The sequence below is a fragment of the Ictalurus furcatus genome, chromosome 27, assembly GCF_023375685.1.
Source record: "Ictalurus furcatus strain D&B chromosome 27, Billie_1.0, whole genome shotgun sequence".
Classification (NCBI taxonomy): domain Eukaryota; kingdom Metazoa; phylum Chordata; class Actinopteri; order Siluriformes; family Ictaluridae; genus Ictalurus; species Ictalurus furcatus.
The window spans coordinates 5,490,704-5,779,061 of record NC_071281.1 but is presented as its reverse complement, the minus strand read 5'-3'; the positions used below and the strand labels follow the sequence as shown (position 1 = coordinate 5,779,061).

At 39.7% G+C, this 288,358-nt stretch overlaps 11 protein-coding genes, 1 long non-coding RNA gene and 1 pseudogene across 22 annotated transcripts; 6 read left to right on the top strand and 7 right to left on the bottom strand.

Annotated features, from left to right (window-relative positions):
* The first annotated feature begins 49,054 nt into the window (after positions 1 to 49,054).
* phf21aa (PHD finger protein 21Aa) lies at positions 49,055 to 99,152 on the top strand. The gene is made up of 15 exons (XM_053616501.1): positions 49,055 to 50,510; positions 56,576 to 56,668; positions 58,689 to 58,721; positions 58,855 to 58,920; positions 79,956 to 80,126; positions 80,368 to 80,826; positions 84,867 to 85,310; positions 86,015 to 86,194; positions 87,950 to 88,001; positions 88,159 to 88,238; positions 88,980 to 89,037; positions 90,659 to 90,825; positions 93,365 to 93,440; positions 94,249 to 94,352; positions 94,470 to 99,152. Exons 1-15 carry the CDS (start codon positions 50,481 to 50,483, stop codon positions 95,103 to 95,105), a joined length of 2,649 nt encoding a protein of 882 aa, XP_053472476.1. The 5' UTR covers positions 49,055 to 50,480; the 3' UTR covers positions 95,106 to 99,152.
* Positions 99,153 to 105,250: 6,098 nt separating this feature from the next.
* Positions 105,251 to 110,956, bottom strand: zgc:110699 (uncharacterized protein LOC325371 homolog). The gene is made up of 6 exons (XM_053616839.1): positions 110,184 to 110,956; positions 109,970 to 110,026; positions 109,789 to 109,862; positions 108,425 to 108,572; positions 107,969 to 108,062; positions 105,251 to 107,484 (listed from the first exon to the last, which is right to left on the bottom strand). Exons 1-6 carry the CDS (start codon positions 110,251 to 110,253, stop codon positions 107,295 to 107,297), a joined length of 633 nt encoding a protein of 210 aa, XP_053472814.1. The 5' UTR covers positions 110,254 to 110,956; the 3' UTR covers positions 105,251 to 107,294.
* Positions 110,957 to 112,037: 1,081 nt separating this feature from the next.
* On the bottom strand, positions 112,038 to 116,308 carry harbi1 (harbinger transposase derived 1). Its single transcript, XM_053616838.1, has 4 exons — positions 115,910 to 116,308; positions 114,380 to 114,512; positions 113,095 to 113,779; positions 112,038 to 112,752 (listed from the first exon to the last, which is right to left on the bottom strand). The coding sequence occupies exons 3-4, from the start codon at positions 113,762 to 113,764 to the stop codon at positions 112,376 to 112,378; spliced, it is 1,047 nt and encodes a 348-aa protein (XP_053472813.1). The 5' UTR covers positions 113,765 to 113,779; positions 114,380 to 114,512; positions 115,910 to 116,308; the 3' UTR covers positions 112,038 to 112,375.
* A 61-nt stretch (positions 116,309 to 116,369) lies between these two features.
* On the top strand, positions 116,370 to 141,948 carry atg13 (ATG13 autophagy related 13 homolog (S. cerevisiae)). 6 transcript variants are annotated; one of them, XM_053616832.1, is made up of 18 exons: positions 116,370 to 116,543; positions 118,581 to 118,661; positions 118,852 to 118,932; positions 119,018 to 119,137; positions 122,635 to 122,681; positions 122,805 to 122,945; positions 123,074 to 123,114; positions 123,240 to 123,336; positions 128,804 to 128,902; positions 129,165 to 129,258; positions 130,251 to 130,349; positions 135,402 to 135,497; positions 136,258 to 136,391; positions 136,606 to 136,720; positions 136,799 to 136,876; positions 139,012 to 139,125; positions 141,281 to 141,409; positions 141,605 to 141,948. In XM_053616832.1, the coding sequence occupies exons 2-18, from the start codon at positions 118,590 to 118,592 to the stop codon at positions 141,680 to 141,682; spliced, it is 1,635 nt and encodes a 544-aa protein (XP_053472807.1). In that variant the 5' UTR covers positions 116,370 to 116,543; positions 118,581 to 118,589; the 3' UTR covers positions 141,683 to 141,948. The 6 variants fall into 6 exon arrangements, with proteins under 6 accessions (XP_053472807.1, XP_053472806.1, XP_053472810.1 ...); XM_053616831.1 differs by having other exon boundaries at positions 123,074 to 123,138; XM_053616835.1 differs by lacking the exon at positions 130,251 to 130,349 and having other exon boundaries at positions 116,371 to 116,543.
* A 14,502-nt stretch (positions 141,949 to 156,450) lies between these two features.
* On the top strand, positions 156,451 to 163,378 carry si:dkey-23n7.10 (SPRY domain-containing SOCS box protein 3). Of its 5 annotated transcripts, XM_053616462.1 has the most exons (6): positions 156,453 to 156,590; positions 157,527 to 157,628; positions 158,320 to 158,489; positions 158,760 to 158,897; positions 159,020 to 159,210; positions 161,345 to 163,378. In XM_053616462.1, exons 3-6 carry the CDS (start codon positions 158,333 to 158,335, stop codon positions 161,573 to 161,575), a joined length of 717 nt encoding a protein of 238 aa, XP_053472437.1. In that variant the 5' UTR covers positions 156,453 to 156,590; positions 157,527 to 157,628; positions 158,320 to 158,332; the 3' UTR covers positions 161,576 to 163,378. The 5 variants fall into 5 exon arrangements, with proteins under 5 accessions (XP_053472436.1, XP_053472437.1, XP_053472434.1 ...); XM_053616461.1 differs by lacking the exon at positions 157,527 to 157,628 and having other exon boundaries at positions 156,451 to 156,590; XM_053616459.1 differs by lacking the exon at positions 156,453 to 156,590 and having other exon boundaries at positions 157,309 to 157,628; positions 158,347 to 158,489; positions 158,766 to 158,897.
* Positions 161,856 to 183,974, bottom strand: arhgap1 (Rho GTPase activating protein 1). The gene is made up of 13 exons (XM_053616457.1): positions 183,786 to 183,974; positions 174,211 to 174,377; positions 169,569 to 169,661; positions 169,369 to 169,456; positions 168,118 to 168,249; positions 167,819 to 167,905; positions 167,598 to 167,696; positions 167,383 to 167,493; positions 166,070 to 166,146; positions 165,641 to 165,718; positions 165,334 to 165,462; positions 165,073 to 165,176; positions 161,856 to 164,567 (listed from the first exon to the last, which is right to left on the bottom strand). The coding sequence occupies exons 2-13, from the start codon at positions 174,344 to 174,346 to the stop codon at positions 164,397 to 164,399; spliced, it is 1,305 nt and encodes a 434-aa protein (XP_053472432.1). The 5' UTR covers positions 174,347 to 174,377; positions 183,786 to 183,974; the 3' UTR covers positions 161,856 to 164,396.
* On the bottom strand, positions 177,923 to 181,836 carry LOC128602573 (semaphorin-4E-like; annotated as a pseudogene).
* An 803-nt stretch (positions 183,975 to 184,777) lies between the features above and the next one.
* On the bottom strand, positions 184,778 to 196,085 carry f2 (coagulation factor II (thrombin)). The gene is made up of 14 exons (XM_053616456.1): positions 195,829 to 196,085; positions 195,541 to 195,701; positions 195,300 to 195,324; positions 194,004 to 194,075; positions 193,640 to 193,745; positions 193,278 to 193,408; positions 188,259 to 188,570; positions 188,005 to 188,109; positions 186,358 to 186,481; positions 186,056 to 186,223; positions 185,654 to 185,827; positions 185,353 to 185,531; positions 185,152 to 185,222; positions 184,778 to 185,024 (listed from the first exon to the last, which is right to left on the bottom strand). Exons 1-14 carry the CDS (start codon positions 195,902 to 195,904, stop codon positions 184,869 to 184,871), a joined length of 1,860 nt encoding a protein of 619 aa, XP_053472431.1. The 5' UTR covers positions 195,905 to 196,085; the 3' UTR covers positions 184,778 to 184,868.
* A 608-nt stretch (positions 196,086 to 196,693) lies between these two features.
* znf408 (zinc finger protein 408) lies at positions 196,694 to 208,918 on the bottom strand. Its single transcript, XM_053616455.1, has 5 exons — positions 208,731 to 208,918; positions 206,638 to 206,843; positions 206,471 to 206,538; positions 202,184 to 202,395; positions 196,694 to 199,155 (listed from the first exon to the last, which is right to left on the bottom strand). Coding segments are annotated over exons 1-5 (2,250 nt in total). The 5' UTR covers positions 208,732 to 208,918; the 3' UTR covers positions 196,694 to 197,392.
* Positions 208,919 to 217,389: 8,471 nt separating this feature from the next.
* Positions 217,390 to 219,165, top strand: LOC128602952 (uncharacterized). Its single transcript, XR_008384918.1, has 3 exons — positions 217,390 to 218,583; positions 218,745 to 218,852; positions 218,994 to 219,165. It is a non-coding gene; the product is annotated as an uncharacterized LOC128602952 (long non-coding RNA).
* Positions 219,166 to 225,710: 6,545 nt separating this feature from the next.
* Positions 225,711 to 246,109, bottom strand: syt13 (synaptotagmin XIII). The gene is made up of 6 exons (XM_053617209.1): positions 245,685 to 246,109; positions 239,933 to 240,140; positions 237,743 to 237,880; positions 235,230 to 235,549; positions 229,379 to 229,502; positions 225,711 to 226,697 (listed from the first exon to the last, which is right to left on the bottom strand). Exons 1-6 carry the CDS (start codon positions 245,856 to 245,858, stop codon positions 226,393 to 226,395), a joined length of 1,269 nt encoding a protein of 422 aa, XP_053473184.1. The 5' UTR covers positions 245,859 to 246,109; the 3' UTR covers positions 225,711 to 226,392.
* A 7,610-nt stretch (positions 246,110 to 253,719) lies between these two features.
* Positions 253,720 to 276,402, top strand: fbxo3 (F-box protein 3). Its single transcript, XM_053616587.1, has 11 exons — positions 253,720 to 253,860; positions 257,838 to 257,927; positions 258,066 to 258,229; positions 258,471 to 258,585; positions 258,989 to 259,193; positions 260,265 to 260,310; positions 260,620 to 260,704; positions 267,267 to 267,389; positions 269,898 to 270,013; positions 274,155 to 274,345; positions 275,225 to 276,402. Exons 1-11 carry the CDS (start codon positions 253,769 to 253,771, stop codon positions 275,348 to 275,350), a joined length of 1,353 nt encoding a protein of 450 aa, XP_053472562.1. The 5' UTR covers positions 253,720 to 253,768; the 3' UTR covers positions 275,351 to 276,402.
* A 2,252-nt stretch (positions 276,403 to 278,654) lies between these two features.
* LOC128602663 (CD59 molecule (CD59 blood group)) lies at positions 278,655 to 287,557 on the top strand. Of its 2 annotated transcripts, none has more exons than XM_053616589.1 (4): positions 278,655 to 278,759; positions 285,090 to 285,162; positions 286,264 to 286,368; positions 286,759 to 287,557. In XM_053616589.1, exons 2-4 carry the CDS (start codon positions 285,108 to 285,110, stop codon positions 286,956 to 286,958), a joined length of 360 nt encoding a protein of 119 aa, XP_053472564.1. In that variant the 5' UTR covers positions 278,655 to 278,759; positions 285,090 to 285,107; the 3' UTR covers positions 286,959 to 287,557. The 2 variants fall into 2 exon arrangements, with proteins under 2 accessions (XP_053472564.1, XP_053472565.1); XM_053616590.1 differs by having other exon boundaries at positions 278,669 to 278,720.
* The last annotated feature ends 801 nt before the right edge of the window (positions 287,558 to 288,358 follow it).

The following is a 288,358-nucleotide window of genomic DNA, read 5'->3' as shown; positions in this document are numbered from 1 at the left end:
TCTTTGGCCTGAATGGCAAGCGTCATGTCTGGAGGAAACCAGGCACCACTCATCACCTGACCAATGCCATCCCTACAGTGAAGCATGGTGGTGGCAGCATCATGCTGTGGGGATGTTTTTCAGCAGCAGGAACTGGGAGACTAGTCAGGATCGAGGAAAAGATGAATGCAGCAATGTACAGAGACATCTTTGATGAAAACCTGCTCCAGAGTGCTCTGGACCTCAGACTGGGGCGAAGGTTCATCTTCCAACAGGACAACGACCCTAAGCACACAGCCAAGATAACAAAGGAGTGGCTACAGGACAACTCTGTGAATGTCCTTGAGTGTCCCAGCCAGAGCCCAGACTTGAACCCAATGGAACATCTCTGGAGAGATCTGAAAATGGCTGTGCACCGACGCTCCCCATCCAACCTGATGGAGCTTGAGAGGTCCTGCAAAGAAAAATGGGAGAAACTGCCCAAAAATAGGTGTGCCAAGCTTGTAGCATCATTCTCAAAAAGACCTGAGGCTGAAATTGGTGCCAAAGGTGCTTCAACAAAGTATTGAGCAAAGGCTGTGAATACTTATGTACATGTGCTTTTTTTTGTTTTTTATTTTTAATAAATTTGCAAAGATTTCAAACAAACTTCTTTCACGTTATCATTATGGGGTATTTTTTGTAGACTTTTGAGGAAAATAATGAATTTAATCCATTTTGGAATAAGGCTGTAACATAACAAAATGTGCAAAAAGTGAAGCGCTGTGAATACTTTCCAGATGCCCTGTATATAGAGTAGGGGAAATAAGTATTGAACATGTCAACATTTTATTTCAGTAAAGATATTTACAATGAGGTTATTCACATGATATTTTCACCAGACATCAGTATTAACTCAAGAAATCTGGAAATATAAAGAATTCACAACATTAAAGTCATATAAATGAAGTTATGTGTAATAAATTGGAATGACATGGGGAAAAAAGTATTGAACACACTAAGAAAAAGCAGTTCTCCAAGGCAAGGTAAAGCAAGGAACCAGCTGAAATCCGTAAGTAACTATACCTCCTATCTGTGCAAATTAATATCAGCTGGGTTAGCAAATTGATGGTCTATAAAAAGGCTCTTCATTGCCAAGGTGTCACAGAAGAAACATTTCATGATGGGTAAAAGCAAAGAGCTCTCCCAAGACTTTAACAACCTTATTGTTGCAAAACATATTGATGGAATCAGATACAGACACATTTCAAAACTTCTGAATCCTCCAGTAAGCACCACTGGGGCCATTAAGTGCAAATGGAAGCAACACCACTTTGTCATCAACCAGCCATGCACAGGATCTCCTCACAAGATTTCTGACCAGGGAGTCAGAAGAATAGTCAGAAGAGTAGCCCATGAGCCACTTGGAAAGACCACACGGAAAGAGCTCCAGAAACACTTGGAGGCAGCAGGTGCCATCGTCACAGAGAAAACTATAGGCAATGCACTCCACTGCTCACGCTCACCCCACAAGACTCTATTACTAAAGAAAAGGTATGTTGAAGCTTGTTTAAAGTTTCTACAACTCATTTGGACAAGCCTGTGAAATACTGGGAGAGTGTAGTCAGGTCAGACGAGAGCAAAATTAAACTTTTTGGTTGTCATACTACACACCATGTTTGGAGAAGAAATGGCACTGCACATCACCCTAAAAACACTATACCATCAGTGAACTTTGGAGGTGGAAGCATCGTAGTGTGGGGCTGTTTTTCATCACATGGTACTGGCAGACTTCATATAATTGAAGGAACGATGAATGGAGCCCTTTACCGGGAGATTCTTGAGAAGAATCTACTGCCATTCACCAGGATGATGAAGATGAGACGTGGGTGGACCTTCCAGCAGGACAACGAGCCAAATCATACAGCAAAGGAAACTCACAATTGGTTTCAGAGAAATTTAAGTTTAAAGAAGTTTAAAGACAATATGTTTAGAAGAATTGGCCAAAAATCACACCTGTATACTGCGGCCCATTAATTTCTTCATACAGGAAGAGTCTTGAAGCTGTCATTACAAACAAAGACTTCTCCACTAAGTATTAAATTAATTTCAGATAGCGTGTTCAATACTTTTTTCCTGTGTCATTCCACTTATTACACATAACTTCATTTATATGGACTTTAATGTTGTGAATTCTTTATATTTCCTGATTTCTTGAGTTAATACTGATGTCCGGTGAAAATTTCATGTGAATAACCTCATTGGAAATATATTTACTGATAAAAATGTTGACATGTTCAATCCTTATTTCCCCCACTGTATACACGTCGCACATTTAGGCACTGTAGGTATATTTTTAGCTTTTCTGTGTGATAAATTAATTTTTTATCAGCTAGCTTTCTTACATTCATAGCCATCTGGCTGACATGATTCATTCGAACAGATTCACTTAATAATATGACCATAAACATTGTTTAATAGTGTTTTTAAACCATGCAAAAAAAATAGTAAACAGGGAATTCTAAATGTCACTTGATTTACAGTATATTGTTTCCCACCTATTCCAATTTGTAGGTGCTGAACTGAAGCCAGTAGTGAAGTGGATCTTGTTTATTATTGCTGCTGGGATGGAGTCCCTGAACGTCCCTTTTACACATTCCATCTCAGATGGCACCTTTGGCTAATTGCCCTAAAACTGCATTTGAGTCAGTTTGTAATAACAGATTAGATTAGCGGGAGTACATTTATATATCCGTCCATCTATCCATCCATCCATCTTTGCATCTTCCATACAGCTTTTCCTAGACAGGGTCGTGAGGGAGCATGGAGCCTATCCCCGGGAACTTGGGGCATGAGGTGGTGGACCCCCTGGATGGGGTACCAACCCATGACAGGGCACAATCACACACACATGCACACATTACGGACAATTGAGAGATGTCAATCAACCTACAACGTCTGTGTTTGGACTGGGGGAGGAAACCGGAGTACCCGGAGAAAACCCGGGGAGAACATGCAGACCCGGCACACACAGGACAGAGGCGGGATGCCTCCCCCTACCAACACGCCGAGCTTTGACAGAGCATGCTAGCATATTTATGAGTTTATCATTTAGTATATCATTTAAAGTGGATTGTTTTTCCTCTGGTCTTCAGTAGGATGAAATTAATTAAATGACTGCACACACTGCTGGAGTACAAACAAGTAGTGTTCAGAAATAAGCAGAAAAGAAAGGAAGAAGGAGAGCACGGTGGAAAGAAATATAAGTTTAGCTCAATGGAAAGGTTGAGATGAACAGTGTTTCCATGATGTCATGTCACATCAGATGCCATACTGACCATACCTGATTCCTGCAGCAGTGGCCAATAACACACACACACACACACACACACACACACACACTCGAGACCCTGACGCACCAAGCCACCATGACAACCAATACAGAGGAGCGAATGCAGGAATAAGTGTGGGGGGGAAACAAGAGAGAGAGAGAGAGAGAGAGAGAGAGAGAGAGATCACAAGTCATGAAAAACATTGTTGCTGAAATCAAACCTTGATTTATAATAGAAATTTGTAAACGAACTGATACATGTAAGTTAATAATACAGTTTCCAAGAGTGTGTAACAGCTTTTTGTCCACTCAAACAGAGCTAACATTTCAGTGAATTTCTGAATCAATAACTAGTAATTAATGATTTGGAATTGATTGGAGTGGCAGTGTGCCTGTGTTCTGACCCTGAACATGAAGGCTAAGAACCAAACAGTGATTCACTCATTTATGAAGGACAGATTTCCATTACATTTGGGTGTGTGTGTGTGTGTGTATCGGTCCGTGTCTGTGTGTATTCAATCCAGTGCTGCGATGAGTCAGTGTGTTAGTCATCATGTCAAAGCAAAGGGAGAATGTGTGTCTGCACAAGCCCTCTTGTGATGCTGTAGCTCAAATCAACCATTACTCACAAACAACACAACTGACTTGATTTATTGTATTGTTTTGGAATGCGCACACACACACACACACACACACACACACACACACACACACACACGAGTCTGAGAGTGAGACAGAAAGAAAGAGAAAGAATAATAGATCACAATGCAAATAAATCTGTTGGCAAAATGTCCATTTTTGTCACACACTTGTGTGTGTAACTAATGTGACGGTGTGTGAAAAAATTGAACAATCAATACAAGATTGGACTCAAGATGGAATAAGATTGGACTCAAGATGGAATAAGATTGGACTCAAGATGGAATAAGATTGGACTCAAGATGTTGCTCTGTGTGGATGTGACCTTTTCTACATCTCTGTGTGTGTGTGTGTGTGTGCGTAATCCTGACCTTTTCTCGTGTGTGACATCTGTTTGAGATGAATATTCTGACGAAAATGTGAGGCATGAGAAAGGGTGTGTATAGTGTATAGTGTATCTATTGTGTATTGCACCCAAAGTATTGTTCCACTCCTGGACCTGGCTGTTCAGTGGTGTGTTACTCTCATGCACTCTAGGATCTTCTCCTTAATCTTCCAGTGATGAAAAATCCTAGGATGCATTCCTGATTGTCCTGGTCACATCCCTCACTGTTACTGTCTCATGGTTGCATCCTTAGTTGAGATCTGAGTTCACTGAGTTGATCCAGTGTGTGTGAAGGCCAGAGTGTGAGATATTGTATGGTACGTTAAGCTGCTGAGAAGTATATTATGGATAATGTGCAATAAGTGAGAAGGAGTGAGAGATTTTTTTCTAGGTTCTGGTGCTCAGGGAAAATGAAGAAGCCTGTGGTGACTGTGCAGAGTGTCAGTTTCTTACCACCAAGCTGGACGCCTGGTTTCCTCAGAGGAATCTGTTTTGGGGGAAAATAAGCGGATAGAGGGAATTATTTGGCAACACAAAATGACATCTGGCTTTGATGCATTCTCTAATGACTGGTCATGTTTTAGCCCTCTTTAAGTGTATACAGTATGCGTGTGTGTGTGTGTGTGTGTGTGTGTGTGTGTGTGTGTGTGTAAGGTTGAGGTCATAAATTTACATACTCCGTGCAGAATCTGCAAAATTGCAATATTATTTTGTCTTCTGGAAAACATGTAAATATCATATGTAGCTTCTGAGGGGCAGTACCAAATGAAAAAAAAAAGATTTTTAAAATAATAACAATTTACACCAAGCATCCTGTTCAAAAGTTTACACCCCCTGGCTCTTAATGTATCGCATCGTCTTCTTGAGCTTCAGTGAATGTTTGCACCTTTTGTAATAGTTGTGTACGAGTCCCTCAGTTGTCCTCAGTGTAAAGATGGAAAGGGGTCAAATATGCAGAAGATGCTGGAAAAGCAAAGAATATGCAGGACCTGGAGGATTTTTCTGAAGAACAGTGGACAGTTTAAATGTCGTTGATCATCCAGATTCAGATCCAGATTATCCAGGTCTGCACTTATATAGCACTTTTTTAACCTTAGCGGTTCTACACATTACAAATTACACTGGTATTTACATTCACCCATTCACAAACACACTCACACACCAATGGTAGCAGAGCTGCCATGCAAGGCGTTAGCTTGCTATCGGGAGCAACTTCGGGTTCAGCGTCTTGCCCAAGGACACTTCAGCATGGGCCAAGAATCGAACCGCCAACCCTACGATTAATGAACAACCCGCTCTACCACCTGAGCCCCAGCCGCCCACAGTAATGACACACAGTATTAAGAATCAAGCGTATGTAAACTTTTGAACTGGGTAATTTGTGTAAATTCAGTTATTATTGTGTCTTGTGGACTATCTGTAAACATCTCTTATGTGAAAAGCTTATTCAGGGCAGAACTAAATAAAAAACTAAACGCAATTTTAATGATCCCTCTTACTTTTAAAAATATATATATTTTTATTATAAACATTTTGCAGATTCTGCAAGGCAACCTCAACTGTATCATAATGCATGAAGTTTTTAGAAATAAAAACATAATATAATACTAAACTCAGTTAATCAATTAGCATAGTAGATTCCATATTGTTGATCGTTTATTTAGTATATGATGTAATGTAGGAATAGGACTGTGTGTATATGTTGGTGCTAAAAGCCCTGTTTTGCTGTTATACTGTATGCTTTCACAATTATATAGTTTGGTAAGACCTCATGCAGGACTTGATAATAAGTGAAGAAATGATTGTGTGGTGATGTGATAATGCCAAGCATCATGCTTCTGTGTTTGAATCTGTTGTTATTGTATTGGTGATAGTTCAGTTCATTGCGATCTCAAAGCTGTAACTAGCGAGACTTTAGATCCATGTGTTAAACTGTTATAGGAAAACAATCAAAAGAAATAAAAAGTATGACATGTTGTTCTTTAATAAATGGCACTGGCGAAATGTTATGGTATATGACAAAGAAAACACTCTGTGCCATGCCATTATAGGAAAATAATCACCTTCAGAGTGGTAACTGTAGCTTTGCTTTCCACATCACACCACGCCGTTGTTGATTATTTTTCCTTTAACAGCATACTCCATGAGTTTTATTCCTCTTACACTATAACAATTTGCCAGTGCTATTTTGTTATTTATTAAAAAACAATGCATCATGTTTTTAACCATTTATACTTACTTACTAAAAGTAATTTATATTTACTTTTAATGTTCTGGAACATCTGCAAGACAAGCTAGTTCCTGTTATCACTTGTTATAGCAGCTATAAACGTGTCCTCACCAAACTTTTCTCCCTCTTAAAGTTCAATTCATTCAGTTTCAGTCCACCACCATGCACACACATTCACACACTCATTCACACCTGTGGGCAATTTAGTATGGCCAAATCAAACCTTCCTGCATGTTTTTGGGAGGTGGAGGAATCCAGAGAAGCCGGAAGAAACCTACACGGACATGGAAAGAACATGTGAAACTCTGCACAGAGAGTAACCCAAGCTCAGGGTTGAACTGGGAACCCTGGAGCTGTTAATAAGCCAAAAAAACCCAACTAATTTGCCAATGTTACCAAGAAAACGCAACATCCTCAGTTCTGAAGACTTTACAGCTTTACCTCTGACTGTCTGATGTTCACAAATACAGCGACTCACAGCGACAAAGTGACCAGAGACCATTTATTTTCAATGAGAGCTGGTGACGGCAAGCGTTGGTGACTAGTTGTGGGAGTGACAAAGTTGAAAAAAGTGTAACTTTCTGCAAATTTGGAGCGACTTGGGGCAGCAACTACCAATGAGAGTGAAGATAGTAGATCACACGTGATCCATAGCCTCCTGTGCTCACTAACAGAAAGAGTGAGGATCTGAGGCCAACACATGCAGACAGATGGCCGCAATGGCAAAGAGCACACACTGGCTCTCCTGCATCTCGTAGGATTTATAATGCATATATACACTGGTGAAGTTTATATACAAACTCTCTCCCTCCAGAATGTTTGATTTGAGCGACAAGAAAACTGATTTGTTGTCAGAAGTGGAATGCTAGTTGCACCACCCACTGATAAATGTTACTAGGACAACCAGTAGTGGGAACGCAGACTGGCGACTTCATAGTACAGCGACTGGCGACTTGCAGCAACAAAGCGACCGGAGACCGTTCATTGTGAACGAGAGCTGGTGACGCGAGCCGCACATGAGTTTATGGAGATGTCAGATGGAGATCCTGACCCTTTCTGCTCTCCAGACCTGCCTGATCCATCCTGATGCCCTACCTCTGGATGGAGCTCTCATCAACTGGAGGCTACAGCCTGGAGATTGCTGAGGATGGTGCCACTTGAAGTACCATAGAATGGTTTTGGACCTCAATTCAACTCCGGTTGCTGCGATGGCCTTAGGACTGCAATTACCGCATGCAGTTCTGCACTCAGGTCTCCTTTAGTGAACAGTGGATTAGTTCAACAAACAGACTTCATATAAAAACCATAATGAACTTTCCTTTACTTTTACACTGTCTGTTGTTACCCAGATGAGGACGGGTTCCCTTCTGAATCTGGTTCCTCTCAAAGTTTCTTCCTCATATCATCTTTGGGAGTTTTTCCTTGACACCATCGCCACAGGCTTGCTCAATAGTGATAAATTCACACATTTAAACTTTGCATCCTGTGTTTATATGTTTCTGTAAAGCTGCATTGAGACAATGTCCACTGTTAAAAGCACTATACAAATAAAATTGAAATGAAATTGACTTGAATTAGCGGCAGCGAGGTGTACCTTGTGGTCGCACCTCGGGTGCACATTATTTTCTAATAATTCAACAGACCGGAGTCAATTATTCCGCTTATGCCACAGTTACCACACTTCACGACGTTGTTCAGATGTTTTATTTCAAGACATTTGGCAGGTTTTTGTCCTTGAAACACTGTTGCGTGTGGAAATAATTTATTACGCATCCCATCTCAAGCCTCCATTGCTAATTCCAGAACGTCATTTTAGAGCTAATAACGGAGGATGGAGCCACTGATGTGCAGTTATTGGAGAGAGAGAGAGAGATCCCAGGTTTTTTTCTGTTTCATGCTGATAATATAAAAATAGAACAAATAAATAAATAAATATCGATAGGCCTACTTGTTCACAGGGTTTTTCATTTTTTAGCCTATTACTTCAGAAACTGCAGCGAATAAATAAATAAATAAATATTGAGGCCAGATTTTTTGTCTCATTACTGCAATCACATGTGTTCTTTCTCTCTCTCTCTCTCTCTCTCTCTCTCTCTCTCTCTCCAGTAACTGCATATCAATGGCTCAAGCCTCTGCTTCTCCTTGTGGCCGCATTACCACCACGGGTTCGCATTATTTTCCTAATAATTCAACCGCCCGCCGTCGTAATTATTACTTACTTATTTCTGGAAAATTAAAATTTTCTGTCATTTCGTTTGTTGTTAAATATGTGTGCTGTGCTGGACAGTACGCTAACTTTTCCGTTATTTCAGTTCACTTGGCGAAGTGATAAGGAACTGTAATGCGGTCAATAATGTGGTCCTGACTGGAACTACATTCGCCATGTGTTTACTGAAAAATAACTGAACGCCTCAGAACGTCTGTCAGCCAATCAGAATCGAGAATTCAACAGCGCCGTGGTATGGAGGTTATTAATGTTTCAAATCATTTCACGGGTAGTGCATGAAGTTATAAAGGCAGACATAACGTAGTTAAAATGAAAAAGGTCACAAAGCGACAGTGACAGAATTCAGCATGACACTCACACACTGTACTATAATGTCTCGAGCGTGGACCGTTCTCTTTCTTTTCTCTGTCATGTCTCTCTTTCTCTCCTTCAGCTCCCCCGTGTCTGAGGTTTGCTGTGTTATTCCAGTCAGAGGAAAGCCAAAATGAAGCCCTTTAGGCTATAGCCTCAGAGGCAGCCGGCAATGAAAGAGCTATTTATATTTCTCCACAGGGTCAGAGTGTCTGCCTGTCTCGGCTTATTATGTAAAGTGTGCTTGAAACGATGAAGCTAAAATTCATTTGACCTGCCTTGACTTGACTTCAGTGGATAGTCTGAGGTTGCAGGGTTCTGACTATTTCTTGAGTAGCTTACTACTCAAAGATCTCAGTCTGGAAAGTACTCTTCGTCTCAGCTCCTAGAGATCATTAAGAACATTGTGTATTGTTGTGCTTTCTTCAGTGGTCAACACGGACAGATTTATTCCAAACAAGAACGTCACCGTTTCCATTGTCGCAGTAATGTAGCCATCACTGTGTCATGTACAATTAATTCTATCAATAAAACATGCAGTATACTGCACTTTATGTGAGTCTGAGACTTGAATCTAGTGTGCTGTTGTGTTCACACACTTCTAGCAAGTCTTGTAAATTAAATGTATTGTTTCATTTTTGTTTACATAGGCAGGAATCCAGGAAATGCTGATTAAATGTGTAATGTCTAATTCCCATTCAAAAGGATGACTAGTTTTTGGTTGTTGTTGTTGTTGTTGTTTTTTTTGCTCTCTATTTAGCAGCTAACCCTGAGAAAGCATGCAGAATGGACACGTTGGCTGTGTCCATGTTTTATGAAAGCGGATTTTACAAGGACGAAATGAATGTGCCAGACTCTAAGTGTAGCTGTCTTGCTTTTTACACTGAAATGAGTGTGAGGACGCACAGCGTGAAGCGATTCTTACCTGTATTCTTCTCGTTAGCTGCAATTATCCTTAACACCACTTTATTAATGCAACCTCATTCAGAGGTGGTTTTACTGGTGTAACACACTCATGACACTAATCATAAGTCCATGCTTAATGCCTCAGTGCAAGATCATCCGAGTGCTTCTTTTAACTGCTTCTTTGAGCCTTTTTCTAAACAGTAAGCAGCTGAAGCTTGCATCTTCGTGTCAGTACTAATCAAGATCATCCTTTGACTTCCTTTTAATATTGCCTGTGAGCTGGATTCATAGTCACGTTGCTGTGAAATGCTATACCACCTGGTCTGCATTTAAGAAGAAGAATCAGTGTCAAGACTCCTTTCTGTCAGTAACAGTGCTACAGAGGTTAGTCAGCTCAGTGTGGGGAAGCCTCACTGCACAGTCCCCTGAGGATTCCTGCAGTTCTGCTAAGATCATCAGTGTTGTTTTGATTACACCTCACTCGCTGACCTCTAAATACGCACAGAAACCACACTGAATAACAACGACTGCTGAATCTATCAACTATATTTCATTCATTCATGCCATAACTGTCATCATCTGGCTTTTGTCATAACATATCTATATCAAAGTCTGAAAAGCATAAATGTTTATAACAGTTCGAAATCTGTCTTTTTTTATTTATTTATTTATTTTAGCAGTTTATGTTCTGCCATAGTATTTAAAAGAAAGCTTTTAGCAGTAGAGATTGTCACGAAGCAGCTTTACAAAATTTGGACATAAATTTAGATCCCTAATGAGTAAGCCAGAGGTGACAGTGGCAAGGAAAAACTCCCTGAGAAGACATGAGGAAGAAACCTTGAGAAGAACCAGACTCAAAGGAGAACCCATCCTCTTCTGGGTGAAACCGGATAGTGCGGATATAAATCATTACAGTGTACAATAAACACAATAAACAGGGATACAAATTTGCAACACTGAGTGTGTTGAAAGGATCAGTATAAGCATTGTAGTCTTATGATTATAGCAGCAGTTCTAAGGTACAGATTTACAGTGTCCAGGTGAGATTATCAACTGATGCTTGTTTTGGGAAATGCAATCTATTATTCTGTACTAATCATATCATCATGGAGTTCTCTCAAGTGATCAACTTTAGCATGTTCACTCATATTAACTATTAACATATTAGCATAGCTAAAATAAAGGCATAAATACTAGCAGCGTGCAGACACTAAAACAGAAAGATTACGCTAGTCAAAAAGACCAGGCTCAAATACTGTACACAGTCTTAAGTTTTTTCCCATCCTCATAAGTAAGGGAATCAAAGGGTTTCTTTAAAACCAGGTTGGCATTTGCTATGCATATCTGGCCTATTTTGCTTAACCCTTTACTACATGGTGTTGCCAAATGGCAATAATTCATTTATTTGCAATTTTATTTTATTTACATTTATTTTATTTTTACATTTTTGGCAGACACCCTTATCCAGAGCAACTTACATTTATCTCATTTATACAACAGAGCAATTGAGGGTTAAGGGCCTTGCCCAAGGGCCCAACAGTGGCAGCTTGGCAGTGTTGGGGCTTGACCTCCTGACCTTCTGATCAGTAACCCAGCGCCTTTAACCACTGAGCCACCACTGCCCAATTTTTGATAGGCAATAATACAAAACTATTATTTTCCTATGTAACTGGAAAAGGGGGCTTTTACTTTGACATAACAAAAAAAAAATACCATGTCAGATGACCAGGAAGTGTCGTTTGCACTTCCTTTTCTGCAATCACATGTCATGATGAAGGTCATCATCTGAGGGCTCTCAAAATATGATTAATTTTTCAATATTTAGACAAACCTACTTAAAGGAAAAAATCGAAACACTATCAGAGATAAGTTAACATTTATTTGTTGTCATTTAAACAAGTTGATATATTTCGAGTTTTGTTAAGTGGTCAAATTGTTGCCATATGGCAACGACATGCGATAATGGAACTGTGGTATGTGCATTCATGAATTGAAACAGGCCTACATAGCAAAAAAAAAAAAAAAAAGACACCAGGCTTCTCTAATAATATACTAACATTTTTTCACATTAAAAGTAAAAGAGAAAAACTGTTGTCTTACAAAATGTAAGATATTTTGTAATTGCAACATTTAGTTCTAAATTTTACGTGTCGAGGGAAAAAATTCAAAGATACTTCACCCAAAACATGTTTGGATCTAAGTAAATCTGTGATTAAATCTGTCCACATACTTTTTACCACTGTAATTCCTTTAAAAGATATAACTTTTACATGCTTACTAGGTGGCAAAAAAAACCCATCTGCAACTTAGTCTGGAAAATGCAAATGAAGATTTGGAATCTTGTAACCTTATATATTTTGTGTAATCTCATATATTTTTTGACTATATAATACTTTCCACCATTGCACACTGTTGCCATATGGCAACAATTTACCAACTACCCCAAAGCTTGGTGTACGGCCTGACAATGCATCCACTAGATTGTGTTTTGTGTGTTTGTACAGCCTGTTGTGTCCTATAGAAGTAACAAGTTATAGCAATGAAGTAAAAAAAAAAATTGTAGCATACTATTTTTACATATGTGCTTTAGGTCAACACTCCAGAGTTAACCCTCTATCCTGACCCTAGTCCTTGGCCTAGCAAGAAGGGTAGCCAAATTTAGCATGGGTACTTAGCTCAAGTAGACCCACTTCACAAAAAAATGTGGAAAGATGCCGTATTACTTTATGCAGTACCACACTGTCTGGTGCAAAAATGTCCAGAAAAGAATGTACATTAGTGTCTCAGAATAGATCTTTACTCCAATTACATCAGTCTCAGTTAGGAGAATATAAATAAGATGATTTCATGCTAAACTGTGAGGGGGCATGTACATACTTGCCTATAAGCATGTGAGCATACAGTTTTAAGGGCTTCCCACAAAACCACCTCACAGCAGCCCTTCCCATCACCATTTCAAACGGCTGCCTCGTAAAAGCACATTTTTTATGGAAGCCTTTTTGCTTAATACGCCTGATTCTTTTGCACCCAGCATATGTGTGTTTGAAATGCATGCTGGGATTTGCATGGCATAAAATGACCAGCTGAATCGGAGTTTAAAATGGAAATGTTAAAAGAGGTTGACTGTTATTAGAATTAAATTTACATATACTAGTTTGCATGTACCAAATCTCATTTTAGAAAGTGCTTTCATATTTACAGTGGGGGAAATAAGTATTGAACACGTCAACATTTTTTTCAGTAAATATATTCCCAATGAGGTTATTCATATGAAATTTTCACCAGACATCAGTATTAACTCAAGAAATCCAGAAATATAAAGAATTCACAACATTAAAGTCCATAAATAAAGTTATGTGTAATAAGTGGAATGACACGGGAAAAAAGTATTGAACACACTAACTGAAATTTATTTAATACTAAGTGGAGAAGCCTTTGTTTGTAATGACAGCTTCAATATGCTTCCTGTATGAAGAAATTAATCAGCCGCTGTATTCAGGTGTGATTTTGGTCCATTCTTCTAAACATATTGTCTTTAAGTCTTGAAAAACAGCCCCACACTACGATGCTTCCACCTTCAAACTTCACTGTTGGAATAGTGTTTTTAGGGTGATGTGCAGTGCCATTTCTTCTCCAAACATGGTGTGTAGTATGACAGACAAAAAGTTAAATTTTGCTCTCGTCTGACCAGACTACACTCTCCCAGTATTTCATAAGCTTGTCCAAATGAGTTGTAGAAACTTTAAAAAAGCTTCAACATACCTTTTCTTTAGTAATGGAGTCTTGTGGGGTGAGCGTGAGCAGTGGAAAGCATTGCCTATTGTTTTCTGTGACGATGGCACCTGCTGCCTCCAAGTGTTTCTGGAGCTCTTTCCGTGTGGTCCTTGGCTCTTGGGCTACTCTTCTGACTATTCGTCTGACTCCCTGGTCAGAGATCTTGCGAGGAGATCCTGTGCGTGGCCGGTTGATGACAAAGTGATGTTGCTTCCCCTCGTGGATAATTGCCGCAGTGGTGCTTACTGGAGGATTCAGAAGTTTTGAAATACGTCTGTATCCGATTCCATCAATATGTTTTGGAACAATAAGGTTCCGAAGGTTTTGGGAGAGCTCTTTGCTTTTACCCATCATGAAATGTTTCTTGTGTGACACCTTGGTAACGAAAAGCCTTTTTATAGACCATCAATTTTCTAACCCAGCTGATACTAATTTGCACAGATAGGAGGTATAATAGAAAATTACGGATTTCAGCTGGTTCCTTGCTTTACCTTCTTTTTCTTAGTGTGTTCAATACTTTTTTCCTGTGTCATTCCAATTTATTACACATAACTATATTTATGGACTTTGTGAATTCTTTATATTTCCAGATTTCTTGAGTTAATTCTGATGTCTGGTGAAAAATTCATGTGAATAACCTCATTGGAAATATATTCATTGAAAAAAATGTTGACACGTCCAATACTTATTTCCCCCAGTGTATCATACAGATCCACACACACTTTATTTGTGCTTGTGAAAATGAGAAAATCAGTCAAGGCGAGGATATTTCTCTCCTCATCCTGCAGCATGTCAGGAGGCAATACATAACCTAACTGAGTGATGGACAGATGAGAAAAAGAATATGATGCTAGAGAAATGGTAGAAAACCCATTTGACTGGTGTACAGGTTGAAAAGAGCAGAGAAAATATTGATGAACATTAAAGTTAGGGAGACTGTGTGCTTTCAGTCTTTCTTTCTTTCTTTCTTCCTTTCTTTCTTGCTTGATTGCTAATTTTCATTCTTTCTGTCTATCTTTGTTTCCTTCTGCTTGCTTGCTTGCATCCTTTCTTTCTTTCTTTCTTTCTTTCTTTCTGATTTTCTTTCTTTCTGCTTGCTTGCGTCCTTTCTATCGTTCTTTCTGTTTTTCTTTCTTTTTTATTTTTTCTTTCTGTCTTTTTTCCAAGCATTCAGAGGTATTTTGAACAATTATATGCTTCTGGCTGAAAAAAAATTAATCTTGCTATTATTTTTATAAGCATTTTCCTGGATTAGGAGTTAAGCGATAAGTAATTTCAGGCAAATCAGGCACAAAAGAATAACCTTTTCTCCCATTTGTCTCCCCAATTCGGTTACCTGCCAATTCCAACCCACCAATCGGCTCTCACCTATCTTATAACAGCTACCATTCAGCGAGGGTGAAGGCTAACCCGTCCGTCCTCCAAGACGTATGAGGCCAGACGCATCTTTTCCAACTGCTGCTCATGTTGTATCAAAAGTTGTATCATGTTGTAACATTTCTACAGTAAAGCACTATCTACCCTGTTCCACTGTTTTTACATGAGCTCACAGACTGGCCAACGTCACTGTGATTGACAGGGGAGAAAGAGTGTATCATCCCGCCCTCCCTCCCTGAGAGCACAGCCAATTTTGCTCTCTTGGACTCCGGCAACGGATGACTGTCGCATCATCAGGATTCGAACTCTCTGGAAAACAAGGAGAACGCTTTTCTATTCCATCACTCAGGAGCCAATTTTAAAATGACAAATATTAACTAGATATGCAGCAATGAAAGTATTTTAAAGTGTATACCCCCCTCCTCTCTGACACACCCACACCTCACTCACTCATCACCCCGACTCCACCACCATCATCCCATCCCCCAAAACACACATCCACATACACACACACACACACACACACACACACACACACACACTCACACTTGTGGTTGTTCATGATTGTGTGTGTGTGTTGTGGGTAGGGTGGTAGTGTGTGTGTGTGCGTGTATGTGTGTGTACATGGTTTAGTGAGTGGTGTAAGATGGGCTGGTTAAGGCTGTGGTTGCTCTGATGAGAGGGTTTAGATCAAGGTCATGATGTAAAGAAGTTCACCACGCCCTGAGTTCACTTCTGCTTCTGGATAAAGATGTAAAGTAGTCATCACTCGGGTAAAACAGACATCACAGCATTATATTAGACTAAACTGAGCTGTGTACTTGCCACCCCGCCCCCACCCCCCACCCCCCCGCTTTTTATTATGGAATTATCCTCTCACCGAGACGCAGCCTGACCAATCACCGCTAGGCAGAAATGAAATGGCTCAGAATGATCCAATCACAGCACAGGACACAGGAGATGAGTCAGTGTGCCAGAGACTACAGTGTTTGACTGATGGTTCAGAATCTCAGACCATAATGAAAGACTTTCTTAGATGAAAGGATTTACGCAGTCTTCATTGTTTGCAACGGCTCGCTACAAACTCTCTTTTCAAATGAGCTAAAATGACCGAGCTATCGCTAATATGAGTCATTTTGCATTTCTGTTAATGGATTTAAATGTAATAGTAGCTTTAGAGAGATATAAATTTGCAGGATTTGCAGGAGATTTATACGATTTATGATGTAGAGCAAGTCTTTTAGGGGATTTTCTGCATGTATATCTTTGAATTTTCTGTGTTTTATTATTTCAAGCAATAAAATAAATAACATAATGAAATGAAATCTCTCACTGTGCACTGCCGTACCTAAAGATTGTCTGAACACACACACACACACACACACACACACACACACAAACACGAACACACACACACTTACTATCCTTGTGAAACATAATTTTAAAGCAGCTAATTAATCCTAAGTAGCCAAAAAGAGCTCAACCCCCCCCCCCCCACACACACACACTTCCTCATTTACACTACAATAAGCATTTGTGTGTGTGTGTGTGTGTGTGTGTGTGTGTGTGTGTTGTTGTTGTTGTTTGTCCAGTTTAATTAATTTTGGTTTGTTCCCAGGTACATTTTTCAGGCCAGATGGGACGTAACATCTGTATAACATCTGTTTGCATCCATCATATTCTTTTGATAATTTCACAGTCACATTTTACAGTTTTTTGGAAAATAGTTCTTTATCTTAGGGACATCTTACTCAGGTTTTGCTTCAATTATGTTCTAAAGATGCTGAAAAGGTAAGGGTGAGGTCTGGGGAATTTTTAGGGTTTGGGGAATAGAAATGTTGGTGAAACACCACTGGACTCTGTCTCCATCTACAGGTTACATATCATTTCTGAGTTATAAATACAGGTGCTCTTGAGCTTTACTCCCACATGTACAGTAAGCTAGTAGAGGATGCCTTCAAACTGTGTATACATATACATAGGGCAATGGCAATGACAAAGGAACTCAATATTTATATAAAACAGGCCAACAATAGGCAATGTCTATCACTGCATTTTCTCTTGTGGTGTTTCCCCTGCACACCCTTAAAAATAAAGGTTCCCATTAGAACCAAAAAGGGGATTTTTCTCCCTATGCGATAGGAGAATGCTTTTAAGCTGCACAAAGAACCCTCTACGCTCAAGTTCCTCAGAGAACCGTGTATTTATTGGTGCAGTGCCACAAGGAACCATGTCATCATAAGTTCTCTAAAAAAACATCCTTAGGTACAGTTAGGAACCAAAGTAAGGTTTTTAAGAGTGATGCCATGAGAACCTTTTCCAGTCCCACAAAGAATCTTACAGGGTTCGGCTTACAGCGTTCACTTTAACCTGTTAAAGGATGATACCTTGAAGAGCCAATACACTGTTCTGAAGAACCTATAATGAAACATAAAGAACTTCTTTACACCCAAAGAATCGTAAAACTCAACTCAAGAACCCTATACAATGAAAAATAGTTCTTTACAAGAAGAAGGTTCTTTGCAGAACCTATGGTGGTGCAAAGAACCATTGAAGAACTTTTATTTTTAAGGGTGCAGTGGCCCTCTATTCTTGATATCAATCTGGTGCATATGTTCTAACCAGAACAAGCATAAATACAAAAACTAAAATAGTAAAAAAAAAAAAAAAATTAATATAAATGATGTATATTGTAACTGTCAGATGCATACAGTTCTCTTCATTTTCAGAACACTTACCTGAAGGCAGATTTTCTATGATTATCTATTATTACTGACCTGTTTAGAATCTGTAGTAGTAAGTAAAGGGCATTGTTTGTACCTAAGATCATTGTTAAATGGCAGAGCGAGTATCACAGTAAACACTCTATCTACTACACAAGAAGAAAAAAGTAGTGAGTCTCCATCTAATCTGTGGAACATAAAGCTTAAAAATATTTCTCTACTCTTTTTTGTTCTATAATTTCACATTTTTATGAGCATTCATTTATTCATTATTTTAATATTTTATTCTGAGCTACCATTCCCTGCTTTAACCAATTAATTATTACTATTTTATCTTAATTTACTCTCTCTCTCTCTCTCTCTCTCTCTCTCTCTCTCTCTATATATATATATACATATATTAAAAATAAAATCTAAAATAATATATGTTAAGATATCAAGCACTTTAACCTGTGCACAGTAAAGTAAGAAAGGCGTTATATTAATAAAGCTGATTATTATTATTAGTAGTAGTAGTAATAGTAGTAGTTGTTGTTGTATTATTATTATTATTATTATTAATAATAATAATAATAATAATAATAATAATAATAGTTGTTGTGGTAGTAGTAGTAGTAGTTCAAGTTCAGCTTCAAGTGGCTTTATTGTCATTTCAACCATATACAGTTGGTACAGTACACAGTGAAATGAAACAATGTTCCTCCAGGACTATGGCGCTACATAAAACAACACAGAACTCAATAATATCTACACATTTTTACATAAAGTGCACATGCAAATGTGTGCTAACAACACAGGACAATAGAGTCCTACTCAAACAGAACAAATAGGCACAGTAAGTGACAGTGTAGCGCCGAACAGTACACAGTTCTAGTGTGGAAGTATTCGATATAACAGGTAGTGCAAAGACAGGTGCCAAAGAGTAACCATCTAATTTAAAAATGGTATAAATGTAAACATAACTTGCTATGACTTAGTATTCAGCAGATTAGCTTATAATAAATATGGACATAGCAGTTATTGCAGTAGCAGCCAGGGAAAGTGTAGAATAGCGACAAGAAATTAAATACAATATTTTTATAAGCACAGTAGCAACTTTGCAGAAAGTAGAGACCCTGCTGTGGTTTCTTGGCTATGGAGCTGGTGTTGAGGGACCAGGTGAGGTTCTCCGTCATGTGAACACCAAGGAATTTGGTGCTCTTGACAATCTCTTTCCAACCATCTCTTTCATTTTGTCCACATTCAGAGACAGGTTGTTGGCTCTGCACCAGTCCGTAAGCTCTGCACCAGTCCGCTGCACCTTCTCTCTGTATACTGACTCGTCGTTCTTGCTGATGAGACCCACCACGGTCGTGTCATCAGTGAACCTGATGAGGTGATTGGAGCTGTGCGTTACTGCACAGTCATGAGTCATGAGAGAGTAAACTGCAATGGACTGAGCATGCAGCCCTGAGGGTTCTCACAGTCAGGAAGTCCAGGATCCAGTTGCAGATGGAGATGTTAAGGCCCAGTAGGTTCAGCTTTCCAATCAGGTGCTGAGGAATGATTGTGTTGAATGCTGAACTGAACTCTATGAACAGCATTTGAACATAGGTGTACTTTTTGTCCAGGTGGGTGAGGGGCAGATGTAGGGTGGTGGCAATGGCATCATCCCTTGAGCGGTTGGGGTGATAGGCGAACTGCAGTGGGTCCAGTGAGGACTTGATGTGCCTCATGACGAGCCTCTCGAAGCACTTCCTTTGGTAGAATGGTAGCGGTAGTATTCCTGAGCTTTGCAGTATGAAAGCTACTGGTCACCAGTTAGAACACCTCAGCAGTATGATGGGCCTGAGATTGCACAAACTTGCCTACAAAGATCATGCTCTACAGTATAAGGAGAAACCCAAGACTGACTACTACACCATCGTCATTAGTCATTATTAGGGAAACACTAGATCTGTTTTTTTCTATTAATAAACTGTTGTGACCTGCGAATATTTTCTCTCTGACTCCTAACTCTTTTTTTAATGAGAAAATCTTCCATTTCTGTAAACAAATCTCTCCCTCTCCTGTAAATGGGCAATTCTCTACATCTATACCACTGGAAATAAAGTGCTGTTGCATCCAGAGCTAGCACTTCTGGATCATATGCTTACTCCTTTAATCAAAATGCGCCTTCCTTCACCACAGCCTCTAATAACTAAGAATATCAGTGCGTCTCTTAGTTCTGGCTTTCTTCCCCAACATGAAACTGGATGCAATCATTCTGGTTCATAAAAAGCCAGGGCTTGACCCTGAGGAACTCAGTAATTACAGACCCATTTCTAACCTGAGTTTTCTGGACAAGCTACTTGAGCATGCAGTAGCAGCTCAGCTCAAAGAACACTTAGCCTCCAACGACCTGTTTGTGGAATTTCATTCTAGGTTTTGGACAAACCATAGTAATGAATCCACAATTGTCAGAGTTACAAATGACTGTTGGTTGCAACTGATCATGGGTTGCTGAACATATTTGTTCTGCGTGACCTGACTTCTGCTCTTGACACAATATCCCATGACATAGTCTGGACTCAACAACAAAAACATTTGGCCTTTCTAGTACAGCCCTCTCCTAGCTCCAGTCTTATCTCTCTGACACACAGCAATTTATTTTAATTGATAGGTCTAGGTTATACTTGTCTCATGGTGTTCCCAAAGGCTCAGTTCTTGGCCTGCTGTTATTTATTATGTACGTGCTCCCACTAATATCATCAGGTGAAGTATCTGGAGCTCTATTGTTATGATACATGTCCACTTTTTGAGGCCTTATGCATGGCCTCACTTTATTCATTATCTGGACATTTCTACGATGTTGATGTAAATTTGGTTATGGCAAATCAAAAGCCTTACCTTTCCTGAAGCAGTTGCCAGAGTGATGGCTACACTCATTTGCATAAAGTTCTGCTTTATTGAATTTTTGTCACTGCACAGTGAGCCAGATTTCTCTGCTCTACAACCTGCATGAGTGAACCAGAGCTCTCCATTAAAATGAAACGAATAGCATGCGGTAGGGTGAAATTGCGACGAGCTCCTGCTGCATTGGTTGTCTGTCTGACTGATCTAAAGACCAAGATGGGTGCAAACCTTCTGAGGCCCAAACATATCTGAGGTCATACTGATTGCAGTCCAAGCCATTCTAAAGAAAATGAAGCACCACTCACTGACTACCCCCGACATCCACCTCAGCTCAGGTAGAAGACATAGTGTCACTTTATACTCTACTCTGTCATTTGAATTTCATATTAAAAGCACTATCAAGACAGCTTTCCTTCACCTCGAGAACACTGCAGACTTTTCCACTTCATTTCAGACACTTGTACATAAGTTTGTCACATCCAGATTTGATTATCGCAACACAGTAGTTTTTTATGATCTCTTGGTCCAGCATCTGAACCCACTGCAATATTTGATGTTCTTACCCACACCAGTCCATGGGAACACTCTTAGAAAGTTACAGTAACTAATAATCCAATGATAATAATCAAGTTACTACTGCTACTACTACTACTACTATTACTACTACTCGTACTACTACCACTACTACTACTACCACCACCACTACTACTACTACTACTACTAGTACTACTACTACCACTACTACTACTACTACTACTACTACTAATACTACTACTAGTACTACTATTACTACTACTCCTACTCCTACTACCACTACTACAACTACTACTAGTACTAGTACTACTACTACTAATACTACTACTCGTACTACTACTACTACTACTACTACTCCTACTACTCCTACTACTAGTAGTAGTAGTACTACTACCACTACTACTACTACTACTACTACTACTACTACCACTACTACTACTCCTACTACTACTTCTATTACTACAACTACTCCTACTACTACTACTACTACTACTGCTACTACTACTACTACTACTACTCCTACTACTACTACTATTACTACTCCTACTACTACTACTATTACTACTTCTACTAGTCCTACTACTACTACTACTAGTACTACTACTACTATTACTACTTCTACTACTCCTACTACTACTACTATTACTAATCCTCCTCCTCCTCCTACTATTACTACTTACTATTATTACTACTACTCCTACTACTACTACTACTATTACTACTTCTACTACTCCTACCACTACTACTACTACTACTACTTACTATTACTACTATTACTACAACTACTTATACTACTAGTTCTACTACTACTACTACTACTACTACTTCTACTACTCCTACTACTACTACTATTACTAATCCTCCTCCTACTACTTACTATTATTACTACTACTCCTACTACTACTACTAGTACTACTATTACTACTACTACTACTACTATTACTACTTATACTACTCCTCCTCCTCCTCCTACTACTACTTACTATTATTACTACTACTACTACTACTGCTGCTGCTATTACTACTACTACTATTACTACTACTACTCCTCCTCCTCCTCCTCCTCCTACTACTACTCCTACTACTACTATTACTAGTCCTACTACTACTCCTACTACTACTACTACTATTACTAATCCTCCTCCTCCTCCTACTACTACTACTACTTACCATTATTACTACTACTCCTACTACTAGTAGTACTACTACTACTACTACTATTACTACTTCTACTACTACTATTACTACTTATACTACTCCTCCTCCTACTACTATTACTACTACTACTATTACTACTTATACTACTCCTCCTACTACTACTATTACTACTACTACTCCTACTACTACTACTATTACTACTACTCCTACTACTACTACTACTGCTATTACTACTACTCCTACTACTACTACTATTACTACTACTACTATTACTACTTATACTACTCCTCCTACTACTACTATTACTACTACTACTCCTACTACTACTACTATTACTACTACTCCTACTACTACTACTACTGCTATTACTACTACTCCTTCTACTACTACTATTACTACTATTACTACTACTACTATTACTTCTAGTACTACTACTTCTACTACTTCTACTACTACTACTACTTCTACTACTACTATAACTACTCCTACTACTACTACTACTATTACTACTACTACTATTACTACTACTAGTACTATGACTACTAGTCCTACTACTAATACTACTACTATTACTACTATTACTCCTCCTCCTACTACTACTACTACTACTACTACTACTACTTCTACTACTACTACTACTTCTACTACTACTATTACTCCTACTACTAATAGTAGTAGGCACTTGTGAGCATTTTAAAATGACCTGAATGGTAAAATCATGTGTGTTTAAACGGTTTAGATAAGATGTGTGTATGTAAGTTTTAAATGGAGAAATCTGAACTGTGCATGCCAGTGTTAGAACACTGGTGCTAGTGCTAGTTTGTTAGATGTTCTTGTCATTTACCTTCATAACATGTTAAAAGTCTTTTTTCCTGTGTAGATGTAAAGGAGGATGCTTTCCTAGGCTTCAGACTTATTTGGAAGGATTCGACAGTATTCAAATATCTAATAGCAAGTGTGACACTGTGTGTGTGTAATAATTTGCCTCACATAATTTTATTATTCCACTGATGAGACCTAATGCACTAACAGTTTCATTGTCGAGCTATTGCGAGATGTTTAGCCTCCTGTCTAATATCACCACCATCCACCGCTGAGGACAACACACTGCAGACGAGCAACAATCCTCCAACAAACGTTAGAGACACTTCTTTCTGTCTGTTGGATATTCTGTTCTTTCTATAGAAAATTGGTTCAGTTTTACTAATGACTAATTTACAACTCAGACATAACAAACACAAATCCACTACGAACTCCAATCCTATTATTATAACACACCCTACTCCCAAAACCTTAAACCCACATGGGAAAACTATAAACACACGCCTCAATGCCAAATGAATGAGAATCCCAGATGAGCAGAGCGTATATGTCTTCACACAGGTCATTGTCACTAAAACACTGTCATAAAACGCAAAGCACTCCTGTTAAAAAACAAAGGCCACATAAAAGCCATGGAATTACCAGTTTATTTACTTTCTGAAATCACACTGTTTAATCACCCACAAAACAAAAACAGCTGTCCAAATTTTCTTAAATGTTCTTTACTACACACTATAGTGAAGAACTCTTAAAAATACATCTGGCCTACATTTTACTGTAGTGTTAAAGTATTAATAATAATAATAATAAAATCAATAAAGCCTAAGTCACAACATCTGACCTGCATCACAGCTAAAAGTGTTCCCTGGTGCAACACAGGGACCAAACACCTAAACTGACAAATCCATCGTTGATTGACTCTTGAGCTGGGGTTAAATTGGGGTGTTCAGTTTCTCCATCTTAGGTTCATGTTGACAGGAAGCAGAGCTGAGATGTAATTTGATATAAATATAAACTGTGAAATTGCATATTGCTGATAATGATGCTCATGTAATACACTTTCACACAGCTTTATAGAGAAATGCTTCATTTTCAAAATTGTACTGTATAATGAACAACATATTTCTTCTGTCAAGGACATTTTAATAACAGTGTACAGTATGGACTGGATTGTTTCCACAGATCACCTGACTGATCACCTTTATCCTGTGATGAAACATTTTGTGTCCTGATGGGAGTGGTCTCTGCCTGGATGACCCCCCAACCCACAGGGCTCAAAGGCTCACTGAACAGTTTGATGAAGATGAAAATGATGTATATCATATGCTATGGCTTTTATAGTCACCAGATCTCAACCTAAGTGACAGAATAGACGGCGTTCTCCATCATCAAAACACCAACTGAAGGAATATCATTTGGAAGAATGCGGTTCATTGCTCCAGTACAGTACAGTTCCAGAGCCTTGTAGAATCAACACAAGCATGCATATGCATTGAAACTGCCCTGGTGGCTCGTTGTGTAAAAAAAAATGCACCAAAGACTCTTTTACTAAAATAATTTATCTTGTTTTTTACCTTTACTTTGTCACTCTTCTGAATATTTAATCACTAAAGCAATTTAGTGATTAAATTGCTTTAGTCAATTTAGTGATTTAATTGCCACCACCACCACCACCACCATTTTCTCTCTAATTTGATCTTGGCCGATTCTCAATCAGCAGCCATCTCTGCCCTATCACATAACAGTTACAAACTATGAAGGATGAAGCCTAACACATGCTTCCTCTGAGATACATAAGGCTAGCCAAACACATATTTTCAAACTGCGGCATCACAGTGCAGTGTAACACACTTGGAGGAAAGTGCAGTCTACCCTCTTTCGCATGCATGAGCTCAGAGATGTCCCCAATTGGCTAGTGACTCTGTGATTGATGGGGGGGGAGAGTATCTGTTCATATAATAACATACAGTATATAATGAATGCTAAATATCCCATGTTGTAATAAAGTCTTAAAAAAGAGTCTCCCCCAACTACTAACTCCAAATTTTGTCAATTTTATCCATTCTCTTGAGGTGACTGCTCTGTGAATTGCCTCGAAAAGACTCACTTGGTCCTATGAGTTCTGATCATATACCTTTGACCGGCAGACTGACATCAGTTGTCTTGAGCTACATGGAAAATAGTGGTAGGAATATAATTTGGATGTGTGGATGGTTGGTGAACCATTACTGGATGTCACATCTGTCACATTCAACAATATAGTGCTGTCTGGGGCCCTATGCTGTCTCTCGGGGAATATGAAGAACATTCATTGAAATAAAACATTTTAGTGTGTTGTACAGGGCAATAGTGAATGTACAAGGTCTTGTAGATTGATAGCAGGACCATGTTCTTCACCTACAGTATGTTTATGTTTCATCTTTTGGTCAGGACCGCTGTTGCCCTGTGATATTCCAAGTCTGTTCCTCTGTAAATCCCAGTCCACCAGCATACAGATATCCTATTGGTTCAGGATTTGCATCAAGTTCCAGTATTCTCTGAATGAAAATTTAATGATGGAGAAACGGTAACAACAACACAGTGAACGCTGTATTCAGCGATTCCTATACAACATGTAGCACCTCTTTCACTTGTTCTTAGCTCCTATTACAGTTTTTTTAGTTGGTTTAATGCAATTTTCACAAGCAAGTGGTAAATTTTCAAATCTCTTAATACTCATCTCAGAACAGATCATTAAAAATGCACGTCTTTCAAACATTTCAGCATATTTTCAATTATGTTAGTACACAACACAAAATCACAAAGTATTGCTTTCATTACAAATAATGTGTTTCCTCTATATAAACGTTTCATTCACAGGAACTGTCTTTCATCTATTTATTTTATCTAGTTTGATTACTATCAAACTGTTCATTTCCATCTCTTCTTGTTCAGTTTAATACATTTGTCTATCAGTTAATCCAACTGAAGTTAATGGTTAATCAGTTAATCGTTTGGTATGTCTATAGATTTTCAACTAGTCTGATCATTGTGTGTTGGTGTGTTGGTAAGGTATAAACTACAGATTGCTTTAAGAGCTTTCAATCAGGATAGACCAATCATAATAAATCCCAATGATTACTCATTTCTTATACCTGGTGATCACAAATGAATACCATATAAGTAGAACTATGTGTGAGCACATGCTATGGGCAAACATGGATCAGGATCGAGTGGAAGAGAGAGGAAACCTGGGTGAAACATCTGCGTGCAGAATATGTTCAGGTACAGCGCTATGTGGTGTACTTTATGTTCAGTTTTTACATATGTGATACTCACAGTACTGTATTACAGACTAACAGTGTCAACTATTCTTTGTAAAAGAGCTAACCAACTTATCTTTTTGAAGAGGCTGATGGAGCTGGATGCTGCTGTGAATCATCACAAGTATATTTATGTTGACGAGGCGGGCTTTAATCTGGTAACATTATTGGCCAACAGGCAACCATCCAAGTGCCTGGACAACGTGGGGGAAACATCTCAATGTGTGCGGCTATATGTGAAGATGGTGTGGTAGGCCGTAGACCAGTTCTTGGATCATACAACACTGAACACCAGATAGCTTTTCTAAATGAACTTGAGCAGGCCTGTCAGTGTGAAGAAAGACATCAGGTATGTTGTTGTGTGGGACAATGTCAGCTTCCATCATGCAGAGCTGGTTCGGGAAGGGTTTCAGGCTAATCCTCGGTTCATGACCTTATATCTCCCACGACACTCCCCTTTCCTCAAGTCAACAGAGGAATTCTTCTCTACTTGGAGGTGGAAGGTGTATGATCGCCATCCCTATGAGCATGTCATCCTCCTTCAAGCCATGGATGAGGCTTGCAATGACATAACTGCAGAGAAATGTCAAGCGTGGACTCGTCATGCCAGAAGGTTTTTCCCATGGTACATGAACAACGAGGATATTCACTGTGTTGATGAAAATTTATGACCAAATGTTGAAGACAGGCTTGATGTTAATTAATCTGAGATTATCTCCATTTACAGTAAATTGTTTATGTTTATTTTGTTTCACAATGCAACCAGAGTATTGGTAAAAATAAAATATTTTTTAAAAATACTGTAAAATAAAATATTTTTCCTGCATAATTGACTTTTGATGTGTATTTTGATCATATTTTACTTGTATAAATAAAATATAAATTTTATTATGGCTTTTGTCAGTTTGCTTGGATGATGTAAGTGTAATATCTATTGTGATGACTGTGTACAGTAAAGTAACAGTCATTCAGAACCAAGGGTGATTTAAAATGTGTATCTTGCATTGCTTTCTGGTGAATTAACTGACTGTTAAAAGTGCTAAATCAAATTAAGATCATACGGTTGTGTTTTGCTGATTACAATAAATGTTCTCATTACATGTTACAATAATCTTGTGTTTTGAAACAATGATTTTGTGGAAAGAAAACATGTAACTGTAATGAAAGCACAAGATCAGGTTTTGATCAGTCATTTTGCATAAGAATGACTAGCTGTGTAACAAGTGTGATCAATTTGGAGTCTTGTACTAAGAGTTTTGAAAAATTACCACTTACTTGTGAAAATAATTCCAAAGCAAATAAAAAAAAAATGTAAAAGGGACTCCATGTATTTGTTCATTTTTACTGGGTTTCCTCTTATTATATAATCTTTTTTTCTTTTTTTCATTCATCTTTAGTAACCGCTTTAGGCTGTGTCAGGGTTGCAGTGAATCCGGAGCCTATTTATAACATAATCAGTTGTTATGTAAGAAATTAAACATTTGGGGGGTGCTGTTATAGGATAATAATCAATGATTGACAGAAGGATGTGACGCCACCCAACATGAATTATTTACATATAACAGCATGCCATGACCTCTTTATTCCTCTTATTTACATTTATACCACAGCAACTTGCCACTGCTAACAATTTGTATTTATTAAAGGGTGACAAGGTTCATTCAATCCATTTATAGTTACATTAAAGCAGCTATAAACAGTTGTTTCTGCACCAGCACCTTCTTTTTCTTTCTATTGAAGATAACAAGATAAAAATACACCTTGTCATATTACTGAGAAGCTGTAAAGTCCTCCATCCTGAATACCACAGAGGAAAACCTCCATAAATGTTACATAAATGTTTCATTACAGAAAGCTTCCCCATATCAATGCAGATCCATCTTTATTTGTTAAATAGCAACAATTTTTCCGTTTCATTTATTATTAGGCTTAGATTAGGTGAGTGTCGTCCAAATAAGTCCCTGTGTAAATTGTGTAAAAACGAACACGTTAATAAAGCATGTAATTGAATTACAGCTGGCACTACTCTTAATCTTCTGACCAATCCAAATCGAGACTTCAACAACATTGACCGCAGTGCTGTTGAAGTCTCGATTTGGATTGGTCAGAAGATTAAAAGTAGTGCCAACTGTAATTCAATTACATGCTTTATTAGAGTATTATATGAGCATTACAGTACTATATGAGCATATTTGATAATAGTGTCTATTTGTCTAATGTCCTGTGTCTAGTTGTCTAATGAGTACTCAGATGGATCAGACATGCATTTTCATAGTGTATAATAAGAAAAGTTCTAAGATTGTGATTGGAAAGATAAGGTTGATTAGAACATGTGGTCAAATAAAGTAGACCATGTTTCCTGCTCACATGTGGACTAAATGAGACTAATCATTGAACCTGTCAGCTGTCAACCTGTTATAAGATTTGACTACATACATAAATCAATTGCAGAATATTATTTTCTCTTGTGTATGCAGTGGCACATTCTGTACAGTAAAGATGTGCCACTCTGTTTGCAATGTTTACAGTTTTAAAATGCTTGTAAGCACTTTTTAGCAACAAAACAGTAAAAAAAAAAAAAAAAAAAAAAAAAAGTAATTTATTGATTTAAAAAAAAACATTTTTTTAATTCTGGCATTTATGTTTTACTAGAGCTTTACCACCAGCAAAATGATGTTATTCCGGTAGTAATTATGAATAAATAAGTAAGATATATATATATATTACTATAAACCTTTTATCATTATTTATATAAACAGATCATTATAATATAAATAGAATGAACATTTTTAGATCATTATGTATAGCTTCTGGAGACGCATATAATGAAGTTTGATGAACTGGGGGAAGCCAGTGTGTGTGAGAGAGAGAGAGAGAGCGAGAGAGAGCGAGAGAGAGAGAGAGAGAGAGATGAGAGTTGTGCAGGATGGTGATTGGTCAGTCCGCGCGTTCACGTGCACCGTCTAACTTCAGTTTCGCCGAGTTTACATCCGGGTTCTTTTCCCTAGGCAATGGAGGCGCACTACCCCCGTTCCTTAGGCAAAGTGAAATAAATTCGCCGCACCGTCACATAAAGTAGTCCTCTTTTTCAAACTAATCTTTCCGTTGCTATGCAGCCGTTTTCGTCGCAAACTATGACACCGTAAGACTGCTTTCCGTGCTAACGAACAAGTCAGAGGACGATTCGGGACAATTTGTCCTTTATACTGCATCCTTTCACTGTCCCATTCTCTAGCTGGCTTCCCGCGCGTAGTGATACGTGGTGTTCGCAGGCCCGGCTGAATGAGATTGAAGAAGAGTTCTTGTTTTGTATGGCAGTTTCTCTGCTTTTCATAGGTTTTTGTAAGGAAAGAAATTCAACTCGTCCGCTAAGGAATGCGTTATCCCACGCTATGAAGACAGTAGCGTATGAAAAGGAATAAAGTCACACACGGGACGGGATCCGGTGCTGAATATCGGGCTGAGAGTAAATATTTATTTAAATCATTAGCGTGTGTGAGGAGCAGCAGGGCTGACTGACTGACTGACTGACTGGTGGCGGAGTGAGTACGAGGGTGAGTGCAGCTCCACATTCTCACATTACAACCGCAACTTTTACTGTCGACGGATTTCAACACACCGCACTTTTTTTCTCAACAAAAAATGGACGTTTTTCCCTCCCTGAAACTGTAATTCGACGGAGAGCCTCGGGTTTTGTTCGTTTCTGCTTATTCTAGGAGTTGGCCGAGAGTGGAGAGCTATTGGACGGATACCCAGTGAGGGGGGGGGGGGTGGTGGAGAAGAGGAGGGGGAGGGGGGGGCACACCAACTTACAGCTCTTCTTACAAATTAAAATGAATTTTAGCACCAGAATAAACTGCTGTGAATATAACAACACTATAACCGTGTGGACTATACGTGCTGAGAGCCTGTGTGTCTCTCAGCATCTCGAGTCTACTTTGCGTTCTTTCATTAGCAACACAAAGCCGTTATAAACGCTTATAACACACTAGCATCCAGGTTCTCCATCCGAGCCTTTATACTGCATGGATTTAATGTCAGCGAGGCTAAACGGGCATCAAGTTTCTCCAGATGATTTCTAACAACTTAATAGCGTGTGAATGAGGCCTGGATGGGCTTTGGTGAGGTAGAAGAGGCTCTGGAGGAGGTTTCTGGCTGTATTTTGGAAGCCGGTAGTGCTGAAGGCCTGACCCACAGCAAGTGCGCCAAGCTCGGATTGCATCGTAGTGGAAAGTGGTCGGAGGTGCTGCGTGTTGCCAGATTGGACGCTTTTCCTCCCACATGCAGTTCCTGTAATCACCTTTGGCTGGGAATATATAGCTCTACAGTACTGTAGTCCGTTAGCTTGTAGTTTAGTTACAGTTGAGGGTGGTGCATGAGGAAGCTGGAGTGAATTGGCCTGGAAGTGACTTAAACCCAATCTGGCAACCTCGGCAGGTGAAACCTCTGCTCTCTGAATTTCTCTGCTTTGTATCACTTTCATTACTAACCTTCATCCTCCTTTCAGGTGCCTTTGTTTTATTCTGACCTCCTCCCTGTTCAGTCCTTATTTCTATTCACAACAACGGTGTTTTGTAAAGCAGGCCTGCTCATTCCCATGTAGCATGTTCCTGTAGAAGCTAAGGGTTTCATTCCAGCCTGTGTTAGATTAGAGAAGTGTGGGTATGACGTGTAGGTGACGCAGGAGAGAAGCTGACGTGATGACGTGGATTTCAGGTTTATTTATACACATTTACTCATCGCAGTAGTAATATTACTACCGATGTGTATTTACAGTGCGTGGCTGCTTTTGGACAACATGAAGAAGACAGAAAACTGTCATAGCGGTCAGTGGAAAGGAAAGGATTAGTCTAGGTTACGACGTTAAAGAGCACCTATTATGGTTTTTAAACGTGCCGAATTTTGTTTTAAAGGTCTCGTACAATAGATTTACATTCATCCAATGTAAAAAAAAAAAACACTTTAACGTCCTCATAATTTAAATTGCAGCAGTACCTTTTTCCCCAGCAGTGTCAAAAACGACTCATTAAATGATTCGTTCTAAAGAATTCATGCTAAACTCCTCCCTTCAGAGAGCATACTCTTCTCTGATTGGTCAGATGTCCCAGTCTGTTGTGATTGGTCGACCGCTGTCAGCGAGCAGCCAGTGAAGACCAGAGGCGGGGCTTTTTGTTACAAACCTAAGTAGGTTAATACAGGAAGTAAGTATGGAATCATTAACAACTCGATTCAGCTGTTCAGAATCGGTTCCTTCTTTTGGGAGTCAATAACTCTGTCATGCGCTTTGATTTTTTAAACTTTGCAGACTTTTTACATTCACAAACAGCTATATAACACACTACATGCAGGGCAATATCTGAAAACGCATAATAGGTGCACTTTAATAGTGAAAAACGATATAAGGTCAGTAGTTTGCATTTTAGAAACTGATTGAAATATTATCAAATATATCCACCTATTATAACTCGAAGCGTTTCTCCTTGGCATCTGTGTTATAGCTGCATGATCGCATGTTCAATCTTTGCCCATTCTTCTTGTAAAACCTGCTGTAACTCTACCAGATGGCCACCGCTGCCTTGTTAACCCCTTTTAATGTCCCAGCTTATTATTCTGTTATTATTCAGTTCAGATTCGGATACGAATCTTTCGGTTGAAACTAATAGGACAAATATGAGTCACGAGAGAGAGGATTGTAAATCTGGACCCACGGCTGGCTTCTCTTGTCTTTTATCTGTTGACTTTGCCTGATGTTTTGGACTGTTGTCATGTATACACTCACAGTTTAATAAAACAGAGGACTTTTGATGGAGATTTTAATAAGATCTGAATTATGACTGTGTGTGAAATGAAAGTGTTTAACAGTTTAGGAGTTAAATCAAGCTGTTCTATAAAAATACCTCCGTAATGTCTAGTTGTTACTGTGACTCTGCCAAGGCAGTTAGTCTGTGTTAAAGCTTCTGATGATGCTTGGGATGTTTACAGAAAAGCGTATTGATGTCTTTTATGATATTGATATCAGAGAGCCAGGTATTTGTCTAGTCTGAGGAAGGAAGTCGTTCTTGATCTTTTTGTTTTGATGATTTGTCATAACAGTGGACAGTGTTACTCTTATGGGCTCGGGATGGACAGATCCATGTAGTAGCTGGAGACCTAACTGACCAGGGTAAAAGTGTTAGCTAACAGAATGTAACAACATATGAACAGCAAGTTAGCTAGTTTAGTGCATTAATACAGACTAAGGGAATTGAACGTGTATATTTATTCCCAGGGAGAGATGGATGTGTAGCCTAATGCTGCAGTGGACTAAAGCTTGTAACTCTCTGAGTTTCCAACCTCTGACTAGGCAAAAAACCCCAAAATAACCCCTTCAACTCTACTCAGAATCCCAGAGATGTTATTACATATTCATGAATTCGACATCCAAATCTACCATTTTTGCCATCTGTATGTCCAATATCCTCAAGAACAAGTGATCGAATGTTTGTAGGATTTATACAGAATTATCATTATATATTATATTTTATATTATAATCAGCAGATGAACTGATTCGATTTTTATCCAAACAGGATCAAGGTCACAGCAAGGTCAAATGTCTGAAATAGTTCTTCTTCAACAGCTCTCACCCTGTTCGAAATATATTTTAAGGGTACATGAGGTATAAATTGCTATTAACCGGAAGGTCTAACCAGAACATCGGCAGCGTTTATATCTAGTTCCTCTTGCTAAATCTGTAACACTGACTACACAGTTTGAGGTAAATAAACATCACGCATATCATTAACATTAGCTGGCTATATTGTTGGTAATGAATGATGAACACGGAGGAGTTTATGTTTTGCCCAACCGTGTAACTCAAAGGCATGGAGGTGGGAAATGGTGTAATTCTCACCGAAGAGTTAAGTCGAACAGCGCAGTAGCCGTTATCATCCTCTCCTGAGAAGGTTGCTGAAAGTTTCATGAGCTGGGGTGTTCTCTAAGCTAGGGCTGTCACTATCAATTATTCTGATAATCGATTAGTTCACTGTTTATTTCAGTTAATAATCGAGTAGTCGATATCATATGGTGACCTAAAACTTACTCATATAATTATTAACATTTAATTTTTCCTTAATAAATGCAACATATAAGTGCTATAAAAATATACTTTGTTTTGTCTTTTTATTGAGATTTAAATGAGAAATAAATTACCTATAATGTTTGTGTGTATATACATATATGTGTGTGTGTGTGTGTGTGTGTGTTAACAAAATAAGAGGGATCATAAAAATCCCATGTTGTTGTTTAATTAGTTCTGTCCTGAATAAGCTATTTCACATAATAGATGTTTACATATAGTCCACAAGACAAGATTATAGCTGAATTTATAAACATTACCCCGTTCAAAAGTTTACACACCCTTGATTCTTAATCCTGTGTGTCGTTACCTGGATGATCAGCGACTGTTTTTATGTTTTGTGAGAGTTGTTCATGAGTCCCTTGTTTCTCCTGAGCAGTTAAACTGCCCACTGTTCTTCAGAAAAATCCCCCAGGTCCTGCACGTTCTTTACTTTTCCATCATATTCTGCATATTTGACAGACAAAATACTAACAATTTACAATTGTTGTAACGAGTACAAGTTTATGTTTGTACTCATTTGGATCTAACCTCTTGCACGTTGCTTTCTGGCACAAACCTGAATGGTCTTCGCTGCGGTTTTCGCCACCTTCTGGAGCTGAATATTCGATTACATGCAATTTTCAGTAAGGATTTTTCATAATCGAGTTGATTATAATTGAGTAATTGTGACAGCCGTACAGCCGTACTGCATTGCAAGTAAAACTATTTCTTTGAGTCTGGCTAGCTGTTCTATTGTGTGCATTGTGTTGTATTGTGTGTATTGTGTTGTATTGTGTTGTATTGTGTGTATTGTGCTAGCAGGAGAGTAATATGGCGGCTAGGGATGTCACGATACCAAAAATCTAGTAGTTGGTACCGATACCACCAAAAGTACACTATACTCGATACCACGGTGTGGTTTAAAAATTTTAAAAAATGTAAAAATAAAATTAAAAACTCCTGGAGGACATCCTCCTCTGACTAATACTGGCAAAAAAAGAGAGAGAGAGAGAGGGATATTTTAGTTATCAAACACTGTCTGACAATGACTAATAAAACAGTGCTAAGTGCTAATAACAAGTGCTAAGGTGCACTCCTAAATGTGCGCGCACACACACACCCCTTATACTCTGAATGCATGAACATGTGAATAATTATTAGTGACATTAGACTACGTTCAGCTGACAGGACACGGGCTGAATGGTGATGCATGGTGGCCCATTAGGAGATAGTTTATAACACTTCAATGCATTAGCATCGTTAACAAATAACAGGCTATCGCAAACATTACATGAAGCATAACGTTAGCTGGTTTCATGGCTACAATGCCAGCTACCTCTAACAAACATAATATAGGACCTGTGTTTCAGGTGCTTCGTCAAATTACACCGGCAACCGATGCTACCTTTCCTCTCAACGAGTTTTCCCCTCTCTGCAGTTTTTCCCGTGTGCTTGTAGGCATTCCTCTTCTTCACCACTTGTGGATCGACTAAAACACTTGCATGTATTTGCTGCCCCCTTCAGTTCAGGAAGAATTGCAACCTCTGTACCTTCATTACCACTGGTACCTATGCTACTGCAGAAAAACAAGTACCGTCACGTTTTAAGAATGTTGGTATCGACTTGTTACCGGAGTATCGGTTCTCGTGACATTCCTAATGGTGAATTTGTTCTGGACTTTTGGTCGGGTTTGTCCACATTTTCACGCCCATTTCCAAATCTTTTCCTCGGCTAATGTGTGTAGCGCAGCAGTATGTACGTAGCATAATATTAGCACACACACCAGATGAAAGCTTTTGTTTAGCTGAAGTCAATAGGAAGTAGGGTTTATTTACTTTTTCTGGTCGTTGAAGCTACTTGTCCACCAAATAACTATGAATAAACACTGTAAAAGTCCAGACATAAAATCTGCATGTCCTGGGATGGTGATTCATCATGGCATTTGTGCTTCTTGTTAATTAACATTACGTTAGATTATATAAGTGTCAGGACACTCTTTCTGAGCCAGACTGGTGTGTGTGTGTGATGCGCTCCCCTCAGTAAACATTTATAGCTCCATTCAGGAATAGCTGCATCTGTCTGGCCAGATTTTGGTACTGCAGGACATGAAGATTAAAGTTGCATTTCAGCACAAAACTGTTTGATATTGGTGATTAACCTGTAATAGCATAAACTATTCAATAAAATCATAACTAATAGCTGGTTTTAATATTTGACACTGAGCTGGTATTATGTGAGTTGTGTCCTGTTTAAGCTAGAGTTGGAACTGGATCGTTATAGGCTCAGGATTTGCCTTGTTAATGATTTACTACTGGGGCTTCTGTATGAGAGCGAGGAGGAGTGTGAGATGGGGTGGTTATACAGTGGCACGTGGTGGCGACTGAAAATGTTAAAATACTTTCCTTCCATATGTGCAGTCTGAAAAGCCAGAAATTTTAACCTATTATGATTATAGAGGCTGTAACAGGAAAAATCTGGCCTCGGCTTTTCAAACGCTGTAGGGATATCTTGGACTTTTAGCCGACATTAAGGAATTGTGATTATTTACACGCTATTGTCCCATATCTAGTAACATTTACTATGGGCAGGAATGCTGTACTGCAGTTCATAGGGGAGCTAAGCATGAGATTAATGTCATTTGGCATTAAAGATGGATAAAGGCTTTCTAAATATCATATAGGCATTATTTCACTCACACTTTGCTTTACCTGCTCCCAGTGGTGGTTCGTTCCATAGGGGCAGGTGTGACAAAGCCCCACTGTTTATATCGGCCATTCAGCAAATATCAATCTTCATAAAGTCCTCATTCACAACTCCATATGTTTTAAATTCCACAATAAGCATGTGCACAGCCTTACCTAGCTTGGGTTATTATTTCATCTAGAGGTCACAAATGGGAACTGCAGCCCTATAAAGCTTCACAGGGGCTGAATTCAGTGGAGGAGGAACAGACAGGACCGTTAATGACCGTTAATAACCGTCAAATAATCGATTAAATCTAATACATTTCCACGCTTTCTGTTTTAAGGCATATGGCAATGAAAGGGAAAGGGGGATTATGGAGTGGATAATACATAAGAAATATGTGTGGAATGCATGGGTTTTTCCATGCAAAGGCAGAGGAAAAGAAGAAGAAAAGGTTTTCCACTTTTTTATTGGCCAAATATTTGGGCTAGTTTCAGGTAATTTGTGGGGTTTTGGAGATTTTTGCTGAAACCTGTCAACCCTGGTTAATAGCCTTACCTCGAACACAGTACAAGGTACAGTCATGTGAAAAAATAAGAACACCCCATGGAAATTGTTTTTTTTTTTGTTTTGTTTTGTTTTTTTACATATTTGGACAAGCGAACATTTGATCCTTTTTGAAACAGTGCCTATTAATAAAGCTGATACACTCCAGGGCTTGAAATTTCTCTTGGTAGCACTCGTGCTCCCAACTTTAAAGAGCTAGGAGCACCGGCAAACATTAAGGAGCACCCACCAAGAATTAAGGAGCACCACAACTACAATTTTTATATATATATATATATATATATATATATATATATATATATATATGTATGTATGTGTGTGTGTGTGTGTGTGTGTGAGATACACTGATGATAATCGGTATCGGCAGATAAAGGCTATTTTCCACACCATCGGCCGATCGTTTAAAGACATCCGATGATCAGGATCAGATTATATCCTGTAAATCAAAAGAGGGCGGGAAAACACATCGATTTCATGCTGTGTGTAAAGATGTTTTTTGTGTAGAATGACGACAAAACTGCAGTTTGTAATCTCTGTAATCTCTGCACTGCAAAAATTTTACACCGGACGCTGCAGCAGTGAAGCGGGAGTTTCAGCGTCCAGTCAATCCTCCAACCCCCCCCCCCGCCCGACCCCCGACCCCTCCGTTGAAAGATTTAAATGAAGATGAGTTGACAAAAAGGTATATATTGCACAGAAAATATATTTGTAGAGTAGTAAATTTCATATTCAGTTAATGTTAATGTATAGAAAAAGTTTATATTATATATGACCAGTTTGATGTTCACTGTTGAAGTAGAAATGCTTTTGTTTGTGGTGAGTGAATGCGAGACTAACAGGAGGTTTTTTAGACTTCAGTCAATGTTAAAATGAACTAATAACATCCAATAAGTTAAGAAATCTTACTTTAATCTTCAGAATTTAGTTCATGTGTTCATATTAATTGGAGTAATGTGTTTTCTGTTTATGAGACCAGTTACTGTGAAACAACATCAGAATTGTGGAATTAATTATTATTCATTTAAAAGAAGGCATAAAAGGCAGAACTATCGGTATCATTTATTAATTAACAGCAGGAAGTTTATGTATGACCTGTGTATTTTCAGTTCTTTGCGTTGGTCAAATCTTTATACAGAATTTGGCATGCTCTCCTCCACACTGACATGAAGAACTCTTATATTACAATCCTAATACATGTTTAAACTATTTATTAATGTCTTTCATTTGTATCTTTCATGTGTTTCAGTTCAATTTCAGTCACATTTTTTTTCCATTTCTTGTGACTTTATTTTATCTTCCCGCGGTTAAAACATGGATTGGGTCGTTACATGAGAAATGATGACTTTCAGCAAGCAGTACTCTATTTTTTAACATACCGTCTGATTCATGCTTATTTTCCGATAAAACCTGTCTAAAACAAGGAGATGATCCATTTACTCGTGCTTCTTGCTGCTGTTTGGAGTCTGCACGCGCGCTACCACACTCACGCAGCATAAAGAGCATCAAAACAACATGTAATGTTTGGATTTCCTGATTTAAAAAATACATCATTTGGAAGCCGAGACTTTCTTCACAAACAGCTCGTTATGAATTCCGACTTTAAATGGTAGAGCGCATCACATATACACGATTGTGTGCATAAGGTCTGCTCGACGCAAACCACGGCATTGACGATATGAAGCAGGCCGACGCTGCACTCAGCAGGGCTCATAATACAGAGCGCAAGACAGGAGGGCGGGGCAGCACTGGTTGTGTAATTAAATTCTAATAATTTGATCCGAGCTGAAGCGAGTACATTTGTGCAGGAATTTCCCGCATTATAAAGGGAACGTTTCAGTTATGTGCAATTGGCGCAATCCAGCGCCAAAATTCAAGCCTTGGAAGTGATTGACGGCTAATATTAACCAATCTAAAATCTGCATTAAAGTTAAGAATGTGAAGATGAAGTTTAAATAATTATGTAACGTTGGATAGAACGGTGGACCAGTCACGGTATCAGCTCACAGCAGGCACATACTGTGCAGTAATTAGCGAACGTTTTGTAGAGAAATGAAAATGGGTCGCACCACAACCATTATTTTCACTCGCACAAATGCTCCCAAATATATTTTGAGATCACGCAGATAAAAATTTCATGAGTATACGTGACCAAAATGGTCACAGTTTCAAGCCTTGCGCTCTATCATATGACACATAAAACTGACATTTTGTAGTAATTCACAATTTCAATGAACAAAAACAGATCAGTTACATGGAAAAAGTAAGTACACCCCTACATTTAGCACACCTTCAACTCCATAAAATTAGAATCAGGTGTTGAAGATTGGGTGCCAGTGATTAGGACGTGCTTAGTGAGTGCAGGTGGAACCGGTCTTATTTATACCCCTCTTATATCTAGTGTCTGGTGTTCCCTTTGCTATTGAGGTGTGTGGTGTCATCATGCCAAGATCTAAAGAGTTCTGTAAGGCCTTAAGAAAAAAAGTTGGAGATGCCTATGAGTCTGGGAAGGGATTAAAAAAGATCTCCAAATTATTTGAAAAACATTATTATATTGTAAGGAAAATAATCTACAAATGGCACAGATTTAAAAAAAAGCTGCCAATTTGTCCAGGACTGGCCGTTCCAGAAATTCAGCCCAAGAGCTGACCGTCCGAATAATGTGCTCTGGACAGAATCAAAGATAGACTCGTTTGGCCACAGTAATAGCAGACATGTTTGGCGCTAACCAAAGACAGCTGTTTCAGGAGAAGCACCTCATACCAACTGTGAAGCACGGTGTGGAAATGTTATGGTTTGGGGTTGCTTCGCTGCCTCAGGGACTAGACAACTTGCATTCACTGATTCAACTATGAATTCTGCAAAGTGCTTGAAGATAATGTGAGGCCATCTGTCCAAAAGTTGAAATTGAACCGAAAGTGCACATTTCAACAGGATAATGACCCTAAGCACACTATCAAATCCACCAAGTAATGGCTCAAAAAGAAGAAATGGAGGGATATGGAATGGCGTAGTAAAAGCCCAGATTTGAATCCCATTGAAATGTTGTGGGGGATTTGAAACGGGCAGAACATGCAAGAAAACCCTCAAACATCTTGCAACTGAAAGAATATTGCGTGGAAGAGTGTTCAAAAATTCCAGCAAGCAGATGTCAGAGACTGGGGGACAATTATGCAAGATGCCTACAAGAAGTTATTTCTGCTAAAGGGGGTAATACTAGCTTCTTAGGCCAAGGGTGTACTTACTTTTTCCACAGAAGAATGTCACATTTATTGATATTTGTGTTAAATTAATTATTGAAAAGCAAATTTTCCTTGTGGTTTTGTTCAAATATATAAACTTTATTAATAGGCACTGTTTCAAAGATGATCAAATGTTTGCTTGTTCAAATATGTCAAAAAAAGCCAACAATTTCCATGGGGTGTACTTATTTTTTCACATGACTGTACATCTGAAACCTCTGAGCAAAATGAGCTGCTAGACTGTATGCCGAATGCTTTATGTTCTTAACTCCTAATTGCCTATTACAAGGTTGTGCTAAATTCACTGGATAGTAGTCTACAGAATAAGTCAAGTATGAGAGCCTCTCTAATTTTGTTTGAGGCTATCATTAATGTCGGCCTGCCTCACCAAAATTTATGGTCATGAGCTGCTGCTGCCCACTTTTACATATGATTCACTTGATAAAGCCATTATGACAGTCTACGACAAATTTGCCATTATGTCTAGAGACAAAATAAAGGCAAACACAACCTAATTATTGAACCTAGAAGAGCGTTCCCGCCACCAAATTGACAATGAATCAGAGACGAAGCAGAGCTCACTTTTTCACTCAAGTGCTATCGTTATTCCAGCATCAGAATTAGTAGTCTTGATTTGTTTAGTGCTGATGATACAAGTATTACATTTTGGCCTGTGATGCAGACTTCAGAAATTAGATTTCAGTACAACAAATAACATTGTGCTACTAGTAATAAAGCTTGAAAGTTAAAATAATTGGAACGGTAAGGCCAGTTCTTTAGTTTTTGCTGTACACTGAATACATTTGGATTTGAGATCAAAAGATGAATGAGACGATAGATCAGAATTTCATGTCCTGATATTTACATCTAAATTGTTAAACAATGTAGGACATGTATTGGCTTGATCAGTCTAAAACCTTCCACTTTTCCCCCACGATGAAGTTCTTTGTTGAGTTCTCAGTGTGTTTTCTATCGTTGTCTTGCTGAATGACGAAGTTCCTCCCAATAAGACTGGATGCATTTCTCTGTAAATTGGCAGACAGATTGTTTCTGGAGACTTCTGAATTCATTCTGCTGCTACAGTCATGAGTTACATCAAGAAAGATTAGTGAGAGTGTTCCAGGAGCAGCCGTGCAAGCCCAAGCCATGACACTACCTCCACCATGATTGACCAATGAACTTGTATTTTTTGGATCATGAGCAGATCTTTTCTTTCTTCATACTTTGACCTTTCCATCACTTTGGTAGAGCTGGTTCCAGAACTTTTGTATTGGCTACTAAAGTTTGTATAGGCTGTGCCCAATGCTTGTGCAATGGCTCTGATCGAGTTTCCCTCTTTTCTCAGCTTCAGAATGGCTTGCTTTTCATTTATAGACATTCCATTCATGGTTTTCATGAAGGTTTATCCTTTTTAACAGCAAATACACAGGTCTTCACAGGTAAGACCCAGGGCTCAAACCAACAGCAGACATTCAGTGCTATTGTTTAAACAATCAATCTAACTGGACATACCTGGGCAACAAGAGACACCTGTCAGTTACATGTTCCAGTGTTTTTGGAAAAAAGGGGTGGGTTAAATCAAAAGGTACCATGTTGTTTAACACATCTAGATGTACAACCCCAATTCCAAAAATATGGGACAGTATGGAAAATGCAAAAGAGTCATTTGAAAATTCAATTCACCCTGTACTATATTGAAAACACATTATTAACACATTATTTGATGTTTTACTTTGTGAATTTAAATTATTTTGAAAATATACACTCATTTCAAATCTGATGACAGCAACACACTCCAAAAAAGCTGGGACAGTTGACTGTTTACTACTGTGTAACGTCAGCTTTTCTTTTAATAACACTTATCAAGCGTTTGGGCGCCGAATGAAGACACCAGTTGGTTCAGTTTAGCAAGTGGAAATTTCCCCCATTCATCCATTATGAATTTCTTCAGCTGCGCAACTGTACGAGGCCTTCGTTTCCTTATTTTGTGCTTCATAATGCGCCACACATTCTCAATCTGAGACAGGTCAGGACTGTAGACAGGCCATGCTAGCACCCGCACTCTCTACTTACGCAACTGTGCACTTGTAATCAGGACAGAATGTGGTTTGGCGTTGTTCTGCTCTGGATGGAAGCATATGTTGCTCCAAAATGTGTACATATCTTTCTGCATTAATGGTGCCCTCACAAATGTGCAATTTACCCATGCCATGGGCACTGACACACCCCCATACCATGACAGATGCTGGCTTTTGGACCTGACGCTGATAACAGCTTGGATGGTCCTTTTCCTCTTTGACCCAGAGAACACTACACCTGTTTTGTCCAAAAACTATTCGAAATGTCGACTCATTGGACCACAAAACACGAATCCACTGTGCTACTGTCCATCTCAGATGAGACCGAGCCCAGAGAAGTCGGCGGTGCTTCTGGACAGTGTTGATGTATGACTTTTGCTTTGCATATTAAAGCCTTAACTAATCTGTGGATGCAGCGGCGAATGGTGTTGACTCACAAAGGTTTACCAAAGTATTCCAGTGCCCATGTCAGGATATCCATTACAGACTCATGACGGTTTTTAAGACAGTGACTACGTTTACATGGACAGCAGTAATCTAATTATTGACCTTACTCTGAGTAAGACAATATCGTGATTAAGGTGTTTACATGAGTTGCTTTTAGAATATTCCTTTCATGTACCCATTTTACATGTTATAGAGCATAATTAGATTAACGGCACACATCATTACGTCACCGCGCCACGCCGTCCGACGTCCCTCCAGAATTTCACGTATCAACATACAGTTGGTCTTCGTTATGGTACCGTATACAGTTTTGGGTGTTTTTATTTAAATTTTTTACGAACGCTTCAAGTGCGGTTAATTATTTGTCATGCTGTACGTGCTAATAGACAACTGCTTGAAGCCGTGGGCTGCGTCCCAAACCGCGTACTTACCGTCTGTATAGTAGCTGAGATACATGCATTTCTCCTACTACAGGCCTATAGTAGGCAAGTACACGGTTTGGGACGCAGCCGTACTCTCTTGTTTGCCATAAAACGGTTGAGCACTGCAGTGTGTGATCGTGTCTTGTCGCAAAATGCTCTCACACGACGTTAATAATGTGAATAAGGTGTGTACATGTCTGTAATACACGTCCATAATGCGACTACAACAGGAGTACTCCACATGTCTTGATTCGATCTGTGTTTACTTCGAGTGTGACCTTAATCGGATTAAGGTAATTAAAAATTGCTTTTTACATGGTAGTTTCTTAATCAGAGTATTGTCTTAATCGGGTTAATAGTGGATTATTGTTGTCCATGTAAACGCACTGAGTGACGTCTGAGGGATCGGAGATCACGTGCATCAGAAGTGGTTTTCGGCCTTGCCCTTTACGCACCGAGATTTGAGCGGATTCCTTCAATCTTTTAATTATATTGTGTGCTGTAGAAGGTGAAATGCCCAAAATCCTACGATTTGTCTTTGGGGATTGTTGTTCTCAAAGTGTTGGATTATTCACTGATGCATCTATTGGTAGATTGGCGAGCCTCGGCCCATCCTCGCTCTTGAAGGACTAGGCCTTTTATACTATGATTAGACGATTACCTCACCTGTTTCACATCACCTTCTTATTTCAACTTGTCACGCTGCTATTAGTCCTAAATTACACCTGTCCCAACATTATTGGAACGTGTTGCATGCATCAGTTTCAAAATAAGCATTTATCTTCAAAAAACTATGCAGTTGATTAGGTAAAACATCTTTATACTTTTTTTTTGTTTAAATACAAGTCAAAGTACATTTACAAATCCACTGTTTGTTTTTTATTAGCATTTTCCATACTGTCCCAACTTTTTCGGAACTGGGGTTGTTAATATCAGGAAACGAAAGCTGAAATTCAGATCCATCATCTCTTATTCGTCTTTTGATCTCAAACTCGAATGTCTTCAGTTTATAGCAAAAACAAAGGAATTGGCATTGCAGTTCCAATACTTTAAATGGGGACTGGCACTCGCTTGATGTTGCATCGTCCTTGAATGATATCTGATGCTTCATTTCAAAATGTTAATACACGCTTAAAGTTCAACAATGTTCTCACTCCTCATGTTCAGTGAATGTATGTAGGTCTGTCCAGCCCTGTTATAAATAGAGAGCTCATTAGCCATGTTAAATGAGCAGTGAACTTGGCAGAGACATCAGCAGGCATGGTCACAGGGTGTTGAGTCAGAACAGTTAACCAACAAGAACGGAAGTGACCAACGTGGAATGGCTCTGAGTTGGAGATTGCTTGCTTTTGTATCTCACTAACCTGCCTCCAAGTTAAATTAAACTTCAGAATAGAAAGATGATTCTGCTTATCTTCAAAAAAAACCATTAACATATGTTTATATTGAAATATTTGTGATCCACACTGTGATAGTGAATCCGGTGCTAATTTGTTGCTTGGTGCTGTGTTGTCATTATTCCCGTTAGAACTTACCAGTTGTTTGTCTTAAAAAATATGGGGTAACAGTGAGGTTTTGCTGTGAGCTCCTAAAAACAAGCTCAGGGGATTGTGCAGCTTCCTCGCACACCGTTTTCCAGCATCGCTGAATGTCATATTAATGAGAAATCCAAGTTATACTTTGGCGAGACGGCGAATATCAGATTCCAAGCTCCAGAAGGCAACGCAGCTACATGACGCAGTTGTGCTCAGTTACAGCTCAACTGCTTAGAGATCTACGAGGCAGTGTTAGCAGGAAGGATGATGCTTTGGCAGCTGATCTGTTTGAGCAGAGTGTACAGATGAGCAGGTGAGAGAGCTGGACAGACTAAAGCACTGATGCATCGCTCTCTTTAAGTAGAGATTGAGCTAAATCCCATTGGCAACGCTATCAGCAAGTAGTCGAACAGCATTGTGGGTAATGTAGAAAAGCAGTGTGAAAATACACCACCATGTTGGTGAAAGAAGTTTCCTGTAACACCAGCACATGGCTGAGTGATGAGACTCTTGATCAGCGATAGGGAATCTCTGTGTACTTGAGGATTCAGTAGGACGAGAGGCAGACACGTAGGCAGGCAGTGTGTGTGTGTGTGTGTGTGTGTGTGTGTGTGTTTGGTAGTCCTCCATATGCAGAGTGACTTACATTTATCTCGTTTCTACGACCGAGTAGTTGAGAGTTAAGCTACGTTCACATACAGCGATTTTATCGCTGCAAGACGCCAGTCGCTATACTATGAAGTCGCCAGTAGGTGTACCTACTACTGGTTGCCATAGTAACATGGGTGGCACAACTAACATTCCACTTTTGACAACAAACCAGTTTTGTTGCTGCTAAAATTAAAAATTCTGGAGGGAGAGGATCTTATATAAAACTCACCAGCGTATATATGCATCATATCCTACAAGATGGAGGAGAAGCAGTGTGTGCTCGGCTATTTACAAAAGCACAAGCGCCAATTAGCTTAGTTTAGCCTATAGCCTTAGCGCTTTTAAAGCGATATATTAATAATGAAACACACTCGCTGTTTGTTTGTTTGTTATTATTATGTTTCATTAATTAGTTTATTTTTTGCTTTAAACCTGCTAGGAAGCTAAGCTAAGCTAATTGGCTACTGCCACAATGGCGCTGCGCCTGCTAGTGAGCAGGGGGTGGCAAGGGATGACGTGTGCTCTACTGTCTTCACTCCCATTGGTAGTCGCTGCACCATGTCGGCTCCAGATTTGCATAAAGTTAAACTTTATTCAACTTTCTAAGTCGCAGGACACGCCCATATCCGGTCGCCATTAGTCGCTGTCGCTCATGTCGCCGGACATCGCCAGCTCTCATTGAAAATGCATAGTATACACAGATACTAGTCCAGGCTCTTGTTATCTCAAAACTGGACTACTGCAACTCACTACTTTCGGGCCTCCCAGCCGGCTCCATCAAACCCCTTCAGATGATTCAGAATGCAGCAGCGCGCCTCGTCTTCAACCAGCCCAAGAGAACCCATGTCACACCTCTCTTCATCTCCCTCCACTGGCTTCCTGTAGCTGCCCGCATCAAATTCAAGGCCTTGATGCTCACCTACAGGACCTTATCTGGAACAGCACCCTCCTACCTCAACTCTCTCCTTAAGGCTTACGTTCCGTCACGCAATCTGCGATCAATTAATGACCGACGCCTGGTAGTCCCTACACGAGGTCCCTTTCCAGAACCTTCACACTAACTGTTCCTCAGTGGTGGAATGAACTTCAACCTCAATCTTTCACCATCTTCAAAAAACAGTTAAAGACCCACCTCTTCCATGAACACCTAACCAACTCATTAAAATAAATAAATAAATAAATAATTTGCGCTTACACCTCTACTCTGTGCACTTTGCTTCTTCTGGAACTCAATTAATGGATCTTGTATTGTAGCACTACTTGTATTGTTCTCTGCTTGATATATCGCTTTGCTTGTATTTTCTCATTTGTAAGTCGCTTTGGATAAAAGCATCTGCTAAATGAATAAATGTAAATGTGAAATGAAGGGTCTCCGGTTGCATTGTTGCTGCGAGTCGCTCAAGGGCCCAGCTCAAGGGCCCAGCAAGGCTGGGATTTGAACTCACAACCTTCAGATCAGCAGCCCAACATCTTAGCCACTGAGTTTTAGCTTGATGCCTTTGTATGCTGTTCTCATCAGTGAACTAGCCAGCTATGTGATTCAGTTCACAACAGATATCCCTATTAACCCTTTCTCACAGTACACTGGAATTCTTTTCTATTATCTGACATTTTCAATCAGTAGAAACAAATGAATTATTTTATCGCCACAAGTCTGTTATAAGATTATTCAGGAGACTGTTGGGTTTCTGTGTGTAGAGTATCATGACAATGGCCCTGTTTACACTGCTGTGTTTTCGTTTTAAAATGCACAACTTTCGCTACGGGTACGCCTGTCCTCTACACTACTCTGGCGTTTTCCACCCTCGTAAACGGAGACTTTGGGAAACACAGAAGACCCCGTTTTAGTTTGAAAACGCTGGGCTCGCGTTTCAGTGTAAACAGAGCAAAACAAAGACTTTTGAAAATGAAGGCGTGGCTTTGCCCACGTTCATTCCCTGATTTGTCAAACCCTTACCGTACGACCATTACGCTACCTTGATCGTATACACAACAACGCGGAGACTGATCCGCAAGCTTTGCTGACTTTGTCGTCATTCTTAGCAGCCACTGTGCAGTTAAATTCTGTATTTTATAATTCTGCAGCTGCTACATACGCAAGAGGCGAGCTATGATTAGAGAAATTGGCAACAAATCGAATTTCAAGCGGCGTAAGCCTGACATGGAACTCTGATTTGGACTAGCAACCAACTTCCTGTTTACACTTGTATGCGCATGCCCAGTGTGCATGAATGGTCATGTGACATGCGTATTCAGTCGTGCAGTGTGGACTGTAATCGTTTCTGAAATACAGCAGAAACACCAGTGTGGACGCGGATCGTTTTCATTTTAAAACAAAAACGCACTAGTGTAAACAGGGCCTCTGTTTTTAGTTGCTGGTGAGCAGGGCGATGGGAAAAGGGCAGACAATTCACACCTCTCCACAATAACATTGGTACAGAGATAAAACAGACAGCACAACTAAAGCTTTTTTGATAGTAAAACACAGTATACAACTGCGACAATAAAGTTATAACACAGGGGTTTCCCTAGGTGTTCAAAGGGCTTAGGTGCAGTCTGGGTTCTCGGGGGGTGATGGTGGTGGTTGTTTTTTTTTTTTTTTTTAATTATTTGAAGGAAATTTTAAGTTGTTTAAAGTTTTTTTCATGTTTAAATAACGTTTCAACCTTTTTTGAAGCGTTCAGTGCCTGTTTTATCTTTAGTAGTATTTAAAGTGGTTTGGCAGCTTTGTTTAGCTACCGAGCCACGTTAGATACTAATGTTAGTTCAGTTGAAGTATATTTATCTAATGACAAATAACTAGTTTCTCTGGTTAACATAACCTATGCAAGTTAGCTAGGTTAGCTAGCTATTTCTTCAGTTATATCTTTTACAACTAAACCTTGTCCAATATTTATATTTCACTAGTGCGATATTGCTGAAGAATTATTCCCTAACAAACATAAAGTTTATACTTCATTTATGCTTTGTTCAGGTTTACCTCATCGATGGCTTGCAACTTGCTTATCGGTTGTAACTACAATCCCGAGGTGACGGTACAGAGTAATCTCCCAGCAGCTGTTTGATCAACACAAATACACGCACAGATACACGTCCAAACACTGATCACTCATTCCTGTTGCCAGTTTACCTTTCTGTTTGAGATCAAGCCACTTCTCTGGGTTTTTTTTTTTGTCAGCCATTAATCTCTCACTGTTGTTTTTACATTCACTCTGATAAGTTGCCTAAATGCCTTTTTACGTTCATTCGGCTTAAGGCGCTTCACAAAACACTTAGGCGCTGTGGCTAAACCTTTCTATGGTACGGAAAACCCTGTAACAATAACTAATCCTAGTAGGCTAGGTAAAAAAAAAAAAAAAGGAATACATATGGAAACTGGAGGAAAAAACCGCCCAGGGTGTTTACTTTCATATGGGCCATTAACCACTACTTTGGAGTGTGACCTCACGGGCATACACAAAACAGGTGGAAATTCCATTTTTTGGCCTCTGGTACAAAGAGAGAGAAAAAAACAAGATGTATTGAGTACAGTACCTTTATATATAATATGTACATGTGTGAAAAAATAAATAAATTGTGTGTGTGTGTGTGTGTGTGTGTATATATATATATATATATATATATATATATATATATATATATATATATATATATTAGAGGTGCACCGATGTAAAGGCTATTTTTCCCGTTATGGGCTATCGGGCGATAGTTTAAAAACATCCGATGATCAGAGACGATTATATCCTATCAATCAAAAGATTGCGGGAAAACACATGGATTTCGTGCTGTGTGTAAAGGTGATGTCTCTTGTGTGGAATGACGACAAAACTGCAGTTTGTAATCTCTGCACCGCAAAAATTTTACATAGGAAGTAAATTTTACAACGCAGAAGTTTCGGCGTCGAGTCAAACTGTTTACTTTTGGTCATAGTGTTTTAATTAGACATTACAGATCTTACTCGCGCTACCACTCTGTATCACCGCGCGTGAGGAGCGATGCGGCCTCGTTAATAACACATCACTTCCGTTATAATAAAGAACAGAAGTTACACTGATACAGCATATAATGACAATAAACTTAAATTAAACTAAACCTTTTAAGCAAGTTGTAACAGCATCACTGTCATGCTTCCGTGCTACACAAACTCCGCTTTATAAAGTTTGATCTTCTTCAGGGTGTTTAATATAAAATGCTCTCTGCCTTAGCGGACTTGGAGATTCTTCCTCAGTCACGTGACGATTTCGCCTCCATCTGATGGTGACCGAGGTCATGTTAGGAATAAAAGGTAACGCTGACATAAAGAGTAAACTGAAGAAAGCTGTTGTTGGTGACTCTGGGTATTCTGGCTAGCGGTGTCGCATTACGTGAGTTTGACGTCATGCGCCACTGACTAGGAAGCGGCTATACTTCCGGTTATTAAAAAAAACGCTAGTGTTCCTTTTGAGATAGTACTACCTTTCTAAACTTCATACACTAGACTGTAGTGCAGAGTGCATAGTGTAAGTGTATAGTACAGCATTTGGGACACAACTTTAGTATTTACTCTCCGAACTGTGTTTTCGGAACAGAAGTAACGTAGTGAGTAAACACACCCCGTGCTGTGCACAGACCGACCAATCGATAATGAGATTCGTAGAGCACAGAAATAATTAAATTATAATTCAAAAATAGTTTAATTAAATGTTTCTGGTATATAGTGTATTAATATGTAAGTGGTACTGGTATATAGTGTAAGTGGTACTAGTATATAGTGTAGTAATATGTAAGTGGTACTAGTATATAGTGTAGTAATATGTAAGTGGTACTGGTATATAGTGTAGTAATATGTAAGTGGTACTAGTATATAGTGTAGTAATATGTAAGTGGTACTGGTATATAGTGTAGTAATATGTAAGTGGTACTGGTATATAGTGTAGTAATATGTAAGTGGTACTAGTATATAGTGTAGTAATATGTAAGTGGTACTGGTATATAGTGTAGTAATATGTAAGTGGTACTGGTATATAGTGTAGTAATATGTAAGTGGTACTGGTATATAGTGTAGTAATATGTAAGTGGCACTAAATTAGGCTTTTGTTTGGTGTGTATATATATGTGGGTGTGTGTGTGTGTGTGTATGACTCATTTCTGCCCTTCATCTTTCCAGGCTCCCCCACACTGCCAGTTGGATGGTGTTCAAGACAGCAGTCGCTGTGAAGGTATACAACAGACTACACTGTGTTTTGGGGGAAACAGATCAGATAACAGATGTGATCCAGTGGTTCTGCTTTCGTTCTTTCATTCGTTTATTTTCTATTAAATGTGTGCAAGCCAAAGTGTAATGTTTAGGTGGATCACTGGTTCATGGACGGAGTTGATATTTAATATATCAGTACACAGTATCCTCCTCAAATAATAAATGCACTGGCACACACACACACACACACAGGTTTGCTTTTATGACATTTCAGGACATAGGATTATACATCTGTAAGGTAAATATAGTATGTAATTATGTATATGTAATAGAGGTGTAATGCAATGCTATTATCTGTATCCTTTTAGTGCTGAAAATGTGAATATCTGAATTTATGGCTTTAAACCAGACGTGGGTGTGGTTTATACTGGAAGGTTAATTATTTATTTTATTTATATTAGTCCTACAATTATGCCCTGGAAATGCTGGAAAACAAGTGAAAATGTACTTTTTCATTTACAAATTATAGCAAAAACCAATATGCAGAACAACTCTTGCTCCAGACACCTGGATTTGTTACATTCCAGAAAGATCAGAAAAGTTCACTGGACACGCTTTCAGAACTGCTCAAAAGCAGCGTCACACTTGCAGTGCTTCTGCGAGTCAAATGAGAGGTGTATTTCATTATAATCACCCTGTGATTTTCAGAGAAGCCACAGAAATAATAATTACAAGAGTTTTACAATATTTTTAAAATGAACTGAATGATTATTTTTGTGGAGCACCCCGCAGAGAGACGCTGCACAGCACATAGATATGGAGCAGAGGCTCAACGAATGAAAACATGTTTCTTTTGTTTGTGTAGAAATGTAGCACTGCACGATTTAGAGAAAAAAGTCTAATTGCGTTTTACTATTATTTAAAAAAAGAGCTACAGGTTTGTTGTGGTGGTTTGCACAGCATCAAAGTAAGATAAGATAATAAGATAAGATTCCGGAAAGACCAAGCATAATCACAATTTGATCTTCTAACACTACAATAAACAAACAAAACAATGCAATTTCTAGTGCTACTGTTTATTTAAAACCACTTCAACATTGTGGCATTTTTTATTTATTTATTTATTTTCAAATAAAGCTGTCATGATGCAAACATCTGTCATGACAAATCAAAAAAATAACTCCAGCATTTATTTAAGTTAATGTTTATTTATACACATACACCACTGTTCATTAATAATTCATATTTGTTCATATTGCATAGTTGTTGTTTTTTTTAAACAAACTGAATACTGAAATTTTATATATATATATATATATATATATATATATATATATATATATATATATATATATATATATATATAATACATATATATATGTATATGCAGTAAATTCTATTATTGACAAAGCTCAAGCAATTCTGTAGAATTATGTATCATTATTATATATAAATTAAATACTCAACATTAAGTAATATTAAGATTGAAACAGTTTGTTACTATAAAGTGAGTTTAACTATAAAGTGTTACTATAAGGTGTTACTATAAAATGAATTTTACTATAGATTGTTACTATAAAGTGAGTTTAACTATAGATTGTTACTATAAAGTGAATTTTACTATAAAATTTTACTATAAAAGTGTTACCAATATATTTTATTGTTGCAATTCAAATGTTTTTTCAAAATAAATGACACGTATTTGATTGCGTTCTATATGAATAATATCCGATGATAAAATTATAAAAATAAAAGGTTTTTCCTGGGTCAGAAATGGTCTTCGGTGGTGGTGGACAGACATGGTCATCCACACACACGTAAAAATCCCCTACCCACATGATGTGCGAGCCCAATACTGACAATAAACTTAACATAAATGCAGAGAAATAGTTTGTGATTTTTGCTTATCCTATTTATTCATGAAATAAAAAACAATCACCATCAGGACAGCTAATAAAACAAAGTGCTTACAACTATTTTGCATGTAAAAGTCACCAAGCCACTGGTATGATGTTTACTGTTTTTAAAAAAGAAGCTAATATTTTACTCATAGCAGAAACTAGAATCAAAGGCTTCCATGATATCTCTTATTATGTATGAGCTCTTACCCTGATGTTTGTTTCTTTTGTGCCTCATTGTTTACACTTTGTTGCTCATTCTTTTTTTCTTTTCTTTTTTTTTAGCCACTAATTTTCTTCTGGACTGTGGCTGAGAATTATTCAGTTTTACAACCTCTTCCATGTTATATATAGGTTATGTGATTATCAGACACAGATATTATGTCACTCTCACGGCATCCTTTCTTGCAAAAAAAGCTGTGATTTTTCCACAGGCTTTCATAGCTTTGTAAGATTCGTTGCTAGACCTTATTTTTGGTATATCATCATATCAATATTAAAAAGTAGCATTAAAAAGTTTGTTAACTTTTTTCCTACCATATGCAATTGAATAAAATTAGCAGCTAGCTAACAACAACTTGCTTTGTGCTTTGTTCTGGTTTCACCTCACTCCAGTCTAAACTCAGTGATTTTATAGGTAATTTACTACACATTCAGTACGTTTACATGGACAACAATAATCCGATATTAACCCGATTTAGACAATACTCTGATTAAGAATCTAGCATGTAAACAGCAATTATTGATGACCCTAATCCAAGTGAAGTCATACTCGAAGTAAAGACAAATCGAATTAAGCCATGTGGAGTATTCCTGTTTTAGTCGCATTATCGGCGTGTATTACAGACATGTACACACCTTAATCACACTATTAACATCGCGAGGGAGTTTTCACTGCATTTTGTGATAGGACACACACACACACGGCAGTGCTCAAGCGTTTTACAGCAAACAAGAGAGCACGGCTGCGTCCGAAACTGCGTATTTGCCCACTAAATGCATGTATTTCTATATACCATATAGTAGGTAAGTACACAGTTTGGGACGCAGCCCACGGCTTCATGCAGTCGTCTGTTTGCACGTATAGCATGACAAATAATTAACTGCACTTGAAGCTTTCGTAAAATTAAAAATGAAACACCCAAACTGTATACGGTACCATAACGAAGACAAACGGTATGTCGATATGTGAAATTCTGGAGGGAACATCGGACTGCGTGGCGCGGTGATGTAATGACGTGTGCCGTTAATCGCTCTGTGTTCTATAAGATGTAAAACAGGAACATGAAAGGAATATTCTAAACGCAACTCATGTAAACACCTTAATCACAATATTGTCTTATTTAGAATAAGGTCAGTAATTAGATTATTTCTGTCCATGTAAACGTAGTCAATGAAGTCTGGTCCATCCATTTATTTCCACTGCCCGTATTATGTTGGCTGCATTGTTTTTGGTGATGCACACCTGGCCTTCTTCGTTCAGACCCCAGTCAGCTAGCGCATCTTTCAATCCAGAAGCGACGGAAAGTATGAATCCTATTAGAGCCTTTCCCTCTTTCCCCCCTCACTTTTAAATCGCCTCACTTTTAAATCGCCTATGAATGCCCGTGTGCGCATTTCACTTGCGCTTTCAAATTAGCGGCAATTCGGGGCAGTAATTGCTTGAATGGTGGGTTCATTATTATTCTTAATAAAAAACATAACAACAACAAAACAGGACAGTGACAAACTCGCTTATATTGAACAGAACTTTTGAAACCAAATCTTCCACCATCATCTTGTCAGTCAGCTCGCCTCACTCTTCCCGCTATTCAGCTCGCCTCGCTCTTCCTGCCAGTCGGCTCGCCTCGCTCTTCCTGCCGGTCGGCTCGCCTCGCTCTTCCTGCCGGTCGGCTCGCCTCGCTCTTCCTGCCGGTCGGCTCGCCTCGCTCTTCCTACCAGTCGGCTTGCCTCTCTTCCTGCCAGTCGGCTCGCCTCTTCCTGCCGGTCGGCTCGCCTCGCTCTTCCTGCCAGTCAGCGCGCCTCGCTCTTCCTCTCAGTTGGCTCGCCTCTTCCTGCTGGTCGGCTCGCCTCGCTCTTCCTCTCAGTCAGCTCGCCTCTTCCTGCCGGTCAGCTCGCCTCGCTCTTCCTGCCAGTCGGCTCGCCTCGCTCTTCCTGCCAGTCGGCTCGCCTCGCTCTTCCTCTCAGTCAGCTCGCCTCTTCCTGCCGGTCGGCTCGCCTCGCTCTTCCTGCCAGTCGGCTCGCCTCGCTCTTCCTCTCAGTCGGCTCGCCTCTTCCTGCCGGTCGGCTCGCCTCGCTCTTCCTCTCAGCCGGCTCGCCTCATTCTTCCTGCCAGTCGGCTCGCCTCGCTCTTCCTCTCAGTCAGCTCGCCTCTTCCTGCCGGTCGGCTCGCCTCGCTCTTCCTGCCAGTCGGCTCGCCTCGCTCTTCCTCTCAGTCGGCTCGCCTCTTCCTGCCGGTCGGCTCGCCTCGCTCTTCCTCTCAGCCGGCTCGCCTCATTCTTCCTGCCAGTCGGCTCGCCTCGCTCTTCCTGCCAGTCGGCTCGCCTCACTCTTCCTGTCAGTCAGTTTCAGTCAGCTCCCCTCACTCTTCCTGTCAGTCAGCTCGCCTCACTCTCATCACGTGCTAAAATCTGAAATCTGATCTGTGCTGCGACTCTGACTCATGCTGAATTGAGCAGACGCGGTCAGTTTTTAATTGTAGCGTCCGTTCTCTAACTGAACTAAATGAGTTACTATACTATACTATTGCTATAAAAAGGCAAAACAACGGTGAGGGCGGTGCCATGGAGGCCACCGGGATGTAATCGGTGTGCGGTGGAACACCGGTAACTCCGTCTATCGCAGCAAGCCTAGCTCCCGCTCATCTTTTTCAAATGACCTTCTTGACGTTCTCAGCATGTGCAGTGTTAATGCCCCCTATTGGCTAAACTCTGCGTCAAAAATGCTCAGGAAGCAAACCGTCAACAATGCTTCTTACCATATTTGATGGTCCTGCGATCGAAATAATCGCAGCTCTTGCGATTTGAAAATCGCACCCTTTCAAATCGTGATTTCAGTTGAAAAACGATCAATCGTGCAGCCCTACAGAAATGTGCTAGAAATATTGTTTGATTTTGGAGCCCAGTAAGGCATTGTGTAGGTCTGGCTAAAACTGAACAGTGTATCTCCCTTTAGCATGTTAATGAAATTATTATTTATTTTTTCCACAATCAGGGTTGCCAGGTTCTATGTATAATATCCGCGTATTGCAAATATATACTGAAAGTCAGGAAGGTACACAATTGTTAACCTGTACACTCGAAATGACTGAGAAGAAGGAGAAAATGTCTCTACCTTTTCTATGCCCAGACATTTTTGGCTAGATTCGTGTCTTTCTGAGTTGTAGGATGGGAAGTTTGCTGAACCCTGGCAAACCTCCCCATGAGCTTGTGCTAGCTGTTCTTTAAAGCTCTATATTAAAGTAGAAACTGGCACAACTATTCTTGTTTTGTACTGTAAGATCCCAGTACACACACCTTTTCTGAAGCTTTCTACCAAGCTTTCTCTGAAAATAAACCCTGAATACTCCACATATTGTTCGTTTGTATTTGTTTAGGATGCACTGTCTGTTCAGTCTGAATAATGTATTTGTTTACATCCCTAATATGTAGTGAGATTTTTCAACACCAATCCTTACCTCAAAAAAAAAAGAAGCACATACTGTAGCTTTATGTGTGTATGTATATATATATATTTATATATATATATGTATATATATATAATATATAAATCTTGCTGGTCCTGACAAGCTAGAATAGCCCTGGTTTTCTTATATAGTCACATTATTTTTGTCCTGAAAATTCATAAAAACAAACACACGCAAACCCAAGCACTATGAAGTTAATAAGCTTTATTATCCATTATAAATCAGAAAGTGAATATAAGTATTTACATGTTCTCTAATCTCACTCTCACTCTCTTTCTCTCTCTTTCTATCTCACTCTTTCTTTCTCTCACTCTTTCTTTCTCCCTCTCTCTCTCTTTTCTCTCACTCTTTCTTTCTCTCTCTCTCACTCTTTCTTTCTCTCACTCTTTCTCTCTCTCTTTCTTTCTCTCTCTCACACTCCCTTTCTTTTTCTCTCTTTCTCCCACTCTCTCTCTCTTTCTCGCTGTCTTAATGATCTCTCACTTTCTGTCTCTCTACCCCTAGGCTGAGGGAGGTGTGGAATTTGGGCAGAAGGGCTTGATGATGGAGCTACAGAGTCTACAGGAGGCTCTCAAAGTGGAGATACAGATTCATCAGGTAATAAACACCAGAACTGAATCCTGGCACAGGAAATCCTGTGTAAATCATGTGTAAAACATTTACACGTTTATAATGTGTAAAACAAAAGAAGAACTAGTAAATAGTTTCTGAAGTGGGGAAAATAATAAATCAGTATCCATATTATACCACTCTCATTAATGTAGGGTCCCAGATATCTATCTATCTATCTATCTATATATATATATATATCTATTTGTGTGTGTGTGTGTGTGTGTGTGTATATATATATATATATATATATATATATATATATATATATATATATATATATATATATATATATATATATAAAATGTATTCCCCCCCAATTCTGTTTGAATCTCTTTAAACTTTTTTATTTTCCAGAAATAAATACGATTTTGATTTCTTTGGGCAGAGGGGCTTGATGATGGAGCTGTAGAATCTGATTGTGTCTCTCAAAATTAGAGTCTGAGCATTGTCATGCACATCGGTACCAGTATAGGTTGAACTTTCTTGAACTTTGAACTCTACATTATGAATAATGTTTGACCCACATGTACCATATGTATATAAATTTGGTGTGAGCAGTAATTCTTTACTACCGTACAATAATGTTGGCATTCACGATTCCATTATACAAAGCACATGACTGTTCATAGTGGAATTAAACATTAGTTTAATATCATTTGGCATTAAAGAAGACGTTTTTCACTTTGCCTTCTGCCTCAGAGTCAGCTCTCATCTGCAGCTAGCCTACAACACCCATAACCATAGTGACAGCATCATAGAAATGCTAAAGTGACTTATTTACCATCCATGATCTATTCAAAATAGAGTAAATCCTTCATAGCCAGTTAATGAAGTGAAACGTAACAGGGGGTTTACTAGGAGGAACGTTTTAAACAATCTCAGCTAACTGCCATGTTCTGCTCTTTGAAAACAAAAGAACAAGAGCTTATTTTCGCACTCATAATTTTCCAGCAATGTTGAATCATATGAATCGTACCATATTAATATTAATAATCATGACATATTCATAAGAAAACCAGTGTAGACGTAGCAGAGACAGGAAATGTTGGGCTCAACGTTGCGAAACGCAGTGCTGCTATATGACGCAGTTCTGCAGAGTCAGGGGTGTGGTCAGCAGACGACTCTGTTAGATGATCTACAAGATATAAACCGTCATGGCCTTGATGGAGGACAGACGAAGTGAGGACTCGGGCAGACCAACAGTTGTATTATGTGTCCTAAAAGTGAAATTACATGCAAGTAGTTAACACTATCGTATATATAATACCCTCATCTTTATTGACGTTATATTGGGCATGTAGTGCACTACATGGGTTCTGCACCAGTATTACCTTATTCACTATATAATGAACAGGAAGCCATGTGGGTTAAGACTTAATAATTATTTCTGTTTAAAGATGAGTTTAACCTTTTTTTTTTTTTAGACTTTTTATTTTAAATATTTAATTACTCATTGTTTTATGTGTTTACATTTGATTTAATACTTATTATTATTATTATTATTATTATTATTATTATTATTAGGATTTTTTTTTTCTTTTCTTTTTACTTTTTGCTTGAACATTGTTCACATTAATATGCACACTATATTGTAAATAAAGCATTCAGGGTATTGTATGTCTATTACTGTAGTACCTCAGGACTCAAACATAATTATTTTAGGATTTTTAAGTTTACCCGATCAGCCAAATGTCCCCACAAAGCCAAAGAAGGTCATGTATTCCTGTAACCCTGTGCGGAGTACAGCTGTAAGGAGGCTGGATTTGTGCTGTTACTTGCAGTTCCAGTGTCTGCCTCTAAGAGTCGCTGTGTGAACACCCTGAATTACACTCTGCTTGGCTAACCAAGTATATAAAGAGCACTGAATGATCTGTGTTCTGACTATTCTCTCTCTCTTTGCTTTTACTCTCTCTTTCTGTCCCTCTCTCTCTCAACACACACATACACACCCACAAACACACTTGCATACACACTTATTCTTGTCTCATTGTCATTCTTTCTGCAGAAGCTAGTTGCACAGATGAAGCAAGATCCACAGGTGAGAGCCGCCTCAGCACGAAGATGATGACTTCTCATTCAGCTATGTTAATATATACATACTGTAGAGAGACACAGATATGATTTCTCAAAGGGATTGTCAGTGATTATGTGTGTGTTTCTTTTGTGCGCAGAACGCTGAGCTGAAGCTACAGCTGCATGACCTTCAGGCCAAGATCACAGTGCTGAGCGAGCGACAGGTAAGAGACAAAAGACATCTGAATCTGTAAAAGAGAGAGACAGCTGGGTCTGTTAGAGGGGGGGCGCTTAAAGACAGATGAATCTTGAAGGGGAAAGAGGCACTGACTGAGGAGTTTCATTTAGATTCATGTTTTTTGTTTGTTTTGACAATTATTTTTCTCTGGTCTAATTCTAGTGAAGCAGAGAGAACTGTTTTAAAGCAGAACTGCCTCTCGTGCAGTAGTTACTAGAAGCTGCATAACTGCGTAATGCTTTTACTATTTACTAATTAACAAATAACCTATGTCTGTGATGGTTGTTTACAAACCGTTATTGCACTCTGGTACACGTTTCTCAATAACCAAATTGCATCTGTCTCTTGCCTAACAGATTGACACTATTCTCTAAAAAATTCTCTAAACCAGTGATCCTCAGCTGGCAGAGCAGGCACAGTAATGTCACTGAACCGCGGCGAGTTGTAGAAAACTTCCGTAGCAGAGCCGAAAAATGTGTTAAAAAACTGGCCACTCTACTTTAAAAAAGCCAAAATGAACCAGGGTGGCTTCTGTAGCTGTTCTTTTTCTTCTTCTTCTTCTTCTTCTACTTCATGCATTTATGTGAAGACGGCAGCTCATTGGACCTGAGACTAGGTGAAGAGCTAGTGATTAGAGGTCGAGCGATAGTTTTCAAAATTGATACTGAGTGAAAACACAACACTCAAAATAAAATATAGCTGAACTTTATTACAAAAATAAATAGTACTGACTGTACCATGAAAAGGTACGGTACTTTTTTACATGATATATATACACACAACCGCAATTCTGAAAAAGTTGGGACAGTATGGAAAATGCTAATAAAAACAAAGAGAGTGATTTGTAAATGTACTTTGACTTGTATTTTTTTTTAAACACATGAAGAGAAGGTGTTTTACCTAATCAGCTGCATATTTTTTTGAAGATAAATGTTTATTTTGAAATTGATGCATGTAACACGTTCCAAAAAAGTTGGGACAGGGATAATTTAGGACTAATAGCAATGTGACGAGTTTTTTGGAGCCTCCAAAAAAAGGCCTAGTCCTTAAGAGCATGGATGGGTCAAGGCTCACCAATCTGCCAACAGATGTGTCAGAGAATAATCCAACACTTTGAGAACAATTCAATTTCAATTCAATTATATTTTATTTGTATAGTGCTTTTAACAGTGGACATTGTCTCAAAGCAGCTTTACGGAAATATATAAACACGGGATACAGATTTTAAATGTGTCAATTTATCTCAACCGAGCGAGCCGGTGGTGACAGTGTCGAGGAAAAACTCCCTAAGATGATATGAGGAAGAAACCTTGGGAGGAACCAGACTCAGAAGGGAACCCGTCCTCATCTGGGTAACAACAGATAGTGTGAGAGTAAAAGAAAGTTCATTATGGTTTTTACATGAAGTCTGTTAGTTGAGTCCACTGTTCAAAGGAGACCCGAGTGCAAAACTGCATGTTGTAATTGCAGTCCCTGGGCCTTAGAAGCAAACGTAGTCCCAGCAACCACAGTGAGAATGTCCATGTGGAATTGGAGTAGATGAGAGCTCCATCCAGAGGTATGGCATCCGAACGGATGAGGCAGGTCCGGAGAGCAGGAAGGATCAGGATCTCTAGTATATCCATAAAATCGTGTGTGGCTCGACAGAAGGAGAACACCATTCCCCAAAGACAAATCAGTAGGATTTTGGGCATTTCACCTTCTACATGCACAATATAATTAAAAGATCCAAGGAATCCGCTCAAATCTCGGGGTGTAGAGGGCAAGGCCGAAAACCATTTCTGAATGCGCATGATCTCCGATCCCTCAGACGTCACTGTCTTAAAAACTGTCATGAGTTTGTAATGGAGATCCTGACATGGGCACTGGAAAACTTTGGTAAACCTTTGTCAGTCAACACCATTCGGCGCTGCATCCACAGATGCAAGTTAAGGCTTTACTATGCAAAGCAGAAGCCATACATCAACACTGTCCAGAAGTGCCGCCAACTTCTCTGGGCTCGGTCTCATCTGAGATGGACAGTAGCACAGTGGATTCGTGTTTTGTGGTCCGATGAGTCGACATTTCAATAGTTTTTGAACAAAACAGCTGTTGTATTCTCTGGGCCAAAGAGGAAAAGGACCATCCAAGCTGTTATCAGCATCAGGTCCAAAAGTCAGCGTCTGTCATGGTATGGGGGTGTGTCAGTGCCCATGGCATGGGTAACTTGCACATCTTTGAGGGCACCATTAATGCAGAAAGATATGTACACATTTTGGAGCAACATATGCTTCCATCCAGAGCAGAACAACGCCAAACCACATTCTGATTACAAGCGCATGGCTGTGTAAGCAGAGAGTGCGGGTGCTAGCATGGCCTGTCTACAGTCCTGACCTGTCTCAGATTGAGAATGTGTGGCACAATATGAAGAGCAAAATAGTGTAAAAGAAATGCATAACGGGGGGAAAATTCTGCTTGCTAAACCAGCTGGTGTCTTCAGCGCCTAAACGCTTAATAAATGTTATTAAAAGAAAAGGTGATGTTACACAGTGGTAAACAGTCGACTGTCCCAACTTTTTTGGAGTGTGTTGCAGTCATCAGATTTGAAATGAGATACTGGATTTTTGATTTCCGTGAGCTGTAAGCTGTAATCATCAAGATTAAAACAAAAAAAGGCTTGAAATATGTCACTTTATGTGTAATGAATCTAGAATATATGAAAGTTCCACATTTTGAATTAAATTACTGAAAAAAATAAACTTTTCCATGATTTTCTAATTTTTTTTTAGATCCACCTGTGTGTGTGTGTGTGTGTGTGTATATATATATATATATATATATACACACACACACACACACACACACACATATATATACACACACACACACACACACACACACACACATATATATATATATATATATATATATATATATATATATATATATATATATACACACACACACACACACACTATTATTAAATATTAAAGTAAATAAAAGATATACATCCAAATGGAACCAAAAAGTAACACTCCATATAACAAATAAAGATCTAAAAAACAAATAGACATCCAAAATGAATCGAAAAACACTTCAAATAACACAACAAAATCTGTCAGTGATAGTTTTTATTTCACCTCTAGAGGCCGCTCTCGTACTGTATAATGACAGCAGACCTTGAAATGGACGCAACCAGGAAAAACTATCGGTGTGGATGTGTGCAGATAACCCATAGTTCCAGCAATCAGTTATCAGTGCCAATTAATCAGCAAAACCACACCAAACCAAGTTTTCCCAGACTTTCATAAAAATCAACTGAAATATGAGTGCAGTGATGCTTAGGAACTGTAAGAGGCTTGAGCAGGTCAGTGGGAAAGTGCCTGGTGGTGCAAGAACATGCAGGTAGGCCTGGACAAACTGTGTTGAGTCTTTTTGTGGGAGGAACCTGTTACTGCCTAGGTTTATTGTGCATAACATGACGTGACTGACATGTGGACCCACTGGATCACTATCTCTCTCATGGTCTGTGGGATGAAAGTTTTCCCAGGTGGATATATGGATGAAGCTGGTTCTTTGCTCTGAGCCTGTGTAATGTCATCCATTATCTCCCACCTTACGGGAGTTATAGTGCAGGAAGATGGCAAGATGATTTGTTCACTGAGATAGCACATGGAGTCCTTGTGAAAAAGAGAGCCGATCTTGGCTTAACATGGATTTAGTCTCTTCACAGAGTCACGTACTCGAGCTTCTAATATATAAAGTAATGAAAGGCTGCTTTATGGTGGAGAAGTTTGGAGGAAACGGAAGGAAAGAGAGAATAGAGGTTGATTTAGATAGAGAGATAGAAGAGTAGAAGAAGGGACCTCTGTCAAGGTGACCAACAGCTCAACTGAACTCAGCTCAAATGAAATTCCGTTTACACTAGTTGATCATTGGTGACTCTAAACCACCCCTAGGTGTGAATGTGTGTGTGTGTGTGTGTGTGTGTGTGTGAGTACGCATGATGCTCTAAAGTATATCCACTGTGTTTTCCCACCTTGTGGCCAGTGTTGCAGGGATCGACTTCAGATCCTCAATCAGGGTTGAATGACTGTATACAGCAGTGATGGATATGTTCTCAAATAATCAGCGCAGCGTCAAAAACATCCATATTATTAGTATATATAGGGCGTCAATTTCACGTGATAAGTATCATGGTCGTAAAAATAAACCCCATACGAATCATAGAATTCAATACACAATTATAGATTCCCTGTGTCTATTATTATAGCCATTACCTGTGTCTATTGTTATATCCATTACCTGTGATTATCATGACAGCCATCATCTGTGCCTATTATATCCATCACCTGTGCCTATCATTATATATCCATCACCTGTGCCTATTATATCATCACCTGTGCCTATCATTATATCCATCATCTGTGCCTATCACCTGTGCCTATCATTATATATCCATCACCTGTCCCTATCATTATATCCATCACCTGTGCCTATCATTATATCTATCACCTGTGCCTATCATTATAGCCATATATAGTATATATCACCTGTGCCTATCATTATAGCCATCACCTGTGCCTATCATTATTATTATTATATTTATCCCCTGTGCCTATCATTATACCTATCACCTGTACCTATCATTATAGCCATATATAGTATATATCACCTGTGCCTATCATTATAGCCATCACCTGTGCCTATCATTATTATTAGTATATTTATCCCCTGTGTCTATCATTATAGCCATCACCTGTGCCTATCATTATTATTATTATATTTATCCCCTGTGCCTATCATTATAGCCATCACATGTGCCTATCATTATTAGTATATTTATCACCTGTGCCTGTAATTATAGCCATCACCTGTGCCTATCATTATTATTAGTATATCAATCACATGTGCCTATCATTATATCAATCACCTGTGCCTATCATTATAGCCATCACCTGTGCCTATCATTATTATTATTATATTTATCCCCTGTGCCTATCATTATAGCCATCACATGTGCCTATCATTATTAGTATATTTATCACCTGTGCCTGTAATTATAGCCATCACCTGTGCCTATCATTATTATTAGTATATCAATCACATGTGCCTATCATTATATCAATCACCTGTGCCTATCATTATAGCCATCACCTGTGCCTATCATTATTATTAGTATATCAATCACATGTGCCTATCATTATATCAATCACCTGTGCCTATCATTATATCAATCACCTGTGCCTATCATTATAGCCATCACCTGTGCCTATCATTATTATTAGTATATCCATCACCCGTGCCTATCATTATAGCTATCACCTGTGCCTATCATTATTATTAGTATATTTATCACCTGTGCCTATCATTATATCCATCACCTGTGCCTATGATTATTATTAGTATATCCATCTCCTGTGTCTATCATTATTATTAGTATATCCATCACCTGTGTCTATTAGTATATCCATTACATGGATACATTGGACATTGTCTCAAAGCAGCTTTACAGAAACATATAAAGACAGGATAGAGATTTTAAGTGTGTGAATTTATCCCTGTTGAGCAAGCCGAAAAACTCCCTAAGATGATATGAGGAAGAAACCTTGAAGGGAACCAGATTCAGAAGGGGACCTATCCTCATCTGGGTAACAACAGATAGTGTAAAAGAAAAGGGAAGTTCATTATAGTTTTTATATGAAGTCTGTTTTGTTGAACCGATCCACTGTTCACTAAAGGAGACTTGAGTGCAAAACTGTATGTGGTAATTGCAGTCCTAAGGCCATAGCAGCAACCATAGTCCCAGCAAGCACAGCGCAACTGTTCGTGTGAAATTGAGGTCCAAAACCATTCCCATGGTACTTCAAGCGGCACCATCCTCAGCGATCTCAGCAATCTCCAGCCTGCACCACTTGGGGCCATCCTCAGTTGATGAGAACTCCAACCAGAAGTAGTCAATCAAAGTCACGCGTCTGTGATGTCATCTACTCCCAGCTTACTGATTGGCTAGAGAAGGGCTGTCGGTTTAGAACCAGTAGACCAATGGAGACTTTAATCCCGCCCCCTGGTCTGCATGAAATGTAATTTTTGTAATCATAAGCAAGAACTTGGGAATGAGGGCAAAGAAAACTGAAGCGTGAATGAAAGACAATGAAATTGTGAGCAGAAAATGGGTGGTGATGGTAGCGTGGGTGTCTCAGGTGGTAGAGCGGGTTGTCCACTAATCATAGGGTTGGCAGTTCGATTCCCGACCCACATGACTCCACGTGCTGAAGTCTCCTTGGTCAAGACACTGAACCCCAAGTTGCTCCCGATGGCAAGCTAGCTCCTTGCAGGGCAGCTCTGCTACCATTGGTGTGTGTGTGTGAATGAGAACCAGTGTAAAGCACTTGTAGAACAGCTAAGGTTAAAAAAGTGCTATATAAGTGTAGCCCATTTACCAAAAAATAGAGAGAGCAAGCATCAGAGTAAGTTAACCAAGGAAAACAGTTTTTAATTCAGATTATTGTGTGTTCTTTTTGTTAATTTTTTTTTAGATATTTTTTCAATCGTGTATAAGAGTCTATGATTTGCGTGTACTGTATATGTGACCACAATGCTTGTGACGTGAAACCGACGCCATACAGACGTGGTTTTTTGATAGAAACATTTCATTTTGTTTTTATTTTCTTCGTGGTTTTGGAGCCAGTGTTTGTTTCATTTTGCTCCAGTATATTTGCAGAGTGTGTGTGTGTGTGTGTGTGTGTGTGTGTGTGTGTGTGAGTGGTGTCCTGAGAACTGAGCATTTTAGATAGTGAGATATTATTTACACTAATGTGTGTAAGCAATTGAGAGAAACTGTGAACACACACATTGGCGTCTGGCCTAGTCAGTTATTCCTGTCTAAATGTTCAGCAAGAGAATTTGTTTGGAAACTTTTGCTAAAAACTGATAGTAGACCAGTAAATACAAGAAGAAGCCACTGTAGTGGCCCAGTCAAACCTGGCACCGGTGCTGAATCTAGATTTTGTAGCAGTAAAGCCTTTTGAGTGGGAGAAGGTGAAAAGAAAGGTAGTCAAGCAACAGAGGAAAAGAAAGAGAGAGCGAGAGCAGTCTCTCTGCAGTATGTCTGACGAGCTGTATATTCACACAGTGTGAAATCTCCTCATGAAAACACTTTCCACCTGTCGCTTATTGATCTCCCTCCTTCTTCCTGCCTCTCTCGCTTTCCCTCTCAATCCCTCGCTCACTCTGTTCACTCATGCTGAGTACTCTTAAACACCACCAGTTATTGGTGCTTAGGACTGCTGCTAGATCCTCATTTAGAAAGACATAAATGAGGCTGTGACCCTGCCTGAGCTTTGTCCTTTTCTCTTCTTTATGCCTCCCTCGTTTTATTTGATCCAACATCCTCATGCTGGTCTTCCTGTGTCTCTTTGTTTTTGCTGATGATCCATATGTGAAGTATAGGGAATCAAATTAAGAACGTCTTGTTTTTATTTTCTTATTTCTTCATTTGATCACTTCAGAGGTACATATCAAATATAACAACGCAAAAATAGCTATTAGACGGGAGAGATGGAGTTAAAGACTTTGTTTCTTAGCAACAATAAATGAGTTTCTCACAACCAGTCAGAATGTGTGTGTGTGTGTGTGTGTGTGTGTGTGTGCGTGTGCGTGTGCGCACATAGCAGGTAATTTCTTTTCAGTCATAACAAAGTGTGTACTGTGTGTGTGTGTGTGTGTGTGTGTGTGTGTGTGTGTGTGTGTGTGCATTTCTTTGCTTGCACGCCAGCTTGTCTGCTAAAAAGCACTTTGTGTATCAGGGCCTCCAGCAGCTCTTAAAGCTAATAAAGCAATGGAATGGACATTAAAGAGAAAATCAACACTAGATGTGAATATATCATTTGAAAACATAATGGTATACATCTCCTCCAAAATTATTGGAACTCGTACGTTGAGGCTTTACGTTTGGGTTTGAGATCAAAAGATGGTTGAGACAAACATTTAGAATTTCAGCTTTCATTCCTGATGTGAACATTAGATGTGTTAAACAACTTAGAACATGGCACCGCTGGTGGCAGACCACCCAATTTTTAGTATTGGAACAGATAGTCATAAATTTCTGAAAGTAAATAACACTCAGTGTGTAATTGCATATTCCTTGCTTGCAAAAACTGCATCAAGCCTGTGACCCACTGACTACACCAAACTGTTGCATTCTTCCTTTGTGATGCTTTTCCAGGCATTTACTAAAGATTCTTCAGGAGGTGAAATGCTGATCAATTGGGTTAAGGTCTGGTAATTGATTCGGCCAGCCTCAAACCTTCCCCTTTTCCCCCTGATGAAGTTCTTTGTTGAGTTGGCAGTGTGTTTTGGATCATTGTCTTGCTGCATGATAAAGTTCCTCCAGATTAATTTGGATGCATTTCTCTGTAAATTGGCAGACAGATCATTCCTGTAATGTAGTTCCTTATGAATTCATTCTGCTGCTACAATCATGAGTTACATCATCGATAAAGATTAGTGAGACTGTTCCAGAAGCAGCCGTGCAAGCCCAAGCCATGATACTACCTCTATCATGCTTGACTGATAAGCTTCAATGATTTGGATCGTGAGCAGATCCTTTCTTCCTCCACACTTTGGCCTTTCCATCACTTTAGTGGAGGTTAATCTTGGTTCAAGAAATTTTGTGGCTCATCTCTGTATTTCTTTGCAAATTCCAATCTTACTGCTGATGAGTGATTTGCATCTTGTGGTATGGCCTATATATTTCTGCCCTTGATGTCTTCTTTGAATATTGGATTGTGATACCTTCACCCCTGCATTGTGGAGGTCGGTGATGTCACTGACTATCGTTTGTGGGTTTTTCTTTGCAGGTGATACAATGTTTGTCATCAGTTATTGTTGTTTTCCTTGGCTGACCTGTTTGGTTGTTAGTACAGCAGTGGTTTCTTTCTTTTTCAGGACATTCCAAATTGTTATACTGGCTGTGCCCAATGCTAGTGCTCTGATAGATTCTCCATCTTTTCTCAGTTTCAAAATGAAGTGCTTTTCTCAAAAATACAGCTCTCTGGTCTTCATGTTGGTTTATCCTTTTTAACAACAAATGCAGTCTTCACAGGTGAAACTCAGGGCTCAAACCAAGAGTAGACATTCAGAGCTATTAATTGCTTAAACAATCAATCTAACAGGACACACCTGTCGGTCACATGTTCCAATATTTTTGATCACTTGACAAATGGGTGGGTTAAAACAAAAGGTGCCATGTTCTAAGTTGTTTAACACATCTAAATATAAATATTAGGAAATGAAAGCTGAAATTCTGGTCTGTGTGGTCTGTTTCATATTCATCTTTTGACCTCAAACCAAAATGTCTTCAGTGTATAGCAAAAACAAAACAATTGGCCTTGCTGTTCCAATACTTTTGGATGGGACTGTGGTATACAATAAATGTTAGGATTAGCTGTATCTGATCCTGACCTGGAGAAAGCAGTTGCGCAAAATGAATGAAAGACGAATGAATGTAGTAGCCTCGTATCAGATCAGGATGAAGTACAGGGGATTTGGTCCTGTAGTACATAAAATGAACCATTCAAGTGCACAAATTTTTAGTTGTTGATGCCACAAGCTTCAGAAGTTTCAAGCATAAAACCAGATCCCTCTTATTTTGGCTACTTATTTAAACCCTATGTTCAATTCAATTCATCCATCCATCCATCCATCTTCTATACCGCTTATCCTTCTTCAGGGTCACGGGGAAACCTGGAGCCTATCCCAGGGAGCATCGGTCACAAGGCGGGGTACACCCTGGACAGGGTGCCAGTCCATCACAGGGCACAATCACATACACATTCACACACCCATTCATACACTACGGACACTTTGGATACGCCAATCAGCCTACCATGCATGTCTTTGGACTGGGGGAGGAAACTGGAGTACCCGGAGGAAACCCCCGCAGCACGGGGAGAACATGCAAACTCCGCACACACAGGGCCACGGTGGGAATCGAACCCCCGACCCTGGAGGTGTGAGGCGAACGTGCTAACCAATTCAATTCAATTTTATTTGTATAGCGCTTTTTACAGTGGACATTGTCTCAAAGCAGCTTTACAGAAAGGTTTTTTTTATCATTTTTTTTTATCAGGGTTTAATAACTGCTAATTTAATCCTCTTACCCCATATGGCCGAAAAACCGGCTTGCCCGTCTTTGATCTATTCCCGTAAGGACGAAATACCGGCTTGGTCGTCTATGCCAAATCCCCGTAAGGCCGATATAGAGGATTTACAGTGTAAACGTTATCCCCGTAAGGCCGGTGTACCGGCATTACTCTGCTATGATTCCTTACTTATTTAATTATTATTTTTTGACCCGGAAGGTTGATCACGTCATGACGTCACGACGTGATTACATTATTATGCCGGCATTACGATGAAGCTGATCCAAGCGTGAATATTGGTGTACTAGTAGAAGTGAACTAAAAATGCCAACGCGAAAAGCTAATCGTGTTCAAGCTAAAGTTACACCTACAGTGAACACAGGTACATCTAAAACAGTGGAAAAAAAGAGAAAACATACACAGTTACACAGGCGAGAGCGAGGATTCTAGATAGTGACAGCAGTGAAAGTTCAGGCGATGTTGAAACCGAAACTGATAGAGATGCAAACTCTCCTGATTCAGACCCTGATCCGTCTTCATCTTCAGCATCAACCAGTGCGACTGACACTGCAGGGGTCTGGAGTCATAACGGGACCATCTCTGTGCATTCGTGAAAACAGTACCCGCTGGTCTGATTATCACCAGAAACTTGACTTTTGCGCTAAAATGCATTTATTTATTTATTTATTTATTATTTACTTGAATGTATTCAAAGGCATTGACCACGCTGATGCTTGTATGGTACTTCTAAAGGAGTATAAGGATTTTAGCGAGCATTTTTCGTCATTTCTCTAGTTAAGAATTGTGCTCTAAGTGGAGTAAAAACACTGAACTGCTTCATTTTCAAAGTAATATTACACAAATACATTATTATAAGTTGTTTCAAGGCCAAAAATTTTAAAATTAAAATGTTGATTTTGGCCCAGGAACTCAGGGTTGGCGTGCTGTTTCTCTGGGGAATATAGGGTTATGGGACATAATACTGTGGGAACTTAGGGGTAAGAGGGTTAAGTGATTTAGGTACTTAGTCAGTGCTAAGGGAAGAATTGATTATATTTAAAAGTGGTTCAATTACTCCAGGACAAATCTGCTTAAAGAAACATGTAGGTACAGGATCTAGTATGCAAGTTGATGAATTTTCTGAAGAGATTAATGAAGCTAGTTCGGTCTCTCTAAGAAGAGTAAAACATTCTAAACATTGATCTGTTATTGCTATATTATCGTCTATAGGGTTAGTTTAATGGTTTTAATTTAATGGTTTTAATTTAATAGCCCGAATTTCACATCTAATATTTTCAATCTTAACAATGAAAAATTTCATGAAATCTTCACTGCTATGTAATGATTGAGTGCTTCTTTGTGTGGTGGTTTTACTCCTATTTAATTTTGCTACCATGTTGAATAGAAATCTAGCATTGTTTTTATCTCCTATTAAGGTGGAGAGATAGACTTTTCTAGCATCGCTAAGAGATTTTCTATAGTTCAGTAGACTCTCCTTCCATGCTGATTGAAATATTACCAATTTGGTTTCACGCCATTTACGTTCTAATTGTCGAGTGGTCTGTTTTAAGTTACGCGTTTGATCGTTATACCAGGGTGCTAGTTTTTTCTCTCTAATTAATTTTCTTTTGAGCGGAGTGTTGACTCTAAGCATTCAGTCGCCTGATCGAGTTCTATCGGATCAGACGGTGATCCAAATCTAATTGATGTCTCTGCAAGGTTATTTATGAAGCTCGGTGCAGTAGCTGATGTGAAAGTACGTTTTACGCAGTAGCGAGGCGAGGTGGAAATATTATGATCAATATGTGTTATGAACGAGATAAGATAATGGTCTGAGACAACTTCAGACTACTGAAAAATTACAATATTTCCTATATTTAATCCGTATGTTAGTATGAGGTCAAGAGTATGACCGCCATTCTGAGTAGGTCCGATTACGTTCTGATTGACCCCTACTGAATCTAAGATGGACACAACCGCTGTTCTCAGAGGGTCTTCGGGGTTATCAAAATGAATATTAAAATCACAGACGATTAATGCTTTATCTACAGAAATAACCAGGTTTGAGATTAAGTCTGCAAATTCACTAAGAAATTCAGTATTTTCAGTAAATTCAGGGGGTCTGTATATGGCCCTGGGGGTCTGTGTTACTTGTGTTTCATCCTATTAAATGTATGTACAGTATGTAGCCATTAATTGGACAGGAGTTTGTAATTTATATAAGTGGTTGTTAGTACACCAGTGGTTTCTTTCTTTTTCAGGACATTCTAAATTGTTGTATTGGCTGTGACTCTGACTGATTTTCCCTCTTTACTCTTTTCTTTTGCTTCAAAATGGCTTGCTTTTCTCCAATAGACAGGTCTCCTGTATTAAGGTTTTTCCTTTTTAACAACAAATGCAGTCTTCACAGGTTTAACCCAGGGCTCAAACCAAGAGTCGACATTCAGAGCTATCAATTGTTTAAATAATCAATCTAACAGCACACACCTGTTCACTCTACGTAATTCTCATGTAATTTACTTTTATTGCTAGTATAATGTCACCTAGATACTGGCATCTTTTGGTATATTATTTTTTCTAATTGTAGTTCAATAAAAATGCAGTCCCTCCAGGCTTTTGAATTGCGAGAGCAAAAATTAATGCAAAATTAAGAAAACATCACAATATTTGCAGGCGCTTGCAATGTTTCAAAATTACCACAGATTTTCCGCAAATTTGGGCGGAGACATCATCACACCGTGCATCAGCGAAAGCCCTCTTCGATTCATGTGCGTCGAACATGAGTACAGCTAAAAGTTCTCATTAACAACAAACAATTTCGTGCAATTGCAATTCCGCAAATTTTGAAAAAAGCCGCAGCAAAATCAAGCATTTTTGGCCGCAACGATCACAAAAAAAACTCCCACTGAAAACAGCATGGTTATATAATAACTACAAACCCATGGTTAGGACTTGTGATGTTTGGGGATGCAACAGCGCCACAAACCTACAAATCCTCACTGAACTTAAGTTATGATATTAGGAATATGGCAGAGACTTCATCATTCACTGAGGAATAACACTCGAAGTAATAATGACACAGTGCGCATTATTATAGGACTTTCACACCATGCCTGTTCCCCTGCTCTTAAACTCAAGATCCTCCCCTTCTGTTCTCCAAAAATGCAGAAACGCTGACTAATCCTGATGGAGCGATAATCACAATTCCTCAACGGAAAAAAAGTGTGATTACATCTACTGTACATGTTTAAGAGAAACACTTCACACTAAAGTATTCTACCTCTTTTCGTTTTTTTCGTCTACCCTCTTGTGTCATTCTCTGAATCCTGATTTCTGTGCAGGCCTGAGTGTTGTCTGGTTATTTGGAATGAAGCCCGATAAACCAGCAGCTGTTTCAGTGCTTCAGCTGCGTCTCAGGTATTGGACTGAGCAATGTGTGGCATCTGTTCCTTTTGTTAAGGCTTTGAAAGCCCAGCCACAGCCACACACGACTCTGCAGATAAGCTGTATGTGGGTTTGAAAAACCCACTGGTCTGGATATAGGAAAAAAAAAATAATGTGTGTGTGCATGTTTTAAAAAAAATCTTTATTTAAGAAAATGGATGAATCTCAAAAGAGAGCTATGTTCCCGGCTGTGCACCCACACTCCCCTCCTCTCTTATCGTGATTGTCTAAGTTTTGGGTTAATTGAAATGAAAGATAGAATGCTTTGTGAATCAGCCTGTGAGAGCCAGATCAGCACTTCCATGCTGTTCCTAATGACTAGATGTGCACTAGTGCTGAGAGAGAGAAATGTGGGGTGGATGTGTGTGTGAGGAAGCAGGCAATGTGAGTGGAATTTTAATCGGAAGCTCAGAGCTGGTTAAATACCAGCACAGAGAGTGACAGCAAGCAGAAAGATCCTCACAGCTAGTCTTTGGGTGTGTGTGTGTGCGTGCTCAGGTATTATCGCTATCAAATGAAAAATGAAGTGACATTAAGGACAAAGGAAAAAACATCCGAAAAAAAGGAGGCAGCATGTCTTCAGCAGAAAGAGAGAGAGAGAGAGCGAGAGAGAGAGAGAGACTGCATCATCTATTGCAATACTTATTCACCGTGTCACACTGTATATGCTTGAAGAAGTTCTAAACCTTTTACACATTCTGGCATACAAATTCATAGCTTGTTTTTACGCACATATAAGCACACCACCATGCACACATCATTACGTAGCTGCTCGCGGAACGGCACCACTGCTGTCATTTCTATGAATCCTAGTTTGTACTGAAATGTGTAAAGGTTGAACATGGCAGTTTCTGGTCTAGACAACTTTCCAGAGATAAAACGCCAACATGTTGTACACTATATGGCCAAAAGTTTGTGGACACTTGACCATCTCACACACGTGCTTTTTAAACATCCCATTGCAGATTATAATAACCTCCACTCTTCTGGGAAGGGTGTCCACTAGAGCGTGGCTGTGTGGATTTCAACATTAAGCCACAAACGCTTAATGCTTAGTGAGGTCAGGTGCTGATGTCAGGCGAGGAGGCCAGGGGTGCAGTCGGCATTCCAGTTCATCCCAAAGGTGTTCAGTGGGGTTGAGGTCAGGGCTCTGTGCATGCTTCTCGGATTTTTCCACTCCAGCCTTGGCAACCCATGTTTTCGTGGAGCTCACTTTGTGTACAGGGCATTGTAATGCTGTAATATGATTATGCCTCTCATTTCCATTGAAGGAAATTATAACTCCACAGCATACAAAGTGTCCACATACTTCTGGCCACATAGTGTATATGAATGCTTCTGAAACCACGTGGTAGTCTTGTGAGCCTGGTGTCTTGCCCCATTGCACAACTCTATTTGATTAGCATTTGCAGCTCTGGCCCACCCTGCCTACCCACCCATGCCCCTACTTCCCAACAGCACATATTATATATATAACCTTATACAGTGCATGTCATCCACAAATTTGTGAAAAACACAGCAACAGCTACAAGCAAAATGAAGTGCTTAGAAGTAATTAGGGCATGTGCGCTCTATTTGCATGATAAACCAACACCATTTAGTATTTGGGCAAGTAGGGCTTAAAATTTTACCTCAGGTTGAGCCTTACGGATTTTGAAAATCGGTCCACCATCACCAGAATGGTCGTGTTACCCTGGGATTCTGGAAGGTCTGTGACAAAGTCAATGGAGATGTGGGAGCAGGGGCGTTCCGGTACGGGTAGGGGTTTGAGCTTACCGGCCGGTAGTGTTCGTGGCACCTTACATTGAGCACACGATGAGCATGAAGCCACTACTCGGCGTACCTCCCTCTCCATGTTAGGCCACCAGTACTTGGCCCGCAACAGATGGTAGGTGTGCACCTGGGTGACCCGTGGCAGCAGACGTGTGGGCCCAGACAATGAGTTCCTGTCAGTGCCGCTCGGGCACAAATTGTCTTCCCGAGGGGCATGCTGCTGGAACCTGTGACTGGGGAATGCTCGCTAAGGTTTGATCCAACTCCCACTCCTGGGCACTGATAATGCAGGGTGGGGGAATAATGAACTCCTCGTGGTTCCTCCGAACCTCAGTGCCGTCCAGTCGAGAGAGGGCATCCGCCTTAGTGTTCTTGACCCGGGTCTGTACGACAGGGTGAATTGGAACCTAGCGAAGAATAGTGACCAGCGGGCTTGACGAGGTGATAAACGTTTGGTGGTACGTAGGTACTCTAGGTTCTTGTGATCTGTGAATATGGAGAAGGGGTGTGTTGCCCCCTCCAGCCAATGCCACCATTCCTCCAGGGCTAGCTTTACGGCCAAAAGTTCTCTATTGCCCACATCATAATTTCGCTCTGCTGGTGACAGTTTTCGGGAAAAGAAGGCCACAGGGTGGAGCATGGGCATCTCTCCGAACCGTGTGAGAGGACGGCTCCTACTCCAGTCTCGGACGCATCGACCTCCACCACGAACGGCTTGGACGGGTCGGGGTATTTGATGATGGGGGCGGTTGTGAATGCCTTCTTGAGTTGCTCTAGTACTGCTTGGGCAGCTGTATTCCAGGACAGGCATTTTGGCCTCCCTCTCAGCATGGACGTCAACGGGTGTGCTATGGAGCTGAAATCTCTAATGAACCACCTGTAAAAGTTTGCAAAACCCAGGAATTTCTGTAGCTCCTTCACAGTTACTGAAGTGGGCCATTCTACTTCTGCCTGTACTTTACCTTGGTCCATGGTGAGCCCTCATGGCTGATGATGTACACCAGAAACGAGATGGTGTCCTTGTGGAATTCACACTTTTCGGCTTTGCCGTAAAGCTGGTGCTTGAGGAGTCTTTGTAGTATTTTCTGGACATGGTGGACGTGCTCCTCCTGGGAACTGGAATAGATCAAGATGTCGTCAATGTACGTAATAATGGTACGTCCCAGCATGTCCCTTAGGACGTCATTTATTAGGCACTGAAAGACCGAGGGGCGCTAGAGAGCCCATACGGCATTACCAGATATTCATAGTGGCCTTCCACTCATCTCCTTCTCTGATCCGGACCAGGATGTATGCACTGCGGAGATCCAGTTTAGTGATGATGGTGGCAGCTCGGAGTTGTTCGAGGGCGACCGGAACTAACGGAAGAGTGTAGCGCTACTTGATACAGCATTGATTAAGACCCTTGTAATCGATGCATGGCCTGAGCCCTCCTCCCTCCTTGTCCACAAAGAAAAATCCTGCTGACGCAGGGGATGTGGATGGTCTTATGTAGCCCTGCTGCAATGCCTCCTGAATATACTCCTCCATAGTTCTCTGCTCAGTCTGTGACAATGGATACACCCTTCCTCGGGATGGCGTGGTTCCTGGAAGCAGATCTATGGCACAGTCGTAGGGTCAATGAGGTGGTAATCCGCTAGCTTTCTCCTTACTAAACGCTTTGCTGAGGTCATGATATTCGGGTAGAATGTGGACTGTAGCGGTTTTACTTGGGCTTTCGATTGAGGTGGCCGCTAGTAAGATCACAGGTGTCTGTAGGCAATGTGCTATGCAGTGGGTGGACCAGTGCGTGATCTCCATGTTAGTCCATGAAATACCTGGGTTGTGCTGTTCCAGCCAGGGGAGGCCGAGAATCACTGGATGTCTGGCGGACACCGTGACATAAAACACTATGCTCTCCCGATGAAGCGCGCTGGTTTGGAGGATGAGTGGTTCTGTACAAATGGAGACGAACCCCTTCCCAGTAGGGGCTCCATCGATGGCCTGGATCTCACGGGGTTGAATTAGTGGGCGAACGGGGATGTTGTACTGCTGTACAGTGTTCTGATCAATGAAATTCCCCACCGCTCCTGAGTCAATCAGCGCTTCTAAGGTACAAGACAACTCTGAGTATTCAACTATGACAGGTAACACAAATGCAGGTTGAGATGTGCTCTGGGTTGAAGGACCCGAACTCACCCCTGGCTGATGTGGTTTAGCCATCCCGCTATCTCCTAGGTCACACCACTGCTTGAGAGGGCATTGTCTGATGAGGTGCCTCTCTTCACCACAGTAGAAGCAACGAAACTCGCAACGTCGTCTCTCTCTCTCCTCTGCGTTGAGCCGCGCACGCCCCAGCTGCATGGGTTCAGCGGCAATGCCTTGCACCGCAACAGCAGCCTCGCTGCGTACTGTGCGGCAGCTCTGTAGCAGGCAATCTAGGCAGATAGCCAAGTTAATGAATGAGACAAGGGTGAATTGGTCGTCGCGACAGGCCAGCTCTGTCATTACATCTGGGTTCAATCCCTGGCGAAACATAGTCTTGAGAGCTGGCTCATTCCATCCACTCCTGGCAGCGATAGTGCGAAACTCTAGGGCATAATCCGCAACGCAGCGTGCACCCTGCTTTAGGGTTAGCATTTCCTCCCCTGTCTCCTCGTTATCCAGAGAGTGATCGAAGACCAGCCGAAATCGATCTGCAACTGTTCCAAGGACTTGATGGTGCTGCTTCTCTGCTCCCATTCAGCCGTGGCCCAGAGTACAGCTCTCCCGGTTAACAGCTCCATGAAGTGGGTGATTCTCCGGGTCTCCGGCATCCCTGGGTAGCTCGCAAAAAACGGAGCATTGGAGGAGAAAACCCCGACAGTGTGCCGGATCCGCGGCATATTTCTCAGGTGCCGGTATGGGCAGAAACTGCGCAGGCATCGGTGTAGCGACCGGCGCGGTTTGAACCAACCTATTCACCTGCGCAGTCAGGATGGCTAGCTGCTGGTTCTGGTCGCTAATCATTCTACCGTGGCCTTCAATGGCTTGACGCCACAGCGGGTCACCCGTCTCACTGTGGTGAGAGTGTGTGTGTGATTGGATGCAGGTGTGTGCGATTAGAACTCTGGGGAGAGCGAGCGCATGCGTCGTGTGTGGGAAGTGTAGTTCTCAGCGGCCATGTTTGTAGTCCGCGGTGCCTCCTGGGAAACTGAGTCGTGGCTTGGCTGTGTTATGACAAATTTGGCATATGTGTTACCTCATATTTATACCCCTGTGAAACAGGAAGTAATGATTGAATAATTTCATGTCACCCAGTTATACTAAAAATGTAAAATATCAATGGGAATATATTTCAAATATATTTTTCACATATTAATTCATCAGTGTTATCTGACTTTGACCTCATGACTGGAACAAAGACTGCAGGTTGTGTACCGTCTCTTATTTTGCATGCTTCTTTAAAACTAGAAAACTTCAGTTTCTTAAGAGCTTCTGGAACATGAAACATGTATATCTTTGCATTACATAATCTTGGCGCTCCTATTTCGGGATCCTCTTGCAACAACAGCCGAGGAAGGCTGCAAACAAATCACTCAGAAATCCAGCCGATCTGCTCATCTTAATGTTCTCCATTTTTGTCAGAGGTGTACATGTATTCCGTCACTGCAGAAGCTGTTCATCATGGGAGTGAGAGCTCCTCTTGTGATCTGCGAGGGGGTCAAATCTTTGAAGATCTGTTCTTTGACGTCATCTGATGTCAGCGTCAGCCATACGGAAACACGTTGTATGTACTGTAGAGGAGAGTTTTTAGGAGTTTTTTCTAAACCCCACATCAAATCTGAACTTACCAGAAAGCAAGTAAATACAGTTTTATTTTTATAAAAGACTCCTTTTATAGTTTAATGGTTCAGTTTGTTGTGACTTTTAATCAATCTACTTTGTTATAAACTGAAAAACAACGGAATAGAAAACAGAATTCTGGTATCAGCAAAATGTCACTTGGGTCCATTTTTTTTCTTCTAAAGTCACTGCTATGGAATGAGAGAGAAAGAGAGAGTCTCTTTAACTGTGTTCATGGTATATAAGACATGCTTATGTCTTATGATTAGAGTGTGTGCTTTTTAATGATGTCCCTGTAGTCAGTTTACCCAGCATCATGTGAAAGCTTTCATTGTTGCATTGTTCTGATTTCGCATGCTATTTTATATCTATAAGGAGCATTACACATGCGCGCGCACACACACACAGACTTTACTAGGGCTGGATATTGTGACCAATTTGGCGATTCAATTCTTATTTATATGGTTTTGATTCAAGATCAATTAGTTATCAATATTTCATTTCAAATCTGAGTTTTGCAGACATGGAACCCATGTTTTAATATAAATGCGGGTACCTGAAACCCTCCTACTCAGCTATATTACTGAAATACACATTTACATTAATAGGGCCTACACAGTTATATACTTTCTACTTTTACTTTGAGTAACAAACATTGTAACAAGAAATCATAAAAATGTGCATACAATGCACACAATGTAAGCACAAACTGCACATTACTGTAAAAAATAAATAAAAAACGTTGTAAAAGTCCAACAGTTCATTAAAAACTTAAAATATGTTTAAGAAATAAAACCGTTTTCAAAAATTCAAAACATGAAAGATGGTGACATCTTCAGGACGAGAGGCAAACTACAGATAATACTCACATCCTCTCAAGTAAAGCACGCACATTAAGTATATCATTTCGTTGAATTGAAGATCGATTATAGATCTGAGAATCTATTTTTTTTTACTGAGCCCTACACTTTACCCAATTTACCCAATCATATCACCTATTCTCTTTCATTCCTTTTCTGAGTTCTTGTCATTAGTTGAGTCAAAGAATGAGCAGTGAATCTGACTCCCACTCTGATTGACAGACAGAGTCGACTATATAAGAAGCATCCACCTAACGTATCACTGACCTTGTGGCAGTACAGAGAGGGTACTTCTGGAATGGAAATTGTTACAGCCCTGCAATAGAAGGACATTGAGAATGTGTGTTGAGAATGAAACATGTAGAGTGAGTCAAATTCATAACATACTGCACCAGGATCACATGTTGTGGCTTTTATATATTATTAGAGGTTTTACCACCAGGGTTGGGGGTTCGATTCCCGCCGCAGCCCTGTGTGTGCGGAGTTCGCATGTTCTCCCTGCCCTCTGGGGGCTTCCTCTGAGTACTCCGGTTTCCTCACCCAGTCCAAAGACATGCATGGTAGGCTGATTGGCATGTATTGGCCGTAGTGTCCGTAGTGTATGAATGTGTATGTGATTGTGCCCTGTGATGGATTGGTACCCTGTGCAGGGTGTACCCCACCTTGTGCGCCATGCACCCTGGGATAGGCTCCAGGTTCCCCGTGACCCTGAAGGATAAGCATTACAGAAAATGGATGGATGGATGGATTAGAGGCTTTACATTAGTCCTGTTTATATTGCAAGAGATTTTTCCTTTTTATAGGTTCATAAAATACAGTCACAGCAGGGACAGAAACACTTTGACCATCTGTTATAGACTGCTGCAATAAGAGAGTCGAAATCCACACAGCAGCGCAGGCTTGGCCGAGTGGGTGTATGCGTGGAGCCTCTTCAAGTCTGTGGGGCTGTCATTACACTTCTCACCTCTTTAGAACAGAGCTTGTGTATTCACAGCTTTGCTGTATTCTTTCCCCAGAAAAAGGTGGTGGAGCAGTTGAGGAGAGATTTGCTGGTGAAGCAGGAATCGGCGGAGATCAGGCTCCAGACACACACGCAGCTCCCTCTACAGGCCGATGGCAAAACTACTACACTGATCTCCAACCAGAACCAGAGCTCTCTTCCTCCAACTCACCTCAACACTCCACAAGTAGTTGTCCCCTTCGTCCTCCTTTAAAAATGCCAGACTTATGTATTATGTATTGCTGAAATGTAGAAGTAGTTACACTTTTCTAAGGTACAATATCACAACTTCCTGCCTAAACTAAACTTAAGAATTAAGTTTGGTAAATTGTAGTTAGATCATAGTCGTGATCTTGAGGTGTGTATACTGTGGTTCTATATTGTGTGCTTGTATGTGTGAATGATGTGAATGATTTTTTTCTCTCTAGAACTCCGTGAGTGTGACTCCAGTCATTGCCACTAAGACTCTACCTCTGATGCTGAGAGCTGCCACACCCACCACTCCCATTGCCATGATGCCTACGCCCACCATCGCCATGGTTACCACCCTCACCAATACGCCCCGCCCCAGCCTTCCAAACTCAGACCCCCAGAATTCATCGATAGGTCTCCAGACAGCCAGCAAGCCAGCCAGTCAGGGAACTGAGCCTGTGCGGATTGTTCCCAAAAACACCATTGTTGTAAGTGAACGTGTCAGTGTGTACATGTCAGCAGTGGCGTCCGGCAGTGGTGAGAGGTTTACTAATAAACATGAGAAAGCAGAGAAAACAGTATGGATTTTTTTTACTCTGGTTTCTACAGTCATAGTGAAAACTACGAAGAAAGACGGATTTCTTTTAATACGTTATTGTTACAAAACCTTGTTATTCCTGTTGATTTATTCTTTTTTTTTTGACTAATGACAAAAATGAATACTTCGAGGAATGGAGCCATATCTTTAGTTAGGGTACAGTCCCAGTTTTTAAATTCACATTGCGCGTGACTCATTGGCACTCTGCCAGTCAGAGTTCCTAAATTTGTCCTGTCCACCAGACAGACAACTGAGCTCCTCTACTGCAAGTTTGTTCCCATGGAAACCCCTCAGTCCCCATCCCAGCCAGCATGACTAGTGTGTAAAGCAGGGGTTCTCAGACTTTTAGCAAGCAGGGATCCCTTTAACCGTAAAATAAATTCTATGGACCCCCTCCAAACAAAATCCAATTATTCAAATATTCAGCTCATTGTTCCAATGTGTGCAATAATATTTTGGCTATTAAATATAACCATAGAGGTTTTGAATTCCTACAGATTCTGCCAGCAAAACAAGTTATGCCTAGACAAACAGGCTAATAACTACAGTGCCTTCCACTAATATTGGCACCCTTGATAAATATGAGCAAAGAAGGCTGTGAAAAATTGTCCTTATTGTTTAACCTGAGGATCTTTTGTTTAAAATATTCACTAAAATACTCTGCTGCCATGGATATCAAATAATTGCAAACACAACACAGGTTTATCAAAAAAATATATTTGTTATATATAGATTAACATCAATTTACACCCTTTTAGTCAATACTTTGTGCTACCTCCCTTTGTCAAGATAACAGCTCTGAGTCTTCTCCTATAATGCCTCATGAGGTTGGAGAATACATGGCAAGGGATCTGAGATCATTCCTCCATACAGAATCTCTCCAGATCCTTCACATTTCGAGGTCCACGCAAAATGTCCAGGTCCTCTGGCAGAAAAACAGTCCCAAAACATTAAAGATCCTCCACCATATTTAACCGTGGGCATGAGGTACTTTTCCATATGGCTACCTCTCTGTGTGTATCAAAACCACCTCTGGTGTTTATTGCCAAAAAGCTCTGTTTTGGTTTCATCCGACCATAGAACCCGATCCCATTTGAAGTTCCAGTAGTGTCTGGCAAACTGAAAACGCTCAAGTTTATTTTTGGTTGAGAGTAGATACTTTTTGCCACACATCACAGCTATATTCCTTGGTCTTACCCATTGTTATGAATGGCTAAGGGAATTTGGCCTTTGTATTTCCTCATATTTATCCCCGTGTGAAACAGGAAGTCATGGTTGAACAATTTCCTGTTCCTAATCACCCAGGTGTACTAAAAATGTAAAATATCAGTAGGAGTATACTTCAAATATATTTTTCTCATTTGAATTCTCATATGGGTGCCAATAATTGTGGCACACCTATATTTAACAAAGATATATATTTTTTGATAAACCTGTGTTGTGTTTGAAATTGTTTGATATCCATGAGAGCAGAGTATTTTTGTGAATTGTTTTGAACAAACGATCAAAAAGTGAAACAATAGACAATTTTTCTCAGCCTTCTTTGCTCATATTTTCCAAGGGTGCCAATATTAGTGGAGTTCACTGTACAAGAACTTGATATTTATTGATTAACGTTGATATTTGTGGGTTGTGATTTCCAGCACTGTAACAGTGTAAAAGTTAAAGCGCCCCTTTTAAGGTTTTTCAGATATTACCCTGCATGTAGTGTGTTATATCGCTGTTGTGATTGTAAAAAGTCTGCAAAGTTTCAAAAATCAAAGCGCATGACAGAGTTATTGACTCCCAAAAGAAGGAGGCGATTCTGAACAGCTGAAACAAGTCGTTTGTAATTAGACTTACTTTCTGTACTAACCTATGTAGGTTTGTAACAAAAAACCCCGCCTCTGGTCTTCATAGGCTGCTCGCGAACAACTACAGTTAAGGTTTCGTCCTGAAAGAGTTAGAGTTAGGTTCATGTCTCGAAGATGTTGTTTTTTGAGCTGCAACAGAAAAACCACTTTGCACGGACTCACAAAGGATGAGCATGTAAAGCGTCAGTGGTTAGAATTAATTTTAAAACGATACTACACCAGTTCAACTCCGACCTTCTTAAATCTAGCTGAAATCAATGCGGGATTTGCGAAACGATTATTCATTAAAGAGATGCGTAGTGTATAAGTGTGCAGCCAGTGCACAGCTGTAAGCCTCTGCTCACGTTATTGTCCAACTACATGCAAACTCACCACTGAGGAACGTCCTGTTCTCGTCGTGCTTGGGATGGTGGTCCGGGATTATCTTTACTCGGCCTCAAATTGGTAAAGTAAAACCGACATTATTACTAAGCTGGAATTCAGATTTGGTAGTGGGCGTTTCCTTTCTGACACGCACTGTAAGCGATAGACCAATCACAACAGACTCGGACATCTGACCAATCAGAGCAGCGTAGGCTCTCTGAAAGGAGGAGTTTAGAGTGAACAGATCCTTGAACGAGAAAAAGAGATGATGCTGCAAAATGTTTTTGACCTTGGATGCATGTAAACTTATTGTATGAGACCTCTCAAACAAAATTAGAACAAAATTAGGCACTTTAATATAGCATAATAGGGGTGCTTTAAAAAAAAAAACAAGAAAAAAAAACCTCACAGACCCCTGGCTATGCTTCATGGACACTCCTTCCACTCCTGGTAGTCAAGAACATTAATCTGAGGCTATCATGAGCACCAACTCACCCAGACTGGACAGTTGAAGACTGATTTATTTTTTTTCTTCCAATTTTCAGCTGTCCAGTTTGGGTGAGTCTGTGCTCATGATAGCCTCAGATTCCTGTTTTTGGCTGACAGGAACAGAACCTAATGTGTTCTTCTGCTGTTGTAGCTCATCCAATTCGAGCTTCGATGTTTTGTGCATGCTGAGATACTTTTCTGCTCACCTCAGTTGTAAACGTATTATATCCTTCCTGGCAGCTTGAAGCAGTTTGGCCATTTTCCTCTGACCTCTCTTATCGACACGGCGTTTCCACCCACAGAACTGTCCCTCGCTCACTGTTATTCTTTTTTTTTCCACGCAGCATTCTGTGTAAACTCTGTTGTGTGTGAAAATCCCAGAAGATCAGCCTTTCTGAAATAAACAAAGCCCTTCTGATACAAACATCCATGCCTCGATCAAAGTCACAGATATTTCCCACTTTTTCCCCATTCTGATGTTTGATGTGAACTGAGGTTAACTGAAACTCTTGACCTGATTGGCTGATTAGATAACTGCATGAATGCGCAGGTGTCCCTAATAAAGTGGATGGTGAGTGTAGCACGGAAAAGTTCAGGTAAACCAGCTTCGCTCGAGTCATCGACTGCGGCGCACAAAAACTTTTTGAATTCTTTTTAAAAATGTGTATTAATTATTTATTATTATCCTCCTGTTAGTTGTTTGAGATTGCTGAGTTGATGACTGTATTGTGTGTGTCTACTGTTCAAAACGAAAACCAGACATTTGTTATTTTTACTGGGCTTGCAGTGTTTACATCATTCTTATTTTTTTTGCATACTTGGCCATTTTATGTGGACCAGTGATATCTTAATTAGTTTGTCTGTGGCCTGCTGCTGATGCGTTCACAGTGACTTGCTTACTGTAAGTATTCACCCCCCTGAAACAACCTGCAAATGAAATGGACTTAACTGGCATTATACATCATGAATTGCTTCTCTGATGAATGCCATTCTTACCTGATCACTGTCATTTGATGGCTGGCCTCCTCTAGGCAGAGTCACAGTCTAATAATGAATCTAATGGTGCTTCATGGGTGTTCAAAACAGGATTCTGTTTAGAACCGAATCCTGACTCGTACTTGTCCAGAACTTTGTCCCAGATTTGCTTTGTTTATGTATGTTCTAGAACAATCTCTGCAGGCTTCCAATGCTAGATGCTACAGATGTGGGAAAGTTCAAGGGGGTGGAATCTTTACGCAAGCCAGCGTATACTGACATAGCCAGTGTAGATGAAGACGCTACATAATCGCTCTCTTGTTTTGTCTCTTTGAAAGCGTCAAAATGAAATGTCACGGATCGTGTTGTGCTGTTAACTGCAGCAGATGCTACTCCTTAACCTTGTGAATCTCTCTATCTTTCTCTTTCCTTTTTTTCCACTAAACATTTGGAACAGGTAATGCCCAAAACATCTGTGGCTCCAGCAGCACTGCAGCCAATCCTGGCCTCATCTCAGCAGCCTGTGCTCCTTACTGCCAAGCTCAGCTCAGCTCTGCTGCCCTCAACAGGCCCAGTGCACCAACTCCACATTTTTAATCCCCAACCTGGCACTGCCAATGCCCCGCCTGGAACCACTAACGCCACCCAGCCGTGCCCTGGCACTGCCCAGCCTGGCTTTAACATAATCCAGCCTTGCCCCAGCATCACCATGACACTCAGCACCAACATCAGTCAGTTCAGTACTAGCAGCACAAAGCACAACACACAGCTTCCCAGCATTCTCATCTCGCCCCAACCCAGCAAACCCCATGCTGTATGCTCTGTTCAAGCTAACGCCGACTCTGCAAACGCAGGCACACCTCACACAGCCCGGAGCAGCGAGCCCTGCCCTATTACCCCTGTGAGTACAACATCGCCCTCTCAACTAAGCATTACATGTAAGCACATAGAACTATAGCTAGATAGTAGGTTATGTGAATATTAGTGTGCATCAGGACTTGTTTTAACTTTTAACCAGGAGGAGAGAAGCTCACTCGATAACATTCAGCACAGCTTTATTCAGTCTTCATTAAAAGTCTTAAATGATAGTGGTCAGATACGAGGTACCTCAGGTCTGCATCTTAAAACCATTTTATACCAGAGGTCACGTTACAACTGGTCTGTGACACTTTTAATTTTACACGCTGGAGCATTCATTTCAGTTTTCAGTTCATTTCTGTTGACGTGGTGAATAAAATGTGCAAATATCTGCACTCTCAGATTATTATAGACATCCATGTGTTGCTTCAGTAGGTTTACGGGCTAAAATATTGACGATAGAAATGAAATACTTGGCAACAAACTTTGTCGAATTTGTTCGACTGTATACACGCCTTCATTTCCTTTTTCTTTTTTTTGAAATAAAAAAAAGGTGGGAAATAAAATAAAATGAATGTTTGGTTTTACTTCTCTTAGATTTAAAAAATCTTTTACTAACATATTTTTGCAAAGATGTTGTGTTAGTCTTTGACATCAAGATGTTCAGCAGCCATTGACACGAAAGATGTTTTGAGCAAGGGGGCATGAGATTAGAGCTGATATTCACGTCGTCTCTGTCTCATTCAGACACCTGACACAGTAGACAGAGTGGAGCCAAAGACATCAACCAGCAGCCCTGCACCTTGCCCAGTTCCAATGAAATCACCTGTCCCTTCTCCAACCTCCAGCACACACACCCAGTCACACACAAACACACCTGTAACTTCACACACCCCTACACCCAAGCCAAGTCAGGATAACCCGCTGGTAAGGCATGGCTTTTTCCTCCATTCACTACAGAATGAGATTTTTTGTTTGTTTGTTTCTTAATTTTTTAAATCAGATTTTAAGATAATATAAATAGTGAGTGTAAGTAAATCATCAAATGTTTTATTTTCCTCTTAAACATCACAGATGAAAATAACGCATATAGCATTTATTTTATATTATACATATGGCATAAGTTATGTCTGATGTATAGGTGTATAGTCCCCAGCATAATTTCTTTGATATTCAGTTGTTTAAACATATTTAGAATGAATCTCGTGCTTATGTATAGGACCAGAACTGAGCTGGAGCCATAAACCTTGTATCATGATTAACTGTAGTCTTCAGAACCTCCGTCATCGCACAATATAACGACAAATGAATGATAAATGTCTACAAGTGTAAAAGTATGAGGTAATCTGTCATTTAGTGTTCTTTTGTGGTGTTCAACAAAATGGTGTCCTAAATAAGGAAGTGATATTGTCTTGAAGTTCATTTTGCTCATGTTCAGACCTGATGAATTGTTCTGAAATATCACTAATGTTCTGATGCGGTCTGGATGTGCAGTGTGTCACCTGGTACAGAGTGTGCTTCTAGTGTAATAACAGATTAAGAATGATGAACAATGTCAGAATTGTAGGTCTAGATATCTCATAGAGTGAGTGTGTGTGTGTGCGCGTGTGGGTGAAAGAGTGTATTAAAACTTATTAAAAACACATCCTCAGCCAAAGAAGTCTACCCTTACAGTTTTTTCAGTTTGATTATGATGATTGTGTTCAGAGCTTTAATGCGCAGTAGTATGTGTGTAAAAAAATAAAAAGGTTCTCACAGTTTAGCCTGTAAGAGTCAGGATGTCCAGCACTGGCTGAGAATTTACAGCTACTCCAACACCCCAAACACACTTAGTTGGTTCCAACACGTAAACAAACAGAGACCCTGATCAGGATCTTGTCAGGTATTTCCTAGAGACGCACCGATGTATCGGCCGATAAAGGCAATTGTTCACGCTCGATAGAGTAAACGAAAGATGCGTTGACAAAAAGGTATATATTGCACAGAAAAACATACTTGTAGAGTAGTATATTTCATATCCAGTTAATGTTAATATATAAAAAAGTTGATATTATATATATTACCAGTTTGATGTTAATGATGAAGTAGAAATGCTTGTGTTAGTGGTGAATGAGTGCGAGACTAACAGGAGGTTTTTTAGACTTCAGTCAATGTTAATATGAATTAATAACATTCAATAAGTTAAGAAATCTTACTTTAATCTTCAGAATTTAGTTCATGTGTTCATGTTAATTGGAGTAATGTGTTTTCTGTTTATGAGACCAGTTACTGTGAAACAACATCAGAACTGTGGAATTAATTATTATTCATTTAAGAGAAGGCATAAAAGGCACAACTATCGGTATCGGCTGATATCACTCTGAATAATTGGTTATCGTATCGGCTGAGAAATTTAGTATCGGTACATCTCTAATTATTTACTAAAGATGACTGACTCTATTGACGACTACCTACTGACTCTATTGACTCTATCTACTGACTCTAAGACGACTGACTAAAGATGACTGACCACACAAGCATACGATACACTCACATATCAATGAGAATAGGTTTTGACTTTTTTCTGTTGTTGTTGTTGCGTCCCACCAGAATATTGCTATGTAAAAGATGAATCTCTTCCTCGTTTGCTAACGTGTCATTTATCATCAGTAACTGATGTTTTCTGCTGTGTTTTCCTTACAGAAACTGGCCTTCATGCTGTCTCTGGGGCTCGTAACACACGACTATCTGGAGGGTGAGTGTGTGTGTGGGTCTCCATTTTGGCGTGTCTGTAGTATGAAGACACATTCTACCCGTGCATTTGATACAGAATGATACTCGGTACAGTTCAAGCAATCAGCTGTCTCCGACTGTCTCACTGTGTTCACCTCAGCTCTGTTTCTCATGTGCAGAGATTCAGAGCAAACGTCAAGAGAGAAAGAGACGAACAACAGCAAATCCCGTGTATAGTGGAGCAGTGTTTGAGCCAGAGGTAACACACTCATACACACATACACTCACACTCACACATACACTCACACACATACACACACACTCACACATACACTCACTCACACTCACACACACACACGCTCACACTCACACTCACACACACACATTCACACATACACACACACACACACAGGAGTTCGTCCGTTGGTTTCGACGAAGACCGAAGTTTCCATTTCCGCCTCCGTTATGGAGAACACAAACTGGAACTCGACTTGCGCGTGAATTGGATTAAAGTGAGGAAGACTTGCGCAGCATCGGCCTCACTCTCACTTCCCGATGACCGCCATGATCCAGTAGCAAGACTGAGTCATGACAACTGAAGATGGCCCCCGGGCGCAGTGATTCATACACCCATTCATACACTCATTCATACACTACGGACACTTTGGAAACGCCAATCCGCCTACCATGCATGTCTTTGGACTCGGGGAGGAAACCGGAGTACCCGGAGGAAACCCTCAGCACAGGGAGAACAAGCAAACTCCACACACACATGGCCACGGTGGGAATCGAACCTCCAACCCTGGAGGTGTGACCGGAGGTGTGAACATGCTAACCACTAAGCCACCGTGCGCCCCACACACACACACACACACACATAGACACATACACACACACAGAGACACAGACATACACACACACATACACACACATACAGATACAAGTGTATGTATAATAAAAACATGTGGAGGATAATTCCTTAACTGTCTATGTGTTTCAGCGTAAGAAAAGCACAGTGTCTTACCTGAATTCTGCTAATCAAGAGTACAATAAGAGAGGTGAGTATATCAGTTTATAACTCGCTGTGTGCACACACTGCACTATATTTGACTTCTTTTATTATTTTTTTTTATATGCACAGCTTTTGCCATTTTGACATAATTATACTACCAGCAATGTGCAGTCACTGACACACACACACACACACACACACAGTCTGTAATTGATTTATGTAATAGGTTTGTTTACATGCACTGCTTAATGCCTCTGCACTTTGAGGGATACTGAGCAGAATGGCTGCAGAGTGTTACTGTCAAAACATGGAGGTATTTATTTATGCACAGCATCAGAAAGCTGGTTCTCTAGTTTTATGAGGGAGAAGTATCTTTATACTGTATCTAAACTGGTTGTACGTTCAAATTTACTAAAATGTGTTGCTGGCTTCTTAAAAGCAGTTGTTTGAGGGGCAATTTGTTGTCTTTAACTGTTTCTTACACGCTTACGAGCTGTATAGCTTGCCAGATGTTTCTACATGCCTTACAACCCAAAGCACTTTTGAAATTTTCTGCAAATCATTTTCATCCAAGTCAGGATCGCTGTATTTATCTTAACTGAGTTCTTTCTTTCTCTCTCTCTTGGCTTTAAAACCAATCGAACCTTTAGCTTTGCACAATAATTCCATTATCTTGTCCACCCTGCGTTCTAATTCAGTTTATTATTTGTACGTTTTCTCGTTCCATTACAAATGGTCACTTTCTAATGTATGTGCTTCAGTTTACATGTAGAAATCTCAGTTTCCTGTAACGTAATTTAAAAGGTTTGTCTTGATTATTACATTTCGTATTGCTAAAACTCAAGGGGATGACACAGACTTCAGTTTGTTTGAGTGTACTTATTATTAAGTGTTTACATTCAAGCGGTAATAACAATAATAATAACAGTGAGATAAATTGCCAAAAATGTTTTTTTTAATCATAATTGCTCTAATGCATGGGTTTCTCTGTACATAACACTTGTGAATATCTTTGGGTGCACACATGGCACCTCTGCTCTGAGGTCAGCTGCCCACACATTCTCTGTTAAAGATACTGTTTAAACATCAGAGCCTGAGCTTTGAGATCTGACAAAGATGTGCGCATTTTTTCTTTCTTTGTTTAAGGTTTTGTTTTTAATGTTCACATAGGATACTTTTTGAATAGGCTACGCATGATAACTGCCACTCGGTACACAACCATCCTCAACCATTTTTACATTGTACAAAGAGTCCCGTTTCCCTTTGTACGGCTTAACTCTATGACCTGCAGCAGGAGTGCTCTTAAAAATTTAGTCGGATGAGAAATGAATCGAGGCATTTACCTGTGAAAGGAAATCATGAACTGTAATTATTAATGATTATACGTACCTGTTAACCCATGTGAATAAACTAATGACACTGCATTAATGATATTGGCACTGTAATAAGTGGTACATAACAAATGATTGTTACGTACTGATTTGTTGAGGTTGAACCCCTGCTTTGCAGTTTTCTACTGTCTAACATTCTCTTCCCATTCCTACTCCTGTTTCTTTGCTAGCCAACGAGGACGGCTCATCAGAGGTATGACATACCAGTGTTTCTTCTTATTTGTCTTTCCATTTTATTTTTTTTTCCCCTTTCGTTGTCTATCTCATCTCACCCAGGTCGCCCACCCAAACCCAGCAGTGTGGTGGAGAGGGGCATCAGCCCTTTGACCCCCACCAGCCTACACCCAGCGTGTGTGGGTCCTCACTTCCCCATCTTTCCACAATCCCTCTCATCACATCCATCCCCATCCAGCCCTCGTCTCAGCCTGAGCTCAGTAGGGGATGTAAGTAGCTATGGGAGACTACTGCACCCACTGATACACTCCCCTGTTCTCTTCAGGATTACCCAGCACTCCCTATGTGACACATGAAGCTGTATAGATAAATGACGCTAGAATGACCACTGACAGTGGCTTTATAAGTCATTATAACTGTAGAAGAGTACAGTGCTGTGAAAAAAGTATTTGCCCCCATACTGATGTCTTCTTTTTTTGTGTATATCTCATACTAAATAGTTTTAGATCTTCAAACGAAATACAACATAAAACAAAGGCAACCTGAGTAAACACACAATACAGTTTTTATTCATTTATTTATTTTATTGAAGCAAAAAAGTTATCCAAAACCTAAAAACTAATTGCCCCCTTAAACTTAAAATCTGTTTATACCACCTTTAGCAGCAATAACTGCAACCAAACACTTCCGAACACTGGAGAGCAGTCTTTCACTTACTTCTAGGACTCAGACTTACTCCTGTGCTTTGGATCACTGTCTTGCTGCATAATCCAGTTGCGCTTGAGTTTAAACTAATGGACTGAAGACCAGACATTCTCCTTTAGGATTTTCTGGTAGAGAGCAGAATTCATGTTTCCCTCAATTATTGCAAGTTGCCCAAGTCCTGAAGCAGCAAAGCATCCCCACACCATCACACTTCCACCACCACGCTTGACTGTAGGTATGATGATCTTTTTGTAGAATTTGGTGTTTGGTTTACACCAGATGTAACAGGACCTCTGTCTTCGAAACAGTTCCACTTTCCACTCATCAGTCCACAGAACATTCTCCCAAAAGGTTTGAGGATCATCAAGATGTGTTTTGGCAAAATTCAGATGAGTCTTAATGTTCTTCTGGGTTAGCAGTGGTTTTCACCTCACCACTCTTCCATGGATGCCATTTTTCCCCAGTGTCTTTCTGATAGTGGAGTCATGAACAGTGACCTTTATTGATGAGAGGCCTGTAGGTACTTTGATGTTGTCCTTGGCTCTTTTGTGACTTCCTGGAGAAGTAGTTGTGCTCTTGGAGGAATTTTGGAAGGTCTCTAAAAGAGACCTCTAAAATAGCTTTGTAACCCTTCCCAGACTGATGTATTTTAATCACCTTCTTCCTCATCATTTCTGGAATTTCTTTCCATTTTGGCACAGTGTGTTACTGGGTAAGACCTTTTAACCAACTTCATGCTGTTGAAAAAGTTCTATTTAAGTGTTGATTTGATTAAACAGGGTTTGCAGTAATCAGGCCTGGTTGTGTCTAGTCCAGCTGAACCCCATTATGAATGCAGTTTCATAGATTTGGGGAATTAGTAACTATGGGGGCAAATACATTTTCACACAGGCCCAGTTGTTATTGGATAACTATGTTGCTTTAATAAATAACATTATAATTTAAAACTGTATTTTTTGTTTACTCAGGTTGCCTTTGTTTTTATGTTAGATTTTGTTTTCATTTCTGAAACAATTTAGTATGAAATATACACAAAAACAGAAGAAATCAGGATGGGGCCAAATACTTTTTCACATCACTGTAATGGTTTATAATCGCACTATCCGGTGTCATCCAGAGGAGGATGGTTTACTTTTGAGTCTGGTTCATATCAAGGTTGTCTCAGGAGGCTTTTCCTTGCCACTGTCGCATTCTGGCTTGCTCATTTGGGATCTAAAACTAGGTCTGCATCCGGATTCTGTAAAGCTGCTCTGTGATGATTTCCACTGTTAAAAACACTATGTAAATAGAATTGAATTGAACTGTATTTCACCACACATCAGTTAATCTTTTTGTATAGAAAGTATGTTCCCAAATAGTAATTTACAAGAGTTACACTGTAAATTGTAAAACATTATACATTACTTGCAGTATCAGGACTCCTGTTAAACCTTGCTGAAAACGGTTTCATAGATTAGTTGAATGAAAACATTTCAGATTGACTTTTGGTTAAAGAAGTCCCACCTCCACTTGTGTGATTGGCCCAACATGTGGCGGTCATTGTTGTGATTGGTGGATTCTGTGTGGCAGGGAGACATCCATGATGCTTTGTATGGTGTGTAGGCGCAGTGGGCAGTTACTCATGTGTGACGCCTGCTCATGCGTCTATCACCAGGACTGCCTGGCGCTGACCCTCCACATTGTGCCTCGGGGCATGTGGATTTGCCCCTCATGCAAAAAGCAGGTAAATCCCCCCCTCCCCAAGCCTGCAACCTTTGCCCACTGAACTTCTGCCCCATGCTCTCCCTTAAAAAATATAGATTATTGTCCAAGCCTTAGCAAACAGGGATTTGGCGCAGTCCTTGAAGATCTACACTTGCCAAAGGCTCAATGACAATGAGCAGTTCAGACCGCGTTAACTTGACTGTTCTGTGCTTTGGACATGTTTAACATGCTTCACTGTAATGTCCTCTGTTCTCTGGTATTTGCATTTTTCAATGTTGCATTTTCCTCATCCACTTCTTTGCATTCATGTCTTTTTTGTTTGTTTGTTTGTTTGTTTCTATACCAAGGCTATAGTGGTGTGTGCTTTGATTGCCAATAGTAGTTTTTAATCATTTCCAGATTCTGAAGAAGGATGAAGTGATAGAGTGGCCTGGAACTCTTGCCATAGTCCATTCCTACATTTCTTACAAAGCAGGTAACAGGTTTCCTGGAGTCCTCGTAGCAGACCTGCCAACATTTATGCATTTCACCCTCGGAGGTATTACTCAGAAATACACAGAAAGAGCAGTCATCTTTTTACCCCACCAAATAAAAACCGAGCCAGTCGACACATGAATCTGGAATGATTGACAGATGTGCAAGTAATTTGAAGTCTCCAATATTACCTGATACCCCTGCCCCTGGAATTCCCACTCCTTTCCTCCCATCATACATCAGTAATCTGTTTGCTTTCCTTCCTGGTCAGTGGCACATTCAAACAGCACAACACGGTAGAAACTGGAGCGTACCTAGGGGTTTAGTGTTAGTTAAGATGTAGACACTAGAAACGTTTAAATGCGCATTTTCTTATTAAATGGCGCACTTATATAGCGCTTTTATCCAAAGCGCTTTACACTGGTTCTCATTCACCCATTCACACACACACACACACACCAATGGTAGCAGAGCAGCCATGCAAGGTGCTAACTTGCCATCAGGAGCAACTTGAGATTCAGTGTCTTGCCCAAGGACACTTTGGCATGTGGAGTCATGTGGGCCGGGAATTGAACCTCCAATCCTACGATTAGTGGACAACCCGCTCTACCACCTGAACCACAGCCGTTATGTAATTATTGTACATGACATATTTGACTTCGACAAAGTCGACTTCGATTTATGAAAAAAGTACGGATGCATTATTTCTCTTCGGGGTTGGCAGGTCTTTGGTAATAATTGACACTATTTCATTTCCTAACTGTTAATGATTCGAATATGTGGCATGACTTCCCTCTTTTGTCTCGCAGAGAGAGAACAGGAGAAGCAAAGGCTGGAGAAGTGGAGCTCTGAACTGCAGCAGGAGAGAGAGGAGCTAGAGCTCAAAGCTAAACAGCTCAGTGACTCCATCACGGTGAGATCATGTCTCGTTTATTTCTCCAGCCCCAAGGTTTCCAACCGCAGTGACTAATTATGTCGTTCGATGACATTTGAAATTCGCAATATCTTTTCTCGATCTTGCCTCTTTCAGATATGTACAGAGAGCAGGAATGGTGTTCTGGCCCGACAGAGGGAAATGGAGGCCTCAATAGAGAAGGTGAAGGATCTAGTACGTCTCATTAGGGGCATCCAACTGCCCTCTCTGCCCCAGTTCTTGGCCCTGGGCATTAGCAGCAGAAATCCAGGCACTATTTTGACCCAACAACCCACCATCAGTCCCAGCTCGGAGGAAAACCAACATCCAAACAGAAAGAACAGCACAAGCTTGGGTAGTCTCTCTGATGTAGGCAACACCTTTACAGATCTCAGAGATGCCTCAAACCTACACAACAATCCCGCAAGCACCAACAGCAGCATCTCAAGCGCTGAGAAAACGACCGGGGACACCAGTGAAACGAAGATCACTTCCGTTAGCCGACACGGTTCTGTTACAAACACCTCTCCAACACTCAGCAATACACACAGCCAGAACACCATGTGTGCCAGCTCAAACGGGACTCTGGAGCCAGAGGATGGATATGACGAAAGCCAAAACCAAAATATCGCCAGTGAGAAAGGTTGCATGGGAGACCTAAATAAAAACAGCATCAGGGACCTTAGAGGAAGCGTGGAGCCTCCGTTGCCTACAGTAATGCCCTTGCCAGAGGTAGTACAAGGTATAGAATAGTATCGAAATTAAAGCGTGCACCCCGTTCTACCCCCTTACACCCCATAGACCTCCGATCTAAAAGTGTCCTAAGTTGCCATTTAATGTTTCTGTTCCTGTGTTGTCTTGTCTGTAAGAATCCACAGTGCCATTTTGGATGAAGCAGGATTAAAAGTTCTAAAGTACCAGCACCTGAAAAGAAAATTAACACAAATAATAATCAATAATAATATAAAGAAAGAAATAAATTAAAGAGTTATCAGAGTTTAAGATATCACACCAACGTGTGCCTGCTACAGATGCCATTGCACCTCTTGGTTGGGAAGCGTACAGAACAACTGAGCAACGGCTTTTTACAGCTATTAAAACATTAGAGTTAGGACATAAGTAGGCATGTGCCGATAATATACAATACTTATATACAATATATTATTGGGATATTAAACGTGCACGATCTTGTTGTTGTAGGCAATAATATTATTATGCCTGTTTTTTTGCTCTTGGGACGAGGTTAATATGAGGACAGCCAAGTGAAGGACCTTACTTTGGCCAGTTTTGAAGGCAGCATCACATTTAACCCTCGGTGTGAAAGCAGTCACATTATTCCGTTTATCATGAACGTTTCAAATGTGCTGACTGAAATCCTTCATTGTTCACTTTAGCTAGCTATCATAAAACAGTCTGGTAGGCAAACAGTTCGTTCTTTAGCTGTTGGTCAGCTAGTACAGTATGTCATCTCATTATTTTATAGAAAAACTAACCTTATGTGTAAAGCTAATGTTGTTATTAGCATTGTTCATTAGTTTATTCCTTCATCTCCAGTATCACTTTATCCAGGTCAGAGTCAGTGTATCTGGAGCACCCAGGAACCCCAGGCATGAGGGCAGGAAGACACCCTGGATGCGATGTCAGTCCATCACATCCAGGGATTTCTTATTTTACCAACTTGATTGTAAAATAAATGCACAAGAACTTCGACATTAGGAATATGAGGTTGCTAAAGCTTCTCCCTGCTATTTCCAGTTAAAATGGAGTGCGACAAGACAGATACAGGTAAGCATGTAGTAATTATTAAATGTGATATTGTGATTACATCATAAACAATGATAAAAAAAAATGATATCACAATATGAAAAATGTATATCGGTACATGTCTACTTCTGGTCCTACTGCTTTTTAAAAAAGAGTAATAAGGCTGATCGAGTGATAGAATCAGTCCAGTACAGGTGTAGGGCTTTTTTATGTTTTTTCCCCCTCTGGGCTCCAAAGCAGAACAGCTATGAGAAAGACATGAATCATGATTTATAAGCAGGTCTTCCAGGTGTTCAAAAAGCCACACACCTATTAGATGTATTTGTTCTATTTATAACGTCCATGTGCAGCGATCCTGTAAGTATATTTTTCAATCGTTGTCTTTTCAAATAAATTACTCAGCTCTGTTTTGCCAAATATTGTTTGCCACAGGGACATGTATTTTTTACTTTATGGCGATTAAATAGATGTATGAACAACAGCATTGTATTTGTGTAGCATCAGTATTGAGGACTCTTAATAAAGCGTCAGACACACACAGCCTTTACTAGTGATCGAAACGACATGTGTCTGAGTGTTGAGGCAGATCTCAAACACAAACTTTACAACACAGGATTTCACATGGAATGTTCCATCTCTTTCCCAAATCGGTTTTTCAAATCAGACTATAATAAATCGATCACTTCATTAACAGAAAGACTCTCTAATCAGACTATACGAGGACATGGTGGTTAGATTCTCTCTATCGTGTACCACAGGGCTGACGGCATCTGGACACTAAGTAAAAGTTAGTTAGTGTAGGTTTCTGCAGCGCACTGACGGTAGACATGGTGTTCTGTCGCTTGTCACCGGTGGGGTTATTTGGCCCTGTGGTACTTAACTGTTGGTTTATGCACATTTTATCAAATGTTTTCTTTGTGAAACGATGCTTATGTAGCATTATACAAGGGCTTTCTATTTTGTATTGTTTTATTAGCTGAAGTGTTCGCCTTCCACATGGCAGCACTGTTAAGACGACTCGGAGCAAAAGCACAGGAGGGCGAGGTTTAGCTAAGAACCCAACAGCACAGGAACATGAATGAACCCAACACCGCTCCACTCATCTGCCACCATATCATGTTATAGAGTGAGTGATCAAAGACATGCTGCATTTGTATCATATCTCTGAACGTCTACAGATGTGAGTGTCAGACCATTATAAATACAAGAGTGTGTGTTTTATACAAGGGTATGGCGGCTTTATGAAGCTTTATGTCCATAATGAAGCACAAAAGATCATGCAGAGATGCAAATTACAGATATAAATGTGATGCAGGACTGTGTAAATATAAATAGTACTGGTTGTGTCCTCGTATCAGCTTTGTGTGTGTGTGTGTGTGTTGGGGGGGTTTGTGTGTGTGCGTGTGCGCGTGTTTCACTACTCAGGCAGTCAACCCGTCTGGCCTGTAGTAGAGTTTTAAAGCGGTTGCCTTAACATGCTCTGGTTTCTTGGTTAATGTGACGTCCCAGTTGGAGGAACGTTTCCGTGTCCATGTGATTCGGCAGTGTGTTGTGTGTGTTTCCCTCCAGGAGTCCGTACTGCTTTCTGTTGCACTATCATCAGATTTGAGTTGTGTATCATATGCTTTTTTTTTTTGGCCAGTGCCTGATTTGAGGTTTTTTTTACAAGTACCTGTAATTTTATTCTGAAACTTTCAGTTAAAACAATGTAATTGTTTGTTTGTTGTTGTTATTGTTGTTGTTGTTTTTATTTCTGGAGTGCTTCTGCGTCCATTTCATGGTTTAGTTGGTTTGATTCAACGCAGCCGAGCTTCATTTCTGACCTGCTACACAATAGCGTTTAGCACCGAGCCAATTCATTTCAATTTTCTAAAGCCCTGCGGGAAACAGAACATTTTCCAGATGAATAAACGATTGTTTGCAGGTGACGTTTATACAGACGTGTGTGAATTTGCCAGAGTGGGACCTAATGGACAAAAACTTGTGGGCAGCTTTAAGCCCTGTATAATGAAGGGGAAGGGGGGAGGGGATTACAGAATACATACAAAACTGTTGTTGAGTCTCACTACAGCTGTGAGATCTCAGTTGTGAACATTGATGTGCATTTTTCTACAGAGAATTGTTCTTTTTTTTTCCTTTTTTTTTTTTTTTTAAATTTGCTACGATGATGAAATGTCTGATATAATAAAAGTGTGTTTTAGGGGTTGGTAAGGGATTGCCCATTAAATTGGATATTTGCAAATGACATCTTCAGCCCTTGTTGGCCAGCAAATGTCAGGTTTTGCTGAAAAGACTGATTATTTGTGTTTGGATGTTTTAAAGCTGTAGTGTCCGAAAGTGTGGAAAGTCTCTGCATATATGTTACATACACTAGAGAATAATAAGTGTTTGTGTCATTTTATTGGTCCCTAAAGTGTTTTTAAAAAATAAAATAAAGAAATACATTTTTAAAAATGTGAAACTACTGAAAAACCCAACACTGAGGCAGTGCATCACAGTCCAACTTTAGGCTGCGTGGGCTGAGTGTTGAGGTTCCCAGTCACGTTTTGACTCAACACAAACATGCACGCCTTCCTTTTATACCATTACCTCATTAAAGGGCCTCTCACCTGTACGAATTCAGGAAGGTAATCAACTAAGGAGCATTGCACAAACAAATACAACAAATTCACAGCGGTACACCCCTCGTGCCAAACAAATTATGAAGTGTTCAGTAAAGACGTGTTGAATATTTTTTCATAATGGTTTAAAGTATGATGTGATGAATTACTTTTTTACAGTTTATATGTTATCTGGTCTTTGTTGGTCTTTGTTGTCTGGTGCTGCCTGATGTTGGTTTGTTTGTTTCATTCATAGACTTCATCGTTTTCTTCGTGGAAGTTATTTAATGCACATTTACACATCTTTCTTCATGTTGAAGGGGATGGGCATTTTAGGAGCATTTGATCAATTTGTATTTATTAATTTTTACCATTTTTGCTAATTAAAACCATAAAGTCAATCACTGTTTCATTTGTCTGTTTCTGCATCAAGCTGTGCTCCAGGTTTTTAATGACATGGTTACAACCTCTCCTGTGACTCGTACTGGATAGATTCTTGGATTATATATATATATATATATATATATATATATATATATATATATATATATATATATATATATATATATATATACAGTATCTCACAAAAGTGAGTACACCCCTCACATTTTTGTAAATATTTGATTATATCTTTTCATGTGACAACACTGAAGAAATGACACTTTGCTACAATGTAAAGTAGTGAGTGTACAGCTTGTATAACTGTAAATTTGCTGTCCCCTCAACATAACTCAACACACAGCCATTAATGTCTAAACCGCTGGCAACAAAAGTGATTACACCCCTAAGTGGAAATGTCCAAATTGGGCCCAAAGTGTCAATATTTTGTGTGGCCACCATTATTTTCCAGCACTGCCTTAACCCTCTTGGGCATGGAGTTCACCAGAGCTTCACAGGTTGCCACTGGAGTCCTCTTCCACTCCCCCATGACGACATCACGGAGCTGGTGGATGTTAGAGACCTTGTGCTCCTCCACCTTCCGTTTGAGGATGCCCCACAGATGCTCAATAGGGTTTAGGTCTGGAGACATGCTTGGCCAGTCCATCACCTTCACCCTCAGGTTCTTTAGCAAGGCAGTGGTCGTCTTGGAGGTGTGTTTGGGGTCGTTATCATGCTGGAATAATGCATACTGATCATGCTCTGCTTCAGTATGTCACAGTACATGTTGGCATTCATGGTTCCCTCAATGAACTGTAGCTCCCCAGTGCCGGCAGCACTCATGCAGCCCCAGACCATGACACTCCCACCACCATGCTTGACTGTAGGCAAGACACACTTGTCTCTGTACTCCTCACCTGGTTGCCGCCACACACGCTTGACACCATCTGAACCAAATAAGTTTATCTTGGTCTCATCAGACCACAGGACATGGTTCCAGTAATGCATGTCCTTAGTCTGCGTGTCTTCAGCAAACTGTTTGCGGGCTTTCTTGTGCATCATCTTTAGAAGAGGCTTCCTTCTGGGACGACAGCCATGCAGACCAATTTGATGCAGTGTGCAGCATATGGTCTGAGCACTGACAGGCTGACCCCAACCCTTCAACCTCTGCAGCAATGCTGGCAGCACTCATACGTCTATTTCCCAAAGACAGCCTCTGGATATGACGCTGAGCACGTGCACTCAACTTCTTTGGTCGACCATGGCGAGGCCTGTTCTGAGTGGAACCTGTCCTGTTAAACCGCTGTATGGTCTTGGCCACCGTGCTGCAGCTCAGTGTCAGTGTCTTGGCAATCTTCTTATAGCCTAGGCCATCTTTATGTAGAGCAACAATTCTTTTTTTCAGATCCTCAGAGAGTTCTGTGCCATGAGGTGCCATGTTGAACTTCCAGTGACCAGTATGAGGGAGTGTGAGAGCGATGACACCAAATTTAACACACCTGCTCCCCATTCACACCTGAGACCTTGTAACACTAACAAGTCACATGATACAGGGGAGGGAAAATGTCTAATTGGGCCCAATTTGGACATTTTCACTTAGGGGTGTAATCACTTTTGTTGCCAGCGGTTTAGACATTAATGGCTGTGTGTTGAGTTATTTTGAGGGGACAGCAAATTTACACTGTTACACAAGCTGTACACTCACTACTTTACATTGTAGCAAAGTGTCATTTCTTCAGTGTTGTCACATGAAAAGATATAATCAAATATTTACAAAAATGTGAGGGGTGTACTCACTTTTGTGAGATACTGTATATAAAATATACTTACTACCCTTGATGGAAGCATCAAGCTAAAAACTTATATAAATCATACACTTACTCTCGGTCCATGTAATTAGAAACTAGAAGGCCCAATAGTCCGTTCAATTCTCTTTGTATAGAGCTTAGACATTATCACAAAGCTGCTTTACAGAAAAAAAGAAATAGGAATAAATTCCATGCTTTCATTCCTCACAGATTTGGTACTGTGTGTAGAGATGAGTAGCATGTACAGAATAAGCAGTTCTTGTGTCATTCATGTGGAAAATAATGAGTACTGTAAAGACCTTCACATTTCTCATGTATGTTTCTCCTTCTTCTGCAGTGTCTAATACAATTAAGAGCCACACTTGCTTTTTATAGAGAATGGTCCTGCCCAATTAGCTTCCCAAGGATGCCCGTGAGTATTGACATTAATCATTCAACGTCCCACTGAGTACTCTACAGACTTTACATGTTGGTCATAATACAGCGATACACATTCTGTAATGCTGTAATCTGTGTAAGGGCGGTTACAGTACAGTTTGGTAAAACGTCACACAGGGTCACCTGATAACATGTTATGTTCATTACATTCCCTGGGCGCTAATTCAGAAAAGAGGCTTAATGCATGTCTTTCTTGTGACGTGAAGGGTGGCCGGTCAGGCTGTTCCATACATGTGGCTCAAACGATGTGCCGGAGTTTAACATTTCCATTAGGGGTTGGGAAGCTTTGGTCCATTTTTGGCTTTGTAGGCAAGCACTAGAAATTTTAGGCCTAGGTCAGACAGACATACGAAGCCAGTGGATGGAATGCATTATTGACACGGGTGAATACGATTAGTGCTGCTGGAGCTACATGGAGAGAAAGGGTCAAATTCTCACGATGTGCTCAGAATGATATGACATTATTCTGAGGTTTCGTGTACAGTATTTTTGGGAGGAGTCATCAAGGACTTGGCAGAATCAAGGCATGGACATTGATTTACAGTTATATACAGTAGCTCAGTCTTGCTGGGATTTAGCTGTAGTTGATCAGATGAAATGTCTGTCAGAGACGCTGAGATACTGATAGTAACCTGGGAATATGATGGTGAGAAAGAAAAGGTACGTTGTGTGTCATCAGCATAACAATGTTAAGTCAGGTACAGATATTACCTCACTAAGAGAATGAATATAGAGGAAAAGAAAAGGGGATGTTTTTACCAAATATCTTAATGATCCACCATCTTGTGGCTGTATTCAGCTCTTTGCATTGTTAACTCAAAATAAGTACTATGTTTTTATGCTTGATTAACTAATAGAAAACTAATAAAATAGTCGTTTGGATTTGCTCCACAGTGCAGTGAATGCATCTTGTGTGCTCACCACCTGTAAGCTGGGTGAGGGGCAGATTCACTGACAGCCAGGTGAAAAGCACATGATGGACAGTTTTAAGGTACTGACTAGACATAATTGATCTTAATCCTGATTTATACTTCCATTTGAAAGGTTACTGACCTTTGTGGAGAGTTGGAAAGGCACTTGGGGCAGTTTAGAAAAGTCCCAAACTGCCTGGCCTCCACAGTAATTCAGCAGAAATGTGACTGAATAGGGGCAGAAGCCAGCTTGAGCCCTGACAGCATGTCTCAGACAAATCACAATGTTTTGTCACAGTGAACCAGGTTAACGGATACAAATGTAACTCTTCAATCAAAGCTTTAAGAAAAGCCTCTAATCATGCTTCAATAAATGTTTTAACAATACAATTGTGTATAAGCTTCCACAGATGCAGCAAATGGCAACATTCTAATCTTAGTTGAAACCAGACAACAATAAAATGTGTGCTTACCTACTGACATATCATTCTGCTTACTGTCCACGTCACAGCTAAGATCCTCCTAGTGACACTCACTTTGGATAAAGCACAAAACTGGTTTTTAAATCCACACAGTACAGGCTCTGTACAAAACCAGGTGTGGTCTCTCATCTATTCTGGAACTCCCCTAGGAGAATGGCCAAGGTGGGTGTGGGGAAAGTCACAAGTCTCAAAGTGAGGGTTACACATTTAAAATTTTTCCCAGTGGCCAAGAATTGTTTTTTATTATTATGATGAGGCTTCGAGTCTTCCCCCTAGTCCATAGTCCCACAGAATTTGAACCCGGGCAGTGAAATGTTATTAGATGTTTGTGCAAGTCACATAAGTCAATAATAAATAAGCACAAATAAGTTCTCTAGATTACTTGGTGTAACGGTCATTGATCAATTCTTCAATTATTTGATTTGAGGGTGTATATTTTGGACACTCAAGTAAAAGGAAGGGAAGAGCTCTCAACTGATCACCAGTCATGAACAAATGTACCTGGCAAACCCAGCAGTGTCTTTCAGTTGCTCATGGGAGTCTGACTGAACTAGACATTTTTAACTTCCATCTATCAAAGTACTGATTCCTGGTACTGAGTGATGGCAGGAATGGCAAATGGACCATGTTCCAGTCTTCAATTGCAAGATGTTTACCTGACTCAACTGATATGAAGGAAAGAAAAGCTGCAATGAAATCAGCTGCAGAAGCATTTGAGAGAAAGGACTTGAGGAAAAAATACACTTGGATGGTCACAAAGATTTTCTGGTAAACCAGCAGTGCTTCAGCAGGTGGAGATCCATCCATCCATCCATCCATTTTCTGTACCACTTATCCTTACTGGGTCGTGGAGCCTATCCCAGGGGGCATGGGGCACAAGGCGGGGTACACCCTGGACAGGGTGAGAATCCATCTCAGGGCGCAATCACATACACATTCATACACTACAGACACTACGGCCAATACATGCCAATCAGCCTATCATGCATGTTTTTGGACTGGGGAGGAAACCGGAGTACCCGGAGGAAACCCCCAAAGCATGGGGAGAACATGCAAACTCCGCGCACACAGAGCCGTGGCGGGAAGCGAACCCTCAACCCTAGAGGTGTGAAGCAAAAATGCTAACCACTAAGTAAGTTATGCTAAGCAAGTGTGGGGGAGGGTTGCTCTCTATTGGGTTAACGATGAGCACTGGAAGAAGTTCTTAGAGAAACCCTCGTTTCAAAAGACAGTGCCAGATTCCATCTGTGTCCATTTGTGGTAATGGTAGATAGAAACGTTTGTATTGGCAAAGCTTCAGGGATAAAGGATGTCAGATAGGTGTCTTCGTGTAGACTTGCATCATGTAGAAGGAGTATGATCATATGCCTTAACATTGTGAGGTACTTCAGGACTGTGTGATATCAGAGTAGGTACTTTATATATGGAATGTCCTCTAATGAACAACAAACTTGCACTTTGATTCCTGAAGGATATTTCCAGAAGACATTGCAGAAGATCCTTTGAAGATCACAGACACTGAAGTACATAGTCCAGGCACCAAGAAAGGTAAGGACATATGACATAAGTAGTATCTAAAGGAGACATTTCAGTTTTAACATTTAAAGCAGAAATATCTCGTTTCCAAACTGTATGCTGGGCAGGATAGGAATTTTTGGAAGCCTTGGATGGATGTCCTCTGACCTCACTCGCCAGATAGGGTGGACAGAGCTAAATATTTTAGTCACCTTCTATGTAAAAAAACAAAAAAATTAATAACTTTAATAACCTTATGTGTCAGTGGTATATTTGCATAGTAACTGAGGATGGGATTTTTCATGCAGAAATTTCACACTCTTTCATGCTTTTTAAGGTAGCTTTTTAAAACTTTTCAGACTTTCTATGTTCATTTATAAAGCTCATGCGCTTTTATCTTGGAAAGCGGATACATGGAATGTAATCACATTGATGCATTAGGGAGGCTGTGTTAATGCATAGAGCACATGTAAATATTTAAAAACCCGTTTAAACCCTTAGGGTCTTGGGTCTATATCACTTGCATATCTTTTTGAAAACATTTTCTACATTTCAATATTTTATCAGATGAGAAAACGAGTGTGTTTAAATTGTACGGATTTTCTAGACTTTGCATATCTGCACAACTTAACCAAATAACCTGCCTTAACCTGTAAGAGTAGATACGTGATCCAAAGGGAATCATGTGAATAATGCTGATCTTATTTAAATTATTCTGATGTAATTAATCAGATTAAAATGACATTTTAGTCTGTCACTTACTTCAATCTATGAGAGCCCTATGAATAAATACCGCTTTAAACCCAGCTGTCAGTCACACACCGCATGCTTACTTTGTCATAATGGCTGCAAATGTAGATGATGCTTTCCAGCCTGTCTTGCAATTTCTTTTTGGATTAGAGCTATAGTAATTAGTGTTCTGATGCAAGTCCACTAAACACAAGTGTTAGAATTATTGGACAATTCAAAACAAATCAGTTCAAAAAATATAAAAATTGCCTTGTAAGCTTTATTCAAAGACGTTTCCAGCAGAACAATCTGATGCAGCTAGAACACAAATAAACAGATATGGAATAATATAAAACATAAATCTCTCGAACATGTCTTAGACTAAATAAAGTACATATCTTGCAGAGGAGCAAATGACTTTCAGCTAGTAAAGAATAGTCTTCCCTACGTTTCTCTCTTTCTCTCAAAAGACATTTTTATCCCTCAGTGTCATTGATGAAATCATTGACCACACAATAAACAATTAAACTATGAGCTATGCTTTGGACCAAATTAATTAATTTTTTAAAAATCTGGTTCACAGTTTCCTTGCTGTATAGCAAACTGTACTAAGGTGTAAAGTAAAGCCTTAGCCATGTCATCTCTACAGTTTTAAAGAGCACCTATTATGGTTTTGAAACGTGCATAATTTTGTTTTAAAGCTTTCATACAATAGATTTACATGCATCTAAGGTCAAAAAACACTTTAATGTGCTCATAATTTAAACTGCAGCATACTCTGCTCTGACTGGTCAGATGTCCCAGTCTGTTGTGATTGGTCTACCGCTGTCAGCGAGCAGCCAATGAAGACCAGAGGCGGGATTTTTTGTTACAAACCTACATAGGTTAGTATAGGAAGTAAGTCTGGAATCACTAACGACTCGTTTCAGCTGTTCAGAATCGCTTCCTTCTTTTGGGAGTCAATAACTCAGTTTGTCGTGCGCTTTGATTTTTGAAACTTTGCAGACTTTTTACATTCACAACCAGCTATTATAACACACTACATGCAGGGTAATATCTGAAAACACATAATATGTGCGCTTTAAGGCATCTCTGGCTACTGATAAAACAGGCCTTGCAGATCTTTTCAGATCAAGAAGGTTTTTTTTCCCATCATGGACACTGATCACGCAACGTTAATAAAGTTTTAGCTATGGCATGTAGCTATGCAACAACTTGTGGAACAGACATCTTTACACAGGCAGTGTTGGTTAAACTGGCTCCGTACCAAACATGATCTTTTTGCAGGAAGGTAGCCTAGGCAAGACTGAAAAGTCAATAAAACATTTCCACCTCATTTTTTTGTGAAATATATATTTGTGGTTTCTTACATTGTAGGTGTCAAAGTCTGCTAAAGGCAGAAAAATCCAATTCCCCCCTCCCCCAGAAATCATTTTTTTTCTTTTCTTCCAACAGAATTCAATCACAATGGAATCCAAAGGGTTCTCCCAGACCGCCACACATATACACAGTATACGAGGCTTTCAAAGGATGTAATAAGAGTAGCCCTTTCCCCAGATTTATAGCAAATCAAGCAGCATAACTGCTACAAAATGTATTCCACCTGACATTTCTTCTCACCAACACACAAAAAGAGGACTCAAACAGTCAAATAGACCTGTAAAAGTTCTAACACAGTATTTCATTAGAACACTATTTCCCTTTCTGGTGCCTGAAATTTCCCTGGAGCGAGTATTTTCCTTCCAAAAGACTTCCACAACAGGATGGCAGGAATCATATTGATTGTGTCTTTTAACTGTGAGGTACAGAACCTCGTGATACAGCTGCAGGGGGTCTTTTAACTACCTCGCAGCTCATATTTGTATCTTGTCCTGTTGTTATCTTGACATACCGCCCCTCGTTCAGTCATTCGAGCTTGATCATTTTTACTGTATGGAGGACACATTGAGTGACTTAGCACTTTAATGACTATCATGTGGCCTTGAAATTCCCACAGAATCGGTCCACCACTCAAATAACGTCAGAGGTGGTCCCTTTCCACCGGTTGTGAAGGTAGAGAAGGGCTACAGATAGGCTACAGTCAGTAGTTGTATAACTAAAGTGCTTTATCTACTGAATATGGTGAAGGTATGTTAGGTACCTACTAAACTAGCGACTACATGTGTAAATTCATGGGAATTTCCCATCACTCAGTTAAGTGACTCGGTTAAGTATCATTTTCAAGACATTAAACAAGTCCAGTCGTTTTCCTTACTGATGGACTAGTAGTGATCTGGTATTTAGTAGACCTAGATAGCGGAACACCCTCATAGCTGTATCACCATTGCATGGTTTTGCTGCGTGTGAGTTTATTCTTGAGTGCATGGCGCATCTGGAGCACACGTGAACGCTTGTCCATGGCTAACAGGTGGCGATGGAACTCCACCCGCACCTCACGGATCAGCTGGCTGAATGCTGCCTCCACCGCTGACGAGCTCTCTGCTGCGGAGAGCTCAAAAAAACTACACCTGGTGTACCAAATCAGACAAAAATGCTATTGATAATAATAATAATGATAATAATAATAATAATAATGCATTAACATATACTGTATATTATAAACCATTCACACATAATCATAGGGAGAGACAGGGATAAAAGAAATACTTCAGCATTGTATGCGTGATTTCCACAGACAAATATTTTCCCTACTTTCTCCCCAATTTTCATCCCAATTTTCTCATATTTTCCCTATGCCAATTCCTACCCACCCGCCGGTTCTCCCTTATTACGTGAGGTCATGTTAAAACTGCTGAAGTATTCCTTTAAATGTTCTAAAGCAACATATTTAACTGTTCTCTCAGTTATTCTCTCTGTTTCTTATTCAATATGTCAACACATAACTTCCTCTCATTTCAACACGTTAAGTTCCCCTTCAAATTGTTTACTTGCAATTGTTTACATCCTAAAGTCATGCTTTTGTGTCGCAGTTTGTTAGTGGGATTCACGCACCTCAGGTCTCTGGCCAAAGCCTGTCCCTCTTCTGTCCTAACAGCACGTCCATTCTCCATGTCATTCTTATTTGCTACAATCACTGTGGGGATTCCTAAGCAATGGAAACACACACGCACACAAACAGCTGTTTACAGCACATTGTACTCCTAAAGCAGGAGACCATCAGAGCAGACCATCATAAAAAGTAATAGCAGGTAGAAGGGGTATTTATGGTATCATAAAAGATGGACAACACACACACACACACACACACACACACACACACACACATACACAAACACACACGGCCTTACAGTCGCCGACATTTGAATGTTTACACCACACAATTATGGGTTACACAGATATTTACTGCTGGTCAGAGCTCCAACTTAACTTGGAATTATTTACCTTTGGAAAAATACCTCACTTGACATGAATAAAGCCAGAGTGAATCTGGTCTGAGGTCATTCTTACCAAGGCTCTGTCGGGTGTGATCAATGAGCCTCTTGAGGCGTGCGACAGCCTCAAAGCTGCTGCGGTCCGTCACTGAGTACACGATCAGAAAGCCATCGCCCCATTTAATAGAACTCTCGAGAGGAGTGGCGCCAGATCCAACACAATCCTGAGCGCACACACACGCATACACATAAACACACACACAGAGCACAATGACAAGAGGGGTCTAATCTATGATGAAGTATGAGATTTGGGGCAGAGTAGGTGGCAGATGGAGCTGATCAAGCCCAGGACTTGTAGGAGTCATAACTCCACTCCAGCATCGTTCCAAACTTTGAAATGGTAACTTCTAATTGTGACTGTAATTCTAGTGTTTACTTAGAAAGATCTAAACACAATCCGCTCCAATTAAACACTGATGCTCAGTAAAGAATAAGAGCTGAGAAGACTGGAATGATAAAAACAGCTCTGCTTACTGTCTGTGTGACAGCGAGGAATGATCCCGGGCATATAGGTGATGGAGGAAGGTAAGCCCTCACACAGGAGAAGAAGTGTGGTGGGTAAAAAGTGAGAGAGTGCATGACCAACTCAAAAACATAAATAAATGAGCCAAAAAAACCAACAACAACCCTAAAACACCAAACCCCAAGCAGGAAATGCTTAGATACAGACTTTACTACCAGAAAGACTGTAGACTTTGGGCTTCATGACCTGAAACCATTATATATATATAATGGTATATATAATATACACATACATACATAGTGTTAAACCTCTACTACATAATTTCTATTGACACCCGAGTGTCAGTGTTATCCAGAATAATTTAAACTTGCATTTACCTAAAGCTTTAATCCTTGCTTTAGTTTATACGATGACTTAATATTGACCTGTTGACCTAGTCTATTATTAGCAATGCATAACAAAATACTTTTTACGATTGTTAACTGTGTTGCAGTGCTCGTATTAATCCCATGCTTAATATGCTTCATAGTTTTTGGAATCGTTTTGTTCAATGGTGTGAATGATTCATAATTCACCAAGCAGCACAGAAGTACTTATCAGCAAGGTATGAGGAGGTCAGGAGGCTCAAAGCGCACAATAAGAATGAAGTGAATGGTTAGTGAATGAGGCCTCATTTGTATATTATGACCCTCTGCAGCAGCAGCAATCAAAGGCCAAGATGATGTTAACAATGAACACATGATTGTGTTGTATTGTGCTGCCCTTTTGGTTTGGACTTTTATACTGCATTGCGTTCTGACTTATCTGTAATTATTGTAAATCACACTTAATGTGCTCATTTGTTCCTTACAGCCTGCGGTATAATTATAATACAATGTCAGAGGTCTGTGTGGTTCAGATTATAAAACAGTTTGCACCTTATTAACCGTGTCTAAAATCTCCAAGTCCGTCGCTTCCTTGTCCACTATTTTGCGGCACCTGTAGGTCACCTCTGAGAGAGAAAAGCAGAATATAAACCAAACAAGACGGTCAGAAGATCGAAAACACTGTCTAATGGGAATGTGAATCAGTATGTGTGTGTGTGTTTGTGTGTGTTACCCTTTTTATGGTCATACTCCCCAATGAAGCGCTTGGTGATGAATCTCACACACAGAGCTGGATTTTAAACAAAAGGAGTGTGAGCGAAACACAGCAACAGCGGGAGAAGTAGAGAGAAAGTGACAAAAAAAGGAAGAGGATGATATATTATTAATAGTAGAACAATTCATTATTAATAGGCCATAAGTTCCACCATGTAAGCTTTTGCTTTTACCCGTCTTTCCACAGTTCTCTCGTCCCAGCAGCACCAGTTTTGCTCTCGCCATTTTTCTTGCCTCTGTCATTGTCGCTCTGGCTGGGAACCATTAACATTAACATTAATATGAATGTATTAATATACACTCATATTAATCACCGTATTACATCCAGCTCACCCAACAGGATATTTAACAACATACTCAACATCAAACCACATCTCAACACCAATCGCTCACTAATCCATTCAAGAGTTGTACATTGTAAAAATAAAAAAAGAAGAATCATTTTACTTACATTTTATGTATGGGTCCTGAGTGATATACACTGTAGAGCCGTTCAGGTTCCTCGCTTGGTGCCCCGACAACCTCGAGGTCTCAACACATCCAGAGCTTATTGATAAATGACAGAAAACCGAAGTGCACTTGCCAAGACTTTAGAGCGTTCGTGTGGGGTTTGGGACAGGGCCACACACAACACCCATCCCTAATATTACTCTGCTACTATCTGCCTGCCTACTGCAAGCTTCACTAACAGGACAAAGTGTCCACTCTTTCTCCCTCCCACCTCCTTCTCTACATTCATCACTCCTTCCGAGACTGTGCTGGAGTCATTTGCTGTCTTTATCTGCAGGACTCTCTTTGGCGCTCTGATTAAAGATGTGGTTGATTTATGGCCTCACATGGCAGAAACGTTCCGCGTGGTCCGTAAAGTGCTCATTACCTGCAGCTAAAATTAGTACGTTCGATTCATCATTGGTTATGTATTCAACTTTTTTTTTCCTTTGGTATTGTGGCGCTTAGGCAATCAATAGGCTAGAAAGAAGTCCTAAATTTCATATTTGTAGCTCTTTCTGTATGAGGCAATGCTTATCAAGGCTTTCGTACAGTACAAGGCAGTGAGTACAAAGAGTACTGAAGAAATTTGAGCTTATGCATCTGATTCAAAAATACTTCAACAAGGAAACGTCTGGTGTTAACCTGCGAACTACAAACTAGTGCGTTAATGTAATGAAATTATTTATATGTCTGTATCTCTTCAGTTCTACAAATATTTATATATGTTAAATGTTGTATGATTCTGTGTACCTTATGGTATCCTTGTCTTGTCGTTTAGTCCTCATCGATATCTATGTCTACTACATGTTGCACAGCAGTCTCCTGAGGGAACGCTGTTTCGCTTTTATCCATCGCCATGCGCTGTGCAAAACAGTTACAATAACGTTGACTTTCGTTCAGGTTCAAATTTAAAACTGAAGTGGGCATGGTGCAGACAGGTTTCTTTTTTTTTTTTTTTATGTGGACCCTAGCACTGTTCCCTGGAAAGAGAAGTAAATTTTTTTTAATTCATATATTATAATAACAAATAGCAATTTGCAGAATACAGTCCCTTCTGAAAGTACCGGAACAGCAAGGACAATTCTGTTGTTCTGTTTGTCGCTATAAATTGAAGATGTTTGGGTTTGAGATCGAAAGATGAATATGAGACGACGGATCCAAATGTAACTGCATTCCAGAAACATCAGAAAAGTTCACTGGACACGTGAACTCATAATCTACTATAAATCTGGGGTCCTGTATGTGATATTTCATTATTATTACAGCAGGATTTTCCAGGAAGATTTCTTTTAATACCAATGATTATTTAATAACAATGAAAAACACACAAAAATGCAGTTAATATTTTTTTAAATAAGCAAATTACATTTTTGGAGATCAACAGCATGTGGTATGTGGTGTGTGTGTGTATGTGTGTGAGCTATATGGAGCGACGGCTGTATAAATAATTCAGAAATGTGTGCACACCACTGTTAACCTGTTTCCCATTAAAAACTGAGAAAAAGAACTGGTCTCCCGTGTCCAATGCATGAATGTTTTTGAGCTGATGTCACATCAATTTGTGCACTTTTTTTTTTAGGGATCCCAGTCCTGATGCGCACACACACACACCTAATCACAACACGTAGCTTTCTGGCAAACTTCCTATTAAAATTTTTTAAAAAACCAATACGAATACTGCACCTATTCGCATGTGTATTTGTATGTGTATCAGTACACATCATTTGTTCAATCCAAAGAATGTATTCACATTTGTTTACACCCCTTCAGCAAATACAAAGCACAAAATGGTTAGGTTCCTATGAGGTGCCTCGCTTCTAAATCATCAAGTCGTAAAAAAATACATAGCGCACTCTCCAGTCCAAGACATCCTCTAGCTAAAGTGATTCTGGATCAGTTCCTGTCGGACTCTCAGTGCCTCAAGGTCCACTTTTTCTGTGGGATCATTGCTCTCTTCTGATTGGTCAGTGGCCTCGGTCCTCTCAAAGGTCCAGGCGTCCAGTCCAGACTGCAGCGAGACATTATGCAGAACGCAGCACGCTTGGATGATGTGAGAACACTTCTCGGGCGAGTACTGCAGATAGCCTTTGGCTCCGTCCAGGCATCTGAAGCGTGTCTGGAGAGCGCGGAATGTGCGGTCTACGATCTCGTGCGTGGTCATGTGAGCCAGGTTGTAGCGGTAACCCGCCGGAGTTTCAGGATTCGGAACCGGAGTCATCAGCCACTTCCGCAGAGGATAGCGATTATCTCCTGCAAAAAGACAAAAAAACATGTTAAACGTGAAGAACAGCAGCGTCACCCAAGTGTGACTGATTAATGAGACAATTAGGGGGAAACAGCACAATCTTGTGGAATGCACAGACAATAAGAGAAGTTGGAAGTGGGATGTGTGAAGTAGACAAAGTGCTTTAGACGATGTGCTTTTATCGCGAACAACAGGGTAGGGACTTAAAAGGAGTGGGACACAACATTTCTATCCTGATGGCTGTGATCGCTCTTGCCTTTGAAAAGCAATTTTCCATGTCAGATCGATAAACACATACTTAGATACTTAATATAATCTACAAGGAGGCTCTTTTCTGTTCCTCTCACCTAAAAGCCAGCCCTCGTGGGTCACCTGCTCCTCAAACAGCTTGCACACGCTAGACTGGTTAAAAACAGCTCGGTCGGTCAGACTGCCAGGCCAGTGCGTCTCGGCGCTCAGCAGCAACCCTCGGGCGTCACAAACCAGCTGGCAGTTAATGGAGTGGAAGCCTTTCTTATTAACATACGATGAATCCTCTGCGTTAGGTGCTTTGATCGCTATGTGTGCGCAGTCTACGACTCCTATAACATTAGGAATCCCAGCCACCCTGTAGAACTCTTCTTTAGTCTGCTGCTTGGTGGCCTCGTCCCTGTTGAAGCCGATGAACTCCGGGGCTTTCTCAATCAGAGCTTTGGTGACGTTGGAGACGCAGCGACTCATGGAAGCCTGGCTGATGCCAATGGCGTCTCCCATCTTGCTCTGGAAGGAGCCTGATGTATAGAAACCCAAAGCTGCAAGAATCTGAACATCAGGGCTGATCGCTCGCGACCGCTGCGTGCGTCTTAACAAACCGTCCTTCAGCAGCTCCACCAAGTAATAGATGAACTCACGTGGGAAACCAAACGTCGTCAACAGAAACTCGTCCGGCACGGTTTCGATGTCAAATCGATCCAGCGTCTTGTGCCCGCGGCCATGGAGCAACAGGTCACAGTCCAGGATCGCAATAGGGATCGCCATTAGGAATGAAATGACCTGTAAGAAAACATACCCGAGTTGGAAACATGACAAGCGCAGTAACGTAATTCCTTGGATCATTTAGCGTTTACCGCAATAATTCCTACCAGTGTTACACTGCGTAGAGGATATGCTCGCCGATCTAGCGGCCGCAGAATTTCAATATTTATATGGATGAGTAAATGTTAAGAAAGAAATGAGAGAAAATTGTCTGCAATGTCCCTCAGACGTGTTAGTTAATCATTTTGAAAAACCACAAATTACATTAGCAGCAATAACCTTTAGATTGTTATTGGTCGATGTTTATGGGATTTCTTGCATGAACAGCCCTCAAACTGGTAAGGTCTGGACTCTCAACTGGGCATTGCAAAACACTAAATGTCTTCATTAAAACCATTCTGCAGTCGAGTTTCTTGTGTGCCTTGTGAGTTTCTTGTGTGCTTATATGAACGTTCAGGTGAAAAACTCGCTCGGATTTTGATGGAAGATTTCTTGCTACAAATTTGAAATCAACCGTCCTCTAAGGGTATTTCGACACCTAGTTCGTCTGAGCCCTCCAGACGCTCTCGGAGCGGTTCAGCATGTATATGTGAACAACCCAAGTGATCTCAGACCCACCTCCGGAGGTGCTCCGTGTACGGTTCGTTTGTGCTTCTATTTCTTCGTGATATGTGAAAGCAATGAGGTCCCAGTCCACTTTTCAGCATATCAGGTCGAGGGATTGTGTGGTCTCAGGAGAAGAGCTGTGCACCTGTTGAAATTTGGAAAGAGGTTTGCATTAAACGCCAACTATCCTCAACACATAGGAACATAAAAGTGTTTCTTTTGTTTTCTCAAAAAATGAAGGGAAGAGGCTATAACAGAACAGCGCTACAATGTCGGGTAAAAGTATATCTAAAAAAATAATAATACATTTTAAAAAACGACAACAGAAGTACATGAGCACCCGTGATTAAACATGCCTGTCCCTTCTATGATGACTTGGATAAAATTTTGGGTGCAAGCTGGGGTCTGAGTTCTTATGAAGTTGTGGTGTGAACAAGAAATGGTCTGAGGTCACTTCATCGCTGAAGAGGACCAAAAAAAGACCCGGGTTCTCATTTGAGTCCACTATATTGTGAACACCAAAATTACTGAGGTCACTTTTGGCTCCTTCCCTTTCTGGTTCAGTTTCAGTGAACTGGGTTCGGTTCTTTTAATACGAACTACATGTGAAAACACCCTAAATCGTCCCAGGCTGTCCAGACCCCATCGCAGCAAAACTGCACCAAACTACGACGTTCCTCAAGTAACCCATCACCACCAATGTGAGCTTCGTAAAGTCTTCAGACCCCGAGCTGTATGTGACGCACAGGTGGTCCATAAGGTTATGGTTTTCTTTCAGGCATCACAATGCTGGAGATAATGATCAACTATTATTAAAGAGGTTAGACTTACTGTTCAGGTATTACAGTTGTAAGACTAAATGACTCTTCACTTGAACTGAACCAAACTGTATTTAATGTGAAGGCATAAATATGCTAATCTAACATGGAAATTAAACACGTGAAAATAAAACTAGTAAAAGTGCTGCTAGTATGTTAAAACAGTTTCAGATGCACTCGGACACAGTGCAGCTGATTTGGGTTTTGTGGGTGGAAGGTTCCAGAGAAATAAATGCTCTAGTGGCTCCAATGAATAAATAAACATTTTAAATGCAGGAATGTGCTCATGAAGTAAATATGCAACCCTCAATTATAAGGGGATGTGTTGTGAATATTTAATAATAGAAGGGGTTCAAGCTGAAAAGTGTTAACCAGCATGTGTGTAACCTACTGTACCTATCCCTGCTCTCACTTGAACAGCTCTCTATTCAGCTAATAAACAACACGCTAACAGGAACATCACTGACTTACACGTTCAAACATTATATATTACATATTACGTTTGTTTATCTATCTATCTATCTATCTATCTATCTATATATATATATATATATATATATATATATATATATATATATATATATATATATATATATATACACTTATAATAAACGCTCAAATTAAAGAATGCGCATGTCTAAATGGGTGGGGGAAACCCCGCTAAACAAAGCGACACTATTCACAAACAATCTCGTGGATTTATAAGCTTTAACAGCTACATTACCGGAGTCGCTGCTAAGTTTGTTTACTCCGCCGCTCACTGAAATCTGCATCCACACTTTCCACACATTTCACACTTGTCCGGATCTGCAGCTAACTAACTACTACACGGATATTTCCAATCACCAACAATTTTCTTTCTATAAATCACTTCGGGTATAATTAACGTTTTATATCAAAGATTCTGCGCAAACTTCGCACAAACATTTCTGCTGTCATGTTCGCTATTCGATGAGCGCAGTTTAAACAGCCTGCTAAAACCGTGTATACATTTACAGAAATGAAAATAAAACGACACAAATTATTGTTTGTTACTTTTTGTCTTGATAAATAACCCCAATTCGTAATATAAAACGGCTTCCTGGTTTGAATGAGAACATTTGCATTAATTCAATATGACGAATCTGCTGATTTCAATCCCGTGCTTGTACACGTCATTTCTCTGACCTAGCTGCACAACAATATAAACAAAAATGGGAGCCTTAGCATGCTGTAGCGTTGTGATGACATGACTCGATCCTTTACAGTGACATTCCTTCAGATAGTATTTGAACATTTGATATATGTCCGCGGTTTTTGATGTGAGATTTGCAACAGATCTGAGGATTAAGCAGCGGATGTGAAATCTGTGATGAACAGTAAGTATGCGTGTGTGGTGTTTGTTAGCTAGCATTAGCAGGACAGCGTTAGCAGTGATGTTGAGTTTATTCGTTCAGATTGGTTGTGTTTGTGTGCACGGTTCCTGTTGGGATCAGAGAAGAAGACATTAGTTGATATGGAATGTAACTCAAATGTGTTTCTAGTGCCCTGACAGATCAGGAGCCCTGTAATGATGGATATCCCATTACTGACATGCTGTGTGTTATTGATGGCTGTTGTACAGTACACTGTGGGCAGTCTGGGGTGGAGCCAGGGAATGTTCTTTATGAGGACAAACGCCATCCAAAAAAGTCGTGATGAGCATCAATTATACTCTGTGGAATCAAAACTGCAGACCATTTGTTTACATAACAGCTGACTGGTCCTAGAGTAACCCCCTGTACGTACTCTCACTCTTTCACTCACTCACTCACTCACTCACTCTTTCACTCCCCCACTCACTCTCTGTCACTCTTTCACTCACTCACTCACTCACTTACTCTCTCACTCCCCCTCTCACTCTTTCACTCACTCTTTCACTCACTCTTTCTCTCACTCTTTCACTCACTCACTCTCTTTCTCTCTCTCACTCACTCACTCCCTCACTCCCCCACTCCCCCTCTCATTCACTCACTTTCTCACTCGCTTTCACTCACTCCCCCACTCCCCCTCTCATTCACTCTCTCTCTCTCTCTCATTCACTCCCCCACTCACGCTCACTCCCCCAATCCCTCTCACACTACCCCTCTCATTCACTCACTCTCTCATTCACTCACTCCCCCTCTTTCACTCTCTCTCTCTCATTCACTCCCCCAATCCCCCTCTCACTCCCCCACTCCCCCTCTCACTCCCCCACTCTCTCACTCCCCCACTCTCTCACTCCCCCTCTCATTCACTCACTCTCTCACTCTCTCTCTTTCACTCACTCCCCCTCTCACTCACTCTCACTCACTCCCCCACTCCCACTCTCTCTCTCTCTCTCTCATTCACTCACTCTCTCTCTCTCTCATTCACTCACTCTCTCTCTCTCTCATTCACTCACTCTCTCTCTCTCTCATTCACTCTCTCTCTCTCATTCACTCATTCACTCTCTCTCTCTCATTCACTCACTCTCTCTCTCTCTCATTCACTCACTCTCTCTCTCATTCACTCACTCACTCTCTCATTCACTCACTCACTCTCTCATTCACTCACTCACTCTCTCATTCACTCACTCACTCTCTCATTCACTCACTCACTCTCTTTCACTCACTCCCCCACTCACTCTCACTCCCCCAATCCCCCTCTCCCCCTCTCATTCTCTCACTCACTCTCTCACTCCCCCACTCCCCCTCTCAGTCACTCTCTCTCTCTCTCTCTCATTCACTCACTCACTCTCTCTCTCTCATTCACTCACTTTCTCACTCTTTCACTCACTCCCCCTCTCATTCACTCCCCCACTCACGCTCACTCCCCCTCTCATTCACACAGTCACTCTCTCTCTCATTCACTCACTCCCCCTCTCACTCACTCTCTCACTCACTCACTCCCCCTCTCATTCTCTCTCACTCCCCCTCTCATTCACTCTCTCTCTCTCATTCACTCACTCACTCTCTTTCTCATTCACTCCCCCACTCACTCTCACTCCCCCAATCCCCCTCTCACTCCTCCACTCTCTCACTCCCCCACTCTCATACTCCCTGTATTGCACGGACAATAACCCGAGCTCAGGATCAAACTGGGACTCTGGAGCTGCTGTAACGCACATCATCCAATTATTCAGCTAATTCACCGCTTTCTGAGTTGACCTGGGTGTGTTAGAGCAGGGAAAACACTAAAATGTGCAGGACAGGGGGTACTCAAGGACCAGGAACCTTTTCAGAACCTGTGGTCTAGACAGATCAGCCAAATCGTCTCTGTTCAAGTCAGTTCGTTTTATTATTGGCATGGTAGCTACAGCAGATCCAGCATTGCCTGAGCACTAAATAACAAAGCAATGTTCATACACATGGTAAAACAAACGACTACAGTCATTCTGTTACCCGTTTGTCTTTCAGGCTCGGGTCATGATGGACAGCGATCTGAGCCCACAGGACAGGAAAGACTTGGACAAATTCATCAAATTTTTCGTCTTGAAGGTCTTTATTACCATTGTTTACTTCCTAACCATGCTGTGCCTAATCTATACCATACCAAAAATTACATTACTGTCAAGAAAAGTTGTGATGAAGTGTGTGTGTGTGTTTGTGTGTGTGTGTGTTTGTGTGTGTTTGTGTGTGTTTGTGTGTGTTTGTGTGTGTGTGTGTGTGTGTGTGTGTGTGTAAATAGACAGTGCAGGTGATAGTGCAGGCTCGTCTGGGCGAGAAGATCTGCACTCGCTCCTCCTCTTCCCCCACAGGCTCAGACTGGGTAAACCCTGCACCCTTTCTGACATTGTTGTGGATAGAAACGTTTGCCCTGCATCTGATGTGTGTGTTTTCTTCACTCAATTTAGTTCACCCTGGCAATTAAAGACATTCCAGAGGTGACCCATGAAGCTAAGAAAGCTCTGGCTGGGCAGCTGCCCAGTGTCGGGCGCTCCATGTGTGTGGAAATTTCCCTGAAAACATCAGAGGTAAATGTGCCTGTAAAAGAACATGATGCTGTGTTCTCCAGCTATGAAGTCAGAGATGGTGATTCTTCCTGTCCTCTAAAGCATGCTGGAGAAGAAACAGATATGATGTGGGAATTCTGCTCTGACCTTTTTGATGGCGTGAATCTTAACACAGACAATAAGATATAATAAGGAGCCAGAGAGAGTTTGTCGTTCAGCTGTCCTCATGCTGTAACGTTCACTTTTGTGTTCATTTGCCAGCCACAGCATAATACACTGTTTTTCAGGATGTACCTCTTTATTAGGAATACCAGTACACCTACATATTCATGCCGATATCTAATCAGTCAATCATGTAGCAGCAGCACAATGCGTCAAATCCTGCAGATACAGGTCAAGAGCTTGAGGTAATGTTATGTTCAGGTTTAATGTGACTTGAAAGTCAAGTTTTTTTCTTTATTTTGCTTTTCAGCAAGCGTTCGTTTGATGTTTAAAGTGGAAAACTGAACTGATCGGTCCAGAATGTTCTACTTTTGCCTTTAGGTCATTGGTCCGTACCTTTTCTCGTCTCTCTGTTCAAAAGCGTGACTGATAATGTAATTTTAGTGCAGATAGTAGGGCTACAATTATTAACAATTATTTTAAAACAGATAATCATTATTAATTTTTTTATTATTATAATTTTTTTATTAACCGAGGAATTGAATTCTTTTTAAAATATCGTAAAAAACAGCAAAGGTTTTATTTAAGTCTTTTTTTTATAATTTTTTAAAAATTTTTTTATTTTGCAGCATTTTAGTCGACTAATACAGAACTCTGAACTTGACTTAATTAAATAATACGTCTCTAACTGCAATATATTACTGACATCTACCTGATAATATGTCACAGCATGCGAGTGTTATCTAGTGCTTGTGTCATCCAAATGAGACACCTGAACTCACACAAGGTGACAGAATTCCCTTACTTACTGGTTTTGCGCACTTACTTTGCATACAAGTCTTATTTGCATTTCAAGCCCTGATTTGTTTAAAAACCAGAAAAATTTGGGGGAAAAAATGGTAAATCGTGGTGAATCATTTTTGGTGTGGAATCGACTCCAAAGCTTTGGGTTTGACTCTGTCTTCAATGCCAGGAATCAGTGAATCGATCCTTCTTATGTGATCCGAAATCAGGATGAAGACTTGATGACTAATCCCAAGATAAATTAAAACTCGATTTTGTCTACAGTGCCCTCCACTAATATTGGCACCCTTGGTAAATATGAGCAAAGAAGGCTGTGAAAACATGTCTTTATTGTTTAACCTTTTGATATTTTGTTTAAAAGAAATTCACAAAAATACTCTGCAATTGTTTGATATCCATGAGAGCAAACAAAACACAGTTTTATCAAAAAAAAAAAAATTGTTAAATATTAAAGGGTCCGATAATTATTTGCACCTTTTTAGTCAATACTTTGTGCTACCTCCCTTTGTCAAGATAACAGCTCTGAGTCTTCTCCTATAATACCTGATGAGGTTGGAGAATACATGGCAAGGGATCTGAGACCGTTCCTCCATACAGAATCTCTCCAGATCCTTCATATTTCGAGGTCCACGCTGGTGGACTCTCCTCTTCAGTTCACTCCACAGGTTTTCTATGGGTTTCAGGTCAGGGGACTGGGATGGTCATGGCAGGACCTTGATTTTGTGGTCAGTAAACCATTTTTGTGTTGATTCTGCTGTATGTTTTGGATCATTGTCCTGCTGGAAGATCCAACCACGGCCCATTTGAAGCTTTCTGGCGGCGGCAGTCAGCTTTTTATGTAATATCTGTTGATATTTGATAGAGTCCATGATGCCACGTAGCTAACAAAATGTCCAGGTCCTCTGGCAGAAAAACAGCCCCATAACATTAAAGAGCCACCACCATATTTAACCGTGGCCATGAGGTACTTTTCCATATGGCTACCTCTCTGTGTGTACGCCAAAACCACCTCTGGTGTTTACTGCCAAAAATCTCCAGTAGTGTCTGGCAAACTGAAGATGCAGTTTGTTTTTGGATGAGAGTAGAGGCTTTTTTCTTGAAACCCTTCCAAACAACTTGTGGTGATGTAGGTGACTTCGGATTGTAGTTTTGGAGACTTTCTGACCCCAAGACACAACTAACTTCTGCAATTCTCCAGCTGTGATCCTTGGAGATTATTTGGCTACTCGAGCCATCCTCTTCACAGTGCGTTGAGACGATATAGACACGCGTCCAATTCCAGGTTGATTCATAACATTTCCAGTTGACTGGAACTTCTTAATTATTGCCCTGATGGTGGAAATGGGCATTTTCAATGCTTGTGCTATTTTCTTATAGCCACTTCCCATTTTGTGAATAATCTTTTGCCACACATCACAGCTATATTCCAATTACACATTGTTGTGAATGACTAAGGGAATTTGGCCTTTGTGTTGCCTCATATTTATTTCCTTGTGAAACAGGAAGTCATGGTTGAACAATTTCCTGTTCCTAGTCATGAAGGTGTACTAAAAAAAAAAAAGGAAAATATCAATGGTAATATACTTGGTAATGGTAAGTATATTTTTCTCATATGAATTCATACGGGTGTCAATAATAAAAAAATTTTTTTTTTGATAAACCTGTGTTTTGTTTGCAATTGTTTGATATCCATAAGAGCAGATTATTTTTGTGAATTTTTTTTAGCAAAAGATCAAAAGGTTCAACAATAGACAATGATTCACATTTGCTCATATTTACCAAGGGTGCCAATATTAGTGGAAGGCGCTGTAATATAATCCACAAATCTGTGAAAACGTATTCCATAAATGATAAAAGCATCAGTAAAAAAATTATAACTTTTTGATGAAAGTTAGGAAAGTAACAGCTCTTAAACATTTGAGTGGAGATTTGTTTGCCTTTGAATACATGCACCTGATAAAAGTTTGAACAGTATTCAGAATATAAAATTCTCACAGCCCCATTATATACACATTAGGCGTGTTATTTTTTTCCCGCGATGGAAGAAAAAGATAATCTGTTCTAAAAGCTGTTAAAAAAAAAAAAAGTAATGCATAATCAGTTTATAATCCTATCATAACACACTGAAGCTTTGCACTTCTACTGGAACTTGCGTTAGTTAAGTTAGCAGCTCCAGTGACGTGATATTTGTCCTTTTATTCCGGCACCTGACTTGGATCTTTCATATCAGTCACACAAATCATTTTTCTACAGCCAATTCCTATGCTGTAGTTCTGATTAAAATCACTTTAGGTGCTTTGTGATTAATGATTCCTCTCATTTTCTCCGGAAAGCCCTGTGCTGAGGTGTGAGTCAGAGGTTTAATATACAGGAGCTTTGTTTTATAACAACACAGAAACAAGGTTTCGGTGCGGCTGTTACTTTCCCTTTTCAGGACACTGACGTTTGAGCAGTCTGAAATAGAAAGAGTTTTCTTTCACGAGCAGGGTGGCATTCCTACAAAGGGAATGTGAGAACTGTTTCGCAGTATGACGTAATTGTCCTCTGTGCAGGGGGATTCAATGGAGCTGGAAACATGGTGCTTGGAGATGAACGAGAAGTGAGTCATTTTCCACTGATCACGTATACAGCTGTATACCACCTGACTTTATAGTTCACGTTATACTCTTCAGTAACTGTACTGAGTGCCGACTGTGAAAGAATTCACATTTGATTATTTCAGGTGTGAAAAGGACATTAAAGTCTCCTACACGGTTTATACGCGTCTGTCCCTGCTTCTCAAATCTCTCCTGGCCATCACGAGAGTTACTCCTGCCTACAAACTGTCACGCAAACAAGGCCACGATTATGTCATCCTGTATAGGTATAACACGTATACACGCATCCACCATCCACACGTGATTCCTTTTATACGCTTCTTTAAGCTTGATTTATTTACAGTTGATGACTCAGCATTGATCCGGTCCTTTAATTATTGCCTTTCATTGGCAGGATATATTTTGGTGATGTACAGTTAACAGGACTTGGTGAAGGTAAGACTTTCAGAGCGTTGCAAGGTATGTGATTACATTCTGGATTATTTGGAGTTCAGACTCTCACCTACTCTCACTCGCACTCTCACACTTACTCTTACTCTTCTTTACGCTTTTTTGTACAGGTTTCCAGACAGTACGTGTAGGAGTTGTAGGTACTCCCATAGGAACCCTCACACTCTCCTGTGCATACCGCACCAATCTGGCTCTCATGTCCTCCAGGTACACACCGCCTCTGTCTGAATCTACACAAATAATCCAAAAGACAGCTAGATTCACTTTCAAAATGTAAACAACATACAAAGAATTCAGATAAGGAAGGAATAAAACACACGTTATGGCATGTGCTATAAAATGAATATATGGTGTGATGCAATGTGATGCAGAGTTACTGATACCACCCCGAAGTTCATTACTTTTCTTATAACAGCAAGTGTTTCGTTCCTCTTGCACCGCAGCAGTTTGCCAACAGTTATCTTTTTATTTTTTAAATGAAAAACATGTCATACTTTTGACTCTTTTATAGTTGGACGATGTTGTGGAACATTCAGTACGTTAAAATCCGATATGAACCCGATCAAGATGATACTCTGATTAAGAATCTAGCTTGTAAACAGCGATTATTGATGACCTTAATCCAATTAAAGTCACACTCGAAGTAAACACAAATCGAATTAAGAATGTGGAGTATTCCTGTTTTAGTCACATTTTCGACGTGCATTACAGACATGTACACACCTTAATCACACTATTAACATCGTGTGAGAGTTTTCACCGCATTTTGCGACAGGACACGTACACACACGGCAGTGCTCAACCGTTTGATGGCAAACGAGAGCTGCATCCGAAACCGCGTACTTATCTGCTATATAGTAGGTGAAAGACATGTATTTCTATGTACTACAGTATGTCACAAAAGTGAGTGCACCCCTTACATTTTTGTAAATATTTGATTATATCTTTTCATGTGACAACACTGAAGAAATGACACTTTGCTACAATGTAAAGTAGTGAGTGTACAGCTTGTATAACTGTAAATTTGCTGTCCCCTCAAAATAACTCAACACACGGCCATTAATGTCTAAACTGCTGTCAACAAACGTGAGTACACCCCTAAGTGAAAATGTCCAAATTGGGCCCAAAGTGTCAATATTTTGCATGGCCACCATTATTTTCCAGCACTGCCTTAACCGTCTTGGGCATGGAGTTCACCAGAGCTTCACAGGTTGCCACTGGAGTCCTCTTCCACTCCCCCATGACGACATCACGGAGCTGGTGGATGTTAGAGACCTTGTGCTCCTCCACCTTCCGTTTGAGGATGCCCCACAGATGCTCAATAGGGTTTAGGTCTGGAGACATGCTTGGCCAGTCCATCACCTTCATCCTCAGCTTCTTTAGCAAGGCAGTGGTCGTCTTGGAGGTGTGTTTGGGGTCGTTATCATGCTGGAATAATGCATACTGATCATGCTCTGCTTCAGTATGTCACAGTACATGTTGACATTCATGGTTCCCTCAATGAACTGTAGCTCCCCAGTGCCGGCAGCACTCATGCAGCCCCAGACCATGACACTCCCACCACCATGCTTGACTGTAGGCAAGACACACTTGTCTTTGTACTCCTCACCTGGTTGCCATCACACATGCTTGACACCATCTGAACCAAATAAGTTTATTTTGGTCTCATCAGACCACAGGACATGGTTCCAGTAATGCATGTCCTTAGTCTGCTTGTCTTCAGCAAACTGCGGGCTTTCTTGTGCATCATCTTTAGAAGAGGCTTCCTTCTGGGACGACAGCCATGCAGACCAATTTGATGCAGTGTGCGGCGTATGGTCTGAGCACTGACAGGCTGACCCCCCACCCCTTCAACCTCTGCAGCAATGCTGGCAGCACTCATACGTCTATTTCCCCAAGACAACCTCTGGATATGACACTGAGCACGTGCACTCAACTTCTTTGGTCGACCATGGCGAGGCCTGTTCTGAGTGGAACCTGTCCTGTTAAACCGCTGTATGGTCTTGGCCACCGTGCTGCAGCTCAGTGTCAGGGTCTTGGCAATCTTCTTATAGCCTAGGCCATCTTTATGTAGAGCAACAATTCTTTTATTCAGATCCTCAGGGAGTTCTTTGCCATGAGGTGCCATGTTGAACTTCCAGTGACCACTATGAGGGAGTGTGAGAGCGATGAGACCAAATTTAACACACCTGCTCCCCATTCCCACCTGAGACCTTGTAACACTAACAAGTCACATGATACAGGGGAGGGAAAATGTCTAATTGGGCCCAATTTGGGCATTTTCACTTAGGGGTGTACTCACTTTTGTTGCCAGCGGTTTAGACATCAATGGCTGTGTGTTGAGTTATTTTGAGGGGACAGCAGATTTACACTGTTACACAAGCTGTACACTCACTACTTTACATTGTAGCAAAGTGTCATTTCTTCAGTGTTGTCACATGAAAAGATATAATCAAATATTTACAAAAATGTGAGGGGTGTACTCACTTTTGTGAGATACTGTATATAGTAGGTAAGTACGCGGTTTGGGACGCAGCCCACGGCTTCAAGCAGTCGTCTATTTGCACGTATAGCATGACAAATAATTAACCGCACTTGAAGCTTTCGTAAAATTAAAAATGAAACACTCAAAACTGTATACGGTGCCATAACGAAGACCAACTGTATGTTGATGCGTGAAATTCTGGAGGGACGCTGGATGGTGTGGCGTGGGGACGTAATGACGTGTGCTGTTAATCGATCTATGTTCTATAACATGTAAAACAGGAACATGAAAGGAGTATTCTAAACTCAACTCAACTCACAATATTGTCTTACTCAGAATAAGGTCAATAATTAGATTATTGCTGTCCATGTAAACGGAATCATTCACAATATGTTTCTCTCTTTTATAATTAAGACTTAATAAAAAAAAATACTCTGTCCTGTCTGGTGAAGCGTTTCCTATGGTCGAAAACTTAAATGTTACTTAAAACGACTGATACCCGAGACTCCTTCTGTGAATGTTAAATAAACCTCTCCTTACAGAAAGTGTCAAGGATTGTACATAGTTTTCTTCAATTCCAGTTTATTATTAGTCTTATTGTTGTTGTGTCCACCATGCAAGGTCTTGTGAACGAGGTGTTACTATAGAGAAGTGTTGGAATGAGCGCGTTAATGTAAAGCTTGCATTTATGTTATAGTCGTACATACTGTCAGAGCTGCTCTACCCCTTCTGGCCAATAAGATTCACGACTTCAACAGCGCCATGGTATACGTAATCATAAAATCGCAAAAATTAAAGGAAAACTCCTGCGTGTTTTTTTGTTTGTTTGTTTTTTAAAGTCTAATCTCTATCCAGGACATCTGTAGTGTATATGCAAAAGCTGAGAGTTTCAGTATGTTCCCCGGTACTGAAAATGGAATATAACGTAAGTCTTGTTGATTCGAAACACACGTAATGAAAATCTGTCTGTCTGTAAACATCTGAAACATTATAACGTGAATACAACCATTACATTTTAATAAGGTCAGGATGAAACAAAGGAAAAACTTCTTACCCTAGCTGTTCTCTTGTAGTCTTATCAAACTTTCATAAAACTCTTGAATACATTAGTTAATTTATTCTTTCATTCCTTTTTAGTAACCGCTTTATTCTGGTCGGGATTGCGGTGGGTTTGGGCATGAGACAGGAATACACACTGAATGTGACAACAGTCCATCACAGGCCACAACACGCACACACACGTTCACACACTCATTCACACCTTTGGCAGTTTATCTTAGCTAGTGCACCTACCAGCATGTTTTTGGGAGGTGGGAGGAAACCAGAGAACCCGGAGGAAACCAGAGAACCCAGAGGAAACCCACACACAACTCTGCACAGACACTAAACTCAGGGTTGAAGCAGGGACTCTGGAGCTGTGAAGCGACAACACTATCCCTGGGGAATACAATAAAAATATAATTCCAGGTACACTGCCAGTCAAAAGTTTGTGGACACGTGACTGAAATGTTTCTCATGATCTTAAAAAGCTTTTGATCTGAAGGTGTATGATTAAATGTTTGAAACCGGTGTTGTAGACAAAAATACAATCGTGCCAACATATACATTTCTTTCATTAGAAAATAACATTTCATTTACAACTAACATTTGTTTAAACGGACGACTCGGAGCGAAATATTCTGAAAAGCAGCCAGTAAGAGTCCAGTGTAGGTGGGAACTCCTTTAATACTGTTCAAAAATCATCTCAGGGAAATTCCTCAAGAAATCTGTCGAGAAAATGCCAAGAATACATTTCTGGAAATTCTAGGCAAAAAGAATGTTTACTTTGAAGATGATCCATCCATCCATCCATCTTCAACCGCTTACTTCTTTTCAGGGTCGCGGGGAACCTGGAGCCTATCCCAGGAAGCATCGTGCACAAGGCGGGGTACACCCTGGACAGGGTGCCAATCCATCGCAGGGCACAATCACATACACATTCACACACCCATTCATACACTACAGACACTTTAGACACGCCAATCAGCCTACCATGCATGTCTTTGGACTGGGGGAGGAAACATTGAAGATGATAAAATACTAAATTATTTAGATTTATTTATTCTTTTTTTTATCACAACATAATTCCCATAGTTCGAGTTGTGTTACTCCAGAGTTTTGATAACTATTATTATTCTAAAATGTGGAAAATAAAAATGAAGAATGAGTGTGTCTAAAGGTTTTTTGTGATATCCTCATGAAACCAAACCCACACATATAGTGATTATCAAAGCTGCCTCACAGCTTGTTGTTCCCCGGTTCAATCCTGAGCTTACTGACGGTTACTGTCTGTGTGGAGTTTTGTGGAGTCCATTTGGGTTTCCACTTAAAAAAAACATGCATGTAGGTGGATTGCTACTCTTAATTGCACGTAGGTGTGAATGTGTGTGTCCCTGCGATGGACTGCCGTCCCATCCAACGTGTAGTTCTGCCTTGTGCCCAGTGTTCCCAGGATAGACTCAAGATCCAGCTCCACTCTGACCAGAATAAAGCGGGTATTAAAAGATGAATGAGTTTTTCAGCTGAAAAACTTTTTCTGAAAAAAGCTGACAACCCCCCCCCCCCCCACACACACACACACACACTCCTGATACATGGTACTCCATGTATCAGGAGTGTGTGTACCATGTATCATGATACATGATACATGGTACTTGCTTGTATCTTTCTCATTTGTAAGTCGCTTTGGATAAAAGCGTCTGCTAAGTGAATAAATGTAAATGTAAATGTAATGTAATGTACTCCTGGTACATGGAGATTAGTATGAAAACTGCTACGGTATTACTTTAAGTTACTACTCGGATGTTACGAGTCTCAGCTTTTCACCGCAATAATGTCTGCTCGTGACTCTAATCCTGTTTGTGTATTTAGTGTACACTGTGTAGACGTCGTTACTGTCTCATATGCACTTCTACTTCAAAAAATACATTCTCCAAGGGTTCTCTGGATGGTTAATAGTTCTAGTTGTCTAAATGGTTTCTACTTGGAATCTTTTCATGAGTAGAAACTGAGTATTTATCCTTTTAGTGCTGTCTGTTTTGTCCTGTGTATGCAAACAGTGTTGTGATGTTCTTAGAGGCAAAGAATTTTTGCTTCATGGTAAACTGATCAAATGACGATCAATTGAATTGAGTTGTGTTGGGATCGCAGGCAGTTTGAGAGGACGGGCCCCATCATGGGGATCATCATAGACCACTTCGTGGAACGTCCACTTGGGAACACGGCCCTCATGCACCCCTGCAACTACAGGTGCTTGTCTGTTTACATTACAGTTCTGTAGGACTGGCTCGGATACGTGTTAGTTTGCACAGTGCAAAACTCTTTTTTTTTTGGTTACTGTGGTTACCTTAGTTTGACATGTAGCATATAGTTAAAGCAATAACCATGGAGAAACTTCATTTATTATCTTTTGTTTTTGTTTATCTAGACTTTCATTTCATGCTTTCTTTCACGATTTTCTTATGCACAAATTTGTGTAAATACAAACGAGTCAACTCTCTCACTCTCTCAGAGCTCCAGGTGAGGAAGAGGGAGGGGTTTACGCTGGAGTGGAGGATTCACAGGAAGTGTGCACCACCTCCTTTTCCACTTCTCCACCTTCTCAGGTAGTCAAACACATAAAACATTTCCTTGTAGTGTGTTCAGCTCCTCATTCAACACCGTCACAGATGAATATTCTCACATTCGCACAGGAATAAAACTGCACGTTTATGTAAGAATTTAACGGGTAATTCTGGGGAAATTATCAGGAGGCGAGTGTGTGAATTTAAGCGGATACTTTACTGGGTAAAAGGCACACTGTCACATTTTGAGACGACTTCGAGAAGGCAGCATTAGTGAAAAAGGAGACTCAGTTGTTAATCCGACTCGAAGTGTTTGAAACGTAACTTCCACCAAAGCTACACGAATTCTGAATATTAGTGTTTGTAAGGCTTCTGAGGGCAGTTTCACGTCACACTGTCCAATACTGAACATGTCTCTGTCCCTCATTCTCAGTGTGTCTCCGTGCATCTTGTACAACCCCAATTCCAAAAAAGTTGGGACACTGTGTAAAATGTAAATGCAATGATTTGCAAATCTCATAAACTCATATGACATTCACAATAGAACATAGAAAACATATCAAATGTTTAAACTGAGGAAATGTAACATTTTAAGGAAAAAAAAGTAATTTTGAATTTGATGGTCACAACACTTTATAAAAAAAAAAAAGAAAAGAAAAAAGTTTCAGTTTTTCCTTAAAATGGTCCATTTATTTGGTTTAAACATTTGATATGTTTGAGATTTACAAATCATTGCATCTGTTTGTATTTACATTTTACACAGCATCCCAACTTTTTTTGGAGTTGGGGCTGTAGATAAAAAAAATTAATTTCATATAATTTCACCAATTCACCTTTGAACAAATTCAATCTTCATCTCCTAATCTCTTCTTCAGTGGGTTTTTCTTTCTTCTCATCCTGTTAGTGTGGCGTGTTTTCATTTCTCTTGTTGCACCCTCTTTCTCCTCTTTTCCTTTGTGTGTGTGTGTGTGTGTGTGTGTGTGTGTGTGTGTGTGTGTGTGTGTGTGTGTGTGTGTGTGTGTGTATGCGCGTAGTGTCCGTGTACAGTAAGTCAGGCACATAGTAAAACTCCTAAACCTGCTCTGATGGCCACTCTGAAGTTCCCCGTGATGGGGCTGGGCTTCTCACAGCAAGTGAGTCCATGAGCGTGTGTGTGTGTGTGTGTGTGTGTGTGTGTGTGAGAATGTGTAGGGTTAACATAAACAAGAAATGTCGCCTCCAAAACTAACCGATTATTAAAAGCAGCTGTGAATTAATTTTCCAACACTTGTAACACTTTCCTCTAATTGAATCCCAGTTTAGTGTGAAAAATGGCAGCTGAAAGCTTAAATTCACGACTGACTATTGAGCTATAACAAACTGAAAATTACACACCCATAGAAACAGAAGCCTGCGCTAACATCCTCTGATCGTTACACAGATAAAGTAGACCTCAGTGGTCTGTTTTCTCTTTCCAGTCTATCACAGATTTGTTTCGAGCAGTGCTGCCATTAGCTTCAGCGTGTTCTATATTGCAGGCTAGTTTCTTGGGGGGTGGGGGGGGATGATAAACTGCAGGACAGATAAGCAGATGTTATTGCGTGCACTTCTTTTTTTTTACATGTGCTTTGATACATGTAGTAACCACTATGCCGTAATGGAGGAGACCCAGAACTCAAGGGAGACAAGCTTTTTAGAGTTTGATTTGGTTTTTATTTTTATGTCTCATATTCAATTACTTGCACACTTATAATTGTCTATAAGTATCCATTGAAGTAATATCTTAAAGAGCAACTCCAGCAGGGGGCATAGTCTGATATCAAACCCGCTGACTGCCCTGGTGTAGAGGGGGCTCACCTACAGACAGAAACCCCATTATATTTATTCACCAGTAGAAGCTACACCTATAGAGGTGCAACCGGCGCCATTTTTATTCAATTTTAACTTTAATAAGCTTCTTTTTGGCGCTCATTATGCTTATTTTTACAAGTTAAAAAACTTTTTATTTGATCGTTTGCAGTGCTGATGCATGTTTATAGTAATCTGATGCTCCAATACAGACAACTTGCATGATTGATTTACTTTTTGATGGTGTCCCAGTCAGTTTGAACTGAAAAGCTTTACCTGCAAAATAATTGAAGATTATGGCTCCATTTCTTAATCTGTGTTGGGATCAGACTTCAGCTGATGCAAGGAGTTTTAGTTGATACTCATTGCTGAAGAATAATACTGGGTTGGGCTTAGAGGTGATGACTCGTGTCAAAGCGCTGAATAAAATGCATGTAACGGAATATTACTGTTTTAAAGTCAGAAAATCTGAATTAAAGATGATTTAATGAGTTTTTATTTTTCACATATACGCACAGTGAAATTCTTTTCTTCGCATACCCCAGCATGTTAGGAAGTTGGGGTCAGAGCAAAGGGTCAGCCATGATACAGCACCCCTGGAGCAGAGAGGGTTAAGGGTCCAACAGTGGCAGCTTGGCAGTGCTGGGACTTGAACCCCCGACCTTCTGATCAGTAACCCAGAGCTTTAACCGCCAAGCTGCCACTGCCCCCTTTTTAAAATTTTTATTTATTTATTTTTTATTAAATGCAGTTTAAGATCTTATTTTTATCATATATTCCATGAAATTAGCTGGAGTTTCTCTTAATTTACGCACTACATTAGGTATCCAGGTACGGGCAGACATGTTAGACTGTTCACATCTTAATACAAGTGCAAGTCAAAAATACTCTCAAACCTCCTTGTGGTTAATTTCCCCCTCTCCTATTTGCCCTGATAACCTAACACTAATGTTTATCCTCTCGCACCTTCTCTCTACTCTTCACTCTGCATGTGTTTCAGATCTCTCACTTCCCGTGTGTGTGTGTGTGTGTGTGTGTGTGTATTCTGCTCATTCAGATATTTTGTTTCATAGTATGAAAATGGAAACTGAAAAATGACTGATTTCATTCTCTTTTTTTTTTTGTTTTAGAAAATTGGAAATCCTTTATTAATTTGTTATCCAGTTCCTGGTATGATGTATAACACTGGAGATTGTGAACTAGCGTAGTATTTTGCACCTCTTCTTAATAAGGATGTGACATGGAAATTGATTTAATTGCTTAAAAAGAGGATCCGTAAACATTGTGACTCATTTAGTCTAATACAGTTTGGTTTTCCTGAGGTCATATTTAACTAACAGTGCCTTTATTATGCCAAATCTCAAAATTCTGACCATCACAGTAGTGGGATACTCGGCTCTCTGGGGCATGAACTCCATTTGGAATAAGAAGCATGATGTTAATTTCTGTTGAACATGAATTACTGGATGCTCGAACTGATCTGGTGTTTCTCTGGATTCAGATTAATGTTAGTATTCATCAATCCCAAACTTGTTTGATCTTAATTATAAAGGGTTGCACGTTTTCATTCCAGCTCGACAAAAGCCACATGGCACACAACTCATGAGTCGTTTGGAGATAAATTGATTAAGCAGGTGGAATCAGTTGTGGCTCCTGATTGGATGGCGTGAAACCTGCAGTAATATAGTCACTTGTATATAGGCTTGGACTCACCTGATCACACCTCAGAGTAACACTGAGTGTGATGCAATTTTGGTCCTACTTATAGACACACGAGTAAAAGTGATGACACATGAGTAACTTGTATGGGCAAAGAGGTCGAGAGTCATCCTGATTTCTTCTGTTTTTGTGTATATTTCATACTAAATTGTTTCAGAAATGAAAACAAAATCTAACATAAAACAAAGGCAACCTGAGTAAACACACAATAGTTTTAAATTATGATGTTATTTATTGAAGCAACAAAGTTATCCAATAACAACTGGGCCTGTGTAAAAATGTATTTGCCCCCATAGTTACTAATTCCCCAAATCTATTAAACTGCATTTATAATGTTGTTCAGCTGGACTAGACGCAACCAGGCCTGATTACTGCAAACCCTGTTCAATCAAATCAACACTTAAATAGAACTTTTTCAACAGCATGAAGTTGGTTAAACGATCTTACCCAGTAACACACTGTGCCAAAATGGAAAGAAATTCCAGAAATGAGGAGGATGAAGGTGATTAAAATACATCAGTCTGGGAAGGGTTACAAAGCTATTTTAGAGGCTCTGGGACTCAAAGAACCACAGTGAGAGATGATGTATCCAAATGGAAAAAGTCCGCACAGTAGTGAACTTTCCCAGAAGTGGCTGACCTTCCAAAATTCCTCCAAGAGCACAGCAACGACTCATCCAGGAAGTCACAAAAGACCCAAGGACACCATCAAAGGACCTACAGGCCTCTCATCAATAAAGGTCACTGTTCATGACTCAGAAAGTCACTGGGTAAAATTGGCAACCATGGAAGAGTGGTGAGGTGAAAACCACTGCTAACCCAGAAGAACATTAAGACTCGTCTGAATTTTGCCAAAACATCTTGATGATCCTCAAACCTTTTGGGAGAATGTTGTGTGGACTGATGAGTGGAAAGTGGAACTGTTTGGAAGACAGAGGTCCCGTTACATCTGGTTTAAACCAAACACCAAATTCTACAAAAAGATCATCATACCTACAGTCAAGCGTGGTGGTGGAAGTGTGATGGTGTGGGGATGCTTTGCTGCTTCAGGGTCTGGGAAACTTGCAATAATTGAGGGAAACATGAATTCTGCTCTCTACCAGAAAATCCTAAAGGAGAATGTCCGGTCTTCAGTCCATTAGTTTAAACGCAAGCGCAACTGGATTATGCAGCAAGACAGTGATCCAAAGCACAGGAGTAAGTCTGAGTCCTAGAAGTAAGTGAAAGACTGACCTCCAGTTATCGAAGCGTTTGATTTGCAGTTATTGCTGCTAAAGGTGGCACAACCAGATTAAAATTTTAAGGGGGCAATTCGTTTTTCACAGTGGTGGTAGGTGTTGGACAACTTTTTTTGCTTCAATAAAAAAAAACTGTATTGTGTGTTTTACTCAGGTTGCATTTGTTAGGGCCAGAGCACCGATGGTGTGAGGACCCTATTGTATCTGCTTCGTTTATTATTTTTCTGCATTCTTTTCTGAAATGAATCACATTTTTGAGGTCCTAAACGTATTCGTAAACTCACAAAACTTTGCATGTGCGTCAGAAGTGGCAAAAATTGACATCTGATACAGTTTTTGGAATTAGTGTGACATAATGGCTTGATAGCGGCACCTACAAAATTTCAACGATGTGCAAGGCACTACGTTTCACCTACACATACGAAAATAGGTAGGCACGTGTAACATGCCAATACGTACAAAAATGTCTCTTAGAGCCATGTCCTAAACCCAACAGGAAGTCAGCCATTTAGATTTTTCTCTTAAATTTTTGCTCAGATTTTGCAATTTCCAGGCCTCTTACTCCTCCTGGAGATTTCATCCGATCATATTCGGTCAGTCTCCTCTAAAGGTCTTGGCGATGCTATATTGCTAAGCTTTTGAGTTTTCGCTGCATGGCGTGGCTGTGGCGGTCTCACAAAGTTCAATGTTTCACCATGAAACAGGAAGTTGTTATAACTCATACGTACAATGTCCAATCTGCTCCAAACTTCACGTTTGATAAAAGTCCCGGCCCGAGTGCATTTACATGTCAATATTCAGTTATAGTCGTAGCGCCACCTACTGGCAACAGGAAATTACGTTTTACATTGTGATAGACTCCTAACAACATATAAGTGCTTAAAAAAAAAAAAATGGAGTGGCGTTCCCCTGGCAGAGCAGCCCCAATGTGCACCAGGGTGAGTGGGCCCATCCATCTTTGCTTGCAGCTTTAATTTTATGTTTTATTTCGTTTGAATATCTAAAACTATTTAGTATTTCAATATATGATTTCCATTTCCTATTATGAAACAAAATCAAATGGCCAGAATAGATCAGTCTGTTACTATTCTGTTTGCACAGATTGGATTTTTGCCACTTTTATGGTCTTAATTATTTTTTTTTTGATAATGTTTTTAATATTTAGCTGTATTTTCAAATACTAAGTATATTAAAAGTGTAAATTAATTAATGAGCTTTCAGGTTTAACCGAGTAATAAACAAGTAGTGTCTCTCTCTCGCACGTGCTCTCTCGCTCTCTCTCTCTCTCTGTCTTTCTCTCTTTCTCTCTCTCTTTCTTTCTCTCTTTCTCTCTCTCCCTCTCTCTCTCATTTTCTCTCTTGCTCTCTCTCACTCTCTCTCCCTTGCTTTTGCTTTCATTCAGCTTTGCACTTCTCGTCTGTCATATCAGACTCCTCTCCTCGGGCCAGTAGATTTGTGCCATCCTACTAACTGCACTGCTGCTGCCCACCCACACCAGGTACCACAGTAGCACACACACACGCATACCCACCCCTACACACGTAAGCAGGTCACACAGTGTTTATTCACACAGTGTTCTAGTTTAGTCAACTAGAACAGTCACAGTAAAATTCTTGCATTAGTGTTTGTATGACTGGTTATTTGCTTAATAAACTTAAATCAGCTGAAGCAAAAATTGCTTTATAACTAGTTTTTAAATTTCATCATTTATAATGGCACAATGATAATTCACAGTGTGGGGAAAATGGGAGAATATTATCCACATGCTAAAACCTCTTATGAAGTTGAACCCTATCTGTTTGTTATGGATGGGAGATAAACATCCCACAACACATGATATTGTTGATGACAGAAACCTCAAGCCAGCCAGACTACTATTACTTGCTGGAGTGTCTGGTACTTTTTTCTCAACATATGTGGCGAATCATTTACTTTTATTTTGACTACAATTTTTACTCCTTATTAACTGATTCAAACAAAGCTCTATGCGTTGTAAAGACTGGATTCCGTGCCCCTGTATTAGTCCAATGACTAGATCGCACTCCAAAAATGTCATCGTGTTGCAGAGTTCAAAAGTTTGTTTTTTCCCTACTGGTATGATGCATGAAAGTTATAAGAATCGGTCTGATTGTGACCTTAAAGATTCTGAAGGTTGTAGCCAGAAAAGTGTACAAAAGATATCAGATGGCCTGTGAGTGGAACATCTGGTGTTCAGGTATAACCAAAGTGAGTATGACACTTGTAGATTATCTCTACAGATTGCTGTTCCGGGGAAAGAAGGTGGAGTCCCGCAGGTGCTGGTTCAGCCCAGTCATGGCACTCAGGCAGACCATGGGCGTGTCCCGTCCTGCCCCTCAGCAGACACGCCCCATCCTCCACCCTCCAGCAGCAGGTAAAGGCATTTTACTTGACTTTGTTTTGAGCTAGTCCTTTCTTTGAAATATTTTTTGTAATAGATATTTATTTGTATAAAGTAATATAGTAATTTACTGTGTTTATTTAATTTAATATGCAGCCAAATGTAATGGCTGTTGGAATAGGTATTTTCACAGTGTGTTTTGTGTGTGTGTGTGTGTGTGTGTGTGTGTGTGTGTGTGTGTGCGCAGCGGCGATACAGATGTGTTGTTGAGAAGTGAAGGGAAGAGTGTGTCCCCTTCAGATGCCCCCGAGACAACCTTCACCAGGAAAGTGGGAGCCTTCGTCAACAAACCCACCACACAGGTGAGAACACAGCTGCACAAATAATTCAGAAATCACGTAGGGAGATTGCGTAAACCGCCTACTTTGTGATTTGTGTAGGTGACCACTGCCAGTCTGGATCTGCCGTTTGCTGCATTTGCTCCCAGAGGTTATGACCTGGAGGAGAACGACCCGATGGTACAAACACGATGTGAACAAACGCACGAATGCCCACACAGACTTGGCCATGTGATCAGCAGTCGGTCATCACCTCTAACTGATTTAAAACTAAACATCAAAGCATTAGTTCTCCATCTGGAGCAGGAAAGATGGCATAATCCTGCCTCATCTCTTATTCTTGTTTATATTACTGTTATTTAAGACAAATCTAAGATGTTTTTGATGCTTTAAGATCAGTGTTTTCAACCAAATCAGAGTGTTTCTATAGTTGCAAAAAAAATTATTCAGCCCCCACTGCAAATCATGTTTATTGTAGAAATGTACAGACTTTCAGCTGTTTGAAATGAACAAATCAAACAAAAGCAACTGAAATAGTTCAACACAACAAATGCTTCAAGTGGTTTCCCCAAATTCAACTGAAAATGCAACTTATAATGACTTCTCCAGTTTCAAAATTATACAACCTCTTCACGGTAAGCATCTTTAGTACCCAGTAGAGCACCTTTTTGCTGTTATGACCTGTTGCAAATGACATGCAGAGCCAGACACCAGCTTCTAGCAGTGTTCCTGAGGAATCTTAACCCGTTCCTCATGAGCAATGGCCTCCAGTTCAGTAATGTTCTTGGGTTCGTGTGCTGCAACCGCCTTCTTCAAATCCCACCAGAGATTTTCTGAAGGGTTCAAGTCATGTGACTGTGATGGCCCTGTAGAATCTTCCAGGACGACTTCTGCAATCAAGCCTTGGTGGAATTTAAGGTATGCTTGGGATCATTGTCCTGTTGGAAGGTCCATGACGTTTTCTCCGATACAGCTTTTCACGACAGCTTCCCTTTTTTTTGCCCCGTCCAGGTATTTCATGTATTTTTGCCCTAGCCAGATCAGATATTTCACGTGTTCCAGCTCAGGCACACCTGGTGCAACTAATGAAGCCCTTGATTAGTTGTGCTGGAGACAACACCTGTTTTGCATATGTGTGCTGTTGTGAGGGATTTTGTTCAGGGGTTGTATAATTTTGAAACTGGAGAAGTCATTATAAGTTGCATTTTCAGTTGAATTTGGGGGAAACCACTTGAAGCATTTGCTGTGTTGAACTATTTCAGTTGCTTTTGTTTGATTTGTTCATTTCAAACAGCTGAAAGTCTGTAACTTTTGACAATAAACCTGATTTGCAACAGGGGTTGAATAATTTTGATTGCAACTATATATACATACACAGGTTGGCGGTACTTCCGGGTGGATAACTCGCATCAGCAGCGAGCGTAGCATAGTTTTAAAGTTTGAAGTAGTGATAAGAGACTGAATGAAAACATTGTTGATATAACAGTGAAATCATCCTGTCTTTGGGGCTGTGGTGTGCACTGTACTCCAGTACACAGCTGATTAGGTTTAAATTCATAGAGTTTTTGCCAGCTTTGTGTGATATCTTGTTGACTCTCCTCTATCAACCTGATCTTTCAGTTCCATTTTACAGAAAACCGATCTGTTAAATTTGAGTCTATCTCCATTAAACTAATAAGACATGTCCATATCTTGCTTTACTCACATTTGAGCTTCTTCTGCTGCCTGTTGCTTGCACACGCTTTGTTTAACAAGCTTAACCGTCCAAAATCGCTGCGTTCATCTACACAAGACGCTGAGTACTATTTAAATAACTTCAGCATTGATTTTTCATTACCTACTTTAACACCCACGGTCCTGTTAATTGATACAAGTGAATGTGATCGAGTATTCCCTTTGGGATCAATAAATTGTTATCTTTTCTTTAACATGGATTGGAATAGATTTGGTAGAATACCAGTTTGCTAATATCAATGATAACGACATTTTGGGCAAGTCAAACTGTGAATATTTAGAAGTATGTAATCGCTCAATATTTGGTACTTGGTATGTTGATATTTAATCACAAGATCACAGAAAGCATTCAGGTATTTTTTCCAGTATCTTGCTTATATCAATGCAGCGCTATCCGTGTTCTCCATCCAGAAGGAAGTTTGTTGCTGAGGCATAACAATGATTTGGCCTTTTGCTGTAACATTCATAGCTGGCATGGGTCAGTTGCTAAATACACAACATGAGAGTTAAAGGCATTTAGTGTGTGTGTGTGTGTGTGTGTGTGTGTGTGTGTGTGTGTGTGTGTGTGTGTGTGTGTTCAGGTACAGCCGCCATCATCACCCACCCCCTCCTCTCCATTACAAGACAGTCTTCACTCACAGAGCTCCAGCCAGAGTGGAGGCCAAGCACAAGACGATTTTGTCATGGTTGATTTTGTAAGTAACTCACTTTAGAAAAAACCCTCCACACATGAGATGTATTACTAACACTTAGGTATGTCTTGTAGAAATACATTTAGATTTAAAAAGACTTAAAGCCTGTACTGTATTCTAAACACAATCATGGTGTCTCTCCTCGAGGGTGATACTACTCCAGATGTAGTCTTTAAGTCCCCTTGTATTTTTAAATATACTTCAAAAAATATATAGACTTTGTGAACACCCTTCATGAGCTAATGCAAAGGTAAGTTGATGTTTGGTCCAGGAGGCATTGGTAAATGATTTATTGATTTGATTGATTTTATAAAAAAAAAAAAAAAAAAACCAATTGGAAGTACAAAGACACCGATCATCCTGCTCAAAAGTTCAAACCACCCCCCCCCAACCCCCGGGCTCTTAATGTATCTTGTTGCCTTCTTGAGCATCAGTGAATGTTTGCACCTTTTGTAATAGTCGTGTACGAGTCCCTCGGTTGTCCTCAGTGTGAAAAGATGGATCTCAACATCATATAGCCACTGTTGGAACGGTTGGCACTGTTGTGTCAAATATGCAGAATATGATGGAAAAGTAAAGAATGTGCAGGACCTGGGGGATTTTTCTGAAGAACAGTGGGCAGTTTAACTGCTCAGGACAAACAAGGGACTCATGAACAACTCTCACAAAACATAAAAACAGTCGCTGATCATCCAGGTAACGACACACGGGATTAAGAATCAAGGGTGTGTAAACTTTTGAACGGGGTAATGTTTATAAATTCAGCTATAATCTTGTCTTGTGGACTATATGTAAACATCTATTGTGTGAAATAGCTTATTCAGGACAGAACAACAACATTAAGAACAACAACAACAGTAATTAAACAACAACATGGGATTTTTATGATCCCTCTTATTTTGTTAACAGTATTAAGATTTAGCAGATTCTGCAAGGGGTATGCTTTTTGGGGCACAACTGTAGATAGTGTTGCATGTTGCCATGATAAAACACAGACTGACTGTGTGTAGTACGTGGAGTAACCATTTCAGTGTAATGAACTATTGCTAGAGGTGGAATTTTATGTAGTGAACACGGACAAGTGGAGTGATTCTTCAACAAGTGGAATGTACCAGTGCTGTAATAGTAAATACAGTCCGTACAGGATTTCAGAGAGTTTTCTTGTGATTGTTGCGGCCAAAAATGCTGGATTTTGCTGCGGTTATTTAAAAACAAAAAAAAAATTATTTTCTTTTTTTGCGGAAAAGTACTTGAATTGGTGAAACTGCACTTGCATGAAATTGTCCTTCACAGTGTTGTTTGTTGGTAAATGAGACCTTTTAGCTGTACTCGTGATCGACGCATGTGAATCGAAGAGGGCTTTGACCGAATGTGCATTGTGATGCATCACATGACCTGTCTTGGCCCAATTCTGCTCCTCCGAATATTGTGGCATTTCCTTGAATTGTATTTTTGTTGTTTTTTTTTGGCGCTAATTTCTGGCGAAATCCTGGTGGGATTTGTACATATCAGCACTCTTGGAACGCCACTTTTCCAGTCACATTACTGGACTGGAACTGTTGTATTATAATATTTTAGAGCCATGAGTTCAACAGTCCTGAACTGGTATTGTGTTGGACTCTCAGCAAATCAATCCACCCTAGAGAATCTGATGCAGTGAAATTAGAAATCAAATGTGAGATATGGACTTTATACAGTCCCTACAGGATTCCGTAACTTTGCGATCGCAGAAATGAAAATCAAAATCCAGCAAACGCTGCAGTATTTGGAGGAGCTTGCAATTTTTCAAAATTACCGCAGATTTTTTGAAGATTTGGGTCATGTGACGTCATCACAACGTGCATTCAGCCAATGCCCTCTTCAATTCATGTGCGTCGAACATGAGTACAATGAAAAGTTCTCATTTACCAACAAACATCACTGCGAAAGACCGCGCAAAACAATTCTGTGTGATTGCAGTTTCACTAATTCAAGTAGTCCTTTGCAAAAAAGCACAAAATTCTAAGTTGCATCACAAATTTTGAAAAAAGCCAAAGCAAAATCCAGCATTTTTTGGCCGCAACAATCACAAAAAACTCATCTCGTGAAATCCTGTACGGACTGATTATAGTTTTATCTTTGACTTTTATAAGTAAAAGTCGTTTTGTTTGCTTTGCAGAAACCAGCGTTCTCTAAGGACGACCTCCTCCCGATGGACCTGGGCACTTTTTACCGAGAGTTTCAGAATCCTCCCCAACTCACAAGCCTTTCCATCGATGTCAGTGCGCAGTCTATGGCTGAAGACTTGGTGAGGAAGACATTAGGACTGATTAAAGCTCATCTCAGCGTAATTGTGAACACAGAATACTTACCATAGTGTTGAATAGGAGTCCTTTATCAACTGTGCATTTCCTTGCATGGCTAATAAAGGACTTGTGTCCTAAATGTAATGTCCTAAATGTCCTACAGAGTTTATCCAATAATGGTATGTTTTATTCTGCAGGACTCTCTGCCAGAGAAGCTGGCCATCTACGAGAAGAACATTGATGAGTTCGATGCATTTGTGGACACACTACAGTAGATCGCAACTGAATCAGAATACTCTTAAGAAAGTCTTTCTTTTTTTCTTTTTCTTTTCTTTCCTTCAGCCAAAACATTATATGGCTGATTGCTTTGGGGTTTCCTGCTCATCTGATGTTTATTGCCTACGTTTAAGCCATCCGCTGTAATATTTAAAGCTCTTTTCTTTGCATCCACTTCCTGATATTCTTGAGCATGATTCATGATTCCAGCCTGGACTTTTGTGATGTTTTAGGTAAATAGTTAATAGTAAAAAAAAAAAACAAAGCCAGTAGTTTTTAAAACATGTTCATCTGGGTTGTCCACTATTGGGATTTAGTTTTTTCTTTCTTTCTTTCTTTGTCCATCAAAAACCCATTTAGCTTCTTGACAAACCCAAAATGTCTCAGTGGAGAACCCATGGAAGATCAGACCCTGAACATTGTAGATCCTTTTTCGTCGGATTACTTCAGAGTTGTGTTTGAAAGGTGGGGTTGGTGTGGAAGGACCTTGGCAGGCCCAAATGATTGTGATAAATGTATATAGTGCATACTTCTTATTTAATTCTATAGAGTACTGCCAAGAGCTAGAAGCCCACACCCATCTGATATGATCTGCATTAATCTCAGTGGTTGAATCACAACAATCCTTCCTTTACTAGCATTTACACCATGCTTAAGAAGAAGCCAAAAACAACAAAAAAAAATAGCTTAACTACATCCAGTTAGACTCATGAATAGCATCAGACCTGTGACCTGTCCAATGGAGAGGAAGCGTTTGCTGGAAGAGTAGCCTTGTATTTAATTCTGAGTAGTTATGCGAAGAGAACTACTAGGGATGCATCTATACCAATACTGGGAACAGCCCAATACCGTGCTCATTTACTCGTACTCATAAAAATAATCTGATAAAACACTCATTACCACATGATACACTAGACTTGCATCATATAGAATGTTGTGTTAATGAACTGATCATCCAAAATGACAGCGATCTTGGAGTATATCATGATTCGCAATCAAAATAAAGCGGGCTACAACCTGTGATCTGTGAAAATTTCAGGAGGAGGGTCTACAGCATCTTACAATACATGAAACTTGGTAAAGAAAACATCTTAAAAACAGAGCTAATAAAGTCCCATGATGTCCCTGATTGCTTATTAATAAGTAGTTGTTGTATTGAGTACTAAAAGAAACATGTACTCGTACTTAGTCTGGAAAAAGTAAAAGAAAAGTATTTATGCATCTCTACATTACAATGAGAAAAGATCTCAAGAGGAATGTTTTTCATTTACCTCCACTTCATCTACCAAACTTTAGTATGCTCAGAGCACAAAGGAATGCCATGCATTTATGCTCTCTGCTCCCGACACGTTATTGACCACATGGATGTTCTCCTGAATAATTCCTTGCTGATATTTTTAATATTTAAGAATTTGCTTGATGCATGTATAAATTTTATTCTTGATTCAAGAATCCTTATCCACTGTGATCATACTATTTCAAAACTTCTACTAAACCCGACAGCGTAGTCTAGTTCAGCACTGCTCACGTTACTCTTTGTATAGTGTTACCGTGTTACAGTTGGTGTTTTAAGAGCTTTTCTCTCTGTCCCCTGGAGCTCTGTTCCTTGGCATGTACATGTGTGCAATAAACTGGTTTATTTCAAAAGGTTCCCGAGCATTTCTCAGACATGCCGTTTTTGTAGTACATACAATTGAGTGCAAAAGTTCTCACCCCCCTGGTTTTTCAAAGGAAAATTTGAAAATGTAAAAAAAAAGCTAACTTCTAACATATCAAAGAATACAATTAAAAAAAAATTAAATGCGGGTTTATGAAACATGAGAAAAAATCAACAGAAAAATACAGGGTGTCCCAAAAGTCTCCATACACAGGGGACTAGGTTTGCCAGCACCACATCAGTTCCTTCATCAGTGGATGTTGGTGGACGTCCGCTTCTCGGTCGGTCTGCAACACTTCCAGTCTTTCAATTTGTTAATAAGTTTGGCAACAGTGTTGTGTGTGATGTGACTTACTGTGTTTCCTGGTAAAGTCCATCGCAACATTGCAACAGCTTCTCGATCCAGTGGTGAGACTGATTTCAATACTTTCTTATTAGCTTCTTTTGTCATTCAAGGCATTCTTAAAGGCAGTCTGAAAAAAAACGCTATACAGTGGGGAAAATAAGTATTGGATGCGTCAACATTTTCTTCAGTAAATTTATTTCCGATGAGGTTATTCACATGAAATTTTCACCAGACATCAGTATTAACTCAAGAAATCCAGAAATATAAAGAATTCACAACATTGACGTCCATAAATAAAGTTATGTGTAATAAAGTGGAATGACACACACAGAACTGCTTTTTCTTAGCGTGTTCAATACTTTTTTCCTGTGTGTGTGTATATACATACATACATATATATACACAAACATAATTTGGAGATCTTTTTAAATCCCTTGCCAGACTCATAATGACACCACACACCTCAATAACAAAGGGAACACCAGACACTAGATATGAGAGGGGTATAAAGAAGACCGGTTCCTCCTGCACTCCCTAAGCAGGTTCTAATCACTGGAACCCAATCATCAACACCTGATTCTAATTTTATGGATTTGAAAGTGTGATAAATATAGGGGTGTACTTACTTTTTCCATGTGACCGATCTGTTTTTTTGTTCATTTAAATTGTGATAATTACTACAAAATGTCAGTTTTATGCATCATTTGATGGATTTTTATGGATTTTTATCATTTTATTCATCTTTATTCATTTTATCATTTTATGGTCCCAATATGTAAAAAACAAAACAAAAAAAAAGCCCCAAAATTTCCATGGGGTGTGCTCATATTTTCACATGATACATAATTTTATATATATATATATAATATAATGTGTGTGTGTGTGTGTATATATATATATATATATATATATATATATATATATATATATATATATATATATATATATTATACACACACATATACACACACACAGTATGTCACAAAAGTGAGTACACCCCTCACATTTTTGTAAATATTTGATTATATCTTTTCATGTGGCAACACTGAAGAAATGACACTTTGCTACAATGTAAAGTAGTGAGTGTACAGCTTGTATAACAGTGTAAATTTGCTGTCCCCTCAAAATAACTCAACACACAGCCATTAATGTCTAAACTGCTGGCAACAAAAGTGAGTACACCCCTAAGTGAAAATGTCCAAATTGGGCCCAATTAGACATTTTCCCTCCCCGGTGTCATGTGACTTGTTAGTGTTACAAGGTCTCAGGTGGGAATGGGGAGCAGGTGTGTTAAATTTGGTGTCATCGCTCTCACACTCCCTCATAGTGGTCACTGGAAGTTCAACATGGCACCTCATGGCAAAGAACTCTGAGGATCTGAAAAAAAGAATTGTTGCTCTACATAAAGATGGCCTAGGCTATAAGAAGATTGCCAAGAGCCTGACACTGAGCTGCAGCACGGTGGCCAAGACCATACAGCGGTTTAACAGGACAGGTTCCACTCAGAACAGGCCTCGCCATGGTCGACCAAAGAAGTTGAGTGCACGTGCTCAGTGTCATATCCAGAGGCTGTCTTTGGGAAATAGACGTATGAGTGCTGCCAGCGGTTGCTGCCATTGCTGCAGAGGTTGAAGGGGTGGGGGGGTCAGCCTGTCAGTGCTCAGACCATACGCTGCACACTGCATCAAATTGGTCTGCATGGCTGTCGTCCCAGTAGGAAGCCTCTTCTAAAGATGATGCACAAGAAAGCCCGCAAACAGTTTGCTGAAGACAAGCAGACTAAGGACATGCATTACTGGAATCACGTCCTGTGGTTTGATGAGACCAAGATAAACTTATCTGGTTCAGATGGTGTCAAGAGTGTGTGGCGGCAACCAGGTGAGGAGTACAAAGACAAGTTGAACCAGATAAGTTTATCTTGGTCTCTGGCATTCTCCCAGAAACCTACGCAACTTGGACAACCCACGCTCTCTGAATGTGGCCTCTGCAGGTTCCCTCTCATTCTCAGTCGGACTTTGGAACTGCCAGTCTGCTGTCAACAAGACAGATTTCATTCCTGCATTTGCAACCCACTCCAACCTCAGTGTGCTGGCTCTGACTGAGACCTGGATCCATGCCGAGAACACTGCCACACCAGCTGCCCTGGCCTCCAACTTCAACTTCTCCCATACCTCACGCCCCAACAGACAAGGGGGTGGTACAGGTTTGCTTCTCTCCAAAACATGGAAATTTACCTGTCTTTCTCCCTCTTGCTCATACACTTCCTTTGAATTTCATGCTGTTTCAGTCACTGACCCTGCCAAAATGCACTTTCTTGTTGTTTACCGTCCTCCAGGTCAACTGGGGAAGTTCACTGATGAATTTGACACGCTACTGTCCACCATCCCAGATGATAGAACTCCTCTTCTGGTCCTTGGTGATTTCAACATTCATTTAGACAAGCCACATGCAGCTGACTTTCTTGCTCTCCTTCCCACATTTGACCTCAAGCAGCTCACCACACCAGCAACCCACAAAGCCGGCAAACAGCTTGACCTCATCCTCACACGTAATTGCACTACACAAAATCTTCTCATTACTCCTCTCCACACCTCTGACCATTTCTTTATCCAGTTCTCTATTTCTCTCCCCTCACCCCCTTCACTGTCTCCTCCCTCTATCTCTTTTCGTCGCAATCTTCGCTCCCTTTCCCCCTCACATTTCTCCTCCGTCGTCACAACCTCACTTCCCTCCAATAGCCACCTTTCCTCACTTGACTTAAACACCGCAACAGACATGCTATGTTCCACTCTGACATCTTCTCTTGACAGCATATGCCCCCTAACCTCCAGACCTGCTCGCACATCACCCTCTAGCCCTTGGCTCTCAGAAGCTCTGCGTAACAACCGAGCCAAACTAAGAGCATCTGAAAGGAAATGGCGCAAATCAAACAACCCAAATGACCTAACCAATTACCAGACACTACTCTCCTCTTTTTCCAATAGCATCTCCACTGCTAAAGCCACATACTACCAAGAGAAGATTTGTAATTCTCCCAACACCTGCATTCTCTTCAAAACCTTTTCCTCTCTTCTCTGTCCCCCTCCTCCCCCTTCCCCTACCTCTCTCACTGCAGATGACTTTGCCACTTTCTTTTCCAACAAGGTTACATCAATCAGGAACCAGTTCTCAACCCCAGACATGCATAGACCGGCTCCTCCTCCATGTAACTCCCAACTCACTTCCTTCTCTCCACTCTCAGAGACTGATGTCTCTAAACTCCTCCTCTCTAGCCGTCCCACAACCTGTCTGCTTGATCCTATCCCTTCTCACCTTCTTCAGTCCATCTCTCCCACACTATTACCTGCACTCACACACATCTTTAACACATCCCTCTCTACTGGCACATACCCTACCTCATTTAAGCAGGCCCGGGTTACCCCACTGCTTAAAAAACCATCATTTAACCCTGCTGTAGTTGACAACTACAGAACTGTTTCCCTCCTCCCTTTTCTTTCCAAAACTCTTGAAAGAGCCGTTTTTAATCAACTCTCCAATTTTCTCACACAGAACAACCTCCTGGACACCAAGCAGTCCGGCTTCAAGAGCAACCACTCCACGGAGACTGCAATGCTTTCCATCACTGAAGCCTTAAGACTAGCAAGAGCAACCTCTAGATCATCTGTCCTCATCCTACTTGACCTCTCTGCTGCTTTCAACACTGAACCATCAGATCCTCCTGTCAGCTCTCTCCAGCCTGGGCATCACTGGAACGGTTCTGAGCTGGGTGGAATCCTATCTCTCTGACAGATCCTTCAAGGTATCATGGAGAGGAGGTATTTCTGAAACTCAGCAACTCACAACTGGTGTTCCATGGGGGTCAGTTCTGGGTCCACTCCTCTTTTCTAACTACACTACATCTCTAGGGCAGGTGATTGAGTCTCATGGCTTCTCATATCATTGCTATGCTGATGACACCCAGCTCTATTTGTCCTTCCAGCCTGACGATCCATCCGTCTCTGCACGCATCTCTGCTTGCCTGTCGGACATCTCGGTCTGGATGAGGGAACACCATCTTAAGCTTAACCTGGCAAAATCTGAGCTTCTAGTCATCCCATTCTGTCCCTTGATCAACCACAACCTCAATGTACAGCTCAGCTCACTCACACTCATGCCAACCAGGATGGCCAGGAACCTTGGGGTGATTCTTGATGACAGCTTGACCTTTACAGACCACATCTCAACAACTGCAAGGTCCTGTAGGTTCATCCTGTACAACATCAAGAAAATCCGACCCTACCTCACCGAACAGGCTACACAGATACTAGATACTCTTATCTCTAAACTGGACTATTGCAACTCACTGCTTTCAGGCCTCGCAGCCAGCTCCATCAAACCCCTTCAGATGATTCAGAATGCTGCAGCGCGCCTCGTCTTCAACCAGCCCAAGAGAACCCATGTCACACCCCTCTTCATCTCCCTCCACTGGCTTCCTGTAGCTGCCCGCATCAAATTCAAGGCCTTGATGCTCACCTACAAGACCTTGTCAGGAACAGCACCCTCCTACCTCAACTCTCTCCTGAAGGCTTACTTTCCCTCACGGAATCTGCGATCGATTAGCGACCGACGTTTAGTAGTTCCCACTCAGCGTGGCGCAAGGTCCCTTTCCAGAACCTTCACACTAACTGTTCCTCAGTGATGGAATGAACTTCCAATCTCAATCCGGACCGCAGAATCTCTCACCATCTTCAAAAAACAGCTAAAGACCCACCTCTTCCGTGAACACCTAACTAACTCATTAAAAACATTATATATATTTGCACTTTCCACCTCTATTCTGCACTTTGCTTCTTCTGGAACTCAATTTATGGATCTTGTATAGTAGCACTACTTGTATTGTTCTCTGCTTGATATATCGCTTTGCTTGTATTTTTCTCATTTGTTAGTCGCTTTGGATAAAAGCGTCTGCTAAGTGAATAAATGTAAATGTAATATAATGTGTCTCTGTAAGCAGATAAACATTCTGTACTGATCTCAGTGACATGACATGGCCTTCTTAAGCATTATCCTCAGCTGAGCATGAACAGAAACAAAATTATTACAAAGTAGAAATGAGTAATTTCCCTCACATTTCCCCCATTTTATCATTACAAAATATCCATCCATCCATCCATCTTCTATACCGCTTATCCTTCTTCAGGGTCACGGGGAACCTGGAGCCTATCCCAGGGAGCATCGGGCACAAGGCGGGGTACACTCTGGACAGGGCGCCAACCCATTGCCGGGCACACTCACATACACATTCATACACCCATTCATACACTATGGACCATGTGCCCTCATTACAAAATATGATTGATATCTAAAATTAACAGAGAAATTACAATGCTATGAATACATCAGAACTTCAGAAACTTTTCACGGTTCAAATGAATTCATCATAATACAGACATAATGAAGGCGCTAAGGCTGTTTTTGCAGATATAAAGTATCCTGTCATCAAACAAGCTTATTTTAGAGTGAAATGAGAGGCGTCATGGTCAAATGCATATTTACAATAGACGTGAAATGGATGTCAATGGGTCGTCATCATCAGTGTCACTGGGAGAATCAAGTTCCCAGTCAGGTTTAAGATACAGCTTGGGTTGGTCTTCGTAAGGGTCATAGTCACTTTTTGTGGACGTTTTAATTAGCATCAGTGTTTGGTCAGCAGTCATTGCTCTTAATGAGTGGCGGAAACACCCCCGCACGCAGGAAATTACACATGGAGCCATGATTAAGACAAGTAGAATTATTGCACCTATTGGTAGACAGACGGTTAATATCCACGAGCCCCATCCCCCTAGTACTGAGTTCAGTCAATCAAACCCCGTCTCACTAGTCTGCCGGAGGGTTGCGTGTCGCAGACCGCCTGTGTTCAATGATAGAATAACCATTATGTGTCTGCGTGACAAGGGGACATATGACATTGTGTGGGTAGCACTGTTGGCAATGATTCTTATGACCAAAGGTGATACAGAAGGGTTTACAGAGGCGACCAATATCTTGGCATACAGGCTTTTAACTACTAATTGGGGTCCCATCTGCAGCAATAGTCTACTAAAGAACTTCGTGGGTTTATGTGGGACCTATAGAAATCACGTCATCTTAGGCATTTAGTATCGTCACCACGATCAGCTAAATACCAAATTTGGATAAAAGTGTGTGCGTCATGCACTCTTTCTGCCGCAACGTTGTGATTGGCGTGATTGATCAATAAGTCTTCCACCCAATAAACTCCAATATCACGCTTTGGTTTATCTTTCCAGCTTAAGGGTCTACCCCCGGACCCCTAGTGTTGTCAGGAACGGTCCCAGTGATTTGTGAGTTTATTTCTATGACAGGGCTTACTAACACATACCACCTATACCAGGAGAAGGGTGCGTATCCATGTAGGAGTGGATGTGCAGGTCAACATCTAATGATTTGTGTCTAGTCTGCAACAGTAGTCTGTGGTCAGGGAGCTTTGGGGCGTCAGAGGTGAGGTAGCAAAGTCACATTGTCTAACCTCTGTCCTGGTCACATGGCTATATAGTACACACTAATGAAGTTCAGTCCTCCTAAGAGTACAGTTTCCGTGTCGTCAACATTTTCTCCAAAAACTACATGTCCATGATTTCACAGGCTACTAGATACCACTTGGTGTCTTATGTTGTGTAACTACAAGGAACTGGTATGAGAATGTGTGTTTGAATGCAGTGTGTCATGTGTGTGGGTGTGTATATGCAGATGGTCGCTCGTGAGGCCTCTTGATAGAGAATCACTTTCTAGTCCTCCTGTTGCAGTCCCATCTTCTCCAGCTCATTTGCTCAGCTCTTGAACTCTCCTACAGTGGCTGGCGTGCATCCACATGACTATCTGGCTGACCTTTACCAGAGAGCGAGTGACAAAAAGGATCTAGAATGGCCCCAACCACTGTGGCTTGTTCCACCTGGTTCTGCGGAAGTCCTTGATCATGATCCACTCTCCGGGCTTCAGATCATGCAGCAGGCCCGTGGCTGGAGCTGGAAATGCTGCCTTTAACTGCTTGTGGATAGAGTGCAGAGCAGAGGACAGGGTTGCACAGTAATTTAACATTGCATCATCACATGCTGCAGTGTCAGGAAGAGGAGCTGTCACAGGTCCAATTCCTGTGTGTGGAGGTCTCCCAAACAGTATCCCAAAGGAGCTAAGCCCATCCTAAGCCTGCTTCAGAACAGCATTTGCTCAATCTGTTTTTTAGTGTCCCATTTTCTCTCTCTACTGCCTCACAACTAGCTGGATGATATGCACAGTGCTGCTTTAAGTCAATACTCAAATATTCACCCACCTACTTAAGGGCATGGCTCATAAACGGTGTGCCATTATCACTGGAGATTATTATTATCACTACCGCGTCTGAGTCCTGTTTGGACGTAGGGACATGGCCTTCTCTACCTTCAAAACTCACCCCACGTTATGAGTTGCGCAAACAGCATAAACAATTTTTTTTTGAGTAATTAGAGAAACCAATGCTTTACCACAACTATCATTCCCCCATTTGACGCATGGTCTCTGCCATGCGTCAACTTTGAAGACAAGGACAGCCCTGGCGGCACCGCTAAACTCCGTCAACAACCGTGCAGCCTGCTTTGTGCCACACAACCTTTTCCTCATCTGCGTAACTCATGCTTGGAGGTCTGAAAGCTGTAAAGAAGGAGTGATTATTTTCTTTTGAGTTTTGGAACCATATATGCAGCTACTTGCTTTGCTGCACTGTCCGCTCGAGCATTTCCTAGGAAAACAGGGTCTAATTTGTTAGTGTGTGCATCACATTTGAATACTGCAGTAGTTTTGGGAAGTAGGACTGCACTCAGCAGCTCAGAGACTAGTTTGTGGTGGGCTATGTGTGTTCCTGAACTTGTCAGGAAGTTCCTGTGTCTCCAAATTTTTCTAAAATCATGTACTACCCCAAGGCATATCTACTGTCTGTGTAGATATTTACTGACTGTCCCTCAGCATGTCTTCATGCCTCTATTAGGGCATACAGTTCAGCTGCTTGTGCTGAAAAGTTTGAGGGGAGACTTGACTTGACAGACTGTCTCGTTTGCGGTTACTACTGCATAGCCAACTCGATTTTTACCTATCTCTGGGTCACGTGACGCTGATCCATCCACAAAAAGGATCAGATCTGGGTTTTCCAGTGGAACATCCTTCAGGTCGACTCTAGGGGAGCAGAGGTCGTTAGTCAGTACAACAAAATCATGTAGTTCCCCATCTTCCTCTATTGGAAGGAGAGTAGCAGGGTTAAAGAGAGTACATTGTTTTATAGTGACATTTGGCATATCTAGAACTGTGTTATAGCGCAGCCACTGATTGGTGGACAGGTGTGAGGTTCAAGCATGACACTCATCAAGCATGACAAGCATCAACACCTCATGTGGAACCAAGAGGTTCAATTCTGGGTAACCTGCCAGGTTTCTGGATGCCACCACAGCTTTCTGTGCTGTTGCTATTGCATGTACACATGGGGGAAACTCTGCAGCGACTGGATCCAACTTACCTGAGAAGGAGCTGTCCAACCTGTCGCATATGCCAGCTCTCTGAGTGGTGCTTCTAGAATGGAATAGTTTAGAATGAAAGTTCTGCGATACAAACACATACCTAGGATAGACAGAACTTGTTTCTTTATCAGAGGCTTGGGAATCTTCTGGATTGCAGATACTCTTTCAGCGGAGAGTTTCTTTCCCTTTGCAGAAATGTCATGCCCTAGAAATCTCACTTCTTGTTGTATATGCTGTCATTTTGGCTTTTTGTCCCTCCTTAACGAGATGCTGCAACAATTTAATGGTGTCAGTTTCACACTGTGCCCTGGAGAAAGCGTTAAAGGTGCTAAGCTCCTTTAGCATTTGGTTGTATATCATTGATGACTCACAATACCCCTAACACAAGCGAGTGAAAGTGTAAGGACGTCCGTCAAATATGAATGCATACCGAAACTGTCTTTATCAAGAGATATACTGAAAAATGCATTAGCTAAATCTACGACTGAAAACCATTCGCTATTTGCTGGAACCTGGCTTAATGTAGTGTAAGAATTTGGCATGTCTGGAGCGCTCTGTTTTACTGCTGTATTAACCGCTTGCAAATCTTGTACAAATCTCCATTCATTAGGTTATAGGTTTTTTTTTTTTGCTTCACACACTGGAAATATTGGAGTGCACACTGACGAATCAGGACAGGGAACAATGACCCCCTGCTCTTAGTAGTGAATTAAATACTGGCCTAATTCCCTCAATAGCTTTTGGTTTAAGAGGGTATTGAGATTGTCTGGGCCTAAAGTCAGATTGTGCACTTCTAATCAGGCCTACGTCATGTTTCCCTTTGGCGCACAGCCTAAGAGGCACCTTCTTCAAATGTGGGTGTATCTCTAGGGTTCTGGGGCTTATCCCAAGGTTCAGAAACATTCCCTTGTCATGACATATTACATCCAGGTTAACCTTGCACATTTCCTGAAAGAATTTTTTATAGACTCCTAGCGTTGGGCTGTACCATGTTGGAGGTGGGTTTCTGTTCCCAATCTGTAATTTTCCCATTCTCACATAATCTAACCCACGGTCCTCACGTCTTTCCACTGTTTGTTCTTTATTTTAGCTAATGAGACATGGGGCGCTGATTCTGGGACAAAAAAATATATGCGACTGCGTGTCATTCAATTTGACTGAATATGCACAAAATTTGTCACACCAATATAGGTATAGCTCTTCACTTTCTGGGATATCCATAAACCATTCTTTCTCAAAATTAAAGTCTCTTCCTTCATGCACTTGCGCTGTGCAATGAAGGGCAGAGGGCAGCATAAAATCAACATAGTTGTCCTTCATCTTATCATGTGCCAACGTCAACAAACAAGCACAGGCTCTAGGCTTGTAATGCATGGACCATTGATAAACACATTGATAAACTCTGTTTCTCTAACAAATGGAGTTCCCAAAGATGAGTCATCATTGTTACTCCCTGAGGTGAGGACATAACATTTAACTGTAAAACACACATTAAGTCCCTGCCCAGCAGATTGACTGGACATGAAGACGAAATTAGGAATTGATGGGTTACTCTTTTCCCATTTTCACATTCACAAACTAGCGGTTCAGAGAAACGTTCTAATACTGAATGTCCTTTTACACCCATGGAGTGCAGTGACCATGAACTCATTTTCGGGGAGTCTTTTAATTCGCAGTGTTTTATTACTGAATATGTTGCTCCTGAATCTACCAAAAATGGGACACTTTGCCCATTAACTACAAGAGATATACATGGTAACTGTGTAAAAGGAGAGGCATTATACTTTAAAAGGTTAAGGGTTATGACTGGTCATGACAGACATTTGTGAATTGTCAGTTTGACTAATGTTGGATGTGGGTGTGTGCATATTTTCCTGTTCTTTGTGAACTAACTGATAGTTTGGATATCTGATATCACCTCTTCTGTTCCCAGGTGCCTCACCCTTCCCTTAGCTCTGCCCCTCATCTGGCCTCCTTTTGGTTCTGCTCTGGACAGTTTCTTGCAAAATGTCCAACTTTTCCGCAGATAAAACATGTGAAGTTGTATCTATGGGGGTTGCCACCTGGCCTTCCTCATCCGGTCCTTTTGGTTTTCCTCTCCTCTCCATTTTTCTTTCCTTTGCCTCTCGTAGGAGCTTCTCCGCGTGGATTGCATACCTTTCCACTTGTATGAGGTTTCCGGTGTCCCAGGCGATACATTGTTGTTTGATTATAGCGGCAATTTCTGGTTTCATGCCATTCATAAAGCTGTTTCTGAGATGTGCCTCCCATGCTGTGACGGCCGCCTGCCCATCTGCCAGAGCGTCGGGTTTCTCCAAGCTTGAGTTTGCATCATGGACCTCAGTGAGCCTGGACAGGTACTGTGATACAGTCTCTGAATCTTGCTGGTTGCACTTTGCTATTTTTGTCATGTCCAGTCACACAGGAAATGCTGAAGTGCCGTGATTTGCACTCTGTACCTTGCGTTGACTCCATCATCCCACTGTGGGTTGATCAGGCGGACATCGTTCTGTGGGAATTCATGTGAAACCTTGACCCAGTCCGTGCCAAGTTTCGCCATGAGCAGTCGTAGTTCATGAGTGGTGGGTCTGAATTCTCAGCAGAATATTTGAAGTTCATTCCCAAACTTTTGTCCTCCTACTTCACGGAGCGCCGGCAGATGCGTCATGCTGCTCCTGATGTCCTCCAATGTCCAGGGTCTGTGAACTAGCATAGGGCCTCCTTCTCTGGCCACTTCTAGCATTGTGGCATTTACCACGGCGTGCACTGTCCCTTCTCTGTCCGATTTTGTTGGTTGGAAACCCTCAGGCAGCAATGTTGTTGGTCCCTTCACTTATGTAACGCCACCAGTGAAGATAGGATGGCTGGCGCATAGTTCGGTAGGGGTTGGTGGCTCAGTTCTGACAGGTTCAGACAGAGTGGCGTAGGCTGGGCCGCTTCATCATGAGGAGGTGCCTCTGAAACTGCAGGTTCCTCCCTCCTTGCTGGCTGTGGGCGTCGCGGTGGGGCGGAGTCCAGGTCGGGATCGGCTTTCTGCAATTTAGCACACTGAGAAACAGATGAGGGCCCTGCCTGTCATTTTTTCTCTCTTTTTTGTGCCTCGCTCTGCCATTCAGCAAATGCCTTCCAGTCAGCCAAAAACTGTACTTCTTTTTTTTTTTTTTTTACTTTTGGGAATATCTCTCTTCTTTGCTTCCAAATTAAATTTCTGTTATTCTAACTGTCTGAGGCTAAAACTACCTTTTTCAGGAAAAGCACATTCTTTAACCCATACATCATATTGGTTCAAACATCCTTCCCCATAATTCACACGCATAAATGTGATATTAGGATCAACATACGAACACCCTGTACATACCATAGCATGTGTCACAGGATGTGCTTTGCTTCATGTTTTTCCCATATTTTTCTTCCTTTTTTTTTTTTACAGCTTCTATAACTTTCAAAGTTTTAATCAATTTAACATGCTATGAAAATCAAATGAATATGCATTCTCGTGCTTAGACAGAAAAGGTTCAAAATGTGTGCCAAATCTCTAGACATTCAATTAATCGTATAACCTATAGGTTCAATAGAGCAAACCTTAAGAATGTAAAAGAGTTTATCTGTGAGGGAGAGTCCACATACAGCAATTTGGTAGGGCTTACAGTTTTCTCTTCCCTTTTTTAAAAAAAAAAAAATTCTTTTTTTTATTATTATTATTATTATTTTTATCTCAGTAAAATTTACTTGTGCGTTAATTTGCCAAATATATCATGTACCGCTGATATGATGGAATGAGTCAATGCGGCATGCCACTTGATAATAACCCGCCGCAAAAATACTTCTTGCGCTTCTTAATAAGTTCTCTCTTTACTTATTTATTGCTCGAAACAGACTCTTTCCATTAACAAATATTTTTACCGTTATTATCTTTCTCTCTCTCTCTATATATACCCATCGGTATATATCTTAGTTTTGAAGCTGTGATCTAAGAAACACCAATATCTCTGCCGTCGCAGAGGTGAAGTTCCGGGAACTTCTTATAAGAAATCGCCTCCATGTAATACTTCTCTCAATGTAATACGCGCATTTCTTATATCATTGACTCCCTTCCACACAGACAGCAATACACAATGACTTCATAAAATTCTAATTCTAAATTCTTGATGATTCCTACCAGTAAGTGGTAAGGCTGCATCGGTCTTTCGCTCTGCATAATAAAGGGCAAACCGCCTGTATCAACACGGACTTGGGTGAAACTTTTCCACAAGCATCCTCCGGTTTGCTTGTTGTCCAGAAACGCTGAAAGACTCGCGCAGCCCACCCAGGGATGCCAAATTGTCATGGAAATTAGACAACACTCACAGACTCGTCCTCTGATGGTAAAAAGGTTTATTACAGAAAGATGGTTAATACAGGATAGAATAAAGCAGGATAGAATAATGAGAGCGCTCTAAAGCACTTGTGCTGAACCACTACACTATATATGAAACGAAGCGCATGAGATAAGTCTGTGTACCGATAAGAAGCGGTTTGAGGCAGTTCAAACAGGCTTTGTCTCAGGGTCTTAGAAGATGTGCAGACGAACCTTGAACAGAAGAACATGTTTGTGTCTCTGTAAGCAGATAAACATTCTGCACTGATCTCAGTGACATGACATGGCCTTCTTAGGTGTTATCCTCAGATGAACATGAACAGAAACAAAATTATTACAAAAATAATTAAAAAAGTAATTAGAAGTAAAAGTTAAAGTAAAAATTAATAATTTCCCTCACACATGACACTCCTAGTCTCCAGACCTTATTTGCAGAAGGCAGTGTACAGCATCTGGCAGAGGTACAATACTTAGGAAAACAGTCCAAAAATAGGCAAGCAATCTGGCAGAGTTAGAACAGATGTCAGGAAGAATGCGGAGAGGAATTTTTTACAATTGAGAATTCAAAAGCTGTTCAGAGGAAACAAAAGAGTCCAGTGGTAGCCAGAGGTTGGGCAAACAGAACAGTGTTCTACAGAATATTTCATACATCTAGAACTATCACTATCCACCTGCTTTTTATTTTTCATTAATGTGTTAATAGATATAGTAACAAATTTGTTACTTGTGATGATGAAACATGACACCTAAGGACTAAATGTCGTTTCGGTAAAGTAAATATTTTATCGTAAAGTTGTGCAAACCTTTGTAGCTGGCTGTGCAATTTTATGACATAAATGATGTCAACAACACACACAGATGATGTAAACAACACACACTACCATGAGTAGATAAATGAGAAATGCAAGCTCGGGGTTGTTTTTTTGACCTTTAATCATTCAAGGCCTGGAAACTCAGTTCAGACACACTGAATGTCTGTAACTCTCTTACTCCACAAAGAACTTGAAGCTTCATCTGTCCATACTGAACTGAGTACAGGACCAGCGTAAGTAGCAGGCACTGGACCTTTTTCACAACATTTAGACTGCGTTCAGGGTCTGTGATTTGTTTTTATTGTATTTTGTTGCAGTGGTGTAAATCACAACCCACTATTATCAAAGTTTATTACATTTAGTATTGGGTTCTTATAGTCATTAGGTGCTTTAACTGATCACTTAGATTGAATGGGTTTAATCCAAACCTCAATAACTCAAAAGCAAATTAGTATATAATTAATGTCAACTTGGATGTAATGTGTTTTGTGAGAGGAAAGTTCAAGAATAAAAAGCATAATGGTTCCATTAAACAGTCAAGGTATAATTGTACACATTTAAATATTGAGCCTACTATTTGAAAAGTTGGGGGCCCAAAAATACGTATAATTTACAGTCAAAGGTGTTTGCCTTAGGACAATATGTACAGTCCAAAAGAGGGTTTCCCTACCAGAATAAGTAGGAAGTTAGAGCTGTTAATCAGTCCAATGCCCCTCCCTAACCCCCTTTTTTATTTCTCTAAAAGCCACAAAATTCAGAGCAGAAGCAGAGAAAAACAAACTGAAAAGTATCCGGTATTAGTTACGCAGGGCCTTATGCGCTTGGTTAATATTTTTTATCAAGCTCTTACAGTACTATGTTGAATTTAAACCTGAGCTTCCAGTGCTCATATTTGTGTCATATACGGTGGACTTGCATAAACAGGTTTTAGTAAACGATGCCCATCCCCAGAGGTCACATATGTCAGAGTTGGAAATGGGACACAGTCTCGAAGTCTCCCGATGCATGTGTGTCTCAATGTGGCCAGGCTGTCTATTTCCACATCAGCCCACTGCTGGAGAGCGAAGGCACTGCAGCTGTTCGAGGAAATGAAGGTAATCTGCTCCATCACCACACCTGAGCAAGTTAGAATATTAAACAATAGTCATAACTTGCACCAGAGACAGTATGTCCTTAGTGTCCTAGTGAGGCAAGGGGGGGAAGTCACTGATCCCTCAAATCATTTAGCTTTTATTTAAATGACCATACGTCCTGTCTGTTGTAATCGAACTCATTGCCACATTGAGTTTGAATCGACATAGAATTATTTAATAAATTTGTTCCTCGCTTAGGAACCCTTTTATAAGCAAGTGTGTGTGTGTTAGTTACAGGTTTCACTCATGGTGAGCATTACTGGGAGATCGAGTTTCTGGAACCTCCATATGGCACCTCTGTGATGGTGGGAGTTGGTACCCAGAATGCACTTCTGCATGCAGCAGATCGGCAATTTATCAACCTTATAGGTGAGAACTCCAGTCAGGGGACATGCACTGTGTGTGTGTGTGTGTGTGTGTGTGTGCATGCACATTGCTGGGAACAGTGGGGAAGTTCATATTAAGACCGAATATGTGTTGTTTGTCATTAGGTATGGACGCTGAAGGTTGGGGTTTGTCATATAAAGGCATTCTCTGGCACAACGGGAAGAGTAAGAAATACACAGAACCATTCTACGAGATAAACACAGTCATCGGAGTTCTGCTGGACTGCAGCGCAGGAACATTAACATTCTACCGCAATGGAGAGAACCTCGGCCTGGCCTTCTCTGACCTGAACCATGTAAGGTCATATGTACAACCAAAAAATGATGGAATCACCACACTTAAGAGGATGCTCACCTAGCTTTTTTTTTTTACTTTGTAGCAAATAAACAAATTACAGATATGACACAAAACAATTTTTGTTTAATAGCTGAACATTCTGGCTTCGTAAAACTTACCTCAAACAAATTAAATGAATTATTTTAAATAATGGCAATTTTTTTTTACCAGATCAAGTAGAGGAAAAATTATGGAATCACTCAATGTTGGGGGAAAAAATTATGGAATCATCAATAAAAAAAAATCACAATCACTACTTTGTTGCTCCTCCTCAGGCTTATTTTTCTTTGAGGCGTGGACTTTACTAATGGAAAACAATATTCTCCATCAAGCTGGTTCAAACTTTCTTGAATAGCGGTTGACAGATCATCTCACTGAGTTGATCTGCCTTTCCTGAAGAAAAGCTTTAACACTCTTTGCTCTGTGGCGAGATGCATTATCATCCTGAAGAATGACTTCATCATCACCATTTTTCTATCGATGGAATAACAAAAGTGTCCAAAATTTCAATGTACACCTGTGCATTGACTGTTGAGGTCTCGCCTGTTCCTTTACCTGACATGAAACCCCATATCATAAATAAGTGGGGAAATTTGATTGTTTTCTTCAGCCAGTCATATTTATGTTTCATTAGAACGGCGCCAGACAAAAGTTCCAGCATTATCTCTCTGACCAGTGCAGATCGATGATTCATCACTGAATATCCCTTTCATCAAATCATCCACACTCCATGACTGCTTCTCTTTAGCCCACTGTAACCTTGATTTCCTCTGTTTAGGTGTTAGTGCTGGTTTTCATTTGGTTTTCTATATGTAAATCCCATTTCATTCAGCTGATTTCTTACAGTTCTGTGACAAACACTGACTCCTGTTTCCGTCCATTTGCTTTTCATTGTTTTGATGTGCTTTTTCTGTTTTCAAGGCATATTGCGTTTGTTTTCTATCCTGACGCTTTGCCGTCTTCCTTGGCCGACCCAGGTTTTCCTTTTATAACCTTCCCATTTTGTTTATACTTGCACTAGATTTTAGACACATCTGACAGGGAACAACCAATATCTCTTGCCACACTCCATGTCAGATTTCCTTCTTGAAGGAGTTTTATAATCATTTCCATTGCTTCAAACAACTCTCTTGTTGGGGCCATGTTTCCTTTCAAAAAGTCCAAGGTTAAGGTCTGTAAGCACTCTATTTTAACTGAAGACTAATTTGCATTTTTAGACTTGTGCTGGTATTTGTTTTAGAAATGCAATATTACAAGGTGATTCCATAATTTTTTTCTTCTACTTGATTTGGAAAAAAGATATTCTATCAATTAAAATTATTTCATGAAATTGGATTGAGGTGTTTTACAAAGCCAAAATGTTCAGCTATTAAGCAAAAATTGTTTTGTGATTTGTTTATTTATTAAGAAGTAAAAAAAAAAAAAAAAAAAAAATTCTCCAAGTGTGGTGATTCCATCATTTTTGCCAGGGGTAGCATATGTAATAGTCACGTCCATTATCACTAACTTCAGTGTTTTGATACTTCCAACCACCAACTGATTTTTTTTAATAATTAGAATTTGTATTTTTTTCTCCAATATCCTGATCCTTACAACTCACAATTGACCCTGCTGTTAATTATTTAAAAAGGTTCATTTGGAGCCTTATGTGTATGTATATAATGGCATCAGTTGTATCAAACAAACAGGAAAACACATGAAACCACATTGCTTTGCTAATCCAAATCAAAACCAAGTAAGCATGTTTGGTTTCCTTGAGCGCATGTAGTAAGCATTTCTAAAAGCTTTTTTTCTTGCACATGACAACCTCATGACAGACTGCTGAGACAGCAATTCAGGCATTTAGCACGTTTTAGCACTGTATTGATCAGTGAATCTTTGAACAAAACATCTCTAGAAGTTCTAAACATATTATTCCATATAGTGTAATCTCTCTTATTTAATAGTGTATTTATTACCTTATTTGATTCTTGAGAAACACTTGCTAGTTTTACCTCATTGTTTAACTTAGTTATATAACGTAGTTGTGTTTTTCTGCATTAGTAGTACTTCCTGTGTGTGTATTATTTAAAAAAGCACTGCTCTGTGTGCAGGTTAGTGGGGCTTTGTACCCGATGGTGAGCTCCACGACCCCAGAGACCGAGCTGCAGCTTGTCATTAGATCATCTCGCCTCGCGTCTCTACAGGAACTCTGCATACACACCATCACACACTGCCTCAGCCCTGGACACATACATGAACTACCTTTACCTACTGCATTATGTCGCCAAATATGCAACTATAACACAGACATATTACACACATGCTGTGATGCTCATACCTAATGCAGTATAACAGACACATGACCTGGGATTTGTTTTCATCTTCAAGAAGCTGAGTAAAGCTATTAAAGAAGTGTTTGTATGACTTCGAAAAAAAATTCTAAATACAGCTTACAATTATGCATTTAGGTACTGATGATAACAAGCCCAATATTAAAGCTACAAATACTGAACTGCATTTTATTTTAAGAGCTAAATTATCTGTATTTGTTCATGTACTACTGCAGGGCATACTATTACACCTACATGACCTACATTCACAAAAACCCTCTACAACACTAAATACCACTGTATACATTTTATTACTTATATACCATTTATTACCACATTTACAAAAGTACAGATCTAAAAAGAATGACACAGTGAAGATGGAAGCTAAAACCTTCAGCTTTCCACCTAGAAGGTAGAAATACAGATATCCACAGCACAGGTGATCTGGATGGCACTGGGATGAGATTTACAACAAAAAGGCACAAAGTTCACAGATCTGAGCAGAGGAAGGAGACTCAAATGGCTAAAATCTAGAACACCACAATCTAACGCCTAAAACTTCAATAAGGCACACGAACACTTGGGATTTGGGGGGGTTCACTAAACGTTTTTACCACTGTTATGCCAAAATGTACACAGGCACAAACTGGAGGTTGACCTACATACACAGTAAACAATTACGTTTCAACATGGAGGCATATGACACCGCACTGAGATCGAGTAAACCCTGTTCATCCTGTGCCGTTCCCTATAAATAGCAAAGTGCATTATGGTTATTTTGTGCGTACTGGACACCTGCCTATTGCAGTTCATTGTAGGGTGTCATGAATGCACAGGATATTTTCCACTAGGCTGCAAAACTCACAAAATGGTGCACTACACAGCGAATAGGGACTGGATTTTAAACTTGATGGGGAAAAGCAACCCACTGTGCAAATATTTAGCCACCTTTCGATCCTGTGATGGAAATGAAATACAGAATAATGGAAGCTCCTTTCAGCAGAAAGCACCCTGTACCCCACAGGCAGATAGTGCAGTAGTGCGATGTTCATGGAAACATGGGGGACAGTTTCATCTATCATTTTTTTTCCCCAGAGTGTGAATAAACAGGATAATATATGGATGATATGGAATATGGAAAAGGTTCTCGTTTAATATTGAGTCCGGGGTGTTCCAGCTCTGTTCTCTTTTATAGAACACTGAATAAACAGTTAATATAAGATTATTCAGGGCAAGCTTTCAAGTCCCAAAGTAAAAAAAAAAGCATTACATTTTTTGGGTAAAAGAAGACTTAAGGGTTAGAACCGAACAGCATCACTGAAGTAAACCCAATTGCTTTCTCGGCTGCTGTAGAGGCAGAAAATATCAAATGTTTTAATAGAAGATCAACACAGCTCAGACGTCTGGTCTTGAATCTTCGGTCCGTGCTACTTTCATTCATTTCAGTAACAAATCTCAGCATTAAGCCCCAATCTAAGTGCTCAGCGTTAATAACAATAAGCTGAGCCTCTGAGGAACATGACTGAATGCAGGACATTGATGCCTACGCTCTGGATGCAGAGGTATTGACCAATTCAGGATCAGCTCCCCCTGTCCTTATGATTGTTGTCGACTCAATACAAAACCCAAATTAGAACTGAATCTAAATTAGCACTCATGACTGAAATCTGTTTATCTCTACTATATATTATAAATGTATAGCGAATGTGTGTGAAATATAATATGCAGATGTGAAGTATAACTATTTTAAAAAACCTTAAGTCTCCTCTTCAGTCAGCATCAGACCACTATAGAAAAGAAAAAAAAAAAAAAGAATACAATGACACCAAGAGTAGAAAAGATTATACAAGTACGAAATGTTATAAAAAATAAAGAACAACTGAGAAACTCCTCTAAACGTAAAAAAAAAAAAAAAAAAAAAAAAAAAAAAAAGTGTTTCAAGTTTGAGTATTAGTGCTTTACACTGGTCCATAGCTGTGATCATGGCCGATACAGGAAAGGACGTCTCTCTTGCACAGAAAAGCTTATACTCTGAATGACCTTAAAGTAATATCTATACAGAAAGGTCAAATTTATTTAAATAATCCCCAAATGATTAAAAAAACCCTAAAAAGTAAGCTATGTGGATGCATATATTATATATCTAATAATAAGGAACTGTATAATTCTCCCCCCATAACAATAACCTGATCTTTACAAATCACATTAGGGTCCAAAAGTCCACAACCGATTCTGCTAATTGTTGCTGATTTAAAAACAAGTGCTTTGAATGAAACCAAAATATAGCTGAACATCCTGTTTGCGTTACTTATTTCCTTTCCAAATTATGACACCTTTTATATAGAAGGTAATGCATAGTGTCATCTCTTCATAAATAACACCTCTTATTGACTCACTACGGTTCCTCATTTTGACAAAGGAGATATTTCTTAGTGGTGGACTCAGACTTTTGGAGCCTTCTCTACATACATCAATGCATATGTGACCGATCTGATCTGAGAGCAGAGACTATGTAAAATTTCTCTTCTTGACTAGTACCATGATAATGATAACAACGTGATCTCAATAGGATAAGCCGAAAAATCAAATTGATACTGATTGTCTGAATTATTGTCATGCCCAAAAAGGAAAAAAAAACAAAACAACATAAGTATACTGGAAAACTCACCCTCAGCCTCTTCAAATCCTGTACCTGCAACTTTCCTTCCTGACAATCTCACTCATTTTCCTTCCTGACAATCTCACTCATTTATTCAACACTCATGAATTTGGCAACACAAAGAAGCAAAGCACAAATGGTGTGGATTATATACAGAGGCAGGGCCACTGTTTTTCACTGGCTGAAAACGTCCTCGTGCAGGTCGAGCAGGGCGCGGGTGAAGTTGTTGATTGGTCCGATGGAACTGAGTGTCATGGCGGCGTCCTGTCCCCACAGCAGATTGGGGCCAAACACCACAGCCAGGTTTGTGTTGGTCATCTTGTTCATCTCGCTCTCAGCCGACACCTACAACATAAACGTCACCACAAGTCCTAATGTAATCTTGAACGTGTAATTAGAAACTGTAAATAAAAACATTGAACAATAAGCTGCACAAATGTGCAAGGAACATCTCTATATAATATATGCAGCACACACACACACACACTTATGCTAAGCTGAGCTCAGCAGTGAGATCACCACAGAGTTCAACATGCATGAAACTGCACTGGAGCAATTAAACACTGCATCTTTTCATGGCTTTAAAAAAAACCCTCTTTGTACTACTTAACATCTTTGGAGTGGTGTTTTCATATTCGCTCGTGTTGAAAACAACGCTTTAGAAGTCACAGGGCAACATGGTCACATACATTTTTTCTAAATGTTTAGTGTAAAGTCATGAGAATTTGTTTTTTTTCACTGAAATCCGTGCAGGTTGGGATGATTATCCAGAAAAATATATTTGTGAGAATATGAGTGGGACTGAAATAAAAGAGAATGTATAAGGGAATGCTCTTGCTGTTTTACTGACCTGAGCGAGAAACTGGACGAGGAAGCGCAATGATGCATAGTTCTCCTCAGGAAGTGACATCAGCATGTTTTGGATTGTAACAGCTTGAGATGCACTGTCCACCCCTGCCAAAAAAAACCACCACACACAGACACACACACAAATCATGCTTTTGTTAAGAGATAGACAATGTGTATACATACAGAAAATATCCCATCATCCCAAGTGTTTGTCCTCAGTCTGGGAGTTCTCAGTGTTTTTGTAAATAGTGTGTACACTCACTGTGAAAGGTGACAACTTCATCATAGAGGTTGTATGTGAGCAGAGGTTCTGGAAGCTCTCTGAGGAACGTCTTCAAGATTACTGCGGCTAAGTGCACGTCGTCAATCTCAAAGAAATTCACCTGCTCACCTAAACCATGTAGCCACACACACACCCTAAAAATCTATATTTACATTATAGCACATCCCTTTAAAGCAAATACTAGAGATGAATAAAACGGTAAAAGAAACGCCTGTGCCCAGTTACTGCACTGTTTTCAAAAGAGGAAGGTTTAAAGAGCAGATGCTCAACAGTTTTATGACTGTACCTGAGTTGTATTTGAGTTGGATGCTCTTCACCAGATTCACATTAGCAGAGCGCCGGAATATTCCCTCTGTTTGCAGACCTGAGAGATGGCACAGAGAAACGCTGAATAAATACACAACTACCAAGCTTGATGACATTTGCAAACCTGTACCTAATTGTGACTGTAGTCTTACAGTATTACAAAACCATACACTTCTCTTTACAAATCATAGGGATGGGCTCCTAAGCATGGATTAAGCCTAGTCTTAGACTGTTTGTTGGGAAACACCAGTAGAATGATCTATTATCTCTATAAACTTAGTCTTATGTGTCTATATGTGGAAGAGCAGCCCATGATCACATTCACAGAAAAATATTTATTTCTAAATAACAGAATTTCTGCAAACTAATCTCAGAATGTAAACATATTATTGCAGAAGATTTTGCACACCCTTTTCCTGCAGGAAAGTGATGGTGTCTCGCATCACCAGTGGTATTCCGTCCGAGTCCGCACCCCTGTCTCTCAACCTAAACACAAACACAAATCACCCAACCTCGGTACATTTAGACCATAACCCATGAAGCTGCTTCTACACAACAATATACACTAGAAGATGAACTATTAGTGATCAATTAATGATCATTATAGTTCTTCTAGATTACATTGTTGCAGTCGAAGCATGAATGATCCTTCATTACACAAAATCTCTTGATCTCTTAAACACAGAAAATCTCATGATCTCAATTACACTGCCATGATAAGAGTCAACGATAGTAATATAACAGCCATAACATTAAAACCACTAACAGGTGAAGTCAACACCACTGATTATCTCGTTACAGTGGCATCTCGTCAAGGGCTGGGAGAAATTAGGCTGAAAGTGAACAGTCAGTTCTTGAAGTTGATGGGTTAGAAGCAGTAAAAATGGCCAAGAGTAAGGATATTTGACAAGGGCCAATTTGTGATGGCTGGACAACTGGGTCAGAGCATCTCCAAAACAGCAGGTCTTGTGGGGTGTTCCCGGTATGCAGCGGTTAGTACCTACCAAAAGTGGTCCAAGGAAGGACAACCGGCAAACTTGAATCAGGGTCATGGGCACTCACGGTTCACTGATGCATGTGAGGAGTGAAGGCTAGCCTGTCTGGTCTGATCCCACAGAAGAACTACTGTAGCCCAAATTGCTGAAAACTTTAACGCTGGCTCTGACAGAAAGGTGTCAGAACACACGGTGCATCACAGCTTCCGGCGTATGGGGCTGCGTAGCCACAGGTCAGAGAGTTCTGCTGGGAAAACTTGGGTCCTGGCATTCATGCGGCTGTTACTTTGACATGCAACACCTACCTAAACATTGTTGCAGACCAAGTACATCCCTTCATGGCAACAGTATGTACTAATGGCAGTGGCCTCTTTCAGCAGGATAATGCGCCCAGCCACACTGCAAAAATGGTTCAGGAATGGTTTGAGGAACATCACAAAGCGTTCAAGGTATTGACTTGGTCTCCAAATTCCCAAGATCTCAATCCAATCAAGCATCCATGTCATGTGGACAAACAAGTCCGATCCATGGAGGTCCCACCTCGCAACTTACAGGACTGCTAATGTCGTGGTGCCAGATACCACAGCACACCTTCAGAGGTCGTGTGGAGTCCACGCCTCGATGGGTCAGAGCTGTTTTGGTTTAATGTTATGGCTGATTGGTGTATGTTTTTACAGTACACAGGTATGTATTGAGTATATATAATCAAGTTCACAAAGTCACTCACGCTGAGAGTGAAACCCCAAACTGCTGGAACGGGAGAGGAGGGCTGTGAGCCGGTGAAATTGGGCCAGGTACCACAGATGGCTTCAGGTTCATACGGATTTTATCATCATACCTGTATCCAGACAAAGATAAGGTAACCGTCATGTACGATCCATTAAGCAGGGTGTGCATGTATGGTTATGCCACAGTGAATGTGTATGGTGTGTAGAGTCTTACGCTCTGACTCGACTGGGAATAACCAGCTGATCACACTTCACTATCTCCTCCAGTTCACTCAGGTAGTTCACATAGTGGACTTTACGGCCAAATTTGAAGCTGTGGACCACACACACAAACACACACATATACCTGTAAGACCGAGGGAATATGCATACAGCAAGCCTTTACATGTTACATTTGTGTATTTACAATGTATGTGGAGTGTATTTCGTCTTGACCTGATCAGTGGTTTGAAGAAGATGAGGACAGTTCTGATAAACAAGGTGGGATGGACAATGTAAAATGCCTTAATGTTCTTCTTATACCTGATAAAGACAAACAGAATTCACTGCACCAGATGTTCTGTATTATATCCATAATATGTATATATATCCAGAGTTCACACAATGCTGTAAATATGTATGCGCATATATATATATATAATGTGTACATCATCACTTGAGGTTCCTCTTTCCTATAGAACACATTAAAACTCACTACATAGAGGTTCAGTCAGTGCGATCTGATGGTGACCTACTTTCTTTCAAACTCGCGGTAGGCATCTCGTAGCCAGCTGAGGGACAACTTGTTCTCACTGGTCATGCCATGGTGGAAGTAGATCAGTGTGTAATCACTCTCCACATACTTATCCAGGGTCTGTTTTAGGTACCTGCAATACCAGAGGTCATATCAGGCAGTGATATCTCAGCAGTTAATGTTCTGTGTTAATGATCAGAAGATTGTGAGCTTGGTTCTCAGGAAGCCACTGTTGAGCTCATGACAGCTACATAGGGAGCAAAACACGATGGGGTGTGCTGTTATAGGAAAATAATCAATGACGGGTTGGGGTCATGCGGCGTGCTGTGAAGCATTATATTCCTGGAACAGCACATCCTGAAGTGTTTTATTCTCTTATACCACAGTACTTCGCAAACAATTAGATTTTATAATGAATTGAAAAACGGCACCATGCTTTTAATGGTTTAGAGCTACATTTTATGTTGTGGGATGTCAGCAAAACAAGTTAGTTTCTGTTATCACTTTGATTATAGCAGCTATAAACAGCTGCTTCCTCACCAGCCTCTCTTTTTTCCTCCCTCTCTCACTTCACACGCAAATACAGCTCGTCATGTTCCCGAGAACCCAGATAGCACAAAGTCCTCCATACTGAAGACTCTCACGTGGCATAAAACGTACTGTTACAAAGTGCTTACACCCGAGAATCCTTCCAAAAACATTTTTAAAAATGTCTCCTTATAGAACATGTCGACAAATCGATGCACTGATTCGCCTTGCAGTCGGCAGTACTGGCAGAGCCGTGCTGTTATAGGCAGTGAATCAACACCTGATGAGTTGACGATTTTACCAGTGTTGTAGTATAAATGACTGCATTCCACCTCACTCTTGTGTTACTTTCAGAAAAATAAATGTAGCATACATGTAACAGAAAACGTTATCAAATAATTAATACATCTCTCTACATTCTGTGTATAAACAGGGGTGGACAAATCATAAACTCATTAACCAGCCTACTGGGCAAAAAAACGCTTTAGTAAGCTTGTCCAGAGTGTGCTATATGTGTGTGTAAAACTATAAATAGTCTGGAGTTTGTTCCTCTTTAAAGGAAAGTGTTCTACAGTGCAAGTGCACTCCAGCAAGCACTTTAGAGGAAGAGAGGAAGTCCTATTTCCACACAGTTAAAAAATGTTCAGAACAAAACAGAACTAGAAATTTACCCACATTAGTCATTCACTTCAATAACACTGAACAGTGTAAATTAGACGCTTACATCAGTAACATGTGGTGGTTTAGCTGATGCTGTGGGGGCATGCGACATGCGCTGAACACGATCACTTTTCGGCCGAAGTTATCATCACCTGCACAGAATACGGTTGAGAGAGAGAGAGAGAGACGGGGAGGTGAGGAAAGTTCAGTTAATGATTCCTGTTTATTTAGCATACAGTAATACATATATAATTGATGGCTCACCTGCCACTTCCACTATTTGATGCCTTGCGATATCATAGAAGGGATCATCCCATGCCAGGTGAGAGCCTTCAGTGAGACTCTTAATAACTGTAGCTACCCAGCAGAAAGGGTTATAATATTAAAGTTAATTTGTGCAAAAATACAACCACATGAAAACACTCAACACAGAGACACATCCTGTGCAATGTACCATGAAGGCATTTTTTAACTGTTTAACTCAAAGCACACACATCTCTAAAGTATAAGGGTGGTTGAATTATATCAATTAATGGTTAAATTACACTGTTAATGATAAAGTTCTTAGACCTTATGCAGTTTTATTCCATGTTCAAATTATATAGTTGGGAACTAAAGAAATCATAAAACTGTTTATAAAACTCTTTATTGCCTGAAGTTGTTTTCAGTTAACATGTTTCCTGTTTTTTTTCTTCTAAGTACAGGAAATGCTGAAATTATTCTCTGTTGTAATTGCTGATACAGATGCTGATACAGACAGCAAAAAAAAAAAAAAAAAAAAAAAAAAAGAAACGTCCTCTCACAATGAACTGCTTTTATTTCCAGCAAATTTCTTAACATGTGTAAATATTTGTATTAACATAAAAAGATTCCACAACTGCATTCGACATAAACTGAACAAGGTTCACAGACATTTGATGAACAGAAATGGAATAATAAGTCCCTGAACAAAGGGGGGTCAATATTAAAAGTAACCGTCAGGATCCGCTTTAAGTACTACAGTGCATCTCATCCTCATGGACTGCACCAGATTGGTCAGTTCTTGCTGTGAGATGTTACTCCACTCTTCCACCAAGGCATTTACAAGAACTCGATCACGTCTTGGGGGACACATGTTTACACGCAATTTTCCATGGCGAGGACGATCAGCTGTCCTTCCTGCCTCCCTGCAGCACTGTCTTAGGCGTCTTACATTACAGACATTGCATTTTATTGCTCTGGCCACATCTGTAGTCCTCATGCCTCCCTGCAGCAGGCCTATGGCATGTTCACGCAGGTGAGCAGGAACCCTAGGCATTTTTCTTCTGGTGTTTTTCACAGTCAGTAGAAAGGTCTCTTTAGTTAAGTTATTGTAACTGTGACCTTAATTGCCTACCGCCTGTAAACTGTTCCACAGGTGCATGTGCAATAATTGTTAATGGTTCATTGAACAAGCATGAAAAACATTGTTTAAACCCTTTCCAATAAAGATCTGTAAACCTTATTTGGATTTTACAAAATTATCTTTAAAATAATGTTTCCTGAAAAAGGGATGTTTCATTTTTTGGTGTTTTTTTTTTAATACAGTAAAACAGTAAAAAAGTGCTTTTAAAGAAATCCACATGGAATTTTTGCAGGTTACCATATTGTCTTACCTTCCCACTGCCTCCAGTAGTTGATGAATAAAGGAATGTGTGAGAATGTTTAACTCATGCAAACAAATGTGCTGCCAGTAAACACATTCACGTGCATTTAGACACGACGCTTCTGAGGAAAAGTCTAAATGACATGAAAAGCAAATTCTGAGCAACCACAGATGATGGGGCTGCATGATAATAAAAAGCCCAAGGGTCATGGAGACAAATCTATTCTTTTCGTTTCTCCTACATGAGCTGATTCAGGAATACAGTGGATAAGTGCTTATTTCCCCCTGGCACTGCTGAAGCAAACCCTCAACCTGTGCCCACACTGGCAATGATGCAACCCAAAAGAAGGGGCCAGAGGTCATTTAAGTTCAATGCGAGTTTTCTTTTCTTATCGTCATTATTTGTCAAACTTCACCTTTTTTCCATTTGCTAGCTGTAATGGGACGCTAGCGACGCAAATTGAGAGTGATGCAAAATATTACACAGTACAGCTGGCCTGAACAAAGTTGTACATACTTCAAATATTTGTTGGTGTTTTCTAATGACATAATAATAAATATCACATTTATGCTTGATAATTAATCAGAATTTTAAGCATGTTCATTAAAAACACACCCAGTAGGTGGCAGAAATGCCTTAATTAACGTCTACCGGTGATAGCACAGATTACCTGAAATCAGCCTTGCACAGAGAAAGAGAAAGTAACACAAGCATATGAATCTAAACAAATAAGTCAATTGTGTGACGGTGCAATAAAAAAAAAAAAATGAACATCAACATTAGCCAGGTTTCTTTTAGGGAACTAATGGCTTATAGTGTGAGAATACCTGTTTCACTAAATGTGCAAAAGTAACAAGTAAAATAAGTAAGCTGAACAGGGGATTTGTAGGTGTTAACCTTGTGCTATGGATTCAGTCACCCAACTTTATACCAGTCTTCCATTCTGCTTTTAAACTTTTTAATCTGTGTTTTGGTGAATCCAAACGGCTCAAATCCAAACACAGAGTGCAACACATAAGATGGAGAAACCATGGTGCATTAATGGGATAGTAAGCACGAAACTTAACAGAGAAACAAATGCCAACATAACAAGTGAATACTCAAGTATTCAAATTATGTGAACCAACCGTAATTATTTGGGTTTTTTTTTTTTTTTTGTTTCCGCACGTTTGTTCATACTTGCAGCTAGTTCATGATACTTGCTAAGCTGTTTTCACAGTTATATTTGGAGACATCAAACAAGTCCGTCAAATACAACGAACATAAAAAGTCTACACACCCCAGTTAAAACGTTTTTGTGATTGAAAAGGGAAAAAAAAAAAGAAGAATCCAAGAGAAATCATGTCAGAAATATTTCCCAGCTTCATTGTGAAGTTACAATGTATAAAATTAATCGAAATACAAAATCAGAAACTTTTTTTTTAAAGTAGGAAAAATAAAAAAACTTCCAACAACCTGGTTGTGTAAATGTGCACACCCTTTTATAACTGGGGATGAGGCTGTGCTCAGAATGAACCAATGCCATTCAATCTCATGTTCACATGTAATTACCATACAGCTACAAGGGAATTATTCGGATTAAATGCAAATAAAGATCAGCAAACAGAGTGTAGGATTTTCTACACATCATCTCTGACTGCTGAAGCCATGGTCTGCAAAAAGCTGAAAAAGCATGTACAGGATCTCACTTGTTGAAAGATATCGATCAGGAGAAGGGTATGAAAGAGTTTCCAAAACATTAGATGTACCACGGAACACCGTGAAGGCCGTCGTCAACAAGTGTAGAAAATGGAGCACCATAGTGACATTACCAAGAACAGGACGTCCACAAGAGAAAAACTTACCAGAGAGGCTACCAAGAGACCTACAGCAACATTAATGGAGCTGCAGGAATATCAGACGAGTATTGATTACTCTCTGCATGTGACAACAATCTCTCATGTTCTTCACATGTCTGGGCTACGGGGGTAGGGTGGCTAGATGGAAGCCCTTTCTGGTCTGATGAGACCAATTCCAAAAGATATAACAACTCCATATTTCTAAAAGGTAGGTTTGGTGCAAAAAACCACATAATTGAGAGAACACTATACCGACGGTGACGCATGGTGGTGGCAGCATCGTGCTTTAGGGCTGCTTTTCTTCAGCCAGAACTGGGGCTTTTATCAAGGTGGAGGAAATCATGAATAGCTACAAATACCAGTTGATTTGAATGCAAAACCTTCAGGTGTCTGATAGTAAGCTGAAGAGGAAAAGGAATTTCACCTTTCAGCACGACAATGACCCAAAGCATACGTCCAAATCGACAAATGGCTTAACCAAAAGAAGGTCAATGTTTCTGAATGACCTAGCCAGAGTCTAGACCTGAATCCAACTAAAAATCTGTGAGGTGACCTGAAGCAGGCTGTGCACACCAGATGATCAGGACAATCTGATATTGTCCTGATGTAGAGTGTTTTTGCAATGTTTTAAATAAAAAATATTGCCAAACCTAGATGTGCCACGCTGACAGACCCTTACCCAAAAAGACTGAGTGGTCTAGTAAAATCAAAAGGTGCTTCAACAAAGTATTAGTTTAGGGGTGTGCACACTTATGCAACCAGGTTATTGTAAGTTTTATATTTTTCTTTTTCCCATAAAAAAAGTGTTTTTCAATTTATTTGTATACTTTGCAATTTCACCGTAAAGATGGGAAAAGATCCGACGTCATTTTATCTTATTATTATTATTTTAAATGTCATTCTTTTACTTCACAAAAACCTGCCAGTTTAACATGTGTGTAGACTTCTTTTATTTCCACTGTAGGTGGTAACCAATGCAAAATATTGTTTTCGAATAATCCGGTCATGAGTAGACTTAGCGCATAGATACATTTTATCCACAGACATTTCTATATCTGGGAGTCATCTGATCTGCTGTCGCATGGGTGGTGTTGCTTATGGTCTTGTACGGATATGGCACTATCCCGGCATTACTAACCGCCAGTAAACTAAAGATACGAACACCCACTAGGGAACAGAGTGATGTGAGGCAAAACATTTTCCTCTAGTTTAAATGACAAGAACACTGAACTTAGCTCTCAACTTCAGCACGTGCAGGCCTACAACTAAACATACAACACACAGCAAAACAGAATCTTCTGATTTAGGGTCGGAGTTGCACGTAATGCTAACCGTTACACTGCTGTGATCTGCTGCAGGTCCATAATGCATGAAAACATGACAGCCATAAAAAAAAAATTTTTAAAAACACGATCAATTGTTTAAAGCAGTGCGAACACTCACCAGACTTGCTGATGCTGACTGGGTCATCCTGTGGCCACTGCTTTTCTGGCACCAGTTTGAGCTGGTCGAGAGCCGCACTGGGAGAATCGTCCCCCCCCAGCTCATCGTGCAGATCCACCAGCAGGTCTGAGGACATGACTGTCCTCTATAATACCACACACAGAGACCTGCCAAAACACACAAAAATTGACTTTGACGATACTTTTCTTTAATGCCTAAAAAGACAAAAGATTAAGGTGCTTTTTTTATAATTATGTAAAAATCAACAGCATAAATTTGTAATTATTAAAACATTAAAAAAAATACATCACCATACCAACAATATCTCAGAAAATTGCACTGCATTTATCTACATTTATCATGATATATCTACATTTATCACGATATCGATATATATTATATCGATATATCGTCCAACCCTACTTATGATTGAATGATTTAAAGCTGCCGTATGGAACTTTTTTTTTGGTAAAAAATAAATAAATGAACAAAAATAAATTTTTGAGCAAGTATTAATAATAAAAAAAAATCAGTGTTCAAAACGGTCTCCTTACCCCGATTCGCAACGATAAGCTTATAATAATGATTCATAATTTGAGCTGTTGGGTCGGATTTCACATCAAATTTCAGTTTGACATCATCCGCCTTTGCGTGTGTAAACAGAAAGAAGAAGAGTGCACCCACTACTATATCACGTGTGTGGGTGCTGAGGATGGTGGAGTGTTTTTGCTCAGAATTGAAACTTGTCATCTAGACGGCTGCTTTAATCTGGATAGCTCTAAACGCAATCATCGTTGGCATCTGGGGAATCAGCTGTTGTCAAAACCAAGTCGCCTCTACTCTTAAAAAAATAAAAAAATAAAAAAATAAAAGAAAAAAACGTATCCACCACCACCTCCGCTGTCAAGTATTGGAGCTAAATTACAACCCAACCTCACAGCATCAGATTCATCCGCACAGAGGAGCAGCATGGAAGCACGACCACACAGAAAAAATATAACTCAGCAAGTAACTTGCAATGTTGCATTTCAAACAAAGATGGTGATAGAGATGCAAAAAGTTCTGAATTTTGGTTAACATCGACAAAAATTTGAATTTGATTAAATGCCAAAACTAATATGAAAAACTATCAGTTTGGATTTGACATTTTCTAATCCTATACACGAACATATTTTATCAGAAACGCGCACACAGGAACAGTAGTGCAGGTGGTGAGCAGCTGGCTCTTCACTCACCCACTGGTGAATGGAGCCTTTATTAAGCTTCTTCAAATCCACAAACTAATAATGTTGCTGTTCATAGCCCACTTCTTTCTCACATGTGCGTGCACACACACACATGTACACACGCACACAGGAAATCAAGCTGCTCTATACACGGGGTGACAAGTGGTAAAATTTTTGCTGAGTTTTTCGTCATTGGGTTAAAGGAGGGCTGCAGGGCAGAAACCACACGGATAACTGTGAGCTTTTTAAACATCACAGATTTGATGTGACGTCTGTGAATTCAGAATAAGATGATTATTTTAGAAAAACAACACATACTACAAAAGACAAAAGAGCATTAACCCATTCCAAAGCTGAAGAAAGTGTGTGCGTGTGTGTCTAGCTGCAAGCACTTGCTAGAATCAGATACTGATCGGCTGTGACATTTGGCTTCTTTTTATATATCGTGAGCAGGATGTGGGTGTTGTACGTGCGTGTGTGTGTGTGTGGGGGGGGGGGGGTTGGGGACAGCATGATGGTTGCTGAGGCATAAACAGCATCTTCACACATCAACACTTCATGTCTCGTCATTACTGAAGAACTGGAGCAGTGTGAACACGAGCACAGATCTATAATTGGTGCTTCACAGGACACAAACACTGCTAGAATGCGAAAGACCAAATAGCTTAGATCAAGCTTTGTGAACTTGTACACAAACCACTTCACACAACATTTCCAGGTCTTTGATGTTCACATACCAACTGCGTACTTGTTGGTATCTAATATGTAAAGAATACAGCACGAGGCATAAGGCATGCGTTTACAGGAAAATAATCAGAAGTGACCTGCTGCAACCCCTACATTGATTATTTACCTCCATCAGCACATCCTGAAATGCTTTATTCCACTTACACCACAGCAATTTACAATAATTACAGTTATACATTTATGAATAAGCAACATCATTCTTTTTAATCTTTATCAGTCCCTCCAGGAATTTGCGATTTTTCGAGCACAGGAATGAACACAAAACCAAGCAAACGCCGCAAAATTTTCTGCAGATTTGGGCCAAGACAGGTCACGTGACAGCATTACAACGTGAATTCAGCCAAAGCCCTCTTCGATTCACCTGGGTCGAACAGGAATACAGCTAAAAGGTCTCATTTACCACGAAACATCACTGCGAAATTTTGTGCAGTTGAAGTAATTTTCCATGCAAAAAACTAAAGCACAAAAAAACTCCACAAGTTGCATCGCAAATTTTGATAAAAAGTCGCAGCACACTCCAGCATTTATGGCCGCAACAGTCACGAAAAAACTCCTGTACAGACTGTTTATAGTTATATTTAACGTTGTGGAATGCCCATGAGACAACATTATGTTATAGCAGCTATAAACAGTCATGCCCTCACCGGTCTCGCTTTTTTTTCCTGGAGAAACTGGAAAGTACAAAGTCCAAGGCTGTTTTTATGGCAAATGTGGAGTTCACCCAAATTTTGTGATGATCCAAGAACGGCCCTGAAGCCCCGCGTATTTTCGAACGATAAAATGCTAAAAGTGCCACTGCTTGTGAAAGCATGACCTGGCCACAAGCCCTCTCGAACGTTTGGTTTCAGATCTTACAGAGAAGCGCATCCGCTTGAGATTTTAGACATGTCACTGGAGACTCGACAGACACGCTTTACAGTGAGGGAGATGGATAAAAATAGTAATACTTTCCAAAATTACAATATGGCAAACAATTCAAATCATAAACCTTTTACACTTACAAGTCTTTATTTAAATAAGATAACACTACAAGGTGTCCCAAAAGTCTCCACACATAGGGGAAATTAACACATTTTAAGTCTTCCAAAATTGTATATACTTAGATTACATTATATTTATTTTTTCTGATTTGTATTATAACAGCAATTTATTTATATAATATTCATAATATAATCTTTAAGAATGTCTTTGACAAAAGAAGACCGTATTGAAATCATTCTAATGGCTGGATCAGATAGCTGTTGCAAGGTTGCGATGGACATTAACAGGAAACACGGAGAACACATCACACATGACGCTGTTTCCAAATTTACTGACAAATTCAAACAGACTGGAAGTGTTGTGGACCGACCGAGATGCAGATGTCCATCCACTGATGAAGGCACAACTGACATGGTGCTGACAAACACAGTCCCACCAGAAATTCATATCTGCCTCTTGTAAAGTTTGAGCACCAACAGTTCCCTACAGCAGTGCGAGCGAACTTGACCTGGATAAAGTGGTTTAAGACAAATGAATGATGGATGGGATGCGTCTAATTTTTCACTAGTTTGTTTAAAAAAAAATCTGCACTGAGGGTGTGTGGGAATTGTTTTTACAGTTAGAAGTGCCCCTAACTGCACAAAGTTTGGTAACCACAGACTTAAAAAATAAATAACAATAGATTTAAATAAATAAATAAAATCCCAATAATTATTCCCCCCCCCCCCCCGATTTTTTTTATTTGTCACATACACTGAGAATCATGGTTCTGTACACAGAAGAAATGACAAATCATACATTCACAGCTTCATTTAATCAAAAAACAAATAAATTCATCACATAACGTTAGAAAGGGGGGGAGGCCGACATTGCACAAAATGAGTAATAAGGGAGGCGTAAATGTTCTCCAAGCTCCAATGTTCTCAAAGATGTGCACAGGGTCCTCATTAAACAATGTTGTCTCCATTATGCTGGCTTCCAGTACTGGGGAATTCAGTTGTTCTGTTATGATTATTATTACTGTTACTGCTGCATCCTACTGATGCTGCTTTATTTCCCTCTACTATTTGCAGTGGCTCCTGAAAGCCAGACATAGGCTGTGGTCTTTCCACAGCTTTATTGAAGCATCTCAGGACAGGACAATGCCCTTTGTAGAAGTTCCATATCAAAAGTGCCACTAATAACAGTGATAGGATGATGACCATAGCCCTGAGGATCAAGAGAGTGTTCAGCTGTTCCTGCAGCGGTGGCAGGACTGAAGGATGCCCCATGTAGTTCCCCAGTCTTAGCTCATACGTAACAGTTTGAATGACGTAGTCTTTGCCATTGGAGGACTCAACAGAGGTGCAGGTGTAGTGGCCGGCATCGCTGTCCGAGGCAGTGAGGATGAACAGGCTGTTGTGATGAATGTGGTACATGTTGGGAGTTTTCAACTGGGTGATCATTTACACGCCAGTGCACTTGGGCGAGGTTTGATCCCGGCTGGCACGGCAGCCTGACCACGTTACCCGGGTAGAAGGTTTTAATGGTCTTGGTGCTCTCGACTGCAGGACGATGTGTAGCATGTCCATCTCTCAGACTCTGAACCACTTTACTGTGTGTATCTGGGTCAATGCTGTTTACAGCAATGCAGCTGCTAGTGTTGAGGTTCCAGCCGCAGTAGGGGTCTCTGGCCAGCACACAGTCTATACAGGAAATGTAATGGCCGCATGCGCTAAGTGACATCTGCACCGCTGCCTCGTCTGAGCCTGCATATAGCTGACCCATGGTGTTGGAGAGGTGCAGTATCTTCACTGGCTCTGAATGCTTAAAGAGCTGCACCTCTTCTATTATCACCATCTCTCCGTCATAGTTGACTGCTTTCAGAACTGAACCGCTTGCTGTGCCTATAAACATAACCTGATGGCTGCTCCCATCCAGGGAGTAGTGCTGGCCACCACGATACGTGTAAACGCAGCTCCTTTCTTCACGAGTAGGGGTTGCTGAAAAGATGGTTTCACTGCTTCATCCATCAGTGGCTTTTCTCTCACAAACTGAAGGGTTTTATCAGGCAGGTCCAAGGACGTGGAAATCATTTTCTGCCTTGCATCATTGTTAATACAAGCTCCGGGACGAGGGTCAGGCACGTCTCTGTTGTACGTCACCCATTTTGAAACAGATTTGTCATTGTACAGCATTTTGAACTTGCCTTCAGAGAACACTTCCCTGATGATCTGTATACTGTAGGTGCACACTGCAGAGTACTGCGACATGTCCATCTGAGGAGTGAAGACTCCGTAGAACACACAGGCTGTCCAGCTGCCTGGGCAGAAGAGGAACACAACCTGTATGATGTAAGGAAGTCTGGTTTGAAGGACAGGACAGTCCAGATGAGCCTTTAGGAACGATGTCCATTTCTTTTGCAGTGTCCGCTGTCCTCCCATATCCCCCTTACAGACGCGGGCCACCCTTGACACGTCCAGCTTATTGTAGGAGTCGTACTCCATAGCTGTTTCACTAAAGAAGAGGTAAATCTTGTCATCATTCCCCTCTGGGTTTTCCTTTCCTTCAGCCACGTACTTCATGCCAATGAATTTGGGTTCACTGAGCCAGGAAGGGTTGAAATCAGTTCATATAGTGTCATTAGAGCTTTGCATCATAACTGGTTCAGAGACCAGGAAATTCATAGATGTAGCAGAGTACAGCTCTCAATCAACAAATTCAGAGGTGTATCTCTGGAAAGGATCAAATGGACACTTTCCCTTCCCTTCATGCTGTTTACTTTCCAGAGTCAGGTTACCCTCTGTATAAGACATATAATCACAAGTTGGACTGAAAGCATAGGTACCACACACATACATCCTGCCGTCTAGCATTTTATGAAGGATCCGGATATAGTTCTGACACTCAGTCTCCAAATTTTTCCCTTTGTGTGAACATATCTTCTGGTTGTCTGGAGTCACGTCCCACTTTACCATTGCCTTCTTGTGCGTGATGTTAGTGAGGTCCAAGGCAAAGATGGTCTCTCAAGCTCCCAGGATGAGCACACCAATGTCCTCCCTCAGGAGCATGGCGGAGTAGTTCCACACTCCCTCCTCTCACAAAACATGTCCTCTGTTACTGTTCAGAGTAACTGTTTTGCGTGGTGTGCTGTACAAAGGCAGAACCTGGCCAGAAGTCAATACGGCTGTCCCAAAAAAAAACAGGATGAGGAGGAACATGTCCATAGCTCTTCAAGTCTCTGTTACAGCACAAGGCCACTCTTAGTCTCTCAAATGGTCACGCTGTAAAACACTGGAATTGTCAGCACTTCACAACCTCAGCCTCACTATGTTACTTCTCTTTTACAGTCAACAACGAGATATATAGCTTGGTTTAATTCATGTAGGATGCCTCTTCAAAGAACCAGGAACCATGTGAAGCCATCTTCAGAGGACGAGTCTGCGAGGGTTGTTTAATTTCCAGAACAATTTGAAGCTTCTCCTGGCTGGGCTGCGCGAGTCTTTCAACTTTTCTGGACAACAAGCCACTATAAAATCCCAATAATTATTTTTCAAAAGTTTAATACTACTTAGTTTTGATATTGTGTCTGAATTATGAACCTTTAGGACAAGCCTGCTGTTTAGGGTAATATTGCTCGACTGGTCATTTATGTATGTATGTATGTATGTATGTACATATACACACACACACACACACACACACACACACACACACACACACACACACACTTCAAAAATGACCATTCAAGCAATATTACCCCAAAAAGCAGGTTATATACAGTGCTGTGAAAAAGTATTTGCCTTTTCTTGATTTCTTCTGTTTGTGTGTATATATCATACTAAACTGTTTCAGAAATGAAACGAAAAGGCGGCCTGAGTAAACACACAATACAGTTTTTGAATGATAATTTTATTTATTGAAGCAAAAAAATTATCCAATAACAACTGGGCCTGTGTGAAAATGTTTTGCCCTCATAGTTACTAATTCCCCAAATCTATTAAACTGCATTTATAATGTTGTTCAGCTGGACTAGACGCAATCAGGCCTGATTACTGCAAACCCTGTTCAATCAAATCAACACTTAAATAGAACTTTTTCAACAGCATGAATTTGGTTAAAAGGTCTTACCCAGTAACGCACTGTGGCAAAATCTAAAGAAATTCCAGAAATGAGGAGGATGAAGGTGATTAAAATACATCAGTCTGGGAAGGGTTACAAAGCTATTTTAGAGGCTCTGGGACTCCAAAGAACCACAGTGAGAGATGATGTCTCCAAATGGAAAAAGTCCGCACAGTAGTGAACCTTCTCAGAAGTGGCTGACTTACCAACATTCCTCCAAGAGCACAGCAACGACTCATCCACGAAGTCACAAAAGACCCAACGACACCATCAAAGGACCTACAGGCTACATTGCATCAATAAAGGTCACTGTTCATGACTCAGAAAGACACTGGGGAAAAATGCCATCCATGGAGGAGTGGCGAGGTGAAAACCACTGCTAACCCAGAAGAACATTAAAACTCGTCTGTATTTTGCCGAAACATCTCGATGATCCTCAAACCTTTTGGGAGAATGTTCTGTGGACTGATGAGTCGAAAGTGGAACTGTTTCGAAGACAGAGGTCCCGTTACATCTGGTGTAAACCAAACACCAAATTCTGCAAAAAGATCATCATACCTACAGTCAAGCGTGGTGGTGGAAGTGTGATGGTGTGGGGATGCTTTGCTGCTTCAGGACTTGGGCAACTTGCAATAATTGAGGGAAACATGAATTCTGCTCTCTACCAGAAAATCCTAAAGGAGAATGTCCGGTCTTCAGTCCATTAGTTGAAACTCAAGTGCAACTGGATTATGCAGTGAGACAATGACTACGTTTACACAGACAGCAATAATCTAATTATTGCCCTTATTCTGAGTAAGACAATATTGTGAGTTGAGCTGCTTTCATAATACTCCTTTCATGTTCCTGTTTTACATGTTATAGAACATAGCTTGATTAACTGCACACGTCATTACGTCCCCTCGCCACGCCGTCCGACGCTCCCCCCAGAATTTCACGCATCAACATACAGTTGGTCTTCGTTATGGCACCGTATACAGTTTTGGGTGTTTCATTTTTAATTTTACGAAAGCTTCAAGTGCAGTTAATTATTTGTCGTGCTATACGTGCAAACAGACGACTGCTTGAAGCCGTGGGCTGCGTCCTAAACCGCGTACTTACCTACTATATAGTACATAGAAATAAATGTATTTCACCTACTATATAGTAGGTGAGAACGCGGTTTGGGACACAGCCATGCTCTCTTGTTTGCCGTCAAACGCTTGAGCACTGCCGTGTGTGTACGTGTCCTGTTGCAAAATGCGGTGAAAACTCCCTCACGACGTTAATAGTGTGATTAAGGTGTGTACATGTCTGTAACACACGTCGATAATGCGACTAAAACAGGAATACTCCACATGTCTTAATTCGATTTGTGTTTACTTCGAGTGTGACTTTAATCGGATTAAGGTATTCAATAATCGCTGTTTACATGCTAGTTTCTTAACTGGAGTATCATCTTAATATCAGATTATTGTTGTCCATGTAAACGTGCAGAGTGATCCAAAGCACAGGAGTAAGTCCTAGTCCTAGAAGTAGGTGAAAGACTCCAGTTATCGGAAGCGTTTGGTTGCAGTCATTGCTCCTAAATTTGGTATAAACAGATTTTAAGTTTAAGTTGGGCAATTAGTTTTTCACATGGGTGAGAGGTGTTGGAGAACTTTTTTTTTTTTGCTTCAACAAACTAAATAAATAACTGTATTGTGTGATTACTCAGGTTGCCTTTGTTTTATGTTGTATTTCGTTGCAAGATTTAAAACTATTTAGTAGGAGATATACACAAAAAACAGAAGACATCAGGGTGGGGGAAATACTTTTTCACAGCACGGTATATATACACACACACACACACACACACACACACACACAGTATATATAAACATGTCGGATATTCATACACTTCATATTTTCTTCAACATTTCCACCTACCTGTAGTTATTGCAAAACTGAAGCGGTTATTGCAGCAAACAGAGGAATTAATGAAGAAACTGCACCACTGTACTCTGTGTGTGTGTTCGTTTGTGTGTGTTAAATTTACTCACTGAACACACAGTGCTCAGTCTTTAGCACACAAATAACATGTGTATTGTGTTATTAAAGGAATAACAGCCCGAACCCGAGACTTCTCGAGCTCCAGAAACAAAGCAGCAGAAGACTAGCAGTAACTGCTGCGTGTGTTTATTATGACTGAGTCACATTTTTCTGGCATCTGTCCCGCAAGGAAAACACCACACACTGTCCATATATTGTTTACAATTCTGTTACTCTTAACTCGACCCTACACTAAAACAAGACATTAAGTACACATACGACTTTAACCACTTGAACTGTTTGTCATCATTCGCAGTGACAGAGACAGTGAATCAGGCTAAACAGGTTTGCGTTAGCTAGCAACATGTTTCGGTTTAACTGGCTGGATACATGTTAAACTACCAGCAGCAGTTTTCCTCTAAATGCAAACAACAGTTTGAGGGCAGTGAATAAATACTGCACAGAAAGCCTAATAATAAATAATAATAAAACCTGGAATGAAAGCTTTACCTGATGGTCGGAGATTTCACAGCTGTGCCTATTCAGCTATTCATCCAGCACTTCCGGTTAGAGCCTGCCAACATGTACTCCACCATAAAAGCCCGAATTTCGACAGACGACTGTGTTGTTGTTTTGTTTTTATAAATAAATAACACCCACCAACGTATTATAGTTTGGATTGGAGTTAACAGATGATCTGCATTTAAGTAAAGCATGAATATCATTACTCTACTGTACACCTCAGTGACTCAGCTTGACTTCACAAATTGGTTGTGCAAACATTTATTTGCTTGTGTGTATTTTATTCTCTATAGAAAAACAAATAGAATGAATGGAGCAGAATGCTGCGTCATAATAATAATAATAGCTAGAGGTAATTTAGTCTAGACAGTCCACCTGTATTGTATTTTTGGGAGGTGGGAGGAAACCGGAGAACCCTTACCGAACAGGGAGAACACACACAGTAACAAGCTCAGAATAAAACCAGGGACCCCAGTGCTGGGAGGTGCACTGCACCACTGAGCCACTCTTTATTTGTTTATTTAAGTTAAGATCCATCCACCCATCCATTTTCCATACCACACAGTGCTGGAGCCTGGAGCCTATCCCAGGGAACTCAGGGCACAAGGTGGGGGACATGCTGGACACACGCTGGGGTGCCAATCCACCAGGGGCACAATCGCACTATAGACAATTTGGAAATGCCAATCAGATACAAAACATGTCTTGACTGGGGGAGGAAACCTGAGTAACAAGAGGAAATCCCTGAAGCACTGGGAGAACTCCACGCACACAGGATAGAGGCAGGATTCGAACCCCCTGCACTGGAGGTGTGAGGCAAACGTGCTAACCACTAAGTCACTGTGCCGCCTACGTTAAGATAATAAACATCATTTTGGCTGCAATATTTGATAGTCATTTCTTTTAGCCTGTATAATTTTCAGAATAAGCCATAATCACAAACGCATAATCATCACAAATACAGACACCACCATGATAAGCACGTTGAAAATAATTACATTTTATTTGCAGATGAATACAACTTTAGAAAGAGATCTGATTTTTGGAGCTCTCATTATTAGCATAAGGACATCAGTCATCATCAGCAGAATCTGATTTCTCGATGACCTTCCTCATCCAGCGGCGCATACGGAACAAATGAGTGTAGAATCCATATTTTCCATCCCGATCGCAGCCTTCACCCCATGAAACGATACCAATCTGGTACCAGCGCTTATCATCAGGATTCTGCAAGGGGTATGAGATTTCAGTTGGATTTACAAATCCAAATCCAGAAAGCACTCTGATATTATGGACTCTATGAATCCAATGTCTTTGAAGAAGAAAAAATAAAAGAGAATAATTCTTCTTTTACCTTCATCACAAAAGGGCCACCACTGTCTCCTTCACAGGAATCGCCTCGTTTATTCTCTTCAGGGCTATAACCTAGGAAAATCCCATCAAGGAAAGATTAAGCTTATTGCATTATCCATATTACAGAGCCATTAGTATAGTTTCTGAGGTTTTCTCCTGCAGATGTAGCAGGATAGGGTTTGAGCTCATGATCATCCCTCACCTGCACAGAACATGTTGTCCGTAATGCGGATGGAGGTGGATTTTCGGCAGATTTCTTGGTCCACAATGGGCAAATGGATCTGCTGCAGCTTTGCTGGAAGGTTCAGAGGGCTAGATGTCCACGCCTCTTTCAGGTTCCCCCAGCCGGTCACACGACCCTTGTGGCCAACTGACATCAAACTACATACACAGTTGAAGATGGAGGCTTACATTTTCTTCATATTTTGCACAAGTAATCTGTGAATTTTTGACTGTGGGAGTCATGCTTATGGTGGAATGATACAAGGTAAAAAGTATCTCACATGTTTACGATGTTCTTGGTGGGCAGGCAGATGGGGTGGATCTCATTGGTGAAGCTGACAGGTTTCTTCAAGTGCAGCAGAGCGATGTCTCTGTTCAGATTCTCTTTCCAGTTATACTTAGGATGGATGATGATTTCATCAATAGCCACAATCTTCTCTGTGCCTCTCTCATACCTAATATCACAGAGACAATACCAAGGGAACAATAAACAATGGCATAACAATAAACAAGGGAATTATTATAAAAAGACACATCAACTGTCATGGAGACAATCACAGGAAGTAAGTGCATTTGTAGTTTATGTAGATTATGTAGTACTCTGGTGTCTGGTGTTATGTCTACATCAATAAATCAATACATCATTAATACTATTTTAATTTTATAAATTGCAATGAGCTCACTTGGCCCGCTCATATTTTCCAAGTCGCACAAGAATGTCATCAATGGTGAAGTTCTTGCCCCATGGTGGGTAAAGGATGCAGTGGGCAGCAGTGAGGATCCACTGATCGCTAATCAAACTGGCTCCACACAGCAGCTCCTGAGGACTACGCTTATACAGCATCACTTGCCTGACAATCACAATACACACACACACACCAATAAGGCATCAAGTATCACAGGTCTCTGCAAACCAAATCAGCATCATCCTTGCAGGAATGTGCGCTTTATATTGATAAAACTATTAGCAAGATTTTTGAGTTACCATGGTGCACTTCCTACTTCAGCATTCTCCCCATGTACAATTCGTTTTTCATAGGATTTGATGAGCTCAACTTCTGTTGCATCTTCTTTGTTTACTTTCTCAAACAATGGTCGCTCGCCACATTCTGACAGCAGTGAGGATAAAAATAATCATTACAGCATTTATAAGATGAACTGATGAAATAAGCAAAGAAGATTAACAAAATACATTTACTGCCTATTAGACAGGACAGTTATATCCACAGGCATATCCACAAAGCTGAGAGTATATAACTGTGTAACTTTTCACATCGTACACGTCGGACCACATGCACACTACAGGTAAACTGTCCTCCAAAGCTGGTGATAGACAGCTCCTCATCTCATCTGCCTTGATGAGTGTATATTTGTATATATTGTGAGTGCCTTTTCTAGTGAAATGCTAGTGGAATTATGCAGCATCCATTCAGTTCCATTAGCAAATTGACTTTCCCTCATTAGCATAGTCAGCCTTATTAGATATAATTCACGATTTTTCACTTGTTATGTGGGGTACCGGCTCCTGTTGAGGATGTTATGGCTAGTAACAGCTTTTATAATTTTGCTTGACTTGCAGAAACTACTGGCCCCCAGAAGTGGACTATTAACCTATCGCTGGGCTACAAATGGCACAGAAGCATGTCCTTGTCTTGGTGAGAAAGACATAGGCTCTAGCGTGCTAGAAGTGGACCAAAGTGGTCCACTTGAGATCGGTCCCCATTGGAGATAGATAGCCACAGACACTTTCTCATTACCACACTTTCTCATTACCACAGACACTTCCTTTACTGGCAGGGAAGTAGTGTGGTGCCAGGGGTGTGTGCTTCACTAGAGGTTGGAACACGCTGGTGGCTTCCTCCCCAAGCAGTTCTTCTGCTCCATTGGGACGGAGAGATGTGGCACCCCAACCTGGGCCTGTGGTTTTAGCCCCTTAAAATGAATTGGCAATCAAGGACTGTGATCTAGCATGCCTTGCATGCATGTAGGTGGAAGCTTTTCTGACCTTCCTAACCTAAGAACAACTTTCTGTTAGCGGCAAGGTGCCTCTATCCTCCATGATTACCCAACAGCTTGGCATGGGATCTCCCCCTTGTGCAGGAGTCCCTTAAGGCCCCTCCAGAAGCCTATGCAAGATGCCAAACTGAAATGAATGTTTCTCAAAACTGTCTTTTGGAAAAAAAAAAAAAAGAATAAGAGATAAGCAATGTTGATATGCCACTCAAGGGGTGAGTCTTCTTCATGGGCATTATTGAAGGCATGCCACTCTAGGAAGTCTGCGTTGCTGCTACCTGGGTGTCACGGTGCACTTTCCCCGGGTTCTGCATTACACACATTATCCAGGTGATTCTCACTGCTCTTGCTAGTTAGGAGGGGTAGAATAGAGCACAAATTACATATGTAACTGTAACTTATAAGCCCCAAATAGCCTCCAGGGATCCTTCTCATTCAGAACCAGCAGCAATCCACCATAAAGTTCTAGGGAAAGATAGCTGTACTCAAGCAGTATTTATTGAAAATACTGCATCATACTTTGCCTAATGACTTTGTTGGAAAGTCTTGGTATGGTTAGTCTGTGGTTAAGAGTGAAAGTGAAGAACAAGTGCACTGGCTTTGCATCCGCTGATCTTACCTAATTCTCCCTGGCCAAAGCTGCGAGGGTTAAAAAAAGTGTCCTTTTTGGCTCCAACAGTTCTTTGTCGAACATCGTCCAGTACCTGCCCTTCCAGAGGAGCATCTGAAAGACAAAAAAAAACAACAAATGTTTCATTTGCATGCCTCTATAATGATACTGATTTGCATTATCAGTCGCCAGAATAATTGGTAAATGACCATAAATGACAATGAGTTTTTTTTTAATATATATTATTTTGGGGTTAAACTCACCACAGAGCTCCAAATCACAGTAGTCTATGGTGATGTTTCCTGCCTTCTTCACGTAGCACCATGGACCCTCCAAGTCTCCATCTGGGTTCCTGCAGTAATTTTTCGATAGTGTAACCTCTGGGTTGAAATCCTTACCCACAAACAAAGCTTTCACTATGGGAAGGTTCCAGTCCAGGCAGGTGTGACCATGCAGACTCACTGAGAGCGTTCCAGTGTAGCTCTCCGCATTGCCTGATAAACAGTTGGTTTGCTGGTAGCGCTTAGCCACGTCCTTTACTAGGAGAGGGATTACAGTGGGTGGTAACTTCTCACCTGTGTGAAGAGAAAACACAGAACAACTTCAGACATCTAATCCAGACATCTAAAAGGGTCTCTCTAGGTCCAGGACAGAATTAATTTAGTTTTTTTTTGTTGAAAAATTGCAACATCAACAGGGTCAAGTATATACACAGTATTACATAATTACTGTAATATGATCACTATAACTGTCACGTATCGGGAAACTCTGGACTCCACTTCCCATCAGCCACTGCACTGCTCTAGTTGTCACATGACCACCTGCACCTGATTCATGTTTTGGTTAATGAGCACTCGTGTATATATAGTCCTTGTCTGCACCATTAGCTTGTCCTTCGTTGTCTAAGACTCATGTTGTTTATGTCTCGGTGTTTGTTTCTTGCCACAGTGTGTTTCCAAGTTGTCATAGTGTATTCGTTTCTTAGTACGTTTCCTTCAATAAAAGTCATTATCTGCACCTACTTCTGGCTCAACCTCGAAGTGTGACAGAACGAAAGACCTATAATCAGAAGCAGCAGATCGCCAGGATGGATAACTGGGGCGTCAGGATGCCACCAATGTTAGTGGAGTACTTTGCCACGTTACGCCAACAGTCGGTAGATTACCAAGCTGCGCTACGAAAGCAGCAGGTCGCCAGGAATTACCTGGGCTTCAACTTACCGCCTATGTTCATGAAGGACTACGCCATGCCACGCCAACAGGAGGAGGAGTCCAGGTACAAGGGGGAGTTTGTGGTCGGGGCTAATACCATCTCCCACCCTCCCTCCCCTATCATGGCTCTCGTTCAGCCTGCCCACTCTGCTGAGTACGTCGCTCAGTCCGCCTGTTCGGCCGAGGACGTCGCTCTGCCTTCCTGCTCGGCCGAGGACGTCGCTCTGCCTTCCTGCTCGGCCGAGGACGTCGCTCTGCCTTCCTGCTCGGCCGAGGACGTCGCTCTGCCTTCCTGCTCGGCCGAGGACGTCGCTCTGCCTTCCTGCTCGGCCGAGGACGTCGCTCTGCCTTCCTGCTCGGCCGAGGACGTCGCTCTGCCTTCCTGCTCGGCCGAGGACGTCGCTCCTTTTCTTCGCTTCTCTCAGTGTGTCGCTCCCCCTTCCTGCTCCACGGAGGACATCGTTCCCCCTTCCTGCTCCACGGAGGACATCGCTCCTCTCCCGGGCCTCGCGGAGAACCTCGCTCCTCTCCCTGGCCTCGCGGAGAACCTCGCTCTCCTCTCCTGTCCCATGGAGGACGTCGCCCCGCTTTCATGCTCTGCCGAGGACATCGCCCCGCTTTCCTGTTCAGCCGAGGTCGTCGCTCAGACTCCCCGTTCAGCTGAGGTCGTCGCTCAGCCCGTCTGTTCAGCTGAGGTCGTCGCTCAGCCCGCCTGTTCAGCTGAGGACGTCGCTCAGCCTTCCAGTTCAGCTGGGGACGTCGCTCCGTTTTCATGCTCTGCCGAGGACGTCGCCCCGCTTTCATGCTCTGCCGAGGAAATATCTCAGCCTCCCTGTGCCATTGTAGAAGCCACCGGGCCTCCTGGTTTTGCAAGGGACATTTTCTCCAGGGGGCCAGGACCACCAGATGGAGGACGTATAATTTTGGGCGCTCCGGGAGTAGTGCCCTTGGGGGAGGGTTCTGTCACGTATCGGGAAACTCTGGACTCCACTTCCCATCAGCCACTGCACTGCTCTAGTTGTCACATGACCACCTGCACCTGATTCATGTTTTGGTTAATGAGCACTCATGTGTATATATAGTCCTTGTCTGCACCATTAGCTTGTCTTTCGTTGTCTAAGACTCACGTTTATGTCTCGGTGTTTGTTTCTTGCCACAGTGTGTTTCCAAGTTGTCATAGTGTATTCGTTTCTTAGTACGTTTCCTTCAATAAAAGTCATTATCTGCACCTGCTTCTGGCTCAACCTCGAAGTGTGACAATAACAAAAATGAACCTAAATATACTGTAGATTTAAAATTAAAAAACTACTGAAATAAAAAAAACACTTAGTTAATAGATGTTAGTTATTAGCCATGTTATCACACATCCCCATGACAAAATTCCTGTTTAAAAGTGCGCTATGCCCTCAGTGTTCTGGGGCCTCTGTTTTACACTTTATATGAAATTATGCCTCTCCATAATAACTGCATGTAGGCTACTTGGACATAAAAGCATAATATAATTTTCATGAGATTATTTATTTATTTGTGTAGACTGGTTTATTAGTCTGTTTATATATTTTGATATTTATTGCTCCAATTAACTACTTGTGGTCGACAGTTTACAGTTGTGCTCATAAATTTACATATCCCTTGCAGAAACTGCAAAATGTTCATGATAAAAAAAATAATATGGATCACAGAAATTGCATTTAGTTGTTTATTTAGTTCTGTCCTGAATAAGGTTTTTCACATAACAGATGTTTACATATACTCCACAAGACACAATAATAACTGAATTGACACAAATGAACCAGTTCAAAAGTTTACACACCCTTGATTCTTAATCCTGTATGTCGTTACCTGGATGATCAGCGACTGTGTTTATGTTTTATGATAGTTGATCATGAGTCCCTTGTTTGTCCTGAGCAGTTAAACTGCCCACTGTTCTTCAGAAAAATCCTCCAGGTCCTGCACATTCTTTGCTTTTCCAGCATCTTATGCATATTTGACCTCTTTCCAACAGTGGCTATATGATGTTGAGATCCACCTTTTCACACTATTGGGACTCACACAAAACTATTAAAAAAGGCATTTTTTTAACGAAAGGTAATTTCTCGATGCTCACGAAGGCAACACGATATAACATCTGTTATGTGAAAAAGCTTATTCAAAGCAAAACTAAATAAAAAACTAAATGCAATTTTAAAGATCCCTCTTTTTTAAATTATTAACATTTTGCAGATTCTGCAAGGGTATGTAAATTTATGAGCACAACTGTAATTCCCTATCCTGTTGAAAGATCCACTTTCGGTTCAATTTCAAGTTTTGGACAGATGGCCTCACATTATCTTCAAGCACTCTTTGATATGATGCAGAATTCATAGTTGAATCAATGAATGCCAGCTGTCCAGTACCTGAGGGAGCGAAGCAACCCCAAACCATAACATTTCCATCACTGTGCTTCACAGTTGGTATGAGGTGCTTCTCCTGAAAAGCTGTCTTTGGTTAGCGCCAAGCATGTCTGCTATTACTGTGGCCAAACAATTCTATCTTTGATTCTGTCCAGAGCACAATATTCCAAAAGGCCTGGTATTTGCCTGTATGCTCATTGGCATACTGTAGTCTTGCTGTAATGTTCTTTTAGACAGCAAATGTTGTTTCCTGGCACGCCTCCCACACAGGTCAAATTTGTGCAATCTCTTTCTGATTGTAGACGCATGCACTTTGACACCAACAGTTGCAAGACTTACTAGCTGTGATGAAATTTTGGGGTTCTGTTAGAATTTTTTTTCGCATCAGACGTTCTGCTCTTGGGCTGAATTTGCTGGAACGGCCAGTCCTGGACAAATTGGCAATCATTTGAAATCTGTGCCATTTGTAGATTATATTTCTTACAGTGGAATGATGTATTTCAAATTATTCGGAGATCTTTTTAAATCCCTTGGCAGACTCATAGGCATCCACAACCCTTTTTCTGAAGGCCTTACAGAACTCTTTAGATCTTGGCATGATGACACCACACACCTCAATAGCAAAGGGAACACCAAACACTAGATATGAGAGGGTTGTAAATAAGACCGGTTCCACCTGTGCTCACAAAGCAGGTCCTAATCCCTGGCACCCAATCTTCAACACCTGATTCTAATTTTATGGATTTGAAGGTGTGATAAATGTAGGGGTGTACTTACTTTTCCATGTAACTGATCTGTTTTTTTTGTTAATTTAAATTATGAAAATTAATACAAAATGTCAATTTTATATGTATCAACTCTATTAATAGGTGCTGTCTCAATCAAAAAGGATCAAATGTTTGCTTGTCCATATATGTAAATAAATAAATAAATAAATAAAATTCCATGGGGTGTACTTATTTTTTCACATGACTGTATGTTGGCATTGTCTGAATGTGGCAGGACTGAGAGAGCATGTGCTGTGCTCCACAATATGGCACAGATCAATAGGCTCCCCGCCCTCATCTCCTCTAGCTAATAACCGATTCACATCTCTATCCACCTGATGAGTGTACTGTTTGTTTAAATGGACATCATGAGTAAACTATGAATAGCTGAGACCATATATTGTAGGTGTAGCTATATTTTTAACCACCTCTTTTAATTTCATTGGTATTTCAAACATAACCCCTTTTATTCATTTAGTTCATTTATATAGAGATAACTTCTAGACACATCTTCCACTTCGCATTCCCCATCATTCCTCTTTGTTGTTTTTCTTTCCACCTTTATCAGCACTACCTCACTCAAAAATGAATGGCACACACCATATTTAAATATGTATGAGGCAATTTGAACTGACTATTTAAGGATATTTGTGGGTGGAAACTGGGCGGGAGAAGAGGCCTTTTCAGCTGTGCATGTTTTCAAGAAGACTGTGATTTATAAAGAAATGGTGCGCAGGTGTGTGTACGCAAGGTTTTATAAATCTTATAAGTGCGCATGCAATTTCCTGTTTTTGTTCGTATGCACACTTTTACTCTGGACTCCGCATAATGCTTTTTAAATGGCTCCTGGATCTTTGTTAAAGGCTTTTCCAGGTTTCAGTGTTTAGTGCAGCATGCTTTAAGGTCCATACCACATTTTGGTACTGCACATCTCTCCGTCCTGACAGTGGGGTCACTGGTGAAGCACCATGGCCCACCGGGTCTCTCATCTGGATTCCTGCATAAGTTCTCTGGCAGATTCAGCGTTGTTGTATTGAACTCACTGGAAAACAAATGCCATTGTGGAATAAATGACCAACAAACAGAGTTTGAAAAGCAATATGACAGAGAGTACTGTTTAAAACATGGATACAGTTTTGGAGTGCCACATCTCTCTGCTCTGATGTAACATGGCTAACTTAATTAAGAAAAAAAAGAAATCATATTACATAATATAACACTTTGTATACACAATAATACATTAGAACTAAAGCCCAAAGAAACGAATACATACGTGATTCTGTGAGGGAAGTTGCTTTTCCAGTACTGGCATGGTTTTCCTGAGATAGTGACATTGATATTACCTTTGTAGTGTTCACCGGTATTAACATAGCAGAGACCTGTCAAGCACATACAGGATTTAGATGAAAAGCACTGCTCTACTATCTGTAGTGTCTACACTGACCTAGTTATCACCGTTTCTCATGTTTTCAATACAGTGTGATGTATTTGGTTAGCCAAGGATAATATTAGATCTAAGTTTATCTTTAATATAAGAGGCCTATCTTATCTATCTATCTATCTATCTATCAGCAAATTTGTTTATTAATGTTAATTGTTTTATTTCATCCTCAATACATCAGGATGCTACCCTTTACCTTTCTGATCGATACAACTTCGAATTCCTCTGATGGTATCCACATTCCGCTTTACCGTGGTGCCAGAACAAGCTGTGGGACCACAGGAGCATACATCAGATCAGTGCACAAAAGGACAAATAAAGCATCATGCCAATTCATTCAAGTTTGCTGGACATATCAAGCATATGGAATTTTTAAAACAGTGATGTTTAGACTCAAATCATGTCATTTCTCTCTTATGTCTCTAACATATGATTCCATCTTAACCAACCAACTAAAACAACAACATTAAGCTGAAGATTTTTGGTTGAGTATCGTCTTAAATCATTTCCATATTCTGTACTTGCTAGAATTACTGGAAATATTTTCTATTGATTATAATTTGGAAAAGCTGTCAATCTTATTCTGATACCAGAATAAGATAAGAAAAAAACCTGACATAACTTTTCAAAATAACATTTTTATTACCTTAATACTATTTTTCTAAGTTAATAAATGTACTCACCTTAAGGAATTAGTTGGACAACACATAGCTAATTTTAGTTTTTAGTTATGTCATATTAACAGTTTTTAAAAGAAAATATGGGCAAATCAGCAGAAACAAAAATATATTTAAAGATCTTTAATGTTAAAAAAAAAAAAACTTGATTTCCCTAATATAAGAATTCAACATATTAAGTAAACTTAATCTATAGTTTTTTCAAAATCTAGCTAATCGGTTAGTCAGAATAGTTGTCATTTACACATATCAGTCTGAAAGGCTTAGTAAGAATAAAAAGCCTGTTTAAGAAATAAGTTTGAAGGACAATAACCAGTTAAATTACAACAGCTGAAGTATAACTGCTCTTGGTAACATACACCAATCTGATGGTACAAGTAGACAACAGGTTTAAAAAATAATAATAATAATAAAAAAAAACACTTGCCATGGATGTATTTTATGTGAAAATCATATTAAATATATTAAGTAATGATAGTTAAAAAAGTAGTGACTGAAAACTTCTAGGGATATTATTCGAATGAGATGCTGCCTAGCTCCCTCTGATTCCTTCCCCCATTTTCAGTCAGCTTAGCGGTTTTTTTTTTGGTTTTTTTTACAACAATACAATTTCTGTCTTTGAAAAACCAAATTAGTGTGTCTTCAGGGCTAATACCTTGGTATAGATGAGCCACAATCAAGCATATCGAAACAGGGACTGATTTGGTAATCACTCAGAAAAAAGGCTGGTGAAGGTTTGAACTTTGCTCCTCGTTCAATATCACATATTTACACAAAATGTGGTCTCTGCTGACTCCTGTTTTAGATAATCTTACCCAAGTATGTGTTCCAAAATGCAGTCTAAAGAACAGAGAAAAGAAATAATTAAACTTAGTATAACGTAAAATACTCCAATTGTATGACGCTATGATGATAACATACTCCACTACTATTTCTCCTGTATGATGAGTTCAGGAGGAATGTACATTTGTGAACCCCACTAAATTGGCAATGTGTTAAGTTTAGATTGAACAGAATAGTCTCAGGATAGTTGTCAGAGACTGCAGCTGTGCCTACCGTTTTATCATTGGCCTCAAACACCTCTCGAGCCTCCTCATGGTCACAGATCTCCTCCACACATTCCCTCTCCAGATTCCCTTTCTTCCAAAGCTCCTCAAAAGCTGTGTTTGCTCTCTTTACTCGGATAACCTGAGAAGCCCTCTTCCCTTCGATAAAAACTGCCAAAAAAAAAAAAAACCCACAAAGAAAAAGTATCTCGTAACACTACTCAATAGACACCAACACAATCAGTACATGTGACCATTTCATCTAAAAAAAAATAAAAAGACATCAAATTTGCCATACCATCGTAGCAGAGTGTAAGCTGAAACACTTGGCTGAGAAGAAGTATGACAAGAAGAGGCGCTGGTACTGCTCCCATTCTTTACAGTGATAAAGCTTGCGATCCCGAAAAGTCCTGGAACATCACACAGAGCTGGAAAACTGCTAACAAATGCCAGAAATCCTCTTCCTGCTGCTCGAGTTAATATTGAACTACTGGACTTCAAATAGAACAGAGATTATGTGTATGATGGACACAAGACTAGAACCATCCACACAAGTTGATATCACTCTAAACAGTGATTCAGCCGAGGTGTTCGAGTACAGTCTTGGTACACTAAGATATGAATAATATATTGAGTCAGTTATCATTTTTGACAGTCATATCATGTAAAAACAGTAGATATATTTTGAGTTCTAAAGCAACACACTGGTGCTATTTACATTTGAGGCTTTCTACTTGTCCATATTAGTTTCACAGTCATCATTAAACTGAGCTATTAGTTACTTGATGCTATTTCTGTAAGAAGTTCTCCTTCATTAAAGCTAATCTGGGTTTTAGGTGCTGGACTTTCATCAAATGGGTGTAGGATTATAGGGTCATGTGACTGAAATGATCCATTTGAATGCTAAAGTTTGCATCCTACATAGTTTCTGTATGGACAAAAGTAGGAAAACAACCTCTATTTTCAATTTATTCAATTGTATAATTTTCCAAAATAAATGGAAATCTAGCATGTTAGATAAGATGAAAGATAAGAGATTCGAAACTTAAGGCAAAATCAGTAGATATATTTAGAAACGATGTTCCATGATGCTTTCAGTTTCCAGACATGATTTGAAAATGACATCTGTCGATGTAGATATGTCAAAAAATAATGTGAGGAGTGAGGATGGCTAGGCTACAGTGAGGAGAATGTGAGGATTAACAAATTGTCCAGAAGATTATACAAATAGTTACACTTGAATGAAGTTTAAGTCGTTTTGCAAATAATCTAATAAAAAGCATCTTTCACTTTCTTCCATTCTTTAGCCTCAGTATGAAATTCCTCAACTGTTGTGCTGTTTGACAATCAAAAGAATTACACAGAAATAAAGTACCAGTGGATTTAGCTCATGATATTGCGACGAAATCGGCTGGGCATGCCACTTTTTTTATTTGAATGAAGAAGATTTTATAAAATGACAAACATTAGTAGGTAGAGATACAATTTGAAATTTTTATCCTCCTTGGGTTTGAGAATCTCTGAGATATATATATATAGATAGATAGATAGATAGATAGATAGATATGATGGGTGTTACTTTTAAATATACAATCTGTGATTAATTCTATTAAAAACCCCCACAAAATTAGTAATAGTTGGAACACTAATAATCCTACTTAGAAAGCCATATTTCAGCAGAGATTTGTTTTGTACACGGTGTTCAGATCTGGCACAAACAGTGATGACACAAGGTTCAGTGAACAGATGAGTCAATATTTACTAATGTCTTTAACTCAACTGCTGCCATTTCAGAATAACCTTCTAACGAAATGTAGTAGCAAGCCTTTGAGCAGTGAAAAAACTCAACATATTCAATATATTCAGTCCTCAATTCCCGTCTCTATTTCAATGGTCTCTGCCACTGAGTTTAGCTCGTCGTGACCTTGTATTATGACCATGTTACTGTTCTCGGCCTGCTCGTCCACAACAATGCATTTAGTATTCTCGTCCTGGTTCTCCACTGGTATACACTTAGCGTTAGCATCCTGCTGATGTAAAAGAATACACTCAGCATTAGTATCCTGTGCTTGAACCAGAATGCACTTAGTATTGTCAGTGGACACAACAATTTCTATAATGTCCTGACCAAGTTCCATCTGTTCCAAACCTTCTTCAACTTCTGCGACAACTTCTTCGGAGTGAGGTGTCATTCTAGGGTCCTGCAGGGTGTGGACAAAAAACAAAGTTTGCTCTTTTTCCTGATTCCCTCCATCACTCTCCCATTGCTCCCTCTCTTTATGGCTTGATTTTCTAGGTCGCCCCCTAGTTGGCACCGTGTGCCCAGCCTCCATTCGATCTGCGTGTACTCTGAGGTGGCGCTGTAGACTTTGCATCAAAGTGTATTTGCTTCCGCATATCTCGCACTTGTGTGGCTTTTCTTCCAGGTGTGACTTCATGTGTCTGCGGAGCTTGGTTGCCAGTGTATACCCTTTCCCACAATCCTGGCACTTATAGGGCCTGTCATCCGCATGCAGACGCTCATGGGCCCGCAGTGTTTGTGGGTCTCGCAGTGCTTTACCACACACAGGGCAGAGGTATGCTTCACCCGTGTGGCAAATCAGATGCCGCTTCAGCTCGGGTGCCTGTGAGAAACGAAGCTCACAGTGTGGGCACCCATAGGGCTTTTCGCCTGTGTGGCGGCGCAGGTGCCCCTGCAGGTTGAAACGCTGGCGAAAGCACTTGGCACAGTGCGGGCATGCATATGGCCGCTCACCTGTGTGTAAGCACATGTGGGCCCTAAGAGAGTTCTGGTTGGCGAGTTCTTTGGCGCACTCTGGGCATTTGATCCTGGGGACCCATTTGGCCTCATGGACCGCCCTGTGGGCACGCAGAGAAGGCCTCCGGGCAAAACCCTTGCCACATACATCACACACAAATGGTTTCTCACCTGTGTGTAGCACTTGGTGCTCCTTGAGGTCACGTTTCAGACCATAGCTCTTGTCACAATGCTGGCACTTGTAAGGTCGTTGTCCACTGTGCAAGAGTAAGTGGGCATGATAACTCTCCTTGGATCTGTAGCGCTTTTCACAGACTTTACAAGCATATGGCTTCAACTCAGAGTGTGTGAACTTGTGCTTCTTTAAGTGGCAAAGCTGGAAGAAAGTTTTTCCACACTCATCACACTTGTACTTGCGCTCTCGTAGATTCTCGATGTCTGGAGAACCCTCTTTTCCTCTTTGCACATTCACAGACCCTTCCTTGGGCTTATCATCTGCATTAACCTTCTCCTTGTGGACTGAGATCTCTTGGCTTTCTTGTCCATTTTCAGTGGTAATCTGTTTGCTCTGAGAGTTCTTGGTAACATGTGTAGCAATCCCACATCTTTGCCCTTGCGATTGCTTGATTAAATGGCTGCTTAGTGAGTGGACTATGCGAGGTTTCATTGCCAGGCGACAGCTGGCTCTCACAGCCACTCGAAGCTGCTCAGGTGGTTTTGCTAGCTCCAGTGCTGTGGCTCCAGCAATGCTCCCCAGCTTCTCAGCAGTACCACATGTATCCATCACTTCCTTTTCATGTCTATCTCTGCATTCTACTTGATTCCATTCTGCATTGCTGGCTGGATGTTCATCCTTCAGCTGTTTTGCTGTAAGACATACAAATGCCATATGTAAAAAGTAAACTTGTAAAATAAATGCACAAAAATATACATGTATAGAACAGGTGCCTCTCAGTTCCAGCCAGTTTCTGTGTTACTCAATAGCTTGATAATTAATTACCTGGTGAATTAAATCAGGAATAATGTAAAGGAGCTTGTGTGTATGTTGCAAGCAGACTATGCCATCACAGAAAAGGCCAGTCTTAATATCTGCTTTGTATACAAAACAACTGAGTGGGCATATCAAAAAAATGAAAGAAGGAAAAAGTACATATTGACAAACTGGAGCTTACTGGTTAGCCCAATGTCTCTAGTTTGGTGTAAAATGCAGAGAATCTGTTTGATTCAAAGAACATTGATTGGAACAGAAATGCTCTAAACAAAAGTGTCCATCTCATAGCATAGCATTACATGGATTACACCTTAAGCTCTCCATATGATTGAGTTATTCATCTTAAAGCATATTATATAATAACCACAATGGATTCTGTAACTATGGTAAAATATAGCAAATAGGTACGTAGCTACATGAGTGAGGAATGTACTGTAAGTACAAAATATATACAATATCTCATAAAAGTGAGTACACCCCTCACATTTTTGTAAATATTTGATTATATCTTTTCATGTGACAACACTGAAGAAATGACACTTTGCTACAATGTAAAGTAGTGAGTGTACAGCTTGTATAACAGTGTAAATTTGCTGCCCCCTCAAAATAACTCAACACACAGCCATTAATGTCTAAACCGCTGGCAACAAAAGTGAGTACACCCCTACATGAAAATGTCCAAATTGGGCCCAATTAGACATTTCCCCTCCCCTGTATCATGTGACTCGTTAGTGTTACAAGGTCTCAGGTGTGAATGGGGAGCAGTTGTGTTAAATTTGGTCTCATCGCTCTCACACTCCCTCACACTGGTCACTGGAAGTTCAACATGGCACCTCATGGCAAAGAACTCCCTGAGGATCTGAAAAAAAGAATTGTTGCTCTACATAAAGATGGCCTAGGCTATAAGAAGATTGCCAAGACCCTGACACCAAGCTGCAGCACAGTGGCCAAGACCATACAGCGGTTTAACAGGACAGGTTCCACTCAGAACAGGCCTCGCCATGGTCCACCAAAGAAGTTGAGTGCATGTGCTCAGCATCATATTCAGAGGTCGTCTTTGGGAAATAAACGTATGAGTGCTGCCAGCATTGCTGCAGAAGTTGAAGGGGTGGGGGGTCAGCCTGTCAGTGCTCAGACCATACGCCACACACTGCATCAAATTGGTCTGCATGGCTGTCGTCCCAGAAGGAAGCCTCTTCTAAAGATGATGCACAAGAAAGCCCGCAAACAGTTTGCTGAAGACAAGCAGACTAAGGACATGCATTACTGGAACCATGTCCTGTGGTCTGATGAGACCAAGATAAACTTATTTGGTTCAGATGGTGTCAAGAGTGTGTGGCGGCAACCAGGTGAGGAGTACAGAGACAAGTGTGTCTTGCCTACAGTCAAGCATGGTGGTGGGAGTGTCATGGTCTGGGGCTGCATGAGTGCTGCCGGCACTGGGGAGCTACAGTTCATTGAGGGAACCGTGAATGCCAACATGTACTGTGACATACTGAAGCAGAGCATGATCCCCTCCCTTCGGAGACTGGGCCACAGGGCAGTATTCCAGAATGATAACGACCCCAAACACACCTCCAAGATGACCACTGCCTTGCTAAAGAAGCTGAGGGTGAAGGTGATGGACTGGTCAAGCATGTCTCCAGACCTAAACCCTATTGAGCATCTGTGGGGCATCCTCAAACGGAAGGTGGAGGAGCACAAGGTCTCTAACATCCACCAGCTCCGTGATGTCGTCATGGGGGAGTGGAAGAGGACTCCAGTGGCAACCTGTGAAGCTCTGGTGAACTCCATGCCCAAGAGGGTTAAGGCAGTGCTGGAAAATAATGGTGGCCATGCAAAATATTGACACTTTGGGCATAATTTGGACATTTTCACTTAGGGGTGTACTCACTTTTGTTGCCAGCGGTTTAGACATTAATGGCTGTGTGTTGAGTTATTTTGAGGGGACAGCAAATTTACACTGTTACACAAGCTGTACACTCACTACTTTACATTGTAGCAAAGTGTCATTTCTTCAGTGTTGTCACATGAAAAGATATAATCAAATATTTACAAAAATGTGAGGGATGTACTCACTACAGTCAGCACAAAAAAAAAAACATTTTAGATTCCCAAACATTAGTTTTCTAGCACGAAATTAAATGTTATAGAAAAATGTTTGTACGTCATTAAAGAAGACAGCGTATTATGTAAGAGACACTTTTCAGACCAAAAGAACACAATGAAGGCTGCTGGGATTTGCTGCAAAAATAAGAAGAAAGTGTGAAAGTCAAAGTCTCCAGAAGAACCGTGTCTGTTTCTGCAAGATGCTCCATAAACTTACAGATCATTTCCTTATGAAAGTGCACTAATTGTACCGGAGACTACTACTTTTTTTTATTTTTTTGTCACACCAAATGTTGACTTTGTTTCATTTACTACTGTTTACTGCTCTTTACAATATTTTGTTTTTAAATGTAGAAACATTTAATTTAATTATTTTGAAGGCATCTTTGCTCTACAGCATTTCTTTGCATGTGCCTAAAACTTTTGCACAATACTAATATTATATATATATATATACATACATATATATATACATACACACACACACACACACACACACACACATTATATATATATATATATATATATATATATACATACACACACACACACACATATATGTTGTTCCTTTTCTTTACATTTTTATAACCTGTTATGAAGCTGACAACAGAGGCAGTAGTTACATTTTATAGCATCAAAACATTCTGGTTACTATGACAGACGTTTCCAGTCAATTTAATAAAAAAATTTATATTTTTATTCATACATATAAAAAATTATTTTAGATTAAATAGCACACATCTACCCCCTCAGAGCCCTGCTTTACATAACCAGGCTTCAGTGATTTATCCTTACTTGCTCTCTGTGGTGTTTCCTGTTTGGAGAGTTCTTCTGTTATGGTCACTACCTTGTTCTTCACAGGTTCATTCGGAAAGTTCTGATCTTCTGGCCAGACCAGGAGCTCTGTTCCCTGACTGATGTCCTTACAGGTCCTGAAACAAGGTTTTCCATCCACCTCATGCACAATGACGTTCCTTTGATCTTCACTCGGGGCACTACAAGCAAACCTGGACATGACGATAATTATTATGATGTTCTGATATAATGAGACACTGGAAAAAAAAAATTGTTACAAAATAGGACTAAATCAAAACATCATCTTCATCTGATCTGAGTTTATTAACAAACACAACATGTCCATATTCTTCAGTTTAGTACATGTGATCATTTAAGTGAATGTGATCAAGTTTAAATGGCCGTTTCTCAATATGCGTTCTAATGCGATCTCATGACCTTGTGAACTCATCATCCACTGCCGAATTTCAATTCCAATATTCAAGAACGCAAGTACCAGGATGCATGAAATTACCCGGATGTGTTCTTGATCTCGAGGATAAGCGGACCAAACCCACTTGAACTCCCAGAAATCATTGCGACAAAACAATAGAGGATGACAAATGCCTGACCCATACCTGTAGTTTTAACATCTTTTTAACAACATTAATTTAAATAATTCAAAATGTGCATCTAAAAAGAATGATTTGTATATATGATTTACAACCTCAATTCCGAACAAGCTGGGACAGTATGGAAAATGCAAAAAAACAAACAGAAGGAGTTATTTGAAAATTCAATTCACCCTGTACTATATTGAAAACACATTATTAACACATTATTTGATGTTATACTTTGTGAATTGAATTAATTTTTGAAAATATACACTCATTTCAAATCTGATCACAGCAACACACTCCAAAAATGTTGCGACAGTTGACTGTTTACCACTGTGTAACATCACCTTTATTTTAATAACACTTATTAAGCGTTTGGGCGCTGAGTGAAGACACCAGTTGGTTCAGTTTAGCAAGTGGAAATTTCCCCCATTCATCCATTATGAATTTCTTCAGCTGCACAACTGTATGGGGCCTTCATCGCCTTAATAATGAGCCACACATTCTCAATCTGAGACAGGTCAGGACTGTAGACAGGCCATGCTAGCACCCGCACTCTCTACTTACGCAACTGTGCGCTTGTAATCAGGACAGAATGTGGTTTGGCGTTGTTCTGCTCTGGATGGAAGCATATGTTGCTCCAAAATGTGTACATATCTTTCTGCATTAATGGTGCCCTCACAAATGTGCAAGTTGCCCATGCCATGGGCACTGACACACCCCCATAACATGACAGATGCTGGCTTTTGGACCTGATGCTGATAACAGCTTGGATGGTCCTTTTCCTCTTTGGCCCAGAGAACACAACGGCTGTTTTGTCCAAAACCTACTGAAATGTCGACTCATCGGACCACAAAACACGATTGCACTGTGCTACTGTCCATCTCAGATGAGACTGAGCCCAGAGAAGTCAGCGGAGCTTTACTCAAGTATTTCCGAGCCCATATCAGGATATCCGTTACAGACTCATGACGGTTTTTAAGACAGTGATGTCTGAGGAATCTGAGATCACGTGCATTCAGAAGTGATTTTCAGTGCTGCCCTTTACACACCGAGATTTGAACGGATTCCTTGATTCTTTTAATTATATTGTGCACTGTAGAAGGTGAAATGCCCAAAATCCTACCAATTTGTCTTTGGGGACTGTTGTTCTCAAAGTGTTGGATTATTCGCTGATGCATCTGTTGGCAGATCAGCGAGCCTCGACCCATCCTCACTCTTGAAGAATTAGGCCTTTTATTGGAGGCTCCTTATATACCATGATTAGACGATTGTCCCAACATTTTAGGAATGGGTTGCATGCACCAATTTCAAAATAAGCGTTTATCTTCAAAAAACTATACAGTTGATTAGGTAAAACATCAAATACCTTGTCTTCATATGTTTTTTGTTTAAATACAAGTCAAAGTACATTTACAAATCACTCCTCTTTGTTTTTATTAGTATTTTCCATACTGTCCAAATTTTTTCGGAATTAGGGTTGTACATTGAGATATACAGTATCTCACAAAAGTGAGTACATCCCTCACATTTTTCTAAATATCTGATTATATCTTTTCATGTGACAACACTGAAGAAATGACACTTTGCTACAATGTAAAGTAGTGAGTGTACAGCTTGTGTAACAGTGTAAATTTGCTGTCCCCTCAAAATAACTCAACACACAGCCATTAATGTCTAAACCGCTGGCAACAAAAGTGAGTACACCCCTAAGTGAAAATGTCCAAATTATGCCCAAAGTGTCAATATTTTGTGTGGCCACCATTATTTTCCAGCACTGCCTTAACCCTCTTGGGCATGGAGTTCACCAGAGCTTCACAGGTTGCCACTGGAGTCCTCTTCTACTCCTCCATGACGACATCACGGAGCTGGTGGATGTTAGAGACCTTGTGCTCCTCCACCTTCCATTTGAGGATGCCCCACAGATGCTCAATGGGGTTTAGGTCTGGACACATGCTTGGCCAGTCCTTCACCCTCAACCATCACCCTCAGCTTCTTTAGCAAGGTAGTGGTCATCTTGGAGGTGTGTTTGGGGTCATCATGCTGCGGCCCAGTCTCCGAAGGGAGGGGATCATGCTCTGCTTCAGTATGTCACAGTACATGTTGGCATTCATGGCTCCCTCAATGAACTGTAGCTCCCCAGTGCCAGCAGCACTCATGCAGCCCCAGACCATGACATTCCCACCACCATGCTTGACTGTAGGCAAGACACACTTGTCTTTGTACTCCTCACCTGGTTGCCGCCACACACGCTTGACACCATCTGAACCAAATAAGTTTATCTTGGTCTCATCAGACCACAGGACATGGTTCCAGTAATCCATGTCCTTAGTCTGCTTGTCTTCAGCAAACTGTTTGCGGGCTTTCTTGTGCATCATCTTTAGAAGAGGCTTCCTTCTGGGACGACAGCCATGCAGACCAATTTGATGCAGTGTGCGGCATATGGTCTGAGCACTGACAGGCTGACCCCCCACCCCTTCAACTTCTGCAGCAATGCTGGCAGCACTCATACGTCTATTTCCCAAACACAACCTCTGGATATGACGCTGAGCACATGCACTCAACTTCTTTGGTCGACCATGGCGAGGCCTGTTCTGAGTGGAACCTGTCCTGTTAAACCGCTGTATGGTCTTGGCCACCGTGCTGCAGCTCAGTGTCAGGGTCTTGGAAATCTTCTTATAGCCTAGGCCATCTTTATGTAGAGCAACAATTCTTTTTTTCAGATCCTCAGGGAGTTCTTTGCCATGAGGTGCCATGTTGAACTTCCAGTGACCAGTATGAGGGAGTGTGAGAGCGATGAGACCAAATTTAACACAGCTGCTCCCCATTCACACCTGAGACCTTGTAACACTAACGAGTCACATGATACAGGGGAGGGGAAATGTCTAGTTGGGCCCAATTTGGACATTTTCACTTAGGGGTGTACTCACTTTTGTTGCCAACGGTTTAGACATTAATGGCTGTGTGTTGAGTTATTTTGAGGGGACAGCAAATTTACACTGTTATACAAGCTGTACACTCACTACTTTACATTGTAGCAAAGTGTCATTTCTTCAGTGTTGTCACATGAAAAGATATAATCAAATATTTATAAAAATGTGAGGGGTGTACTCACTTTTGTGAGATACTGTATATGACGTTGTTGAAAAGTCAAATATATCCCTCAGAAGTATTTTAATTAAACTATGCAAGCTTCCCTCCTGAGGTAATGGTAAACTCGTTAGCTTAGTTTTTAGTTAGCGTGAGGTCACAGTTGCAAACAATGAGCTTACCACATTAAAACATGATTAATTAACTTTTGCTTAATCAGCCAGTTAACAGTACAACTATTAACCAGCTGAAACGTATTACTTAGGGAGCATTGAAGAGACGACTGTCCTGTCCCACTACTAGAAATGTGTTGGGCTGGGCCATTGCGTAATGGGAAGCTCACAGCACATCTCAGTTCTCACAAGGATCTATTCTATGTCCTCCTGTCCTTCTGAGTTTGTTCTTCCAAAGTAGCCTGGCAAGACCAGTCTTGGAGAGAACGCAAGTCCGTTCTTTGCATTCTTAGGACTGAGAAACAGGCAATGTCTCTCTTGTTGCAGGATCACCCATAAGGTAGTTGTTACTTCAATTTCTTTCATTCACTTTCAATTTATGGGATTATTATTTTTTTTTAACTGTAACCCAAATGTTGATATCATACCTCATCCAGTATGTTCTGCCTGAAATTTGTCCTTTAGCTCCTTTTAGGCATCTGCTCACTTCGGCTGTCTGAAACACATGAGAAAACCAATTTAAGTTTAATTTCCCAAGTCCTACAAAGTTTTATGGCATTACAACTAGAAGGTAGCTTGTGTAAGCATACTATACCTCTTCCTTTTCTGGCACTTTGTCTGGATCTTCCAGCCCCAGAAGAGTTCCAGTCTGTAAGTCCCATCCAACACACCACAACCCCATTTGCCCATCTTTAGCGAGAGAGGGCCCTAAAGTCAGGCCACGGGGTACTAACCTCAGCACATTACAGAAAGATTCTTTTACACACTCCGGCAGGCCCGCATTCTGAGTAGACGTAGCCACTGAGGGAAGAAGAATAAAACATGAATATACTGTTTATGATGAGGAACTAAGTAGAGTTTATTAGTGATGGGACACAGAGACACATTAGAAGTTATAGCTCAAGCACTTGACCGTAGTGTCTGAGCCATGGGACAATAGGACCGATATGACAAATGCAAGCTCCTGCCTCAAAATACTAAATGATCCATAGTCCACAGAATTTCCATATTTACATATTAGCATGACAAATCCATGAGGGAGACATGGACGTGTGGTGCCACTTCCCAGCTCCAGGATCCAGAGTGCAATCCTGAGCTCAGGTTACTGTATGTGTGCAGTTTCTGTACATGTTCTCCCCAGTCTGCATGGGTTTATACGGGTTCTTTATCTTTATCAGTGTTTCTCTCTTCTCCATGTTCTTCTTTTTATCCATGTCCCCAGATAGGCTCCAGATCTAACCAGGACAAAGCGGTTACTGCAGAATACTGGAGATGAATGAATGATAAACACATGACCTCAGGGCTGCACAATATATATAAAAAATTATAGAATATCGTATATACGCTTGCAATAACTTTTTACGAAGTTAAAAAATAAAGGTTAAACAATAAAGACTTCTTTGCTAATATTTACCATGGGTGGCAATATTAGTGAAGGGAAGTGTGTGTGTGTGTGTGTGTGTGTGTGTGTGCGCGCGCGTGTCTATATATACATCCCGGTTGCCGCACACTGCCAGGGTTGGGGGTTCAATTCCCGTCGCGGCCCCGTGTGTGCGGAGTTTGCATGTTCTCCCCATGCTACGGGGGTTTCCTCCGGGTACTCCGGTTTCCTCCTCCAGTTCAAAGACATGCATGGTAGGCAGATTGGCATGTCCAAAGTGTCCGTAGTGTATGAATGTGAGTGTGTTTGTGCCCTGTGATGGATTGGCACCCTGTCCAGGGTGTACCCCACCTTGTGCCCCATGCCCCCTGGGATAGGCTCCCTGCAATCCTGAAGGATAAGCTTTACAGAAAATGGATGCGTATATATCAGTTAACTATAACTATCAGATAATCTAATTCAAGAATTGTTCGATGAAAACTACTACATCCTCAAAGCTATGACAAAAAGCTGGAAAGACTACATTAAACTACACAGATGCCGTAAAATGATGAAAAGTCTAATTATTAAGACCTATTTTTGTTATAAACATTAATTTTTTTGCCTTAAGAGCCCAGACCTTTAAAGTAAACTATGACTTCTATACACCTGGTGCACTTATAATAGTGCACATTAATGAGATTAATGGCCCTTTGTACTCAATGTGGCATAAATACGTCACAACAATGAACTGAACCATTTTATTAGTACTGTAGGAGTCATTTAGAAGTGCCTACACGACACTCAGGAACTGCTGTGATCAAAAGTAAGTACTCCTTCTTGTGGAGTGTGAGAGTTACGCGCATGCGCACATGATTGGCCACAAAGTACTTCACCGCACGTGCAAGCTTCGCCTCAGATTGCCACGAAATCAATAATACGCTGTGGTTTTATTGTAATTATTTGATATCAGATTATTAAACAAGTATACTAAAACACTGCTTTAGTGTTTTACGTTACAGATGAAGAGTAGCTAAGTTAATTCTGATATTATAAACAGCGGTGTAGGAAGGTGTTGCTGTAGTTAGCCGAATAGTTTTTGATATAAATAATTATCCCTTCAGGAATATTTGCGTTATCTTGAATTTGTTGGAATTGTGGGGAAAATGCCAGTTAGGTTTGCAGGGTTGTTGTTTTTTTTCTTCCTTCACTAGCAGGAAGCTTGCTAGCTAAGAAATCCAATGATTTGACCTGAACTTTTCGCCTATTCTGTTTGTTTAAGTGACGGATAGTTTCAGCATGAGCGCAATGTTACTGTTTGCACTAACTTAAGGCTGGGTTTCCTTTCCGCGTTGGCCACTCGAGTGTTTTCCTCTATCCCCCGAAACTCCGAGAAAATCATAGCGCTCCAACCAACAAGACATCCACAAACCGGAAGTCAACTCTGTGTAACTAGTGTTACCGTCTAACTCGTCCCCCTAAACACATTCATTTATCTTTAGTTTCATTGAACGGTGACGACAAGCAGAAATACAATAACATAATTCATGCGTTTTCTTTCCTGAGCTTTAAGTTATATAGCATGTGAGAGGAAAGTAGACCTGTGTAAACATGTATTTAGTAAGGAATAAAACACTTTCGGGTGTTTTCTTATAACAGCACAACCCAATATGTATTTCACTTATACCACCATAGCAAATGATTAAAAATATATATTTTTATTAATTAAAGAACAACACATCATACCTTTTTAATTCGTTTTTAGTTGTGTCTAATGTGTTGTCACTATAGCAGCTATACAGTCTTTTCCTCACCAGATTCTCTCTCTCTCTCTCTCTCTCTCTCTCTCTCTCTCTCTCTCTCTCTCTCTCTCGAAGTCCCCATGAAGTCAAGATTGAAGTTTTGTGGCTTTTTGTATGAATATATGAGCTGTAGGGTTATCTATAAGCTAGTGCGCTCCAAAACAAAAACAAAGTTCACATTTAGAGGATAGAATGGGGGAAATAAGTATTGAACGCGTCAACATTTTATTTCAGTAAATATATTTCCAATGAGGTTATTTACATGAAATTTTCACCAGACATCAGTATTAACTCAAGAAATCTGGAAATATAAACTATATAATACTTTTTTTCTGTGTCATTCCACTTTATTATACATAACTTTATTTAGGGACTTTAATGTTGTGAATTCTTTATATTTACGGATTTCTTGAGTTAATACCAAAGTCTGGTGAAAATTATTTCATGTGAATAACCTCATTTGAAATATATTTACTGAAAAAAATGTTGCCACGTTCAATACTTATTTCCCCACTGTATATGCATTCAAAATTTACAGTCTCTCTCTACCACCAATACGGATCCATAATTTTGATGACGTCATTCTTCACTTTGGCTTCTCATCAGATCTTCAGCCCAATCGAATGCTCTGTAGAATCGGAAGTGTCCTGCCCCCAACAGTTTGTAAAGCTGCATTCACACCATGTCGTAATTACCATAATTTCAGGGTTCCAACTTCTACAAAGTGTTCACGTTGTCATAGAACCCATAATTACAATGTGTAAACTTGTAATTTTCTGAGCTCCGCCTTGTACCACCTGCGGAAACACTCAGATTGGTGGCGGCTTCAGCAGTAGAATGTAGTTAAGTAGTTATCTCTTAATATTTGTGTAACAATTCGTATAATTGACTATAAGGTCTTAATAATGCAAGATTAATCTGAAAATAAACAAAAGACATACAATACAGTTGAATGTAATTTTGCAGTTTTCAACATCATCTCACACAGATTCATTTAATTCTGAGTCCGAGGATGTGAACAGCTCCAAGATCTGAATGGCCGGGAGTGACAATAGAGTAGAATGACACTTTACTGTGTCAGAAAACTTTGTAACTAACTGTTACAAAGCAGCGATACTGGAGACTCCTTCCAAAAACACAATAAACGTCACCTCACAGAAAACTTCACCTAATGAACCACTACACACATTTTTAACCTGTTTATATGGGCCCACCATATACCATACAGGCACCAGTGTCAGAGCTGCAGTTATAGAAAATCAACACCTTATGATCAACCAGAATCAAGAATTCAATAGGGCTGTGGTACAATTAGTAAAATATCACGCTAATATATGATTAGGTGTATCTGGCATTCTATTCAGAGATTAAAATGGGATGCGGGATCGCAGAATCCTGTTCTTTCAGGGGATCCAAAGTAGCAACAATACCGGTCAATATATTATCATGGAGATCTCAATGTTGGTTTTCCTTCTACTTGTTTAGATAAGTAATACAGTGAACTAGAAAATAAACACGTCTGACTTTTTGACCACGTTTCACAGCAGTTAACAACACTCTTCACTGAACGGAGACATTTAACTACTAATTCTACTTTAGGATAACTGTAAGGACCCAGGATTTAAGATGCTTGCTACAAACTATCCTCAGTCTTAACCCTAGCAGACACAAGAGAGCATAAATATCTGCCTTTTTTTTGGTGACTTCCATATGCCATTTCTTTTCTCTTGCTTACTCAGCTTATACTTTATAAAAATCTTTCATGTCTAGTCACTTGGAGAAGGATTTGTAAGTGTGGTGTGTACCAGGGAATTCCCTGGATTAAAGTAAGCCCTATTTATTATTATTATTATTATTATTATTATTATTATTATTATTATTATTATTATTTATTTCTCTTCACCAAACCTGGAGGATTTAATGAAATGAGGAGGAACATTGTTATAATAGTTAAGATTGTGTTTTTTCATTTATGAGAGCACAATGTTTCCAGGTGAGAGTGTCGTGTGTGTGGGAGGCAGCTAGCAGTGAGAGACTTGGTTTACGACTGTACATGAACAACCTTCACCACCTGGCAGAGAACATAATACTTTTTATTCTACTACTTTATTCCTGTTCTTTTCAGTGAGTCAGATTGACTACAAACTGGCTCTTATTGGTAATTTTTCTTTCTAAATCAGACAAAGTTTAAGAGATTTGACCAGTGGCTGTTTTTATCTTTGCCTAAGCATGGCTGAAAGTCTTTCTGCGTCTACTAATTAATAAAAAATAATATTACTCTGAATTGCATTTTATAAAATCTATTTAAATAATTAACAAATCAGCACGGCACAACAAATGTGTATTGACAAATAAAGTGAGCATCCCTGCATTAATGTTATTATATGAGCTGTGTCTGGGCTTCATTTCCACTTATCCTGATATATGATCGCCTCACTTAATACACTACCTACAGTTCATCTTCTACAAGCAGCAGTGCAGAGGACCTTCCCTGTCATGCTGCCTCATACACAGCCGAGAGTCAACAACATGTCTTACCTTTCATGCTAACGAACAGCTCAGATGTTGAAAAGAGGTTTTCCATGGAAGCATTTTCATTAAATTATAGTGCAAGTGTAACAAGCAACTGCCAGGACATGACTTTTCTACCTGTTTCACTAGAATGTCAGGATAAAAATGCTTATAGTGATCTGTGTACTTGCTTTATATTTTTGATTTATCACATTGGTTATCACAGTGGTGCAGTGGGTAGGCTCTGGATCCACTGTGTCCCTCATTAGGAGAAACGAGGTTACTGAAGATTGGCATTTATTAGTTTAGCAGACACTATTATCCAAAGTTTTTATTAAAAATGAGGAAATACAAGCAAAGAGGAATGAATGAATGAATAACAATGAATGAACAAGCGTTGCCCTGCATACCTGCCCTGCAGATGTGATTATAATTCTACATTGAATGTTTTGTTTTATAAAACACACATTGTGCCACTGTCAGTACTTGATCGTAACACAATGGAGTTTTATTTAAACATCAAGGACACTAAGGATTTTAACAGAGCCCAAATTTTTCCCCAACATGGAAACATGGATACAGTTGATAGCATCTGATTGCTATTTATGATGACAAACATAATATAATATTTAGTAATAATATACACAATATCCCCTAGCCTCTAAAACAGATTAAATATAGGTAAATATATTAAATATAGTGTGTATTAAATATAGTTTTATAATTTGCAGTGCTTTTTGTAGTGTTCTTTCTTAAAAATACATTGTGACCTGTTACTTCTTTTAATCTTCCTTTATAAGATTAAACACACAAGATTTTATAAATCAAAAAGTGCTTCATTAGCCAGATTTGAGCACAGAAGGTGGCAAGAGTTTCTAGGAGTGGCTGGACACCGAGCACACAAGAAGTGAGTTGGCTCAAACTAGGGTGCCACAATGGACTAAGATGTTAATCCCCGAAATTATCTGCAACTCAAAGATCTACCACCAGGTGAGGCCAGATGCTGATATTTGTTTTATTGCAGTAACATGAGAAAAAAAAAAGGCATCTTTAGCACTACAGCATCTTTGTAATTCCATATAATGGTTGTTATATAACATAACATAACTATTTTTTAGTCTATTTTAAAGTGTTTTAGTGTTTGGTCTGCTTCTAATATTGTATTGTTTTATTTATTTACTTATTTTTACCTGTTTGTGTGTGTGTGTGTGTGTGTGTGTGTGTTCCTGAAGCCTAATTTACCTCATTTATGTATACTATGTAATACTCAACATCGCTAATTTAGAAATATTTATCTGAAATATACCAATCTGTTACGGCCCAGTCTAGGTTAGGCCGCACAGTGTAACCAGCTCAGGATTCAATTGGATTGACCTTTAAAAATGATGGAGCCAGGAATAACAACACAAACAGGGTTGTTCAAAGAAGTAGTGTTATATTGTAATACTCAGAATTATATACATACAACTGTACATGGAACTAAACCAGGCAAAACTTCAGGGTGGGCCAAGGCCAAAATTATAGACAAAAGAATTCTATTGTTTAGGTAGCTAGCTTACCTAAAAGGAAAATAAAGAAAATACAAGTACTTCCCTAACTACCTAAACCAAAAAACAGAGACAAAAGGACCCTCTCCCAAAAGAAATGGCAGCCACACACCTACTGCAGGTGAACCAAGTGAACATATATACAATGGTGGATAGAATGCACATAAACAGGTACAGAGACAACCAAACTCAAAGTCAAAAAATCCACGCAGAAGTCAAAAACCAGAACAGCAGTCAGAAAATAGCATAAAGCAGCACAACCAAACACACTCTCTAAACCACCAGCACACATGTAACCACCTCCAATATCCACGCCATTCTCACTCCTCTTCCTCTTTAAATATGGCCACCAATCAGGCTGGAAACTCTGGGACAGAGTTCGGACCTGCACACAAAATATGGCACAGCCCACAAAAACTTCCCATCCCAAAGATAGCGGGTTGTAACACGTATATAACATTTATTTCTAACTGAATCTGAGTAAACATGATTGAGGACATGGTAATTTCACTTGTTTATTTGCTTATTTATTTATTCATTCATTTATTTATTTCAATGACCCAAACACAATCAGCCAACTGCATAGAGACATGGTTTGTGCAAATAAGGACTATATCTTATAACTCACAAAACTGCATGAAAGAATAGTATGGTATGTTTCCAGGAACAGAAGAACAAGAAACTGGCCTGTCCTGGATAGATGGATAGGGAGTCAGGAAAAATGAAATGATACACTGGTAAGTTTTTAAAGAAACCTTTTTTTTGGACCAGATATATTGGATGATTCTGATTATAGCCTCAGGTTATCAAATTCTGCTCTCTGATTTGTCACGTAGAGTGACAAGTTATTTATTTTGTATTTTTTGCCTATACATATTAGGACAGAACAGAAGGTTCCTATTAATGCCATCAGTTAAAATATGAATACTCTGAGCATATCATCAGTATTGAGTGTCATAATTTCTGCCTGTCTTCACCCATTGGACACAACTCTGTTAAAATATGTAGATCAGACTTTATTTCAGTGGTTTCATAATCCTTTCATGTGTTCACTATACAACAATCACCACCCATATCAGTGAGATTGCCACATGCTAATTTACAATACAATACAATACAATACAATACAATGCAATACAATGCAATGCAATACAATACAATGCAATACAATGCAATAGAATACAATACAATGCAATAGAATACAATACAATGCAATAGAATGCAATAGAATGCAATACAATACAATACAATGCAATAGAATGCAATAGAATGCAATACAATACAATACAATGCAATAGAATGCTATAGAATGCAATGCAATGCAATACAATACAATGCAATAGAATACAATACAATGCAATACAATGCAATAGAATACAATAGAATGCAATAGAATGCAATGCAATGCAATACAATACAATACACTGCAATGCAATGCAATAGAATACAATAGAATGCAATAGATTGCAATACAATGCAATAAAATACAATGCAATGCAATACAATACAATACAATACAATGCAATAGAATACAATAGAATGCAATAGAATACAATGCAACGCAATACAATATAATACAATGCAATAGAATACAACAGAATGCAATGCAATACAATGTAATAGAATACAATACAATGCAATACAATGCAATAGAATACAATAGAATGCAATACAATACAATACAATACAATACAACTTTATTGTCAACCGAGGTTGAAATTTCTCTTTGACCACACCGGCAATAAAAAACACATAAATAGATACAAAATAAATCAGTGCCAATATTAGAACAACTACAAGCGTTCTCTTTTCACTTAGAGAAAAAAAATAATCTTGTTATTATGATTAATAGTAGTATATTTTAGAATACACTCTGCTTTTTCAACACATCTTAAGGTGTACAACTCACCTAGTTTGCTCTGTGGCCTGCAAATGATTTTGCTGGCTGTATGAATAACTCTTTCAAGGGTATTTTTCTGTTTACAGTTGAGGAGCTGGTACCAAAATGTTCAGTTATAGGTCAGCACACTCTCAACCACTGATTGTTAAGCAATCTCCAGTATACTCTGACTCACACCAAAGCTGCTAATATTCTGTATTAGGAACATACGTTGCATGGATTTAAAAAAATATATATAATTAGTGTTGTCCAGGAAACTCAGTTTACTATTCATTTACAGTGCCCTCCACTAATATTGGCACCCTTGGTAAATATGAGCAAAGAAAGCTGTGAAAAATTGTCTTTATTGTTTAACTTTTTGATCTTTTGTTAAAAAACATTCACAAAAATACTCTGCTCTCATGGATTTCAAACAATTGCAAACAAAACACAGGTTTATATATATATATATATATATATATATATATATATATATATATATATATATATATATACACAATTACCTCTCTTTGCCAAGATAATGGCTCTGAGTCATCTCCTATATACCTATGAATTATAATGCCTAATCCACACAGAATCTCTCCAGATTTTTCTTTTGGTTTTGTAGTCAGTAAACCATTTTTGTGTTGATTTTGATGTATGTTTTGGATCATTGTCCTGCTGGAAGATCCAACCACGGCCCATTTTAAGCTTTCTGGCAGAGGCAGTCAGGTTTTCATTTAATATCTGTTGATATTTGTCCATGATGCCATGTATCCTAACAAAATGTCCAGGTCCTCTGGCAGAAAAACAGTCCCAAAACATTAAAGAGCCACCACCATATTTAACCATGGGCACGAGGTACTTTTCCATATGGCTACCGCTCTGTGTGTGCGCCAAAACCACCTCTGGTGTTTATTCACGAAAAGCTCTATTTTGGTTTCATCTGACCATAGAACCTGATCCCATTTGAAATTCCAGTAGTGTCTGGCAAACTGAAGATGTTTGAGTTTGTTTTTGGATGAGAGTAGAGGCTTTTTATCTTGAAACCCTTCCAAACAACTTGTGGTGATGTAGGTGACTTTGGATTGTAGTTTTGGAGACTTTCTGACCCCAAGACGCAACTAATATCTGCAATTCTCCAGCTGTGATCTTTGGAGATTTTTTGGCCACCATCCTCTTCACAGTGTGTTGAGACGATATAGACACACGTCCAATTCCAGGTTGATTCATAACATTTCCAGTTTACTGGAACTTCTTAATTACTGCCCTGATGGTGGAAATGGGCATTTTCAATGCTTGTGCTATTTTCTTATAGACACTACCCATTTTGTGAAGCTCAACAACCTTTTGCTGCACATCACAGCTATATTCCTTGGTCTTACACATTGTTATGAATGACTAAGGGAAAATTCCCTTAGTCATTCATAACAATGTGTAAGACCAAGGCTTAGGGTTAGGGTATTATATATGTGTTACCTCATATTTATACCCCTGTGAAGCAGGAAGTCATGGTTGAACAATTTCCTGTTCCTAGTCACCCAGGTGTACTGAAAAAATTTAAATCTCAATGGGAAAATACTTCAAATATATTTTTACATATGAATTCATAGGAGTGCCAATAATTGTTGCACACCTATATTTAATAGATTTACTAGATTAATTTTTTTTTGATAAACCTGTGTTGTGTTTGATATCCATGAGAGCAGAGTATTTTTGTGATTTAAAAAAAAATACCAAAAGGTTAAACAATAAAGACAATTGTAAGACAATAGGGCACAGTCCTGAGGAGCCCATGTATTAACAAGGAATTCATCTGACAGCTGGTCATTGAATACCCTCTGTGATCGATGCAGAAGAAAATCTTTAATCCAGAGTACCGGGTATCCATTAACACCCATAGATATCAACAGTTCTAACAAAATATCGACCCTGATTATTTTAAGCATCTTATGTCATCTGTTTGTTTAAACCTTGATACATTACAATTGGCACACAAGTGTAATAGACGTACCAATGTGCTAACTATGATGAATTGTGTAATTTATCATAATTTATCATTTGCAAAATCCTAATGCATATGCCAGAGTCCTATTTTTAGATTTTACATCGACATTTAAAACAATCAGGGTTGATAATTTGTTAGAAGGATTCTCTCCATGCTTTTGCATAACACACGGTTAAAGCTATTGGACGAAAATCATTTCAAGTACAGACTGAGGGTCCCTTAGGTACTGAAATCTTCACACTTTTCTTTCCAAAGGGAAGGTACAGTCCCAAATTGCAACAAATACTGGAGTAACCTTGTTAATACACCTTTCAACTGGTGACAACAATTCTTTACCACCTTCCCACTAATTCCATCAGGCCCCCCAGCTTTACCAAGTTTTATACTAGATATAGAGGTTACCACTTCTGGCTCTGACAAATAAATAGGGGGCAATATGGGATGTTCTGGCAGATATTATCACAGTTAGGACTGCTATCCTCAGTATCAAATCTTCTGAAAAAATGGTTCATATCATTAACAGGTACAGTAAGTAATAGGTTACTGTTCCTTTTATCATGCCTGCCCATCATAACATTTAGACCATATCAAGCTTGCCTTGCATTTAAACTCACTTTCATGCAACTGCTATTGCATTAAAGAAACTAACATCTTAATATTAAGGATGTTGATTTAACACATGCAACACATGCAACACATGCAACACATGCAACACATGTAACACATGCAACACAGTAAATCTGCTTGGTTGACCTGACTCTTGGTGAACTAGAATTAGAATTTAGAATTAGGAAACTCTTTTCAGGGTGCTGTTTCATACGGCATTAATACCGAACATACTGTACTTTATAAGACTGGGTTTGATAGAAACATTGCCTTCAATATCACAATATCACAATCCTAAGCATCATCATTTGTCTTATAGATTTCCCCCTAACATGTCTTCACAATGACAGAATTACAATAGGTAATTTTCCACATTGTGGGGACATTTGGCTGCTGCAGAAAGAACAAATAGGAGAGCACACACATGCACGCGCGCACACACACACACCACACCGCGCATTATTTCCCTCCATTAGAAGACAACAGGAGAACAGAGACCTATTTTCTGCTGGCTATTTCTGAAGCTCAGAGAGAAAATTGCCACTGTTTGGACAATTTAGTTTGAAATTGCCCAGTAGGGGTGTTCATTTTAGGTTTCATGGGGCTGCTTTCATTTGTTAAGATGCATGCTTTTAAGGAAGTCCATAATTCCTTATGTAGAGCTTTTATAGATTTATATAGAGCTTTTCTAGACACTCAAAGTGCTTTACATTGTATGGGGGGAAATCTCCTCAACCACCATGGATGATGTGACAGCAGACATAGTGCACCAGAATGCCCACCCCACACCAGCTATTAGTGAAGAGGAGAGTGATGTTGCCAATTCAAGTACGGAGATTATTAGGGGGCCATGATAGACAAGGTCCAATTTTGCCAGGACACCAGTGTATACCCCTAATCTTTATGATAAGTGTCCTGGGATTTTTAATGACCACACAGAGTCACAACCTTTTTACAGTATATTGTCCCCATCATTATACCCCACACAGACCACATGGCGAGCACTCACTAATACCACATCTAGCAGCAACCTTAGTTTTCCCCAGGAGGTCTCCCATCCAGGCACTGACCAGGCTCAACCCTGCTTAACTTCAATGGTAAGCCAGGCGAGAGCCACGGGGTTATATGGCTCTGGCTAAGGATGTAAGCTCTTGGCAGTTCATGTTCTTTCTGCCATAGTAGCTAATTTATGTATTTTTCTACATAAAGTATCTCATGCACATAATTTTTAACCATAGGCACTGGACCATCATGAGTGGTGAGGTACACTGTAGCAGAGGAAATGTGGGAAACTGGAGTTTGGGTTTGTACAACTAAAATCATGGAATAAATTATGTAGTATTTTTGGGGAAAGACGACAAGTCAAATAGATGTAAATGCTCAACTAGACATTGTACTATACTATGGTCCATGGTTAACTATGGTTTTACTATGATACTACTATGATTTAACTGTAGTATACAGTGATTAAATATGGTTTTATTAGAGTATGGGGAGGGAGAGCCATTCAACTGTGCTAACAGCAGATATCATAGCTTTATGATTTGTCAGACGACAGGTGATGTAAAAAAGCCCCAGTTAGCGATAGATTTAGAGGTGAATACTGCAAAACCCCCACCAAAACAGTTTGTAACTCATAGTTTGGAGTTTGTAGCATAGTTTGTGAAATGTTAATGGTGTATAGATAGTGTACCTGGAGATGTCCATCCATTTTCTGTACCACTTATCCTACAAATGGTTGTGGGGAGCCGGGAGACTATACAAGGGAACTCGGGCACAATGCGGGAGACACCCTGGATGGGGTGCAGGGCACAATTGCTCACAAATTCACATACCCTTTCACACTACAGGCAATTTGGAAATGCCAGTCTAAACCTGGAGGTGCGAGACAAACATGTTAACCACTAAGTCACCATTAGCACATCACCATTCTTGAGATGTGCATGATACAATAAAACCGAAGAGACAACAGTGGACAGTGCAACAAAAATCACAAAAAACAGTGTCAGTCAGTGGTACAGTGTCACAGGTTGGCATGTTTGTGTGGATTGTCCTCACAAAGAAATAGATTGCCATAAAGTACAGTGTTTGCATTTGTAAACTTTGTAAACTAAATTGTGTCCATATTGAGGAATTAGGTGCTTTGTGGGAAGTAGCTTCTCCTGAAGCACTCTGTGTTTGCTTACATACTGCAATAGTGTTTACCAGCCTTAAAGATTTTCCATGCTTTGTCTCTGCATCTTTTGATGTAAATGCCCTGTGATGCTGGGAGAGCAACCCTAATTACACATTCTGTAGAAGCTGTTATGTAAGCAGCTTCAAGACTTACAAAAAGGTCTGGCCTATGTATTAGGTGAAGAGGAGCTCTTTGTGGTAAGCTCTCAGTACAAGGCATAAGAAGGTTGTTTAAACACTGCCCATGGTTGAATCAAAGTATTGTTGTCATAGTAACCATGGTTTAAAATAAAAAAATAAAAAAATAAAAATATGGTAACTATGATAAATTCTTGGTTACATTTCCTGGTTTAAATACAGTGGCTGCTTGTTGAAACATCCATCCATCCATCCATCTTCTATACCACTTATCCTTCAGGGTTACTGGGAACCTGGAGCCTATCCCAAGGAGCATCGGGCACAAGGCGGGGTACTCACTGGACAGGGTGCCAATCCATCACAGAGCACAATCACATACACATTCATACACTATGGACACTACGGACATGCCAATCAGCCTACCATACATGTCTTTGGACTGGGGGAGGAAACCGGAGTACCCGGAGGAAACCCCCGCAGCATGGGGTGAACATGCAAACTCCGCACACACAGGGTCACGGCGGGAATCAAATCCCCAACCCTGCCGGTGCGAGGCGAACATGCTATCCACTAAGCCACTTGTTTAATTTAACAAATCCTTAACTATCAGGTCTCATAAAATATGTGAAATATCATGCCTAACCGTGGTGGGTGACTCAGCTCATAATCATTCATGCGTTTTCTCAAAAAAGACACACATCAAACAGCATTACAGCATCTTTTTAGGCCTGTGCTCCAAAATATTGCAAAAAGACAACTTTCTCCAGACCATCAGAGAGGTGTTTGTGGATGAGAAGGCTGTTGATGAGTAGGCTGTTACCACACAGACAGTAACCCAAACTCAGGTGTTTTGAAGTGGGTATTTTGTCCACTACACTACCATAATTGGCTATTAATGTAACAGCATTTGTTAATGTACGTACTACTTTACTATATTGTGTGTGTTTAGGGTGCCCAAAACACACCCTACATGAACACAGGCAACATTTGATGGTGTTGCCATCACAGTATGTTTTGTACTGATAGCATCAATGCCAACTACATGAGAGCAGCGACTTAACAAAAAAGGAAACTACTTACTTGTCCATCTACTATCTTATAGTATCACATAAATGTTTATGACGCTTAAATCACATAAATGTCAAATGTGAAAGCTTATGAAGTGCATCAGCTACATATATTACACACACACACACACACACACACACACACACACACACATATATATATATATATATATATATATATATATATATATATATATATATATATATATATATATATATATATATATATATATCTTGATCTCTGTGTTTTAGCATGTAAGTCTTGTTCATGGTCCTTTGTGTTAGACAAGATAGAATCAGACAGCACCCCATAAGCTCTCATCACCGTGGCAACCTGGAGACCAGTCCGACCCTGCTGCGACTGAGCGGTGACCCTCATTAACAGCGCACACAATAAATAGCTATCAAAGCACACTCAATGCTATTATTACAATCCAAGACACAAAGTCATTCATTATACATACACAATAATACTGTATGGATGGCTAATAAGTAGAACACAACTATGAGTCAGACCTCCTCTTCTTTCATCTTGTTAGCTGTGTCTTTGTACAGTATGTATATTTGTATGTGTCGTATATTATGTTTGTCTTGTATTATGCTTGTCTATGGTACTTCTAGGAAATTCAAAAAGTTCAATTCCTTCATGCAATCATTTTACTATTGATCAGCATTACAGTGTATCTTGTTGATGTGTGCCATAAAATATATGTTAATGAATATGTCAAATACTGATCCAGTGCTTCTGGTAAATATCAGCCCAATACAGTTTTAGATCTGTATATCACTGTATATTCCTTTGAACACTGTCTAATAAGAGCAGAGCATGTTGTGCAAAAAGAGTTTAAAATAGTCAATAAGAGCTCATTACTGGTTGCCCGGACTGGATTTTTGAATCGACCAAGAAACTGTGACTAATGGGAAACAAGCAATATTAGGAAGACACTAGGAAACACAACAGTACAGTCGCTTGCTGCTCTCTTCTAAAGATTTGAACTAGTGGCTCTACTTGAATGCTACTCAGAAAGACTCTGGACTTCTGAATAATTCAATTAAAAGTCAGTAAATGCCGTAACAGAGGTATATTATTCTAAATGCCAATGCCTACACCAATTACACCATTGGTAGAAACTAGGATTCTTAGACTGATACAAAAATAACACATTATTTCTGGTACCAGATAATTGAAGATGGGCTCCTTCTCCATAACTCACTACTGTTGCCCTTGACTTGCTCACTTGGGGTTAGGGGTACTGATGTCTGCTGTTGAGCAGGAGGCTTTTACCCAGAAGAATTCACTATCACATGCAAACTGTAGCCTATAAGTGCAAAACATTTTAATATTACTCAAAACTGAAAGGGTGAGAGAGCAGATAAAATGGAGAACTGGATAATGTTTACAGTCAGAGGAAATATGAGCCTTAATGAATCTATTGATGTCTTTTTTTTAAGTCATTTATTTTCTGTAACCACTTTAACCTGGTCAGGGTCATGGTGGATCCTGAGTCTATCCTGGTAACACTTGGTGGGAGAATTCACCCCTGGATGAGACATCAGAGGACACCGTGTACAGACACATTCACACACTCATTCATATCTAGGGGCAAGTCGCTTGCCTGCATGTTTTTGGACAGTGTGAGGAAATTGAAGAACCCACGTGAACAAGGGAAGAACATGTGAAACTCTGTGTAGACAGTAAAATGATAACCTGGGAAACAGAAATGTTACTCATTGTACCACCATGCCACCTACTGATTTTTATTCATGCTTATTTTTTATCAAGGCATTCATATGATGTTATTTTACATATTATGTAAAGTTTGGACAACCTTTATACAAGTAGGTGAACACTGAAAACCTCCTGAAGGGTTATGGATTATTATATTATCAATGGTTAAGGCTCTGGGTTATTGATCAGAAGGTTGGGAGTTCAAGCCCCAGCACCACCAAGCTGCCACTGTTGGGCCCTAGAGCAAAGCTTTTAATCCTCTGCTCCAGCGGCGCTGTATCCTCTCTGACCCCAGTGTCCAAACAAGCTGGGATATGTGTAAAAAAAAAAATATATATATATATATATATATATATATATATTATTTCACTGTGCTCTAATGTATATGTGACATGTAAAGTCTTCTACTTCACATTAAATAATTTTTACTAGGCTAACTAGATAACAATTTTTAATTTCCTAGATAACAATTTTTTTTAAAAAGTGCAATGAGCATATGTTTAATAAGGACCTACACTTCCCATTTTGAGTTAATGTTGATATGTTTTCAAATTTGCTCTTGTGGTTTTTGAATGGCTGTTTTTCTTCTGAATTTACTGTAATGTTTTTGGTTTTTTAATGTGTTTTGCACTTACAGGCCATATTCACCTACTTACCACTCATATAAGCAATATATTTCACTCACTAATACACTTCTTTATGTATTTCAGATAATATGCAGCTGCTCAAGTATACTGTGTGTGTGTGTGTGTGTGTTTTTAGAGAGAACATATTGCCCTACATTTTCGTAGCTTACATCACTGATTCTGTGTATCTTTCCCTGTGCCATAATAATAGAATAAGAAATCTCTGCAGTCCTGCTACAACTTCAGGCAGTCATGAAGTACAGGTGAGAGAAACAGAAAATGTAAAATAAATAAATAAATAAATACAAAAGATCAAAGAAACAAAGGGAAGATCTATTTTCTAATCAATTTGTACAGTGAGAAAGAGATTCCCGCTGATGGGCTTTGTGCTGTGATTATGTGTCATCAGAGTACAAAGGTTTGCATCTGCATTGTGAAAAGATGTAATGTGGTGTATTAATGTTATTCTAATTTACACAGCACATAGAGCATCACTGTTTCTTTTTACATTAGTTATTAAGGCAAAATTCGATTTCAGCCAAAAGGCTAGGAGTAAAGAAAAAAAGATGCTTAAAAAGGAACTCAGGGGTAGTTGTAACCCCTGGAAAAGGAATATATTGCAGTATATTGTAGTATAGTTTATACTCCCTACTTCTAGAAACACTGATCAAGCCCTAAGAAACATTGTTTGGGAGATTCATCAGTTTTGAACATTATGTACAGTGCTGTGAAAAAGTATTGTTAAGAAAAGTATTATTGAAATAAGGATCCTGATTTCTTCTGTTTTTGTGTTTATCTCATACTAAATAGTTTTAGATCTTCAAACGAAATGCAACATAAAACAAAGGCAACCTGAGTAAGCACACAATACAGTTTTTATTCATTGATTTATTTTTATTGAAGCAAAAAAGTTATCCAACACCTATCACTCATGTCAAAAAATAATTGCCCCCTTAAACTTACAATCTGCAATTTTTGCAAATCTGCAAAACTTAAAATTTAGCAGCAATAAATGCAGCCAAACACTTTTTTTTTTTTCGAGTCATCAGAGGTGGACTTACTCCCATGCTTTGAATCATTGTCTTAATTGCTGCATAATCCGGTTGCGCTTGAGTTTAAACTAACAATCTGAAGACCGGACATTCTCCTTTAGGATTTTCTAGTAGAGAGCAGAATTCATGTTTTCCTCAATTATTGTACGTTGCCCAGGCCCTGAAGCAACAAAGCATCCCCACACCATCACACCATCCTTTTGGCTGAGATGGTCATATTTATCCTGCTCCTATTCCTATTGTGTTCCACCAGATTACTGACGGCACCATTTTTCTCATTCAGTTTAGTGTCTTTGTGTGCATCTCTGAGTGTTGTTTTCTATGTTTGAGACACTTATGCTGGCCACATACTCATTAGTAGTAGTCATTCTTGTAGTCTGGTGGTAAGTGTTTTTTTTGTTCTTTTGTTTTTTTACACGTATGTGCAATGTAATATATCTATAATCCTGCTCCATTTCTAATGGTCTACAGGAGTATCTTGAAATTTGACTTTACATGTTGGAACTAATGGTATCTCTCCAGGAGCCAGGATGGCCATGTTTGAACTTGAACTTGGATTTTTCCGTCAGCCATCTTTTATGCATGAGATAGTTGGCCTGATACATAACACACAGCTGGTTACACAACATCAGGCTGTGGGCTAGAAGCTGTGCTGTGATATCTTGTGTGTGCTGTGTATACTGTTTAACAGAATGTCTTTCAAATTTATGCTTGTTTCTAACATAAACAAAAAAAAAAGCTGAAATGTATATAGCAAAACTCATTATAGAAATCACATATTGTAGAGTCCACTTCTATTCCTGCACATCTGCTGTATCAGTCATCGATGCTGAATAAATATTTACATTATTCATAGTGAACTATTCCAACATCAAAGTTCTAATCAAAACCTGTTAAGTTTTAAAATGATTTCTTTTGCAGCTACTGTACTGTAAAACCAGCATCTATTAAATCTTCATTGCACATTTAAGCACATTAGTGTATACAATATATTTCATAATACTTACTATTATCATGGTAGTAACTTGATCAGTTTATGAAATATGTGGAGCTGTACCAAGACATAAATTCATCACAGTATAATTTCATGTTTACATACAAGACAGCGGACTTCTACACTCATACATCATTCTGCTCATATCCAAAAATGAGGAAAGAGAATATATCATAAATGTAATAAGTTGCTTTAGTTTATAGTTAATACAGAGTTATTATTACATACAGTATACAAGGAATTATGCTGATTATTATTATGCACTATAATAATAATAATAATCATCATCATCATCATCATCATCATCATCATAATAATACATTTGAGTATGCTATCTTCATTTTTTGCTCTATGGGACAGTGAGTGGTTCAGTGCCTTGGCCTCTTTTGACCAAACTCAAGTTTTAAAACTGTTGAGTGCAGGTGAAAACTGACCATTTGTTTCCTCACTTGGAACAAAAATCTTTCTACTTGGTTGGATTAAGGAGTCAAATCACAGCACTCAACATCTAGATCAAGTGAAATCAATTCAAAACCAGGTCTGGTCTTAAATATGGCAAATGACTTCACTTTGTCAGGGCTGGGGGATGTGACACAATCACCAAGGCTAAATATGCTACTTTGTATATATAGTAGTACTTTCATCACTATTTAATGATCTGTACTAAAATCATTGACTTGTTTATCACTGTCCCTGTAGAATCAGTAACAGTATCTGATTAGCCTGTGGTTGAGTTGAGCAGTTGATCTTAAAATTTTAGACATTATAAAAACTCATATTATTGCACATGGATAGAGCAGTACTAATAAATATGAACATTTAACTATGCATTATATACACTAGTTGGCATTTTATTTTAAGCATGCAGAGGATGCCACATGGCGATCTGTTTGCGTGGGTTATCCAGCATCTGTTGCCAGTGTTGGAGGCCAGTGCCTGAGAACTGGAGCCCAAGCTGACAACGCCCAAGTGGGAGCAGTGTGCCAGGGCTCACCTGGTTCAGCACTTCCAGGTCTAAGCTGGATTTGGTCAGTAGCTCTCTGGGGAGCTCTAGCATCATCATCTCATTCCACACTGGATTGATTTTGTGCTTGACACGTCGTGTCTGCTTCTTCTTTAGCTTGGTGCTCTGGTGCTTCAGAGTCAGCTTCACTGACAGGTCTGAGAAATAAGACAGGTCTGTTATGTCACACTTGCAAAAAGGTTAAGAACCACTGATCTACACATTTGAGATGTCATAATCCCAAAACACATTTTAACAAGTGTTGCAGTATGTTGTTGGGCCACCAGAACAGCTTCAGTGTGCCTTGGCATAAATTCTACAAATCTCTGGAACTGTACTGGAGGGATGAACACTGTTCTTCCAAAAGATATTCCCTCAATTGATGTTTTCAAAATAGTGGTGGAGAATGCTGTCTCCCATACGTGTTCAATTGGGTTGAGATCTGGTGATATATGATATATATCATTTTCATACTCAAACCATTCGTACATGCATAGATTATTGGGGTCTAAGGAACTTAGCAGTTCCTACTCAGCGTGGCTCAAGGTCCCTTTCCAGAACCTTCAAACTAACTGTTCCTCAGTGGTGGAATGAACTTCCAACCTCAATCCGGACCGCAGAATCTCTCACCACCTTCAAAAAACAGCTAAAGACCCACCTCTTCCATGAACACCTAACCAACTCATTAAAAAAAAAAAGAAAGAAATTGCACTTACACCTCTACTCTGCGCACTTTGCTTCTTCTGGAACTCAATTAATGGATCTTGAATGGTAGCACTACTTGTATTGTTCTCTGCTTGATATATCGCTTTGCTTGTATTTTCTCATTTGTAAGTCGCTTTGGATAAAAGCGTCTGCTAAATGAATAAATGTAATGTAATGTAAATGTAAACAAGATCATGGTCAAGAACTATTACCCTTTACCCCCATGACTTCTGTGTTTGAGGCGTCTACTATCTCATCCCAGTTTGGGAGTGCAACAAATAGAAGACGGCCTTCATCACTCTGTCAGGTAATTATTTGGGGAATTATTACTTTGTGATGCCCTTCAGGCTGATGAATGGCACTGGCCATCTTCCAGTGTTACATCAACAAGGTCCAGAGGAAGGCCCTTGGCCATGTTTGTCTATCTAGATGACCTTCTTGTTTATAGTCGGTCAATTTATGAACAAGTGGTTGTTCCTAGAGAATCATCTCTATGTTAAATTGGAGAAACCACTTTTCCATTATCAGTCAGACACCTTCTTGGGGTTTGTGGTATCCAAAGCACTTTCTGGGCTTTGCTAATTTCCTCTGATGCTTCATATGGAATATTAGCACCATGGCAGCATGACTAACTGCTCTTACCAAGCAGTCTAAAAGGCAATCAGAAGCCCAGGAGGTGGAAGTCAGAAGCCCAGGTGTTTGAGGAGCTCAAGCATGGTCCCAGTTCTACAGCTCTCAGATCCTGAGCTCCCATTTGTTGTGGCAGCCTGTTAGGTCTGCACTGAGAACAAGGAGCCCAGGACAAGACCTACAGCACTCCTCCACACTTTGTCCATCCCTTTGAATCCATGGTCACACCTCTGGACAACTGGTTCTCTAAGGCCTGCTAATTTGTTGCACTGCCCAAGATCCTGCCAGTCAAGGAGACAACAAGACTACTGCTGCAGCATGTAGGAAAACCCTCAGATGTGGTATTCAACTGAGGACCCCTGTTTGGCAGCCGGTTATGGAGGGTCTTTTGCCAGCTGCTAGGGCCATCAGCCAGTCTGTCTGTTCCCATATTCCCATAGCAGGAAGCTGATGTTAGGGTCCCAATGGCAGAGCAAGTTGTGTGACACTACCACCTGGCATGGTGATAAGACTGAAATGCCTTCTGTACCGACTCTGTAGCCCGGAAACCCTGTTTGGAAGCAGATGCCCAGGCCTCCTTCTGGCCTAGCAACAGGTTTGGCTCTTTGCCAAAGATTTGCCCCTTTACATGGAGTCCCGAAAGCTCACTCCATGCTATGTAGGTCCCTTCATGGTTGTTTGGAGAATAAACTTATCAGTTTAAATAAACCTATATAAACCCAGTCTCCTATCAGTTGCTCCTCCTGTACAGGGGTCCTGTAACAGCCCAGCCCAGGGCTGTGTCCTTGTCTAGGCTGGCAAAAAACTTGACGGATATTTTGGTAATTTTAAAAAACTAGCGATGTCCTTCTTCTGTGCTGGGTTTACCACACCTTGTTAACCTAGCCCCCCTCTTGGTTTTAGGTTTTGGTTTTGTTTGCCTTTTAAGCATAGCTGGCCTTTTGATTGGAGCCCTCCCCATGGTGTACTGGTAATGACTTGCTTCTCAACTGGGTGGTTGAGAGTTTGAATCAGACTCTGGTTGGTCTTTAATTTGTGTTCATTTCTTCTTTTCATTCTCCTTACTTTCTCTGCACTTGGGTTCTGTCTACTGTGTATTGGTTGGTGGCTTGCTCAGTTCTCCCAAACATGAAGGCCTGAGTTCAAATCTGATATAGGGTAAGTTAACACATTACACAGTCAGAAAAACCTTCACAAGTGGGTCCTTAGGAATTCCTAATCTCTGAAACTGTAGATGAGCTCTTTTTCCTCACTTCATTGGTTTTGTTCACTAAAGTGTTCACTAAATCCTTGCTGCAGTCATTTCTATCTTTTCCTAAAATACATAAAGATCACTATCCTGGACATCCCATTGTATCAGCATGTTCTTATCACATGCAAATATGTTTTCATATTTCATATCATATTTTCCAATACATTTGTTAAAGTGTCCTAACATTTTCAATAAACCCTTGAATGCTGCATGAGATAAAGTATTAATTAGACTATACATTAAATAGTATACCTATAGTGTCTTTAAGTTTGTCAGACTGCAGTCCTCGTGCCTTCATCACTACCACCCCCAGCCTGTTTGCTGCAGGCAGGTAGCTGAGCGACAGCAAAAGCTCCCCCGTTGAATGCACTTCCATCTGGGAGGTGAAAGAAAGAAATTTAAAAATACCAGTGCAAAATACCACAGTTTTTATTTAAAAGATTTCCAGACTTACGGACAAATGAAACAGAAATTTCATCTGTTCATATGTCTACGATGAACAGGTAAAATGTGCAAGAAAACATATGATCTAAAAATGTATCTAGGATTTATGGTGGAAGTAGCATGCCTAGTCACTCATTTTACTAATGATGTCACTACCGATTAGAGCACTGAAAATATTTTAGAAAAAAAGCATGATCTGCCTTTTTATATTATAACATTTCCCAGAATCATAATATGTCATGCTACAGTAAACTAGACACTAAACTATGCAAGGACTTTATGGAGGGAAAATATTGGATTTGGTCCATGTTGGATTGCATGTCATGCAGTTGCTCTGACTCATCCAAGAGAAAAATAGAATATGCACTTCAGTTCCACAATCTGGTATCTGGTAGCAGATGGAAAAGGTAAGTAGAAGAGTAAACGTTACAATGTAGCACAGTGAAGCTTGGATAACATTGCATGAATTTGTGGTTAATTACCGTAATCACCATCCACTTTTATAGGAATACCTGTACTCTTCCAACTGTGGTGAGCTTGAGGTATGGCCTCTACATTTTTGCTCTCAAAGTCTTCTTTGAATATTGGATTGTGATACCTTCACCCCTGCATTGTGGAGGTTGTTGGTGATGTCACTGACTGTTGTTTTTGGGTTTTTCTTCACAGCTCTCACAATGTTTCTGCCATCAACTGCTGTTGTTTTCCTTGGCTGACCTGTTTGATGTCTGGTTGGCAATACAGCAGTGGTTTCTTTCTTTTTCACGACATTTCAAATTGTTGTATTGGCTGTGCCCCATGCTAGTGCAATGGCTCTGATTGACTTTTCCTCTTTTCTCTTGCTTCAAAATGGCTTGCTTTTCTCCCATATACAGCTCTCTGGTCTTCATGTTGGTTTTTCCTTTTTAACAACAAATGCAGTCTTCACAGGTGAAACCCAGGGCTCAAACCAAGAGTAGACATGCAGAGCTATTAATTGCTTAAACAATCAATCTAACAGGACACACCCGGGCAAGAAGAAACACCTGTCAGTTACATGTTCCAATATTTTTAAGTTGTTTAACACATTCCTGATGTAAATATCAGGAAATGACAGCTGAAATTCTTATCTCAAACCCAAATGTCTTCAGTGTATAGCAAAAACAAAAGAACTGGCCTTGCTGATACTTTTTGGAGGGGACTCCATATATGAATTTAAAGCACTGCCATTTTCCTTGACATGTCTGTTTACTCCCACACCATACGCAGTGTTTCTGGGCTAGGCTCTGGATCCAGTGTCACTGCCTATATAAAACCTCTCTAGGATAAAACTAATAATTAAGATAAATGAATGAATAAAATATTTGTTTACAGGGCAATATTCTGTTATGTTGACAGCTGTGGCAACACAATTGGAAATGGGTTCAGTGAAATTGAGCGAATCTTATTCAAAGCAGAGGGATCATATCAGCATTACCACATTACCACAATAACAACTCTTCTTTAATAAGCCTGCTGTATAGCAGATATAGAGGCAAGTGGTTACATTAATGAAAATGGTCATGACTCAAACAATACCAGCACCCAAATTTATCAAATGCATCCTACGTATTTCTGTCTCTCTCTCTCTCTCTCTCTCTCTCTCTCTCTCTCTCTCACTCTCTCACTGTCTGCCTGTGATTCTGTCTCTTAAGAACTGTCTCTGTATATTCAAAAACAACCAACCGCCTGGTGATATTGTTGTCACTAAAGGAAATATGAATCATCTCACACCATGGATTGAAAAAGAGCCAGCTCAGTATTAATATGTGTATGCGTGCCTCTGAGTAGTACTGTGTAGACGAGATCTGATATTTTGCCTCCACTTTCCCATCTGTTCAAGTGTCTGTAACTGTGTGTGCAACATCTTAGTGTTTTAACAAATAAATTATTTAGAGTGGTGCTCATAGAGCCAAGAGGAAACTGCGTCATATATAGCGTCACACACTCACAGATACCTTCAGATGCCCTTGAACAACTGCCCCATTCATCTCTCCCATTCTGTTGCTCTGTACATCTTCTCAATAGAGCTGGATATAACATTATAACATTCAATTAAATAAGACTTTCATTGAATAAGATTCAATTATGCTTGAAAACAATGTATTTTACATAGTTTATAAAACCAAATGACAAAAAAAATTCAGACTTTACTGTGTGTGTATGTGTGCGCATACACGCTGAAGCAGAATTTCCTTTGGGATATATGATGACGCAGATAGAGATCTCTTGCCCTGCCCATCACCAGCCTATCAGACAGGAGTGTGTGTGTGTGTGTGTGTGTGTGTGTGTGTGTGTGTGTGTGTGTGTGTGTGTGTGTGCGTGCGTATTGGAGAGCTCATAAAGAGAAACATATTCTAAAGCATATCTAAAGCTAATTATAGACATCAGGAAGGTCAGAGAAAGACTCAGTGTTGTGCATTATAACATGGACTGTAGGACTACATGTTTTCTTGTTTCTTCTGATATTAGACTGTTGTGATTGCCTAACGTGATGTATGAGAAGTGTTATATATATTCAACATTAATTGATGTGCACTGACATGATAGTGACGTTCATGCAAACCCATCGAAATGTAATGTGTTGTGTGTGTGTGGTGTAGTGCAATGTTATTGAGATTCAGACCTAGAATTTCAGCATGACACACAAATTGACATATTCATTCCTCAGAGACTCATGCTCTTTTATGAAACTCTCTAAAAGGGCTCACACACACACACACACACACACACACACACACACAGTACCCTTGAGGCATAATTCACGCATTCTGAACCTGCAGCCACCTTTTTGTTCCATTCAGTTCAGCTCTTATTATTTTCAGTATTTCAACAATTTTTAAACAAATGATAAATGTCAGTATTGGCAATATGTCTTACCTGTGTTCACCCATACAGAGTATTTTAGGGTAATATCACATGTATAGCATGTTTTAAGTAATATCTTTTACTTGTAATCATTTGTATAATGATTTTAAAGTAATCATCAGTGATCACCAATGGAAGGTTTTAAGAGTGATATCTGTCATCGGTGATCATTATAATAAAGTTGTTAGAGTAATATCCATCACTGATGGTCACCAGTATAAGGTTATTAGAGTAATATCTGTCACTGGTGGCCATCAATATAAGGTTTTAATGTAATATCTGTCATCAATGATCACCAATGGAAGGTTTTTAGAGTAATATCTGTCATCACCAGATTAATTTAGAGTAATTATCAGTTATCACCAGTATACTGTTTTTAGAGAAATATTTCTAATTTTTATTTATTTATTTATTTATTATTTTTTAAATTTTATTTTGAACTAACAGTCATTGGCAGGGTTGGGAGGGTTACTTTAAAAATGTATTCCATTACAGTTACAAATTACTTCATAAAAAATGTCATCTGAACGTAATCCAAGTATCACAATATGAAAGTAATGTAATCTGATTATTTTTGGATTACTTCAAGGTCACATATGTAAATAAAGTCAAGAGAAAAACAATGTGATATAAAATACTTTTATTTAGAGCTTATTTTAGAGCTTAAAAACATGTTCAGTATTTGGATTTGTTTTAAAGTGCACCTGTTATGGTTTTTCAGATATTACCCTGCATGTAGTGTGTTATAATAGCTGGTTGTGAATGTAAAAAATCTGCAAAGTTTCAAAAATCAAAGGGCACGACAAATAGAGTTATTTACTCCCAAAAGAAGGAACCGATTCTGAACAGCTGAAATGAGTAATCAGTAACTCCAGACTTACTTCCTGTACTAATCTACATAGGGTTGTAACAAAAAACCCGCCTCTGGTCTTCATCGGCTGCTCGCTGACAGACAGAGCTGAAACTCGTTATGGTAGTCGGCGTTTCCTTTTTGAAACACACTGACAGAGGTAGACCAATCACAACAGACTGGGACATCTGACCAATCAGAGCAGAGTATGCTCTCTGGAAGGAGGAGTTTAGAGTGAATCCTTTAGAACGAATCATTTAACGAGTCGTTTTTGACGCTGGGGGAAAAAGGTAATGCTGCAGTTTAAATTATGAGCACATTAAAGTGTTTTTTTTTTACCTTGGATGCATGTAAATCTATTGTATGAGACCTTTAAAATAAAATTCGGCACGTTTCAAAACCATAATAGATGCTCTTTAATAAAATGTTAAAAATAATAATAAAGATCATTGTCCCTGATGCGGGTAACAACAATGTGTGGTCATTTCTACCAAATTAACTTTGTGCAAAATTTATCTGGTGAGAGAGAACCAGAACTATAATCAAGCAGCTGTCTATATTATGTTATGTGTCAAAAGATTTTGAATTTCTAATCCTGATAATATTCACATTTTTTACAAAATGTACCTTTGTTTTTTGATGCAACTGTAACGGATTACAGTTACCAGTTTTTTGTATCCTGATTACATAATGCCGTTACATGTATTCCGTTACTCCCCAAGCCTGGTCATTGGTGACCTATTTGTCACTTATATAAGACTTTTACATCACCTACATATCTCTCACCTTTAACCATCCATACAAGCTCGTCAGAGAAACATATTTCCTCTGTGGACACCTGTATATGATGTTTGGAGTTATAGTTCTTATCTGCGTTTACCCATATAAGGTAATGAGTAATATTTGTTACCTGGGTTCACTTGTATAAAGGGCTTAGAGTAATATCAGTTAGTTGTGTTCACCAGTATAGGATGTTTTTAATTCATATCTGTCACCTGTGCAAAATAATATGTGCCAGCCTGTATAAGCAACTTTTCTCACACACTTACCAGCATAAGATGCTTTGTATAATATATGTTACCTGTGTTCATGTTTATAAAGTATTAGAGTATTATGTCTCACATTTGGTCATTTGCATGAGGTGTTACAAGTAATAACTGTCATTTGTGTTCACCTGTATGAGGTGATGAGACTTTGGATTTTATAAAAATATAGAGGTATTTCGTGTGTGTGTGTGTGTGTGTGTGTGTGTGTGTGTGTGTGTGTAGTAAATAAGGAAAAAATCTGATTTTATTTCTGTCATATGTGACATTTTTTCATACTTATATATTACCTTTATATATTATATGCATAATATGCACTTACTGTCAACTTTAATAGGAACCCCTGTGCACCTACTCATTTATTCAGTTATCTAATCAGCCAATCATGTAGCAGCAGCACAATGCATAAAATCAACAAAGCGTTTCCACCCACAGAACTGTCGCTCACTCAATGTTTTTTGTTTTTCACACCATTCTGTGTAAACTCTAGAGACTGTAGTGTGTGAAAATCCCAGGAGAACAGCAGTTTCTGAAATACGCAAACAAACCCGTCTGGCATCAATAATAAATTACAGAGATCACACTTTTCCCCCATTCTGATGTTTGATGTGAACATTAACTGAAGTGCTTGACCTGTATCTGCATGATTTTATGCACTGTGCCTCTGCCACATGATTGGCTGACTGGATAACTGCATAAATGAGCAGGTGTATAGGTGTTCCTAATGAAGTGGCTGGTGAGTGTATAAGATTTTTTTTAACATGATATTTCATGTTTGTTAGAGAATTTGAGCTAGGCATTTGGGTATTTATTCACTTTTAATAAAAATTGAAAATGGGTCATTTCATTTCAAACACAAATACAGGTTAAGGTAATATCTCACCTGTTTTGGTGGCTGCAAGTTGACCCAGCAGTCAGCATCTGACATCATACCAACATCTGCCAGTTTGAATCTCACAGTGCCCAGAGTAGTATTCCGGGAGTACCGGTCGCAGATGTGTAAGGTCAGTGCCACCTCTCCCTCCATGCTCTCTGTGCTTTCTGTACTACAGCTACTGGGCAGGGAGAACACCATAGCCTCGCCCCACTGCACTCTTGATGCTAGCTTGCGTACTGCTGTCTGGGCAAGCCTCTGTTCTCCAAATACACTCACACACCCTGACACATAGCCCTCATTACCAGTTTCCATGCTTACTTGCTCCGCTGCAGAGAGGACAAAAGAAGAAGAAGGAGAAGACATTGGGTTTTTTTATATTTAGTGTTGATTTAGTGAGCTCATTCATGCTCTGGAAATGGTCTTGAACAGATTAAAAGAATAATAAAAATTTTGCCTAAAGGTGTATACTAATGACTGCAGCGTTATAATGGTAGGCCTTCAAAAGGTTTTTAAAAATTTCAATCACATTCCAATTGGGAATGCCTCCAGAGGTAAAAAACCCTCCTTCCCAGCCATTACAACAGCATACAGAATCTTTTAATAATTACTAGATATATATAATAAGATATAATTTTGTGTAATGTCCAAAATGTTAATATTGTATGCCTGTGGGCATATGTGTTTAAAGTGATTAAAAAAACCCTGATCCGATAATAAAAAAATAAAAATAAAAAAATAAATAATAAACAATTAAGATGCAATCAAAACCAGGAGCAACTGAAAGTGACAGTGTATCTTATCAGGGTTAAAGTGTAAATTTACATCTTAATTTTTCCCACATTCATTAATCAATCCTCTGACCCATATGATAGTTATATCTAACCATCTGCCCGTGCATCATTTGAATACAGTTCTAATTGTATGCCAGATATAATATGTCAGAACCATATCTCCCTGCAGTTCTTGCCTGGTTTCCAAGCTAAGCAGTGCTGAGCCTGGCCTGTACCTGGCCAGTACCTGGATGGGAGACCTCCTGGGGAACACTAAGGTTGCTGCTGTAAGTGGTATTAGTGAGGCCAGCAGGGGGCGCTCACCCTATGGTCTGTGTGGGGCCTAATGCCCCAGTATAGTGACGGGGACACTATACTGTAAAAACAGCACAGTCTTTCAGATGAGATGTTAAACCGAGGTCCTGACTCTCTGTGGTCATTAAAAATTCCCCATTGGCCCTTCTCTATCATGGCCCCCTAATAATCTCCATCCATGAATTAGCTACATCACTCTCCTCTCCTCTCCACTAATAGCTGGTGTGTGGTGGGCGTTCTGGCACACTATGGCTGCCGTCGCATCATCCAGGTGAATGCTATACACTCGTGGTGGTTGAGGACATTTCCCCCCCAGCCACCATACTATGTAAAGAGCTTTGAGTGTCTAGAAAAGCACTATATAAATGTAACTGTAAACTGTAATTGAGCTAGCAATAGATATCTATTAAACCACATTTGCTTTATCTGTGATTTTAATACATTTTTCTATCCTTAATGTTCTTTAATAAAGGAGGAGATTTAATGAGCATGCTCCAGTCATGCCATTATTAAGTCTTAACCTTTAGTCTGATGATTTAAGTATGTGCGTATCTCTGAGACCTTTTCAACAGCATTGCATTGCAAAACACTTTCCATTCAGTGCTGAACACTAAATTGTGGATGCAATCTAGCAGATGAATAGAATGCATTTAATAAAATTTGTGCACATTTGTGAGAGTGTGTGCAAATATGCATCAGTGTGAACAGGTTTATTTAGAAAAACAGTATAGGCTTCATTATCATTGTAGGTATGGAGGGTACAAATGTGTTTTTTTTTTTTTTTTTTTTTACAGGTGTGTAGGTTTAAAACGCTATATGGTGTATAGTGGGGTTTTTTATTTGTTTTTTATGCTTTAATGCAAGTGTGCACTCGAGCTGACACAGCACAGATTCCACAAGTCTGTGTGCTGATGATCCATGTCAGATCAAATCCACCAGTGTACAGAAAACCTGACCTTTTATACAAAGGAGTTACATGGTCAATATTGCAAATTTGCTTAAAATGAGATCGTGACCTAGAAATTGTGCAACATCTTGGATATTGAATAGTCAAGATGTTAAACATTTCCTTTGTTGTTTTAGAATTTTCAAAATTCTATAATTTTCTGTTTATTTCCAGTTTTAAATAATAATAATAATAATAATAATAATAATAATAATAATAATAATAAAAACTATAATGCCAATGTGGTCTCAGACTTTTGGACCCCACTGTAGATTTATGTTTTGTAGTTTTAACCCATGAACATGTGTGGACATGTTATTGTATGTGCTGTAATATGCCACTAAACTGTAATATGCCACTAAAATTAATAATATGGATTCTTGGTACATAAAAGATTTGTAATGTAACGTAATGTGTTTGTAATGAATATACTGTACAAAATGTGTGTGTGTGTGTGTGTGTGTGTGTGTGTGTGTGTGTGTTGTTACCCTCTATGATGGTGATGTGCAGCTCTCTGCGCTCCGTGTGCAGGCGAAGGGAGAAATGCAGTTTAGGGTGCAGCACAGAGCTGCTACTTGGAATTGCGCTGGATTGCTCGACAGCACAGGGCGTCTCATCCGTGGAATCTGAGAGAAATCCACACACAGCATTTATGAACTGTTTCACAGAAGTTTCTTGGGAGATTATCCATCTGTTCTGTTGGTCTAGTGTATTGATTGATGATGAACTGTATGAATTTTCATTCTGGAAGTGCAAGCTCAGGAATACATTACAGGCTTATCCCAATTTATCCCAAAAGGCTTATTCAGAAGGAATCAGCCTTCACTGTGGACAAAGTTCCAGTTAAATAGCTAAACATAAAGCACTTTATACAGTGGTGTGTCTGTGTGGCGTTTCTGTTCTCTCCATATCTGTGTGGGTCCTCTGGTTTCCTTCCACCTTCCAAAAACATGCCAGTAGTTGGCTTGGATTCTATAAATTGTTAATGTGTGTATATGGTACCCTGCGATGGACTGGCATCTCATTCAGGGTGTGTCCCTGCCTTGAACCCAGTGTTCCTGGGATAGCTGTATTGGTTGTAGTTGTGAAATTCTCTAGTATAATCTAATTTTTTTTATTGATCATGTATCAGTGGAATTCAGCATCTACCCTTACACTTCTTTTTTTTTTTTTTTCCCAAAATATTTTTATTGAGAAAGAAAACATACTTCCTGTCACATAGCAACAATAGCGTTCTCATTTTTGTTATACCTACACACACACACACACACACACACACACACACACACACACACATCGTGTAGAAAAGAAAAACAAAATTAAAGAGTACAATCAACCAAACAAACCCCTCCCTCCCCCCACACAACCCCCACCCCACCCCGGCTCATCATAGCTAACCAATATCCATACCCGATGTAGTATATATTGTAAAATCCAACAACAGGCACAAATATTCAAGTGGGAAGTGTCTGTAACGCCATAAAATATGAAATAAAGGGTTGCCATTTATAAAAACAAACAAACAAAAAAAAACTGGTCAGTACACCCCCTTGTTGCATATTTTATTTTCTCGAGTTTTAAAAAAAAAAAATCACATCCTTTAGCCTCTGGGAGATGGATGGATATTTAGCAGACTTCCAATGCAACAGTAGGGAACGTCTTGCCATTAGGGATGTGAAAGCAATCGTACCTTTTTGTACAGAGCTTAATGGAACTGAGGCATCAGGAATCCCAAATATAGCAATCAATGGGCAAGGTTTTAAATCTACTCTGAGAATAGTGGACATGATAGTAAAGAAACCAGTCCAAAAACCATAGAGACCAGGGCAAAAGAAAAACATATGGCCAAGATGACAGGGAGAGCCATGGCATTTATCACACTTCCATCCTCTACTTCTGGATATATTACAGAAAGTCTTGACTTAGACAAATGGACCCCATGTAAAACTTTGAATTGGATGAGCCCAAGACGAGCACAGGAAGTGGTAGACTGTATCCTACCTATAGCACGTTCCCAACACTCTTCACTTATGTGTACTCCTAACTCCATTTACCATGCATCATTAATTTTGGTACTTGACTCACTATCTAACGCCAGAATAAAATCATAAATCTTAGAAATCGTTCCTCTATGATGTGGATTGTTTGAAAACAAGTTTTCCCAAGGCTGTTCAGGAGGCACAGAGGGGAAATTAGGAAAACATCTAGAAACAAAACTTTTTGAAACAAAACAAATTTGAAAATAACGAAACAGATGCGTCACAGGGAGGTCATAAGTAGTTGACAAATTGGCAAAGCTATCAGAGACACCATCGGCATACAGATTTTTTAATTGTTTAATGCCCTTTTCATACCACACTGAAAATACCCTTGCACTTCTATTCTTAATGAATTTCAGGTAAATAATCAAATAAACAGGTTATTCAGTCAGTACTGGGAAAATTCTTGTCTGTGGAAATTGTCCATACAGTGCATGGCAAATGCAGTAAACAGAGATAAGATAATGGCTAAATGTTATCATATTATCACCCAGTGCCATATATGAGTGGATAAATGACAGGCATGATGTGTGTGAAGATAGATATATATTATTATCATTATGCTATATTATAGCAGCTATAGTACATGATGATGTCACAAAAAAGATGATATTCACTTTTCATTAGAGAAGTTTTTACCTTGCCGTGGGAGAGCAGTGACCTCCTTATCTCTTTCCATTCCTTGATCAGAGCTGTCAGGCTTAGCAAGAGCTTTCTCAGAGGTCACAGCATTTTCACCGTAGTTCATAACCGCAGGTGATGTGACAGAGGGTTTAGGTTTGTAGATCTTGGGGAACTTCAGTAGCGCCTGTGGCTGAATAGGCTCTGTAGATTTCTGCACACTGAACTGAATTATAACCAAATGAAAAGAAAAGGAAACAAAGAAAAAAAACTTCATGTAGGTATTTTACAACCCCAATTCCAAAAAAGTTGGGACACTGTGTGAAATGTAAAGAAAACATAATGCAATGATTTGTAAATCTCATAAAGCCATATGTTATTCACAATAGAACATAGAGAACATATCAAATGTTTAAACTGAGTAAATGTACCATTTTAAGAAAAAAAGAAGATAATTTTGAATTGGATGGCTACAACACATCTCAAAAAAGTTGGGATGGAGGCAATCAAAGGCTGGAAAAGTAAATGTTACTAAAGAGAACTTAATTGGCAACAATTCAGTGACATGATTGGGTATAAAAAAAAAAAAAAAAAAAGAGTATCTTAGAGAGGCAGAGTCTTTCAGAAGTGAAGATGGGCAGAGGTTCACCGATCTGCGAAAAACTGAGTCTACAATTTGTGGAACAATTTCAGAATAATGTTCCTCAACACAAAATTGTGAAGACTATGAATATCTCATCTACAGTACATAATATCATCAAAAGATTCAGAGAATCTGGAGAAATCTCTGTGCGCAAGAGTCAAGGGTGAAAATCAATATTGCATGCCCATGATCTTCGGGCCCTCAGGCGGCACTGCATTAAAAACAGGAATGAATCTGTAATGGATGCTGGTTAAAGCTCTATCATGCAAAGAAGAAGCTATATGTGAACCAGAAGATCCAGAAGCACTGCTGTCTTCTCTGAGCCAAAGCTCATTTCAGATGGACTGAGGCAATGTGGAAAACTGTTCTGTGGTCAGACAAATCGGAATTTGAAATTCTTTTTGGAAACCATGGACGCCGTATCCTCTAAACTAAAGAGGACTAAAGAGGAGAGGGACCGTCCAGCTTTTTATGAGCACTCAGTTCAAAAGCCTGCATCTCTGATGGTATGGAGGTGCAGTAGTACCTAGGGAATGGGCAGCTTGCACATCTGGAAAAGCACCATCACTGCTGAAAGGTATATACAGGTTTTAGAGCAACATCTGCTTCTATCCAGATTCCATCCCATCTTTACTTCTGAGAGACTCTGCCTCTCTAAGATACTCTTTTTATACCCAATCATATTACTGACCTGCTACCAATTAACCTAATTAGTTGCTAAATGTACCTTCTGTTGTTTTTTTTTAACTTTTTAGTAACACTTACTTTTCTATCCATTTGTTGCCCCGTCCCAACGTTTTTGAGACGTGTGGCAGCCATCAAATTCACAATTACCTTATTTGTTCCTTAAAATGTTACATTTCCTCAGTTTAAACATTTGATATGTTTTCTATGTTCTACTGTGAATAACATACAGGTTTATGAGATTTACAAATCATTGCATTCTGTTTTGATTGACATTTTACACAGTGTCCAAACTTTTTTGGAATTGGGGTTGTAGGTTAAAAAAAAAAAAACATAAAAAAAATTTAATTGAACATAGGGTATACTGTGATTATGTGATTTAATCAGGAGTAAGTTTCTTCAGAGGCCTTCATAATTCCACCACTTCAAGACAAAACATTAAGTGTGTTAAGATTATTCCAACAACAACACTATTTCAAGAACATAATAGACCCATTTTAATAAATTCAAATACTACACAAAGTAATGAAAAGGGCAGTGTAGTAATGATATGCTGATGCAGTACACACATAGATAACATATGCTAATAAATTTACATTTTATAATCTACATCCACCTGCAATAACAAATTCAGACTCTTTCCCCTTGTCTCTCAGCTCAATGCATCTAAGATGAGATGAGAATAAATCATATTCCTGCTGTTTTTAGAAAATTATTTTCATTACATTTTCCATGTATTATATATTATAACCCAACATTCAATTCTCAATTCACCAATCATATGATTTGTTATTATATGCAATGTAAAGAAAAAAACCCCACAAAAATATGCAATCTTAGTGACCTAAAAGCCTAATTTAATAGTTTTCAAGCACCTCACTAATATTCCCAGGACTATGCATTGTATATATTTTATGGAAAATGAATCTAAAAATGAATTAATCTAATTTTCCAGAATATTTTGAGACCCCAATAAACTGTTCAATGTATTATTTTTTAATGCACTTTATTATAAAGACTCCAGAAGCTCATTAGAGAAACCGATTTTTTTCTTCATTAACTAATTTTTGGTTTTGCCACAAAATGTTAAATAAGCATTTTCCACGTAATGATAACATCTACAGTATAATTTGTTTTGCCTCTCTTCGGCATCAACAAAAATGATTAAATATCCATTCATCCAAAGATTTTTGGTTAATGTTTTTTTTTTTTTTTTTTGGTTAATGGGGTCTGGGTTTCTAAAAGGGTTCTACATCTTTTCTGAAGGGGAAGCCATCTGTCATAAAACACTGAAAAACCAAAAAGCTGTTTATTATGCTAGGTGGAATATTTCTAAGAACGTTAGTAATGTTCGGCACTTGTTCCTGATTTTATCAAATCTCTTTGTTATATAGAGACAGGCCACTGAATTATTTACACCCTACTAAAGAATTCTCTCTTCTTCCTCTCCCTTCATCCCCCTGTGAATACATATTCATATTCAACTTCCATCCCGAAGACCATTTGTGACTGTTGGATGGGAATGAATATTCATGACTCCAGACCATTATGTCCACTTTACAAAGGGACTGAAATCATTAAATCTGTATGTATACAACCGGAAATATGTGCACACAGGCCTCGTCTGTGCATATGTGAGTCGTGACTATACATTGACAGTCTCAACACTAAGACCAACTCAGAAATAGCACCTAGATCAAATTAGTGATGTGTATGTGAGTGTAGGTGGCAAGGTGTGTGATGATTTCATATGAACACAGATTTATAAAGTATGAGTAAGTGCTGAGCAAGAATGTATGTGTGGAGGAGGTTTAGGGATTATTTCTACAGCAGGGAGAGGTGTGAGGTAGGGGATGTAACACAGATTGACTAATTGTTGTTAGTCAGTTGACTAATTCAAGGCAAGGCCAGGCCAGGTGGTCTAATTATAGGCTCATCTGATTCATATTCACATGCACATACAAACACACAAACACACACACACACACACACACACAGCCAGGTGCAGTGGAAATGGATATAATCTCAAACAGCGACTCGGTTGTTTGTTTAGTGAACCTATTATTTTTTTAGTAAATGGGCTCCTGGAAGAACAAACTAATAATCTGGACAAATAAGTAAGATTTATTCAGAAAGCAGCTTGTGTGCCTGAGGTTTTTGAAAAGCAGGATGATCCAGCACAATTGGTCAGGGTTTGTTAATTGTGACAGGCTTCAAGACTCTCAAAGCAAGCAGTAAAATACAGTCAACTCCATAATTATTGACATCTTTCAAGAAACTTAACAATAAAAGGTTTTAGAAAATAAACACATAACGATTGAACTTTTCCACACAAATAATATGAAGAATGCTTGTCTTTTGTCTAGCAAATATTATTCTCATAACAACATCAAGTGATTTTTTTGAATTGCTCTCAGTCTCCAGAAACTGTTATCGTTTGACTAAATATGAGGTCGCACACATGCTATATGCCTTTATAGTTCATCATATTACCATCCATCCATCCTCTATACTGCTTATCCTTTTCAGGGTCATGGAGAACCTGGAGCCTATCCCAGGGAGCATCGGGCACAAGGCGGGGTACACCCTGGACAGAGTGCAGGGCACAATCACAGACACACTCATTCATCCCACTACGCACACTTTAGACATGCCAATGCATGTCTTTGGACTGGGGGAGGAAACCAAAGTACCCAGAGGAAACCCCCACAGCACGGGGAGAACATGCAAACTCTGCACACACAGGGCCACAGTGGGAATCAAACCCCCAACCCTGGAGGTGTGAGGCAAACATGCTAACCACTAAGCCACCGTGCGCCCCTTTATATTACCACTGGGGGAAAACCAAAGAGCCTTCAACACAAAAGAGACCAGCTATAACCTGCACAAGTCAGATAATGTCACCGCTATAACAACAAGCTGTTTGGAAACATTCCAAGAAAGAGATCTGTTCTGAGAGCAAGACCCAAAATGCATCAGCTGAACTTCACAGAGGATTTTTCGGCTAAATAATAATGGTAAATGGTCTGCACTTATATAGTAATTCACCCATTCACCTATTCACCAATGGTAGCAGAGCTGCCATGCAAGGCGCTAGCTTGCCATCGGGAGCAACTTGGGGTTCAGTGTCTTACCCAAGGACACTTCGGCATGTGGAGTCATGTGGGCCGGGAATCGAAACGCCAACCCTACGATTAGTGGACAACCCGCTCTACCAGCTGAGTCACAGCCACCCTAAACTTACAACCAAATCAACACAGAAATTTTTCAGTAGCTTCAAATGTTATGTCCAACCTCATTAGCCATTACAGAAAGAGGCTTAGTGTTGATGGTTTGAGATCGGGCTGATATTCAATATGGATGAATGATTGTCATTTTTCTAGTAAACACATAAAAAAAAAAATGCTATGTTAATAGTCACCCATAATAAAAAAAAATTTAAACAAACAAAGAGTTTCCCATTAAGAAAACGTTCCAAGAACCATTTAGGAAACGTAAAAACTGTTCTGGACTAAGTTCAGGAAAAAACTTTTTTTTTTCTTACAAGTGTAGCACTAAATCTATGTAAGATATACCATTGTGTAACCATACTTACACTTTTGTGCCACTGTATCTTACAACAGGGTGTTTCCCTATCAAGGTGGAGCCCATTTAGGCATCTAAATACCCTTAACTAAACTAAAAGAAAAAAAAAGAAAAAAAAACATTAAGAAAGGCTGTATCATTTGTGCACATCCAACACTAAGAGCCAATTCAGATGGAATAGAGAGAAACCGCTCCACAGTAGAAAAACAGCTGTGAACAGAGAGAAATCATTAGAAAATAACGAGAGAAACCAGCATACACCTCAGGGTAGCGACAAAGCCTCTCATGTGTCCCTTGGACCTTTGATATTTTCAGTACTGTCTAAAATGATAAGAGCTTCTTCTATTTACAGCCTCCATTACAGCAAACAGCCAAAGCTGTCTGTGAATACTAACAGCCAGAAATTTATAAATAGCAAGCATCATTCTGTAATGAAGCCAATGCATGCTTTTAATAGATCTAATTACTACAGTCACAGGCAATTCAACACTGCAAGCATTTCATTAAGAATCAATTAGCTTGCCTGAAAATAATCCTGTCTCAGTGATGTACTCTTTCAACTATTTGGAGTGGAAGGGATACATAGCTCACTGATTCATCCAGTGAAGGGTTATTAGAAGTGCAGCTGATCAGAAGAGCCTTTCTCAGACTCTTCAGAGAAAGCACTGATTAGTCTGAGCAGCTCAGGGAGTTCAAGTTGAAAGATTTTGAATGTTTGTATTTAACTCAGTCTGTCCTATTAAGTCTCTGAAATGTATAACTGGCCAATAAACCAAATTCTGCACACTCATGTGCTGAATGAATGTTTACATACTTCTGTTTGTTTAAGTATGTTCTCATGTATATCTATAACCTTACCTGTGTGAGTGTGTGTAAGATGCTGGCTTTTGCTCTCTCAGAGTCGGCGCTGTCATCCCTCTCATATTTGTTCTTCTTGCAGTTCTTGCAGAGCAATGACAGGCCGCAGAGTGTGAGCGCTCCGGACACGGTACCCAGGGTCGCCCCAAGAACTGCTGCAACTGAAACGAACATCCTTCAGAGCGGATTTACCAAAAACGAGCCGAGGAACAAAAAAAAAGATAGAAGAGGTAGGATGTCTCCTTTTTAATCCTGAGCTTTCATAATGAGAGTAGCAAGAGAATAAATGATTAAAGTTAGAGGAGAGAAGAGAGACGTAAGGACAGAGGGGATGATGGAGCACCACGTGTGCATGTATGTGTGCGCGATGCGCCGTCTGCTATATGATGTGTGCTCAGCCAAGCAGATGGTAGCAGAGAGTGAGAACAGAGAGAAGTAGAGAAACGGGGGAGGTGGTAAAGAGGGAGGGCTTTGAGGACTGACGAGCCATACTCAATAAAGATGAGTCTGTCACTGACACTCCCACGGCCTCAATATATGACTCTGTGTGTGTGTGTGTGTGTGTGTGTGTGTGTCTGCACATCCATGCATGCGCACACATTGACGTCAGAGCTCTGCGAAATCACCTTCGTGGAGTCCTATCTCTTCAGATCCTTTTTCATTACAGGGAAACCTTGAAAACCTTTCTGTACAACGTACAATGACAAAAACATTCATACTAACCATGCAGTTTCAAACCGATCATTTATACAATCGATTTGTTTCTGTAGAATGTAGTAATGTTCTGTTAATTATGCACGATCATAATTTTAGCTTTTCATTTTCCTTGTCAGGTCTTTACAATAATGAAAACCTCATTTTAAAATGCTGGTTTTGGTTCTCTGCACGAAAAGAATCTAAGTATTCTAGAAACACGCCGTGTTGCCAAGGAAACAACCCCTTGCCCCATCCATTTTCAGTATGCCTTGTTTGAGTTAAAAACCGAAGCTCATATCTCAGGTCAAACAATACTGAAAAGGACAGAGACAAAAACACTGAATATGACATGCAGGTCTGGACTCAGACAGTGGTGCAGGCGAGACAGCTGCGTCAAATAGCGTTCAGATCAAACCATAGTACTGAATATGACGCTCAGATCAGACAGCAGCACTGAATCTCTGAATCAGCACTGAGACGCAATTCAAACAGCAGTGTTAAATATCATGTTCACATCTAAGCTCAGACTCACCACTGACTGGCAGTGACACTCAGATCAGACAGCAGACTTTAATAATATGAAAAGGCAGCAATGCTGAATATGTCACTTTGAGCTTAAAGCATAAGCACTCAACATGTCACTCAGATCAGACAACCGCACTAAATATGACACATATCTTGATATCTAAGTATACTGACCTACTTATTGTCACCTTGTGATGCAAAATCTATACACAAGTACACATTCTGAAACACAAACCAGTGATGTGCACATATAAGGTGGGAATCCTGGCACCAAAATAGACTGAATTCATCCTTTTATCTTAGTACTTTTTCAGACACAATGCAATCGTTTAAAATACTAGACTTCATTTGCTTGATGGCTGGCCTTCCTATAGATTAATGAAACACATCTCCAGCTACTAACATTCAGGTACAGGAGCTCTGTGCGAGCCAGTCATGTATAACATGTAGGGCAGCACGTCAGTAAAATCAGTGACCACAGCAAAGAGCAAAAACTGTTATCTGCTGCCCCCCTGAGGACAGAAAAACATGCAAAAGGCTCACATTCTTATATTTGCAGTATATACAGGTGCATCTCAAAAAATTAGAATATCGTCGAAAAGTTCTTTTTTTTCAGTAATTTAATTCAAAAAGTGGAACTTTCATATATTCTAGACCATTACACATAAAGTGAAATATTTCAAATTTAATATGATTTCGATTTCATGGAAACTGAAAATCCAGTATCTCAAAATATTAGAATAAAGAATTTATAATACAGAAATGTTGACCTTCTGAAAAGTATGTTCATTTACTCAGTCGGGGCTTTAATCCTTTTGCATGAATTACTGCATCAATGTGGCGTGGCATGGAGGCGATCAGCCTGTGACACTGCTGAGGTGTTATGGAAGTCCAGGTTGCTTCGATAGCGGCCTTCAGCTCGTCTGTATTGTTGGGTCTGGTGTCTCTCATAGATTCTCTATGGGGTTCAGGTCAGGCGAGTGGGCTGGCCAATCAAGTGCAGTAACACCATGGTCAGCAAACCGGTTACTAGTAGTTTTGGCATTGTGTACAGGTGCCAAGTTCTGCTGGAAAAGGAAATCAGCATTTTCATAAAGCTTGTCAGCAGATGGAAACATGAAGTTCTCTAAAATCTCCTGGTAGACGCTGCATTGACTCTGGACTTGAGAAAACACAGTGGGCCAACACCAGCAGATGACATGGCACCCCAAATCATCACTGACTGTGGAAACTTCACATTGGACTTCAAGCAGCTTGGATTCTGTTCCTCTCCACTCTTCCTCCGGACTCTGGGACCTTGATTTCCAAATGAAATGCAAAATTTACTTTCATCTGAAAAGAGGACTTCAGACCAATGAGCAACGGTCCAGTTCTTTTTAAAGGCTCAGGAAACCTTTGCAGGTGTTTTGAGTTAATTAGCTGATTAGAGCTCTTCTCAGGTCGACATTTCTGTATTATAAATTCTTTATTCTAATATTTTGAGAAACTGGATTTTCATGAGCTGTAATCATCAAGATTAAAACAAAAACAGGCTTGAAATATTTCACTTTATGTGTAATTAATCTATGAAAGTTCCACTTTTTGAATTAAATTACTAAAAAAAAAAATGATCTGTTCCACGATATTCTCATTTTTTTTTAGTTTGATTTTAATACAAGTAAACCCTAAAACCTGTAAGATATAGACAGGCTACCACCTCTTGTGAAACCTTGGTAAAATGTTATTATAAACATCACTTTTACTGAATAAGTTCTGTCCTGAGCCTGGACTTCAGTCTCTACACATCAGCAATGAGCACACAAGTATTTCAGTCATGTTATGTCCTGGAATTGAATGTCCTGTCAAAAACAAAAAAAAAATCACATAAAAAAAAATCATTTATGAATGATGTCTGAGTCACCTGATGTAGGAAAAGAATACAAATACTAAATAAATGTGTGTAATACTTGCCATACTTTATTTTCAAATTTTAAAATAATGAATATATTTTTAAATTAAATATAGATCCCAAGGGGAAGTAGAGAATCCTCTCCTTTTCTGCAACTAAACCTCAAATGATGCTCTACAGGACATGTAGTACACTATACAGTTTCTCAAACACCATCATGGTATACCACAGTACAATACAGTACAGTATGTACAGTGGGGGAAATAAATATTGGACACATCAACTTTTTCTTCAGAAAATATTTTTGCAATGAGGCTATTCACATGAAATTTTTGAAAAAGTATTGAACATGCTATCTGAAATGTATTTAATACTTAGTGGAGAAGTCTTTGTTTGTAATGACAGCTTCAAGATGCTTCCTGTATGAAGAAATTAATCAGCCGCCGTATTCAGGTGTGATTTTGGCTCATTCTTCTAAGCATATTTTCTTTAAATCTTGTGCAAATGGATTCGAGCCAGGTGATTGACTGGGCCATTCTAACACCTTGATTTTTTTCTCTGAAACCAATTGTGAGTTTCCTTTGCTGTATGATTTGGCTCGTTGTCCTGCTGGAAGGTCCACCCACGTCTCATCTTCATCATCCTGGTGAATGGCAACAGATTCTTCTCAAGAATCTCCCGGTAAAGGGCTCCATTCATCGTTCCTTCAATTGTATGAAGTCTGCCATTACCATGTGATGAAAAACAGCCCCACACTACGATGCTTCCACCTCCAAAGTTCACTGATGGTATAGTGTTTTTAGGGTGATGTGCAGTGCCATTTCTTCTCCAAACATGGTGTGTAGTATGACAACCAAAAAGTTTAATTTTGCTCTCGTCTGACCAGACTACACTCTCCCAGTATTTCACAGGCTTGTCCAAATGAGTTGTAGCAAACTTTAAACGAGCTTCAACATACCTTTTCTTTAGTAATGGAATCTTGCAAGGTGAGCGTGAGCAGTGGAGTGCATTGCTAATGTTTTCTGTGACGATGGCACCTGCTGCCTCTAAGTGTTTCTGGAGCTATTTCTGAGTGGTCCTTGGCTCTTGGGCTACTCTTCTGACTATTCGTCTGATTCCCTGGGCAGAGATCTTGCAAGGAGATCCTGTGCATGGCTGGTTGATGACAAATTGATGTTGCTTCCCCTCATGGATAATGGCCCCAATGGTGCTTACTGGAGGATTCAGAAGTTTTGAAATGTGTCTGTATCCGATTCCATCAATATGTTTTGCAACAATAAGGCTGCGAAGGTCTTGGGAGAGCTCTTTGCTTTTACCCATCATGAAATGTTTCTTGTGTGACACCTTGGTAACAAAAACCTTTTTATAGACCATCAAATTACTAACCCAGCTGATATTAATTTGCACAGATAGGAGGTATAATTACTTACGGATTTCAGCTGGTTCCTTGCTTTACCTTGCCTTGGAGAACTGCTTTTTCTTAGTGTGTTCAATACTTTTTTACTGTGTCATTCCACTTTATTACACATAACTTCATTTATATGACTTTAATGTTGTGAATTCTTTATATTTACGGATTTCTTGAGTTAATACTGATGTCTGGTGAAAATTTCATGTGAATAACCTCATTGGAAATATATTTACTGAAATAAAATGTTGACGCATTCAATACTCATTTCCCCCACTGTATAAAACATTGACACTTACGACCACTTTAATAGGTACACCTGTACATCTGCTCAGTGAAGCAATTATCCAATCAACCAATTATGTGGCAGCATGGTTCACATTAAACGTCAGAAAGGGGAGAAAGTCGCCCACCACTAGCCTAAATGATTATAGTCCTGTGGCCCTCACTCCAGTTATCATGAAGTGCTTTGAGAGATTGGTTCTTCAGCACATCAAGGACTACCTCCCCCCAGACTTCAATCCTTATCAGTTTGCATATCGCGCAAACAGATCCACAGAGGATGCTATCGCCGTAGCTGTCCACTACGTGTTGAGACATCTAGAGCAGCAACAGAGCTACGTCCGGATGCTTTTTGTGGATTACAGTTCGGCTTTTAATACAATCATTCCGGACATTCTCATCACCAAATTGGTCACTCTTGGCCTCCCCACCACCTCACATGTGCCTGGATAAAGGACTTTCTCACCAACCGGTCTGAGACAGTGAGACTCGGACCCCACCTCTCCTCCACTCGCACGTTGAGCACAGGTTCTCCACAGGGCTGTGTGCTGAGCCCCCTCCTGTACTGTCTCTACACATACGACTGTAGTCCAGTCCACAATAATAATCTTATCATCAAGTTTGCTGACGACACCACAGTGGTCGGACTCATCTCAAAAGGAGATGAGGTAGCCTACAGAGAGGAAGTCCTAAACTTGGCAGCCTGGTGTTCAAAGAACAATCTGGCTCTAAACACCAAGAAAACCAAGGAGCTCATTGTAGACTTCAGGAAGCACAACACTGAGCTGGCCCCCCTTTTCATCAATGGTGAGTGTGTGGAGAGGGTCCACACCTTCCGGTTTCTTGGCGTCCTTATCTCTGCAGATATCTCCTGGACGGACAACATCACAGCGGTTATTAAGAAGGCTCAAACGCGGCTACACTTCCTGAGGATTCTCAGGAAGTACAATCTGGACCCCAATCTACTGCTGATCTTCTACCGCTCGTCCGTCGAGAGCCTGCCGACATACTGTATCACGGTGTGGTACGGTAGCTGCACCGCGGCAGACAGGGAGAGGCTTCAGAGAGTAATAAGAGCAGCACAGAAGATCATTGGCTGCCCTCTCCCCTCCCTGATGGATATTTACACCTCCCGTTGCCTCAGCAGAGGAAAAACCATCATTAAGGACAGCTCTCACCCTGGCTTTGATCTGTTCAATCTGTTGCCCTCAGGGAGACGTTACAGGTGCATCAAAACAAGGACTAATAGATTTAAGAATATTTTTTTCCCAAAAGCTATTACCATTCTAAACACATACATGTACTGAGTTCACAGCATATGTATATAGCGTCTCAAAACTGTGCATTTCATAGTACCTCCCCCATCCGCCCCAATATCTTGTTTATTTATCTTGTTTATTTATCTGTTTGTTTATCTTGTTTATTTATCTTGTTTATCTTGTTTATTCTTCTTGTTTATTTTATGTACATGTTGGCATGGAACAAAAAAGGAGTGGCTCTTAATTTCATTGTACATGTGTATAGTGACAATAAAAGGCATTCATTCATTCATTCATTCAAAAGTATGTTCTCAGTGACTTAGACTGTGGCATGGTTGTTGGTACCAGATGGGCTGGGTTTATTTTTTGTTGCTTTTTGTTAATATTTTTTATTAATAATTTTCATGCACTAGTGTCTGTAGAGTTAGCAGTGAGCAGCCGTTCTGTGGGCAAAAATGCCTTGTTCATGAGAGAAGAGAATAACCAGACTGGCTTTAGGTGGCAGGTCAGTCAAATCAAATATAATCAAATCAAATAATCACTCTTTACAAACATGGTGAGCAGAACAGCACCTCAGAATTCACAACACATCAAACAAGGCGGATATATCTGAGGCTACAGTGAGCACAGGTTCCCCGACACTGAACAGTTAAAGATTGAGAAAAGACCAGGCAACGTTTTCCAATCTTTAACTCTTAAATTTCTGTGAGCCTGTTAACTGAACCTCCTGCCTTTTATCTGCATGATTTTATTATGCATTGTGCTGCTGCCACATAATTGTTTGATAATAAGTGCATAAATGCAAGATTTTACACAAATCTGGAACACAAAATTTATTCTTTAACAGCTTACTTGTTGCATGAGGTAGTGAATTTTTGCATTCCACATCTTTTTCAAAAAAGCAAAAAATTTGGGATGACTTGGGCTGACCTCTGGAATTCCGAGCCCCACCAAATACAATTCTTAATCCAGGCTGTCTACAACATACTACCAAACCCGTCCAACTTGTTCTGCTGGGGGAAGGCAGAGTCACCAACTTGCCCTCTGTGCCTGAAGAGAGGCACCCTGGAACATATCCTCAGCAGCTATCCAAAAGCACTGAGTGAGGGGCCATACTGTTGGCGTCATGACAAAGTTCTGAAGGCCATAGCAGATAACCCACTGTAAGTGTTTTCGCCCCGTGAAGAAGACCATCACTTTTGTCAGGGCTGGGGAGAAGGTAACACCAGCAGCTAGGACCACCTCATCTGGCTTGCTAACCTCAGCACAGGACTGGGAGCTGAGAGTCGACCTGGGAAAGCAGCTTAAGTTTCCATAAACTGTTGCCATAACATCATTAAGGCCAGATATGGTGCTGGTGCTGATCTCAGAAACCTCCAAGCAAATTGTCTTCTTAGAACTTACTGTTCCCTGGGAGGACCGTATCGAGGAGGCCAGTGAGAGGAAGAGAACTAAGTACAGCAGGTTGGTACAAGAGTGTCAAAGTAATGGCTGGTGAGCAAGGTGCAAGCCCATTGAGGTGGGATGCAGGGGGTTTGCAGCCCAGTCCCTCTGTAGGGCCTATAATATGCTGGGCATCAAAGGGGCCAGTAAACAAAAGGACCTGAAGTTGGCCACGGAGGCAGCGGAAGTTGCTTCAAGATGACTATGGATCAGGAGAGGAGAGCCATGTGTGGGGTAGTGTTACCTGGACACAAAGTCAGGGCTTGATCAACCCCGGCTGGGTCGCCTGGGCAAGAGTGTCTGATGTTGAAAGGCCGAAACACGATGACCCCAGGAAACCTCACTGATGATGTGTCCAGGTGCATCACATGGTGACGTATGTTAGAAGTATCTATGTGTCTATGTATCTATCTATGGATTTATTTTGCCAGTAAAAATAATAGCTAATGTAACTATTATAATTGTGTCAGGCTCTGGTGACGTCACCCGTGTTTACAAACACAAACTGAAGGCAAGTGTAGAGAAAAACACGCCCACTCGTGTTTAACGTGATGTGGGCGGGGCTTCGTCAGCACGTACCAAGATGGCGGCAGCCACTGTGCTCAGCTTGGACAGTTTACCGTCCGACCCTTTGCTATTAATTCTGTCGTTTCTTGACTTCAGAGATTTGGTCAGGTGAGCGGTTATCGCCTTTCCGAATATGTGCAGTTAGGCACGGTTAAAGACCGAGTTCCTCAAAGTATTTGGAAAGTTTTCGGCTAGCTGGCTGTTCTTGCCTGAGAAGTAGCACGCTAGCTTATTATGTTACTCGGTGCACTGACATGGAGAGGTTATAGGCAGACGCTGTATAATTGCTGGTTTTCAGTGCTTATGTATAGATTTGTTAATGACAGCATCGCATTAGTGTGATGAGCAACATGTTTAGCTAATACACGGTAGCTAGAGAGCTGTTTACTGTGAGGCGCTTTAAGCAGCTGTCGCCGATGTAAACAAGCTGACTCCCAGGAACCAGGAACTGAAAGTACTGCGGGTCAGTTAATGTTAGATGGCTTATTGCGTTTTAATTTCATTTATTCTCTGGATAGAAACACTTCTCCTGATATGGTCTCTGCAGTGTGCTCTACACTTACGGGTTCTGTTAGCTAGTTAGCTATTTAAAAACATGCAGGCTGGCCATAGTACTTCCATATCACACACACTACCACACTGAACAGTATGTGGACTATATGTTGCCACACTACATGTTACAGTAGTATGCTGGCAGTGCACTGTATAAGTAGATGTATAACAAAATGTCACATCACAATCACTCACAATTTTTGTGTCCTTTATTATTTGATGTCAGTTAGCACTTATTGACACGTTTTCTTTAATTTCGTCTTCATAAATAATTAATATATATGCTAACTGGTTAGTTTTCACAATAGACTAACAATGAAAATGTTGAAAGTTAGTGAAAGATAATTCTTTTTTTATTCTTTTTTTTTTTGTTGATATCTAACTACCTTTCTGGCTGCCGTTTTCTACTTAATGGCATGATAAACTAATCTAAAGCAAAATATTTGAACCTGGGTTATCATAATTTTTGCCTTTGCAATATGTCATAAATAACAGGTTTTATTGTGTTGTTAAACTAATAAAATAAAAATAAAATAAAAGCAATAAAATAAAACAACATTTTTATTTTATTGGAATAATAATTATTATTATAATAGTTATTATTGTAATTTTGGCAAATTAATGTAGGTCAATGAAACCTGCCACATTATGGGTTCTCTGGTTTTAATATATTGTAAGGCATAGCACATTCATTTAAGTAGACACTAGTGTGGATTTCGTTGAGGGAATGATGTACAAGTGACTCTAATGAAGCTGTCATACTACATTAAAACAAGCGGCCATTTGAGCTGGAAGTTGAATCAGCTTCCACTCTTGTGAACACAAACTGCTGCCCACTCGTCTTGTATTTACATGTTAGCTGCACCCAACACACCCAACTTTACACACATGTACAACTCCAATTCCAAAAAGGTTGGGATGCTGTGTAAAATGTAAATCAAAACAGAATGATTTCTCATAAACCCGTATGTTATTCACAATACAGCATAGAAAACATATCAAATGTTTAAACTGAGGAAATGTAACATTTTGAGGAAAAAACAAGGTCATTTTGAATTTGATGGCCGCAACACGTCTCAAAAAATTTGGGATGAGGGGTTAACAAAAGGCTGGACAAGTAAGTGTTAATAAAAAGAAACAGTTGGAGGAACATTTTGGAACTAATTAGGTTAATTGGTAAAAGGTCAGTAATATGATTGGGTATAAAAAGAGTATCTTAGAGAGGCAGAGTGTCTCAGAAGTAAAGATGGGATGGAATGTGGATGGAACCAGATGTTGCTCTAAAACCTGTATACAGTGCATCCGGAAAGTATTCACAGCGCTTCACTTTTTCCACATTTTGTTATGTTACAGCTTTATTCCAAAATGGATTAAATTCATTATTTTCCTCAAAATTCTACAAACAATACCCCATAATGACAACGTAAAAGAAGTCTGTTTGAAATCTTTGCAAATGTTTGTGCGCTTTGCTTTTTTGTTTTTTTTATTTTTAATAAATTTGCAAAGATTTCAAACAAAATTCTTTCACGTTGTCATTATGGGGTATTGTTTGTAGAATTTTGAGGAAAATAATGAATTTAATCCATTTTGGAATAAGACTGTAACATAACAAAATGTGGAAAAAGTGAAGCGCTGTGAATTCTTTCCGGATGCACTGTACCTTTCAGCATTGATGGTGCTTTTCCAGATGTGCAAGCTGCCCATTCTCTAGGCACTAATGCACCTCCATACCATCAGATATGCAGGCTTTTGAACTGAGCGCTGATAAAAAGTTGGACGGTCCCTCTCCTCTTTAGTCCTCTTTAGTTTAGAGGACACGGCATTCATGGTTTCCAAAAAGAATTTCAAATTCCGATTCATGTGACCACAGAACAGTTTTCCACATTGCCTCAGTCCATTTTAAATGAGCTTTGTCCCAGAGAAGACGGCGGCGTTTCTGGATCATGTTCACAAACCAGCATTTGTGGATGGCACGGCGAACTGTGTTCACACACAATGATTTCTGGAGGTGTTTCTGAGCCCATGCAGTGATTTCCATTACAGATTCATGCCTGTTTTTAATGCAGTGCCGCCAGAGGGCCCGAAGATCACGGGCATGCAATATTGATTTTCACCCTTGACTCTTGCGCACAGATTTCTCCAGATTCTCTGAATCTGGTGATATTATGTACTGAAGATGATGAAATATTCAAGTCTTCATAATTTTACATGGAGAACATTATTCTGAAATTGTTCCACAAATTGTAGATGTAGTTTTTCGCAGATAGGTGAACCTCTGCCCATCTTCACTTCTGAAAGACTCTGCCTCTCTAAGATACTCTTTTTTATACCCAATCATCTTACTGACCTGTTTCCAATTAACCTCCAGCTGTTTCTTTTTAGTAACACTTACTTTTCCAGCCTTTTGTTGCCCCGTCTCAACTTTTTTTTTTAGACGTGTTGCAGCCATCAAATTCAAAATTACCTTTTTTTTCTTAAAATGTTACATTTCCTCTGTTTAAACATTTTATATGTTTTCTATGTTCTATTGTGAATAACATATGGGTTTATGAGATTTACAAATTATTGCATTCTGTTTTTATTTACATTTTATACGACGTCCCAACTTTTTTGGAATTGGGGTTATATATCAAATGCCCTAGTTTATGCAGCTGTTACGATAGTGAGTCAATAAAATGAAAGCTCTTGTAGGCGGGGAGGGGCAGTCTGGTTTAACAGGTTTAACAGAAGTCAGCTTTTAATTAAAGGTTCATTTTATTCATATAGACAAGTTCCAATCCTTCACTTCCAGTAGGTGCAGTGTGCACTGAGAAAAATACACAGGAAAAAAACTGACTATTAAAAGAAATCCAATCGAATCTGATGTGTTTTAGTGAACATTTTAATTATGTTAAAACCTCAGAAAAATTATATCTGAGCACGTTTGCATAGCCCAGGTGTGTGGTTCACCACATCCAGGACCTCTGCCCAAAGCATGAATAATGCAAATAATAATGTCCATGTCTGCACATTCATTTATTGAATGCTCACACTCTTTAAACTGCCTCACTGATATTTTAATACAGCAGTAATACAAGGTTTATTGTTGTTACTTATACTATACATAGTATACTTGCTATAAGTATAGCATAACTTTATTTTTGTACTTTAATGTTGTGAATTCTTTATATTTCTGGATTTCTTGAGTTAATACTGATGTCTGGTGAAAATTTCATGTGAATAACCTCATTGGAAATATATTTACTGAAAAAAATGTTGATGCGTCCAATACTTATTTCCCCCACTGTATGTCGATATCACACAGCTTGATAGATTTATATTAAGAAAATGTTAATTAAAGAGACACTGTTGTAGTCACCCAGATATTAACGAAGGTTGTTAAGCTTGGTGAAGGTTTAAAACAATCTTGTTTAAAACGACTACATTACATTGCAGAGTCTTGCAGAGTCTTCAGAACAAAAGCATAAGGTTAAAAATGAAATTTTGAGGTCTGACATTGCCCCCTTGTTTTTTTTTGTTTTTTTCACTCTCAGTTGCAGTCTTGTAAGTCGGCGCCTGAATGAGCTGACGGGTCATAACCCTTTATGGAAGAGGCTTTGCCAGAAGCACTGGCTTCTCACAGAGTAAGTTCACCAAACTGCTGTTCAACAAGCAGCTTCACACAGTATGTCAAACTGAGAAATCCTCCTTTTTACTCTTGATCAGTGTGTATTTTAGCCCATTTTGATCGTGACGTCTAAGATGCTAGTTTCCCTTTGTAGAGCCGATAAGGGACAGAGAGGGCAGAGCTGGCGGGAATTGTTCCATGACTTTTACGTTGACTTTGGTCGCTACATAGATTACTACAGCACACTGAAGAAAGCCTGGGATGACCTGAAGTCCTACCTGGGCCAAAAATGCCCAAGAATGATTGCCTCCCTCAAAGGTGCATCCGGCCGTCTTCTTACTTCATTTTTTGTTTTTCTTCAGTGCAACCTAAATGTTTTAAGTATATGCTCAACTTACTACAGCAAATGTCAGATAATTGTGGTGGATTATCACAGCTTTTTTTTTTTGAAAGTGTACAGCAGAAATGATCTCTTATGTAACTTGCTACAGGACGAAAAACATACTCGTTAACACAATACCATCAAATTTTTTGTAATGTTTTATTTCTCCGTCAATAGAGGGCGCAAAAGAGGATGAACTGGATGCGATTGAAGCCCAGATTGGCTGCAAGCTTCCCAATGACTACCGCTGTTCCTACAGGATACATAATGGACAGAAATTGGTGGTGCCTGGGTGAGACATGCCCTACTGAGAAATAACAAGAAGAATTCATACTTTGCCACTGAAACATGCACAGAGCATTTACACATAGTATATAATCAGTTCAAATGCACATAACCATGTGGTTGTCATGTAAAAACATTTGTTACTACGTGAATCAGGTCCATTAATTGTCTTGCCTCCAGCATTACCCAACCTCCACAAAAGGTTAAGAGGAAGGTATTTTAACGCTTTCCTGGAAAAAGCAAGACTTTCTTTTTAAGATTGTCGTTTTAAATGACAGTCAGAAAATGTGCCACAGTAATCGGAAGTTGAAATTGCACAAGACATTGTTACGTGACATGAAACTCTTAATTCAGCACACAGTACATGTCTCAGTAGTATACATCTGATAATGTTGTGCTCCTCCCACCAGGTTGATGGGCAGCATGTCGTTGTCCAATCACTATCGCTCAGAGGACCTGTTGGACATTGAGACGGCAGCGGGGGGATTCCAGCAGAGGAAGGGCATGAAGCAGTGTCTCCCCCTTACCTTCTGCTTTCACACAGGACTGAGCCAGTACATGGCCTTAGAAAGCACAGAGGGACGCACACGCAGCGAGATCTTCTACCATTGTCCGGTTAGAACACTCTCTCTCTCTCCCTCTAGTAGTTCCCCATACTGTAAAAACAACATACTGTATTCTTTCTTTCTTCATTAAAGTGTTGCCAAAATGCCTACATACGGTGCTTTTCTTTTTTTTTCAAGAGGAGGAAAAGATTTCTTCCCTCTCTCCCACTGTGCTAGTGTTTTCTGATGCCAGACTAGTCACAGAGAAATCAAGTTGACACACACGCATCAGTCTGAGCAGTCAGCATTATATGCATACATTTGACTTGCACATCACCAGTTGCCTTCCTGCCCCCGAATACTACCAGAGTACATTACATTACATTTACATTTATTCACTTAGCAGACGCTTTTATCCAAAGCGACTTACAAATGAGAGTAGGTAACATCGTTAACTTTTTGATACACATTCTCTTTATAAGAGCAAAATATACACAGCGAAATCATACAAATTCTTACCAGGATATTTGCATATACCATGAGCCTTCTCTTTCGCTCAGAAACACACAAAGAGAAATATTATCTTAGCACATGCACACAACACACCAACATACTATTTTAGCATTGCCTGATTAGAGTAACAGACAATAAACCCACCAAGATTTTCTAGCACCTGTCAGATGATTAAAATGATTCATGCGCTTAGAGTGCACTTGGTCTGTTTATTCCTGATTAGTGAACACAAACACACACAACACACACATATACACATACAGCAAATGGATAATCAACTCTACTATATATGTACTGAGCTCCTGCTTCACCACGGTAGACTGGTACAGTGACTATAACACCTCTGGTTGATCTCAGACTCTACGTTTCCACCAGTTGTGAATATATCTGAAAAAAATGTTACCTGAAGAGAACATCTCACGCTGGGAGAGAACCATGATCTCGGACTCACATTCAGCAGCAAAATTGTCCAAGAGAACATTATTTGCAAATAACAAGGATGTTTGCTCTAGCCCCCCATACTGGACACCATGTTTCTCCAACCTTGGCTGTGTCTTGACATCCTCTAAGTGAAGTTTTTGTGCACTTGACCAATGGAAGATGTCTCCTTTTCTTTTTCTTTTTTCAGGATCAACTTGCACAAGATCCATCTGCTATTGATATGTTCATCACAGGTAGGCTGGTGGTATTGGGTGTATACAGCACAATGTAGTATTTTGATTGCTTTCACATGTCTGATAAGCTAGATTTCGACCACTTCATTAGTTGAGTTATGTGTGATGGAGCAGCCATAATACTAGACAGTGCTGTGGTCGTTAGTCATATTTGCGTTTGTCTGTTTTCATGCTCTGTCTCCTTTTTGGGCTGCAACTCAAACTATGTGTTAGAACATGATGCGTTTGCCAGATTATATTAACCAAGTCGCTGTAACCTTTCAGTTAATCGATCTTATAGTGCGCCCCCATGTTGTCTTACTCTCCCAGGGTCCAGCTTTACTGAATGGTTTACCTCATACGTTCAGAATGTGGTGACTGGAGAATACCCCATCATCCGGGACCAGATATTCAGGTGTGTGTGTGTATGTGTGTGCCTCTTAGGAATGTCACAAGAACCGATACTTCGGTACCAAGTCAGTACCAACATTCTTAAAATGTGACAGTATTTGTTTTTCTGGAGTGCGTTGGTACCGGTTCTAATGGAGGTACCGAGGTTGCAATTCTTCCAGACCTGAAGCGGGCAGCAAATACACACAAGTGTTTAAGTTGGTCCACAAGTGGTGAAGAAGAAGAAGAACAACTACAGGCACATGGGAAAAATTACAGAAGTTTAGCTCCACCGCGACTCATTGAGAGGAAATCTGGTATGGAAAATGGAAATACTTCGCATTCGAGGCAGATGACAATGAACATATAATTGATGCTCTGAAGCCGGTGTGCAACCGATGCTATCTTTCATTTCAAACAAAGCGAGGAAACACCTGGAATTTGGCAAAGCACCTGAAAGACAGTCGTATATTATGTTTGTTTGAGGTAGCTGGCATTGTGGCCGTGAAACCAGCTAACGTGGCCATGTAATGTTTGCGATAGCCAGTTATTTGTTAACGACGTTAACACATTGCAATGTTATAAACTACCTCCTAATGGGCCTCCATGCATCGCCATTCAGCCCGTGTCCTGTCAGCTAAATGTAGTCTAATGTCACTAATAATTATTCAAATGTTCATGCTTTTAATAAATCTTTTTGGCCTGCCACCATATCAGTGAATTTAAATTAATGCTTACATTCAGAGTATAAGGGGTGTGTGTGTGTGTGCGCGCGCGGGCGTTTAGGAGTGCACCTACACTCATTGTTAGACAGTGTTTGATAACTAAAATATCCCCCCCCCCCCATCTCTCTCTCTTTCTCTTTTACCAGTATCAGCCAGAGGAGGATGTCCTCCAGGAGAGTTTTTAATTTCAATTTTTTTATTTTATTTTTATACCACACCGTGGTATCGACTTTGGTATTGAGTATCGTGTACTTTTGGTGGTATCGGTACCAACTACTAGATTTTTGGTATTGTGACATCCCTAGTGCCTGTGTGTGTGCATGCATTTATTATTGGCAACAGTTATCTGTGCACTAGGCTATCTGGTAGATTTCATCTGCTGTCCCTGGACAGGTGACATTAAGAGTCATCATGTTCACAAAAATATGAATAACATATAAAGACACACTTAAGCAGAAAATCAGTTTCCAGAATTACTGCCATTATTTCATAAACATGAACAAAAATTAATGTTTGAAAAGAGCTCTAATATTCAGGCACAGATGTATAGATTTACATACTTTTATAATTTTTATAACTTTTATAAAACATAATTTTAACTAGTGCATTTTTTCCTACACAATACTGGTTTCAAAATTATTGACACAGTTAATATTTGTTCCAAATATTAACGCCTGCCCTGGAGAGAATAACAACACTGAGTCTTTCCTGTAATGCCTAAAAGGTTTGGAGACACCTGTAGAGGAGTCTTGGTCCACTTATCTAAGCAGAACATTGTAATCTCTTATATTCTTAGGGTGTTCTCACACTAGGCACTGTTGCCCTGTACCGTGCCCAAGCACGATTGTTCTCCCTCCACACTCCTCAGCTGGACTGCACTAACATTACACTTAACATTCATGGCCTGAACATGCTTACATCATTACGATGCTACTTTTTGTTTTGAAGAAAACAGGAAGAAAAGCACTCTCGCACAGCACGATGAAGTCATTTGAGGTGCAGTGACACACGGCTTTCTCACATGTCTAATAGCTTTACCACTTTTGCAGCACAGCAATTTTCACTTAATCGTGCTGCAGGTATCGGAAGATTTTTACGGCAGCTGATGTTGAGGGAGGAATTTGCAGCTTTACTCGACGAACCAGAGCCTTTATAAACCCAAATATTGTGTTAAATAGAACAGTCGCATCATTGATGTAAGGTTCCGAGTTCCAAGCCCACCTCTTCAAGCGCTGTACGGAGCAATCACGCAAGTCAAACGAACTGGTTAAACATGCTAAAGCAGGGTACAGATCGCCTAGTGTGAGTACATGCTTACGTTGATATACAGTGCCCTCCACTAATATTGGCACCCTTGGTAAATATGAGCAAAGAAGGCTGTGAAAAATAGTTTTTGTTGTTCAAAAAAAATTTTGTTCAAAAAATTTGTTAAAAAATTTCACAAAAATACTCTGCTCTCATAGATATCAAACAATTGTGAACAAAACGCATGTTTATTAAAAAAATATTTTTGTTAAATATAGGTGTGCAACAATTATTGTCACTCTTTTAGTCAATACTTTGTGCTACCTCCCTTTGCCAAGATAACAGCTCTGTCTTCTCCTATAATACCTGATGAGGTTGGAGAACATGGCAAGGGATCTGAGAACATTACTTCATACAGAATTCTCTCCAGATCCTTCACATTTCGAGGTCCATGCTGGTGGACTCTCCTCTTCATTTCACTCAGTGTGTTTTCTATGGGGTTCATGTCCAGGGACTGGGATGACCATGGATGGAAAATGGAAAATGGTGAAAATCAACACAAAAGTGGTTTACTGCCCACAAAATAGTTATTTTGTGGTCAGTAAAACATTTTTGTGCTGATTCTGCTGTATGTTTTGGATCATTGTCCTGCTGGAAGATCCAACCAAGGCCCATTTTAAGCTTTCTGGCAGAGGCAGTCAGGTTTTCATTTAATATCTGTTGATATTTGATAGAGTCCATGATGCCATATATCCTAACAAAATGCCCAGATCCTCTGGCAGAAAAACAGCCCCAAAACATTAAAGAGCCACCACCATATTTAACCGTGGGCATGAGGTACTTTTCCATATTGCTACCTCTCTGTGTGTACGCCAAAACCACCTCTGGTGTTTACTGCCAAAAAGCGCCAGTAGTGTCTGGCAAACTGAAGACGCTTGAGTTTGTTTTTGGATGAGAGTAGAGGCTTTTTTCTTGAAACCCTTCCAAACAGCTTGTGGTGATGTAGGTGACTCGAATTGTAGTTTTGGAGACTTTCTGACCCCAAGACACAACTAACCTCTGCAATTCTCCAGCTGTGATCCTTCGAGATTATTTGGCTACTCGAACCATCCTCTTCACAGTGCGTTGAGACGATATAGACACGCGTCCAATTCCAGGTTGATTCATAACATTTCCAGTTGACTGGAACTTCTTACTTATTGCTCTGATAGTGGAAATGGGCATTTTCAATGCTTGTGCTACTTGCTTATAGCCACTTCTAGAGATGCACCAAAATGAAAATTCTTGGCCGAAACCGAATATAATGAAAAACTTGGCCGAGGTCGAACACGTTTTTTCGCGTTTTTGCCATTTTTTTCACCATTGCATAAATTAAATAGTCAAAATGTGCTTTTTACTATTTTGTCTTGCTTTTCAAAGAAAAAAATTAATTACAAAAACTACAATTTCAAAATATTTATTTAACACTGAACATTTTTTTTTCATTCCAGCAGGTGTAGGATACCAACAAGGCACAATATAACTTTAAATAAATAAATGAGTAAAATAAAAATATTTTGATGTGGTCATCTTTGAGCCCCCCTTGAATAGCCTACGTTAGGCCTATAACTGACTGCTGAAAGAATGTAACCCTCTGTAGCCTACAACTAAAAAGTGCATTAAAAAGTGCATTGACAAGAGTGCAGAAAATGGTTCTATTTGGTTCTATACTGCTGATTATATTGGGGATATATACCGCTCGCGTCCCTGTACACCTCGCAGAGTATTATAGTAGATATAGTATAGTTAGATACGTTGTTAATGTTATGTTCCTTGATAGATTTAGTTAGTTTAAACTATAGATTAGTTCATTTAGTCCCCGCTGGTGTTTCCGCTCCCAGTCCATCGTACTAGTTCATGTTTCTTGTTTTGACCCTGTTTTCTGTGACCGCGACTTTGATTCCCTTTGCCTGTCTTGACTAAGTTTTTTGAATTACGATTTGGATTTGTCTGCCTGCCCTTAAATAAATACGTCTTATGTCTCGCGACGTGACAGAAACATGCTCCGGAACAGAAACAAAATAAACCCACGTGTCCACAGTACACATCCGAAGAGCATGTACGCGCCCCCTCATCGAGGTTGTGACATTCGTGCGTCTCACTCTGGTTACTAGGCTATTTGGTCACATCATCAAACACATCATTGTTCAGTCAAATTTATTCGGCCTTCATTCGGCCAAATGCTTTTTTTGCTATTTTCGGCCGAATAATTTCGGTTGCCGAACTTTCGTTGCATCCCTAACCACTTCCCATTTTGTGAAGCTCAACAACCTTTTGCCGCACATCACAGCTATATTCCTTGGTTTTAGCCCATTGTTATGAATGACTAAGGGAATTTGGCCTATGTGTTACCTAATATTTATACCCCTGTGAAACAGGATGTTATAGTTAAACAGTTTCAACCCCGGTGTACAATTTTTTTTTTTTTAAATATCAGTGGGAATATACTTGAAATATATTTTTCGCATATGAATTCATAGGGATGCCTACAATTGTTACACACCCATATTTAACAAAGATAATTTTTTTTTGAACAAACCTGTGTTTTGTTCGCAATTGTTTGATATCCATGAGAGCAGAGTATTTTTATGATTTTTTAAAAAACAATATCAAAAGGTTAAACAATAAGACAATTTTTCACAGCCATCTTTGCTCATATTAACCAATGTGCCAATATTGGTGGTGTGTATGTCCTCAATTCAGACCACAGGTTTTCAGGAAGATTCAAATCTAGGGTGGTCATTGTAAAACATTGATTTTGTGCTTCTTGAACCAATTCTGTTTTGATTTAGAAGTATGTTTGGCTCATCATCTTGTTGAAAATGTTATCAATGTCCAAGTCTGAACCTCCTGACAGAAGCAGTAAGCTTTTGGGTTGAAATATCTTGGTACTTCACAGAACTCAAATAGCCCAAAGCGTCAGTGACACCCACTGCAATATACGGTGGTGGATCAGGTGCTTCTCCTTGTCCAAACATGCTGACATTGTGCATGACCAAAAAGTTTCATGTTGGGCTTCATGGTTTTTTTTTTTTCTTCTTCTTCTTCTATTTGGGCTTCTTTCTCATGCCACTTTCCCATAGCTTGTTGTTTGGAAATGGTGTTTAGCAGTTGTTGTGATTGATTTTGAAACTAGACAAACACAAGAACCAACTAAATAGCGCAAATATAAAACTTTGACATTTGTTCTTTATTTCTGACATGTGAAACTTATTTTGTTTTGGCTCTTTTTTTTGTTTTTGTAATTGTGCTTAATGGAAAAATCCACCTTAATGACTTATAATTAACATGTAATTTTCAGAGATGTCCAAGAATTTCTTTGGAATTCAATTGTTGATTTTTTTTTTTTTTTAACACCGTTCTTTGACATGCTGTTTATTTTCTCTTTGGTTAACGGTTTCATACATTACCCAATTTCCTACATTACCCAACTACCTGTTAATGGTGGTCCCTGTGCAATTAATCTTGCTACATCTCTACCTAAAGAGAATAATGCAGCAGTGCTTTAGTTCTTCATTCTGTCCAGCCCTCTCACCTCTTAATCTGTAAAACTTTCATGCTAATACATCGATCACTAACTAGCCGAGCCGAGTCTCTGACGTAACTCAGTGCAGCTGTTATATCGCTGCATTGCTGTCTGTAACTTTGAGACTAACATGTGCTCTCTCCACTAGTTATATATTGGTGTAGAACCCTGGTGTATATGGGCAGGAAAGAGGACTTGAGAGACAAGCCAGTTTTTGACGGCACTTCAGAGCGCTTTTTATTCTAAGTTAGTGCTTTTTAGCATGTTTTTTATAACTCAACAGAAAACAAAATGCTGCCTCAGTATCTCACAGCTTCTGTCTCATTCAAGTTCAAACTCATGCTCTGTGCATGTGTGTGCATGTTGTATGTAAACTGCGCCAGCTCTGTCTCTGGTTACGGCAGCTACTGACAGCATTATAAACACACATAAGTAGACTGGTGATAATCAGACACAGGTGAGGATCATCACATGTTACCTGCCGGTTCAAATCACTTCCTCTCCGTGTGCAGCTGACTCTCAATTCTGACCCACTAATTCGCCCCTGCTGCCACATTTGTCACCAGAATCATTCATTCCATCACAAATATTTTAATATAAACATATTATTTCAGGCTGGAGTTTTCCTTAAATGACAATTCTAACTTTTGTGTTTTTATAACCATGACCTTGACAAAAATCAACTGTGTGCAGCCTTACATTTATACCCCATGGAAACGGAATCAATTTTGCTCATTTTTATGCAGTGTGCCAATAATTCTGGTGGCACCGTTCATAAAAGTTAGTAGTTGTACAAAGATTATGGCATAATTTGCATAATTTCAGTTTTAATTTGAAGAATATGAGTTTTGCAATGAACAAGATGGATTAATATGTTGATTTGCATTGTAGGTCAGTTTGTGTTTAAATAAACCATCTCTGATTGTCTGAAGCTGTAAACGGTGCTGCGTGATGAACAAACATGTTGTAAAAGCAAAAGTAACACTAATGAGTACTTAAATAAAAATGGAAATAACAACTAAAACGTTTGTATTTGTTGGATGCTTGTTTAGGTACGTCCATGATAAGAAGTGTGTGGCCACCACTGATAACATAACCGTCTCAGTCTCCACCTCTTTCCTACCCGAGCTCAGCTCTGTCCACCCGCCACACTTCTTCTTCACATACAGAATCAGGTAAAACACAGAACATTCATCATCTGCTAATTACATTTCTGAATATTCTCTTCCGCTTAGAAAGGACTGTATGAATCCGTCTTTTACGACCTGTACCTCTAGAAGCTGTAACAGGTTTCAAGATCTCTTGAAGCACACGAAATACTTGAAAATAAAAAAAGCAAGATATATATATATCTACTTTATAAAGTTAGGAGCACCACAGCTACAATTTATTTACACACACACATGTATCAGGGCCAGTCAATCCATTAGGTGTTGTTAGGCAGCCGCCTAAGGCGCCACCACACTGAGTCCGATTAACAGTACCGAGCCACATTTAACGGTCCTCATGTTTTTTGTTACCTCAGAAAAGTTTCTTTGCTCAAATTGGTTTGTTGGCGCCCCCTAGTGCTGATGTAAATAAGCGGCTGTTTGTGCAAGGCTGTGCAACAGGACACTCATAACCGGTGTTGTTTTTTTTTTGTTTGCGACCAAAATGGTCGCAATTTTGAGCCTTGTTATCAGACCAGTTCTGCCAGAATGGCAGCATTGCAGAGAGATCACTTCGCACACTTGCCTTGTGACACTTCTGACTCTCCCAGTGACTCATTTAGCACCTTGGCACTGTTGTGATACATAATATGTTGTGATACGTCATATGTTGAGTACGTAATACGCTGTGTGAGTGTACCGGAAGTAATGCCATGTTGAACACGTTGAGTCCATAGTAAAAGAGTTTAATCTGTGTTAATGACTGTGTGAAATGCCTAAGTGGGAGACCACTCCGTGACGCGCTCTCTTGTACACCTGTGTGGGATCGTGTATTGCCCTGGAAGTCAAATGATTCTAGCAGACACTCTAAGCCGCCTGCCGAAACCTGAAAACAACGAAGACATTGAACTTGATGAACACATTGATTAGCTTTATACAGAATTTGAAGACCCTGACCATCATATTGTTGCAATCATAAACCTCTCCCAAAACAAACAGGAGATTCTCAGAACGAAGACTGCAAAAGACCCCAAGATCAGTGCATTAAAAGAAGATATCCATCAAGACCTGCCAAAAGACGTATGCAGCTATTCGTCTTTCTGAGATGAACTTGCCATAGAAGCAGGAGTTGTATTTAAGGGTAGACAAGTGCTTATCCCAGAATCCATGATCAACGGCATTTTGACTCAGCTCCACGCAGCCCACCAAGGTATCGTAAAAACACACAGGTTGGCTTGAGAAAGTGTTTATTGGGCAAAGATAAACACAGACATTGAAAAAATGTGCAGATCTTGCAATACCTGTGCAGAACATCAAGACGCACACACAAAAGAACCTCTCATTCCGCACAAAACACCCACAAAGCCATGGCAGTGCCTGGTGGCGGATCTGTTCGAGATTCATGGACATCAGTACCTGCTTACCGTGGACAGGTATTCCCATAATGACCCATTGGTTGATGAAATGCCCATACCAGCCAGCAGCTACGCAGTTGCACAAAAAATGCAAATGTACATGTCTTTATTTGGTCAACCAGATGAAATAGTGACAGATAACGGACCACAGTACACTGGACAACCTTTCAGGAAATCCATAGTTGACTGAGGAATTATATTATATGTTAGGCTGTCCGGTATTACTTCAGGCACTAACAAGAGTACCTATCAGCTCCTGGGTGGTATTCAGACTTAACCACTCACAGTGAGAATTTAATACCAAAATATTGAGGCCAATATTAAAATGCATAAATTTGGCACCATTAGTTAATTAATAGTACCAAGCCGTTAACAGAATAATGGAAGAGGCAATTGCATCTTAATTGGAGTTTTACTTTTTTCAAGGACTGAATATTTTGTGGATAATGTGAATTTACATTGATCTGTAACCGTGGCAATTGTTTTTTTCAGACCAAGGGAACATCATCTTTCCAGGAGAGTGTATCACATGAACAAAAACATTATTTATGCATCTATACATAACATATACACTGTACAGATGATTCTAGATTTGGTATTAGTAACTTTACCTTGCTATCCTGTAGAAAAGCACTATTAGATTAGAATACATAGGATGTAAACTCCATAAATGCTGCAAACTACATACCCTGTGTGTTCAGTTTAATAAACCTTAGAGTAGAGGTTATGGCCAACTAAACGTCTTTCAATATATGTACTGGGGCAGTGGTGGTTTGGTGGTTAAGGCTCTGGGTTACTGATTAGAAGGTCGGGGGTTCAAGCCCCAGCACTGCCAAGCTGCCACTGTTGGGACTTGAGCAAGGTCCTTAACCCTCTCTGCTCCATGGGTGCTATATCATGACTGACCCTGTGCTCTGACCCCAGCTTCCTAACTTGCTGGGGTATGCGAAGAAAATAGTTTCACTGTGCATAAGTATAGGTGATCAATAAAGCCTCATTATCATTATTATCATTAAATTACAGCACCCACTAGTGCACATATGTTCTGGCAGTTGTTGTAATAATAAAGTTTTCCTATTATTTACAGCCCTTAATCATTTTCTTTTTATTTATTTATAAGGATTGAGATGGCGAAGTCAGCACTGCCAGAGAGTGCATGCCAGTTGGATAGTCGCTACTGGAAAATCACCAATGCGAATGGGAATGTGGAGGAGGTCCGAGGTCCTGGTGTTGTGGGTGAGACAATAGATGTGTAGTATGCACATACAGTCCCCTCTGAAACTATTGGAACGGCAAGGCCAATTCATTTGTTTGTTCTATACACCAAAGATATTTTGGTTTGAGATCAAAAGATGGATATGAGACGAGAGTTTAGGATTTCAGCTTTTATTTCCTGATACTTGCAACCCCAATTCCAAAAAAGTTGGGACAGTAAGGAAAATGCAAAACAACAAACAAAAAGAGTAGAGATGCATGATACTAAATTTCTCAGCCGATTCGATATCCGATTATTCAGAGTGATATCGGCCGATACTGATAATCAATACTGATAGTTCTGCCTTTTATGCCTCCTTATAAATTAATAATAATAATAATTAATTCCACAATTCTAAAAGGAATGCAAATAAAAACTTTATTGACTCCATTTCAACAAGTTGTTTCACAGTAACTGGTCTCATAAACAGAAAACACATTACTCTAATTAACATGAACACATGAACTAAATTCTGAAGATTAAAGTAAGATTTCTTAACTTATTGAATGTTATTAATTCATATTAACAGAATTAATTGACTGAATTCAAAAAACCTCCTGTTAGACTCACATTCACTCACCACAAACAAAAGCATTTCTTTAACATCAAACTGGTAATATATAATATAAACTTTTGGATATATTAACATTAACTGGATATGAAATACACTATTCTACAAATATATTTTCTGTGAAATATATACTACTTTTTTGTCAACTCATCTTCATTTACATCATTCATCAGTGTACTGGCACTTTAATTCAGCGCGAGCAATAAAATTTTTGACTCGACGCCCAAACTCCCGCTTCACTGCTACATTGTCCGGTGTAAAATTTTGCAGTGCAGAGATTACAAACTGCAGTTTTGTCATCATTCCACACAAGAGACATCACCTTTACACACAGCACGAAATCGATGTGTTTTCCCGCTCTCTTTTGATTGACAGGATATAATCGGCCCTGATCATCGGATGTTTTTAAACTATCAGCCAGTGGCCAGTATCGTAAAAAATTGCCTTTATCTGCTGATACTGATCAGACGATACATCGGTGCATCCCTAAAAAAGAGTCGTTTGAAAATTCAATTCACCCTGTACTGTATTGAATACACATTTTTAACACATTATTTGATTATGTACTTTGTGAATTTAATTTATTTTTGAAAATATACACTCATTTCAAATCTGATTGCAACTGCAACACACTCCAAAAAACTTGGGACAGTCGACTGTTTACCACTGTGTAACATCACCTTTTCTTTTAATAACATTTATTAAGTGTTTGCGCACTGAAGACACCAGTTGGTTAAGTTTAGCAAGTGGAAATTTCCCCCTGTCATCCATTATGCATTTCGTCAGCTGCACAACTGTTCTCAATCTGAGACAGGTCAGGACTGTAGACAGGCCATGCTAGCACCCGCACTCTCTGCTTATGCAACCATGCACTTGTAATCAGGACAGAATGGTATTTGGCGTTGTTCTGCTCTGGATGTCAGCATATGTTGCTCTCATATGTGTACATATCTTTCTGCATTAATGATGCCCTCACAGACATGCAAGTTACCTATGCCATGTGCACTGACACACATGTGCACTGACCATATTATGACAGACGCTGGCTTTTGGACCTGACGCTGATAACAGCTTGGATGGTCCTTTTCCACTTTGGCCTGGAGAACTCGACGGCTGTTTTTAAAACAATGACGTCTGAGGGATCGGAGATCACGCGCATTCAGAAGTGGTTTTCTGCATTGCCCTTTACGCACAGAGATTTGACCGGATTCCTTGAATCTTTTAATTATATTGTGCACTGTAGAAGGTGAAATGCCCAAAATCCTACAGATTTGTCTTTGGGGATTGTTGTTCTCAAAGTGTTGGATTATTCGCTGATGCATCTATTGGCAGATTGGTGAGCCTCGGCCCATCCTTGCTATTGAGGGACTAGGCCTTTTTTAGAGGTTCCTTATATACCATGATTAGATGATTGCCTCACCTGTTTCACATCAACTCCTTATTTCAACTTGTCACGCTGCTAGTAGTCCTAAATTGCCCCTGTCCCAACTTTTTTGGAACGTGTTGCATGTATCAATTTCAAAATAAATGTTTATCTTCAAAAAAAATAAAACTGTGCAGTTGATTTGGTAAAACATCAAATACCTTGTCTTCATATGTTTTTTGTTTAAATACAAGTCAAAGTACATTTTCAAATCACTCCTCTTTGTTTTTATTAGCATTTTCCCTACTCTCCCAACTTTTTCGGAATTGGGGTTGTAAGCAACATAAAACATAGAACCTTTTGTATCAGACCACTCAATTTTTAGGTGAGCAAAAGTATAGGAACAGATAAGTCTAATTAAAGTAAATAACACTTAATATTTAGTTGCATATACCTTGCTTGCAATAACTGCATCAAGCCTGTTTTTTTTTTTGTTTTTTTTTTTCAAACCTGTTTTTTTCTTTTGTGATGCTTTTCCAGGCTTTTACTGCAGCACCTTTCAGTTATTGTTTGTTTTGGGGGGTTTCTCCTCTTCAGGAGGTGAAGTGCTGATCAATTGGGTTAAGGTCTGCTGATGGATTCAGCCAGTCTAAAACCTTGACCTTTACCCCCTGATGAAGTCCTTTGTTGAGTTGGCAGTGTGTTTTGGATCATTGCCTTGCTGCATGATAAAGTTCCACCAGATTAATTTGGATGGATTTCTCTATAATTTGGCAGACAGAATGTTCCTGTAAACTTTTCTGCAGCATTCTGCTGCTACAATCATGAGTTACGTCATCGATAAAGATTAGTGAGACTGTTCCAGAAGCAGCCATGACACTACCTCTACCATGTTTCACAGATGAGCTTGTATGTTTTAGATCATGAGCAGATCCTTTCTTTCTGCACACTTTGGCCTTTCCATCACTTTGGTAGAGGTGTGTGACTCATCTCTGTATATCTTTGTGAATTCTATTCTGGCTGTGATTCTTAATTCTTCTGAGTTGTTTGCATCTTGTGGTATGGCCTCTATATTTCTGTTCTCTAAGTCTTCTTCAAACGGTTGATTCTGATACCCTGCCCTGTGGAGGAGACGTCACTGACTGTTCTGTTTGGGTTTTTCTTCACAGCTCTCACAATGTTTCTGTCATCAGCTCTTTTCCCCGTCTGACCCATTCTGTGTCTTCGAGGGTTTCTTCCTTTTTCAGGACATTCCACATGTCAGGACCATCTCAACTTCAAAATGACTTGCTTTTCTCCCATAGAGAGCTTTCTGATCTTCATGTTGGTTTATACATGGTTGGTTTATCTGATACAAAATGTGCTATGTTCTATGTGGTTTAAAGTGCACCTATTATGACCTTACATGTAGTGTGTTATAATAGCTGGTTGTGAATGTAAAAAGTCTGCAAAATGTCAAAAATCAAAGCGCACGACAAACTGAGTTATTGACTCCCAAAAGAAGGAACGAGTCGTCAGTAACTCCAGACTCACTTCCTGTACTAACCTACATAGGTTTGTAACAAAAAGCACGGGGCTTTTTGTTACAAACCTATGCAGCCTTCACAGCCAGAGACGGGTTCTGGTCTTCATCGGCTGCTCGCTGACGGACGGAGCTGAAACTCGTTATGGTAGTGGGCGTTTCCTTTTTGAAACACGCTGACAGCGGTAGACCAATCACAACAGACTGGGGCATCTGACCAATCAGAGCAGAGTATGCTCTCTGAAAGGAGGAGTTTAGAGTGAATCCTTTAGAACGGCTCATTTAATAAGTCGTTTGTGACACTGGGGAAAAAAGGTAATGCTTCAGTTTAAATTATGAGCACATTAAAGTGTTTTTTGACCTTGGATGCATGTAAATCTATTGTATGAGACCTATTCAAAACCATAATAGGTGCACTTTAACAGATCTATGTATAAATACCAGGAAAAAAAGCTGAAACTTAAACTCTCTTCTCATATTCATCTTTTGATCTCAAACCCAAATGTCTTCAGCCTACATCAAAAAATAAATGAATTGGCCTTGCTGTTCCCTTACTTTCGGAGGGGACTTTTATAGTGTAAGTTTATATGTATTTAAAGACACCTGAAACAAAGCTTCAGAATCAGTTCAGCTCAAATGTAGGTGTCCATGCATGTGTGCGTATAGGGGAGTTCCCAGTGATGACCCCTGGTAAAGTGCACGAGTATGCCAGCTGCACAACATTCTCCACCACCTCTGAGTACATGGAGGGCCACTACACCTTTCATAGGCTCAAAAACAAAGGGGAAGTCTTTGACGTCTCCATCCCAAGATTCCACATGGTGTGCCCGCCCTTCCGTGAGTCCATGGCGCGCTCGGTATGTCTGTTCATTTTTTAACTACCAACTTTATTTAATCCTAACAATAAGAGTTGTGATAATATCTGACGAGGTGTTTGAAAGACAACTTCTTTAACGTCAAGATCTTTTCACATTACAACTCTCATTGGAAAGTAAAGAATTCTTGTGTCTCTTGTATTCTGTCACATTTCATTTGATGTAAATTTGATGTTGTAATTGTTTAAAAATGTTCATTAATTGGTATTTTAATAGTTACTTTTTTTTTTAACTATACTTTTTTTTTCTTTAACTCGAGTGCTCCTATATCAGCTTACTTTTATGGGTTTATGTTACTTAACTTGATCCAGATGCTAAGAATTACATTAGATTAGCTTAGATTAGCTAAGAAGTTTAAATTGAGATTAAATCAGCCGGATTTGTCTAACTAGTTTTCAGTCCGTCTTCCTTTCTAATTTAAGAATAGCAATGGGGGTACATCAAATTGGAGAAAAGTAACGAAATACACCCTCATGGCTATCAATCACTGCCACTAGAAACCCGTTAACACCTCTAACTGTAAGTCTGCCTTCCTTTTTAATTATGAATAGGGTAAAGCATACAATTATGCCTTCATGACCAGAAGTATTAAATACACAAAAAAGCAATGCCTATAATTTCAACATTGCTGTTAAAATAACAGCATATGCATATAATATAGAAGCATAGGCTTCCAATTTATAACGCATCTTAATATTGAACCCAAATCTCTTGCAATCTCTTGTAACTCATTCTAGAAATAAAAATGGCCAGCTACGACTGCACGATAGAGGATTTACATCTGTCTCTCTGTGTACATCTGCCTCTCTGTGTTCTCACCCCCACTCTCGCTCTCCCCCCTCCCTTTATCTTTCACTACAGAGCTCTGTGAGAGAGCTGCCCATTGCTGTCTTCAACAATGATAATGATTCAGACACAGATAACTATGAGGATGAGCATGGTATGAACATGGCCAATCCTGGAGGGCGCTGTCCTCGTCACATCTGACACACAAATATTCTCTCTTAAGCACGCGCGCGCACACACACACACACACACGCATGCATGCATCAGTCCAAGGGCAACGGAGAGCAATGCTTAGACAATTGTGTACTATACAAAGGCTTTGTGTCTGTCCTGCCGTGAACCTAACTCCCCTCTTGACACACACACACACACCCACACGCACACACAGTAAGTTAGTGTTTTTATATGCCTTCAGTACTAGTATCATCCAAGAACTTTACACTGAAAATACAGAGCCTGCTTTTCATAAATGCTCAGTCCAGGGATCTCGCAGTATAATATTTTGTCAGAGGTGTTGTTTTAAGCATTTAAAATTCTTGATCAGATCAAAATTGTCAAATTAAATTGGATGATATTTGTGTTATGTCAGTGAATCAGATGGTAGTAGGGGACAGCTACCATCAGTGAGAGTCAATCAGTCGAAATTAACCAGTGACTGCACACTGACCGACCTGACAGTCCTAACCAGACACATCTCCACACCACCACTGAAATTTCTGTATTTGATTCTCTTTGGCTAGTTCAGCTGGACATGCTGACCCTCGGACCAGTAAGTGTGTGGGAGGAACTGTGGAACTGTCTAAACTCTGACTCACTTACTTTTCAAGGAAGTTTGCTAAATTAGAGCCAGCCAACACACACACACACACACACACGCACACACACGCACAATTAAACTGGACTAGACTTTTTGTATATAGGACTTTTCTGTATATGCATTTAGCCTTGAATATTTACACATAGGAAACGAGACTTTTTTTCTCTTATTTCACACACACACACACACACACACACACACACACACACACACACCATTTGTTGAACCATCTCTAAGGGAAGACATTAGTTATTTCACCTAAAGCATTATAAGATTCTGATGATTGCTAGTAATAAAATTTAAATTTATTCTACTTTTTGTTGTAAAATTTTGGAGTGCAATAGGGTTCAGTACACTCTTATTTGTAAATGTGTGCTTTTTTATGTTTGAGTAAATAAAGAGAAAACTATGAACATTATTACTTCTTGTCAATGTTCATTTAAAAACTGATTTAACGTTTTAATTTTTGAGGATATTTTTAGAAGGCTAGGCAGAGTGCACTGCCCTGGAAGTTTCAAAGGATGTTTGTTCTCAAAACAGATTCAGGGCTCTGAAATTCTGCCCATTTTTTTCTGTCTGTTGGTGCCAGTGTGTATGCTGTAACGATAGTGAGATGAAAAGTGCTTTGTTAAAGGCTTGTCTGATCTTGCTTTGTGTTGTCGCTGTTTTTCAGCCTAAAGCTCCTCCCACTGGCACTTTTTCGTAAGACGTACCAGCCAATCATTTCTCTGACTGCAGTGAAACAGGTGTAATTTGAAATCTGTTTCTGCTGGTAGCTGTGTTGATGTACTAGCACTATTTCCTACATTAGTGGAGCAGGAGGGTAATGTAGCATATAGTGAATAGGCTAGATAATGAAAAAATGCCCAAAATTGTTCACTGTTTTATGAATATAGTGATGTTCCTGTTTTATTACAGTGTTGGAGTGGTAGACATTTGTGTTTAACTCACAATTTAAAAGCAGATTCAAACGGTTATACACTTATTGGCCGTTTTAATAGGAACACCTGCACATTCATGCAATTATTCAATCAGCCAATCATATGGCAGCAGCAGAACAGTGTATAAAATCATGCAGGTACTACTATGTCAAGATCTTCAAACCACAGAATGGAGAATGTGATCTCAGTGAATTTATCCATGGCATGGTTGTCATCCTCACTAAGAAAAAAGCAATAGAAAATTGTTTTGTTTTTGTTTTGTTTTTTTGCATTTTTTAGTTCCTTGGGGCAATAAGAATAAGAACAGTCAATTTTTATTTTTTAACAGACCCCACAGTTTTTTTTAGTATAGGCCTTGACTTGAGAAACTGATGATCTCCTCGGATTTTCACACACACACACACACACACACACACACACTCTAAAGTCTCTAGAGTTTACACATTAAAATGCGAGAAACAAAAAACAATCACATATGTAGGCAGAAATACCTTTATAATAATAATCATAAAGGTCCGAGGAGAATACCAGTGAGCAGCAGTTCTGCTGGGCGTAAACTAAAGTTCTTGACCTGCATCCGCATGATTTTATGTATTGTGCTATTGCCACATGACTTTGAGATTAGTTACTTCCTGCCAAAAAAAAAGGTTTAGCCCTCCAACTATTGCTATCAGGAAATTTTGAACAATATGTGACATGGGCTTTAACCCTCATCGTTACATTGCTTAGTAACTCGAGTCATTATTTTTAGATCTTACTAAAGGCATCAAATATCTGCCGGGAGAGATGGCTATTTATATCCAGCATTGCTCTACAAATCATCCATGGAGGGATTGTGTAAAACGGTTGAATAAATATACATTTATTCAATATACATTTATTTACAAAGTCTGTAAATTTTGACAATAAACCTGATTTGCAATAGGGGTTGAATAATTTTGATTGCAACTGTATAGTGGGCTGGAACCAAGGAGAGTCAGGTCTTTTACCGTTACATACACATCAGTGGGACACAAATGGTACACCAATCATGGAATCACACAAACAGGTACCCAATAAGGTATGCCCATTTATCCCATTTAATGATAACGTTTAAAAGCGAAGAAAATACAATATTTAGTAAACATCAAATCATGTCCCATAATTTATAAAAGCCTGTAGAATTGTGTCATTCTCATAGTTGTGTACCTGCTTACTCCATGTCATGGGTCCAAACAACTTGAAGTGTGGTCTTAAATATGATATGGCCAAAAAAAAAAAAGCTTTAAATTGATGGTGTGATGTTTATAATTATTCTGAAGTGCTGGGTACAAGCTCACGAGCTCTCCATAAATTGAGAATTGATCAAGATATTTACAGTGTTAAGATCATGGTGGAAAAAAATATTTATGGAAATTGTACGCAACTTTGGAATCACACATATATTTAACAATAGTTTAAGACTTTAAAAGCAGTAGAGTAATACTTTATTTGCATTCAGCTGTTATTAGCCTATTAATTTGTCTCTGCGTAGACATCCGGTGTTGCCAGGTTTACTGTTAATCTGCGGGAGTTTTCCGTTAATGTCATGGTTTATCCTTTTATTTGACAGTATATGTAGTGATTAAACTCGTTTTTAAAATAAGTAAATAAAGAGTATAGAGTAATTCCGTACTTTAATGGTATCTGACACCGATAGACACATTGGTGTACGATGAATAGCTGTAAGATGGATCTGTCACTGACCTGGCAACCCTGTAAGGCGTGGCCAGATGACGGCTGTTGGCGGATCTGGTGATCACAGACACAGAGCTCTCAGATCAGAGAGAAAGCGGTGAGTAATTAGGTTCTTGAGGAGCATCTGATAAAAGGGGTAAGTTAATAACGCTTCATGATTTCTATCAGACTTTAAATGACGTCTAATTATTTCGCTTCTCTCTGTTTTAATTAGTTTAGATTAGAATGTAGATTGCTAACTGCGGAAGGAAATTGATATGAGTGCCTCTACCATGCTGGCGGATAATTGTGGGATTTCTCTTTCTCTGCAATTTATCAAAACACAATATACATCATTTCCGGTGGACAGAAACGCGACAATTACAAGATGATTCAACCAAAGCACGTCCTCTACAGAGTTAGTCTTTAACTATTATGTAACGGTTAGGCAGATCATCACTTTAGTAAACAAACAAACCTTTGCACTTTATCTCAAATTTCAAATACGCAATATAGACATACACTCACCGGCCACTTTATTAGGAACTATAAAGTATTAGATCATTCAGCTAGTTATCATGTAATGTGCAGTGCATTTTATTTTCAGAGCTCTACTTCAAAACAGAATATTTTCCGTAAAATTTCAGCAGCAGGATAAACATTAATGATGAGCTGAATGTCCTTCATTTTAGGTACAACTGGCCATTTAAGAGATTAACAGTAGGTTTTTTGTTTCGAAATGTTTCATTATCAAAAATTAATTTTTGCTGGTGTGTTGAAATCATAGAATATTTTACATTTGAATACATTTCTTTGTTATTGCACAAAGAAAAATCTGCCTGATTCCAACCTTGCTGAAGCACCCCCAGATCATCACCGATCCTCCACCAAATGTCACAGTGGGTGTGAGACACAGTGGCTTGTAGGCCTCTCCAGGTCTCTGTCTAACCATTAGACGACCAGGTGTTGGGCAAAGCTGAAAATTGGACTCATCAGAGAAGATGACCTTACTCCAGTCCTCTACGGTCCAATCCTTATGGTCTTTTTCGAACATCAGCCTGGCTCTTCTTTTCTTCTCGTTGATGAAGGGCTTTTTTCTAGCTTTACATGCCTTCAGCCCTGCCCCTAGGAGCCTGTTCAGAAACGTCCTTGCCATGCACTTCACCCCAGCTGGCATTCGCCATTCTTTTTGTAGGTCACTTGATGTCATCCTATGGTTGTTGATTGACATTTGAATGAGTTTACAGTCATCCTGGTCAGTGGAGAGTCGTTTTTGCCTTCTGCTGGTTTGTAGCTTTGTTGTCCCCAGTGTCTGCTGCTTGACCTTGTTCTTCTGAACCGCTGTCTTTGAAATTTTAAGGATGGAAGCAACCCGACGCTCACTGTATCCCTCTGCGGGTAAAGCCAGAATTGAACCCTTCTTTTCCTCACTCAAAACTTTACTTTTCAATTCTTTTGGCACGGTCAATATTTATTTTTTTTATTCCAGTTACTTCTGAGGCACTACTAGGCTAGCACTGTCTTTGTCATCCAGCTAGTTCTATAGCAAAAGATGATCACAGCAGTGTTATATATATATATATATATATATATATATATATTTCCTCATTAAATAAGATTTGGTTCAGGTGATCACTTAATCAGTACTTCATTCAGTAGAATGCAGTGTGCTTGTGTTGGAATTCAACAGACACTGGAATGGAATGGCTGCCATACATGTAGAGATGCTGATTTAAGAAAATTTTGCAATGGTCTCTTAATTTTTTCCAGAGCTGTATATATAGATGGACACCAGGAAGTGTGATTACTCATCCACAACAGTACTGTCAAAGAGCAGTGAGCCAAACAGCACTGTGTGTTGAAAGAGTCTTTTTTTAAATTTCATGAGGTTTTAGCTTTATGTCTATAGTATCCGAGGTTAGTCATCTGCTGGATAATTGAATAATGTATGAGACTTGCGTCGATATAGGTGACCCCATCCACATCATATATATATATATATATGTAATGTGTGTGTGTGTGTGTGTGTGTGTGTGTGTGTGTGTGTGTGTGTGTAATTTATTTGAAATTAAATTCAACTTGAAGATCCAATATTTTTTTTTATTCATTGCATTTGACTTTACAATAATGTCAAATATAAATACACTTAGGCCAAAAGTTTGTGGACACCTTCTTGGACACCTTTGCTTCTCAAACATCCCATTGCAGATTTAGCCCCACCTTTGCTTCCACTGTTCTGAGAACGCTTGGAGCATGGCTGTGGGGATTTGTGCTCATGTAGCCACAAGAGCATTAGTGTGGTCAGGCCTGGGGTGCAGTCTGCATTCTAGGTCATCCCAACACTGTTCCATGGGATTGAGGTTGGGGCTTTGTGCAAAGGGGCATTGTCATACTGGAACAGGTTTGGGCCCCTTATTTCCAGTGAAGGAAAATTGTAATGCTACAGTTTACAAAGACATTCTATATAATTGTGTGCTTCCAATTTTGTGTCAACAGTTTGGTGAAGAACCACATATGGGTGTGATGGTCAGGTGTCCACAAACTTTTGGCTATATATAATTGTCATTGTAATTTTCTGTTTAAAAACTGTTGAAAATAAATAGTTTCACCCTCAAAAACTCTTGTTAGTAATAAGGGGTATTTTATCTGCATATTTTTAAGTAGGTTTATTTTTTGGTTGGTAATAACTTTAATAAAAATAGAAGTCATATGATGTGGCAAGAAAGCATTTATAAATATTTGTGTTGCAAGAAAATTCCATGCCATAGTGAAAAATAATGACTCTAGTGAAATAGTCTGAAATGCAAAAGTGCCACACTTAAAAACACACCTTCACAAGCAGGATATTACTTTTTAAGAACTAAATACTGACTTTCTGTTTGAACTGATTGTAATTCCCTTTTGCACTGTGTTTCATTAGTGTGTAGAAATCCTGCCATTCCAAGTCATACTTTGGGGCATGACTGTAATCAGAAAGGGGAAAAGGGGCCGAAAGTGTTATTTTTATTAGTGCATGTTTTAGGACGGTATCCTGCTGCAATGTATTAGTTGTTATTTTCTGCCTAGTTTTTCTTATGAAGTATATGTTTTGGGTTAAAAACCCCAGCAAGACAGTCCCCCATCCCTTTTGTCTCTATCAATTGTTTTCCCCAGTCAACATATATTTGGACTACACTGGATGCTACATTTCTGTATTTGGCCATGGGGTAAAGTCACTGAAATACACTTTTATTCCATTATGATGTTTGATATGAACATTAACTGAAACTCTTGAGCTGCATCTGCCTGCTACTGCTACATTATTGTACAAGTGTTCCTAATAAAGTGGAGAAAAGAGGAGAAGTGCACTTCATTATTCACACAATAGCAATCAAACAAGATGAATATTTAGGTCCAATACTAATACAGATTCCTGACTTAAATAAACCAATATTCATTTAAATGATTAAACCAAGTTTTACAACAAACTGCCCCATTATAGACACATGAATAAAAACACTAATTAAAAGTAACCAAATAACAAGTCTTAATATTGGGTAATGCCTACTTGGATGTGTGACTAGCAAAGACATCATAACAAGAACAACATCTACAAGATGCAGCAGATTTTACTTTGCTGGTGTAGCTTGGTCATAATAAATTATCCTGTGGTTTTCAGCGACTTGAGATCAAAAATAGTTTTTTATACTTTTTAAAGTCGATAGCGTAATTAGCTCTTTCTGTCTTTTGTGGTCAGTGACCAGGCAGCAGCTTGTGGCCAGAGATTTTAGTGAAGCAGGAAATTAATAACATTAATAACAACATAGCCTCAAATGATGATAATGCAACTAAAACAGGAATACGCCACATGTCTTAATTAATTTTGTTTTTACTTTGAGTATGACTTTAGTCAGATTAAGTTAATCAATAATCGCTGTTTACATGCTAGTCTCTTAATCAGAGTATCGTCTTAATCGGGTTAATATCAGATTATTGGTGTCCATATGAACGTACTGTATAGGCTATTGCACTTGACTTATACATTAGACTACTATTTAGACTACTATATTTTTAGAGTAGCCCTGTAGTATGCAGTTGAGAGTCGACAGCATACTGTACTGTACATACGGCATCCAGCATACAGTTTAGCACAGCTTGTCTTGAGTGGTTTTAGACATACCTTTTTTCAACTGTGTTTGAAACAGCAAATGTGCTTCCCATCGACAGTTGCAGTGTGCGATGCTCAGTATAGCTAATATCTTTAACCAGGGTTGCCAGGTTTCAGCAAACTGTCTAGCCCAACTACATCTCAAAAGCCCACACAAAAGACCTGGAACTAGCACAAAAATTCCAAAAGTTATTTTCTTCAGCCTTTGTTTTGGACACCAGCTCACCATGTTGCACAAACATAGAATGAACACTCTCCTCTCCCCATTTCCCTTGCCCATTCTTTTGCAATATACACAATAGCCTGGCCAAAGAAATGACCGTGCTGTCAGTGAAGAAAAAAATCCATTGATGGTATAACCTGGTCATTCAGTACATTCAGATACTCAGCTGACTTCATTTTATTGCTTCATAATGTTGCTGAGCCTAGACCTGACCAACTGAAGCGAACCCAGATTATAACACTACCTCCAGAGGTGCATGATTGGTGCATCACTTCATGTGCTTCCCTTCTTACCCCCGATGCACCCATCAATTTGGAATGTAAATCTGGACTTCTCAGACCACATGGCTTTTTCTCATTGCTCCACAGTCCAATCTTTTCCTCCCAAGCAAATTGAAGTCGTTTTTATCTGATTAGCCTCGCACTAATTAGGCCACACAGCTGTTCAATCCCAATCCTTTAAGTTCTTGTTGCACTGTACATGTGGAAATGCTCTTACTTTCACTATTATACACAGCCGTGAGTTCTACTGTTTTTTTTTTGTTGTTTTTTTTAAACAATGTGACCACCAATAAAAGATCAGAAAGATCATAATCATTAAGATTTTGAACATTCATTTTTCCGACCACATTTCTTCCTCAAAGTTAACTGTTCACCACACTCCTTCCAGGTTTTAATAATGTGTTGGACAGTTTTTGTTTTCTTTGCTTGATGCAGGCCAATAATTTGCCCTTTCTGAATCACAGTAACATGTTTTTCATGACCACGGGATACGTCTTCCAACATAGTTGTTTAAGAAATGAGTAGTTACACACTGACTGCATCAGTTAGAAAGAATTGTTGCCAGCTGAAACGTATTAATCACTGCTATAATGATCCAATCATAGGCTTATCATCATTAGGCTAGGATTAAGTATTTGCTTATTTAAATCCAAACAGCAACCTTTTTTTGGCCAGGCAGTGTATCTTATGGTTCTGTATATCATAGACATACTGTCTGTACTTACATTTGCCATTCTTTGTGGAAATTTATCCAATTTAATTTTGATTAGTTGCTATGAAATAAGCAAGATTTTGGCAGCCGCAGCCCAAAACTTGTCCAATTGGGTGTAGAAAAAGTATATAAGAAATTTACTGTGTTTTTACTGTAATCGAGTAAATACCGTGAATATTATAAACATGCCTTTCCACTGTATATGATCACAAAGTTTGTTAATCCAATGAGATTTTCACTTCTGCGCTTCACACTCAGGCCTCCCAAAATGAGATAAGAGGACTGCCAAACATTCCCTGAGGTCACATTGTGAGAAGGGATGTTTACGTGCACAAAAACACACACTCATCTTCTTCCCATTTGTATTTTGTTTATTGCTTATTATGTAACAATGAAATGCCGACAGCTGTAATATCCTTGGTGTGCTTTGTACTGAACTGTTCTGATCGGTTATACAGTCATGTGAAAAAAATAAGTACACCCCATGGAAACTGTTGGGGTTTTTTTTCTACATATTTGAACAAGTAAACTTTTGATCCTCTTTGAAACATTGAAATGTCATGGAGGGGATTTGAAACAGGCAGTACATGCAAGAAAACCCTCAAACAACTTGCAACTGAAAGAATATTGTGTGGAAGAGCGGTCAAAAATTCCAGCAAGCCGATGTCAGAGACTGGGGGACAATTATGCAAAACGCCTACAAGAAGTTATATCTGCTAAAGGGGGCAATACTAGCTTCTGAGGCCAAGGGTGTACTTACTTTTTCCACAGAAGAATATCACATCTATTGATATTTCTGTTGAATAAATGATTGAAAAAGCCAATTTTCCTTGTGGTTTTGTTCAAGTAGTTCTAATTCATTAATAGGCACTGTCTCAAAGATGATCAAATGTTTGCTTGTTCAAATATGTAAAAAAAAAAAAAAAAGCCAACAATTTCCATGGGGGTGTACTTATGTTTTCATGAGACTGTATGAGGTGGTTTAGTGGTTTTCCAGTGAATTAATTTCTCAGTGGCATATATGCTGTAAGTTGTATAATTATACATAAATATCTGTGGATAATGCAGGGAGTTCTGCAAAATCAAATGGTGACATTGTGAAACACTCTCTCTCTCTCTTTCAGAAGACCACAGGGTGCAGGATGAAAGTTTTTGTGCAAGTGAGCGTGGTATTTGTTCTGGCCTTTATTGGCCTGGGTAAGTACAGTATTGTTGTGGAAATCAGACAAACACCAGTAGACTTGTCCTTAGATTTGTCATGGAAATTAGACAAACAGCAGTAGACTCATCCTCTCAGGTGTGTGAGTTTATTGCAGACGATACATACAGGAAGAGGAAAATGAGAGTAGAATGAGAGTGCTCAGCTGCGCTACTCTACAAACATTTGCAAAAACCTATGAGTGGTATAGAAGCTCAAGTGTCACATTGATGGATAAAATAAACAAAGGATAATTCAGAGTGTCAAATTAAATGTCACACCAACAATAAAATGTAAAAAATGAAATCTTGAAATGTTTTGATTCAATTTTAATGTTAATATTATTAATGTTAAATATTAATAAAATAAGCAACATATATAGCAATGACTGTTAAATATATAGCCTATAATTGTTGTTGAGTGAGGGGGTACTTGTGGATTGTTCGAAATATTGTAGGGGTCCAGAGCTCACAAAAGGTTGAGAACCACTGGTCTAGTGTATGAATTTTAGAAAGGTAATATTGTCTCAAATGGAACACATTAGTTTTTTACTAACCTGAAAGTTTGTCCACCACCAATCCGATTAATTGATTAATTGAAAAAATAATCGGCCAACTAATCGATTATGAAAATAATCGTTAGTTGCAGCCCTAAAAAATACAAGAACTTAATAAATTTCTCTCACAATATGTACACTTGACTGATTAATAAAAGCATGTGAGGATTTTTATTGTCTCATACATAAACATGAATTTAAAAAAAAAAAAAAAGGCAAGCTTGTAGTGTATTGTAATGTACTATGCAATAATCTGTGTCAAAGGCCAAATGTTAGATGACGGTCTGATATTAAACCACCTTTTATACCTTATTACAATATTGAACAGTATAGTACAATATTGTTTATTTAGTGTGATCTGCCACTTTTTTCAATGAAATTTTAAAAGAGAGAGAGAGCGCGCTCTGTCAATCTAAGATCTAATGGCCCTCAAAACATTGATTCCTCTATTTATGTATAAATTACAAAATCCTATGGAGAGTACACATTCAATAGTGATAGACTAATATGAGTAATTTTTTTTTTTTTTCTCCCTCTGCCCCAGGCTCTGCTATTAAGTGCTACAATTGTGTAGACTACACCGGCAAATGCAATAACACCATTCACTGCGGTGGCCATAATGACGGCTGCCTGATACTGAGAGAGAGAAGTGTGTGACACACACACACACACACACATACACACACACACTTTAGTTATTAGTTTAACTGAAGTTACTGTATTGTTTATAGCTGTTATAGTATGCTTCAAGATGACTAAGTGATAACTTATGGATAAGGTAAAGTTCAACATATCTCCACTTTGAATTCATGGAAATTCATTAGTGAGGCTAGAACTGACTAAAAGAATGTTGCTGTTTTATGCTTGTGTTTTATTATTTGAAGTAGCTTTTCTATAAAAACTTATCTGGCTTGAGCAGCATTCAACATGTAATTTCTCCTGTACGTTTTACTCGTTATGTTCTGAAATATGTATTGCTTAACTCGTGATTTTACACAAGACTGTCCTCTGACTTTCTCTCTCTCACACTGTGCTTCAGATGGGAAAATATACCGGCAGTGTATCCGGTATTCAGACTGTAAATCTACTATCCTTAGTACCATGTTTCCCCATGTGGCCAGCTTCACTCACGACTGCTGCGACAAAGACTTGTGTAACGGTGCATCTGTGAGCACAGCCAGGACGTCAGTGATGGCCATGCTTCTTTCTCTGGCTCTGTTCTGGTGGTGCATCATTTAATCGAACATGTTCGGATACTGCCCTCTGATACTATGCATAACAATACTAGCCCTCAGTGTTTTACTTTTAAGGTGTTCAAGATTTAAAATAAATAAACAGACAAACTACAGAGACCGCCTTTTTTTTTTGTAACAGCACAATGTCAACAGATTCATATTATTAATAAAATGAATACTTCACATTAATGGTATTTAAATTTAAGGTATATATTTTCAGTTGATGTTAAATTTGCTCTGAGGAAGTGAAATTGTATAGGTTACTTTATTTTTATTCTCATTAAAATGTATTAATTTGTTTATTCATTACTTTATAGAGTTAATTCTGGTAACATGGTTGGATACTGTATGTGCACTAACATCTGTACAAAATGACTCCATTTTATATAGCATTCAATACTAATGGTATTATTGGCTTTATTCTGTTAGAGGAGTGTAACTCGGGCTCTCCTTAACCATGGACTTTGGTTTTGGAACTTCAAATTTAAGGAGAAGTCGTCTTTTACATTGAACAGAAGTCTTTACACTTGGGCTTTTGCCCCAAGACTAGTCTTCCAGTACTAATAAGTGTACATCCAATAAAGGAAGCAACTTTAAACTCAAGCTGCTGTTGTTCAGTGTCTACTTCTGTGTGTGTGTGTGTATGTATATATATATATTAGTATTGGTAAATCTGTATATTTAGAATATGGGGAAATGGTTTCCCCATAATTATTCCTTATTCCCTTTTTGTCTTCTTTGCCAGTCTTGTTTTTTTCTTCCTATATTGCTTATACAAATTTTAAGATTTTGTCCCGTCACTGAATTCCTTCATACTCATTTTCTTTGGAAATATTTTCTATATTATTTTGCATATAGAAAATATAATAGTAGTGGGACTAATAACAATATTAATGTATTGTATAATAATGTATAATAACAATATTATAACAAGTAACCACTTTATCCTGGTCAGGATAAGGCATGAATACACCCTAGATGGGATGCTAGTATGTGATGGGCCATTTCAAGCTCGCACACACACACGCCATTAACTCACTCAAGGAGTATTTATGACACAAGTGTAATTTGCTGGTTAATGTCTGTATATTTCTCAATCACTTGGATACTAAAACTGATTATATAAACCAAATATCTGAAACCATTTCTTCACATATCAGAGGAAAAACTCATTCCCGAAAACTCGAAGCATAAAACTGGTGTTTTGACACATGCCTCACATAGACAACAGCTTTAAACATATTTATCACAATGCAGCACATTGAAACCTTGTAAACAGCTCCTCTGTTTAGTCCTTCTCACAATGAACATTTGGAAACAAAAAGATTTTTTACCACTCTAGGAACACACACACACACACACACGTGTGTACCCAGAGTGACCGAGATTCATTTACAGTTCTTT

Excerpts from the sequence above, each read along its gene's own strand:
- harbi1 (XM_053616838.1), bottom strand. The coding sequence starts at position 113,764 with ATGGCGATCCCTATTGCGATCCTGGACTGTGACCTGTTGCTCCATGGC. Across the intron at positions 112,753-113,094 it reads CCACGAGGGCTGGCTTTTAG|GAGATAATCGCTATCCTCTG; the intron begins GTGAGAGGAACA and ends GTCTTTTTGCAG.
- atg13 (XM_053616831.1), top strand. The coding sequence starts at position 118,590 with ATGATGGACAGCGATCTGAGCCCACAGGACAGGAAAGACTTGGACAAA. Across the intron at positions 123,139-123,239 it reads GACTTTCAGAGCGTTGCAAG|GTTTCCAGACAGTACGTGTA; the intron begins GTATGTGATTAC and ends TTTTTTGTACAG. Across the intron at positions 135,498-136,257 it reads CTGCTGCCCACCCACACCAG|ATTGCTGTTCCGGGGAAAGA; the intron begins GTACCACAGTAG and ends TTATCTCTACAG.
- LOC128602663 (XM_053616589.1), top strand. The coding sequence starts at position 285,108 with ATGAAAGTTTTTGTGCAAGTGAGCGTGGTATTTGTTCTGGCCTTTATT. Across the intron at positions 285,163-286,263 it reads TCTGGCCTTTATTGGCCTGG|GCTCTGCTATTAAGTGCTAC; the intron begins GTAAGTACAGTA and ends CCTCTGCCCCAG. Across the intron at positions 286,369-286,758 it reads CCTGATACTGAGAGAGAGAA|ATGGGAAAATATACCGGCAG; the intron begins GTGTGTGACACA and ends ACTGTGCTTCAG.
- znf408 (XM_053616455.1), bottom strand. Across the intron at positions 202,396-206,470 it reads GGCAGAACATACTGGATGAG|GTTTGCTTGTAGTGCCCCGA; the intron begins GTATGATATCAA and ends CGTCATGTCCAG. Across the intron at positions 199,156-202,183 it reads GGAAACACCACAGAGAGCAA|CAAAACAGCTGAAGGATGAA; the intron begins GTAAGGATAAAT and ends TATGTCTTACAG.
- zgc:110699 (XM_053616839.1), bottom strand. The coding sequence starts at position 110,253 with ATGACAGAGGCAAGAAAAATGGCGAGAGCAAAACTGGTGCTGCTGGGA. Across the intron at positions 108,063-108,424 it reads TCACACCCGACAGAGCCTTG|GAATCCCCACAGTGATTGTA; the intron begins GTAAGAATGACC and ends TCCATTGCTTAG. Across the intron at positions 107,485-107,968 it reads GCTTTGGCCAGAGACCTGAG|GTGTAGTTTTTTTGAGCTCT; the intron begins GTGCGTGAATCC and ends TTGGTACACCAG.
- syt13 (XM_053617209.1), bottom strand. The coding sequence starts at position 245,858 with ATGTTCGTTTCAGTTGCAGCAGTTCTTGGGGCGACCCTGGGTACCGTG. Across the intron at positions 240,141-245,684 it reads TCTTACACACACTCACACAG|TTCAGTGTGCAGAAATCTAC; the intron begins GTAAGGTTATAG and ends GTTATAATTCAG. Across the intron at positions 235,550-237,742 it reads GCACATCACCATCATAGAGG|CGGAGCAAGTAAGCATGGAA; the intron begins GTAACAACACAC and ends TCCTCTCTGCAG.
- si:dkey-23n7.10 (XM_053616458.1), top strand. The coding sequence starts at position 157,555 with ATGTCTGTAACTCTCTTACTCCACAAAGAACTTGAAGCTTCATCTGTC. Across the intron at positions 157,629-158,346 it reads GAACTGAGTACAGGACCAGC|AGGTCACATATGTCAGAGTT; the intron begins GTAAGTAGCAGG and ends GCCCATCCCCAG. Across the intron at positions 159,211-161,344 it reads CCTTCTCTGACCTGAACCAT|GTTAGTGGGGCTTTGTACCC; the intron begins GTAAGGTCATAT and ends CTCTGTGTGCAG.
- phf21aa (XM_053616501.1), top strand. The coding sequence starts at position 50,481 with ATGGTGTTCAAGACAGCAGTCGCTGTGAAG. Across the intron at positions 85,311-86,014 it reads AGCCCTGCCCTATTACCCCT|ACACCTGACACAGTAGACAG; the intron begins GTGAGTACAACA and ends TGTCTCATTCAG. Across the intron at positions 88,239-88,979 it reads GAGCAGTGTTTGAGCCAGAG|CGTAAGAAAAGCACAGTGTC; the intron begins GTAACACACTCA and ends TATGTGTTTCAG.
- fbxo3 (XM_053616587.1), top strand. The coding sequence starts at position 253,769 with ATGGCGGCAGCCACTGTGCTCAGCTTGGACAGTTTACCGTCCGACCCT. Across the intron at positions 270,014-274,154 it reads CCGAGGTCCTGGTGTTGTGG|GGGAGTTCCCAGTGATGACC; the intron begins GTGAGACAATAG and ends GTGTGCGTATAG. Across the intron at positions 274,346-275,224 it reads GTGAGTCCATGGCGCGCTCG|AGCTCTGTGAGAGAGCTGCC; the intron begins GTATGTCTGTTC and ends CTTTCACTACAG.
- f2 (XM_053616456.1), bottom strand. The coding sequence starts at position 195,904 with ATGGGAGCAGTACCAGCGCCTCTTCTTGTCATACTTCTTCTCAGCCAA. Across the intron at positions 186,482-188,004 it reads CTTTGGCCAGGGAGAATTAG|AATGTGGCGAGCGACCATTG; the intron begins GTAAGATCAGCG and ends CACTGCTGTCAG. Across the intron at positions 185,828-186,055 it reads GGAAAATATGAGCGGGCCAA|GTATGAGAGAGGCACAGAGA; the intron begins GTGAGCTCATTG and ends CTGTGATATTAG.
- arhgap1 (XM_053616457.1), bottom strand. The coding sequence starts at position 174,346 with ATGTCCTCAGACCTGCTGGTGGATCTGCACGATGAGCTGGGGGGGGAC. Across the intron at positions 167,494-167,597 it reads ATTCCCAGTCGAGTCAGAGC|GTATGATGATAAAATCCGTA; the intron begins GTAAGACTCTAC and ends GTCTGGATACAG. Across the intron at positions 166,147-167,382 it reads TTTGGGGTTTCACTCTCAGC|GTTGAGAGACAGGGGTGCGG; the intron begins GTGAGTGACTTT and ends GTTTGTGTTTAG.